The 211,594-nt window shown below is 40.6% G+C and overlaps 1 protein-coding gene and 1 long non-coding RNA gene across 5 annotated transcripts; one reads left to right on the top strand and one right to left on the bottom strand.

Annotated features, from left to right (window-relative positions):
- Window positions 1-10,048: 10,048 nt before the first annotated feature.
- On the bottom strand, window positions 10,049-188,904 carry LOC122409151 (uncharacterized). 4 transcript variants are annotated; one of them, XM_043416487.1, is made up of 14 exons: window positions 188,524-188,904; window positions 186,002-186,478; window positions 149,776-149,871; window positions 122,520-122,571; window positions 98,000-98,186; window positions 63,894-64,032; window positions 60,705-60,769; window positions 57,144-57,395; window positions 54,722-55,042; window positions 50,495-50,786; window positions 50,142-50,287; window positions 18,451-19,365; window positions 18,074-18,319; window positions 10,049-17,895 (listed from the first exon to the last, which is right to left on the bottom strand). In XM_043416487.1, exons 5-14 carry the CDS (start codon window positions 98,094-98,096, stop codon window positions 17,804-17,806), a joined length of 2,565 nt encoding a protein of 854 aa, XP_043272422.1. In that variant the 5' UTR covers window positions 98,097-98,186; window positions 122,520-122,571; window positions 149,776-149,871; window positions 186,002-186,478; window positions 188,524-188,904; the 3' UTR covers window positions 10,049-17,803. The 4 variants fall into 4 exon arrangements, with proteins under 4 accessions (XP_043272422.1, XP_043272439.1, XP_043272415.1 ...); XM_043416504.1 differs by having other exon boundaries at window positions 186,002-186,456; XM_043416480.1 differs by having other exon boundaries at window positions 186,002-186,446.
- LOC122409172 (uncharacterized) lies at window positions 61,586-90,721 on the top strand. Its single transcript, XR_006260624.1, has 3 exons — window positions 61,586-61,672; window positions 85,641-85,693; window positions 90,496-90,721. It is a non-coding gene; the product is annotated as an uncharacterized lncRNA (long non-coding RNA).
- Window positions 188,905-211,594: the final 22,690 nt, after the last annotated feature.

The following is a 211,594-nucleotide window of genomic DNA, read 5'->3' as shown; positions in this document are numbered from 1 at the left end:
TAACGTATATCGGGATACATGCATCGTGAACCCATGACATTTTTTTGATCAAATCAATCGCGTACGAGACGCTCGATAAGGAACTTTGCGTCATTTCTCGTCGTTTCTCTATTATCTCTAAAGCATGACTCGCGATGTCCGATTAGAGGCGAGAATACACGCACATATGTAGATCGACTTCAAAAATATTGACTTTGTCTCGTGAGTGCACGTGATCACGTGCAAGTCGCACTTGTTTTACGTAGAGATCGAGTACATCGTGAAACTCGAAAAGTCGTATCGTTATCGATCGCATTTCGCTGATAAAAAATCGATGCACGATTAATGAATTAGCGATTTATACAAAGGTCGCGTTTGGTTTTTTCTCTGCACGCGCCGTGTACAGGCGAATACAAGTTTTACGATTCTGCTAATCTCGTGCAGACTTTCTCACGGTCGTGAATGCGTCGTTGCTCCGCGCGTTGATCTCAAGGAATGATATTTCGAACAAAAAATATTTCGATTCTTAAAAGTGGGTTAGATCTATGATGAGGTCTCTTGAGAAGAAAATCTTACAATCTACGCTCAAGATACGCAGCCCTAATCCGGTCTAAGCATCGCAAAGTATTGCGAAACGTCTATCTCTTCTGGTTTTATTATCTTCACATGGCCCAGTATTGGAGATTAACTTCACGGGAATTTTTTCGATTGGAGGATGTTACGACGTTGAGTTCAATTTCATCGAAATTTCCACTCAAACGTACATCTTTTTTCTCTCATTCCCTACTCCGAAAAGATTTGAGGTAAATTCTTTTGAAAAAGGAGTCACAATTCTCGATGAATATCGATTTAAAGAGCTTCGCTTCGCTGTCCTATTCTTGAAACTCTTTCGTCAATGTGCGACGAGAATCGTGTAATTATTCATCTCGAGTATCGATTATCATTGAATATTTTTATCACGTTCGATTACAGCAGCTTTCCCTCAATCACCATGACATATATTCGCCATAAACCATTGCTGTTTCTAGTGTTCATTTTTGTCCTCTCTCCTTTTCACGGTTTCTGTATCGTAGAAAGGAGGGGCCCTCCGGATGCCACGATTTTGTCAGTTACACTTTTGACAGTACCTCGCAGTTTAATCTTTCTCAATTACATGAAAATATCGAGAAGAAATTCGCCACGGCTGTTCTGAGAATTCTAAAAGTTTAATTGAAATGCAACATTTGGTTTTAAGCCGATCTCGACCGTTTGAAAAACAGCGGGACAGTATTTCGAGCAAATTTTGTCAGCTTCGAAATACTGATTTCGGGCCGATTTCGGAAGACGCACGAGTAAAATTATTATTCATCGCTCACTTTGTACTACTCGGCTTAAAATTGTCGCATGGGAAAATCGAGAAAAGTTTTTAGTGTCGAGGGAAAGAATCATCGCGATGTGTCAAATTCTTGTAAAAATCGTGACAATGTCTTGCGGAATTTTTCACAAACTTTTCTGTGGCCCGGGTTTTTTGCTTCGCATTTGATCGGGACGAGACTGTCAACGAGCTCATTTGAAAGCCGAATCGTGTCGGAGTTGCCTTTCAATTGGACGTGACTCTACGCGAGCTCCACACAGCATTGTTTATTAAAAAAAATCGGATTTTCGAAGAGTTTGATTGAGAAATATAACTCAATTGAGCAAACTATTTTGCTTGGCTAAACCAGTCTTCATTTCATCCAATTCGTTCACCCTGACATTTCTTATTCGCGCATGTGTACTGCGTGACTTTTAACGAAGGTGAACGTATTGCCTTGAATTTTTCTTGAGAAAAGTCTCGCTCTATTGTACGATAAAGCGAATTTAATGTCTTAGGTTGCTAGTAATAATGCGATGGCCGTTAAGCCGCGGTAAAACTGCCTCAGTTGTTTGTAAAGCAAAATCTGCTAATCCTATTAATCCGAGACTTTTACATTTCACTGAAATTACAACGTAAACGCTTGAATTATGCTTTTTCATTTAGTAATCACGGATTTCGCGGAAAATACTCCGGCGCTATAACTATTTTTCTTCCTCGGGAGAAACTTCAGTTTTCATAAAAGGAAGTTTCATATTTTCATCCGAGAATACTCGGTACATTCAAAGTCGTCGAGAAATCGTATCTGTGTAAATAATATTCTCAAGTAAATTGACACTGCAAAATTTAACTTCCGGATATACTGGGAACCGCTTCTCGAGTTATTTCGTGCAAAAAATCTCTACGAAAATAAAAATTCCGAATGAATTTTTCTCCCCATAAAAAACGATCTCAAATCGATAAAAAACACACAATCTTCTCTTGAAATTTTAATCACTTTCAGCAGAATTTGTTGTGCCTTTCGAACATTACTATAACGAATGTTACGTTTTGTTCGGTCCCTCGTGTATTCCAGTTTTCTACTCTCCACACGGAGTAAAAGAGTATCGCATTACTAACACCGTTTGTATTGAAAGTTGACACCTGAACAGAAAATTCGCTCGAGTGAGTGCAGACTTACATGGAAAAGAGGGTTCAAAGACCTCGAGTGTCTCTCGGTAGTCTACGAATCGAAATGAATTTCCATTCGATAATTCATGCTTTTTATCAGTAAAAAAAAACGTTTTCAATCTCAAAATAGTTCAATTACTTCAACTACTTCTGCTTCCATTCGTTCCCATGTACTTCATATCTATTTTTATTAGTTGTGTAAAGTAATCATTCCACGCTTAGGACAGACGAATTTCCAAGGAAATATAAAACACGCGATAAGAACGTAATTACTTTGTCGTCAGATGGAATACTACTTCTAATACTAAATCACGTGTCAGGTTGGAGCTGTTAAGAAATAGTAAAGATCATTGATCGTGATAGGGATTAGCTTCAATTAATAGGATTGATGTATACGACCTCGGAACACTAAGAATCGAGAACGCCACATTAAGTTGTGATTCGACAACTTTTTACTGTATTCTTTCTTGTTGTCCTCATTTTGAGGAAACTAGAGTGCCACTCGGCGACGTATACGAACGATAAAGTACACGCGCGAATTAAAATATTCGATGATTTTGGAAATAGAAGAAAACGAAACGCGTGCTTTTATTAATTAAATTGTACATACACAAGTCCTCTGTCACTACGCGAACACTTTACCTTGCGAGATTGAATACAGGAAACAATCTTCTGATGAACGAAACAAGCGCCCTGATTTTTATTCGTTTTTTGACGACGTTGATAGAATAGTCGTTGGATTGAGAATTGATTGCCTTCCAGTCTGACCACTGCTCTATTCTTCGATCGATCGTCGAATCTCTTTAATCTTCGCAGCTCGACTATAACTTTTGCTTCGTCCTCGGCGTTATCCTTGTAGTTCTATATCGATTCTCACTTTTGATCTTATTGCTGATTTCAAGGACATTTTTTTCTGTAGTTTGTGCTCTCCCGTGTTGAAACTCGGTTTGAAATGTTGCTCATCATTTCGTTTGGTCTCCTTGGAATCACTCGATATTTTCACAAATTCCCGTTCGTTCGTACGTTTTTATACTCGAAAAAAATAATCGAATGACACTTCAGTCCCCCAAAAGTTGTTGCAGATCTTTTTTCCCCATTTTTATGTCACTTGAGGTTTAAATCGACTAATTCAATCTGTCATTAAATGACGTGGAATATCAATCAAAACCGACTCCTTCGAATAATAATATTTTTGAATATTATTATCCAGAGTGAATTTTTGAAAATTTAACTAGTTTAACAGATCGAGACACACTTATTGTTTCGCGGAGCCGTGTGTCACACGGAAAAGACGTATCGTCAGTGGCTAGCATCGAGCACTTTACCAGTCATATATAAATTTGTTCCGTCGCCGGTTACTTCGACACTCGCGATCGCTCCCTCCCACTCTCTTCTCAACCTGATCTCTCTTTCTTTATGAATTAATAACCGAGACGAGATGGTAGGATAAACTTGCTTCCCCTTCGCGATAAATGCGAAATAGAAAAATTGACCTTCCAAGTATTTGGCGGTCAAGATTCCCAACTGTTTATTTCGATTAACTTTTCAAAATCGACTGAAAAAACGAGTCAATTCGTTTCCTGTTGGCAAAATTTGTTGAAGCGAATCACTGTTCAAGCTTCAAATTTTCAATGCATCATATTTTTGACGAAAATTTCGTGATAAAAATCATTTTCAGAACTTTTTTTTCCGTAACATTAAAACGTGCACGTTTCACGTTTCTTGGGAGGCATGCGCAATTAACAAAATTGTTTTTTCGTTCGATTTCTTATCACGGCGCGTTGGAAAAGTTTTGGCTATTCCATGCATGCTCACCATCTGTACAATCAACGCGAATTTCATCCTCCAAGGACACGAATTATGATTTTTTCTTTTCTTACCGTCGTTTGACAGCGTACACGTTCCGACGAGCGATTCACGACTGTTGTCTTTCACAACGGATGCTCTTGTTTTATCTTACTCACGTTTGCTACGCGCGATAATACTTTGAGTATTTGAACCAATAATAAAGCTGTTCTAGAGTGGAGAATGCATGTTGTGCTGCAATAGCACATCGGGTGGTTATTCATGAATCAGCGAATTTGACGTAATCGTGACACAATATTTTTCTGCTGTTTCATCAATTAGCAACAAATTGGATGCTCATCGTTCGCTACAAATGAAAATAACTCGGCGTTTTGAATCTGCTTTCTGTTTCAACATTTTGCATATTCATTCAAAAAGTCAGACAAATCGGGATCGTTTTATAGCATCGCAACATCAAATTCATAGTTTCGCGTTAATTATCAATTTGAAATAAATTTTAATTAATTCATTTATTTTGTTTGTGGAAATTAATTTTGTTCACAATTCTCCATACATTTTGAGAATTTAATTGCAATATTGCATTATTTTGCAAGAATTCTGTAGCGTGAATCAAATTCTGTTGTTGTTGTTGTTTTTTTTTTTTAATTCGAGTTTCCGTGTATACCGATTCGGCACTTCGATTGTTCTACGAAAATAAACAATTGTTTTTTCAAACGTAAGCAATGTAAAAACGATGCTTCGTAAATTTAAATGGAATGTAATTGAGAACTGACCTCGTGTATTCAGTCAAAATATGCGAGTTTTTCAATCGTGCCTTTCACGAAAAACGGGTCAAGTGAAGAACGAATGCAGCAGCGACGCAGTGTGCCATCGAATTTCTTCTCGTCTCATTGATTTTCCTCATATTTCGTTTATACAGAATAATATTGAGTTTCAACATTTGCTCTTTTATCGAAATTGCAGATACATTTCAAACATATATTTCCGAGTGTATCGTTCGAACGCGATTTTTCGATTAGAAATATAGCTGTGAGAATGAAGAGAAATCGTTTTGTATTAAGTTCATTTGAATGAGCATTAATTTCCCATTATGTGAGGTTGACCACATGCATTGATACTGCAATTATGTTTGGCTCAGTTTCAGCTCTATTCGTTATTCCTTGTTCATGATTGCCGGAGTATTGAACCACAATTGTTATAACACGCAGACTTTTTTGCGCGTTGTTATGTCAGGCTGCTCGTTTCAACGATTTCCAGACGCGATCTGCGCTCCTGATTGAAGTTCTAGTTATTCCTCAATGCCATCGAGTTTTTCCGGATTTTTTTTTTTTTTTTTTTTTTTTTCAAGTACCGTGCATAGTGTAAATGCATGTAACAAGTCATCGTCGTGTAATTTTCAATGACTTTTCTAATCGCAACAAAGTCAGACGACTAGAGAGAATTTTTTTCTATGGAGAAGTATACGAATTGATGTGAGATAAACGGAAAAGAATGTTTGAAGAAAGGATGGAAACGTGACGGAAAATAGCTTGAAGTTTTCTGTCGAGTTCGCTGCGCGCGTCATGAATCGTTTTGTGAATATCGTATCAGAAAGAATGAGCGCGTGAATTCCTCGAGTCTCGTGACAAGATAAACTGCATTGTGCGGCTTATCGAATTCGACGAATCATCGAATATTCTGAATAACCGTTTGTCTATGCCTGCGTGTGTAATCATTTTTTTTCTTCGCTCATACACACTATAGATCGCGAGAAAGCGAAATTGTGATAACCCAGCGAAAACGTGCTTGAATAATTGTTGTAACTTTTCTGTAAAAGTTTATTTGAGCTCTGCAATCAACTAATATAATGTCACGTGAATGAGCAAAATTCGTCAAGATTGAAAACGCGACAAGACGACTTTTGATTGTAGATTTCATTGTCTCTTGCGTGTCTATCGTATCCGATGTTCTTATTGTCAAACATGACAAATTTTTTGATACCTTAATCATGTCCGCCTTATCGCGAGATAAGTCTGCTTCAAGTTTTTGCCTCACTTATCAATGAGACGTCCTCAATAAAAGTCAATGTAGAACGATTTATTTTCGTGAATAGTTAAAACTGGATCGAAACCCTTCGAGTTATTCGTTTTAATTGTGCTCACATCACATCGCACAATTTTATACACACTCCGATCAATTCCATGCGAAAGAATTCTTTTGACCAAAAGTTATTTCGTCATGGAATTCGACGATGTTATTTTATGCCACATTCCACTCGTGCATTTAAAACGTTATGCGCGCGAATGCGAAGCTGTGATTCAATCATTTGTTTAAATACCTTTTGCATTCTCCGGAATATGTAAAATTTTGATGCAATCATTCGTTTTTTTAAATTCTTCAACTTGTTGGAACTTTTTCAAAATAATTTGCAAAAAATTGAGGGGTTCAAGTGTCTCACAACTGGATCCGAATGACTCTGGATCTCCATCGTGAACTCATTGTTTCATAGCTCAATAAGATTAGGCACGTTGACACGGAATTTCCGGATATGGTGAAGTCTCTCCCGATTTCCTCGAACATTCAGTCCATTACTGTCCTCGATATCCACCCTTCATAATTCAAGTATATACCTACTCCGCGTATGAGCAATGACAAGTGTGCATACGAAGACTCGCGTGTCTGTGGGTTGGAAGATACGGCGGTCAACTGTACATGAGAGTTTCGATCGATCTTGTTGTGTGATACTAGATTGTTATACAGCGCACATTTCGTTCGTGTGCCTGTATGCACGAAGGAGCGAAACTGGCGTTGACCAACGGAAATCCGAGGATGCTGCTCAGCGTGTCCTGTAATTACTTTGCGGAAGGTTCCTCCGGACGTGCTATGTTGGACAGTAGCTCTGGCACGCGTATGCAGAATCTAGTAGCATCGATCCAAGAACAAGACTGATGAGAACGGTGCATATCAACTGTATATACTCAAAAATATGCGCACATGGATACAGGTTGTTTCAGGTGGATCGGGATTATTTTTATTCGAGTTATGAAAATGACGCTGAAGTTTGCAACGTTCCAGTCCAACGAAATGATCTAAAAAACTTCGTTATTCTCCAATTTCGTTGTCTCTCTAATCTGCGATTCTTAGTTTTTCACGTGCACGAATTATTCGTGGAATACAAATTGGAGAATTGCAAATATCGTTTCCGTTCACTCCGTTGGACTCCAACGCTGCAAACTTCAGCGTCATCAATAAAAGGCACTTTTCTTCCGTCGGTGACACACAGCAATACGAAGTTTTATCAAGAAACTTTCAACAGTTTTTCAGTAAATGCATTTTTGTTTCTCGATGATTAAGCCTTGATGAACCCTCAGAAAGAATCGACCCTTCGTACACGCAGGAGCTCCTAATTCTGGCCTTCGACACGAAGGGTTGCCCCTATGTACATGCATGGAGATGAGTACAGCGACAATGACATTTGCCAGTCCACTCTCTCTCTCTCTCTCTCCAGGTTGAAGGCGAAGCACATCGAAGCAATCTCGAAATGTTAACGCTCACTCGCAGTATACATCGGATATATCTCTGCCCTGTCCGCTTGCGGTGCATTCTGTATTCCGTAGCTCATGGTGATTTCGCATCGTGGCCATTTCAGGTTAGAACAATGCTCTTGCTCTGCGTACGTGTAACGTTGCGTTACACCCGGAACACTATGAAGTGCTCTGCTCACTCCTCCCCCTTCGCTCTCGCCTTCTCACCGTATTTCTCTTTGGTCTCTCTGTAAGGTCCCGCCTGAGGTCCCGCCCCAGTGCGGTCACAGGGGACCTTGTTCTGGTCAACCGCGACGAGGCATCGACGATTACGACGTCACGTCGTTCTCCATGTACGAAACTAAACAGCGAAATTCCATGTATTGGGATTTACGATCCTATACAGTTTGTACAGAGACACACTATCGGATTTTAATTAAGAAATTCTATTTTGAGGTTTCAAACTCAATTCCCGAAATTGTCGATATTATATTAAAAAATTCTTGACACGTCCTCGACGAACTGCCCGCTAAATCGGGTTTTTTTTGGCAGATTAATCGAGGGTTGATGGATCTTTTCCTGACTCAACGAACTCGATAGCTCGAATGTTCATTATTCAGATTCAGTGCTAATTTCAGAATTGTATTCTTTTCACAATCGATACTTGATCGTATCGGCAGTTCTCACATCTCAATTAACGATATTAACGGTCGATTGCACAACTCTCTAGAGAACGTTGATTTAATTATCGAGTTAATATGTTACTGGAATGCGTCCTCGTAACTTCGAGAACATTGTGGGAATGAAGTCATGTGTGACTTCGAACATTTTTCGGTTTCACACACGCTCGAGAAAATCTCGTTGTGGAGAATTCGACGGCTATCGGGAAAGTGTGAAATAATTGAAGATTAAAAAGAAATTATTCACGGATATATTGAACCACACGTTTGTAATACTCGCGCTTCATTATTTTCTACATAATATGCAAAAAGTCGAAAGAAATTCGGCGTCGTAAGCGTCTAGTAGAATAAACGATGGTCACTACCGTAACAAGGGCCGAGAAATTTTATGATTTATTGATGCGCGTGCTGTTTTGAAACGAATCTTAAGTGACTTTTGAGAATAAAATTTTATTGAAGAAATTGAAAGCGCTCTTGTCCGTCAGCTCCGTTTGTTGAATATCTGACGCGCCGAATTCCTGGTTTTCCCATTCGAAAAACCCCCGCCTCATTAATTTCGGCAATTAGTTTGATTTTTCTTAATACGTTGCTCGATTTATTTATATTGTGATCGATGTACGTTTATAGTCGTGCAACATCGCGTGTAACGATCGTTTCAATGACTCGGCAAATTTCCTCACGTGTTACCAACGGCCGAAGAATTTACATTATAAATAGTTCAATAGATTGATGACTAACCACGACTCTCGTTCGCGAGTGCTCGTGGCAGAATATATGTCTTCGTGTGTATTACGATGAACGATATAAATCAAACCCGGCCGGGCATCCACTTCGTAGTGCGCCTTCTCTCTCTCTCTCTTTCGTTCTCTCCAGTCAGCGAGCAATTCGCGACAAGTTGTGCCAATAAATCGTCGTTCGGCTCGTTGTTGTATTTCCCATACGAGTTTGTTTGCACCGTGACCTCTTTCACTAGACCAAACTCGCGATCGTTGCTCCTGTTACGAATTATTTCCTATTTGATCCACGCAATGTTTCCTATTTGACCGAAATTCAAATCGTCCATGAAACCTCGTTTCACTCTCATCTTCATTCTTCTGAGAATATTTCGGAATACGTAGTACTTTGTTATTCCAGTATTTCATCTTATTCGCAATTCGCAATACCAGGGAGCAATGATTTTTCGCAAAATTTTCTTCAAAGAAGAAAAAAATTAGTTCACTCATGGGAAAGATCTGCAAATGAAGACACGTGAAGCTCCTTCTATTTCAACGAAACTCTAAGACTTTCGAAAATTCTCATCATTTTATTACAAGATTCCTCATTGGTCAGACTGGAGACGATCGGTGTGACGTAAATTTTTCGAAAGTTAAGCGTTGCCTTACTATTTATGATTTCACGGCTTAATGAGAAATTCGATAAAAAATGTTAACTGGAAAATTCACATACCTGAACGAATCCTCTGCGACGTTCTTTTCTTGCGAACAATTCAAATTCTCCGTTATATCTATAAATGATAGAAGGATATATTGATACTGGTATTAAGGAGGTGATTATAAGGTGAAAATAATCGAAAACAATTCAGATTACCGTGAGAGTTTATGTATATATATATATATATATATATATATATATGTAGGTATATATATATATAGTTTGTTACAAGGCACAGGTAGCTTACACACATATATTTTCATTTTTTTCATCAAAATCTTCATCATACGACGAGAGCAATCTCTCGTTCAAGTCTAACGAACTCGTGCTCTTCCTTGCTCTCTCGCTCTCGCTCGCTCATATTCACTCGAATCACGCTCTATTGCTTTAAACCTCATTCATCCGAGAGATTTTACAAGATTTATTTTTCACAATCGATTTTACAAGATTCCTTCTTCTCGACCGATTTTTCCCATACGCCTATATTTCTCTCGATCTCAATATTCTCTTCTTTTCAGCTTTACACTGTCACTCCTAACGAGTACATATTTTTTTACATTCACTTCGTTTAACACAAGCCCTTTACAGCCACTAGTTTTAGTCCTCCTTTAGCTTTATCTCTCGCACTCACTCCTTTTTTACTGTCCTCCTTTTTTGACTCTATCGCCGAAGGAACAACATTTTTTATTCGTCAAACTACGTCTTCCACGTTGTTATACTCCTTTCCGGGAACTTCTTCTGTAAGCTTTGTCGAACCTTCGACTTTTGCCATTATTTTATTCACAAGTATGTGGGTGTGTGTGTGTTTTTTCTCTCTTTTTGACCAAATCATCGAGCAGATAAAATTGAAAGAACAAAAGACTTTTATCCGTGAAATTCTTTCGTAATTTTTGTTCTCAAATCATGAACAATACGCAATTTGTATTCACGCATGTGTATGTCGATCAAATTCCGAACGATAATGGAGAGCATTGATTCGTTTGATAAATATCTTTACAAAGCGGATTGCTTCGACCCAAAGCAATCGAGTATAACGCGATAGGATTTACAATCTGTGCCTGTGACTGTTTGATTAATCAAAATGTTTGAAAAGGTCAAATAATTCGCGGAAAAATGAGTGCACGAGTGGAAAAAGAGGAACCAGATTGAAGGTGCAAGATTTTTTAAAACATTGAAAAATTTTTTTTTCATTGGAATTGAAACGAAATATGAAACTAAAGTTTGGCCTATTTTTTTGGCCCAACGTATACTTTTGAAATGGATATTTAAGGGAAAGCTTTCTATAGCGTCGAATAATTCCCGAAGCCACGACAGTCTATCACCGAGTATATCTACCCTCACTCAGCATATCGATCAATCGAGGGATGTATGCCAAGTCGAAGGTGGAGGTATGAGAGGAAGGGATGGAGAGAAAGGGGATCGTGATGGACACAACGCGTAGGACGTAACCAACTTCGTCAAAGTTTTATGGGCTCGTATCCTCGGGACACTGAATTTCTGCTCGTAAATTCTGCACCCGCATACCCTCCTCCCCCGCCTCTCTCTCTCTCTCTCTCTCTCTCTTTCTCTCTTTGTCTCCCTTTCACTTTTGGAGCCTCGCGGGGTATTGAAATCCCAGAGCGCGCACGTTGCTAACGGGGAAAGGACGCATTTTAAAAACCGTCTCGTTAGGAATATTGTCGCTCGGATATATTCTCTGTTTCTATCCGGCGTGTTCATACTCTCTTTGAATTCCCATGCATATTTCTCGGGTGTAACTATTTTCCAAGTTCGATCGCGTTGCGGGACGAATCAATAAAATTTATTGCCGGAAAACGTAATATAAAAAAGAGCTTCGACGATAAAACTCATATTGTGTGATTTTTTTGATCGAACTCCAGTTTATTTGAATGACAAAGAATCCGCCGGTTTTCGATATCGATCGAGCTGTTAACTCCTATCGAGCTCTCATGATTTTTTCTTCGTTAATACGAAAAAAAGAAGCTCCGAAGATATACATCTCAACCGATCTTTGATCCTTGGCTGTTCGCCCCCTTGCCCATGGGACCGGGATCCTTTCTGCCCCATTACTCGACAATGGCTAACTTTCGGGTGTACACGAGCGACCGCGTAGATACTGTCAAGAGACTCTCCGTGGCGAATAATACATGATGGCATAACGCCGAGGGTTTGTGTCTCTCTCGTCTTCAGTCGCGCACCTCGTTCCTGAGATGGGCAAACATTGCTTCGGGGGGCTTCGCACATTCTTCATACACCATTGGCCCCACGCCACTGTCGGGGCACTTACCAATAATTTATGTATCCCCGCGCGGTGTTACCAGCATACGTTTCTTCAATAAAACAAACGGTATAAGAGAGGCGAAAAAATGGGTATCCACATAAATTTAGGTGGAAGAACATTTTCGAAGCGATCGCGAAAAACACGCATGTCTATTGTGATTAATCGAAGACCGCGGATACTTATTTTTCAGTCGCGACGGAGACGCCGCGTCGCCGGATTATATACGAAAAACTTAAAGACGCGCGTACGTGTGCGAATTTGTGCGCGAGAGAGTGCTAACCCGAAGGAGGGAGGTAAACAGACGGTAATTATTCGAAGATGTGGTGCACGATATATAACGACACGTAATAACCGGTGTTCCTCGAGCGAGAGAGTTAACAAGCATGAATATATACATTATATACATACGCGGGCAGCTGCAATTATCAAAAATTACACGAAATTAGTTTCTCGCAACGAAATCGCTCAGTGGCAATTTCACGTGGCCCGGGCTACACGTTCGTATTTTCCGGAGGACCTTGATAATTCTGTCTCTCCACCAGGCCAGATTCCCTTGCCCGCAGTCGTCCAATTTGCACGAGAAAACGAGGTGAACGAGTTAATGAGCCGAACAAGTTGTTCTCGTTAAATTATTGTTATAATCATCCTTTTTTTTTCTCGTTCATTCGTTTTTCCCCACTCTTCTCTTTCGTTTACCTATAATTATGGTGAAATGGTAAACGTCCACGAAATCCTTTTGGAGTTTGGGTTTGTTGAACTTTGAACAATACGAGGCAGTTTATCTGGACCGAACTGTACGTGTCTCTTTGCGCGTATGTGTTGAATAAGGAGAGAGCGAGAATTATCCCTGTTAATTGGCAAGATTAAACGCATCTCAGGCGATTGCATCAATCTCATTAAGCGGACGTATATTATGTTTGTGCAAACTGGAAGATGTACCGCATCCCCTTTCCCGTTGTCGTATACTCAAACGTTCTCGAAGCACCTGCTAAATGTACGTTTCGCAGCTGATGGAGATAGAGTCGTAACCAAGCGCATTATCAAGCTACACGAGTGTCTGGGAAGACTGAGCACTGTTGAAGGAGCATTCGTCCTTCGCAGGATTATTTTTGTTCTTCAAAGTGTTAAAATATTGACTGAAAGTAAAGTACTATAATTATACGTGAACTGTCGCATTCGCTATTTTCAATATTGCGAAACTTTAACGCACTCGTAACTCTCGTTATTCATTCTCACGTTAGACAAAGCCCTCTCGAAGCATTGTTTGTTGCCGTTTCGTGTCGAAGTTCTGTACAGCTCAACTGCGATCGGAATTCAACTTCAAAATCTTCCACATCGTTATACCCACTGAATCAAGAAAACAACAGATTGTGCACAATACACGATGGAATATACAAACGCAATGAGCGAAGGGAGAAGTGTTTCAAGTGCTGGCCCTTGTATGCAAAATGTAATAGTTGTTGATTGGATTCCAGGTAGATTTCCCACTGTCCTCATCAAAATTCTAGCATCAAAATGTAAATTGGAATGCCCTGATTTAATTTCGCTCGATTCAGGACATCATCCACGAACCAGTTATATTTGCTCGTTTTCATTTTCAAGAACGATTATCCTTGTACCAAACAAATTTTCAGCAATTCTTCTTTTTTCATTCTTTATCAACTCGTCGACGGTGAAATTGCAATCGATTCATTTGTTCGGCGACGCTCTACTGCGCTCTCTCTCTCTCTTCCTTGCTCTTTCTCTGCCTCCCTTTTCCCTCCTCGGTAATGGCCGCAGCTACGGATGCGTTAATAATCTTGAAAAATAATTCTGCTGATTGACACCTCTCCGCGAGATCTCACTCGTTCTATAGATTCATTATATTCGTGATTGCTTTTTTTTTGGTATCCTTTGTTTTCGTTCACTGACATTTTGGCTAACAATGATTGTGATTGATTTACATTTCGTAACGATTTTTGTGCGACTTTGTAGTAAATTTTTTTATGTATTTTTCGTTGCACGTCCGAACGGTTGATTGGTTAACTGATTGCGCAATTGGCTATGATTTTTTTCTTTCTTTCTTACTTTTTTTTTACGGAGTCGTCGTTTAGCCCATGGGGTTTTTTCCTCTCCAATTCTGATTGCTGTCACAGTAAGCTTACTCTATAAAAGCAAAGGTCATCTGTCCATTCACTTTACGGGTCTTCGTTACTTCGTTAACCCTCTTGTTCGCTCTTGCTCGACTCCTTTCATCACTTTTCACATTAATTGTAGCCCTTAATAAGCTTTTAGGTAAGGTAACGTTCTCAATAACCACAACCACTAATAATTGCTACTGCTAAAAATGCTGCTCCCATTGTGTATCCTTCGGAAGAACCGAAGTTTCGTGTTTCATGGTGTTTTCTGTATCGCCCCTATTCTGCTTGAGCTTTGTTAACGGGATTTTTGTGCGGACGTTAATATAATCGAGCGAGAAAGAAAGCTTTTTTGTGTCTCTGTGTGTGTGTGTGTGTGTGTTTTCACTGGATTCAGCATGAGAAACGTATTGCGTTCGTTCATTTAATCATAGCCCACAACATCTCTATCTTTAAAATTTCTTATTACTGCGTACGAGCGATTTATGTGATGTGTGTAAGGTACTCTTCAACAACTCTATAAAACGGTGGTCTCTTATTTCGTTTTCACTACGTTCGATATTGGTGAGACAGTGAATCTAGTTCCGAGAGCGGAACCTACATTTTCAATATTTTCATTAACTTCTTCCTTAATTCGAGATAAAATTATCTTTCGTCATACACACTTCGCCTACATTCTTTACTGAAAAAATGGTAAAATAGCGATTGGCTCTTTATTTTTCTGTTTCTTAATCCTCTTGTGTGTGTGCGCGTGTGTGTTGTGTGAGTGTGTGTGTGTAACTTTCCTGATTATTTCGTCGCATCTAAACATACACGTGCACACTCATTTCTTCATTCATTTACACGCATTCTCTCATTCGGATTTCGGGTTATTTAATTATTACGTTATAAAGATGGTTGTACAATAATACAATATAGACTCTGTATAAGTTACAATAATATCATTATCGTTCCATCTCTCACGTGATTTTCTGGATTTTCATTTTCATTTTTTTTTTTTCGTTTTTTCTCCTTTTCTCTTTATTTCTTGTGTTATAATTAATCTGCAATCACATTCTCTCTCTCCCTCCATTTTTTTTCTCTCTGTCTCTCTCATTATCATATTCCCCTATTTTCTCAATGAATTTCTTAAGATAATTTAATTGATAGTTTAATTAATAATAGAGCATCTCTGGATTAGTTATATTATCTCCTCGTTTTTTATCTTCTGTCTCTTATGATGAGAGAGAAGGAGAGAGAGGGAGAGAAGCGGCTTGCTCACGAAGCCGCAATCTTCGCCCTTCTTTTGCTTTTATTTTATTGCTTATTGATTACAATGTTACCTCGCGTGCAAGGCAATCGACAGTTTAGTGTGGTTTTGCTCTCTCACTCTCACCTCAACTACGAAACCTTTCGTAATTTTTCATTGTAATAATAATAATTCATGGAAATTCCATTATTTTAACCCTAGGGATACAGGTACTTTGTTCGTCCTTCGTATTACGACGGTTAGTGACGAGCAGTGTGCAAAAAATACATGCCCTTGGATTGTTTTGTTTTTTTCTTATTCATTTCGAGGAAGTTGTAGATTTTCAAGTGATTGATTTCGCGTGTACATTTCGTTTCTTGTACAGACAACGTTTTTTTTTCCTATACAGACTCGTGGCGACATCAGTGATTTATACTAAAAGAGAAGGTTGTATGCAAATGAGTACGATCTTGAAAAACAGCTCGTTTGTTAGGTAAATGAGAGGCCCGTTCACGTATCCCCAGGGTTACAAAAACTAGGATCATCTCACTCAATATTTATGTACATTCCATTCGCTCCAAACTGAAAATTGAGAATTTCTTCAAAATTGCGGCGTTCATTCGTTTTGTCAAGTTGAAAAATGATATCCGACCCGAGAGACAATTTATTCCTGTCGATGGCGAGAGAGAAAGAGAGAGAGGGAGTGAGAGGACAAGTGGCAGAGGGGAAGAAGAGAGAGAGAGAGAGAGAAAGAGAAAGAGCGTGGCAAAATGGGAGAAAAAGTAAAGCAATCGATGAAGAAAATGTAAACAAAATGTATGAGGGAAATAAAACGGGAGAACCGGATCTTTGCCCTATTAACTACATCGTTTTATCGTTTCTCGCCCTACTTCAAACTTTTCTCTTTGCGCAACACAATTGATCACAGCTACAGCAATTTACATGAAAAACCCACCTTCGTTACATCTCTCGAGAAACTTTTCATTTCCTTTTTTTCTCTATTCGTCTACCCTCCTCCCCCCTCCCTCTCTCTTCTCCCTCTTCACTGTCCATCTTTCTTCCTATCCCCGCTTCTACTACCTGATTTTCGTAAATTTTCGCTTATTCATTAATTACACGTTATATTGTATTGCGTTGAAATCACCTTTCTTAATAAACTAACGCGCTCGCGTGTGAGTGAGTGTGTTTTTACTTTCCTAAACATTCTCGGTCGCCATATTTTTATCTCGTGGATTTTATCTCGTCGTTTTTGCGTTGTTTCCTGCGCATTATCAACTAATACCTTCTAACTACTTTCTACCTTAAAACATCAACACCCACACGCCGTGGACTCTCCACTTGTTTATAGACTTAATTTTATTTCAATGGCGTTTATTGTTTTGTCTCCTTTTCTCATATATGCGGAAGCTTCGAAGTTTGAGGATGAGCGGAGAGCCCAAAACGGTTATAATCGTCAGGTCTACCGGCTACGCGCGTCCTGATATGGTCTAACCATAGTTTTATTTATGTGTTTTTGTAGATTTATACATTATTTATTAATTCCTTTCTTTCTCTCTCTCTCTCTTTCTCTGTTCCCTTTCGCTTCCTCCCCCTACATTCCTTCATTCTCATATTATTATTATTATTACTATTATTATGTAGCTGTTATTCTATATTTATCAACTTGAGTCTAATATCTACCGGTAAAAAACCTACGGTATTCGAATGGGGCAAAGATTTGACCGTAGCTTCAACGACGTTCTCGACTCGAAATTTCATTTCATTGAATTTCTTTACTCTTCCATTGAGTTTGCGGATTTACAGAGAATAATTATATCTTTTCTTTCCAGCCATATACTGATGTTTGAAAAAAAAAAACAAATTCGAGTCGACAGCCTCTTCAGGAACGGTAAAGTCGAAAAATCTTTTCCAGACGAGCCGGTGGCTATCGGTAAAATCTACGATTCGATCGGTCGACAATGTATGAGCTTTCTTTAAATATATAGTATATTTTTCCACCTCAAGATTCCCGGAGTTCTTGAGCTTTTTTCTATATTACAATTTTCGTTACCTCCATGTCCACGCGAAGGTCTGAACGGACGTGAGGCATCTCGTAAAATCCAACTTCCGCTTGGATTCCTTTTTTCTTCTTGTCGTGTTTCTATTAACTTGCAAAGCCGGCCGATTTTTTCGACGTGCCGTGTGTCGCCTTGCCCTTAACGCTCGCGCATTTTATTCCACGCGTGCATTATTATCCTTTCCTCGTATTGTAACACGCATCGTATCGTGCTTAGAATCACCTGAGCGTTACGAGGCAGAGGAACATTAGCAATGTCACGAGATACGAGGCTCGATGCGGTGTGCTACTGCTGTCCTCCATGCATTGACCTGGAAAATGGGAGAAAAAAAAAAAACACAAAAAAAACCAAATGAAACGTTCGTAAAATCGATGTTTTGAGAAGCGTGCACCTTCTTCTAGGGAACTGGGCTTTTATGGGTTTGAATTAGTCGAAAAATGGACTGTCATTACTCCAAAAAGTACAGAATTGGTGGGTTTCGTTCTTACCGATACTCGTGGCATTGAATGCCAGCATTGGTTGGGGCGGTGGTATTTCTCTCTGGCAAGCAACCGGACTTGCTGTGAGACTGACAACACCACCATTTTCTCGGTACATGAAACACAGTCTTCGACTGTTCCTGTAAGGCTGTGGACGATTATTGTCATTCGACCAACTGGATCTTCGTGCCAGAGGCGTCGCAATAACGAACTGTGTACCTTCCGCATCGAACCATCTTCCGTGACAAGAGTAAGCTAAACGAATGACAAGGTTAAGACGAATTTTAGTTTCGTATTGATCAATAATTCGAGGGATAATGAAATCGCGACTGTACACGGAGTCCCATCGTTGGAAAAAGAACAAATGAAGGAACATTGAATTTTACCAGTTATTGCATCATCGTCGACGCAATCGCTCTGCAATTCCATTCTATCGGCAGTCGAACAACCGACCGTTAATGTCGTTACTTCCGAGTTGCAGCCGCCCTCCTCTTCCTCCCGTTTTTCTCTCTTTTCAACGTATTCATCGCTCTCTCGTGAATCCTCTTGACTCTCAATATCTCGTCTGATTCTCACGAGATCGCGATACGTCAGAAAAGATCCTCCGTGTCCCGTAGGTGTCGATCTTTTTTTAGGTGCTTCCTCGTTTCCGTAATCACCAAAATAATCCGCTTGTGCCAGAAGCATTGGCGAACTTCCATCGCGCTCGATGTCACGTGTCCAAAATTGCCGCATTTGCGTGAAATCGTCCATATCCACTTGGAAGTCTTCCATTTTAGGATTCCTTCGGTGTCTCGTTGATCTTCGAACTCGCCTCTCCTCCTCGCTGCTCGTTGCTTTTTCGAGAATTAAACGATCAACGTCCCGAAGTTTTGTCCGCGATGACGACGATGCCGCGAGACGCTTGTCCCTTACCATCTGTTCTTTTATTATTTTCCCACTGTTCCCAAGGGTACGAAGAATTTCTCCGATATTCGGTGATTCTTCAGATTTTTTAGTCTTGCCATCCTCGTCCCCGTTGTCCTCACGGTTCCGTCCTGATCGATCCGATCTCGTTCTTCTGCCCTGACGCTCGTGCACGAGATACTCGTTGTTCGCCCGTCTCGTTTCCGTCTCGAAGTCCAATTTTCTACCCCGGCGATCCTCCGAGTGTCTGACCTTGTCGCGTTCTCGCCTACGCTGAATTTGGCCCGTCTCCTGAACGTTTCTTCGACTGTCTCGAGTATTGCGCTGATTTCTGTTGAGGTCAGTAACGGTAAACTTTCCCAGGTACGGACACTGACGCGGTTCCGGTGAGCTTGCTGTAACAGACGAAAAAAATAAACGATTTTTCAGATCATACGAGTCATCGATGAAGCGGAAGAGAGAATTGATGTAACCAACTCGATTGAATTGATGCAGGAGCATTTATCGAGTCTTTCTTGGCTCCCCCCTGATACACACGGTCACACGCGGCTGAGGGCTAAAATTATAGTCCGACGAGAAATTTTCCACCCTTCCCAATGAAGCGATTCTCCGTCCTGCGGACGTTAGCTTTTCGCCGGAGAGCAGGCGTGCCAGGAATCGGATGAAGGCCAACAAAGCAAAGTGCATTGTGGTTAGTTGGGCAATAATGGGAGCTCGTTAGATCGAGGATATGAGAGCGGTAACGCAGTGTGAGACCGAAGGGAGAAAAGAGAAAGAAGGGCCTTGGAAGAATGAGCAAAGGAAGAACAAAGTAGACTAGGGAATAAGCCGGAGCACTTTTAAAGAAAGAAACGCGATGGGTCTATGAAGAAAAAGAAGAAGAAGGGAAAGAGAAAAAAAGAAAGTATTTTATAATGAGAGAGTGAAGAGAAAGCGGAAGAAGAGGCAGAGGTGGATCAGCTAGGTCGGAGGACACAATGCGAACTCTAACGAGACAAATCTGACGACGACGCATACCCCTCGGGCCAGCAGCGAGGAGCCGCCGCCGCGCGTGTGTGCACGGATGAGACTGCACTGTTCTCTCATAAAGCAGTTTTCCCACCAACCCTCAAACTTACTTCGAGCTCTATCTTGAGTCTGCTCGAGCCAAGCCACATCTATATAGTCACCAGTTCGGAGTAGTCAGCGACTCGCCCGGATAAGAGAGCCAAAGAGGTGGACAAACCGTTCATGCGTTCACTCTCGACTACTCTCACGAGACCCCGTCAAACTTGGAAGTTGCTGGCGCGAGTTGGTAACCCCTTTCCCGAAAGCCTCTTGGCCGAACGATTTTCCGTCGGGCTATAAGCCCTGCGGTTTTCTTTCGTCCACTCCTCCATCGATCCCTTCTTACCTTCCTTTTTCCTTATTTTTTTCCCCCCTCCCATTTCACTTCGACAAGGGCCACTCTCAGAACATATCGATTACACTCGCTCTCTCACCGCGTCGAGCAAGAAAGAAAATAAAATTCATTATATTTTTATGCTTAATTAGACTTGTATTCGATAGACATCATCTTCATAATGCACTGCTCGACAGACCGTCGCGACCAGCCATTATATGTCTTTCTCACCGGGGACTCCATTTTTTTCCAACTCGTTAGACAATCATCGGAAATCCTCGAGAACTCGGGGAGCATCAAATCGTTAGAATCCGTCGGTGCTAACGTCAATGCGTCTTATAAAGTCGACCGCGATGTCTGACACGAAATCATTTTTTCAGGGATGATGAATCCACGAATACGGATTTTCCTATATTCACTTGTCATTCGTCCAATTTGAAGTTTTATTGCCATACGTGCCACCAAGTATTTAAAAAACATTCTTTCAGAATCATCGCGTCTTAGTCGTGTCCACATACCAGAGAAACAGTTTATCGTGTCCGATCCATGAGTGGAAACGCCTTCGTTCGGGTGTAAGGAGAAAAATTTCAAGTAATGGGAAAGTAAGGGTATGGGGGTAAATCGTCGTGATCGATAATGACGCTGAAGTTTGCAACGTTGGAGTCCAACAAAGTGATCTAAAAAAACCCCCCAATAATTCCAGTAATTCTCTAATTTTGTTCCATAGCGAATTTGCAATTCGTAGTTTTTCAAATTACACCAATGATTTCGTGAAATAAAAAATAGGTGAATTACGAATGTATTTTTCGTTATTTTCGTTGGACTTGAACGTTGCAAACTTCGACGTCATGATCGATTTTCTACCCTCGAGTACGATCAATAGGAAATGAAAATCTTTCGGGTCATGTCACTCTTTTGCATGCTCTGGTCGATAGATGCGCGGGACTGCGACGGTAGGTTGGAACGGAAATGATTTTTGGCGTCCAACTTCGATCCGCGCACCTTTACGGGGCATCTTTTGTCGAGAATTTTGTGTAACGTCATAAGTAGAATAGATTACGTTGTATCTCCCGCAGGAGCTTCTACGAGATGTAACCAAACGCGAGTTAATCGATAACGAAAGCAATTCCGTAGTTCCACACATGTGTTGTGGTTATGCGAAAATAAATTTCGTGGTCGTGAAGCTTAGCGAAATACTTTTGCGAGTCAAACGTTACAATGTTCAAAATTCCGTCGAGCGATGACAAAACGACGATGGTTCACATATCACTCATAAAATTTAGCTTAAGGACGCGATAAAAAATCCTGAGGTTGCGCCCACAGAAGTACAACTTCATTCAACTTCCCCATGGATTTTCCCTTCGGATTTTTGCGTAGTTCGATTCGCGATGTATCAAACGTCTATCTTTCCGACGACTCCGCCGAGAAGGTTCAAGTACCGTTGGCTAGTTATATATTCGACTGGTGTTCCCGATGTGTATAACTGGCATTTATATAGAGCGTCTTTGGGAAGCAGAGTCAGAGGTTCTCTTGCTTTCCCAGCTGTACCTGAAGTCTCTCGGATCATTCAACAGCGTCAGGTGGACCGTGTCAAGTTCAAAGACTATCTGACTCTTTCTCTCTTAAGCTCGACGAAGAGGAGGCCCCACAGTCTCGGGAATTCCGGACGAAATACCTTCTTGGTATGTCCTCTTGGTATTCCCCGTTACCGTGTGCCTTTGGCATTGAAAGCTCTAACCGGAGCCTCCGCGGCTCAAGACTCGCTACCGCTTATTCCCAGATAACTTTGCAATGACCTCGCTCCGACCATGAGGAGCATTGAAAAAGAGTAGCGCGTATATAAATTTATATACTATATATACAAAGATGTACATATTAGTTAGAAAGATAGCAGTCAGCCAGTCAGCAGTCAGTCACCGTGAAAACGAAGAGACTGCCTCAGCTGTCTGCTTTGACGTAGAAACGATTTCTTGCCTTGTGATTCGCAAGGCAATCTCTCGAGAGCGAGACTCACCGGGGTATAAAAAGCATTAGGGGAGCAGAGCAGGTTGAACGTATCATCTGAAAATAAATGCAATCCGTCTGTGCATTTTAGTGTTTTATATGACTGCTCGGCTTTTTATTTTAGCACGTTAGGTACATTCAAGTATTTCTCTGTGTTCGTTCGTACTATTTCTCTAATGGATTCAAGCTGCATTGCGCGGATCAATTTGACACGATGGGGAAACGCGTTATCTCCGTATTGGTGTCCGTTGAAACATATAAAAATAAGCTTTTATAAACAAAATCTGTGCTGTTTGTCAAGTGCAAAGATTATTTTTTGCGCGCTGTTAACGTCGACGATGATGAGACAATTTTTTCGAGTTTAGGTACAGCAGAAGCCTCGTGTCTTTTCATTTCTCCTCTAAATCCTCGGTCATTCGTTCCGGAAAATACATCAAGATCGGAGCTACTAAATGGCTGTGGAACGTGAGCTTCGTATAAACGTATAACTACAGATATAAATAGCCTCGTAGTCAAAGAACGTCGAGGACATCCCTCTGCAGGCTTATTGCTTTCTCCATCGTCCAGGTCTTGTAGAGGCGATGTCTCACCAAGGAGAGAATCATCACTCGTTATCTGGTGGAAGATGCAATGAGTTTAATCATCCGTGATAGGAAGTGAAGCAAAAGAGGATGAGACCGGGCAGCAGAGTTCGGACTTGGCCATGATGGGAGTAGAAAGTATAAAGGGATCAAGGCGTCTCGTTTCCTTCAACATGCACTTCCTTCAGAGGGTATTTCTTCCCAGTCGTTTTACATCCTCTTCCGGGTCCAACCTATAGTAGGAACTCGCTACTGGAAAATAAGACGAAGTGGCACGAGGTCAGGATGCTATTTCCTGCTGCGGTGATGTAGCAAAAACGAAATCTTCGGTTCCTCGTCATTCGCTCGCGGATAAAACAAGAACGAGAATAACGTACATTCGGAAACATTCGCGTGCCTTCGACTGTGTGTTCATGAAAAGAAGGTTTGCATCTACTGCATCAAGTGATAACGAGAAATCAGCGGTCGAGGGTCCGGCTTACACTTCCTGTGACAAAGGAAATATGTTTCATTCAACTTGATGGTTCTTTTTGCAAGAACTATCGACAGTAAATCGATATTAATGCTCATTTTCTCGTAGTTCGGTGCAATATTTTAAGGAAAATCGAAAGGACCCTCCACGACGACATAAATTTCCATTCGTGTTCTCGCAGTGACCAAATTAAAAATTGATGCGACCATCGTGTATGGTGAGATACTTAATTTTTGCAGCTGAACCTTTTACTTGGGGTCGTAAATCTCAGGTGACGGCGATCTTTACTCGTACTACTATCACGACGTAGGTACTCGCAATAGTGTTTTTTTTTTTCATTTTTTAAATAAAGAATCGACAATTTATCAATTAATAAAAGTCTACAGTATTTTATAATCAGACTTGTGCGGAATGAACCTCGATTCAGGACTCTGTTGTCGTGTCGAGGATGTCCTTCTTCTTTGAGATTCAATTTTTAAATGACTCTCTCTTGCCTAGTAAACTGCTTCAGCCGAAGGAAGGAGAATTTTGAAAAGTTTAAACATCTTTTAGTAAAACAATGTAAAGAAAGCATGGTCCTTGAAATGAAGGCCATTTGGTTTTCGTCATCGGAAAGATGACTTTTCGAAGTACGCAGCAAATTCATATTTCTTAAGATTTCGAAGAATACAACACAAAAAAAGAGTTAATTTATGAGCCATGCTTGTGTTTGTCACGCACTGGACAGTCCGCATGATGGCTCTTGAACCCCATTCGTTGCTCACTATCGGAACGAAGATCGATCCTTTAACTCGAGCCTTCAGGGCGCATTCAGGGATAACACTCGAAAACTAATAATTTAAATCTTAGTTTTACGAAAGTCTATTCAGCGTGTGACACGCAACACATCAATCAAGTATCGGGCTGTCGGAAAAGTACGAGAAATATCGTAAATTCATGGCTGCTATGTGTGAAATCTATTTGCGAAAGCATTCTGAAAGTCACGTGAAAAACAACAGTACTGCAAAATTGTTTTATAAGTAAAAATGCTTGGTCGATTGTAAATTGTGATGACCCGTAGAAGTTTCCCTTTCCATAGACTTCGTTTCGAACATACGTTGCATCACTTCGATTCTATCTGGATTGTTATTCTCTCTGAGAAGCAAAAAAGTACGAGGAATTATCTCAAAAAATTACCCACAAAAGGAAGACAGCAATGAGTGAGTCGTATGCAAATGTTTTCTTTTCCACACAGGCACGTGAAAACGAATAGGGTAATTCTCGAGAGGGCTGTCTTTTTGAAGAAGAAAAATTCTTCTCCGGGAGGAACGAAAGGGAGAGAGAGAGAGAGAGAGGAAAATTTCGTTTTTCTTTTTTCGCGTTTGCACACCACGTACGTACAGTTATTCCTCCCGCTTCTCAGTCTCTTTATTTTTTTCTTCAATTTTTTTTTCCCTCCCGCGGTATGTTTTTTACCTCGAGTCTCTCATTTTACCGTGCGTTTTGCTCTCGTTCGTGCGCTAACGTTTTTCCTTCGAAGTAAAAGAAATGGAAATTCAGGATTTTTTATCCGCGTCCGGTTCCCCCTAGCAAAGCGAACAAATTTGCCAAACCCGCGTGAGTGTCGGTTCTAGGTACGTGTGTGTGTGTGTGTGTGTGTGCTCTTTCATTGCCGTACATTGTAGGGAGGCTGGAGACAGTGAATTTTCCATTGCCCCTAGTTGAAATATCCGAGTAATGCGGAAAGTCACGACAGGCATAAAGAGAAAGAGGGAAAGCCAGAGACAGAGAGAGAGAGAGAGAGATGTGTATTTAAAAATTTCCGCCAGCGCGTTAGGCCAGTCGTGAATTTGATTTTGTGGCGGCGTACGCATCCGCGCGTTGAGCATATAGAATCCCCCTTTTCAGCATTACTATATTAAACGTATTCACACATGCAGACAAACCTGTACGTATATTTGGAGACGTATAGAAGCGTGAGCGAGTATGGGAGATCCAAAATTTACGATACGAACGTTAGCCGAGTCGTTGTAGAGGAAAAACGGTAGCGGTGAGGTATAGAATATAGAACATCATATGTACGCACCGAAACGTATGTGGGTATGTATGGAGTATCGTTCATGCGGTCAAAATAATGTATTTTCACCTCCGACTCTACTTCGCACTGGGGGACCGTTTGCGAGCTGCATGGTTTACCCCACCCTGGCTCTCGTCTCTCCCCTTCTCTGTCCTTCTCATTTTTCTCTCTCGTGTGCAGATGATTTCACAGCAATAAAGTGTTATAAAACACTAGCTCGCACTAATAATGTCCTGATATCATTTCGTTTGACACAAATAACGTATGATTGTATCAAATGAAATTCGTCACTTTGATTCGAGTGAAAAAAATACAAAAAATTGTAGCATATGATCATTTTGCATTGGAGAAACTTTCTCGACTGTTGTAGGCTTGGCATAAACAGTTATTATTGGTTGAAAAAGAAGAATTGAGATTTTATTTAAACGTGAGAACAGTGAGTAACGAGCTTGTCAATCCGGGGTCTGCACTGTTTCGTAGAGCTGTGTGTATATGGAAGGACGCGAGGACGCGACAAGAACGCCAGTAGTAACGCTCCATCATAGTCAGACGTGCACTGGCATGTCTGAAGAGATGGAGGTTTTGGCGGTAGTTCTACACTTTTTTTCTGCTCCTTTCATCTCCTATTCATGTCTTTTTATTCCAACTGACGGTTCGTTACCAAGCCTCGTCTGTCTCATTTCCGACTGTTAAAATACGCGAATATTCGTGGATATACAAGACCCACACACACACAGAGCGTATGACTCGTAGGGTCGAGATGGAAAAAAATCGAAGCTCCGCGTTTTATTCTTTCATTTTATTCTCGTTTCTCTTTATTGCATCTCGTCGTCTGCCTTGGGTTTTGTTCGTTTCACAACCATGAAAATAATTTTCCGTTACAACAGAGAGAGAGAGAGAGAGCGGGGGCAGGGACGCGGTGGGATATGCTCGGAGAAAATCGGCGAAAAGAATTCGACGGGGCAGTTTCTTCCGCGCGGAATCCTACCAGGAGTGATTGATTAGCTGTCACGCTTCTTTCCTCTCCCTTCGTTTTCTTTCTTTCTCTCTTACGACCCTCGTCTTTTCTATTTACCCGAGATTGAACTATACGTATATCTATATATGGACACTATTGTACATATGTATAAGGATCCGATGCGCTATGCCATGTTCCGGCTGGCTGCGGGCAATTTTTTTCCTTTTTTTCTATCTGACGTTTCGTTCAGGTCTCGCTCTCTCACTCTCTCGCTTCCCGTCCCTCAGCCAACAACTTTTGGCACACGGACTCGTTACGGCAAGTTTGCCGAGTGGACGAGTCATGCTCCTCAAGCGAAAAAACCCTCGGTCCCAACTACGTGGGTGAGAGCGAGAACGTGAAAGTAGAAATAAAAAAACGCTTCATAAATACAGGAGTAATCCATATGTGCACAAGAATACGAGGTAGACAGGGAATCTGGCATCGTGGTCATTGTAAAAAATACGTCCAAATTGCTCATTTCCGGAATCACCAAGAATCCCGACGTCGTGAATATCCATTATAAATTTTCAGCCTGTGTTTATCGTTGCTTTACATTTATTTCATTTACCAGTGTATAAAAAGCTTCTTGAAATACTACAACGTCACTGTAGCCTAATTTTTTACGTTATACTTAAAGAATTCGGTTGACGAAAAATAATTAATTATTCATTCCTCGGAATTCTACCGGAAATGATCTTACTCGACGGTGTTTTCATCATTCTTTTGTACTGGTATTTAGAGCGCACGTTCACGGAAAAAAGAAGGGAATGAAGCTCATACTCACGATGAATTGCACTAGCAGGGCTCTCGAAGAAAAATAATAATCGCGAACATTCTCGAAAGTAATTAATAATAAATTAGAAATTTTTTAGTGAACGGGTGACATGACTTTACGATAGGAATCAAAGGAGGCAAATGAAACTACATTTGTATTTACATAAACTGAATGAAGCTGGACAGAGTAAAGCCAAATAACTTCTCAAAAAAGTGGAAATTTCTTTCACGTTGGAAAAGTGAAAAATGTGATCATTTGACTGAGCACATGCGTTAAAAAAGTGAAATGTCGTGGAATTTTCATCACGTTCAAGCGTCTTTGAAACAGTTCATCGTTTCTTAGACACTAATGTAAAATATTCTGTTTTGTTTTCCTCTTCTGATTTACGTTTTTTTAAATTGAAAAAAAATTCATAAAGATTTTTAAAATAAGTCAAACTTAATTTATTTGTTCCGAGGTGAATGTGGTTGCCAAGTATATCAATATGTTTTTACGTGGTAAGCGATGGATGTCATATGGAAAAGCGACGCCACACATGTCCCGAAGCTTCGTGCATTCGAGGTGTTTTCGGTGCGAAAGTTAGACGCATGGGATTTCACTGATACGAGTTTCTTTCGAAGGTCAACATAAATCCTATTAAATAACCCATGGGAAAAATCTTTCTTTTCCCTCGTACTTTCCTCTCCCGTACCAACCCTCCTTCCGCTGTTTTCTCTTAGCCGAAGGTTTCGACTTTGTCTTATTTCGTGATGTTTCGTTAGGAACTATTTCGAGACCCCTGATCGCGTACGATTCTTCGCTGTTCGGCTTCACCATTAACCCTCGTACAATCCACTTTTCCTAATGCTAACTCCCACTGATCTCTCGCTTGTCCCCTTCGTATTTCTTTCCTTCTTACATCGCTTGTGATTGAGATGCTTCTTAATGCCTCTGCGAATCACTTTATTGATGCTTGCTTAGTAACTGTGTTTCCCTCGAGTTCCCTACAGTTTGAGGTTTCGACAGGTGAATTGTTTTTACTGAATTTCCTGCGAATCTACGTTTCTTTCTGAGCATCATATTTCGTCGGAACAGGCGGCGGAACCCAAAAAAGTTTATGACGCCGTAGAGTTTGGGGAAAAGTTGTAATCGATTAGTTGAATAGTTGAAAAGTTGAAATCGTTTCATTTATTTTCATAGTGTTTCTTCGAAATACCTCAGCCCTATAAGAGGATGAAACGACTTCAATCAACAGAGCAGTGTTTACTCAAAAATATTTGTGTTTTTCAAAATAATTTCAAAATCCATCATTTGCTTTTGTTGCTCGGGGACAGTTTATACGTACTGGATTGCAGCATTAATTTGAAGAGTAGTTATAAGAATTGTTGTATCCATCATAGTGAAAAGACCAATACCCAAACCGTTTATTCAAAAGACTCCAGAGTTTTTTTCTCTATAAGCATAAAAAAAATGTTTTCTGTCACTTCAAATGTTTGTATCGTAAAGTATGCTCGAGCAACTCTGAAAAAAAATTATATTTATGGTAAAATATCACACGTATTCGGTGTATATTCGTGTATTTATCATAGAATTTACTACGCTGAAACAGTGAAAATTTGTGATTTACAATAAATTTCCACTTATCAGTAAGTGCTAGTCTGACACGATGAATAACACTCGAAAACAAAACGAAATATAGTTCTCACGTGCATCACTTTTTGCTATGTGCATAAAGCTGTTTAAAATTCAAGGGACGAAAGATAGCAAAATTCAAAAAATACTGTTGTTTGTAATCAGTGCCTAAATAGTTTTCAAATTCTTGAAAAATTAGAAATTGATCAAATTTGGTGATAATGTTCTTCAACATCAAGTGCGAAAACACAATTTTTTCAAAATTTTCTTCTGCTTAGTTATCGAGTAATTACGCATTAAAGCAGGTTTCTTATGCCCGGAATGTATACCTATATATATATGTGGAAACGCTATGCTTATACACGTGAACTTTAGTCATCAATTACTCGATAATTGTACAGAAAAAAAATCTTAAAAATATTGCATTGTCAAAAATTTGGCACTAAAGAATATGTTCACCAAATTTTATTAAATTTTGATCATTTTGAAATTTTTTATGTTTTTAGCATGGTTTAGCATGGCAACATTGTAAGCCTGTACCAAATATCCTTAAGATAAACCCACATACAAATATCAAATTCAGTGAATAATGTGCTGAATATTAACTTATCACTTTGCTACATGCCATTTTCGGACATTCTGCCCGGTGGCTGCGTATTTTTGGTCGCGTTGATATCTTCCACTTGCCCCTTTTTTCACTATAGCCGTGTTTTTTGTCTCTCACCGTAAAGAGAATGAGAGAAGGGGGAAAGAGAGTGGACCGAGATGGGGGCGGGGGCGGGGAAAGAAGTCTCCAAGTTTGGATGAACGTGCCTGGTATGACTGAAGTAGATTATCATAACCTCGGAGGCCACAAGGGTCTGTGGTGCGTCTCCGGATTGTGATAAATTGTTCCTCAACTCGGCTGGTGCGATTCCCCCGAGAGCTTTTCATCGCTCATTCTCTTCTACTTCTTCTCTTCCATATTTTTTCCATTTTTTTCCTTTGCCGCTCGATATAAACACGTTAGAACAAATATTTGTTAAAAAGAAGGGTGGCGAGCCGAGGACACTGACGCCTCCTCACGAGGACGCGTTGACTAATGCTCGAAATGGAGCTACGCGTCAATGGATCCTCGATGTGCCGCGGGTAACTTTCGAAGATCGGTATGTACATATCCCCCCCCCCCCCCTCCCCTCCCCTCCCCCTTTCTTCTGTAGTATACCGACCAATGTTCGGATCCATGCTAGTACAGATATAGGACAGCGAGCAAGGGATAGATATAAATGGGGGGGGGGGGGGGGGGGAAGCCGAGTGGAGAAGGTTGCTGCTTGCTGGTGTTTTTTGGAAAGGGTAACTTTGGGATATGTACATTTGCGCATATATATAGATACTTCTAAATACGTAACGGGATATGTTTTTAGCGGAGTTAGTATATTCGCTCGCTTATATAATCAATATACGCGGGCACGAGAGGAAAAGCAGCAGCGAGAGAAAGAGAGAGAGAGAGAGAAAAGGGCGTGAGAGAGTGAGGCTCGGAGGGGTGAAGAGGAGTACTGAGAGTTTTAGTCCATAATAGAGGACGAAGAGAGAGATACAGAGCGACCAAGAAAGAGCGTAATAGGGTAGAGAGAGAGAGAGAGAAGGGACTGGAATTAAGAATGAGAAAACGAGGGCTGTCCTATAGAAGTGAAAGAGAAAATAAGTACAGATCATGAACACATATGCGTAAAGTCTATAGAATTTTAGGAAAAAGTTGAAAAAACGAGAGTCGAGAAAAGAGAAATAAATGTAAAGGCTATCTCTGGTTTTTTTCCCCGAGCCGTCTGCAATTCACGTCAAAGGGCTGTTGCTTGGATGCGCAAAAAAGATAATAAACTATCTCAAGCCTTTTCATCTTCTTTATCTATAGTTTTTCTTTATACTCTTCAGCCATCGTTTCATGTTGGGAAGTAAATGTGCATGTATATAATATGTAGATAAATATGCGATCTCAGTTTCATATGAGAGACTGTTTTATACTTTCGTTTTGAATTTTTCTGTGCGGAACAACCGAGACTGCAAGTTCCTCATCGTGGAATGCTTCATCCCGGACGACGGAAGCTGAGAATTTGCAGTATGACGGCAGCCCAGAAATTCATTCTCCGTAATAACTCCCCTGACTTCAATGAATAAAAAAATGTCTCATTAATATTTCGAACTGAATTATCAGTTCAATCTATTGATCAATAACATCCTCAACTACGGGCACAAAAACATTTGCATTCTCAAACATCGTTAAGCTTAAATCGTTATAATCGATCTTTGTCCCTCTGAGGGGAACCGGGAACCTCATTAAGCCCTAGTTGATGGGCCGATTGGTAGGGCGTCGATAATACAATTTATAAAAATTTCAACTTTCATCAAATCGCTTCAAGTTCGTTCACTTTCCAAACCCGTGCTTAATCACTTGAAGCGAGGCATCTCTACCGACGCCGCTCTCCTTCCCACTGCCAGAAATCCGATTCCCTGAGAAAAGTTTCTCAGCCCGCGTCTTAGCTAAGTCGAGACTTCTCAAGTATTATCTCAAAGAAATTTATACTGCGCACCAGTATTCTGGAAGGATCTGGATGCTTTTCTCTGTCACAAGGCATCGAGAAGAGATTTGCTCTAGAGAAAAAACGGATTTTTTTGCTCGTGCCACTCTCTGCATCGCCTGTTATCTCATTGTGGTTTTCATTTTGTCGTAAAAGCTAATGGTGTTTGTGAAATCATGGAATAAAAGAAAAAAAAAAAAAACAATAACACGAACAAACGTACAAATATGAGATTATCGCGGAGAGCACGTCGCCTAATGAAATGGCGAAACGGTGAATAGAAAATGCTGGGAAATTTGCGTGTGCGTAGAAAGAGCTTGTGTGGCTCTGCAAGCTAGTTCTGTGCATATATATGCGGACGAGGAAACGTGCTACGTATCGTGGTGACTGCGAATTGGCAATTTGCTTGCAAATTTCCCACCTCCGTTCGCCCACAGCAGGTGAGCTACACTCTGTGTGTTCCGCATGTACATGTATACGTCAATGCATATCAGACATGTAAATCTGATAGGAGTATATATGCTGTGGATTCTGTTTTAGAGATGCAACATTCATAGTCTAGATGTTCCAAAGAGATGGAGAGAAGAGTCTCAATGGTGAAAAAAGTGTAATGCTCAAAGTACGATTGTTAATGTAGGAGAAGGCAGACTTTGCCAACATTTTTTCTTCTCTACGTGGCGCTGCTTTAGAGACTTTTCTTCATACAAGCAGGAAAACACAAGCCTCGAGGCATTTTTCTCCGGTGTATCCGGCGGAGCTAACAGACCGGCTCAATTGTTCTTAAGGCGACAGGTGAATTAAAGACATTCAACTCATGGACCTTTCTTATATAATTCGCCCTCAGATATTTACAGCGAAATTGGCGCATTGCGAGCTCCTGCTTTTCCTTTCTCGTTTCCTGGGCAGGCAACTCGCACTATTCGGTTTTCCAACAACTTTTCTATGGATAAAAGCGTTCTTTACATTCCGTTCCTTTTCATTCGTGACATACTTAACGAGCGTCCAACACCCTCCTTTTAGCCTCTTACTCAGAAGTGCCTCATTTATTTTCTCACTGACATTCCATCAGTTACTTTTCTTTTTGTTGGCCCACTCCAATATTGATTATTCGCTGAGAACGCGAAGCTTGATAAAACTCAAAGATTTTTGACGACGTTAATAGAGAGGGGACCTTAATCGAAAACAAGCTCGAAAAAATATGCTATGTGGAAACACTGCTACGATGAAACTTCGTTTTGCTTTTTCGTTGAGCCATTAACTATTTTCAATTGAAAATCGAAGTTTATAGATGGAGCCAATCCCCTCGCTGTATAAAAGTGAATAATTCGTTACGCGATGATAGTGATGATAAATAAATAAAAGTCAATCTTGTACGAATCCAAAACCAACAACAAACGAAAGTTAACTCATGGAGAAATTCACCACAGCTATCCAGTGAATTGGAGTGGTTTTTTTGACTTTTTTCTTTCCTCGCTACTGGAAAATTTTCGATCAAAACGATAAAAAAATCAATACCATTGTGAAGCAACAGTGTTGGGAGTTATCAAAACTACACACGTGTAGATACGAGGGATCGAAGAATTAGCGTTGATCCCGATTTTATTTTGGTTTTTTACTTTTTTGAAATATTTGTTTTTACGTTTAAACGAAACGTGGACGAATGAACTGTCACTTTTTCAACTGAATGACGAAAAAAAGAGCGATAGAAACGAAATGTGGGAGTGTAGGTAAAACGCACGAGGTACGGCTTGTCACGAGAGGTCTATGAATTTCAGTGATTTTTTTCCTCGGCCCCTCAATCAACCGACGGTGCTGTTTCATTCCGATTTCCCAGTATAACATCGAACACGTATACGCACACCTGTGCGTGTACACACATGGATAGTTGTACCCAAAATCGCTCGGCGCAGTTCCATACACATTTGTAACATGGGCGAGGAGGGAGGGACAGGGGGAATCTCGTTGCATACTCGAACGACTTTCCTGCTGAACACATTTTCTCTCCCATGTATAACCTACGAGTGCTATGCAAGTTTCAACGAATATTTACGAATATATCTATACAAAGGTTTTTTCGCAAACGTATACTGCAATTTTTTTTTGCGTGTCCGTCCATTTCCGAATGCTGTATGAAAATAAACTGAAAAAAGAGAGCTCGTCAAACCATAATTGGTTGCTGAATTTATCAACTCATCAGACTAATCCAAATCAAGCTTTTCAGCAGGCATTTAATTACAAATCTTGGAGAATAATCTACAACGAGTCTCTACTCTACACCGTGTGAGAGATTGTTTTCTATGGCTGGAAATATCGCAACTCCAAATCGTAACAAGCTCAGCGGCAAACATCTATCCCGATTGCTTTTTTTGAAATCCCTAGAATACGAAAAGTGGCGCATGTAGATCTTGCGTTATAACGAGCATTCTTCGTACGTTCGCGTCATTTTTTTCTTTAATATCATATCATAAGTTAGCAGCGGAGTCCGTTTGTGATATTAAGAGGATGGATCAGTCGGTATATCGCAACCGTGAGTGCGGAAGAGATAGCTGCAAATTTCGAAATCGAAATTCTTTGACACAGTTTGACCGATTAAAAAAAGGCTCTGTCAGTCAATTTTTGCCATCGTCCTGCGTAGGCTGACAGAGCCTTTTTTTAATCGATCTAACTGTGTCAAAGAATTTCGATTTTGAAAATTCCAAGTGAGGTTACCGACTGATCCATCCTCTTAATATAAATTTTTGTTTTATTTCGCAAAGTCGTATATGTAAACGTTGCTTGATCCGTTTTTAATACAAGTTTGCTGTTAATCTTTTTATTTCATAAAATGGCGCTTAGTTCCTGAATTGTTGCCGTGATGGAAAATATATAAATTTCATTTTTCGTTAATTTTATATTTAATTTTCGTTCAACAGAAGCAAACAGAGGACACATTTACGTTTGCAATAATACACAAAGAATAGTCTCAATTCCAAAGAGTTATTTTCATATAGTACATATCAAGTAAATGTACCTAATTTTTTCGTATTATATGCGTATAATATTTAATATACACAAATGTAGAAAATGATCAGTTTTATTGAACGACTTAAATCCTGTCGACTGCAAATTTACCATAGCAAGGAACAGCTCCGTTTTATTCTTCTTCGTTGTTTGTTCAAACGACAGCTCAATTATACATCGATGTTGACTCTCGAAAATTTCTACAGGGCTCGCGAGAATTTGAATGAGAGGCTTTTATGAGCATTTTTGCCCGACAAGAGAGCTTTTTCTTCTTTGCCTCGCCCGCGCTGTGGACTCTCGTCGGTGTCGAATTCTGTCGAGTCGGCGAACGCCCGGGACCCTCTATCGCGAGGTCGAATATGTACCAGGCTCTTCACTTTCTCTCGTTGCGCACCGGGCGGCCTTCCCTCGTTCTCATTCTAGTTCTCGTTCGTGTCCTCGTTCTCGTCTCATAGTTCCTCGCGCTTTTTCCCTCCCTCCCTCTCTCTCTCTCTCTCTCTCTCTCTCTCTCTCTCTCTCTCCCCAGCTAGTCTCGTGAGAAATGGCTGTACACGGATGAAAGGGTTCGTCGTATTTCGCGGAATGAAAGGGTTGTTGAGACGCGAAAGCCGAAGAGCGGTGGCCCAACGAAGGGTGTAGGAGAAGTGAAAAGGGCAAAGAGAAAAAGAGGAAAAGGTGGCGAGAGAGCTCGATAGAGGGAGGCTTGCAGTGCGAGAGGCGTCATCTGCTGAAGGAACGAGCGAGAAAACGTGCCTCACAGCCTTTGTGTCGTGGGTGTACACGCATATTGACATATAATATATACAGAAATGTATAGACACGCATTCCTATATTCATATAATGAACATGGCGTGTGTGGCTTCATGTATACGAAATATGGTGAGGAGACTTGACGAGTTAGGCGTGAATAAGTGACAAGTTGAGGGATTGCCGCGGCGTCATTGTCTGCAGTCGTCGTCCACTATTAGCGGCCGTGTTTCTCAAAGTCGAGGAACTTTCGTCTTCGCACCAGTGCACCTTCGTTCTGCAGACGATTCAATTCAGTTCCATATTTTCGCCTCAATTCTACCCGCCATCAAGCTATTTTAGTTTTGCTTCTGATACTATTTTACGGACACACGTACGCAGATGTACAGCCGTCATCCCATCAATCGATCGCCGCTCTTGGACAAATTCCCTCTGCGAATTAATCGAACATATTAAGAGAGTGTAAGTCCGCAAATCGAAATCCAAATAGTCGATTCATAGCGCTGACAAGCTCCATTGCGACAGGGGACCAAGTGCGATCACGATGTTATCACTGTATTCTCCATCGAGTACAATTTTTTTCATTGGTTTTATGAAACATCGATTATGGGCTAAAGCGATATGGATCAGTCATATCGATGGAATAAGTGATTGGCAATAATTTTCAGGCTCGCAAGCGGCATAATTACTGCGCACACCGGGGGGATTATGGCTATTATTTTCCCCTCTCGCGATACGGCTGCACACGTGTGTGTTTTAATTATCCCTGATAGATTTTCGTTGCCGAATATAAAGTATTAAGCCATTTATTTTTGCAGTTGATATTATAGGAGAAGTAAAAATATATGTTTGATTATTCGGAGCCGCGGCGGTCCTTTCACTGGGTTTTTGCGGAGTGACTCGATTCGTTGAATAATATACGCATGATATCTGATTATTTTATAATCAGCTCGCAAGCATTAATCCTGAATGAAAAACATCGCAGTACACCAGACGGGGCGTTAGAACAATCGAAAAATGTAGCAGTCCTGAAACTGGAGCAAAGTTGGTTAAAACCGCGAGGTAAATACATATTGATTACGGTAAAATGGTTTTTCCTTCAACACCCGAGCCAACAGAACGGAGCGATAAATAAATAGAGTGACAAAATGGAGGATACTCAGATGCAAGCAAAAGTTCTTACCAGTTGAGCAAACAGCATAATTCACGTACAAGAGATATGAATAAATTTATATTATGAGCCGTGTGGCCACAATATTTGTCAACATTTCAAATTTCTCGGATCCTCGTAATGTATATATCGTGTCGGTGTATTCCCGGGACGGTAGTTTCTAGCTTTTCCACTAGTTTTCCACTGTTGCGTTCTCTTCCTACTGAATATACACGTGTGTGTACATTCGTAATATATAGACAGTGCGGTTGTCGCAGTCGAACGTTGTAGCCGGAGCAGGAAGATATGAGATGTAGGATAGTCCGATGTAGCTGCTCGCAAATTCGATTACCGGGGTCTTGTCGAGGTTCGGCGTAAAAGGGGATGCAAGGGAGTGTGACTCTATCGGGAATATCGCGTTCGAATTCTCGCTCCTCGTTTCATTCCCACATTGCTGACCAGGGTCAGGCTAAAGCAATGACGAATGTCCTCTTCCGAATATCGCTATACACACTCGTTATATATTTTCTCTCGATTAGTGCCTGCTCTCGCTATTTTCACAGCTTCCGTTCATAAATCACCCTTGTGTATGGAGAATTTTTTCATATTTGTTCTCTCGCGTGTGCGGCAAAACGAATGAATTTGATATATCGATTTACGAATTTCAAAGCAATTTCGTTCTGGTATAATTCAGTAATTGAAGTTCCTTTCGATCTTATTATTTATTTCGAAAATATATTTAACGAGTACATTGGCAGCCCTGTCGTTTGCTGGCCCGAGGCTCTCGCCGAGACTATACTTTCTTTGAATAAAACGATTCGCGGTGGTGGGGGGTAAAATTGGCATGTCATTTTCTAGAATTGCCGAGCTCAGGAGATGTTTCGTAAAGCGAAATTATTTATTTCGAAAATATGATTTTATTCGTGTCAGTTATTCCTTCGAGTTTGCTCGTTCAATAGCTCTGGGAAACTCGAATGTAATCTCCGTGATACTGTTGTTACGGAAGACCAATTTTTCCTCAAGTTCATTCCAATTGAATCCACGTTTCCTTGCGCGATTCCCGGGTCTCTGGCTCCCGGAGTCTCACCCTTAATTTGCAGCTGGTATATGAGGAAACCACAAACATCCTTCTCACTCCAGTCGCAAGCCAGCTTCAAGAACGTTTCACGCTTTAATTCACGAGAGCAAGTTATCGTTCTAATCACGAATTGCAATTACACTTAAAAGAAGAGAGTGGGGCATGAAGGATATATAGAGGGAGCTTAAAAACCGGTATGGATTTGGCGAGCGGGAAGCGCACCGAGTCGACCAGTCCTGGGTCGCACTAATTAGAGAGGAATTATGGTCCGCCGGTCATAACTAATTAGCGTTTGTGACTGCAATAGTCGGTGGATTGAGATATATATTATTCAATGACTGATTGGTTAACACTGGAGGTTCATTTCAGCCAAAATCAAATAATTAATTAGCACTATCGAGGGCTTTCGGGGGGCGTATCCTTCGATCGACTAATTTGTTTCCTCCAAAAGTTTCAAAGTGTTCTTCGATTATCTCACTCGCTATAATCGATGCCACGCGAACGAAACCCTTCATTAGCATAGGTACAAAAAAGTTTGCGAGATACCAGATCTGGCTCGTGCTATTGTCACTTCCTCTGGAATTTACCGCAGTGTTTACAAAATTAAAAAAAAAGAGAAAGACACGCCCTTTTGTTTCGCACGCAGTTTCTTCGCTATCTCATTCGTGCTTGTCGAGCCACGTGTAGCTTTTCCTATTTAACTTATTAATAGAATATTATTGTCGTGCATGGTCTCCGCGCACTCGACTTCATACGCAAGAAGCACATGCGAGAGCCAAAAGTCCGATTCCCCTTTTAGTCGCGCCTGCGAGCAAAAGCCTTGTACCTTTTGTTGTATATGCCTTTTGGAGGAGGCAGAAGAAGTTAAGAGAGATGGAGCGAGGGAGAGAGAGAGAGAGAGAGAGATCGCGAGCAAAGTAGTCGCAGAAACGCGTGTTGGAAGGTTTACAGCGTTCGTGTAGAGTTACGAAATGTAATTAGAAAACCAGCCCTTAACTGCCAACAGCCGCGGCTAGAACAATTACGCCGTGTGTAAGGGTGGGTGCTTGAAAATCTTGCCTTACCACATTTTCTCGTTATGTATCTCTTTCTGAAGTGTATACTGTCCGAAAACTTTGCTCAGTGTGCTTCAAATATTTCCATCTTTATCTTTTTTCTGCTTTTATTTTAATAGCGAGCTTGTTTTTTTTTACTGGCGTGATTCTCTATGCAAACAGAACTTAAAATGGTCAGAAAGCTCAAAATTCCGAAATCGTTAGCTAGTACTCGATACACTTCCGAAAATGTGTAATACTGAAATCTTGTTAACCGATTTATTATTGAACCGAAATTAAAAATACGCCCAGCAATGAAAGGATAAAAACGAGAAGACCGACTAGTAAAATGTCGACATGAAAACATAAGACAAAAACAACTATCGACTTCCTAAAGCGTAACCAGAAAGTCGAAAATTTCGAAAAATTGTTTGGCTAGAAAGTTTGGTTCCTGAAAGGCTGAACTTCGTACAGTTAAAAGTTTCGAAAATAAGAAAATCGAATAACCGTTTAGTGGATAAATATTGATGCATTTTATATTCACAAATAAAAGGTCAAGATGATCAGAGCTCGGAAAATACAAAACCTCGATAAATTAAAAGTCCGAAAAGATATTATCTCAAGAGGTTCAAAATTCGGAAAGATTTTTCCCGGGCGATCGAACCTCCAGTGGGGCTGCCATCTAAACGTGTTAGACCTACTTGCTATCTGCGTTACGTGTGAGTTTTCGAAATTTTTAACGTTCTGAACGTTCTTTTTTGGAACCTTCAGAGGTCTGAATGATCAAAAATATAAATTTTCGAGTTCAAAGCTTTTGTGAATCTGACAAATCTTTCATTATAGCTTTAGTATATATGAACTTTTTAATATGTCTTTCTGTAATAAAAATTTCGAACTTTCACGGTATATTGTATATTCGGGATTTTGTAAATCGTATTACTGGTCGTTCGGATAGGGTTTTTATCTTTTTTATACTTTTTCTGAAGATTACCTTGTACGTGAAATCGTATTTGTAACTTCTTTTTATCGTCACTTTTTATTTATATCATTTACAATGAACGAGGTTGGCATTATCTTAACGAGACTTGTGATTTCCGGTTATGAAAATTCGGAGATTTGAGTCGTTCGAGCATTGAATATTCGGAATATCAACCGCGCCCGAAACCGGGGTTTTATACATTGATTAGCAAAGTAATAACAAAAAGATGTTAAAATTTGTCTCACATAATTGCTATTTGTCGCTGTTCTGACTTGCGTTCTTTCGTTTTTTTTTCCACATCGTTCGTACGCGAATGTTGCTTTGCGGCTAGACGAGCCTTATCGGTCAGGAATTCAAATTTACGTTACACGCTTGAGCTGAAGTCCGTTTGCTTTGGTGATCGTTCGAATATTCCCAAGTAAATGCCCACGCGCGAGTGTACCACTAGTTTTCCCTCTCGATATCGTGATAAATGAGTTTTCTACCCCTCGTTCAAGAGTTATATTAGGATCGAAGGGTGCGCCGGAGAAGTCGAAACTTTCGAACCTTTATGAGACAGAAAGAGCGATATAAAGCGAAAGAGAGCAAGAGGTATGGGAGCAGACGAAAAACCCTGGCGATGTGCTTTGCACTCGAGAAAAATATAGCAAATGGAGAACCCTCTGGCTTCAAAATTAAGGGACGCTTTTTAAAGGGTGTGTGAGATGAAGCAAGCTTTTTCGTTATATTTCTATCTCGATTTTGAATTTTTGTTTTTTTTTTTTTAACAAATCTTTGTGAGCATGGTCTAGAAATAAAATTCTATCCAGTTATACTCGCACTTCTCTGCGGCCTTATTCTCATAAGCCACAATCATTAATGTACATACATGAAAAAATATCTGATGTAAAAAGTGATCATAATGAAAACGTTCTGATTGTGTTACATAGACCATGAAACAATAATCCTCGAGTAAAATATTCTTACTCTCCAGTGAGGCAAGAAAATTGGTTTTATTTTTCATCTTTCCTAATTCGAGGTTTCCACAATTCACCGCAGGTTTATATGAGAAAAGGAAATAAGCGAGGAAATTTTTCCATGAGTGGGCGCGATCCAGAGGAATGAAATCGGTCCCCTCTGCGTCGAGGTGAAAGTGATCCTGAGAGAAAATCCATTTGCCGAATCAATTCAATTGACTCATGCACGTAGCAGAGGACGAGGCTAACTCATCGATAGCTTCACAGTAGTCTGACGTTCGAGCAAACTTTGGCGTGATTTTGAATCTAGAACGTCATTTTGACTCCTTTTTTAACTCTCGTCTTTGCCAAGTCTACGAATCTTCAGAAGTTATACGTTCACAAAAATCTACACACCCATAATTTCAGCTCTTTTTTACTCCGTCATCTAGCGCGTCTCCATCACTTTCTTTACACCTACCTGTGTTCTAAGAAAAGAGGCTGTTGAGAAGTCGGGGCTGAGATGAAGGCTAGAGCGAGAGCGAAGCGGAGCGGCGAGGGCATTTTCATTTACGTTTTAACGTTGGCCTCGTTCGTTTCGAATTTCTTACTCTCGGCGACAGGGGGCGAATTTACGAGGCTCGTTATTAAATAACCCTGGTGCTCGAGCCCTCCCTCACTCCCTTATATTCCTTTGCCGCACCCGCACCTCCCCCATCCTGCCTCCTCATTTCTCGACTCTCATTTTTCCTCTCTACTGGATGCTGCACATTTTCCATATATACGTAATAATTCGTCCAAGCGTTTTTCCTCACTTACTCTCCCTACTTTCTTTCTATCTCGTGTTATTTCTTTCTCTTTCTATACACACACACACACACACACACACACACACACACACACACACACACACACACACACACACACACACACACACACACACACACACACACACACACACACACACACGCAAGTAATACGAGAAATGTGTAACTGTACCGCCTCTTATCCGTTCCGTTCCTTTTCGTATTGACGCTAAAACATACTCAACTTTTCAGGTCATGCATACCAGCCGTGTAACTACGAGAGGAGCCTTCCGCTCGTCTTTTCTCTTCTCCCGCTATCTTTACTTGCCTATTTACAAGTAAATATCTCTACACACGCCCAGTTTGTTCTAGAAAACATACACTCTGGCCCCCACCTTACTCTGATGTTGCACGAAAAATAGTGCGAGCATCTAAAACAACCGTGACTCCTCGAGATATTCATTTTTCACATTCACGGTATTTGACACAACTCCAGTAATGCTCCGAGAGACAGAGAGAGAGAGAGAGAGAGAGGGTGAGGTGAGCGCGAATAGGCATAAAGAATATAAAAGCGAAAAATATATGCGGCACATAGTTTTTTCCTCTTTTCACAAACTAACTGAGCATTACGTTATATAACGAAACGTTTATATATGTTACGTCACATGTGGCATGGACGTGAATACTTACTATGTGCACATGGGCTACGTGTACGAAAATCTCAAGTATCTTTTCCCTAATACTTTTCATGCTATGGCATACTTTATGGTGCATGTCACCACCTCACTTCTTTTTCCTCTGTATATGTATGTGGTACTTGAGAATATTGTGTAAGGGCGAAATTATTTGTGGTGAGCCTCGGCGTTATTGAATTTCGATGTTCCGTCGCATAGGGTGACTGCTGATTAATGATACCGAATAGTAGACGTGTACATGGTCGAATACTTGCTGCACTTGTACCCATAACTACAATGATACACGTGAACGTTTGTATTGCATAGTTTAAGTGATCCATATATATGGAGCAAGCTTCATAAGCTATATGCAGAAGTATGATTCTCCAGCTTGTAATACGTAATATTAAAGCTCGCTCACAGACATGTGCGAATGTATAATATATATATAAAAATGCATGGGCATTAACATAGATAAGCCAAGCTATATAGCGAGGACATGCTGGTACGAATTCTCTCTCGCGGACTTGCAGCTTCGTTCCACGTATTATACTCTCCTCGTACATGCGTGTTTCATACAAATTCTACGGTTCACGGATCCCACATTCTATCCAGCGAGCTTTGTACAAGCATAGGAGTACCCGAATGCGCGTAATGTTACACGGAAGAGAGTAGACCGGGAGGTGGGGAAAGACTGCAAGAGAGAGAGAGAGAGAGAGGGCGAGGGAAAGCATGGAATTGGTCAAGGTACAAGCTACATCCACATTTTAGCATGGTTCGACGTCCCCCTTCGAACATATTCGAATATACAATTTTCAACGGCCCATGGATGGAGGGCGAAAATTTGGCGAGGAGTGTGATCAAAAGATAAATTCTGGAGATCTGTAAATTGAATCTGCGAATGAATTTCATGCTCTTTTAACAGTACTTTTCTCATTTTGTTGTGTGAAACCATTGATCGCGAGAACCTTCATGAGCACCTCAGAAAAAAGTGAACCTATTCACGAGGATTTTGAGAAATATTTCGTAAAACTCATGATAATTGGGACGAAATTGAAAATTTACCGGATTTCAGATGATTCGATTGCGCACATCGCGTTTCCCTTTTGTAGAAATTATGCTTAAAAAATGTAACATATTCATCGGTCTTCCGCGTGCGTTTATTTGCACTGTTTAACCAGCTGGGCGTGTATCTACAGAACCAGGAAAAACCATCGTCGCGAGCAGCTTCCTGCGTGAATCACGCTCTCTTTATTCTCCTTCTTTCCATATTTATCTCTAGCTTTTTCATCCCATCCCGATTCTCAACATTGCACGGTTATTTGGTCTCGGTATGGTCTACGCGTTCTTGTCTAGTTTTTTTTTCACCCATTCACCCTTTTTTTCCTCCCTTCGCGCTCTTTTCCTTCGTATGCTTTGCCTCTCTCTTTTTTCCTCTCCCCGTGTCATCTCTAGTTCATCTATTGTATTACCGCTACAATAGAAAGAGTCTGCGCACATCGGCGCAGGCTCCGGCGCCGGTGGCGGCCTCTCCCATTTCTCGTGCTCTACGTACATATTTATCTATATCCAGAATTTTTCCAGTTCCTACTTTATTTTTGCGTATGCTCGTTGTAAAAAAAAAGAAAGAAAAATAATCGTTTTTTTGCCTGTTCTCACGATTTTTCATCTTTTCGTCCTCGCAGTCGCAATAGCGGTCTCTAATACCTTGATGTTTCAAAGATATTTAATCTGTAGAAAAAGTTCTCTTTCCAAGAATGTCCCTTCTGACCTTACGCATATAATTGAGATCCATTCGATCCCTTTTTTCTTCCTATTATTATTTCCTTTTTAGATTTTTGCTCAGGACGCGTTCGAGCGAGAAAAGCGAGAAGAGTTAGCATGTGCCCTTGCCCTGATTCCTCCGTTTGCGCTGCTTCCTTGCCTCTGCTTTTCTCCCATTTCTCTCCCTCTTTGCCCCTACAGCTCCGTTCCCTCTCAGTCTTGGTCTCTTTAACTCTTCAACCCCCGTGGACCGAAACCTGGCGTGACCGTCAGCTTAATTGCTCGGGGATTCGAACTCGTTATTCTGCGTGGCCCCCGGGCAGTCTCTCCCTCTTTCGTGGTCGTGCTACCCAGTAACGTCGCTTCCCCTCGCTCCCTCCCTATCGCTCTTTCTCTCTTTCGAAGTCGCGACTTTTCTCGTAATTCCGACGACGCGAAATCTCTTTCCGTCTGCCTCTGCCACTGTTTCTTTTTCCCTCTCTCTCCTCCTCTTCATCCCTGCCTCCTTCCCGTGCTCCGAATTCACGTCGAAAACTCGCGAGATAGCTTGCAAAAGTACTATGCGAGAGCTACGGGGTGTCGCCCTCGTTAGATACGATTTGCTATGTGCGCTTAGAGACGAGTATAAAGGAAGAATATCGCCTGCTCCCGCGTCTTCCCAACCCCCCTCCGGAAACTGTAATTCGCGATCGTCAACGGAATACGAATGTTTCGATGTGAAGGGGGGCGGTGGACGAAAATCGAGCCGAACGCTCATAAAAGCCCAAAAGACTTTCGCTTCTCTGCTCTGTGCTTTTACCCTTTCTCTATAACTACTTTTCTTTCTCCTCGTTTCTCCATTTATTTTCCCTCTTTCGCTCCTGTCGCATTGTCGCGAGGACAGCCAAAGAAGGAAGCTTTGAATACGAAAAATATACTGCGTATCCAACACGTACGAGGAAGGAAAAAAAATGAAACTCGATTGTCTCGTGGAATGGTTTATGGCCTGTATATTGCAAAAACTAGAGGGTGGGGAAAACACACAATTCTCCCCCCCCCCCTCCTCCCTCGATGGACTTGTTGTAACGTGTGCTTCGTTCATTTTATTTTCGAGAAGTTATTCGTGACCCGATTTTCACGGTTTCACTGTTTCAATTGAAATTACTCTGTTTATTCCCATTCATTCGACTATTTCAAAATAAATGCGAAACTAATATTTCTAGAGTTATGAATAAAAAACGTATTCCTCCAAACAACTCGTATGCATTAACTTTCTCAGTTGGCGCCCGCATTTCTCCTGTTGAAACTTTCCACGTATGTTGAAATTTAGCTTTTGCGAAACAACTTTTTTCAAGGTCTTTAGGGAGACACCGTTTACAAGCCTCGACATATAGAGAATATGGAAATTCTCTAGAATTCAAGCACACGTTGATGAATTTTTTTGAATCGTATCGTCGTCATTGAGACGGAAGACTTCCGGGCGGTGTGCGTTATCATTAAATTATCGTAGCATTCATTTTCCTTGCAAATTTGATAAAAAGAAAATTGGTTCTGTAATTATTTTAAATGATAATAAAACTAAGTTTGAAAATGGCACCACTTCGTTATAATTTCAAATGAGAGTAGCGTGTCTTTTGCGGCTTAAGAAAGTGCACTTCTCCTTATTTCAATTACATTTATCGCTGAGTCGTTTTTTTCAGCTTTCTAAGTCTTACGTTAACGGCTGAGAGGAGCTTGAAAAGCCTGAATATTTTTCTAGTGTAGTTTCTCTATGACAATTTTCATAATCGACTTTATAAAACGTAAGAGAAAACGAGCAAGTTTCTCCAGAGGAGAGATTTCGATCTGGAGAGAGGTTTGCCCGTGGAATAAAAAAAAAAAAGGAGATTGAGACGCGGCGCTCTCGGTGTGAGAAAAATCGAGGTGGTTGAGAAAAAGACTGGGCGTGAAAACTCGCAGAAACTTTTGGCCGGAGACCCCGCAGATCATTGCAAACTACGAGGCGACACACACTCATACATTTCAGCATACATATATCCATGTAGGTAGCCGTTCCTAGATGAAAATATATATTTGGCCTGAGAGTGAACAGAGGACGAGGCGACCACTGGATCAAACCGAATCCAATAACTCCCGGTGGGATTACAACTCGAAGCGGCGGAAAACCGATCGCTTCGATGCGGGTGAAATAGTACTAGAAAAGAAAAGCCTTCGGTTCACCTAGACTTTCAGAAATGCTTTTTATCTGCGATTTATAATATTTTCTCCACTGCGTTACACTGCATAAGCCTCACTTTGAATAACTTCAAGATGTTCATCTGCTAATCGAATCAACAAAAAGATTTCGATTAAAAAATTTGAATACAGTAATGAATAATAAAAAAAATCTCCTGTCAAAATTTCAAGGCCCGAGGATCTCTTACAGGTTTCATTGGTTTTCCCGTCTTTGTATAGGAAAATTTTAGGCATTGACAAACAGCTGTTGCAGAAACTTCCGTAAGTGATAGAAAAATATCTGAAGAATATGTTTACAGCTTCGTAAAATCCGTTCAATACTTAGAAAATTTTCCATTAATGATTTTTTTTCTCGAAAAATATGGTAATTATTGAAAGGTTAACTCATATTGTGTTACTTTCACGATGGCAACGTTGCAACCGCGCGCTTTTTGAAACCGGAGACTACGTTTTAACGTTCTCTGATCCACGCAACTCCATTGGGAACTTCCAATAAAATATGAAGGACGGGTGAGAAAATATTGATGTAATTAAGAAAAACTTGTTCTTTTAAACGTTTCTGCTATGTTTTAATTATGCCAAACGTTTGAACACTGATTATGACGTGAACGCGCGTGAAAAATTCTGTCAATAGCAGCTGTGTAGACAGTATACAGGTTACGAGGTCGCGGCGTTGCCGAACTCACTGGACCGACTACGCTAGTCGCAATAATTTTTCTTTTGACTAACTCGACGGTACCAGATGAACTTCCTTAATGTCCGTTCCTTTCTGTCTTTTGTTTTGTATTGAGAATTGTCTTGATACTCGTTACTCTTTTGTGCAAGCGAACGCACTCCAGATTCGAAGTTTCTTCCGTTCCGTAAATGGGGTTTGTGAGCACAGAAAAAAGTATATTTTTCCAAAGTTCATTTTCTCCGTCTATTACAAAATTCCGTGATTCTACAGATTTTCATTCTGACTCATCTCTAACATAACTCTTTCATTAAATTATCATTCCAAAATTATGTTCCATACGAACACGACACATGAGCAATATTTTTGTTAAAAACTCTAGTCCCCCAGATAGAAATGTCCAAAGATTTAATTTACGAATCCAAACAGCGAATCCAAATAGCGTCCTTTTTGAAAGGATCAAATCAGTGTTACAAAACTAAAGCAAACTGGAAAATTATGAATCGTTAAGTACACATATGTACCAACAGCATTTATACGCAGAGTTTTCCATCATATTCGCAGAGATTTGGTACAACATTTATTTACCTTATCCATATGGGATAGAAATACACTGTTCTATGTAGTAGCTACGTATATACATCACATGCAAGAAAATCAATATACGTATGTATAGGCACTACCGAAAATTATGTATTTAAGCAATAGTGAACAGTACGGATGAAGTATAATTATTTGACGAAGAGGTCGATGATCGCAAACATAGCTCTTGCTCTCTGCGAGTACAAATTCGTGGTCCTTCGAAATCGCCCTCGATCTCTGTACAGTTGGATTCATGTGTACTTTCGACTTCATTCTATGTACTCTAATTGTGTACATATACGCACGCATATATGTATATTGAAATATAATATATATATATATAGGTCGACAAATAAATGCACATGACCGGCCCGTCGAAATCGGGCTCACTCGCGTTTTCCAATCTGACGGTTCTCGTCTCCACATTGTCCATCCACTTTGTCTGGTTGCGCCCTCTGCCTCTGCCTGCAGCTCCCTCGTCGGTTCGCTTTGCCTCTTCGACTCTCGTTGTGTATCCTAACTTTATTTGCTTTCAATCGATGTCACGGTGCTCCGGCAATCCTGGCGAGATTTTAACGTAATTTGTGCATGACCCGTTTTCTCGTCACCATAAATAGGATCCTTTGAATATCGCAATATCGTTGGCTAAGGCTAACTTATAGGTCACGTTGGAAATTTAAATGGCACCGGGTTTTTCGTGGTTTTATGCTACTTCGAAGGTGTTTTATATGGTATCGATGATTTTCGAGATTTCTCGAATTTACGGAATCGTGAATTATTCTGAGCGACCTGCAGGAAGTACGACTTCAGCGCGAAACGAAGTTTTTCAAATGTTACTTCCTTGTATAATCGGATCGACAACTCCCGAGCTTAGCATCCATCGCGCGCGAGCATTGAGACGAAGATAGAATAAAGCGAGGTAAATCCTGTTACCGCGAATTCTCATAAAAATTAATGCTGTTTCGGATCAAGGCCCTTATAGACAGAAAATACGGAGACGAAGAGATGGAGCGAGACGGAAAAAACTCTAATCCGAATTCTGACGTCGATAACTCGACCTCGATTTCGCACAGCTTAGCTCAGCCAACTGTATATAGACTAACGACGAATCGTATGAAAAATGAATCGATTCTAGTCCAGACGGAGGATTACGATAGGATTTTCGGAAAGCCGTTTTCCTCTAGGAAAAACCGGCACGACTTTTAATGCCCTGCTTTTTCCTATTTGCGCTCATGGTGGTTTCGTACGGCGTTCATGCGAAAGTTTCTCGCATGAGCATCTGTTCTCTCAAAAGTTTGAAATTTTTCATCCGGTCTTACGCAATCAAGAATTCACTCCTTAGGTTTATATTCATATTTTTCGTTTTCAAGCAGCGTATTATATGCTTACCCATTAGGCCATTTCGGTTCTCCGAATTTTAATAATTTCTCGCAACTCTATCGCGAAAAGCTTCTAAATCTTTTAGTGGACGAGCCTCTGTCCAACCACATTTTTCACAACTCTATTTTCAACCACTCAGCTGCGTGAAATTTTCTCTCCCAGTGACGTGGCCGAGTAACTGTTATTCTACCAACGCATTCGAATAAATTTATATTTTCAAACCGCAGCTAGAAAAAAATCTTAGTTCAATATTCTACAACTCGAATGTACATTTTTTCCTCACTTCGCAAAACCATTGCTCCTTTTTCAGTAAGAATGTTCTTTCCTTTAACCGATTAAAAAAAAAATGTACAAACAATCTTAGAATATTGTTAAAATCCTGATGATGCTGGCAAAGAAGTAATATTCGCAATGAGGTCGAGCTGCTGGCTCTATAAAGGGGTAATTGTTTCCATAAAATTAGTATAATTGCCTGAGCTTCCCATTCGTTGAACCTATTATAGTGAGGAGAATCGAGAGGAGTGCATAACAAGTAATTTTATTGTATTTAAGTTTGCAAAGCGCTCGGCTTGTTGAGTACATTCCGTGTGCGCTTCGTGAGCATCGAATACAGATATATCCATCGTTATTTCCGCCGAAAGTAGAGGGAAGACATGACAGTGGAGATTGGGACTAGAATAAGGGGTGCAGATGCACTGTGAAGAGAGTCGACGACAGAGATAACGAAAGAGAGTGAGAGAGATCGGGAACACGATCGAGTGCAGGAGGGGTTTGTACGGTGTACAACAGGCCGTCGCGGAGAGGCAATTTCCCAGGTTATTATTCCCTAATTGTACGTACGAGTATAACTCACCCCGGATGCCTGAAACGCGCCCTCTTGCTCCTCCGCCAAAGCTTTCCACGATACATTCGCCATCCTGCTGGCTATTATTCTCGGATAAATTCGTTACATTCATCTCTCTACTTTTCGATTTTTTCTCTCATGGGGTAAAATAAACCGATGCATTGACGAGCTTGATGGAAGGAGGGGGAGATTTTGTGGCAGGGGCATGAAAATATTCGTCTCTAACAATGCTCGGTAACAATTAAGCTTTTCCAGAGGGAGTAAAAACATGTGTGAGAGGAAGAGCAAAGAGATGGAAGACATTCGAGTAGGAAAAAGCAAATAGATCAGGCAAGAATTCTAGAAGATTGCGCTCTGCGTCAGCCGTTCATGATTCACCGAGGCTGAAGCATGCGCCTCGCATATAAGTTCGTGTATAACTTTATTAAAACGATCTATTAAACAAGAGGCCATATACATCATTCTGCACGCTAAATTGGGTAGGTTGGCCGTTGAGCCGATATTTTTAGCGTGTGTGTATATATATTTCGAAAGTACGAAGTTTTGGCCTCTCATCACCGAGAGGAAGAGAGTTTGGGCGAGAAAAAATTCAAGTTACCGGTGCGTTACGATGCCTCAGAAGCTCTCAACTCTATTCGCACTCGGGGGTCATAAAAAAAACATGAATACATAAAATAATTTATTATCGCAACTCGAACGAGAACGAGTTTTGCACGAACTCTGCTCGGAAGAAAAATGAAAACAATAATGATGATGAACGGAGTATGAAATGAAACGAGAGAGAGAGAGAGAGAGAGAGAGAGAGAGAGAGAGAGAAAGAGAGAAGGAAAGAATGTGAATAAATGCATGAAATAGAATGTATAATTTATTACTCACTGACTAAGGTGAGATAAGGAACACTGTGAGACATATAATGTGGCGGGCTGCAAGCTTCTTCCGGTCGAGAAACTGCACTTCCGGTTTGCACCTCTACCACGTGACCATCGCGCCTGTAGAACGCCATGCACATGAAACCGCTCCGGCTATAAAAACAGCAACAAAGAAAAGCTTTAAGAAAAAAATGAGTTTCCTTCGGACAAAGTAAACTTTCGTAATAAGTCGTAATAAAAAACTTGTTACGTCTCAAAATAAAGTCCTTAATTGGGTCTAGGATCGAAAAATCTTAAAAAAATGTAAAATTTAGTTGAAAATCTAGTTGTTTACAAAGAACGAATTAAATTTACTCTTACCATCCGACTGTAAAGTGTGCCACCATCACTGACATTGTTTGTGTCGGATTCGTCTGTTTTATACTGTTGCACAATATTTTAACGTCTTGTTCCTCGTGATCAGAAAAATCCTGAGAATCGAAAGCTCCGCCATCGATCCTCGAACTACTGGCGTTCAATCTCGTAACGTGGAGACTCGCATTTCGTGGATGAAACGTGTAAGATCTCACAAGATCGAGAGTGTGCCAAGTCAAACCGCCACTGGTGTGACCGGTCAACCAACTGGGAAAACGACACTTGCTTGGCGATGACACTGTAACAACAATGGAAGAGCAATCGATATTTGAAAAAAAGAGTTAATATTAGCACAAGAATATTCAAACAAAAGTCATCCCTCATATCGTTTTGTGAATAAGAAAATTGATTCGCTTCAGTATCGATTTGAGGAGTCCGCTCGTGACTCGACTCTTCAACAGTGAAATTTATCCGTCCACGTAACACCTCAGAGGTTCGCGGTAACCGAGTTTTCGTGCTCATTTTAACCAAGTTCTTTATTCAAGAATGAAAAAAAAAAACCATGCAATCACGATTTCCTCGTTTATCATTTCATTGCTTTTTCGTCTTTTAACAAATTTTTTTTCAACATTTATCTCGTCCTTTTTCCTTTCTGTCTCGTCTACTGATGACCCTTGGGCCTCTCATACCTCTCGCTTTTCCAATTCTACGGCGGAGTGAGCAAGAGAAAGAGAAAGTGCGACTTTATCTCGAACGCTCGAAGACGGATTGGAACTTCATAGCAATCTCTTTTGTCTCGCTCTGCGCTATCTCCTCGCGCCTCGGAATCTCGCGCTGAGATAGCTAACTCTTCCACGGAGAATCTCCTCTCGGGTTTCTCCGACGTTTCTTTCATAGGGTGGTGGGACTTCTATAACTCGTACCCGCGGGCGATAAAGTCGCGAGAAGCTTTTCTCGCCCGTACGGGGTGGCCGAGACATCGAGTGACAGTCGATAAAATCTCAACGGTGTTGTTGCTTGCTGCAGTCGTCGAGAGTGAGGATGCCGGATTTCCCCTTCGTCCCACTACGCCTTCTTGTCTTTTTTTCTCTCTTCTCTCGGAATGTGCCAAGGGAGATGTCGCGATCGACTCTGTCTTGTATGTGTATAACGACGAGAAAAATGAGTTTTCTTTGCGCGTCACAGTCGTCGCTTTTTCGTCCTCATCTTCGCTTCTTTCAGATTAATTTCTTCTCTCATTCTCCTTATTTTCAAGTCTCCCAGAATAGAAAACAAAAAAGCTATAGAATCTGTTCCATATCGAAGGTAATATGGAGCAAACGCCCTGCAACCTCGCTCTACGCGATGACTTTGTCCCTTCGGTTTACGAGAAGCGCATAAAAGCATTCTTGCATCGCGTTCTCTTTCTCTTTTTTATTTCTCATCCTCGCGATCACAGAACACTGAAGTCGTTCGTATATACACATACAAGCCATCGTATATATACCGCTCGAATGAAGAATGCGAATAATTCAAGCGCTACAAACCTCTAACCCTTTTTTCGTGAACCAGAATTCGAGATCCGGCGTGCACTATATTGTCGCGTATGTGGGATGGGCGAGCTAGAACGATGCGTTGGGGTAGGATGGCCTGCTGCTGTCTCGAAAAACGTTCCACTCACCCGTTCGTCTGAACCTCACGATTTTATTACTTTTACTCCGAATTATAACGCGTGTACTGAGCGAAAATAGAGAATAATCCTTATAGTGTATCGAATGGAATGAAATATTTGCCGTGACTCGTAAAAATGTTCGGACATCAAACGCGCATTAGTGTAATTGTGAGCTCGTATTCGTGCTATATATTCCCATTCCAAAGGTGAATTTAATCCATTATTCATGCTCCTGAAAATCATTCCTTCAGCAAATAACTGTTTCCAATATTTGCTTTTACTCAAGTTTACTCCGTTTTTTATTTTATTTTTTTTTTCTCCAATGGCTAATGCTTCTCATTTTTAAACTACAGAAACGACATTTTTTCTATTTAGTACGTACTATTTGGTTGACAAATCGTCATACGAATATCGCAAAAGCGCCCATAGATACCTGGATGTTTTCTCCAAGGGATCATCTTACCCCACTATTCCTGACTGTATCATTCGATCGAACACGTATATATAAACACTGGCGCGGGAACACAAATTCCATTGTCGTAAAAATAGTGAAGAGCAGCGTATTTCGTGGCGCGTCGCGCTATATACATACGACACATACGGGGTTTGTGGATGAAAAAGGGATATACGAGGTTCGAAAGCCTGCTAATTCGCACGTTTTAACGCCTTGCGATAAAATCGTCGCTTCTCGGTATGTATGTATATAGGAATAGGTCGCACGGTTGCTGGCCTGCTGGACTGGAAGTTCAATTTTAGTGCCTCCAAGATACCAATTACCGTCAGTACGCGTCAAAGCGAGGACACGAAGACAAAAAATAAAACTCGCGCCCCCGCCAATTTCTCATCCTCATTCTCTATCCGTAGCGACGAGCTTTCCTAGAAACGATAAAAAAGCATTTTCTCGAGCGATAAAAAAGTGTATCGGTTATCATCGTAAGGTTCTATGAACTCGGCAGCATCTCTATTATATCATGCTGCAAAATTATGTTATTTTCGTCCATAGTATTATTATTATTAGCCTTATTATCGCGTTAGAAAAGCTTTTTTATCTAATTGCAAAAGTTTTGAATAGCCACTAGAGTCTTCAAGTCCGAAGTTGAGCGGATTCGAAGGATTTTACAAAATTCTTTACGGCGTTTCTGAAGATGTTGAGGATTCGAGTATTTTTCTCAAGTGGCGTAGCTTTACATTATTTTCGCCCAAGAAATTTATTCTGCACTCAAAATGGAGACACTTAAAATGGCTTTGATAGCGTTGATGAAAAACGATCAGGCGAGAAAAACATCTCAGAATTCATACAGAAAAATATTGAGACAAAAGTTTTGAGAGATTTTATCGAAAACGCCCTAGCACAGCCATAAATGAACTATGAACTGTGAAGCCCGACTCAAAAACGAAAGAAAATTTTCTCAAAAGTACAAAAGAATTAGGCAGGGAGAAGCATTACGAGTCTACTATATGAGGCTAGGCTAATTGAACGAATTATTAAGAGTTAATACGTATCGGGTGGCCACGATTTGGGTCACATTTTCACCGATTCCTTTTCTGTGGAAATATCATCAACAGGCATCGAAGAACATGTGAACAAAGTTTAGAATGTTTGAAGTTCAGAATACAAATTACGTGTATTTCGCTTGACCTCGTTTAATTTTTCTTATTTTTGCATATCATTGACGATAAAAATTTGAAACTCGAACCTCTGGTTTTACTGAAAATTATTTATGTTGATTCGAGGGATAGTTTAAGGTCCTCTGATAACGATAAGCACAGTTCCGGGGGGCCTCTTACGGGGCAAAATTTTGCGTTATTTCATTTACAATTTTGAACTTTTAACACGGTACCCTATGGGAGAACTCACAATAATATTAATTGTGAAAAGAGCTTTGGAAAAGTTTGTATCGTGAAGAAAATTTATCACAGATTCCGTTTCTTTAAAAAAAAAACATAAACTTACCGGGATTTTAAGAAAGAAAACATGAAAAAAACTTTAGTTTTTGACGTGTCAAAAGCGGATGTAGGTCGCATTACGTTAAACTGCTGATAACAGCTGATGGAACTTCGGGGCTAATTCGGGAATCGCGGAAATTTAATCAAATTTACTTTTGAGACTGACTCACGTGCTTTCATTCGTCTAGTAGCTTCGCTTTTTTATAATGAATCGATCATTTCTTTTTCTCGGTGCGATTACACTGATATAAATTTTCTTTCGCGCAATAAAAATATTCCCTAGGTTACGTGTATTTCAAGTGTCAGCGGTACGGGCTCGACCATTAACTAGTCAAGTTGAAGTATAAATTTTATCTTTCATGATATTTTTAAAGCATTTTATTACATTGTTATGATAAAAGTATTCTCAGCGTAAGTGTTTATTAATTTTATTAATAATTTAGACTTAAAATGAATCAACATAAAGTAGTTGCAAACTCGACTGGTCGTAGAACGGCCGAACTACTTTAATGAAATGTGATGACTTTCGTTTAATTTCGCGACTATTTATCGTTTTTATGACTCTGATCGTCCAGCGGAAACAGAGCCGAACGGATTTCACGCTGAACGAAAAAGTCAGTAAAATATGATGATACCTTTGGTCAGCGTCATTGTCCTTGAGCCCTCCATCGCACTGAAAAGACCGTTGCACGTAGCGTCGCCGCTCTGAGCGACTCTGTAAATTTCCGGGGCTCCTTCGGGTATCGGACCGCCGGGGAGTCCAAGATCATGGTCCATCGTTGACATACCAAGAACGGAGGCACGATTTAGTCCAGCACCGACGCTTTGTCCGGCTCTTTCGTAAACGAAACAACGATAGCGATCCTCGTTGCTGGACGAGTGCCCATGATGCAAACGCCCAACGAGGTAACGACTGCTGCCTTCTTTCCACGTCGCCAGGCATTCGAGCTCTTCCACTAAACAAAACCGAATAAAGATTCATGAATTACCAATCAACTTTTCAAAATCTGTAGAGATAAAACATTGTGATGTTTTATTTCCATCAAATATATAGGAATCTTGAGTTGTTCCAAGCTCCTGGAATATTACACACGAAGAGTGAAGGGTTCAGAGTTTCAGAAACAGGGTGAAACGGATGCTATTGTTGCTTCAATGTCGGAAGCGCCCGTTCCGATTGGATGAAGTCATATTCTGAGGCTATTTCGGTTTGAAAATATTGGCATACGTCAATTTATCCATGAAATTTGGAAACCAGGCGTCTTTTGTCTCGCTTTAAATCTTTTAGCTCAGCAATTACGGCGCATTGCGTTCTTTCAGTGTCTGTAATGCTTTCGCTCTATAAAATTGTATGAGAACGAAAGGCGCGGTACGCGAATCGTCTCGGCTACTCGAAGTGAACTCTCGAGGGATCGACGCTATCTTTGCAAAGCACATGAGCAGACATCGCCTTCCCGTACGAATACTCGTATTATAGCTTCAAGTATGTCGTATACATATGCGACTGACGGAGCGTACGTATCCCCTAAATCCGTTAACTCGAAAAATCAACTCGAAGGTCTGTTGAGGTGTAAAGCGAAAGAGCGCTGCTCGCGAAGGCATCATTCTTTTTATTCTTCTCTTATCTAAATCACATCTCGAACGATTTTCATCCGTTTGGGAGAATTCCTTCGCAAACCTGCTCGATAAACTTGGTGGTTAAAAGAGCGAGCTCTTTAATTCAACTTCGCGATGCACTTGGGCCCTGATTGCACACTTTATTGCGGTTCGTTCGACTCTGTATTGGGGAGAGCCAAACTTTCATTGAAGCGTGAGAAAAATTACTTTTGTCAGGGAATTTATTCGACCAGCAATGTTAGTTTCTCGTAATGCATTTTTATGAAAATCTCGACCATGATCGTCTGAATTTATCTGCTTTAAATCGTTTAATGACAATACGAAAGGTGTTGATGTCCTACGAATTAGTTTTTCTTGTATCAAAACTGTTTATCAAGGGATGCGGTGGAGTCCCGGGACGAGTATGCTCTACGCAAATCCGTAATCATCGATGATTCGAGCGGGTTATTTTTGAATTATGCGATTCTCCCTGTTTTGCCTTGTACTGCTCTCACGAGAAAAAAGTCTCGCTTCCTGCTAACGGTATTATCGCGACGTTAAAGCATCGTTCCGACGATCCAACTACATCCCTAGAGCGTGTTGAGCTCGGTAGCTAGACGATGAACTCCCATACAGCAGTGCTGGGCCCTCGTGACTCTCGAGGCGATAGCGTGTTCGCTTTTAGTCTCGCGTTTGTTCCAGCCCCAGCACACAGGACGTCGACTAATATGTCTCCCCGGGGATCGATGCAGATTCGTGCGAGCTTCTGTTTATGACGCGCTTCGCTCCGAAATTAGAGCACAAAAATCGAGGATTCGAGATATAAATAATTAAGCTTTTAAGTACTTTGAGCGTCAATTTATTTAGAAATATTTCATCAAATATTTATTCGAAGACTATGCATTTTTGGAGATATTTCCATGACAAAATTGTCATCTCAAACTCACTATAAATTTCAATTCAAGATGTTTTTTGATTGTTACTGAACCAAAGAAGTAAATAACGAATACGAACGTCAAATAATTATGTAAAGAAAGAACACTTCCTACAATTTGAATCGGCCGCGCTTCTGATAATCCGCGCGCCTTACTCTAGTCACCGATTGAGAAAGAGCGTCGAGGAACAGAAGGATCGAGAAGGATTATAAAGATTTAAAACACCAGTGGTGCGTAAGAAAGATCAATATAGAAATTAAAATAGAGAGACAATAGTAAACTTTGATTGTCATTTTTTTAGTTTACAGGTAAGGTTATATTACTAGTTTCAACAATTGGATGTAAATTAAATGTCAAGTAAGGAATAAAGAAATTTTTATCTTTTCTTTACAGAGAAACCCATTCTTGCCCCTTTTAACAAAAAAAAAGGGGGAATTACCATAATAATTATTTTAAAATGCCGCGAATTAGAGCAATTTATTGCTAAACTTCACTTTTTTAGGCTTTTAGTAAGCTCTGTGAATTTTACCTGCGCTTTCAGAAGCCGGTACGTCCGGGCATGCTTGGTATTTGAAGAGTAGCCTGCTGTCATCCGTGCACGTATCGACATTGCTTTGATGACTGGAGCAGGTGCCTCGCCCGCGGTTATAGGTGAAGGTCATAGGACCCCGAAACGGGCAGGGGACCGCAAGTGCCTCTTCCCGAAACATGGAGTACAATAGAGCATCTCCCGTTATGTAGGAGCATAGCGAAGCTAATGAATTTCTATTGTGGCAGTAGGCTGAAACGGAAAATGTAACAACGTTGTACAAAAAAACGGTTCGATCAAGGCATAAAAAGAAAACCACAGTTTTTGCTTAAAAAAAATGGAGGAGCTTTTTTCCATCGACATGCTATAGAAATGAGAAAGAAAAAAGGAAATTTCTTGCCCAAAATGGAAAAAAAAAATAAATAAAAAAAAAAAACAGATGTGAGTGGAAAGAAAATCGAGATGTAGAGTAACAGCCACGAAGAATAATGGAAAAGATGTGGTAACTATAGTATATTCCTCAAGCTCCGACCCCTCGTTATATCTCGCTCTTTTCTCTTCTACGACGTTTCTTCGTAGTTTCACTTGTAGAGGCGTCGTCGTACAGGGTAGTCCTGTCTGCTTTCTGCTTCGAGCAATATCTCAACGAGCTCGACTTTTCCCGCAAGACCATTCGCGGTCACGCTTCAAAGCAGTTTCGAAGAAAGAGAAAGAACAAAAAGACAGGGAGGGACTGTGCGAGTAAGCGTCGAAGGGAAAGGACGAGAGAGAAACTCGCCATTTTAAAACTATTAAATCTCGCGAAAAAGTGCAATGCCGTGTTTTTGTCGGCGAGGCGTGGAAAAGAGAGGAAGAGAAAAAAGAAAAAGGAGGAAAAAGACCAAATAAGTGATTTGGAATGGCGGGCTACCTCACCCCCCCCCCCCCCCCATCACTCCCTTGCACTTTTCTGCTCTTCCATGGATCATAGAACGGTGCAATTTTCACCACGTGCCCGACGGTGTCACATTTCTAAAGGTATACAAAATGATGAGCCGTATGAGTACACAGCGGGGTAAAGTGCACAAAGTACAATTGAAATATGATTTTTCCCAAAAATCGAGCTTCCGACGAAACTGTATGAAACCAGTATGAGTGGGGAAATGCAAAAGGGGAGTTGAAAATAGTTACGCAACGAAATGTTCGAAATACCAGGAAAGGACGATCAGCAGTGACACTTTTTTTTACTTTTTATTCGCAATCGTGTTATTTAAATCGCCAAAAATTCGAATATTTGATCGAAAAACGTGCAGGCAGTGTTTCCAATGTTGCACGACGAAAGAGATTAAAATACGATTGAAGGAAGGATGGAGAAATAGATGAAAAAAATAATAAGAAACGACAATACTTTGGGTGTGCTGGCTGGCAGGTTTTGATGAAGGACGTGCTAGTAGAGCAGCCAGACTTTGACAAATTGTCGAAAAATGGTAGCTTTCGTGGTTTTTTCCTCTGTCATCTCCGTTGCGTCGTGAAAAGTCTATGAGATGAGGTGAGTAGAGTGGTGTAAAAATAAAGTAAAGCCAGGGCAACCCGCACGTGCGATTACGTAGCGAGAAACGTAACGGCGCTTTCTATAAGCGCCCTTTACTGGTCGCACGAGATCTAGGTAGTCACGAGACTTGCCAATCTCTTTCGTGAGTTCACCTCGTCGCGCTCCACGCGCACATCCCACACACAGCTTTCGTACTTTCTAGTCAGGACGAGGCGAGAGCGTGTGCGGCTCTTAAAAGTGCAACCTATTTTTCAACATGCGATCCATATTTACATTCTCTCCCGCTACTTTCAATGCTCGCAGTACCGGAACGGAGCTTTGTGTCAAGTTTTTTAATCATCCTCTCGATTATGGGACATGAAGTTTTATTTTTTCCTCAAAAACTGTAATATCAGTTGTTATTATAAGACTTGCGATAAAAATAATGACATCACCGAGGAGGGAAATATGAATTTTGTGGAATCATACCAACGCGTCTTACTGCATATCTATGAATTTCAAATTGCAAGACTTTCGAGTGGAGAAAAATATTGGACATGATTTATATTTGTACAATAAGTAAAAAATCATAATCTTCGCACTGAGACACTTTAGCTTTCGGTTCTCATGGTCAGTTGAATCCGACGTGAAATAGCCATGAAATATTGAACGATTCGCTCTTTTCGTAACTCCGAAGTACATAAGAAAATTATCCTTACGACAGCTCGTGTACAATATATTAAACTACGACGAATGGGTGAAAGCTAGTCAACTCGAGCGTAGCTCTTTGGCCGAAAGATGACCTTAATTGTCTTTGGTGCATTGCGTCAGGGATAGTAAATGCCTCGAGTGGAAAGGATCCGAGCTGTTTCACCTCCTCGAGCGGGTTTTCTCCTACCCTCATTTCTGTCTTCGTTTCTTTCTCTCTCCCGCATCACGATCCTCTTTTTTCCACCCTTTTCGGCTACTCTCGACGTCTTCGTGACGTTTTCACTGAAAGGAGAACGTCATTAAGTTCTACTCGAATAATTCTAGACTCGAACCAAGGCCTCGAGTAGCGTAGACCTACGACGATGATATACATCGCTCGTAGCACAAGAAACTTCTCCGGCCCTTTACGTGCCTATATAGTTTTACTTCTACTCCTTTTTTTCTACTTTGAGGCATTCTCGAGCGAAGTTCTGACGGAAGTTCTTCTGTATCAGTCAAGCATTCCCGCTTTATGTACATGAGTGATTCTGACAGACTTACGAGCCAGGGACCTTGGATTCGGAACGATGTCCTTAGAATTCTCATTTGAGGATTTTGTTCAGTTTGCAATACTTTTCAAATGGCAAACAACAGAGATGTTTGTTTTGCACCAATAAGAAGCTCGTTTCCGCCACCACGTCTGCGAGCCAAATCGTACTCGTTTTTAGAGATCCTCATCTCGTGATTCAAAGATTTTTTTCCACGTGACGTTAGCATCGTGTTATACCGCGAAGCTGCGAACTTGCATCGTTTCCATTCGGGGCGAAGGTCAGTTGGGAATGTTGGCGATTCACAAAGGAGGCACGTGAATGCTCCAGTAAAAAATAGAGCCGGTCAAAACCATGCAAACCCTCCTGTCTGAAATGATGTCTCAGGAGCAAAAATAATTGTAGGTAAAAATGTGAAAAAGCAAAATGAAGCTGGATTTGTCAGTTTGCACACAAAACTTGTGAGATGCTTGGCACTTTTGGTTGAGCAGGTTGCTTAATATTATACTTTTGTTTTATGCATGAGAAAAAAATTCAATTATGACAGAGGTGCTGACGAACAGGTTTCAAGGATCCGGGAAAAGTATTAGTAAACGGTACTGCCGAAGCTGACGAGAGAAGCAGTGACGAGATACGGAACAATTGATACGAAGTAACTTTTGTCTACTGTATCTCGCTTGATCAAGAGAGTGGAATTCGATGGAATAGTCAAGTAGAATACCCGACGAACAGACTGTGATGAAAAAAGTAATAATGCTGTAGAAAAGGGACACAAGAAATCTGGACAAACACAATGGAGGATGAAGTACTTACTTTCTTTGTATTGTAGCACGTTCGAATGCTTTTCGTGAATGACGACACAACGGTAGCACGATTTTCTGGAACAAAAAAACAGGAATGTTACGATCTAAGAAACATTAAAGACAAAACATTCATTTACACCCTACGACCAATTTTATTGCTTATGAAACTTAAACCTGATAATTGTTTGATTGATGAATTGTTTGTCTGCTTGCATCCAAGGAAAGTGTTTACCGAGAAAAGAAGGAATGTGTGGAGGGACAGAAAATGGAGGAACTTTTTGTGCCACTTGTGATATTGAAATTTTCTGTACTTTCGAAAACGAAACTTTTCATAGTTTTTGTTTTTAAGTGAACTGAATCCAACGACTTTGAGAAGTGAAGTGACATATTCACGAAGCATTATGCTAATCAGAATTAATTACTCGTCTTGTGAGTACTTCGGTAGGTAGTCGATTTGTTCACGAAGTAACGAAAGTAAATGTGTTGCTAGGTGTTCCTCAGATGATCAGGATTCAGGACATTTGCATTAGCCTGAAAATCATGTGAATACGAATACGAAGTGAGTGTAACGAGGGAAAACAAGATTGTGCCAAGAGCTGTGTGTTCGGAGTAACGATTGCGTTGTGCACGAATCAATTATCCAGATTAAATCTCGTAAACTAGCTAGGGATTTAGCACTAAAATCGTAAAAATAGAAGAACCTTCCTTCGCCTGCAGATTTATTTGGTCACGTATAAAATGTCAGTGAATAAGTCGCAATAAAAATGATGAATTCGATGAAATCTTGTGGAGCTTCAAATTTACTGTGAAAGATTGATTAACATCGTGTAAATGTTTTTTGAAAAATATCAACGCTCAAATATTCATAAAAACCATCTTCTTTGGCCTACAGATTTACATATTCGTGTGGAGGAAAGGAGAGACAACACGATTAAGATGCGAGATGCGAACGTCCAAGCAAAGGATAACGTCGCAAAGGTACGCCATCCGAACAAAATACTTTGGATTCTTTCATAATTTCAGCTCTTCGTTCTTCATCATAATTACAAAGTTATTAGCCCCCCAATCCGAAAAATAATGGCAATAAGTAAAAAGCTGCCGTCTAATGTTTGAAACAACGATGAGTTGCGTAACGAAGCGCGATTGGGGGACAATTTTCACCAATTCATTTGCTCATGAGTACCTTTTTCATGGCTTGCTTACTCGAAATGAGCCTGATGAAATAATCAATCGGCTAACGAGAATTTCTTTAAATAAAAACTTTTGTTGGACCGGGTTCATTGGATTTTCTTTTACTACTTATTCTTTGGATGCCTTCTCTTCAAAACTCTGCGCAGCTTTTCTCAACAGCAGGTTCAATGTTGATCAAGCTTTCACTGCTATTGTTCGCTAGGTCGTTTTTTTTGCTTGTCTCGCCATTTTAACGACGTCAAGGGTAATCCGGCCAATAGTTCATTCACCAAAAGGTGGCAAGAGAGAAAGCTCGAAACAACGGAATCCGTTTTCAGTCCTGAATCACAAAAGCCTCGTGAACCTGGTAAAGTACAGTTGAAAAAGCCAATGTTGGAGGAACCGAGCGTAACGAAAGCCAAACAGTCTCAGGCCGCAAATGAAAAGCTCGGCTTTGTATACGCGTATATATACTGATTTTTATGTACTATGAGCGAGCATTACCAGGCATTTTCACATTATTTCAACGATTTGTCTCGCTTTTCTCCCCTCTGAAACTCCCCCTTCAATTTACCGACGCAGTTCGTATCTAAAAATAAAAACATTCTTCAACTCGGACGCAACGGACTTCGTAATTAAAAATTGATTAACCTCCTTGTTTTACTAATTTACGTGGTGGTGCTGCAACCACTGAAAGACGGGCGGAACGAAACTCGAAAAGCAAAAACCTGTTGCAGGATTTAAAAAGTGGAGAAACAAGCAGAAAGCTAATGGCATTTGTGTAAAACAAAATATTCTCTCTGTTGTGGCTCAACGCTCTTTTTGACTTGAGAGCGAGGAAAAGGTTTTTTCCTGTGTAACATCCGGGCTAATCTCAAACAGATTCGAAAAAAAGGCAAATAAAAATCTGCATTCCACCACCCTCCGGAGCAACGATGAAAAATAACTTTAATGAGATTATTTTTCAACGTGACCCCATTTTGTGAATATTGTCTCAGTATTAAATTCTACTTTGATTGCACATTTGTTGAATTGAAAGAAAATCGATTGAAAGACGAATTTTCACATTCGTATGATATCAAATCTTTTGTTATTCGATTGCATATCCATTCATCTCGCGTGCTTCGAACTCACCTTTAACTTCGCAGGCAGGAATTTTTTCCCTCCGCGCGAAATTTTATTGGTTTTTCTAGCCTACCAGCTCTGTACACTGCGTACCAAACATCGCAACGGAAACAACCCTTAAAATACTGATAAAACAACATTTGTGTAACGCTAGTAAACATATTCGCGGATGAGCACGATAATGTACTTTTATCATAACTAATCGTCTGCGAGTACATTTGTATCCTCGTATTGTATACATCTTTTGTCAGTATTCATCCATGAGTCATTGTAAGGTTTTCGGTCGGCTAACGGATGAGGAAGAATGGTCGAACGGACGAGGCAGCAGGACCCTTCTTTTTTACCATGCCCTCATGCTTCCCATTCGACTTCCTATTTCCTCTTTCTCTCTCTCCCTCCTCCTTCTTCTTCTCCTCTGACTGTATATAGATATACACATTTGAGCTCACTCCACGAGAACACCCTCAGGCTCAAGTCATCCCTCTGCCAGCTTTTGCTTGTTCCGGAATACTGTGCCAGCTCGCTAGTAGTGTGTACCGAGAGTTTTGCTCTCCCAAATTCTCCTTTATTGGTACTCGCTAATAGCGTAGAAAGTGCAGAGCGAAGAGTGTGAGGCGGGCGACTACGCGCTCGTGGAGCGTGTACCCCGATGACATTGTATTCTTCCCCTTTCACTCTCTTCTCTAAATTCTCATCCCCCTGTCAATTCATCACACACTAATTTCTGAGTAATCACATCCTGTCCCAATATTACAGAAGTTCAGACAGACATCAAACATTTCTTGATTGCCGCAGGCGCTCTTAACCTTCATTCTTTAGTGTGTTTTGATGTTTTTTTTTTTTTTTTTATTTTTCAGATTACTTTTATTCTTCATTCGATATTGTTATTTTTTGCTGTACTTACTCGTCGACGAGGAGAAATTTATCTCCCTCGTTGTGCAAGCATCTCCCCTTGCTCGATAATATGTTTCCCGACAAAAGAATCGGCTGGCGAACTCCGCTTTGGAACCAGGTGCCTTCCCAGCGTGTTGGAAACGCGCATTCTGTAACAAAAAATCATCCACAGACGGGACTTGATCGAATGTTTTACCGAACGATGGTTTTTGGCTTACACGACAGATATTCAGACTTTTTTTACACGTGAAACTTTCTCGTCAGAACGTACAAGCTTAATTACTCTTACAACGAACATATTTTTTATAGCAGTTCACTGGAAAAACCCTATATAAATCGGACGTGATGAATTGATAGTCAAGTTTCCATAACAAAATGGAACTATATCGCGTTCATCATCATTGATTGCGTTTGAAAATCGGAGGGATTGAGATACGAGAATTGTTGTTTAAGGGACAGGGCGTTAAGGCCTCAGCAGCGGCATCGGCAGCAGCAGCAACATGACGTAGTAATTTAGGGCGTGCGAGGCGGGCCACAATACTCGTCAGACGAAGGGTGACAAGGGACGACGGCGAAATGATGAGTTTCTGCACCTCGATCGGGTACAGTATGAGTTCGCGAATTGGGGACGAGTTGACGAGTCGTCGAGACTCTCGAGAGAGGGTGACGTTCGGAGAGCAAGTTATCGTTGTCGTCGTCTCCGTGCGGGGATACAAAAGCTTACGTAGAGATAAGAGCGAGCGGGAGGGAGCGAATTGAGAGGGAGAGAGATGAGAATCCGTTGGATTATTTCCGAAGGCGATTCGCCTCTCTCTGTATGGGGGAGTTGACTTCAAGTTATATCAGTTTGCCTAAATTATGTCTTCCACTACCCTACATCTCGGTGCACATAGGTGGTAAATAGTTCCGATAATAAATGAAATTCCAACGATATTGGTCGAGAGAACCGTTTACGTCAGGATAAATTGTAGAATTAAAATGTTTCTCAAGCATTTTTTACATTTTGTAAGGGAGCTTTGAAGCGTTCAGGAAAGTTCACGCGAATTTAATGGAAATCTGATGGAAAATTCCAATTTTAAGAGTTGAAATTTCGAAATATGCTAGAAATATAGACCGTGCATCTATTCCCGGAATTATTATAGGATCTACCGTCTAGTTGTCGGGAAAACAATTAACGGAAATCACATTTTTCGAAGGCTCTTATGGCAGGCACACTTTCTGTGCGACGATTTGGGTTTCATGAAATAGGATCCTCCCAACTTTAAAGAGCCGAAAAGGAGAATAAGAAAATATGCTTTTTCGATATCAATGATGTCTTAAGATAGCCTTGTGACCGGGAATGGAAAAAGAAAAACAATTATTTGAGGCCAACGAGTAATAACGACACAAACGGTGGAAGGTTTGACAACACCATGAGCCAGCTGGTTTAAAATACGGATGTGCATACGCATATAAACAGAAAATGACTATCGTCACATTTTGCTTGACGATTTTATTACGAAAGTATTCAAACCGCTATCCATTATATTAAGAATTTATTAACCTCAACAAAAAGTTACACATAATTTCAATAATTGCGAAAATAAATTTTAGTCGTTTCTTTCATCATGAAAATAGCAAAAAGTTTAGTTGCTTTTTTGAATCACAAGTAACGCATGATATTCCTTGAATTCAGTATCAAATCATAGAGAAAATAGCAGAAGATCGAAACGAAAGCGAGTCTAATAATTACTTTCAATCGTATCTCTTCTCTGGAGTCAAGCTCTATATCGACAGAATAACTTTTTATTCGTTATATTCTAATTGAAACGGAGACTTTCCTACTAAATAATGCCGAATAAAATCGAGATTTTGTGTATCTCTTTGACAGGTTCTCTCATGAACTCCTTTCCCTCGCTTTACCTTTTTTCTCACTTCGAATATACATTTCTTCTTGTCCATTGCTCTCCCGTTATTTGGTCTCTTTTTACCTTTTTTTTTTGTCCGGTAGCCGCACGCGCTTTATTTATATTCGCCGAATCCATAAATCGCTGTATAGCCCTGCTGATACCCATGAGAGTGTAGTTGTATCGAATAGAAGCAGTTCTCTCGCTTTGCCCAGGGAGCATTGCGATGTTTGCAAATTCTCATACGGCTATAAAAACGTGTTTGAGACGAGGGTGTGTCTGGCATGAGAGAGTGAGAGTGAGCAGAGACGGTATAAAGATTAAAAGCAACTCTTCGAACAGCGTGGGAGCTTGCGATTGGGAGTTCGAAAGAAAGAGAAAGCCACAAAGAGAGAGGAGAGAGAGAGAGAGAGAGAGAGAGAGAGAGAGAGAGAGAGAGAGAGAGAGAGAGAGAGAGAGAGAGAGAAAGTGAGGCGGCGAAATCTCTGGCGCAACAATCGCACCCTCGCTTTGGAAAAGGCAAAGTTCCCTCCGCCTCATACCGTGCAGCGTCCCAACGAACGGTTTAAAAAGTATAAATCAAGCAAGCCGCAAGAGGCGCAAACGCCCTCTCGTATTCCACCGAGGCAGATAAGAATTTTTCGCGGGAGTCCAAGCTAACGGGCATATCGGGGATCCATATTTATTTATTCATTTCCATGCGCCAGCTCTCGCCCGTTTTTCTCCGTTTTTCTCTTCGCTGCTATAAATTCACTCGAGAGATTCGAATGTACACCGGGAAAACCGCACATCCATTTTGTTCGGAAGAAAAAGATGCGAAGAGCAAGCAGCGGGGGGAGGAAGAAGCAAAAAAGTCACGAAAAAGATCTATACTTATGTACAAGTATTGTTGAGAGCATCGAGAAAGCATAATAAAATAAGTGAAAAAAAAAGATATCAAAAAAATTAAATGAACCGTGGAGTTTATGAAAAAAAGGCTCAAAAGAGGCCTTGATCGGAGGAGCTTAACGGGCTTCTGGAGTCTTTGAAGAGTCCTAGTGGTCGACAAGACTCGCCGAGCTTTTATCCAGGAAATTCTCACGCCCTCTCCCTCGCTCCCTTTATCTCTCATTCCATTCCTTTCTCCTTTTCTCGCTTTGAATCTTTTTCTTTTTCTCATTTATACACTTTCTAGTCGTTTCTAGCCCTCAACCCCTCTTTTCTTTAGCTTCACTCGTACGATCGCTGTGAAGCCCTCAGGAGTTATTGCAACTTCAGCAACGTCAACGAAGTCGCGACGTCGAGTAATCGTTAGTTCCCGACTCGATATTATAGTACAAATATTGACTCCCGAACGAGAAGATGAGCTTTGCGAGTATAGCTTAGGAGTTTTGCCTCTGTGGGTTTTACCTTTCGTCGTTTGGCAGATTATCGCCTTCTCTTTCTATTTCTCATTATCTCTCTTCCTCGCCCTCTCCTTCTCGCTCTCTCTCTCTCTCTCTCTCTCTCTTCTCGTTCCGCGTTTTCTGCCTCCGCAGAGACGCCCTGTGCCTACAAAAGCACCCAAAAGTTGTCCGAGCGAAAGTGGCGCTCGTTAAGGGTTCGAGCGACCCCTTCGGAGCTCGCCGAGGGGCGGTGGCTCGTAAAACCGCACGTACAGAAAGTGGTATACATACGTTTTGTGGTGAAATGTTCAGCACTCATCGCACTCGTGCCAAATCCAAGGGATAATCACTGGAGCTCGATATATACCCACACGGTCACTAATATTATATATACTATGAAAAAAAAACGATGGAAAACAGTTTCAAGTAGCAAATTCAGCGACGACTTATCACGGGGTCGAACAACCCTCTGAAGTTACATTTCCTGCTGAAGCATCCTGGCACTTCAGCTATATACAAACATAACCTCTGAATTTAATAGCTATAACTAGTCCAATTATTATTGGAATCATTGTGATTTTTATTTTAATATTATTATTATTATACGAAGTAGTTTGTTAATCCTTAAATAATTATGTTTACAGGGTGCCTCCAGTACAAAATGATGACTTTCGTCATCCATTCTATGCGACTATGTCATATTTGTTTCAACTAAAGACGTAATTTATTGTTCTTGTTTTCTGAATTTAATGCTTTTCGAGGGCACGTTATGAGTTGTAGCGTTATGTCTATCGCATTTTCCATGTTCCCGGAGCCACGTGCGAGAGTGAGTGTCTCGAGTGTGCCTGCACATGTATACATACATCTGATTCGAGCCGCATTACTTGCGTTCTTTCCAGACTCTTTCTTCGGTCTCGTCTAGCATGTACAATTTACTTTTCTACTGATGTTTGTACACACATATCTAATTTTCATGCTGTTATATGTAATTTTTCAGTCATTCGCAGGCTCTTCAACCTCCTCAGAGTAATATGCCATGGAGTTGGTTCACTCTGGTAAGAGCGGTAAATTCGCGTAACACACTCGTTTTGCACGACGTGCGAGAACTCCAACTCTTAGGCATTCTTCTCTATACAGCAACGGGTGCAATTAGGGGCTCATTACTTTCGTAGAGTCTCTCCTTTTCTCTCTTTGTCTCTCTTTCTTTCGCTTGGTTCTCTCTTTCCTGGTAACGACCCTCGCGAGAACGAGAACGTAATTCACTCTCGAACTATTTCGCTATGTTTATATGCCGCAAACTATTTCTCAATGGTAGATGGCATTTAATTTACATCTTCGCCTCTCATTCCAAAGCGTTCTCCTACCACCATCCTATTCTCACTCCTTTTATAATCTCGTGAGAGACCGAACCCACTTGGCCAACGTGTATATGGTACAGTTCGTCGTGGATTAACTATTTCTCGATTAACAACGCACTGTTTGCTCGCTCCTTCTTTATCTCTCTTTCTTTTTCAGCATGCTTTTTACCCTCGCAGACTAATTTCCATTCCATACTTGCCTCCTGAGAATGAATATTGGGTTTTTACCTTCAACTTTACAAATTCTCCAAGGTTTTTCCACTTCTATGTATTATCGTTGCGAAACATTTGAAACATTATATCTGATATGTAAAAATGTTGTTTTCACTTTCCTAGAAATTTCTTGGTCTTCCTACCGTTAATTTTCATTTTTTTTTCATGGTTTCTCCAAGTTGCCAAAATCAACTTTTCCAATAATCTTAACTCATCCATTTGATAATTCCTAAATCCATCCGAAAAATTGTTAAGTATGCACAAGGTAAGAATAAATGGTGAATACTTCGCAGTTGTATCTTTAATTGGTTCGTGAAAAAAGAAAAATCAGCCAAAAAAGAGCCTTCACAGAAGATGATGACTTGAAACGACAAGCAACCTGGTACACTTGGACATGGTTATTGTTCTTGTGGAAGTACTTTGAATGAGTGGACTTTGTACGATGTATATTTGATGTACAGACATCAATCCCAGTTTCTCGCTGTATTAAAAAATATTCAAAATCTGGCCTCATCATCTCACTTTGAAAAATATTAAATTATTCATTATTTATAGTTTTTACAAAACTGAGGCGATTGTTCTAATTTCGATACTAAATTATCGAGACTCGCAGTTTCTTCCACCCACGATTGGTTTAAGCTCGTAATAAAAACATCTAAACGAAATTGAATGAGGCCGTATACGATGTGTTTCTAATGGGTGAGAATTTGAGTAAACGTTCCGGGTGCGAGCAACGACGAGAAGCTTTGTTCACGCCTGATTGAGTAGCCATTCAACACCCAATATATAAAACAAAGGAGAGAGAAAGAGGCATTACTTTTCGTAGTATTTCGAGTATTTTATGGAATCGCGAAAGGTTTGGCTCGTTTTCTAACGAAGCGAGTGTTGCAAGCGCTCGTAATTCACCCTACAAATGGCGAATTGCTTTACGTAGAGGTCAATAGAAAGAGAAAGATGGAAGTGATACTGAGCACAAATAGCGTGCTAGGCGGTGAAGTCGTTTGTATAGATATACTTTGTAATCACACACATAAGAAAGTTTCGTTTCTATCTGAGTACCTACGGACTGGCCAACATCCCCGAAATGTAATTCTCTATAGCGTTTCTCGAGCGTGTCACGTGACGTCGAATATTCTTGATTAAAACGACACGCGATGTCGCCCTAACGATTTTACTCCCCTCTCTTCATTCGTATCTTTTTTTTTCAACATTTCCCAACTCTTTTCAGCCCACTGTTTTTCATATCTCGCTCCGCGGTATAAAATCTCATCTTCCATTGATTTTTGCTACTCTAATTATCCTAATGGGACCGCGAACCTTCGCCGCAATGACTGCTGGAAAATACATAGCAGTTCCCATCGAAACACCTTTCCGCAAAACGTAATTTTGAATCGATGTTCCATCATCAATTGCGGCAATGGTTACCGCAGAAATGCTTGCACGATGGTTCAATCGCGGAATGATTGGAAAATATATTATGTAAACGTGGCCACAATATCAATTGTGCTGAATAAATTCAATTAACCTAGATACACATATGCATGCATGACAAGTTTAATTATAGCTATTTAATTATAGCTTCTAGAGAATGGTGAATCCTGTGGAATCGTGATATTTCATCGTTCACAGCTACGAGATTGGATGCCAGTTTCGTTACAATGCTCTTCCTCTGTACAGCGTTACATCCTATAACTCTGTGATCACGTTTGTAAACGGAAATTAGTTGATAAACGTTACAGCTCGTAGGCGTGGTGCTGCTTCCCTGTTTTCTCTCTACTTCTGCATTCCGCATAAACTATTCTTTTACGACTCACGAATTTTATGTGTACCATTATTGTATAATGTCGTTCCAAACGTTCGCTTGGCAGGGATTTCGCTAATGCATAATCAAAATTACTCTCCGAAATCGTGGGAAATACCTCAAAGAATCGTTGTCCTAAATCAGTATTGAAAAAAACTCGAATAAATTAACTTTCGCAAGAGAGAACATTTTAATCGATCATTCATACAAAAACGAAAAATAAATGTCATCAGAATCACGCTAGAAAAACATTCGAGTTTTTTTTATTTCTTTCTTTCGCTCTTCTAATTTAAGTCGCTCGAATTTAAGGGTGTTTCGTACGGGATCGTACCGTTACAAATAAAGAAGATGAATCACGTGGCGAACAAGATAAAATAACGATCGAGCAACACCAAGTTTTTAATTATAACGGTTGATTTACTTTTCTGTCAGTAGGGTGAAATATTTGCCGCATGAAGGGAGCCTTTATTGTGTTCATTCTGTAAGATAATATGGAGAGATACGGGAGCTTCATGAAGAAGAGATAAAGAATGCAAATACATTCGCGAAAGTGAAATGGGAAGTGAGCTGAGGTAGTGCCGAAACAGAGAACGGGGAAGAATGTTGCACCAAAATAGTCGACACTTTGACAGAGCTCGAGAATATCACCAGAGAGTGAGACAGTCTCAGCAACAGCGGGAGCGATTTTCTCCGCTCTTTCGCCGCTGACAGCTGTCAGCCGTCGAAATCCAGAAAATTTCCCGGTGCCGCAGCATCGAGAGGAGGAGGAGGAGGAGGAGGGAGATGTGGCGATGTCTGAGATCTGAAGCTGATATTGCTGTGCTGGCGCAATAGGCTTTATACGTTGCGATCTCCGTCTTGCTCACTCTCTTTTCCTATTTCCTCCGCACTACGAGACGCTTGGGATTTTGGACTCTAAGATTTTCTTTTTCTATCTATCCATCCTCCACGTCGATCTCGGAATCGCAATTCTCTTATGTGTCTCACCCACAGGAGTATTTTGCACCATCATATCCGCGTTCGTGACTTGTTTTTCGTGGCTAAAACGGATTTTGAAGAACTTGAATATCGCAGATCGAGGCGTACTGAACGGTACTAATTTCAAGAATTTTCTTCACAGTTTTCTATTAAGCGCTCATAATATCGGCAGCGGAAGTTTCGAGCGATGCAATCGCTCCCAACTATTTTTCATTGAGGAAAACTTGAATGAAAAAAGTATGATGTGGGCGCGTTTGAACATGGCCAAAGGACTTCCGGACTGTTGCTCCGGTCACGTTCTCTGTGGCTGGAATTCGAGGTAGTAAATTCGTTGACGAAAACTAATCCACACCCGCTTCTACTTCGTATATATATACGATATACATACGTATATTTGGTCACGTGTGATGAAAAGTCCTGCGAGAAAATAACAGAAGAGCGGTGAGGAGGACGAGCGAGAGATGTTTCGGGGTGAGATTGCTCGCGCACTGACCGGAAACAAAAATTACCGGTGTTCGAAAGCACTGGAGCGCTCGTGGTAAACGGTAAATTCAATGGGAAGTTGTTCTGTTCGCTCGCCGGGTGCAATCGTACAGACGGACATAGGACGGATTCTGCCAGTTAAGTTACACCGCAGATTCACCTCGTGTTCTCACTGAGTAAAACGGGAACGTGGAAAAAAGATTGAGAGAAAAAATGGAGACAGAGGAAATACTAAAAGCGCGGATAACCGTCAGACAATTTTAATTTTTCTCCACAGTCTCTGCAGCTCCCATCAGAATAGTTGAAACGGATCAGCGCTCTTGATCCGTGTCAGGGGTCAATGTAGAGCTTGAACTACTGCGACCATGTCCAATTTTAACAGTCGCAAAATTACGTGCACGGCCTCCCGCACCGCCGAGGTCACTGACTTTCCTTTCAATTTGCTTCGCAATTTGAACTTTCCATTCAAAACTCGCAGAAATACTTTTTGAATTATTTCAGATTTCTGGATGTTACTAATGCCATTAAATCCACCGATGGAAAGCGGGTTAACGCGATTTTATTGGTTTTCAACGAAACGGAAATGAAATTTTTTTCTCTCAGCTCAAAATTACGAAGAAGAAGCGACTTCAAAATTTTACTGTTATAATATATGATGATGAAGATTTCTAAATGCGACATTAGATGAGTTTTAATAGAGACGGAAATCGTCAACCGTGTCATTCTATATTCGAATCTCGGTATCACAATTTCTAAGCTGAAGACGAAAGCCGCACTGCTTCGTCGTAAAACGATATTTCATATCGAATTTTATGGTTCCATAGACTGTGCCTCCGAACTTGGCGATTTTTTCATCCTCGTTTCCTTCTCTGTATTGAGTGTGCGGTTAGGAGAAAATAATTCATGTCGGAAGCTACATCCGCGTATTCGCGTCGTTCTCGATAATTCATCTATTACAATATTCATGAATTCGTAATGCAGGGCGCTTGTTTCGTAAGAAATATATATAGATACGTGTTCCTCTCGTACTTAAGAGGATTTCAAGGGAGAAAAATGATACTCGGGCCGTAGCGCGTGGTGAGAAAAAGGGATTCGAAAAGCTCCCAGCTGCTTCCGTTCTCTATGTACCGGAGGCCGAAATTGGTCCGTTCATTCCCCGATGACGAGGTCACGGATTGAAATGGCGCGTAAACCGGCCACTGCCCCCGAGGGAAAAATATCTGCAGCCCCTTTTACCCCACACTTCTTCAGGCTTGTTCCACGTTTTCTCTCGCGTATTGAACGATATATACGTCACGTTGGATTCGCTCTCCGATTCCGCCCTCGACGTATATTTTCTCTTGCACTGTTTATCACGCCGACTCTTTCTTTCTTCCTTCTCCCCTTTTTCCGCGAAGCCCTCCAGTGCGTATTTCTTCCCTCTAAATTTATCGTTCCTTTTGCTCACAAGCCCGTATTGCTAATGCGAAAAAAACGCAGAAACATAGAAAGCTATGATATGAGGAATGAGCTGCGGTGTCCTGTAAGTGAATTATTTCAACGAGAACGCGAAAAATTTAAGCGATTTATAACTCGCGGATACTTCATTTATCCACTTTTCTCTTCACGAACCAACGAAAATTTCTATATAAACGATTTCACTGAATGAATTCAACTCTACCGATTCCCCAACTCGCTCTTCCAATTCTCTTTTTGAGTCTCGCAAATATCATTTATACTATCATGCACTTGCAGTAATTACTCATGATTTTTTCCCTCCCGCTTTAAGCAAAAAAAAATATATGCGCGTCCGACGACTATTATTACGGTTACGCGCATTTAAAACCTCCGAAAAATTTTCTAAAAACTATGTTCTCGTTCAGGTGGATCCTACGGATATATACAACGTTTCTCTTTGCCCAAACTTTTCGGGTTACTCCTTAAGCTCCCCCTTCGCCGTTGGTTCACTGAGGTAATGTGGCTCTATGCCACATTGTTGTTACTATATATTATATGCATGTACATTACGGCTCAGTATTCCGTATATAGCATCGTTCGTTTTCTTCGTGACTCGAAGAATACGGTCTAGAAGTAAATAACTCGAAAGGGCGCTCGCGCGCGCCACTTCCACGCCGACTGCGAAGTGACTTATGAAAAAGTTTTGCAACCCCTCCCCTCGTACGTCAGTCTCCTTGTCCTCCTACTTTTGTGTATCCGCACTTTATTTCTCCACCCTTTTCGACGTCCCCTGCCCCCCCTGCCCCCTCCCCACGGCTCCACTATATTCTTATACCTTTCTCGCCTTCTCGTTTGTCACATTGCCACTTATTACTCTCGTTTTTTTCCCCACCCTTAGTTTTCTCTCTTTTCTCATTCTCTCAACCACTTTCTTTGCCCCATTCCCTCACATTCGTGTCTGATGGAGTCCTTCAAACAACTTTTCCAACTGAGTTGTATAAATTGCGTGTGGCAACAGTCCTCACGCGTTCCTTCATCTTTTTTCTTGCCTTTATATATACGTTTTTTTTCTCCTCGTTTTTTCCTCGCTATCTTTTACACTCGTTTATTTGTTGCTACTAGGTACAAGGCCGCAAGAGCTACAAAGATTTTCAACTCTGATGTTCGAGCTTTGCCATCCTAAAACACCATGAAAGAGTTTTTTTTTTTTTTTTCTTTGTTTTTGTGAATCACTCATCTCTGAAATATGAATAACTCATAAATCTTTTGTCTGAGGGAACAGGATTGCACGTAAAATTCAAGATATATGACGTGCTAGAAATATTCCTGCAGCAATGGCATTACGTGTAATAAAAAAATTTGTAAGATCCTTTTTACCAGAAGGCCTGAAAATGCTACGGGTAGAATCCATTTTTTCTTCAAGATCTTTTGTGGAAAAAATTCATATAACGAAATCAGGAGAGTGGAAATATTTAAGTGATACGATAAATGTCCCTTCTACTTTCAATAATCGAAAGATGCGGTACGAGAAGGCTCAAAATGTTTGAAACTTATTGGGGATCCAACGACTACATTTCCGAAGGCGTATCAATTTCCTTCCCTCTCAACGAAAACAGACTTGTTTTCGTAACTACGCTTTCCCACTTGCTTCATCGCGGGTAAATAAAATATCCCGAGGCCCGCGCTCTTTCTCACCCTTGTGCTTCTTCTTCTTCGTCTCCGACGTTTTATTTTTATTTTATTTTTTTATTTTCTTTTTTTTTCATATTTTTACGTAAAACCTTTGAAATATTCGACTCGCTGACGCATCTAATACTGTATTCATGGAATAACGGCACTTCCAAGAATTGTGAATAAATAAATAAATAAATAAGGGTAGGCGGCTGGAGTGTGAGATAGAAAAAAGTGAGATGTTGAGAAGACGCAGAACGTACGCTTTCGTAAAAACAGAATCGGGCGACTGTCCCGATTTGCGGTGCTCGTCGCACTTTACTCTGTTTGCTCTTATTTCCCTCCGTGTATATATACATTCTCTCTTTTTTTACCCAGGGTAGAAGTTGACAACTTCGAGAGCTCTTTCAATTTATCTCATCCGTTTGGGCATCTTTCCTACCCCTTCGTCTCTGCTCCCACGAAGAGAAACGTCGCAGCTTATGCGACGCTTCTGCTCAGCTTTATTTTCGCTCTTTTTTTTTCTATATATTTGTTTTTGTGAGCTGCTATTCCATGCGTTTCTTCTTATGCGCTTTGGTCGTGCGTTGGACACCTTTCTCCGAATCCGTTTTTCCGTTGTAGCACGAAATTTATTACGACTTTGTCATAACCATGGAGGAAAGCGCCTCTAAAAACGAAAATCCTGACCTTCAACTTCATGAAAATTTATGCAGCACTTTCAATGTTTGTTCCTCTATTTTTTTTTCATTTTTCTTTTGCCCACTGCATTTCATCGTAGCGGCAGGAAAGAGTGGGGTAATCCCGGACGCGGGTTAAATACGGACACCTCAATATCTTTATATTCCGAAACCCTCACTTTCACACACTTAAGCTCACGCGGTAGCCCTATCGATGTTTAGTGTACTCACATTGTTCCAGGTGTGAAGTGATTTATTTTCTTTGAGGTAAAACCGATCATAAAATTTCGTAAATTTTGATCTAATTTTTGTCTATAAATTAAATTGATAAAACTACGGGATAAACGGTTTCAATGTTATTAAAAAAATTAATTTAATATCCTTATTCCGTATAAGAATCATTAACGCAGTTCCAAACTTGGGTTTACCCCATTGTTTTTTAATTATTAATTAATTTATGAACTAAAATATTAATGAACGATGTGAAAACAAAAAAGTTGTTTTTGTTTCGAAAAATATGAATATTCATCATCCGAAGACTGGATAATGTGAATCAAGTGTGAAATGTGGGGCTCACAAAGTTGCACAAGCGAAAGTACGAGTCGAAAATATGTTTGCGATACGTGCAGCAATTTTTAATGCAATCTAGATTCAGCCGAAGAGCCGTCCGGAATTAGCCCGGAGGCTCGGGGTAAATCCAAGTTTAACGGATTACAAAATAATAATTTAACGGATTGCTGCGCATTTAACGGAGTGTTGTTTTTTGCTAAATATCTAGCAATTTTTTCATCCATTTGTTAAAATTTACTTTGGAAATCGTAAACGAGATATCAATTAGTAAAACAGATAGAAAATTTATTTTCTAATTTCATCATGTGGCTGGTTATTAACCAATTTTCCTTGCCCGTATCAGCTACCAGTCGCTGTGACAATCAGTATTTTCATCCTTACGCGAACGATGTTGGGCGGGGTATTTCATTTATTTCCATGCTCGTGCCTGTATATATTGCGGCATGATCTTTGCTCGACCTTTTTTGCCATTGACTTTCTTCCGGCAATCTCCTCAAGAATAATCAGTTTCAATGCTCAGTGTTTTCATACCGAGTTTGAGTTCCACTTCTGCGGAGAGTTTTTATCCACTGTGCAGTTATATATATATGAAAAGGAAGAGAGCATCGTTTTTCATGAGTACGGTGGTAAAGAACTAGCCGAGAGAATTTCGCATGCGATCATTCTTTCTTCACCCTTATATGCTTCAATATTTCTTCTCTTTTCTTCTCCCCGTTAACCTGTTCTTCATATCTTCTTGGAATCCCGGTCGCCCGAGGCCATCCGTGCGGAATCCCGTGGCTTGCGCGCCGTGAGCTTTTCTTCTGTCCTCTCCGGTTATTGTGCTTCGCCGTTTTTGTCTTTCCCTTTACTCTCACACTTCTCTCGCTCCTCCATCTTGAGACGCAGCGACGCTTTCATTTTTTTCTTATTCTTCCGTTTTCAGCTTCCTTCTTTTTTGTTTCCTCTTCTACATCCCTTAATTTCTTCGGCATTCTACTTTTTTCAGGTAGCTCGTATATTCCGGTAATTAGGCGCGTTTCAATTATAGCTGCAACGCCGATGCCATCTTCCCTCTTACTGAGATCACTACGGTGACACACCCTTATCGCCCTGCGACTGGTGTTGCTCGAATACTCGGGTCAGTCACTCGGGCTCACGCCCGTATTCTGGTAATGAGGTACTCTCAAGAAGGTGCCAGGCTTTGATTAATTAAGTTCCTACGACGTTTCCATTGCTCTACTTGTCTCTCTGTGCATCTCAAACCCATGTTCCGCATTCGTCATGTATTTTACTCTCTTGCTTTAGAGCCTCGCTCTCTTTCTCTCGTCTTCCATATCTCACTCAAGTGCGTGCTCAATCCTCTTGTTCCCAGCACTCACATTTACAAATTATCTTGAATTTCTTATGTCACCCTGGAGAAAACGGAAGTATGTACGGAGGAAAATTACAATGACGAAATTGTGACCAGTTTCTACGACGTTACTTTTGTGTCAAGTTTCACCTGGCAATATACTGATCTTTTCTAACGTTCGCAGAGTTCAATATCGTCAAATGAACGCGCGATCCAATACATTATCGTTATGCAATAAATGATTTATTCTTACCGCCATACACTTGAGCCATTCGAAGCTTCCTCGCTCTTTGTATCTTTGTTGCTGTATCAACGAGATCGCTCGAGATAATTCATAATTATTTACGTAAACGTATGTTATACACGGACGCGTCTCTGTTTCTTTTTACGAGTTTCAACTTTTGCAATCTTCAACAAAGCCGAGTATTGATCACGAAGCTTACTACTTTCAGTGAAGTAAAAATAAGCAGCTATAAGTAGTCGCGTGTGCATAAAAAATTCTGACATTTGCAGTGACAGGGCTCACTGGCAGAATAACTTGGCAATTTGGTTTCTATATATATCGATACGAATTACATGCGGTTGTATAGATGCATTTGAAACTTTAACCAACCCGATTATAACTGAGGATTCTTGCGGGCAAGTTTTGAGTTGAGTTCTAGCTGAGCCAACCGACGTTTGCTATCGTCAGGTGACTGAGTTTTCTTCGTTCGTTTTTTATTCTTATCCTATTCTACAAAGCCTCTAGTTTTTCCAACGATCCGCCTCGCTCGCTTCTCGAATCTCAAAAGTTTCGTTTCTGACTTCCCACGAGGCGCTTCCGCAGATTTTGCAGCACACACACGCACAGACAGTTGGAGCTTTGCTGAGGCAAGCTAAACTCTGAACGAACATTACCGGTGTACAAGAATGTGACAGATCCTTATGGCGAAGCTGAAGGGACTACGACGATCTTCGCTATATCGAGCGTGGTAGACCGTAAGTATAAGAGCTTTAACCCGTGGACGTGATTTCGATCGTTGGAAAAGAAGCAGATAAGGGACAAACGTAACTGAAAATGAAAATACAAAAAACAATGGAAAGAACAAATTGAACGAGCTTGCGGAAGAAATAAGACAAGGATTTTTAAGGCGCGTGTGGATTCGCGTAGAGCTTTTTGTTTTGCGTGTAAGTGGTGGGATGGCTGGAAAGGAAAACGTAGAAGAGGTTCACAGAAGGAAACGAACGACTGCTCGAAATAGAAAATGCCGTGTCGACAATACGTGGAAGAGTGCCACAGGGATGCTTCCTTCGAGAGAGAGAAGGATGCCACGAGAGTAAACGAAATCCTCGATTCCTCCGTGAGTAGAAAAAAGCAAAGAAAATGAACGTAAAAAAGAAGAAAGTGCTAGGAAAGGAAGGCAGTCGTCGATTGCTTATACGCGAGTGCTACAGGGTGGGGCATAGGACAGAGGAAAATATAAGACAGTCAGAGAGACCATGAGGTTTCCCAATCGATATCGCCTATCGGCAGTTTTCAATCAGAGGAAACGCGGTCGACAATGGCTGGCTTCCACCAACATTCCACTGAGAGAAATGAGACATTGGTGGTGGTGCACAGAGAATTCAAGACTAGATGCGATCTGGGAGCGGACGCTTTGAATCATTTTGACCAACTTTATAAAGGCTCCGACGAGCAAAAAGAATTGCGAATGGAAAACCGATCAAGAAAAGACTCGTGCAACGACAAAAAGTCCTTTTTTTCTTTGTACATCTGTAGAAAATAATTTCTCCATTGTACAAATAATCACAAGGTAGTAAGTCACGAAATTATTGTGTAGTCTCGTGTGTTTTTCTATGAGGCGAGATGACCTTTTCTCATCATCACACCGCTCAGAGTGACGGATCGTTGTTAATGTGTGGAGCTTTATTCTCAAACCTGAACAACTTTATAAACTGTTGTTCAGGAAAAATACATCATTGTATATGCGTCAACTTTTTTCGTAAGCGGATTCAAGATTGTATATAGGCCAACGCCTTGTGGTCAATTACGATGGTGCATCGTTCTTTTCCATAGAGCGGTTGGTATAAACGCATTTCACAGGTGTACGTTCGTGTTCCAATTTAGTACTGAAACTCTTAGTAATTTCATAAAACTCGCATCGTTTAATATTTCAAACGATAACGGGGCTAGATTATCTTCATAGTACGAAAAGCTGAAGAGTTTTCGCCTGTGCATGAGCGCGCTCAACGAAGTTTAGCACATCCCGACCAGACCACTACAGTCTTGATGCGAACGTTCGTCACTCTCGTTATGGTGTTGTAATACAAAACAGCGAGACTTGGAGAGTGGCTCGTGTGAAAACTATTCCCTGGTCTCTGCCATGCCTCGCTGTTGGGCCATTCCTCTGTGCCAGCAAATGTTCAAATAATGAATCGCGTGATAGTCGGAACATGCATTTGATGGCGAGGGCTTTGAAAAATATGGAAAATTTTGCTCACGGCAATTGTGATTGAATCAAAAAGTTCCAGTTTCTGTTTGAAGCCCGAAGATTGATCAGGGTTTGTTACCAGAACTTCGATGGTAGTGTGAACACTCTTATTTTCTAGCGTTTTCGTAGGAAGAGACGAACTAACAATTTGGAACGTTGACCAGCGTAAAAAGTTGATACCTCGTCGAGGCTAAGCAGAGGAAAAGCTTAGTTATAAATCTGATTTCGATCCTATATAAAATGCGAGGGAGCACACGATGTATCTGGAGACGCGGCAGCGTCTTGACGCCGAGTATTGAAAAGAAGAAGGCACAGCGAGTGGGCCCCGTTTATCTTTACTTCAGATTGGTCGATTTCCCCTTACTCGTGAAGTTGAAGGGGCCGCCATTTGTTGGGAGTTTATCGAATTAAAAAAATGACGATTACATTTGATAACGTGATTTATGCGCTTTCTATGATGAATACAAACTTACTCAATGGTCGCTTACGACAACAGACGAAGAGACGAAATAGGAATTGAAGGGAAAAGAAAAACAGAAAAAAATGAGAAAACAGGAACAAACGTTTTAACGTCTGTTTACAGTTTTTTTTAGTTTTTCGGTTACCTTGATTTTTGTCCTATCGCCGTTTCCATCAGGGTGTTTAGCACGTTTTCTCTAAACGTTCACTCTTTTGCTTTTTTCTGAATACTTGCATTCGTTGAGAGAAGACAATTCTTCATTTCCTGTTTCGCCGGTTCAATCAGCGTGGAGATGCAACATTTTAATATTTCTTTACGTCATCCTATCAACATATTATTCCTAGTTTTGTATCCTGGCAATTGAGAATTGGAGAATTAAACAGCGAGCCCTTTGGCGGGATCAGTGTTTTCTAGATTTGACATTTCCCCCCTTCTCGTCACTTTACTCGCGTCTCGTTTCACTTATCACGATCTCTCTCGGGAATCTCAAATGGATCGTGGTTACGTTCTTTCCCGTCTTCCCAACCCTCCATCCGATGATACCTTTTCGACTTGCCAAGGGATTCAAATCGGCAATAGAAAAGATGCATCAGGCCCGCCTGGGAAGAGAAATCGGCGAAAAATAGAAAGAAAAGAGATCGGAGGGTTCGGACGGTTATTCCCGGAGGACCGCAGTTTCCAAAATCCCCACGAGCAGTGACAACCCTCTGGTCTCACGCAGTGACAGTTTTCTTCTTTTGTAGTAATATATGGAAGTATATACCAGAAACGTGAACTACACGAAAGCTTCACCAGCAACCACGAGGTCACTTCAATCACAATCAGCCATACATCAGTTTATAAACCTGACTAGACGCTCCCGTTCATTTCGACTAAAAGTCCCGTGGGAAGGGGTTGTTTCTGTACACACTCCTGGCCAATATTCCGCTCGATTCGGTTAGCCCTTTTGTTGGACAGTTTTCTCTTCTTTTCCTCTCCATTACTATCATTCATGGTATTTACTAAGTGATGGATCGTTTTCACCAGCAACCTTTTCGTTCATTCGGTCTCTGATAATATCTCGCGTTTACGCAATGGACCGAGAACTCTTTTGCGCAAATTCAAGTCCGTTATCGATACAGTTTCGCATTGAATTAGGAGAAAAAACATAACCATAATTAATACAAACCTCTAGTTATCGTTGAAAGCTTATTTCTCTGTTTCACATCCGATCAAGTCGATCGATTTCTTCATATTTTTCGAGAGTGCGTAGTCGCATCGGGGAGGCAAAAAAAAGTACGCGCGAATGCGTGACCAGGCAGGCCTGGACGGGCCCGCGCATCAATCGCTAGGCAGGAGGCACTTTTTCTGACTTTCCAATAACCCCAACCAGGTGCAATTCGGTAAAAATGTTGCCGAACTCTCGACCGGATATTTGACGGTTCTCCTCGTCCTTCGTAAGTCCGACGCAGCAGTGAATATGAAGAAAGAATAATTGCAAGCAACATTCGAAGGGATAATGAAAACAGGAACAGCGAAGTAAGGAGAAAAGTGAAGTAGAGATAATAGAAACGGCACGTAAAAACTGGAAATGGATAATAAAAATTGAACTGAAATGAAAAAAAAAAAATAAGAAAAATAACGTTTCCATCTGACATTTTTATACAAAACTCTTTCTAAAAGCGATGCGTTGGAGTAAGTGCAGAAATGTGAGAAAGCCTGTTGAAGTGGAAGCGATCATACGAAACAACGTAATTGGTTTCGGCGGCTCAAGTTTGTGAGTGAGACATAAATGCCGAGTAATGTTAAGGCACAAATGGCCGGGTAGTTTAGATGAAAAGGAGCTCGTCAGTTTTAACACACACATATATGTGTACAGGTCGGGTAAAATCCTATGGATACAATATAATATGCATGTGCATACTGTACATATATGTACACACATTTATTGCGCGAAAGAAGCTTCGTCCACAGCAGGAAGGTCTCGTTGTAATGTCGCGAGTGAAATGAGACCCTACTTCGCTCCTGTCTCTTCATTCCCCTGTTTCTGCTCATCTCACCATCCGCTTAACCAAGAAACTCCGTGTGACCGTTAACGTTATCAGGTCGTGGGTGAACCACTATGTGGCTATCACAGAGGCGGAGAGGGAAAGAGTGAGAGCAGAGAGAGAGAGAGAGAGAGAGGGGGGGGGGGGGCAGGTTAGGGAAAGAGCGACAGCCGGGGCAGACCATCACATACCTAGTCGTTTTAACCCAAGTCAAATTTCATTAACGCTCGTAGCAACCGATATTCCTGCGGTGTTACGCGCTTGTATATGTACACGCTGTGTTTCACTTTCGTGTACATACATGAAACTTGGAACGTGGATGGATATATAAATGGAAACCTCCAGTGTTTTCGATAATATTGAGACTCGTTTCGAAACACGTACGTACGACGTTCACTGCACGAAACAACATCCCGAGAGGTTGCTGGAAAGCTGCAACAAATTCCTCTGTGTCATCGGTATCCAGCTTCGTCAGATTCAAGCGGAATGTAATCAATTATGTGGGATTTCGCGAAAATTTAAAGCCACTACTATAGACAGTTACGAATACGGATAATTTCATTTTATCTATAATATTAACGGAAGCGGACACGGGCGAACGGAAGCAATTTCGACATCTAATTTATCCTTATCGTGCGTACTTATCGATAGAATCTAATTAATGTGATTTGAAGTATATCCCTGCTAGCGTTGAAACAAAACTATACACCTTCGCCTTGTCGTAGTATGCGTTATTCTGGTGTCTCATTGTTAAATTATTTTGCATCTCGATTGTTATTTCCTTCGAGATTTTAAGTATATAGTTTAATTTATTAAGGGGGGTCCTGCTTTAGAAAATCAAAAAATCGATTGTTTTCGGGAATGTTTTTAGGATAGACGGAAATAACTCACCGCATGGCGAACTTTTCGATATTGTTTCGAGGATATTTCAATAGTACAAAAATATTTTTTGATGTAAGGAATACTAATTTATACATGATGGCTTATGCGCCAAGTCTAATTGTCGAAGTTTCTCAGCTACGTACACAATATTGTACGCAGCTGAGATCGTAATTATTGTCTGCAACAAAAATTCCAATTTTTTTTTCCATATTCATATATTTTCCTTCCATACGAACCTATAAAAACTCGAAAAAATTGCGAAATTCTATGTTTACAGCACGTTGAAGTGACATTCTTCTTTTTTAGAAGCGTTTTTTTTCCAACTCACTAAAAATATATAATTTTGCAATTTTCTTGGGTTTTTATAGGTTCATATGGAAGAAAAATATATGAAAATGGAAAAAAAACATTTGGAATTTCTGTTGCAGACAATAATAACGATCTCCACATTGTACGCAGCTGAGAAACTTTGACAATCAGACTTTGCGCATGAACCATGTACAAATTAGTATTCCTCACACAAAAAAGATGTTTTTGTCCCTTCAAAATATCCTTGAAACTATACCGAAAAGTTCGCTACGGTGAGTTATTTCCGTCTATCGAAAAACCTTCCCGAAAACAATCGATTTTTTGGCTTTCTAAAGCAGGACCCCGCCCCTTAAACCCTTCATTCATTAGCGACTTTCGGATAAAAATGTTCATGCAATTCACCCGCTCTGGGTTCAGTTTAGGTTCCAGGTTGAGTCGTATACTGTAAATTGAGAACCTCGATAGATCATTTGTAAAGTATCTTACGATAGTCAAGCATATCTAATCTTCTCCCGAATGCTATAATTAATTAATTATTGAAGAAACAAATTTTGAAAATTTTCGAAAACAATTGGAAACGCTATCGCTCCGGTAAAGAGTCTCTGGCAGCAACTCGTCACATATATAAATGTACTTGTCTCAGAGTCGCTGCCGCGACTCTAGATAGCCAATGCAAACAGTTGTAACTAATTCAGGCGTAGCTTGTAGGAGGAGTAATACTCTTCCGAATGTACAATGTACTCTATTGCGGCATGGTTTCTCGTATACCTGTCGCACGCAGGCTTTTAAGTAACGGATGGACTTTGCGGGTACTTCGCACGTTCTTTCTCTTCTCTTCGTTTTCTCCTGTTTCTTTCTTCTCTCTCTTTCTCGCTCGCCCTCTTTGCATGAGCTTACATACATGTATATCGCGCGTTACAAGCTTGCGTGATCTCTAGCCGTTTACTAAACCGCGTGTGAGTATATATACATGTATGTAGTTCCGTTGAGAGAACAGAAGCCGAACAAACCTGATCGCGTTACTTTCTAGTAGCTTCGGTAGTCGATCCTCACAGTGGTTAACAGCATCGTACCTTCAGTGGCCCGTCGCATTAATACTCTAACACTTTCCTGAAATTAGCGTCAGATCCTCCAAGTTTTCTTACCCTCTCACATGAATCCCTTTCGCGCGCCACTCACAAATCCGTTTTTTTTTTTCAAAATCGTCGTTCTAACGTGCAAAGGATCCGCGATGATGAAGCTCGTCTAATTTTTTCCATCGCTATCGCTTCCATCTTCCATTCCTCAGCTCTTGTAAGTTAATACTTTTATGTTCAACCGAGTGAATTTACGGGGAGCACAAAAACGGGAAGATCTTCGTGACGTCATGACATTTCGGCCGCATGTTTCTCGCTCTGCGGTTCGATTCATTCGGGCTGGTGAGAGATCCATGATACGAAGTGATTCGCCTTCAATCTGTACATTCGGCCCGTCAATGTTGAGCTCCACTATATGGCGTCGAACCCCATTGATTTCTCGCTGTGCGAAAGCTACACTGGAATAACGGATATCCTACGATGGACGAGGGAATCATGATTTCAGGAATGAAGCGCATGGCGCCTACTGAGACACCCCGAAATTGTGTACTGGGCGCACGTGACTCGCATATAATTTATATACGGATGGTGTCTTATATATAATGTGCGCTCGTATTTATTTGTTTTCTGGACAAAGCATCGCCATCGGAGTGAGCTTTCCTATCCGTTGGCACACACGTACTCTCCAATCATTTACCAATTTCTTTCGTGGTGACATTCCATTTTTATAAATTCATCAAATCTCATTCATTTTGCAGGTTTTCTGTTGGACCGGTGGGCGTGAGTGGAGAGCAACGCAGGAAGAGCAGTGGTAAGCGTTAATTATATTTTGGTAACGAGCTGTATTCAAGGTCGAGATGCGACAAAAAGCGATGAAGTGGGGACAAGGATTGAAACTAGTAATTAAGGGTGGAGAACCATCCCTGCGTACGGATCACATTTCGCATAGGGACGCGCGAGAACACTTTTAGGCGTAAACCCAAATAATGGTAGTGATATAGTCGAAGCGTGTCAAATTCTTAAGTGGTGGATCGATGAATATATGTCCAGTGGAAAATCGTGCTCTGGCAAGGAAATGGAAGAGTGAGTCGGAGAGCAAATTTCCAACGAACACTTTCAAACATTTTTCCAGACCTTTGAAATACCCGTAAAAGTATCATCGTGCAATTATTTAAAAACAGATTATCGAGCATCCCGAATCGCTGGAAGTTTACGCAATTTCGGCAAAATTTTAGGACCCTTGAGAGTGAAAAGTTGAACAGGACTCGTCGAGAGAAGTTCTAAGGATCATTCCTTCACGAATATTCATGGATCGAAGGTGGCCTCTATGGAATGAAATGCTTGGTTCGTGTGTATATAAAATTCAGTTGAATGTATATGAGAGGGTGCACAATATACAACCGGTAGCGTATATAAATATTTAATGCACATAAATCGGTCTGAGTGCAGTTAAATTACACTATATTATGTATAATCTTATTAAACGTATATATCTATACAAGGGAGTGTGTAAAGAGGGTAATTATGAGTCGTATTTCTTTTTCAACCAGTTCTATCGTTCCTGCCACTGTACATTGTGACTGCGCTAAAGCTCTGCTCTCTTTCCCCCCGTGATTCGCGGAAGACTTTAAGAGACAGACGTCGAATCGTTAACGAAGTTTACAGTGTATATCTAAGAAGGCTTTTAGAGCCGTTAAAGAAGTTTTGAGACCCTCCACAATTCTTTGGAATTCCCATTGGATTGCTCTTTTTAATATATGCACATCCTACGTTTATATATCTGTGTAGCATTTTCGGTCGTCGTTTCCTTCTCTCGTACAAGTTAATGCTCTTTGACGCAATATTGTTGACAGTTTCCTTAAATAAAATAATCAATAACTCGATACTAGTCGACGAAGAGGTGAAATTGTAGAAAACAAAAGCATTTTTTTCGATCGAGAAGAAAAAAGGGTCTACGCACTTCTGGCTCGGATCTTGTTTTCTTGCTCGAAATTAGTGGCACATCGATATTTCTAAATATAAAGTTGAGGGGATTTTACAAACGGTAATCCGGTAGACGATATCGTCATAGCGTGATCAGTTAACCGTTGGAAGCAGGGTGTCTAGTAAAAAGGAGTGAGAGAAGTAACGAGCGACCGGGACGGGGGATTACAAACTGAGAACGGAAGTAGGATAGAGAGAGAGAGGAAAAACTCGTACAGAATGAAAGCGGCGGAAGACGTGAGATAAAAAAGAAAATGGTTGGAAAAATAAAGGATGAAGGAAAGAATAAGAAAGAGGAGAGCGAGCGTCACGGCAGGAACATAATAAATTTTACGAAAAGAGATGCGAAGGGCGGAATACAGTCGGAATGCGTAAATCATAGAACGATAATGCCGGATGTCAACCCGCGGCACGTTTACGACCGTGTACTTAAATACGCGCGTATCACCGCTCTAACCCCTCTGCTGCGCCAACGCTAAGTCTCGTTCGTTGTTCACTGTCCATTGCGTGGGTGGGCACACGTGCGCAGTGAAGATTGACGTATCAAACGCACCAGCCTCATAACACCCTCTTGACGCGCACACGTACACTCAGACGTTGCTTTATATTTCGTTTTTTCCGTCTCGATAGTGGGAGAGAGACAGAAGGCTTGGCGCTTCAAGAGCAGGCATCCAACTTTTACGTCGCTATTTCGGCGTCTTCTAATTCGTCGTACAGTTTACTCCTCTCTCTTTTGTTCATGGTGATTTTAGTGTAGAAACGTATCACAGAGATTTATATTTTTTACGAGCGTTATGTATACCACTTGCTCAATGTGTGTGCTATTTTTATCAATGCCAGCTAAAAAAGACATGAAAGCTCGTTGACGTAAAACGTTGATTGAGATTTCACAATACCTTTTGGAGCTCCCACGAAGATCACAATCAATTCATATTTCAATGGTTATAAAATACGCTATTCACGTAGGTAAAGTATATATAACGATAAAGATTCTTATCGGAGACTCATTTTGTATTTCTTACATTAATGTTATTCAACGCTTCGTTTTATATGCTAGTTCATTGCCCTGTGACACGTGCATCTGATTACTCCAACGTCGCTTGAGCACACGTCCGCCCTTTTTTTACCACGTATGCGCATTTCAAATGCTTCGAGTTCACAGCTCATTATGAGCTAAGAAATTCCCGAGTGGAAGCGCTTGTGCTGGTTCAACCCTCTTAATTCCCTATGCCAAGAAACCAGTAACATATGGTCTATTAGGCCTAATAATAGCCCAATGTGCACGCTGCGGGCAGAGACCACACAGCAATATATCGTTCGGAATCCACCTTTTCTTCTCGCTTGTTTTGTCTCTTTCTCTCTCTTCTCTCTCTCTCTCTCTCTCTGCGTACAAGTTCGCGCATTCCGTTCTACGGGTACGACAGTACGACTACGAATTTACAAACAAGCGAGGCTAAATTCTTACGAGGGAAAACCCGGACGGTGGCACTAATAAGCGCGCAGTGGCCAGCACGTAGAAGATTTGTAACGGCGCCAGGCTTCTTTTTCGCCTTTCTCAGAGACAGATAGGGAAAAATATGCTTCGCGTGAATAAAGTGAATTTTGCGACTGTTAACTTACTGCGAGGCAAAATGCCGTCGAAAAGGTAAGAGACAGTTCACGAAAAGTTAGAAAGACAAAAAATGAAAGAAATACGAGAAGTGCGCTTGTCACTGTGACACGAGCTTTGTAAAACCCGCGACAGGTTTACGTAGCCAGAACGAGGAGCGAACCCCTCGTGCGTTTCTCCGCAACACATACACACGCACATTGATGCGTAAAGCATCGTTGCGCTTCTACTAGTTGTTCATTATATTGTGTCACGCACCCGGCTCTCCAAAAGTATCCTCATCTCTGATATATTCACTAGCGAATGAGTCTGTCGTTCCTGGATCCCACCCGGTATAGCACAGAGCTAATTAAATCTCCGAGGATCTCTCCGGCTCTCACGTGCGCTTTCTTCTTCCATATTCTCTCTCGCTCACTCAATTGCTATCTCCACATGTGTGGAAGCTAATTCACGGAGGGGAGGCGCGTGCAACTGATTAATCGCGACCAAGGGCATTGGGTATAACTCGTGGCTGATAAGCACAAACATATATTTAAATCATTCCAATCGTCAACACTGAAATTCTTATAGTTGAACTACCATCGATGCTTTTTGCTAATTTTTTACAATGCAAATCTATCCGCATTATCAAAATTATGTGCTTGATAATGTCGCTTATAGTTATGGCCATGCACATTGGATTAGTCTCAGTTCTTCGGAGCTGTAATACTCAAGGCCTTATATACACTTCCAGCGGGCGAAAAAACGTGATTTTCTTGATTTTTTTTTTTCGACAAGGGAATAAATGTTTATTGAAAAACTGTGAACGACATTCATTAGTATATATGTTCATAGATTTGTACCATTTTTTTCATCAAATAATTTCTCAAAATGGCGGAACTCTAGCTGTATTCCAGTAGCATTTTTTTTGAGCATCAGTTGCGGTGGACGTGATAACTAAAAAACTATTAATCGCCGATCCATACGAAATTTATATCACGTATTTATTATAATAATAGCTTGGGCCTGGACGAAGGATTTGTAAAAATTTTGATTCAAAAAACAATGGCGACAGTCTTAACAAAAAATTCATTTTTTGCCGTGCTAATTCTCGGTTTTTTGTTACTATTTTTTTTTCCAACAAAATACGAAATCCTTCGTCCAGGCTCTAGCTATTATTTTAATAAATAAGTGGTATAAATTTGGTATGGATCGGATTAATAGTTTTATAGTAATCGTGTCCACCGCAAAGGTATTTTTCAAAAAAGACGATTCTGAGATAATTGCGTTTAAAGATTCAAGTATTAGACGACCACGCGCACTGGGTGGTTGGTTGAAATACCCATAGCTGCGAATCTAATGCTCCGATCTTTATGAAATTTGGTCTTCAGACATTGCACTTGAAGAATATTTAATAAAAAAATTTTCAATTTTTCCGCCCATCATATAGGGCCTTAACACAAGACCTTAAACTTCCAGCTCATCAGAAATTCAAACCTTTCGATTAAGATGATGGCACAAGAAATCGTTCGAAAATGGAAAGAATATTTCGTCCCGCGTGTACCGTCCGAGGAGGAAATTCGCCGTCTTTGAGTGAATCTGCTCTGCTTTGATGATTATTTGACTTATTGTCAGCACATAGACGTCAGATTTATAGATATGATAAAAGATTCTGGAGACGATGAAAATGTCTCTTTTCCTCAAAATACGTTCAGTTATATTTATCTGTGTTTGTACATACGTTTTTTTTTTTTATATGGAATCGTTATTAAGTTGAGAAAACATCAAGTGAGTTTTGGTATCAACACAGTACCCAACTTTTTCCTCTAAATAGATAACGCCCTCTGTATGCGAGTGTTTCGTGAACTTGCATAATGAGAGAGATCTCTTTTCAGATGTTACTTCTACTTATGATCCTTCATTCCACTTGGTTGATTTCCACCTTTCGAAGCACAATATGCCATTATATATTTATACAGAAAATGTAGGATCCGACACTCTGCGGAGTGCAGTACTTCACATCGACTTGTTATATGTTCCAGATCTCAAGACTTCGCTCTATATGTACTTGGAAAATGAACGCACCGAAAGCTCCGACTGGCTGTGGTTCAAGGGGTACGAAAGATAGATGAGATGAATGTCGTACGTTGAATGTAGTTATAAAAATAGTAAATCTACGACACTTGTTACTTGCAGTGATTCAAACTGCACTTGTACGCTGAATTCCATTAATGCCTGGACCTGTCAATTGTTACCGACCGTTCAAGTTGCACATATGACAGGTCCAGGCATTAATGGAACTCAGCGTACGTGTCACTGTCATATTCTGGAGCAATAAATTAAAAACCGAAAAAAATAACTGAACGATAGAAATAATTAAATGATACATTTTTTTGGGTCAGATACGTAGTTAGGTTTTCATTCAGATTGAATAATTTTGAAAAGTGTAACGTATACCAGCTATTTGAGTATGAGCCATCTTATCGAGGGATGATTATTAATTTTTCATGTTGATCGTGAACAGTCGACAAAGTTAGTTTGAAAATATATATTTTAAAAAACCCACATTTAAGTGCGTTATCGAGTGCTTTTGAAGCTCATACTCATGCATGTATGAGGATATTACAGTTTGAAGAAATCGTGAAACGGAATTTTTGATTTTGCTGCGAAGCACGTTTCTCATCATCGCGTCAAATAAGCAGTGCTCAAGAAGAAGAAAAATTTCTTTCGCGCTTTACGGAAACGACGTCTTTTGAATTCATAAAAAATTACTATCAAGTTACTAAGTTTGGTGTCTCTCACTTCTGTGCACGCCTCCTCGTCCCTCTCTCTCCCTCATTTCCTATCGTTAAAGTATATCCTGACTCTTGTGTAAAACACCCAAGTCATATTTTTATTTATGACTCTCCATAGGCGAGGGTGAGAAAGGGGAAATATAGTCAGCAGACTGTGCAGGTTCTGCAAGTGCAGCCGACAAGGTGTGCCCACTTTTTCTCTTTCTCTTATTTTCTCCCCGAGATTGTCGAGGACCTGCCAGCCAAAGTAGAGTTGAGTTTAACATCACTAAAGGGGGCTGCTGTTGGTTTCGCTTCTTGCACCAGACCCTTGGCCCATCGGGCGCGCCACGTACCACAGCATCGTGTGCAAGTGGAAGTTGCGGTTTTCCCAAGAATTTATTTCTCAGCTTTGCCACGTTCTCGTTCATTAATAAACATCGTGTGGCTGCTGCAGCTAGAGGAAAAGAGGTACGCGACGATACGAAGAGCGAGAAGGAGAAAGAGCTCGCTACGGAGAGTGCTTTATATTGGCGTAGTGAATATGTTTGTCTGGGATTATAATATTTCTGTCTCTTTCGTGTGCTGCTCACTCTCTTCTGTATACATACAAATACATTTTCACGAAATGGGTTATTGCGTGTGCCTTTTTTCAGTCGAAACATCGCGTCTCGAGTCTCTCGACGCATCCGACTTGATGCCATTAATCGCTGTGGGTAATGACTCGGTATTCAAATGAAAAGAATAAAAAAACAAAAATTGTTCAAAATCTCATTTGAACACTAAAAAGCTTGGGTGCTTAATAACTCGCTACAAAATTCGGTATCGGCTATAGTAAATGATACTGCAATCTGTGACGCTATACAAACGTAAGTGTCTGCACTTCCCTATACATTTACTGCATATACTGATAAATAACCGCTGGCGAACCGTCAAACCACAACAGCTGACTTGCCTTAAAACCACTAACGAGACTTTTACGATTACGTGCGTAAGGAAGTCATTAGCAAAAGCACAACTCACAATGGTGTACACTTGGCTTTAATGGGCAACGCACTCTTCGTGATGCATATTTCTGTGTACGTGAGAGAGTCTCACGAGCCACCTGAACTCACAGGCACACGTTTGTACATCCTGGTTTTTTTTTTTTAACCACTCATGAAAATTAGTTCGTAGATTTGTTTTCATTATATATTCCATTAGGGATGAAAGTGAGTATTGGAAAAATAGCATGAGTTTTTGTGTGAATACTCATACACGGTGCATGTGTTTACTGAAAAATGTTCACTTCGTCAATTTTCTATTTTGCCACAGAACTATTCTCCGCCCCTTATCTCTCTCTCTCTCCTTACCCTTGCATATAGTTTGAAAATATGATACGGGTACTACGGCGATGCAAACAAAAACGTTAGTTTTATTTTCCATTGAGTTTTACAGCTCTTAGTACTTGTCGAAGTACTCTTTTAAAATTTGTGATTCAAAAAAAAAGTCGAATAAATTCCGCGGAGAAGTAAAAATTTCAGTCTCGTGATCGTTAACCAAAACCGATAAAAAACATTGAAGTCATTTAAGCGCCCTTTTAATACTTTTATTGGAGCTTAAATTTCGGGAAAGTTACTTCATTCACGAGTACTAACAAATCGAAAAAAATGTCGATTTTATTTGCACCACCCTAATGCATACAGACACAGGCTCATGAAGTTTGCGATTATGGCACTGTTGTATGGATACTTTCTAAACAGCGATTTTCACAAAGTTATATATATATATCTATATTTATAAATGTACACTGTGTTGATGTATAGAAAAAACACAGTGAAGGCTCTTTCAAGTGAAGTGCGTAAAAGAGAAAACTTGATGGGCGGAAAAAAATGTGCAGCGATGAAAAACGAATCCTGTGGTCACTCCAATTTGTTACGAAAATCGGGAAAATTGTTAGCACGAAAAAATTGAAAGCGGCCTCTCAGATTTACCTCTGTAGATCGTTTTTTTTAGCTTTTTGTCTTCGTTCTCTCTGTTTTGATGCGTACACTTTGGATGTGATGGGTATCGATACAAACACACTATAACGGTCATATTCCTGATAGTGTGACGTGATGAAATAGACGGATATTGAAACTGGTGCACGAGCGAAAAACCTCTTGGCACAAACCTCGAGGGTATAACTGCGGAGCAGATAAAAAAATCTGTAGTTTTGGTAAAATAGAGAATGAAAATTTCAACGAAGTAGCCAGACTGTTATGTATTCTCAACGTGGCAATTCTTCTTCCCTGGTCTTAAAATAGCATCACACTTCCATCCTCTGAAAAATTGTGCTTCCTCTCTCCGGCAAAATCTAATTCGGCTTGACGGCAATATGGTGGATCGAACAGTTCTCTTTTTGAATGTTTTTCATCATTCAATATTGAAAAAAAGAAAAATAGTTGAACTCACTATATTTTCGAACAACTCGATGGAAATTGTTCGATGAATGAAATTTTTCCTCAATGTATAAATGGGGGTTTTGACGGTGGAATTCAACAATCTAAATGTGTTCGTTTTTCGTGTTTTCTTCCATTTTTCTTTCCGATATGAAAAGTAAAAGTAAACAACGTTCATAGCAGACCACATTAGAAAAGCTCGCTTATGCTTTTTACTTTTACCACAATTTTTCCGTGGTTTTTCATTTGCTTACTGCTCACTAACCTGTCATGAATGTTTATTAAAAATAGTAAAGAAATCACGACCGGTCACGCAGTGTTGACAATGTTTTACTATATTCATAGTCGCGAGACTTTAGTTGCCTTCCAATAGGCAATTGCTGCTATCAAATAATAACGTAGCTTTTTTGTATAGTACACACAAAAACGAATGACAGAAAACCCTAAAATCTTATCCCCACAACTCTTTCATCATTGTTATGGAAATGCGAAGTTGAGCTATTTTCATGTATCAAACAAAAAAAAGCAAAAACACTCGTTATCCCAGGTTTTACGGAGTTCACGTTTCACTTGAACAGTGTTGCATTTTTAATTTTCCTGATTATCAGTTTTTTGGGTTGTCGTGGATACGCTTCTGTTTTGTTCAAGATATTTTCGTCGTATTATTGAAATATATTTAACTGCTGTCATTCGAATTCGTAGCTTGTCTCAGGTCGGGGTTTTCTTGGCTCAGTGTCTTGCAAACATTACAAAAGATCACGCGATACTTCTTCGAGTTGAAGAAGACTCGATTATGCAGGACAAATTAAGGTAGGAAGGGTGCTTGCTGCACCCTTCCGTGCTCAATAAAATTGTCACTCTCTGTCACTGTGCAGGAATTTTCAATTTCTGGTAAATATAACATCCGTCAAGTAAGCTGGGCTTTTATCCACTCGAGCAAGTCTTAATATAGCAAAGACAATTATCGTCTTGCGTTTATTCGAAGAGTTTCACTAGTTAAAATAGTTCCTCAGCTGCTTCATGTTAAGCCAAAGGTACGAAAGCATTACACATGATACTGAAAGCCGAAAAAAAACCCGAATGCTCTTCGGTGTTAGCAAAGTATCAAGAGTTTGAATAGAAAGGTTTTAGAGGATAGTAGAATATTTATGCGCAAATCAACCTTCACCACAACCAAAACATGCCACGAGGCCCTCGCTCATTTTGCTCTCGGAAAGGGAGTAAGGCTGAAGCAAACGAAGAAGGAGAATATAGTCGTATTACTCTCGGGTAGGTTTCGCCTGTTGCGACAGCGTCTGTAGAGGAAAACCATGTAACGTCGGAGGTGGTGTGAGCTCCCACGCTCAAACGTAACTTTTACGATGCACTTAGCCGGCCAAACTGAAACGTTGAATAAGACCTGGCCATTCGTAGTAGGGAATTATTCTCATTGGTGAATAAAGACGTGTACGATGAAGAACAAGACGAAAAAGACATAAGCGGAAAAGGAAGTGTAGTCGAAGTAGTAAACGGATAATTCAGCTATTAAAAACAAGAATTAACTTTTTAAAGATTTCAAAAATTTTCAGTCATCACATTTTGTTACATTGAGTTCAAATTTGGAGGATCGTCTCTTTCCATAACCGATTTTCTGACGAAAAATTGGCAGCCAAACAACTGCTCTAAACCCACAGGCTTCGGTTGACGATATAATGAATCCAGTTCATGGTTTTTCTTCGGTTTTTCTCACGAAATACGAAATAGAAAATTATGATGAGTCGCATGAATAAAAAATGAATTAATCAAATACCGCTTAAATGGAACTCAAAAGGGCCGGTAAAAACTCGTATTTTGCGACACCCTTATTACTCCTCACATTGGCTGTTTCTATCTTTAGGCTATTCCTACGTGGACCTTCAGCCTCTCCTCTCTCTCTTTCTCCTTTTCTTCTTTCCTTTCCTTCTGCTTCTGCCTACCTAATCACCTGGGGACCTAATGCGATTTCAGCTAATAAAGCGAAATTACCCGTATCAATGGTACTAGCGCGATAGTGGAAGAGGGTAGTACCGTAAGTGAGATTGGGTTTCAATATCAAAGAAGCTTCACCGCAGCAGCACTCGGTAATTTGAATTGCTCACAGTTACCTCTTCACTCTTTACTGCGCCAGGACCTGCAGAAATCACGACAAACGCTAACACCATTATTATGTACTCATTTCGTTTCAATCCAAAGATCATTCAAATTTTGAGTATACCTTTGAAAGCAGTACGAGTGCAAACTCTTCAGTGGAAGAATATCAATGTTTGCTTGACCATTTTTTAAAATCAAACTGCAAACCAATATTTTCAAAAATTTCAACCGACATTCCACTTGTAAACAAGATTTTCCGAATCCGCCTGTTCGCTAGGCCTTGTTAATAAAGTCTTTAATATTTCTCAGGTTTCTTAATCATGTTCGTACCATTTTGCATGAAATTACAACCCCTAAAAAAGAACAAGCCACGATAAATCTTTCGTCTTCTTCTATGATCGCGAACTCGGATACAGAGCCTCCATCAGTATAATCGTCGCGTGCTAAAATTTTCAATTAAGTATAGAGACGACAGAAAAAGTGGAACATCGCTCCGGATTATCGTCACGAAAGACGTTTTTCAAGCTGTTACGTCTCGTATCGTGTTCTCTTATTAAAATGAGTATTATTATTTTTTTCGTGCTACATATTACTGAATGATACGTTACGTATTTTTTTCATCGGACACTTCAACACAAACTTCCAGTTGAGACGATTTGTAACGAACAAATGACTCAGCATATTAAATTTTTCTTGCGAATCTTCCACTTCAACTTCTTTCAATTCGATATCATTATCCCGTCTTTGCGTCTTCCGCAAAGTTTACTAAGACCATTAACAAATAAGATGGAAAGAAATGGCAAAGAAGCACGAAGTTGACCCTGAGATCGATTGACAACTTGAAGTCACGAATTCTAGGAATGTAAATGCTATTGAATACGTCGGCTCAAAAGAAAGGAAAAAACAATGAGATGAGAGATGAAACAAATATGTGAAACGAGACGAAAATATAGTCCGGCATCCGTAATGCGCTAAATATGTGAAATCATCACAAACATTAGTGCTCAACATTGTTTGTATTTACGTTTATACTGATCTGGAACAATCAGCCTTTTCTATCAGTCTTGAAATGGGGTGTCCAGGGCTCCAACGATTGAGTATCTGTGCGATGAGCTGTGTCGGAATCCAAGTACAGCTGAGATATAATCTAAAAGGTATTGCAGCATTTTAGTTAATCCTAAAAAAGTATCGTATCATGTCAGAAGAAATAGGGTGAACCTCAACTAAGTACGGGTGCCGATATTTCCTCGTCGACAGGGATAAGTGAAGAGTACAAGTGTCAGGAGCGCAGGTATCACGAAAGGCACTTGGGGCGAGGACTACCTACAATAAAGAGCAACGAGACTCTCAAAGCTTGGGTAGGATAACTAGGACGGCGTGTTTATACGTTGTAAATTTGCCGTTCGAGATTAGAGCCCCTGCGGCGTCATTGGGTACATTGGCATTCGCGTAGCTTTTCTACTAGGCGTCACACACGTTTATGGCAGAGGGACGTAATGCGAACTGGAAGGGGAAACGCAAACACGTTCGCTCTTTTCTCCTCTTTGACCTTTTTCGATACGTGCCTTATGTAAATAATATACGGTGGTTCGAGAGCGTGCGACAATGATCCTTCCTGAGGGTCACCCTGTGCCTGTGGTTCTACTGTTTTAGGCTCGAAATGACCCAACTCTCGGTCGATCACATCAGCCCTCGATGTTCTTGCTGTTGCGAGCTTTATGAACGCTTGTGCAGGTATCACGCAACACCATCATTAAAATTCGATCAGATAATCTTATTTGCTCCGCAATTAGAGTTCCAGTTCTTCTTAACGCTACTACTATATTGGTATAGACTTTATTCCTAGTACAGACTGCCTATGAAGGGCAGAGTGGCTGAACGCTCTTCCGCGGTTTCCAGTCACGCATAACTTTTGGGCCAATTACTATTCTAAACCTGCTGGGCGCCCTTGTGGAAGGAGGCAGGTTTGTGAGACTCACAAAACGCCTTGACACGTTACGCGAGATCTTTCAAAATAGTAGACTGCGAAACTCTAACGACTCTTGTCATCAACCTTTGACTTTTTCGTTTGCTACTACGTTGACTCGTTTTTTTTTTTTGAAACCTCCATTCACGGGATCTGATGAACTGGTAGATGGGAAGCCGAGATACCATTTTTTCGGTCCATTCTGTATTTTTCGTAAAGACTAGTCAAAAAACAGTTCGCAGTTATACCAGCTACACGCATATAAGTAGATTATTACCTGTTTGCCGCGAGCCAAAAGTTTCACTGCAACTAGTCGCTACGATGAGTAGCAGTACGAACGGGTTCAATAGAATTCTTCTCGTAGACCGAGGCATATTTCCAACAAAATCAGCACCGGTTTGTGTCGCGCCTGCGCGACTCTTTTCGTCTTCCTTAGCCAACTCCTCTCATCGCTGACAGTTTTCCTGCAACAATGAAAATAACAGTTTTAGAGAAAAATAAATACTAGCCGAGGTGGAGGATTCATTTATTTATGCTTGCGGCAGGATTCACATGAAATGAGGGTTTAATGGGAATAGGAATTCGTAACGAATAAACAGTGTGTTGAAGAAGACCCAAACGTTATATAAACATGTATGACTGTGCACACAAATGAGTAATTTTTTATTAACGATACATTAATCCAACACTTTCTGTGTTTATTTTGAAACACTCTCCTTTCCTACGGCACTGCACTTTTATGCAATATATAATACGGTTTTTATTGACGGCGTAGCTCACTTATTTGTATCGTTTGAATGTGACTACGTTAGGACGATGCCGTTGCTTTTGATACGCCACTCGCTCGTTCCGCGGTAGACAGTAAGGGGGTGACAGCGAAGTCCCAACGGGTGAATGAGAGCCAGCAGTAGCCCGGTCCATGCTATAGTGTGGGTAACCCTCGGGCCACGGCCGCGTTGGGTTCCCATTATGCTAAACCGCAAATGGAGTCCTGCGATCGAGTATCTGGTCTCTCTTGCTCGTTGCCGGAGGTGCACAATGGCGATATGGGGGCGATTTGCCTCTCTCTCTCTCTCTCTCTCTCTCTCTGTTCCTCACGGGATCTCTCTTCCAAGGTGTAACGTTACCCAGAAATTAAATTCGTTCGTTCTGGCGCTGGAGCTCTTCAGCCAACGCCACACCGACGTCACTATGCTGTTACTGCTACACCGCCATCACCAACCCCCTGACGTGGTGTGCGCCTGACGTTGCACAAATGAGTTCGCTGCGGCGTATCGCCGGAGCTCCGAGAGACTGAAATGAACGAGGGTCTCTCTACGCTCACACTCCACTCGTTCCGCGTTGTTCACTCCGGTTTCTTCGAAATCTTATGGTAAATTTTGGTCACACTACGTTCTTCGGTCTTTTAAGAGGATCATATGAAAATTCTGATGCTTCTTAGTTACGTAGATCATCCACGGTGCGGAATGAATTATCGGATATCGTAGCGGAATTTTAAGTTCTAGGTCAATAACTGACAAACTTTATTCGCTGAGGCCTACGTATCAAGTATTGATGCAAAAGGTGAAATTCTCGAGGTGAATTCTCCGATAGGCTTGAGTCATTCAAAGATTTATGATAAAAGCAATGGCCGAATGTGTTTATAACGTCGAAGTATTGGTTGATTTATGAAAATGGAGCGCCTTGGGTGGTCTCTCCTGATCCTTAGCCAAGCTGCAATTTCACATGGAAATCCAATCGGATTCGTTCAGCAACGATAACGAGTGGTGCAGTTGTACGAGCTCCCGCAGCGCACGAGCTAACGCTCCCGCGTTGAAGATTCTCCCTCTCGTTACACGATCATGTATTCGACACATCCATTCTTTCTCAGTGTGTACGAGTATGTCTATTGTAGTGTGTGTATGCAGCAACGATTATTGCTGGGTCAAACGGATGAGGAAACGTATGCAACGTTGAACACGAAGGTCTGATAGGATGTGGAGGTATCATATTTCAAGCTCTAAATATCAACTCTTGATTGGTGAAGTAGGCAAAAAAACACCCGGAGAGACTCAACTTCAAAATGATTTATTGTTCGGTAATCAGTTTGCAAAAAAAAACTCACGGCAATTTCTACATCTCCAGAAAATAAAAATAAAAGTCGTTGGATTACGATCAAGTTGAGCAGTCAGAGAACCCAATTCCTTCGAACTCGTGCACGATTTATCGACATTAAACTTGTATTGTACAAATCGCGTTTTTTGGTTAAGCAAAATATTGACAAATTCGATGGTACGATTTCGATTTTGATCTCAGTTCACTTTGGCGAACAATGCAAGATTTCGGTGGTTCAGTTGTGAAATTCTGCTCCAACAGTGAAACGAGTGACAGTGAAATTGTAGTGGGACATTTCAAACGTTGAGCCAGAATACGGGTGCATTTGAACTTTCATGGGTTGTCGACAGACACAAGAACCACTCTGTGCTCCTCCATACGATCTAACCTCTTCCAACAGTTTGAATGGTTTCTTGGAGCAACATGACGGCAGCGCTAAAGCAGTGAATAACTTTCAAAGCAATATAAGTGTTGCAATAGAAGTTGCAACAGAATTGTAAAAAAAAAGTTTAATCTCATTTTGAACTTTGGCACAGAACATGTGCAAAATTTTTATCGAACTACAACGAAGTCAAAGTGATCGAAAGATCTTTTGTTTTTTTTAATAAATTTAAATCCTTTACATTTGTTAAGCTGCGAGCTTAAAACCTCTAACTTTAGTTTCAGTATTTTGTTAAGACTTTAATTAAGCCTTTTTGGTTACAACTTATATTGAAGTTACCAACAATCCCGTCGTACATTCCAGGATACAATTATAATGTAAAACAGTTCCAACCTTCAGCCATTTCATTTTTTTTTGCAAAAAACAATCATTTCTTTCGTGCTACAATATTTATTAACGATTTCTTCAAGGCATATTTTTTCTTCCTTTGTTTCCTCGTCATGACAAAGACTTAAAGTCAACAGTAGTTTTTTCAACAGGGTAGATGGAAAACGACGCTACTTGATAACTGGCTTAACAGAGAATACAATACCCTTGAACCTTGAATCTTGCCACAGCTTTTGGTATGCAATTTTGTCAAGGCAGGTATAGTAAAGATATCAGCTTGTGCTGTGGCAAAGCCAATTACCACGTAAGAAATGGTAACTGTGCTTCACGACCAGTTAACAACGGTGTCGGGAATTGCATTTTACTGACGTATTCTTCGTGGGAGACAATGACCACCAGTTATAGTACCTCATACCAGTTACAATACTCAATGTTGTGATTAGTTTCCTGCAAACTATGGGGACTGTAGCAAAAGCATGGAAAACGAGTTTTTTGAGCTGCTCTGTTCAATGATGCCTTGATTTTTTTTTCTATAATTTTGCGTGCGAATGTACTAAATATACGATTTTTACCAAGTTTCTCATTTGATTCATCTTCCAAAGTCTGAAATTTGCGAAGATAGAGAAACCTCTGAAAAATGCTAAAAGTGGTGATACAGTTTTCATAACTGGTTATTGAAAGTATCCTAAAAGGGTCGCCCTCTGGTCATCGACAAGTTAAATAACGCCTTCGCTAGGTATATTTCGTGGAGATATGGTAAAGGAAAATATTGCCTAGAGCACTAATGAAGAAGTTTTTCTTTGCGATAGATAGCATACGTGATGCCAAACCATAACGAATTCTTAGCGATAATTTACTCACACGGAAGACCAAACAACTTCAAAGTGATACAAGGTTAACTCTACCAAAGGGCCAATTCGAAGCATCTCCTACACGTCTTGTGAAGCTTCTGCTTCCACAGCTTTTGAGAAACTGCTTCGACAGTGTGAAGCATCAGCAGCAGCAGCAGCAGCAGTAGTAGTGTTAGTAGTAGTAGAAGGTTGCTGCAGCCAGCCAATTAAACCCAGGAAACACTAACTCGATATTAAGCAAGAAGTTATATCAGTCCTGTACTATGCTTCCTCACTCTGCCCATCTTTTTCCAGTCTGTTCTTCACTTGCACTAGTAATAATACTGTACCGGTTGGTCTCCATGGAAAGAGCTTATCTTTCATATCTTAGACGACAAATGAAGTCTTGAATAGGTTAACTTTATTCCAAGATTAAAACAGAAACCCTGGACCTGATTTATCTGCTTTTATAGCAACCCCTCACAGAGAAAGGTAAATACCCTCGGTTAGCTCCAAGTACTCGTATCATGTATTGCGGCGTTATGGAACTTGCTTAGGTATTTAATCTACTGACACATGTACATGATTATATAGTCGGTATATTGGGAAATAATAGTGAAAAAGTATAAATTTGAACGAATCATCCTTGCACTTGTACTTTAATATGTAATACTTATTGACATGTTTTTATATTTCATTGTCACAAATAAATTTATTTCATATCTTTTCTATTTTATACATAACGCAGCAGGTCAAAAAGAGAAGAAATATACCGCGTATCAGATGTGGATTATTGAAGGAATCTGCGAAAAGATATTGCTTTCCTCTTTCACCCCTTGAATGCCTAGGATGTATCGTTCTATTTTTATTCAAATCAATACTGCTATCGACCATATATTCATGAAGTTTGCTTATTTACTTTGGCGGTTATCGTTGCTACTTCATTCTACTCGGTAGACAGTTGAGTGGAAATTTTATTGAGAACATCTTGTAATGTATGAATTTCTATGCTATTTCGAAATGGCTGTTGAACTTCCTGGTCGATACTAACAAAATTTTTAATTACTTTGATGCGCTTGCGTGTCTGAGTATTTTTGTCTTTGCATCAACTAGAAATTTCAATTAATTAGTAACGCTAGTCGAAAATCAATTTGACCTCAAGTACGCTTCTTTCCGTTGAATGCACCTCGAAAAATCATTACCTGAAATACGAGGAAGAAAAACTCATTAGGCTTCCACAAGAAAAATCGTACTTGAGATTTATCTCATTAATTTATCCGTGTCACCCTTCAAACTCTTTGGTTGATTTGTAAAAACAAGCCAGCAGTAATGAATCTCTCGTATCCAGCACACAGTTATACTAATGACTTTGACCCATACTATATTCAGCACTAAGTTAGACTTCCAGCTCAGCTATATAATAGTAATGTTTGGAGATCCAATCTCCCTGGCTCACGGCACGCTAAGTCATCTCGCAGCAAGACGACGTTGGTGTAACTGTCACCCGGATGCTCTGGTCTTTGCTGTCCCCTCCTGTTCGTTCTACTCATCTTGCCTAGTCATGGTAGCCATTGCCTCTCCCGCGGGTGTTCCAAGAGTGAACGGGTGACACCAGGGTCGGACGGACAGCGGACTGACGGCCGGCCAGATGGATGGATGGTTAGTGGGTCGAGCTTTATCGGAATACCGGGACCTGCTCGCACTCACGAATCCTTATCGTATGCTCGCGTAGGGGTGAACCTAATCTCAGAGGATCCTGCTAGGCGTTCGAGGCCGAGTGCTCCGCATCGTTATCTCCCCCGAGTCGGTGGACAAGCACACCGGTGGAGCACCCGGCACCACCAACCTCTATCCATCTCTCTCTCCCTCTTCCATTGTCTTTCTGTGTGCGAGCTAAATAAAACCAAGAATAGTTGCTACTGGCTACGGTGATGCTTTATTTCGGCAATGGCTACGATCAGCACTGCCAACAAATGCTACCGCTACTATTATCAACGACAAGGGATGGGCCAAAAATAAGAAAGCTTTGTACACCAGTTGGGTCGAGAACTTGACTCACTGTTACGGTTACTAGTGCAGCTCCTCAATAAATCCTTGCTGTGCTATCCGTACCCTACATGCATCAAGACCAGAGTCTGTTTCTCTGTTCTTTAGATACGTCTACCTTGGTCTCATTGCTTTTTCTCTCGTAAGTCTACGCTGTTACTGCCACTGGTGTTCACTGGGCTCTGGTACTCACTGGGAATTTCCACTATTTTGTAAGCTACTTTTGTCGACATAGAATGCATGCAGTACTAATGTTTGGATGTCCTTACATGTCATCATGCGGAATGTTTTCATATGCACTTACACATAACGCTGCTACCTTTCCTGTTTCTCACACTACTTTGTTTATGCGAACTAGCATAGTGTAGTGTTGCACTGCGTTACATACTTATCGGTGTCAAAGAGCTAACTAACTTCGTCTACAGGCCCTGTTATCTGCGTAAGATTCTAGCGACTACTTCTTTCTGCGTTCCCATATGACATTCTGACCCTGGTCCCCATGGTATTACTTTCATTGTATCCTCAATTCAGTTCTTATAATCGTCCACCTCCCCTTTCGTAATATTCTTCTTCTTCTGCTCCTACCACTGGCTTACCTATGTATTCCGATCGTTCTTGTGGCACTTCTCTTTGCCACCACTATCCCGTGACTCTAGTCACGGGAACAACGACACTAGCTGAATTCCACTGCTTCAATGTACCTCCAAGCTATATTTTGCAGGCTTTTTTCATCACACTGTACGAAAGCAAAGCCAGCTAGAATAAGATCAATGAATCCAGTAGCAAGAGGAAACTTCTGGCTACTGTTCTAGTTCATCTATTTGAAATTCGTTTATTTCGAGCTGAAGAGAAATGTAACAAATTGAAATGTAGTTATTAATAAATAAATTTACTGGGGAGAAACCTGTCATTAGTTTGATAATTCACTAGCCGCCAAGATCTTCCGAAAATCGCCAATGAACTTACTAACGAGAGGGTCTCGCGGTAGCTAATAGACCATGCACATTTTCCGAACGCAATCAAAGCTTTTGTTGACGGTCTACGTGTACTATTTCTGCTACTACGTGGATATTTCTTAAATCCAGAAGCCAGTATTTTCGCCATAAAAGATCAGTCAGTCTAGAGCGAGGCCTCGGTAATTTGAAAATCAGGGGACGAAGACCTTAATCCCCTGATAGTTTAAATGGCTGAAAGTATTTTGAATGAATGGAGAAAATGATGCTTTCGAAATCATGAGTCAGCTATGCGATCGACGTCTGTACTAGCAATTATGCATAATTCGATAATACAAGATACAGTTACAGTGACAGGTTATGAGAGGTCTGCGGTGGTAATTACCCACTGAGCTAGTGAGTAGAGTATTTGTGGTAATGACGCAAGCCGCGACGCTGGCGTATGATTTGGCCTAGTCTTCCTGGATTAAGCAATAGTAGATCCGTGAATACCCGACTAATGATGAGGGATTCAAACTTACGAATTTTGACTTTTTCATTTTTTTTTTAACGTCAATCTTTTGAGGGCGTTTCTTCGATCAATTAAAATTTCGACAATATTAAGATGAAACACTGAAATTGAAGAATTCCTCAAAAGTAGCAACAATTTTTCTTACTATCATGCTAACAAGCGTTCATTATGGCCCAATCAACGTGGTATGGTTTGACAGTGACAGATATTTCCGTTAGAGCGTTCCTTTCGTCACAGTTTACGTAAAAAAAAAAAAAAAATCATCAATTTTCAATCACGCTATACAGTGTTCGAACGAAAAATCAATTGAATGGAAAATTCATTAAGCGAATAATTCATTAGATGTAAAATTCGTTAGAAAAAATATTTCAAATGGATTATTCAAAATAATCCATTTGAACAAAATAAGGAACTTTCGTCAAGAGTGATGAAGATTTAAATTCGATTGTCCAGGGGGTGAAACGAACCATTCGAAATTCAAAGCAGAATTTTTTTCAAAAATATGTTCATCAAAATGAGACCCATTGCAAGATTATGGCTACACCTGGCTTCTTTCACTCAAATTAACATAAGACGATATCGTTTAAAGGACGTATTTTGTATTAGTCTCATTTATTTGAATTATATCGCGTTAGCGGGGAGCCGAAATTTAGCGACATGGATAATACTTATAGCTCCGCTATTCCTACTCCAAAAGAATGTAACGAAGGTCACGAAAAGTCGTCCGATTAACGAGATGCTCTCTCTGATGCGAACCGCTGAATAAAGTACACCTCAAAATGTACGCGCGAGATTTGATAATAATTTCCAATCAGGAAAATGTTAACTCTTGATTTACTAGAATTTGAAAAACTGATTTCCACTTTATCTCACCCGACACAACGATTCAACGATGATTTCGCTTCGATATTCTAAACCAATGGCATTCGGCATGAAGTGTCCAACAAGAGATGTCAGTCGAGTTTACTAAATCCAATGGACATGCGGTCGCTTCGAATTGATGCAGTTTGTTTGGTTCTCTACAATGGAACAGGATTATCAGTCAACGATGACGCATTGCTTCTCTAGACACGGTCTACCGTAAAATTGCTCAAAGCGGATTTTCGCTGGAGGTGTTCCAACTTTTCTGCTGCTCGATGGATTCCCTGGCAGAAAGAGGAATTTTTTAACTGAATCATCCCGCGATGCACAAAGTGGAACCATCACATATTTCATAAGCGCATTTCGAGATGATAATCACATAAGCATCAGGTGGACCGTGGATAGGAATTATGTCAAGTGTAATTTCAAATAGCTATTCCCACTAACGTTTCCAGTTTTTGAACGCGGTATTCCTTGGATCTAAAATTCTATAAAATTTACTTGGCCCACTAACTTCAACAGGACGAAGTTCAAACTTTATTCTCCTCCATTGTTGGATTCCATTTTATTATTTTTGTAAGAAGGAGTCACTCCTCTGAGATTTACTCCACGATTTCCTGATACTTCATGTCTCGCCATATTTTAGTAAATTTGCATCATGCATGGATGCGTGTTTCCATGATTTTTTTATCATCTGACATAATGAAAAGCCCATCGATTTTTCCCATTGACAGAATCTATCGTTTGTGTTATTAAAATTTATCGAATGAATTTCCCTCGTGATTGAGGTTTAATAAAAAATAAAAAATTATCTTTTCGTACTAGTTTCGTTTGGAAAACGAAGTCCGTTCTGAAACTGACCGATCTACCGGAGTGATGGATCCGCTGTAACTATTTGTTGAATGTCAAGTGCCAGCTTCCAATAAAGGCAGATGGCCGAAGGATGAAAAAAGGAGAATGGGACAGTATAGATTATGCGAAATTCGTGGTAGTTGAGTTTCGGCTGTTCCGGCGAGATCCATGAGATTCGACTAAGAGAACATTTTGCTCTTTCGGACAAAGAGCGGTAAATTTACGGGTGGAGGGTGAGGCCTTAGCAGGTACGTGATGAAGGGAGCATCTCGTGAAGAAAATGCGGCGTGAAGTTGGCTGCGAAGTCGTCGAAACTCGCGTTAGTCGAGGAACGTAAACCAGTCTGACTTATAGGGTGCAGAGAATGAGTAAGAGGAGCAGAGAGAAGTGTGAGCAGTGAGCCCCCTGTCGTCTATTCATCCAGCATCCTTTATTCTCCTTACTCGTACTACTGCTCTTCCTCTAACTTTTCATGTCTTCCAGGCTTCTCTATCGTAACGCTGGTCGTTTTCTGTGTTCCAACGAGTTTTCTGGCTCCTTCCTGAACGAGTACTCTTATGTTAGCAGCTTCTCCTTGACTCTGGGAAAAATCGAATGTTGGAAGCGACAGTTGGTCGTGGCCATACGCATTCATGGATTCAAAATTAGTTACAAAGTGAAGAAGCAGTAGATTGTAAGTTGACGACAAGAAGGCTATGGGAATATTGCTAGGCCCACCGTCTCAGTCCTCTATGCTTACATACTTTCATCTTGCGATTCCTTTGTCAACCAGGTTTCGCCGAAATCCCTCATGATGGTTAAAGTGAATTGGTGAATTTTTCTTCCTTCTACAATTCATTGGATTCAACTTTGCAACACTTTGATGCCTTTCATCCGTTGCTTCAAATTCCTTGAGTGATCGGTAATGATGACGTCAACGCTCGCTATACTGATAAAAAAAAAAAAACAATTACTTCAAGTGCATCGATGGTTTATGCACTTCGGATGAATTCAAATCGATAGCGGATTCGATTAAATTTTTTAGCATCGAGACTGATCTAGCAACAGACTTTTAGTCAGTTGAAAAACAAATGAAAAAATATATATTTCCTCTCAGGATTGTCTATGCTTCTGCTTTTTTTTTTATTCTTTCTCGAAGTCCCTCTATCGAGTGAGAGGAAATCGGGCGAACAGCCAGGTACAATTAGGTCCAAACCCCTGGGTACCATCTCTCTTATTCTCCCGGTGGCGCATTCGTCGTTCGCTTGGCCGTCTGCTATCTGTCTTGTGAAGTTGGTCCCCTTTCGCCATCCTTTTCCTCGCGCCACTTTTGCTCATCTTCTTCCTCCAGAAAAATAGAGAAAGACAGTACTACAAAGTCCTCCCCACAGATTGGACACTTTTTTCTCTAAAAAACGAAAGAATAAAATAAAATAACACGAACGTGCACTCAGTCGCTTAGGCGATTTATCCCCGGGGTATGCCGAACCACTAGCGCTGCCGTTGGTGCTAGTACGCTGTCGACTATCACAACTCTTACTCCCGGTGCCGACTAGCATCAGCATCAACCTTTACAACACGACGAATGAATCAATTCCTGCCTTCAAGTTCTCAGAAGTATTTTTTAGGGAAGCTCTCGATAAGCATTTATTAAGGTTTTGGAAATGGTCTCAGCGAGACTTTACAATGGACTGCAAGTTCTACAAACGTACATCAGTGGGACTTTTACCAGTTTTTTTTTTAAGGAAGCTTTATTTTCGCTCTACTGATAAGCTAAACTTTCCTAACGCTTTGGATAATTAGTATTGTTATCACCCTGAAACTTTTCGTAGTTGCGTTCCAAACGAATTTGTATTCATGATCACCTGCTCGGAGTAATTCCATTCCTATCACAGCCTCATAATCATTCGCATTCGCAATATTCTCGAAAATGTCAGCCATCACAGCCGATTATCACTCTCTATCAATTAACTCCTGAGCATTGTCATTAATGAGCATAAATAAAAATTTGATCTAGTTTGGAAAGTGTATATTTGTATCATTCCATTGTTACATAAATTTAAATGTTCATACAATTGAGTGCATTCAATCAGCTCTCGTTAACGTTTTGTCCGAACTAGTATTAGCTCCTCCAATGTGAAAAAACGTCTGTAAAGTCTTGAGGGCAAAGATATACATATCTTCTTGACAATTATGAAAGCAATCGTATCCACTGCTATGCTCGTACGATCGTTAAGTTTTTCGGCTGAGGCAAAGGTCAGCACAGCCAACCGTGCATGAGAATGTACACAGTTGAAAGAGTTTTTGTGCTCTGGAGGGTTGTTAGATAGACTAGACGACCCGGATTGCTCGAATCATCTGTTTCTGTCTCTATTTAGCTCCAAACCATTCGGCATAGCGGGAGGTTTTGATTCGTCTAACAAGGGATAACATCGTTAGTAACGGCTAGTCTCTGGTTCTCTACTTTGGCTGGTACTACCTGTACTCAGGTTGTGTGTTTTACAAGTTAGAAATTAGGTTGATTAGAAGCGTGTGCGAGTGAACGAACGGTGAACAGAGGAAGAGAAAGAGGGGAGGTGCAAAAGCTCGGTGCTGCTCTTCTAACGGAAGTCGGTAGCACGTGGATTAAAACAGAGCTTCATATCCTAGTTTCTTCGACGACTATCGGGAAAGTGTGACGAGCTGTATTGAGGGTGGACCGGATAGAAATATTTCGACAAAGAAATCCTTTGGGTCTTTGTATCACTGGCTTCTGATGATTTCTTGTTACTCTGACAACGAGGAAACGTATAGCACGATACGGAATTAATCGACTATAACAAGCGAGGAAAGGCGAACCCACGGTTTGATCATTTTATTTAAATTTGTAATAAATTTGCAGATTGCAAAATAATTTTATTGGAAAATCGATCACGTACATGAAATAAATGTGACAGAGGGCTAGAAATAAAGAGACTGCACACTTCTGCCATATCCATAAAAAATTACGAGCATATCTTACTCGGTTATACTGTTAAAAGGATACAACGCCCAAGGCTCGCCTGTACCCACGGAACACAAGAGAGTTTGAGATTCTCGAGAGAGTTCGGATTCAATGACGTGCTGAACCATTCGCTGCCATAATCATCGTTTACCCTACTCTCCTATACTTCTCTTCCTTTTCTACTCAAACTCATTCTCTAGTGCTCTTCGGTCGCGCGATCACAACCCTTTTTCTTTTTCTCATTCACTTTCCATCTCTTGTGAATCCACCACTTTCGTTCTCCGTTTGCGCACCCTTCCGTTTCAACAAGATTCGTTGATTATTGATTTATCGATGCTTCTCGACTTAAGAAACACAGAATCGCGGTAATCCACGTACTTGTATTCAATCGTCAAATTTTTTATGAGGATTCCCGAAGAGTTATGAGACTAATACTTCGTTTGAAAAATACTACTAAAATGTACACTGAAAAAAGTTATTAAATCGACGAATTTTTGCATTGGAGGGTGGTGTCAATGTAATCGCGTCGATGTTATGAACCATTAAATGAACTGTAATCTGTTCAATGGAGTCGTGAAAGTCCCTATTCATGCATGTGGAAATGAAGAGAGGTTATGGCTTTGTTAATTCACTTGAAGAAAAACTGATCCATTTTACCGATTTATACTGCATTTTGCAGTTGATTTGTTTACAGATCTGTACGAGATATTGACATCTTCCATGAGGCTCATAATCATCTACATGAGAACAAAGGATCTGTAAAATCGACGATTTCAAGTATACTGGCTCCAAGACAAATATTTCTCTCCTCCTCCCTCTCATTCTCTCTGCCCTCTTCCGTTCCTCTTTTCCTCCCAGTTGATCTCCACTATTTCGACCTTTCACGCTGCCTCATCACCCCCCAAGCGTCCCGTTAGTTTTCGGGATTAATTATCCCGGAAACAAGGACTCCAGCCCGACATTCTGTGGTTAGATCCAAGTCACGGACATTTTAGTGCGAGCTTTCGCAAATCCATACGTATACACGGGCACATACACTTTCGCATCCCTCGCTGCTCCTATTATCGTTTGCCGAGACTCTCGACGTGCTTCCCGGTGCGATGGCAGAGAAAGCAAGCGAGAAAGAGGCACGAGGTGGTTTCCATTCTCGTGGCTCGACCTCTACAAGTTCTAGAGCTCTACAATTGTCTGCATTTCAGACGTGCAGAGGGCGAAAACGAAAAACGCGATTCGGAAGAGATCGATGGCTGAATGAACAAGCCATGACACTGTATGTGCTGCATGAGGCCGCGGTGTTTGCAATGTCCAGCGTCCATGTATCAAAAACCTGAGTCGCTTACGGAAACATCCCATTCCGCAATTTTCATATCTCCCATTGCCTTTCCAGCCGGACCAGCCTTCATTCCTCTAGCTTTCACCCCTTTTCTTGGCTTCCCAACCGCTTAATTGAGCAGTTGAAACCGAGCGAGCTAATTGGGAGACTGAGAAGCTCGAATTGAGATGCGTTCTTATACTGTCAGGCAAAAACCGTAGTATAGTACGGAAAACAGCACAAAGCCTCTCTGCACCAACGTAGTAGCCTCAAGATGGTCCAATTAAATAAAAGATGAAACGACTGATTCTAATGAAAAAAGTAAATTTTTTTACAATATTCCGATAGAAAATTAATTTTCATTCGTTCTGAATATGGTCTTACATAATAATTTAAATTCGCCGCCGCAATAATTCCTTATCATCATCGAATCACATCGCCTTCGCGTTTATGTGATTCGATTGTCTCGTCGCGCTACGAAGAGCTCTACGATTTCATAGCGAATGGATTGAATGTTGAGTAGAAAGCCAATGCACTAAAAATAAGAAAAAATTTCTCATCTTTTGGGTTAATCGTCCGTAGTCGTAATTTTTTATTCAAAGTTCCCGGGTAGCGTTTAGCGCCTCGTATGAGGTCGTTATCGACAGTGCTACCGGGGCGCCATGCACACCGAGCATATACCACATCCGACAAAAATATATGTGTGTGCTAGGTACTAATACATTGTTGCTTCGGTGCAGAGTACATGCAAACGTTCCTACACGTGCATGCGCACGAACCAATTGCGAAAACGAAGAGTCGCATATTTTGACGGGTAATTCGTTCGCTATCCATGCGCATGTACTCGTGTAACTACCATCGAGCGGATATCCTCTGTACGCTCCTGAATACGAGACTATTGTACTGGAAAAGCGTGGCGAATGATCGGAGACAAAGCGGTGCTGTATGCGGAAATGAAAATACCAGTTTTGGTAATACTAGTATAGATATACTGCATGTCTATGTGCTTATGGATAAACGGCGTATACATGAATGTGAGTGGCCTAAGCAAAACTCCCAGGATATGAAATTCAGCAGCTGAACCATTGACTATCACCGAATCACCATCAACACGCCATACCTTCTACCATTTCAATACCCTTTTAACCCCCATAGCGGGCAAGTAGATTATATTTTCTTAATGCATACACCATCCTGGTATCGTTATACACGGAAAAAGCGAGGCCGAAAATTCTAGAGGAAAGTACTAGGAATATAGTGTCTCGGGGACAGTATATACGTACTGGATTGCAGCATTTATTTGAAGAGCGGTTTTAACCCTACACCTCATGTGTCTTTTTTCATACCCTCAACCTCATGACCGGGGTTTGAACGCACCCCATTCTTTTTCTGCTTATAAATCCGGTCCTACGATGCTAAACTGACTTTATCCTACACCATTTTCTTCGTTTTTTTATAACGAAAAGAATGATTTACGATAAAACTAATTTCAATTGAATTTATATATTAAAAAATCCGTCGATAATCAGTCGATAATGTCGCTTGTTAGGACGGGAGCGTAGTTTGAAGTTCGCGTGGGGTGTGCTCACACCCCAGTCATGCGTTCTAGGGTTAAGAATTGTTCTATCCACCATAGTAAAAAGACCAATACCCAAACCTTTTATTCAAAAGACTCCAGAGTCTTTTTCTCTATAAGTATAAAAAAAATGTTTTCTGTCACTTCAAATGTTTGTGTTGTAAAGTATGCTCGAGCAACCCTGAAAAAAAAAAACTAGATGTATGATAAAATGTCACACGTATTCGGTGTATATTCGTGTATTTGTCATAAAATTAACTATACTGACAGTCAAAATTTGTGATTTACAATAAATTTCCACAAACGAAATATAGTTCCCACATGCATCACTTTTTGCTATCCACATAAAGCTGTTTAGAATTCAAGTGAGGAAAAATAGCAAAATTCAAAAAACACTATGCTGTTTGTAATCGGTGTGTGAATATTTTAAAAATTTTCGAAAAATAATATATTCCTCACTATACAAAATGAATCCGTTTACTCCTTGTATTCTTGCGACACAACTGCCCCGAATGTGGATCGAGAGATTTTGAGGATTATTTTGTTTTGGAATATTTTTTTTTCTACAAACAGTGTTGATTATTATAATATTTTTATAAACGAATCTAAGTTAGTATCCATGTTCCATTTTCACTAGGAGCTTGAAACAGTGTTTTGAATCGCAGCAGGTTCGGTAATACAGTAACTGGATATGGTTGCATCATCTTCGAAGGTGTAAATGCTAAAATGAAGAAGGGGGAGAAAAAGATACCAAAAAGACGCGGGCTGGATGAAAAAGTTAAACGAACTATAGCTCTGCTGGATCAACGTTTCGCCAGGAAAGTATTAATTGAATATCGACTAACACTTCAACTGCTCCACTTTGATGCTCGATTCGACCTACCACTTTGACTCCTTCCTTTCTCTTTTTCCTATTACACACGGCCTTCCGTTTGCTTTTATGGTTACGGTTTCTACGTCGTCAACTCGTTTTCCTTCAACTTCTTTTTTTTCCCCCGAGCCTTCGGTTGTAGCAGTTAATGACTTTTTACGGCCTTTCAGTTGCTTGTTTTCCTGCCTTCTCATTCCATTCTATAAATAATTTTCCGATAAAGCTCGCACCAGTTAACTCATCACTGGCGCGCCGCATACTTGTTACACCACTTTATTTGCACGGTCATCTATCATTGGGTCCGCTTTATTTTCAATTTTCTGCATTGAACATACCCATTGTTATCTAAAACTACGAGCCTGTTAAGCGCTATCTGTACCACCCGTCTTCAACTACTTCAGCACTCATAACGGACCAATTAATATTTCAATTGGAAGTTTCTCGTATGCTTCAACGAAAGGGAGGAAAAGCTTTCTGACTCTCGAAAATCGTGCTCTGGAACTCAGTGCTTCCGTAGAACGCCACAGAACTTTGGGAATAGTATGAGCAAAAATATATACGTTGTAGGGGGGGTCCATGATAAACCTCGTAAGTATGGGAGTTCTCAAGACAGAATTGAAAGTTTTCCTTGCATCGTCGGTTGAAAATGGAAGAGTGCAATAAGATAAGATATAAGAGAAGTGATGAAGATATAATAGTGGTAAAACATATTTCGAAACAATTATTAGGTCAAATTGGACAGCAGGTTCAGAACGACATCGCAGGTACTCGCACTTCACATCGAGTACTCAACATCTCAGCTCAAAATTCTTCCCAATTTCGATGTAACAGTTATCAGTATCCCTTCGTTTCACTCCCTGCAGCTTACAAGGGACTTGTTTTCGAATCCGCCTCTTGAGTAGAATACTTTACCAAGAGTCGAATGCAAGCCTTGTCTCAACAGTCGAGACTGGGCTATGTGCACACGAGAGTACACACTTGTTCTGTCGTTACAAGCTCATAACATGAAGTGTAGCGTGTTGCATACTCGTATAGAAATCATGATGCAGAAATGGATGTTTGGAAAAGGCGACCGTTGATGCGGGAACACACGGACTAGCGTTGCCATTGGCTTACGGCGGTACCTGAACGGTTTGGTATCCGTTGTACCTGTCGGAGTTCATAGTACGGGCCAGTAGTTTATTACTTTTTTACTTGTACATACATGCAATAGACCTCTGACCAACTGGCTGTTTCTAGTAACACGCCATACGTCGCTCAATAATATCTCGTGCGTTAAATACTTTGGTGCACCTATAATCGTAATCACGCCGTCTTATGACGGTAAATTCTTCTCTGAGTCCACTTTGCAAGTCCTTTATATCTGTATGCGTATTCGATCATCATTTAAAATATTTGATTTCGAATGAATAGCAATTGCTGTTTGTAGGCAAGCAACAAAGTTTCTTGATGGCTTCAAAAATGATTGTAAATACTGTAATATCGCAAATTGTACATTCGGCATACGATTAATCATCGGATATTCAGTTGTTGCTCATTTTTGTCTGTGGCTTCTAAACTCAAGCCTTATCGCCGAGCATCGACAGGCCAGCGAAGTTAAAAAGCTGAATGAAGCACTGCGCAAAGTAATCCGGAGCGGGACGTGAAAAAAAGACGGACAGATGTAGAAGCCGGATAAGAAAGCATATCCGATAAATGGCGCCGGGAGATCCATTGCAGTTTCTGGCTTAAAGACACTGAAGTTCTCGAACCCAGAACGGAGAGCAGAGCAACGTGATAAATAATCGCGATAAATCAATTCAGTTTTTCCGCTCTCGGCGAAAAGCAAGAAGCTAAGAGCAGCACCCGTTTCTTGATCTTGCACGACGGTCCACGCTATACGGAGCTCTAGATAACCCCCAAGTTATGTTCTATACATGTATACGTATGTATTTTAGCATTTATCCTGTAGATATATAGGATAGGCGAGAGTCTCGTATTCAGCTGCGAGAGACATACCATCTTTCCTTTGCTCTCCGATCGTCTTGAACCCTCGGGGCGTAGCTGTAGGTGTATACCGACAGTCTGGGTAAGCCGAGAACGGCACCAGCAGCTAGCAGTTAGAAACTAGTAACGGGAGCACACGGTACGTATACCCCTGGTGAGCGGAGAAACGCTAGTCAGATGTGGCTACCCGATTAAGACGTCGATAAATAATATTAATTGCTGGCATGACCCTTTCCACGAAAGCCGTGCACCGCATACCGCCGCCGCCATTCCCCCCCTATTGCTCAACAGCCTGAGCGCCACTCGGTTTCTCCCTCCCTCAACTTTCACTCGAATACACAGCCGTACATACATATACATTTGCACTTATAGCATCGTTCACCTCATCCCTTGGAGCTGCTACGGTGGAGAGTGTGCCCACTCACTAACCAACCTCTTGAGGCTCGCACACGTATAGCAGCGCAGCCATCTCGCCAGCAGCACCACCAGCAGCAGCAGCAGCAGCAGCAGCACCCTATCCACAAGTATTGCGTTTAATCAATACTGTGCCGTAATCGGCCAACGTGGAGTGTGATGGTGCGAGGAAACGTATACAGAGAGTACCGGTGGAAGCGGTGCACTGAAGGAACGATGAAGAAGAGAAGTGGTGAGGGAAAGGAAGAACAAGAGGCTCTAAGCTGGTGGGGTCTTGTAAATATTACGTAAGCTGGTGAGCTGCTGTTGAGGAGACACGGCCGGGCAAAGACGTTGCCGGTATGATTTTAATTAATAATCTTCCAGCTTGAGTGTGTGTACTGCCTTGAAAGGGACACGAAGGCAGGCCTCGGCGATGGAGTATGTAGACAACGACAAGAACGTACGGGTGAAAGAGAGCCCGAATTAATATGTATATGCACTCACGTCGGTACTTTTACTCGAGTAACCAAAAGATTTCGATCTCCAGTGTGGAACTTTCAGGTTATATGAAGGTGGCTTGCTTCGCCGTCCTTAGAGAAAGGGGCGTGCTGAATTCTATCGTCGGACAACCGAGAAATACGTATATAGGACCATCGTGATCGTTGTTCTGATAATACAGTTACACACTGGTATTTCCATATTAATCAAGCAGCGTAAGTAGAATGGTGCACAGTGGTTGGCATTTAATTAACGAACGATCAGCAATAGCCTGAGTGGCCTTGGTACTATATGTTTATGCTGAATATCTAATTCAATGCTATTCACTGCATACAGACCTTGAATGGCAACGCTGCCCCTATTTATAGAGATTGTTAAGGCTTAGTCTAGAAATATCACGCTTTCCTTCATAGAAATGGCATTATTCGATCAATGTGTTTTCAGGAACGAAGGAATTTTTGTTCCCGACTGATTATCGCCGAGACGCGCCACAGAAATATCTGAAAGGAATGGCGTCAGGAGACACGAGAGTCAACAATTGCTTACTAGTTCATAATAAGTTTTAGGTGTAATCCATTCCTTGCCATTGCCATCGGAGTTCTCATAAACTCTATTGGCGATCGCTCCAGGATATTCGATGCCAAGACGTCGCTCATATAACGAAAGTACCTTCATATCCCTTAGACTTTTTGTTCTAATACAATGAATATAGACGACGATTGTGTGAGGGTGCGAAAAGCGTCGTCGGCGGGAAATGCAAACGTTTGCTCAACCAGCGGCAAACGTGCTCATCGGAAAGAAAGTGGAAGGACGCCAAGAGTAAGAGCTCGTTATGCCTTGTGTGGGGTGAAACGCGAACGGGATGAAGAAAGAAAAAGAGGTGAAAGTTGAGAGGCGAAAAGGTCGACAGAGCAGAAGAGAAAGAGCAAGGAACGTGATAGTATCTCGCCGTCTATGCTCGAGGGATCAAACGCAAAGCTATTTCAGTCACGAGTGCGTCTGTACATGGGAATTCGGTATGTTTTTGCACGATTAACACCCGTAACTGTCAGGTTATAAGACATTATTATTCTGCACAGATTTTTTGAAGACTGAACAAGGCTACGTGCGGATAAGGAATTTCGTTATCGGTTCTCAGTAAGTGTAGAAAAGCTGGAACACGCAGTTTCATCGAAGCTTCAGAACAGTTAATATTTATTTTTATAGCAGTAATTAACCAAAACAGTTCAATCGCCAGGACTCGTCGATCGAGTAAATGTGATTTTCATTATGGGAAATGTCGTATTCTCTTCTTGCTTCAGTGCATCATCCTGTCATAACATCAACTTTGTCTCAACGTAAAAATTCCTGTTTACATCATTCATATTCTTGACTTTGAGAATTTGGCAGCTATACGAAAAAAAAAAAAATAATGCTAAACTTTTTCTTGAGATTCTTTTCTTCCTCGTACATGATGTCCAGTCGCTTCGATGTTGCTTGAGATTCTTAAATTTATTATTGAGCTATTTCATTCCTTCCGATATTAACTCATCCATTTTACGAAAGAGCGAAAGTGTGTATATCTCGTTCACTAAGATATATCAAATAATAATACTCGGTGAGTACAATGCCGAAGCTGGGTGCAACGAGAATCCATGATTGTGTTTCGGAATATAAAAAAGCCGAGGGAGAATGGTCCGTTCGTCTCTGAGTCGGAGTCGAGGATAGACTCGGCGCCTTAAGTTTCTCAGCGTTTTCCCTCAGCTTTCTGTCTGCTCCGTTTTTTCTTCTGCCTTTATTTTTCTTCCTGATTCTTATATCGAGCGAATTCGAATTACGTGCTGGGGAGTTAGTTCTCCTGTTCGCTTTTTTGCGTTACCTTCTACAGAGGTCAGAAAGGCACAAAAAGGAACAAAGGTGTTGAAAAAGAGGAATGGATGAGAGAGGTATACGCATGCCGGGAATAAGAGAAACGAGTGAGAAGGATAAAAATAAGAGATTGCCGAAATGGCTGCAGCGAAACCTTTGCTGCATAAAGGCTGGAGGTGGGACTGGAATACGAAGAAGAATGAACTTCACTTATCTACTTGTTATATACCTACATTGATTAATACATAATATACCGTGTATGTATGAGCACAGCAGTTATATAATCTATACATATGTATACATAGCTTCACACATTGAGCTTGAACATGATACTGTAGAAATAGAGGTCCTACGCGTTGCTCACGATATATCACGAGTAGATTTCGAGTTGGTAGTTGAGGTGAGACTGTATCCCGATAGAGGAGAAAGAAGGCTTCCAGCTGCTTGACGTCCAAAGGACGTGAAAAATGGCTGCAAAAAGAATTTTGTCTCACCCCGTGTTAATGCGTTGTAGCCTTCGGAGTTCTACTGCGATTGCGTGGTTATGGTACGTGTAGCATCTAAGAACACCAGAGACTTGTGTGCGGACACAAACTTTAGGTGCGGGTGCCTTTCCACACGTGTCTGCAACTCTTTTCGGCCGTGTATGCAAGAGTAAATTTGTAGTGGTTGGTTTTTTACGTTCCGATAGTACTTCTTAATAGCGCACTCCAGCAACTGCGATTGAAAGTTTTTTCTCCGCATTTGGCTGGAGAAGAATTTGACCTACTTAACTTCTCAACGATATCGATAGAGCATTTACACAGGAAGTTGCAGTGAGAAATTTCGCTACCCTGTAACAAATGGCTAGGTGGCATGATCTCGTGGGGGAGAATACCCCCGCAATGATTAGACAGGATCACCTTTGACCGCGCTAGTACATAGTGGTGTAACGGGATTCTACTTAGTTCTATCGGGATTTGTAGTCTAACGCACCCCGTTACTCTATTGCGCGGTGGTTTGCTAATGGTACCGGGCCAACCGTCTCGTATTTCATGGTCTCGAATAAATCGGGGAGGTATTAATTACACTTTCTGGCCCGAAACCGAAGTCATATATCACCAAAGCCATGCCAAACGCGACTAGATTTGCTGTCTGAGATAGCACTCAAACGTGGTTCACAGGATACCTCGCAAGACCTCGAATTCTTTTGGAACAGTTTATGCGAGCCTCGGCGATGCTGCTGATCCGTTTATTTGTATCGATCTTACATTTCTTCTCCCTTCACGCCTTCTAAATTACCTCTAATCTACTATTCCTCATCGTATCTTTTTACCCGATCTCTGCCAGCCTCGCTTCGCAGCTTTTATCGAGCAATCGAGCGTTACAGTAATACTGACTGAACTCGTAGCAAGCTCCTCGATTCATGCGAGTGATACGGAAATGCGTTGAAGAGTCGTTGCCAGTATTGGCATTTGTCAAAGGGCTCAGGATGATCGTTCGAGTTATTCGGATCATCAAATTTCTCAGTTTTGTTGGTATGCACCATACACCAGTTGTTATAAGCCAGGGATCTAGGCCCTCGATCTTCTCTATAACCAATTCTCTTGATCGAAATGTACGAAAAGAGATTATCATTCATGATCCTGAGTACCAATCACCCCTGCCTTTAGCTGCACAATCCTTGCTCATTCGATTTTGCATTAATCATTTAGGTAATGCAGAGCGCATCTTCCTCGGACCAGAAGAAACCACCTTGCCTCCTGGTGTTTTTGTATTCAGATGTGGAATTGCATTTCAATTTGACGAAGTGAATTGTATTCGGATGAAATGGGAAAAAATATGAAATTCAGATTTAATGACCCAAGGCACAGGTGTTACGTGATGAGGCAAGGGCTGTTGGAGGGTGGATTCTAGTTACGTTTACCCCGCGGTAGGAGTGTAACCGTGACGCGTAACACCATCATCATCATATTTTGCGACAGACATGCGGAGCCATTAAGTGCTGGTATCTCTGTACCGCTCTGCGATGATGTTGCGCGGGCATAGAGTATGACGGTTTTGCCGGACGATCGATTTCGGAGGACATGAATAAATCATGTCATCACCGTCAACCCTCCATCAGTAGCGGGCGGCGCAAACGGACTTTGCCCGGGAATCACTCCGTCTCGGCAAACGAATCGATGAAACATTCATGCCTTCGCGTATCCACACCATGCACATTAACTCCGCTTTGGCTTCCTTTCTCTGTTTTCAACACTGAAACGCATCAGCGATATATGTCATCAAATGTTAAATCACATCTGCATGGGAGAGAAATGGACGAAGAGAGTGAACGAATGCGCATGGAGATCTACCACGTCGCTTGTAACTTTTGTGTAGCCTGAGCCATGTGGAAATCATCTTTTTCATGTTGATGTAACTCAGGTATTCAGTTCAAGTGTCGGCAATGAAACGCTGCATTCCATGAATAAGTGATGATTCGCACCAATTAGAGCAGAGGTTGTTGTCATTATTGCTGATCTCTTTTAATAGCATCGTCTAATTTCCAAATGAACAGATTTTCGAAACTCTAACCAACATTTTTCTCTTGTACTCAGTATCAATGTTTAACAATACGGAAAATCCTTGTTATAGAAAATTTTTTATTACATTTTTCGAAAATAGATGCAAGTATATTGATGTGAATCGTGAATTAACCGTGGGTATGATTTTTCAGCACAAAAAACTCGTTTTTTTCGAATCCTTTTTTGTTTTTTCTATGGTTTCCCCCCGAAAGTATTGCATCGATCCTCGCGGAGATTAATTGTTGAAACTAGAATGATTTTTAAACTTTTATGGAAAGTGACTCATGCAAAATCTATCCGAACATCAATTTATGATTGCTTATCATAACAACTTTGAGTCTGAAATTCCCATTAAAAGTGTGGAAATATTCAGCAGTTGCATTCTTAAAAACATTTATTATACTTTGTATAGATCTTTGATTGTCAATATGAACCCATCAAGTATCTTGTTCAAGTATCCAACGTTCCAAGACTCTAGGAAGTGTGATAATGCATACGTTTCTTGACTCAATTTCCTCGTCGAACGGTCGACGGTAATACACCATTATCATAAATCATTATTATGATACTCGTCGCGTTTCCCGCTAGGATAATGACCGTCCCTCTCAAACGGATGCACATTCAGCTAATTAAAAAAAAATTGAAATAAAATATACGCGCATCTTCGTGTGCAATATCCTTCATTCATAGAGCTACGAGAATTATGGAACGGCGATAGCTAGGCTTGTTTTATCATTTCCCTGTAAAGCGACTTGACTGAAAAGGATGACACTGAGACATAAAAGGGTGAAGCGACTCATCGGGACGAAAGGAGGGTTAAACACACGGGGGTAGAACGTACATGGAATAGCACTTATGCCCGGAGAATGCTCGAGACCCACTGCTGGCAGTTTCTCTCTCAGCGTTAGTGATTCTTGCGAAGTTCAACCCTCGCCCGACATCCCCGTTGCTGAAGTCTGGCTCGCAGTCAGTCTCGCGGTAATTCCGCTTTTCCGACAGCCCTCCCATTGTATAGCCAAAATCGCTACCACTTTCCATTTTACGACGATTTTTATGCAGCTCATAATACTCGCTCACTTTCACCTTGGATAACGATCTTATTGTCGTTTGCAATTTAAAAATGAAGTTCAAACGGATAAAAATAAATAGATGAGCAATCTGAAATATGTTTTTCAATGGAAATGAGTTTTTGTATAAATTTTCACAATTCTTGAGGATTCAATGCACAAAACGGAGTAAGGAAACATCGGAAGTAATGTCAACGTTTATAAACAGTCTTCGCAAGACTCGGTGTCGAAGTTTCCGGAAGGTCTCGATAGCATTTTCTCCAATACTTTTTCAATTAGTAAAAATAAAATCTTTCTCGCGATCCTAGAGGAAATTCGCCCGGAGACTCTCTCACAGACTGTCTTTATATCCTGTGTGCGCTGAATTAAAAAAGCATATTTAATGTTTCTAAATGCAATAGCCTCCTTGAATTATTTTCATTTGGAAATGTCATTTACGAAACGAGATTGTATATTTTATGAGCAGAGCTATCAAACTTGACGTGCTACTCGAATAAATTCCCACCAATGTATCCACACGGTCGGTCAAAGGCGTATGTACAGCGCAAATACCATCTGAATGAAATTGTTAATCTAATTATCTAGAAAATTCATATGCGCCTGCAGAATAAATCCAAAGACTATTGATTGTTTCGGAATTCATTGAAATAACTTTATCTCCATAAATCCATGAAGCGAAATAAAAATATTTTGTCTTTGGAGGATTAATTCTCTAATAAAATGTCTAGTTTAATCAAAACTCAGGTTATGATTTTTGAAGGGAAAATTGAGGGGGGGGAAAAATGTCTTGAAACTATGATAAATATTTAGAATACTCACGTATTGTTAGTTGAAAATATTTCCAGCTTCGAGGGCCAATGTGCGAAAATGTCTGCAACAGATAAAAAAAAATAGATTTAACACGACATATTATTTTCGTCTGGCTACGAAGGTAAGAAAAGAGAAAGAAACGGCTTTTTCCGCATGAAAAACACTGAAATTCCCTTTAAAAAAAGCCAAAGTAGCATACATGCCAAAACGCTATTTGATTCCCTGACTGTACAGAAGATACACGTCTGGATGCTGAGAGAAGAAAAGAAGAGTCAAGAGAAGATTCTCTGGCGAGAGAATAACAGACACGTTATGTGTTAAGGCGCGAAGGAGAGAAGGCTGAAGGAGGAGGAGGACAGCGAGAGTTGAAGAACCGGAGGTAATACGTAGGAATGGGAATAAGGGAGTATGCGTATAGGGATATTGGAAGCGAGGGGGATTGCCAGGGACGATGCTCAGGGCAGATAGAAGATAGGATCGTGGAAGCGGATATATAGGTAGATGGAGGGGATTCGCGCCCGAGAAAGAGGATGCGATATGTTCTCGTGGAATCGGTGTGAGAAATACGAGTGGTAAGGGATGTCGAGGAAGAGACTGGTTGGCTGGCTGGCTGGCTGGCTCTGGGAACCTAGCTTTGCCTTGGTATTCTATAGCGAAGGTTGTACAGTCGCGTAGAGTACATCGTCTTCGATGGTGGTAGTGATTCTGTACAGAGGGTTGCAGAGACTCACGGGAAGAGCCGCTACACTACCGCTTTCCTTTTCGTTCCTCTGTTCCACTAGATTTTCCTTTCACTCTCTCTCTCTCTTTCTCTCTTCCTCTCGGTCTCTCACACACCCTCACTACTTTCTTTGTTTCTCTAGATCTGCAACCCCCAGGTCGGCAAGGCATTGAAATTGCAAATGCGCATTATGGATATTTCCCTATAGAGGGGTTGAATCTATATGTATAACTGTGTGTACAACCGCGATGCACGATCGCACGTACAGCACCTACGTTCAGGAGGATGAAGAGTTGAACCGGGGGGGAATCGCGGAGGGGGTGGTTTGAAAGAAAGCGCACGCGTGAATCTCGAGAAACTTTGTGCACAGTGTAGAGACATTGGTTTACGTACTTATCCGATCGGCAATGTCTATGGGATGTTCCGAGCTAAGATTTAATGACCAGATTTAATTCATTTCTTGGTAGTTGGTACCAAATTATTTTCATTATACTTTTTTCCTCAATGTTTTTTTTAAGCGGCTTAAGATTCAAGATTTTTTGCCATTCAATTAAAAGTATTTAATGCAAAAGAAAATAAGCCACGTCTAGTCTCGAGGATTACGCTCTTTTCTCTCTTCTCCCTTTAACTCTGTTTCGTCCAGCAACGTGTCGACCACACCACCGAGATAGAATCGAGAGCCCGTGAATGAGAAACGTGAAAAGTACGGAGACGAAGGTGAATACAGGCCCCGCTAAGGGAATATAGAAAGGATGGTGGTAGATAAGTGAATCTGCAGCACACACGTTGGGTAGAGCTCAAATCGCTCCGGGCTATCTTTTCTCGTTTTCTTGTTCTCCCATTTTTTTCCTCGTAGCAATGTTCCAAGTTTTTTTCCTGATTTTTCTTACTTTTCCCTAGACATCCTTTCGTCCTTTACAAAATATCCTACTATGGTTTCCTATTTTGAAAATTCTCCATATTTAATGATCTAACGTTATATATAATGAGCCGTCATACCTGCTAGGGTCTGTTATATCTCATTGAACATGATTCATGTCACAAGAATCAAGACTCGATCACGTGTACAAATAAAAAATTAGTTTTCCCGTGATCGGGGTATAAAATATTAATAAATTTTAACTTTTGCACTCGAAGAATGTCAAAAACATGTTTGGAAAGTTGAGCAAACATGGACGCACATATAATTGATTATTGCGATTCACACACTCAATTCACATGAGGCATGGAATCGTATCTGCTTGTGCAAGTTGATTTGATGACTAGAGAATGTTTCTACAAGAATCGTTCCAGTCTCAGCCAAAATCTTTCCAACACTCATCCACTGCCTCGAAATTTATTATGTTACTTTTGTGCTTCCCAGTGCTGAGATGGCTTTAAATTTTTCACAATTGTGACATAACTTTTTAAAAATGACTTTTAAAGATTTTTTATTCTTATCATTTCATAGCGGACATTTCTATTTCATGAAATATTTAAAACTGAATTTTGGGAATAATTTATTCATTCTTTTCAATAGCAATATTGAGAGGGCGTTGTTTCTAAAAATCAAATGACCCGAAAATTGGAAAGGCGATACTGTCGCCACTGTTACCGATCCCCGAAGCCACAGGCTTCTATTTGCAATAAACCGTTAGTTAACCTGTGTGACCTCCGTCGTTTTTCCACATCCGATTTTGACCAAACTCGTTTGACGTATGAGACTAACCTGTAGATGCATATAGCAAAGCACAATACAGTGACATTTCCGTCGAGAGCGAGTGGTTCACTGGATATTTATTTATTTTGCAAACAACGAGAGAGCACGCTGCGCTCGACCGCGACGGAGCGTGAAAGTGCGGTCAGTCTATATTTTATGTTTCGATGCCCTAGCTCCTATCTCCACATAGTCCTCCCTCTCATCCCTCTCTTTCGCCATTCTTGGCACTCGCTTTCGCAAGTGATCAAAATTTTTGAAATACTCATATTAGTTATACATACAAATATCAATTCTGCATAATCGTTGAATAACTGAAAGATAAACCATGTTGCAATTGATTTTCGGTCCAATCAAGTCGTGCAAAAATTAACGAGTCACTTCATGATTTTTATGTAATAAAAATAATATTTTTCCCCAAATCTGCAACTCTTTCGAATTCCACGAGTCTATTTCGACTGTCAAGCATAAAACAGTCGAAACACATTTGATCGAAATCATTATGCGAACTCAGTAAAGCTTTGTAAAAAATTGTCAAGACATTACGTGTGCAGGGTTTTATTACCACCATTTCCAGATAGTCGTTAATAACCGGTCTTGTGGATTGAGCAAACTAGACTCGAATATTTCACACGAAATTTCTTCTTTCAGTTATAGCTCTTCATTCGATTATCTCTCGCATCGTGACCACAACTATAGCCCTTACTGTTTTCATCGCCTCTTTCCAGTTTAGTCTGTGCTTGTAGAAGCTTCGAGCCGTGCAGCCGGAAAATTGAAAAACGATGGACGCACACGGTTCGATGTGGATGAGGGTAGATGCTCGACGATTCTGCGCGTTGTGCCCATACCACTGTACGGTTTACTGCTCATACGTAATTATCGAACATTTCGTCCTCTTTTATCCTCTTTATAAGCCCTGTTTTTTCTTCTCTTACTCTCGAACCGTTTTTCTTCATTTTTCTTTTTTTCACTCTCGTGCTACCTTTGTTACTTTCAATTTTCTTATTTACGTACCTTTACGTACTGTCCAATTATTTCCATCTCTCGAGTTTCCTCGTGCTTTCAATATGCAAAGAACAAAATATTTTTAACTGAGACACAAATTGTTTGGAAACGGGAGAACCAGTTCAATTAAAGAATTGGAACAAACGTTTCGCTGGCTGCGCTCTTAATACACAAGTAGGCTGTCAAACTCAGACGTTTATGAGCTCGGTGGAGAGACGGTTTTTACTATTTTTTGTCATTTCAACTCCAACTAAGGAGAATGGAACGCATCCACGAGGGGTTTTTTTTTTTTTTTTTTTTTTTTTCGAAAAAAAGTAATAAGATACGTCTGGCTGGATGGGGATGCTGAATGAGGAAATGGCAAACCACCGATGAGCAGTTTGTGCAAAGCTCGAAGCATAATTAACCGTGTAACAACCCACGATATATTCTCGTGGCCGTATAATTCTCACAACCAGTGTACTCCGGTTGAGCCATTAACATTATACGCCGAGCCGAAGAGAAACACGGGAGTGAACGAGGATGGGTGTGGTTTAGAGCGAAAGGGGTCTCTCATCCAGCAATTAAGCAAACTCGAGTCGATCCGGAAGCCATTTTTTCTTTCCACATACTTTTCTTATTCCCCGCGCGTGCACTCTCGAATCTTTCATGTACAATCCTTTCGTGGAAAGTGGAAACAGTGCGATCGAAGACTTTGAAAAAATCTTCGGATTAAAGAAATTTAGAAGAAGACAAATGCACAGGGAAGCTCCAATTTTCGGTTGTTTGCAAGCTTTGTAAACAATTTCGTACCTTCATTCTTTCCATTTGCTATGCTCCAATCTTTATTGCGGGCAGCGTTGTTCTACTACGTTTCAATTATTTCCACAATGATTCATTCGTTTTCCATTCTTTCGAAATTTCAAAATTTCCAAGACAAAAAGGCTTAATTATATAAACAACGAATTTCAAATGAACCTAACAACGAATAAATAAATGAGACCTAACGCGTATTCGCGTCACATCGAATACAAAGCGCCGATCCACATTTAAAAATAGCAATTAGTTCGTAAAAATTGAGGAGAGAAGCGAGCGTGAGAAATTGAATAAATGATGACGGTTCATTTGATTTCATCGAGTTATCAAATAGCATAATCAATTTAGCAAAGAACTTTATCAAAAGGGATTCTTCATATATCGTTTTGTTATTCCATTTTGGTAAGCACATATTATCGCTAGTAAGCTTTCATCTGCACCACTTGCATAAATAAGGCACACGATTATGTATGCGTCGTGTAAAACGACATTGAATTACAAATTAAGCATTGGTCTGGACTAAAATGCCACTCGTTGAGAACGATCGTGGTTAATTAATGAGGGTGTCGTGTGCGTGATTAAAGGGAGATATCGGGCTTTTGCGCCTGCTCTCGTTCTTCCTTTCCTCTTTAGTGTCTCCTCGAAATTGTTCTCTTGCCAACTGCTAGCATCCATCCCTGCTCTCGTTTTTTATCTTTTTTTCTTTAAATCCGCTCAAATTAAATGCTAATCCTCTTTTTTCACTTTGCCCTGTAATAATAAGGCACGTGAAGCGTTACGTATTTATAATTTGGAAACGAATAGTAGGAAGCTGGACGTGGAATTTAGCAACGAAAGAGATTAAATGCGAGAGGGAAAAGAGACGGAGAGAAAGATGCGCGAGTTCGTAACAGAGGTGAACGCTTTCCGGACACGAAAATTTCGGGTCGGCTCGTTAATTTCTGTAATTCCACGTCGATGCTATCGCACGCCATGTGGCTATCTCTCTCGATCCTTTTGGCTCACTCTCAATTATTTACGTTCCAATGGTCCTGCGAGCACGAGTGCGCCTGTTAACCTCCCTCGGAGCTCCCCCCTCGTATCCGCACCGCGCCACTGCTATAAATATATGAAAAAAGCTCGCGATTGCATTCCTGGCATTTAAAATTGAATCGAATACCGAGTTAAGAGTGGCTCGATGCGCTCTCGCGAACTTGTGTTTTCGCATTTTTACGTGATTTTTATACGTTTGAAATGTGCAGCGCGTATGTACCGTACGTGATGAAAAGTATTTAGGACAAAATCGAGGGTGTTCGATGTATCGACCAGTGAGACAGAGCAAGCAGGAAATGTGATTGGGCTGAGTGGAGGTGGGAACGAGAAAAACGCAGTAAACCGTCCGCATGCATGATTTTCACATTTGACACGAACGAATACAGCGAAGCTATGCGTTTAAATTTGATAATGAGAGAAAATCGGAGGCAGCTTCGAATCGCGTATTCGTAAATGCGAATATTTTCCAAAGAAAAATTATGAATTAACTTAATTTTGAGTATTTTAACGCGAAGCCTGAACCTCTTAATCTTTTACATTTGACTGTCTTCGTCGTTCCTCGATCCGACTTTCTCGATCCCTCCATTATCTTCATTCGCCGTGGGTTTTCTCTGCATTGCGCATAGAGCGGATCAGCCGGAGTGGAGATAGAAAGTAGGAAAAGCGAGAAAAAAGTCGAAAGCAGCTCCTGCCGGTATACGCATCTGTACAAAATTGAATCACAGCTTAAGCCATCGCGGACTAGCCGCGTTGTAGTAATCGCGTTAATTGATAACCGGGAGCTGCTGGCTTGGCACTTGCACTGCGCTACTCATTCCCCGCGCCGCGTATACAAACTGTCCAGCGAGTGTAGTCACACTATCTTTCTCCCTTTCTCCCCCATTATTCCTCGAGCATTTTGGCCAGTATGAGCGCACGGAAAATCAGTGCGCGGGAGAAAGGACTGCAGGAGAGAGCGAGCGGTGCGCCTCTACGTGTGTGCCAAGAGACCAGAGCACCAAGCTAATTGGCTGATCGCGTTGTAATTTAAATCTCGGTACGAATATGCCATCCGTCCCTTCTGCTCTCTGCCCTTCTTCACCTCATCCATGCATCGGTGTGTGCAATCATCTCGCTTTCTCGCTTTACTTCCCTTTCTCTATCGCAATTGCGAAGTCGCGAATTAACGCGAATTACGTCCGATAAACTAATTAGCGGATGAGCTCGATCTAGCGCTGGGCGCCGAGCTCGAACGCTCGAATCGCATTTCTGTATATTCTCTGCTCTATATACATCATGCTTATTTATATATGTATATACACATCGAGCATCGTTCCCTCGCGGAAAGCGCTCTTTCCTCGCTTGTGACCTCTCTGATGCCCGATTTATTCCACCGACGTAGCGTGAAAGCCGTGTCCACCAAATATATTTGTATATGTGTAAATTTTCCTAGAAACGATCGATTGCGCGCGCGACGCCATCGAATCTTCTGCAGAGCAACATTTTTGTGTCTTAGAACCTTTTATTTTCCTTTTTTTCATATTTTTTCCTCTCATTATTCTTATAAAACTTTACGGCCGTAGATTCATATTTCTGTCATTACGGGAAGATGATGCGCATACACACATTTGTATATGAACTCACGGAATCACATTTTCATTTTATAGATAACATTTCAATGGAAATATTTCAATATCATTACATATCGATACGAAATACACGCTGGATCATTCAAGCTTTTTTTTAAACATGAGAACGAAAATATTTACTCGTGCAATCGAAAAATCCTTCATTATATTTTTCTTTTTAATAAAGTTTGAAGAAATTGGAAGTCGAGTTCTATCTCAAAATTTCAACATACATAATTTGACCAAAATATCGCTCTGCGACTCGATTTTCCCTCTCCAAGTTCTCGCGCGAGGAGGTAGATCGTTGAATTTATTTAGTAGTGAACGATCGAACGAATAGGTCCGATGGAACGAACAGGACTTGAAAGCGACTATTCGAAAGGTAAATAAAAAGATAAGTTTCATTCCTTATGTTGTGAATAATATCAATAAATAAATCAATGAATAAATTTTGTTCGGTCTTAAAATTTATATCGTCATTTTTCCAAACACAAAATAGAATTGTTATCAATTTTTGTGCAATTTTATCTATAAATAATTTTTGGTTGTCTATTCCTCAACTCCTTCGATAAAGACCTTTTTCTATCGGACCGATTTTTCCTACAAAATAAGCTTTTTTTATCGCTCTTTCTGCGAAGACTTCAATTTTGGGAGCGCCAACATGGAGCTCGTAAACTTTTAACGTCAAATCTTCTGTGGTTTGGGATGGTGCGCAAACGTTGAACTGTCTACGGTAATGAAAGCACGCACAAATTTGCGGTTTCTCCGCACACTGTGAATTTTTTCTCCAGTTTTTCTTGAGCCGTAACATGTTCGAGGTGATTATACATTTATTCAAACCTACTCGAGGGTGAAACCGTGTAAATGGCGTAGGGATATTCGTTGTTGAAATGTGATGTCGGAGAATGAAGGATCAAATGAGAATCCCAGGAGCATTGATACGCAGAAAATTTGAACACATTGTTCTTATTAGCCGCGAGCTCGCAATTAGCCATCAAATTTGCTGATATTGAACTTTGTTGGGAAGGGATTTCTCTCGAATTCGTGTAGTCAGCAGGACAAGAATTGTAGGCTTAATTAGAGTGAAAAGGATTATTCGAGAACGAACTCTCATGGAATCGTTTGCCATTTAAACGAGGCAGGCTCGTGAGCGCTCTGCAACACATCGCGCATGACAACATATTACCAAATGTAACTATATATCAATGAGGATCGCTCGTTCCACCCTCTTTTTCTTGCACCAATATTTGTTTAATTCGCTCTCCTCACTCTCCCCTCCGACTCCGGGAGTCCAACTCTCGAGATTCACCGCTAACGAGGTAGAACAACCCCTCGAAAGTTCGATATGAAAGGAGGAAATGAAAGAGGAAAAGAGAAAGGTTTATATACTCGAATTTCAACGTAGGCAGAAGCACTACAACAGAGAAAACATATCATATGTACCAATTATCGAGATTTTTCCTGCGTTATTTTCCAATTTAATTATTACATTTTCATGTTTACCATATTTTGTACATACGTGTAGATTAACGTGTATGTGAGTATCCAGTGGCGATCGGTCTATCAGCGAGGTGTAATTTTCAATCGAGCTGTTTTAATATGCACGGCTTGCTTATTTAGTATTCCTGATTATTAACCGTTGAGCCAATTAATCCCTTATTATGGGAATTATGAGTTGGATATTTTTTCCCTTCTTCTCTTTGCGTCGATAAATCAAATTTCATCACTATAAACTGAATCATTGATCCGCGCCGTATGTATACAAGCGACCGTTTGTATTCAAAATTCAAATTCTCAGGATTTAGGAAAATTTCAATTCTACTCACGTATGTACAGCGTACCTTAACGCGGTATTTACTTTTTTAATTAACTTGATACTTTTTTCAATTTTTATCTCAACATATATTGTACCGGCAGAAATTTTTCAAAAATTATCATTTTTCGACAATGTAGTCAAGACAAAATATAAAACGCAAGATTGCAATTGAACTCAACATGGAATTGGTGTCCCCAAGCGTGAAAGTGTGAAATTTGCTTGATTTTTGAGAAAGAGTTAAGTAAATGAAAAAAAAAAGAAGTAGAAAAATTGTTCAAAAGTTTCAGTCGGATAAATTCGTTGTGCGATAAATATTTGATTTGAGATTATTATTTTTTATTTTTCATCGATCTATTTGGCGTAAAATTTCCTGTATATATTTTTGCATACGCATGAAGATCGGATGAAATATCTGGCGACTATCTCGGGATGTTCTGACTGATCGTTCGGTTAATCCGTTGCTGTGCTGTCGCAGGGTTAGTGTTCCAATATCAAGAGAGGTAGAGAGAGAGGACGGGAGAGTGAGTGAACGATAGTGACATGGTGCGTGTGGTCACGCCGTTTGGGACACGAATCTGAGGCCACACACTAGAGGGCGCTGCACGACTGATTGGAATGACAGGCCGAAATGGCAACGGTTTCCGTCCACGCGGCATTCTCTCATTCTCAACGTAGTCTGTATTGATAAGATAGCCATATATCGATGATTTAAAGTCCTAAGGGCTTATCGAGTGGATGAAACGCATCCAGTTAAGCTCCTCCTGACTCAAAATCATATACACGCGTCCACATGCACTGCGCTATTGAAACTCTCTTAGTGCTTCTCGCTATAACGCTGGGAGTTGAGATTGAATATCATCGATATGCAGGTAGGTGGAAGGGAATACTGTAGGGCAACACAATGAACGATTCGTCCACCCGCCGCGTCTACGAAACAATCGATAATGTATTAACTTCATCGTCGGAGTCGCGTCTCTCGATGGAAAGATAAAGCGAGAGTCAGGGAGCAACGAATATATACATGCATCTATACGAACCATGGCTAATCGTGGATATTGGACGCAGAGAAAAAGAGAGGAAGCCAATTGACTGAATCGCATACTTATTTAATGCAAGTCTAACTATAGAATTTTACCTAGCTATGTGTCATCTCATTTTTAAATCCTCTCCACTTGCCTAAAGATTCTCTGTGAATTATGGGATCTCCACCGTACTGACATCCATTATTTATACTTCTATGAAATCTTGCCACCTTGATTGAAAAGAAAGAAAAGCTTGATCATATTCGGGTTCATAAGCGAGCAGCATAGCTCGTTCTGGTTTTGTTTTCAGTATTTGCCATCTCTTTTAATTTTCTTAATAAATGTGATATTAAAATTAACACCATTTCTGGTGTCATGTCAACTAATGTAACTGAATTGTGTATCAATAGTAAATGTAAAAAATATTTATTTCTAAGAAATTTGAAAAAACATCGTTTTTTTTAAACATAAATTCGGCTCCCACAATAATTTATCATATTTTAGTATTTTCATTGATTCTCAGCTTCAATTACCTGAACACTATTTTCGATAGCAACAATGAAAATCTACAAGACCGTAATACTGATTACAGAGAATAAACCTGCAGGAAAACCACTGCAGGGAAGAACATAATAATTTTAGGATGAATTAAAATACCGGTTAATTGATCTCACGGGGCTACAATGACGTGCGGGGGTACAACTTTTTGTTTCACTAGAATTTATTCATTGAAACGAACAGAATTTTTTCCAACGTTGCTCCAACTCTCGCATACTTTCGAGAACTTTAATCGAAAAGTGCTATTCGGAATAGTACGCTAATTATTCAAAGTTGTAATCGCATAATCCTTTGTATATAGTGAACACTGATACTTATTTATGATTACTTGTATAATTCACTGTCACTAAGAAATGTAATTGATGGAAAGACATTTCTGGAGAACAGTGATCAAGGTAATTGTGCAGTATCGAGTCTTCGCTAGTCCATGAAAACTTCATGAGAACGAAGGAGTACGTTTTCGTATTTTCAGAACTCTTCGAGCTTTACAGGCGACGGTTTAGTTTGCTAAGAATGAAGAATACCGATAAACTCTACCCATTATCAAGGGCTGAGAAATGGAAGAAGCAGAAAGCCGGATAGTTCAGCTAAGGATTGTTATTTAACAGTCTTGCGACATAATTCCGAGATTGTTAATGTATAAAAACATTCTAAATAAAGTAAATATGGTGACAGACAAATACTTGTTTCTCGGATAGAATGCAGTCAACGCGATAGACACACGGTATTCACTAGAACCAATTCTAGTCTACATTAAGCATATGCAGCTTGTACCACCCCTGTATCTGAGAAGCCTTTTCGACGATTCGCGCGACTACTAGTGTTTCCTGTCTCATTTTTTCCCTCGCTGCTACGGTCCACCGGCTTCGAAAGCCAATGTACAGTTTCTGTTTTCGCTAACTACGACAGTCTACGATTTACTAACAAATAAGCACTTTCACTTTCACATAAGAATAATAGAACACAAAATTTGTCGAATTCGTTAAACTTATTAATCGTTTGAAAGCTGTTAGCTAGATTTGTGACAGCGTAAAATTTAAATGACTTTCAAAAAATCTATAAACGATGATGGTATCGATAGAAAATAAAACCCCAATGATTTTTCACAAAATAAAATCAATTTAAAGAAATGAAAACTCACGCGGTGCTTGCAAATTGACTGAAATTTTGTCAATTAAAAATAACACGACAAGAATAGTATTCCCTAAATCCCTCAGAGCTTGATTTTCAGTTATTGGTGTACTTTGAAAACCCAGCCAGCATCCACAGAGGTTGAATACCTTTTTCGAATGCTTACGTGTATTTAAAACCCTTCTAAACCAACCACTTCTACAAAATTCCAAACCGAAGAACCGTCTTGTAAATTTGAATAACAAACTAAAGAGTTTTAAGGGACAAGTGCGTTATGATGCAAGTGAGCTTCCAAGTTCACAGCATTTTGCCCCACCGTCGTACTGCCTTCGCAAATTCGTCCAACTCTTCTCCCAGCAATTTGGGTAGCACGATAATTAACGTGAATTCGGCACAGATGAAATCGGCTTGAAATGGAAGAAGTAGCAACAGAACGCAAAGCAATTTAATATAGCTGCACTAGAATAGTTTGCATTAGAGTACAAAGTAGGAATTGTGTGTGATGTGGTGCAGTGGTAATCGACACACCAATGCCTCCGTCCATCCATACACAGTTCCGTCCGTCTGTTTCAACTACTGACCAGTCCTCTACTATATACACCATTTATTCGCTCTCTCGCTCGTGAGACATCTAACCAACTGAGTCCATCACTAGCTCCAACTCCCTTACCGGATGCGATATAGGGCAAGAGCGACAGAGTCCAAGGTACAGAGGTTGCAGACCTGATAGGTAATCTATTAGCTAGCTATTCTGCTAGTTAGGAGGAACCTGCCTATATATCTATATAATATATGTGTGCGTACATGTATGTAAGTATATAAGGTACAATAAACACACCGCAGTCGTATAGCCGACAGCTTCCCTGTTGGATACTATATAAATACACAGCTAAACGATACTATCTATCTCATAGTATAGAGAATAGATACTAACAGAGATAGTATTATGGTAGCAGTTTAAACCGCTGATTCACTCCGACATGCCAACAATTTCAAACGCGCCTCAGAAGCTTGCAAAATCGAAAGCATCAACGAGAGAGCAAGAGGGATTGCAAGAGTGAAAGAGATTTGGGTGGAGGAACAAACCCCAGGGAACGTTGCCAGGGAGTTTTGACATTGTAGGGTAATAATCGTTTCATACCCGGAAAGACATTGCATCGTTTGTAATAAGAACGGTAGACTGTTTATGAAGGAAATTGAAACGGGTATATTCAAGGCTGGTTAGGGGATTCTGAAAAATGGAGATATCACAGAAATTTGAAGGGTGAACAATTTTTTTTCAAAATATATTGTTTACTTATATTAAATTTGTATTATAGGCTGAGGTCGTTGCATTGTAGTTGAGACGTATGAAGAGTTGAAATCTTTAGAATGCTGTTGACAAGCTTTTCATTCTTTCTCATTGTAATGCGTTTTAATGTTTCACACACAAAGGGGCAGCGGCGCTTGTTGTGGAAACCACATTAATCGGTTTGATCTGACATTCACGTGCGTTCGAATAACGAGATCGGCTGACAGGAGGTGCGATTTTGATGATGTTCCGGGAAATAACGAAGAAACGGACAGGCATTAGAAGAGAAGCAGGTTTGATGAGAATATTTGGGAATGATATGAAAATGAGAGAGATATAACGAGTGTATCGAATTTTCAACCGGTGAGTCGCATCAATTTAACGTGCGGTTGCGTGGATCCCGCATTCTCTATTATGTGCCAAACACGTGGAAAGAGTTTCGTTGCTCGTGCTAAACGAACGATACCGTAGGTGATATATCCACCATTGTTGGCAAATGGATCGAAACGCGAGAGGTTTTAATGCGGCTCCTTGCCGTTAAATCATATTTATAGCCACATAAATTTATATAAAAAATTATACTGTACTGGTGGCATCTGCTACCGTCCCGATATAGCAGAATTTTTCATTAAATTTTCTTTTCATCTGGACATACAGAACCGAATGGCTTACGAGTTATATAATTCCTCTCATTTATGTGGCATCAAAAGAAATTTGGTAATAAAAAAAATTTCCAGATCTGCATTCATTTCCGATAACCCGATGAGGGTGCTGGTTTTCATCAATTGCAATCAATAGATTCGATGCATTTATGAGGAAATAAAGATTTCACTATAATCGAGCACTATTTGTCCGACGCGAATCTCTCATCTTTTATTTAGACACGAAAAGTTTATTGTTTTATTTATTTTTCACCTGTTTGCCAATTTCAGCGCGCTGTTGTGCTTCCGGCCGGCAGAGCCAAGCCACTTTTCTATTTACATACTTTTTCTTTTGCTTATCTCGTGCTTTTATTCGTTTAATTTTCCACAAGTGAGATAAACGAGGCGGGACGTTTCGTCGTCATGGACATGCCAGTTCGCAGCGCAACGCGCGGGTCGCATGTTTCTTCCGTGGCCACTATGCAAACGTATGCGGATGCAACGGGTGCTGGATGCACCCTGCAACGACACTGCCACTGTAACGGGAGAATGAGAGCTTCTCCCTTTCCCCGAGCGGCGCGATCTTCTCTGAACAGCGACACACAGAACTGTACGGAATTGCACGGCCCTTTTCTCCTCTCTAGAGCTGCGCTCGTCCGCCAGAGCACGTCTGTCATATGCAATATAATGCAAGATAACACCAGTGGGTTTACAGAAGCACGTTTCTACTGCGTTTCTGCATCACATGGATATGCGAGCACACACGTGTCTCTTTCTTTACGGTTGTACCTCGGTTTGTTCGTTCGTTGCTACTAACACGTTCAGAAACCCCGCGCGTGTGTATATGCGAACCAACCCATTTCGTACTCGTTCTCGTTGGCCACAGATGCACATGTGAAGGGGGAAGAAAGCACGAATGCATCAGTCGCTTGGGTTAACGCTATCGTTCCCACTTCCCATTCCTGCGCCCTCATTCATCATGAAAATAATCCAAGAACGCCTATGCCACGTGTGCAAATTACATGGGCTTACACATCTATCCTGGCTAAAATTGATTTATTACAGAAATTCAAATTGAAACTCTCTTTTCATTCCCCATTCAACTGTCACTGTACCCGAAACTATCACTTCCGATGATTTAATACGATGGGTCTTTGAGAAATTATTTCTACGAGGAAATTACGTTGCCTGACGCAACATAACCGGACGTGATAAAAGGAATATTTGAAAAACGATGGGTTCAAAGTATTCCATCGTTTCACTCAATGTGCTTGCTCTGGAAGTAGTTCACTGCACTCAGCACACACCTTTTTCTTCCATCAAAAGTGTCCATGCACCACTAAATTCAACGTCAAAATAAAATCCATTGAAAAATCGTGGTCCTATGGGCCCCTGAATTTTTTTCCTCTCTACAGTAAAATTCGGTGAATGTCGAATGAAACAATGCACATTTTTGATAATCACGAATATTATGCACTGTATGGTAAATGGTAGAGATACAAGGCCCCGTTGATTGATTGATGTGCTTATTTTCAGGTACCTCATGGCATTTACCGCCATCTACGCAACGATACAAAGTACTAATTTATACCTTACCATTCGATTGCGATTTTAATGACAGACGAAGAAAGAGGAAGGAAGAATTGGAGAATTGACACAAAAAGAAAGAGGAGCACGTGTACCCGTGGCTTTTCGACTCTCGAGTGTCGTTGCTCGCGCGCCCCGGGGATAGGCGGAGTCGAGTGCGAAAACTAGAGTGTGCATGTGTGTGTGTGTGTGTGTGTGTGTGTAGCAAGCTTTAATCCAGTCCCCATGAGCCATAGCCTCCATCCACTCGCTCACGCTCGGGGCTACAAATCTGTGGCCGAAGCTTTTTCCCTGGGTACACAGTGACCTGTTCGTCGTCATATAAAGAAACACACACACACACACACACACACACACACACACACACACACACATTTGTATGGCGGCACACGCATGCAATGCATGCATCTGTGTGCACGTATATTTATAGTTACAGTGTCGCCATGCTCTGTCCACTGGGTGGTTGTTTTAGCTATAGAATCACGTTCCCAAAAACCACCAAAACCAGAATAGAGAGCCAGATCCGCAGGCGGCAGCAGTAGCGCAGAGATTCTCGTTTGCATACGCGTGACTGCCCCCCTTCGCCCTCCCCCCCCGCCCCCTCCTTCCCGCACTCGTTCTCTTTTCAAGCTTTATCCACTATCTTTTTCATCCGCTTCTTTCACGTCGGTTTTCTCTGCTCCACTTATTGTGGCAAGGCTGGACAATCTGCTCTCTTTTGCCTACCGGAAAAACAAGGCCCCCGCCGTCGAGTTCACCGAACACACCTCAAGCTTTGCGGCTAATGGGAGAGGGAGGAGGTGCGAACGGAAATACCTACAGTGGAAGTGTCAACGTGTGTGAATGTGCATAAATATGCGCACCCACATAAATATATCTCCGGGAGTGATGGTAGTCCCGAAATGAAACAGACGAGTTTTACCCCTCAGTGAACTGACCTCAACTGTGTACGACCTTTTCACACATTCGCTCCACTAACAGTGTCGTCAAAAGTACCGCAATCTCGCATACGATACCGTTCAAATAATTAACGAGATTACTAGTCAGCAGTGAAGAACCGAAACTCTATACGCATATCGAACAAAATAATTATCCTTCAAACTACTATTTTGTGTATTCAAGCTTTTGTAGTTACTGGAAATACTGGTAAAAAGTAGCTTGTAGAATTAACAAAGTCACACTCGAGAGCGTGACGATGACTGTTTGCTCACTGCAATTATCCACAGAATATGAAAATGTACATTCTTAGGTTATGAGAGTGTAATTAAGAAAGCCAGTCGTTAAGTTTAATAGGAATTCTGAAAAGTCGCTCGACGAAAATAATTTTGTCGCAACGTTGTTTCTGAGTTATGGACTTTTGCTTCTTCTCTAGTAGTCGTAGCAGTAGGTCATGACTCGGGAAGCAAAATATTTTCGACTTTTGTGTGTTTGTAATATCCGTGAGCCTCCCATAATTTCGTTGAATTGGTCTGCAGCCAATGTACAATTTCCCTGAGGCGTCGTCGAATGCCTGTTTCGCTTTCGGGTTCACCTCTGTTATAACTGCACTCGTGTTTGAGCTCCGACAAAGTGAGCAGAAAAACGCCCCCGCTGAAGTTAAATGTTGGGAAACATCCCGAAGGATCAAAGATCTGTAGCGAAAGACACTTTTTCTCATTTAGATCATTTCGTCAACGCCATTTCAACGAGTCTCTGTTAACCTCATAACCTTTAAATGGAAAAAAATTCTCCCTTCGTGACTTTAACCGGAAACTAAATTCGAAAAAATATCCGTCAATTTTCATTCGATCGCGACTGCGGTTTTTGTAATCTTTTATAGTCTTTTTAACCTCAAAACTGTCAAAACCAATAATTAGTGAGGCCTGAAAAGCATTTTTTAAAGCTGTAAACGCGTCAGCTCTACATGTAGGACTGACTACATACTTTAGGGATTCGTTTGGCGTTTAGGTTTTCGAAGTTGACCCGGACTGAACATCTCCGTGCCCTTTTGTATTATTATTTTTCAATCTCGCTCCCACAGAGTGTCTCCTTGGTGACCATGCATATCCACGACGTAGATAATATGTATACACGGTTTTCATTGTTCCTGGCGGAAGCACACTCGCTCTCTGATTCGCTCGGTAGCTTGACTTGGATAAGGGTTACACAGCGCACTCTTGTGCCAGCATAGCTTCCTTTCTGCAGTAGATATAAGCTCGCTCCGGCGCGGGTTGACTTTAAGCTCAGGTTGGGTACACACCGAGTCTCTCTCTCTCTCTCTCTCTCTCTGCCTTTCTAATGCACATTGTGTATGACGAAATGCACCCACGTGCAAACACATACACACAGCAACGTAAACATGCAATGGAAGAAAGCGAGGAAGACGATCGCGAGTAGCAAGTAACGCGCTTTCGCCATGCCGTTGCCTAATCGCACGTAGGGACAATAGACGCGCCGTGTCATCAGTACTCGACTATTGCGAAAGTAATTGCTCTGGCTGGAGCGGAGACTCGCCTCCTTCTCCTCCTCGAGGATGATGAGTACGGACGATAGCGAACACATTTGCACCCTGTTCGCAGAAATGCATGTATACATACAACTCCATGGGTGAAAGTGTATTCACGCGGGTATATATTTTCGCATGGTTTGTGCGGTACCCTCTTTCCATAGTGCTCTGTAGAAGCATGTTGCCTACGAGTATACCGAGCGTGAATGAGAAACGAAAGAAAGGAGCTTCGCTAAAGAAGAGCGAGGGTCTGTTCTCTTTTCTCTTTCATACCACGACTTTCCTCCGCTGCTGATTGTAAGCATTCCTGACTTTTGCCACAGTCATCATGTGTATATTCGTATGCACATTTACATGTACGCAGACCTCTTCCCTTCGGACCCTCCGTTAATTAGGTAGGTGGTGAAAAACCGTTGAGCTTAGGGGAGACAGGGCCTTGACGTGTATGTGTGCGCGAAAGAATCTTGTGTAGGTATATGCCAAGGGTGGGCTCTCAGCTACGGTGGAGAATGAGGCCGAAGAGCCATCCCGAGTGTCACGGTATATTCTCCCGGTCGTGTTCATCGCGATGGTGGTCCCACCCTTTAACTCTTATCTCTCGTGCTGTATGTTTTCCTACTAAACCCACTACCAATGTGAATATATACATCAGAGAATGTATGACGCAATCTTAAAGTTCCATCAAATGCCTCAAAAGACCATTATTATTATAAGCTAATATCTCTTGCTCTCTCTCTCTCTCTCTCTCTCTCTCTCTCTCTCTCTCTCTCTCTCTCTCTCTCTCTCTCTCTTATGTTGACTTTGCATGAAAACCGGAGATTATGTGTTCGATAGAGAATGAAGTATTATGAGATCTAGCCTAATTGATTAAAAGCATTATGCGCAACTTGCTTAGGGAAATGAAGAAATTGCTGTTGAATACTTGCAAATATTTTTAACATGCTTATGAAAACTCTGAGAATTACCTTATTGTACAGAGGCAGACCCAGGGTTGTGTTATAAATGACTCAAAGTGAATGTTTCGATGTAATTTGTCGTCGAAAAATCGAATTGAATTAGTTACAATAGAATATTTGGTGAATTTAACAGTTTAATCTAAGACAGCGAATCTTGCACGGTCGTTACTCTCTTTTCAGTAGGATTTTGCCTCTGAGATTGATGTATACCGAAATATTTTTAGTTTCAATTGTTCGTGTCTGATTCAGTAGGATTTAGTTTCAAATTCGAGTTTGAACTTGAGCTCACATCGTTAACTCGGAAAGACGTAGAGATTGATTCGATAAATGGTAACTTGAATAGAATTTTGGCTGTTCACAGTTCTTGATCATTCACCAAGAACTGTTGAACACCACGGATAAAATATTTACTCTACGAAATAATGAATAAATTTTCAAAATTCATAAATGATAATTTTTTATAAATATTTCAACTGTTCAATTATACAAAAGATTGGGTTTGATGAGTATAATGGAAAATCGATTGCGTATGTCAGTTTGTTTCTCAAGATATCATTGTTTTGACAGCAGCGTGAGAAAAAATCTTATGGTGTGAACGCTGACGGATCAACATCTCATCTTGTGACACCCTGTATATTCACTCAAATATATCATCCATATATACATAAATAATACAAATATGTATCAAGAGACTCGACTATACGAACTGAGAAGAAATGATTCTGTATAGGGCACTCAGCGTAACGAGATAAAATTCGTGAAACGAAGGATAAATGGTGAAACGATGAGGGAGAAAGTGCTCAAGGTTTCCAGAACTCTCTTCTTGGCTGACTCTGATTCTCGCTGATATAGATGTTGATTCTTCGATGATAAGTGCCGAATGTACAAGAGCATTGGGGTGTTGAGAGAAACCCTATCTGATTCATGCTGCATATTATACATGTCTATATGGAATATGTAGTGAATTACCTGACGCACTAGAGTCTCAAGTGCTTGCAGGTCTTTGAAGTCTTTGACGTGTATGCAACGAAAAATAAGGTGAAGTAGAAAGATACATGGAGTGACGAGTTTTAGAATCTCGAGACTGTGGAACATTAAAGAAATGGAAGAGTACGTTCCACTGTGAAGAGGGGAACAGGCATGCTGGGAGAAGAAAATGTGGAACTTTACGAACGTCTGAAAGAATCTTCTGCTCCTTGTAGCCTAAAAACTCCAATGTGACAATGACAATAATTCTCAAGATGATGACGCTGCAGTTCGCAGGAGTCCAACAAAATGAACGAAGAAAGCAATTTCCAATTCTCCAATTTTGTTCCCTCGCTCCCTTATTTAAAATGACTCGCGAAATAAAAAATTGGAGAACTTGAAATGTTTCTTTGTTGTTCATTCCGTTCGATTCCAACGTTCCAAGCCTCAGTTCCAAACCGAAACTCCCCTGAGAGAAACTTGTTTTGAAAACTGAGATTCTGATACTTTCGCTTCGTCAGTCTCTCAAACTTGATTTTATGATAATTATTCTATCATTGCGAAACGCAGGAGGAAACCTTAACGGAGCCCATTCAGGTACTAAAAGGGTTGCCTAGCCAGCACTGTGTTCAAAATAATTAAGGCTGCAATATTTGGCTTCACCAGGACCAGATTTGGTTCAACTGCAATTACTGCAACATTGTTCTGATACCTTCAACCGACTCGGTCCCGGCTGGGTTGCCATATCATTACGAAAGAGTCTTGCCCTTTTCGATCGAAGCCCTATTAGGCTCTCAACGGGTTGTAATAGGCCAGTCATGTGTTCATATTTGAAATAAACAGCATGACTTTGGCTACGTTCGATCGGATCCAAACTGAACGATGCTATAGTGATGCATTTTAGGGCGCCCATGTCTAGGCCCCAAAAATCCGTCCTCACCCTCCCATGCATTCGTTATCTCGCATCTGGCGTTACCAAACGAATTTCCGCAATTGATTCATACCCTCAAGGCCTAGAGGGAAGAAAAATAAGCATGTTTGATACTGTTCGTAGGGTGATAATCAAGGGATGCAAAATCCATGGAGCTTTCATTTCATGTATAATATATGTATGTATTTAATTGTTAAACACAGTCTATGGGAGTACACTATACGAAGATACATATAATGTTCTGTACTCTTTCACCATCGCCCCGCGCTTTATTAACGCGGCTCGAGAGGACGAAACAATTTCGCAAGAGGGCGAGCACACGATCCGGCTTAGTATAATCTTTGGCTATATATCATACAAGAGGGTATAATATACGGTTGTTTACCATGTCCCGTGTGTTACGTTATAACGTGTGGCGGTGTGTACGTACGCCTAGATCGCCGCGTGCATTACATTTAATACTACTTCGTCCTGTCACGATGGTTTCCCATATTTTTTACAAGAACCCCTTGCCCCTTGTCTTCTACGACGTGGAGAATTTTTTTTATTCTTCCGGAAACGCACCGTAAAGAACAGTAATAAAATTGTTTTCAGATTTTTTCTATGAAAACACAATGATAGTGGGGAAGACCGAGGCATAATAAATATTTTATTTTCACCGCTTCTCAACTGTGTCGTTAAATTCTTTTCTCGATTTTGTACCCTTTTTTTGGCCCCTCATTCATGATACTTTGCGTTACGACGCGAAATAATCATAATAACAACCATTTTTTATTGGCAGGGGGCAATGCCCCGACCCTCTTTGAGGTCCACAACTAGGGACCCCCGTGAGCTGGATTACTCCTCCGAATCTACCGGCTCCACCCCCTTCCAACCTCCTACAGCAGTCATCAGAGAACTGCTTGACCTTTATTTCGGGGTGGTGACATTTTTCCTTCAGAGCATCCATCCTCAAAAACTGCAACTTGCGAGGGAAGGCGAATTCGACCAAAATATCGACCTCCGCTCAGGCTTCCAAGTCCAGCATGACTTTATTGACTTTGGTTACGCTCTTCGCATTCGGGAAAGGTGTGGAACAGGGTGGTTAAATACAATCGAAAAAATATCGATTTGATGATGATGGCTATTAACATAATTCTGGAATATCATTCGCAACCGCGTATGACGCTCTAGAATGTTTTGATTATATAATTATATGTTGAGTGGCAACTTGACTCTCCAAATTGTTTTACAAACTCGTACCTTCATACTCATAATCGGGCATGTTACAACGGTAGTAGCGACGCCACATATATTTTATTCATCGTGAGTGATGTTTCGTTCCTTATACTGTAATTTCTAAGAAAAAAAAACCCACTTGGTTCTTCAGTGTTACTTTGTGTTCTATACATATCCATCGATTCAATATCATTAATATTCGATGGACTCAAACTTGAATACAGTAACAAATTCGTGAAATATTTCAATGCAGTAACAAGAGTTACGGTTCGGAGTAGTGCTCGACCCTAGAGAGGCTTTCGTATATATTTAGAGATCGAACGTGCGGTTCGAGTCGAATTTTAGATTTGGAGGCGTAAATACGAGGTTTGCGAAGATTTGGAAATGAATATAGAAGAGCTACGCTCTCGTGGTTAACGCCGCAGAATCAGAAATTGGGAACGAAATGTTTGAAACAAGGTGAGACTGATAGGAAATAGAGGTGTGTACACACCTCTAGTCCCCTTAACATATGCTCTAACGCGAGAGCTCCAATTCACGTGACGATTTCTAAAATACAGACGCAAATTGCTCGGAGCTGCCTCTCATCGCGTAGCAAACTCAGCGGAATCAGCCACCCGACCGATAAATTATTCGAGCTTGAATGCTTCGTGAAACCTTTACAATGTACCAAGAGACTCGACTCGGAGAAACAAGATGGAGAAGGGAGAAAAACGTAAGAGGGTGGAGGAGAGAATGAGATAGACAGAAGCAAATAACAGACGAGCGAATCGGTATATGCCAGGTTCCGTAACGGTCGTCAAACTGTCAAGAGTGACTCGACGCTAAAGAATCGTAAAATCTTCAGTTATTCTTCGATTTCTCGATATTTGCTTCTTTTTTTTATATCTACGTGACACTTTTACTTCATCCAATAAAAGCATGCAGTTGGTACAGCTAGGATTTAGTTGAATCGAATAAATACTGTTCGTTGCTCCAGTGCCTTATGAAGCTTGTTTGAATTTAAAATAAGTTTTTTTTTTCAATCCAAAATTTGTGATTACGATTCTCAATTGAAGAAGTTTTTACTTTTACAGAACGCAGAAATATACAGGAAAAGAGAAGGAATATGAAAGGAGCTGATTGCAATAAAATTTGAAGATTTTTGAGGCTGTCTCAGTCATTGTTACAGAATTTTTTTTCTGATAGCTCAAATAATCAATCGAAAACTCCGATAAAATGTTGCAGTAATTGTGAACGATGATAATGCGCATGCAAGGACCATTCGAGACGAAGAGGCGCCGGTATGGGGTTCCGAGGCCTAACGATGCAAAAGCAACATTTGTGAAACTGGCAAAATGCTTAAGCTTCACATGGCATCCTTTCGGAAATGTCAAACTTTGTCAGAATGCTCAAACGATAAAGGTAAGTTGCCTGAATTGGCCCACATTTCATTCACTCTCCTTTTTTCGATTTTTTGTTTTGAGTCGATTGAACAGTTTCTCGAAATCTTCTGCAAGTCGATACATTTAGAGTCAAGTCCCAAATGTCTTCACACGTTATTTGATAAAAAAAGCTGATTTAAAAATTTTCCACGTGCTAAAATATCTTCTTCACTTGCAAACTAGTTCCTTCTTTCACCAAGCACTTCCACTATTCTATTATCAATGTTTTGCAACTTGATGTTTGAACGCCTGATCAATTCTTTTCAATACGAAAACCTTTTGTGTTGGTAAAAATTAAGACGAATAATTACCAACGAAAAGACGTTTACATCGAAAGTGAGAAATTGCTGGTGGTAAAATATTGCAAAATTTTATTTCAAGAATCCATATTCAGAGTGACTACTTTTCGTATTAAATCTTAGAAGCTCTGTCGTCCAATTGAACAAACATGAATTTATAAGTATTAGTAGAAGCTTCGTTCGAAAGTATTTTGTATTTAGAAGTATTAAATTTTAAAAATCAGCAAGGCGATCGGGTAAGAGATCTCGGAAAGCAGAACAGCAGTATTTTTTCCAAAGATGTATGTGTTCACATTTGTATATGGTCTTATTTACATGTGTAAATATTACATGTCATATGTATATGTGGCATAAGTGTCGGTCGGTCGGGTCGAACCACACCATTCCGGCTATGGGAACTCTCAGGGTGTTTCTAGCGAGGTGGAGGAGTCTCGAGGTCGGCTTAAGGGTGTTTTACTCTCCCAGTAGGTTCAGAGTCCCATCCCACAGAGTTAAGCGCAAGAGCCAAAGTACGTTGGTGCGGTGGCTCGGCAAATACTTATTTTCTCTATATGTGTGAGAAAGTCTCGTGAACTATCTGCTTTGCTCCAAGCTAGCCAAAACTCTGTATATTCCTTTGAGGTTCTATGCATACATACAACTTGGAAGCAAGGTGCAAGCACGGAATTCTACGTGCGCGGCGATGGTTTGTATCATAAATAAGCACATACAGTATTTTTAGAATTTTTATAAATCTCCGAAAACGAATATTTTTTGTTTTACGGGATTACGTATTCAGGTACTGATACTATTAACGGTGCTCGTCTTTTCTGCTTGATCATAGAGCTTCATGATCAAATTTGAAACGTTGGAGTCCAACGAAATGATCTAAAAAACTCCCCAACAATTCCAGTAATTCTCCAATTTCGTTCCCTGCCGAATTTGCAATTCGTAATTTTTCATACTTTGCGAAATAAAAAATTGGTCAATTCCAAATATTTTTTTCCTTCATTTCGTTGAACTCTAACATGGCAAACTTCAGCTTCGTAGAATTTCACGAGACGAATTGGTATTGTAAGTACGTACGTATAAATAAGAACGATGAAATTGGGCAACGTTTAATTTTCCATTTCTTTGGAAAATCAACTCCGTTTGATATCCATCGACGGTATTTCTTGATAAATAATTCATTATCATTGAACTAAAAGAATTAAGAACGAATAGATTTTCATTTCAAAATTCTTTCCATCCCCAAGCTCTTTCCAGTCTCAATTATTAACGTATCGTAAACAAAAAAAGGGTTGCAAACCTTCTCTTTGATTCTGAAAATACAAGTATAATCCACTTTTCTTTGAAAGCTTCGTTCAAGCTCTTAAGAGAATACTCTGCATCTTTATCTCTCGTCCATAGCTGGTCTGTCAGATTTTATCTTTCTCTCCCGATCTCCCGTCAACACTGTAACGATCGTCCGCCGAGAATACTCGAGTGTCCAGTCTCTCCACATGGTTTCTCGTCTCTCGCACTGAATCGCGCACTCATCGTTTCTCCCGCTTCTCCATTATGCATACGCGTCTCGCCTGCGGTGCGTACGTGCGTAATCCGGGGATGAGCCTCTGCTGTTGCTAATGCTGTTCAGCGAACGATCAGAGGGTTGAAACGCTCGCGTTTCGAAATCCGCGTCGCTCAACTAACCCCCTTCCATCGCCCGCTTGGATGGCACCAACAACCCCGCCCGCCGCCGCCTACCCACCCGCAGTTGGATTTGTCGGGCGAATTAATTGCGCGAAGGACCCGAGGCGACACTGAGGATAAGATAGATATATACGTGTATAAAGTCTGAAGGGATGAGAAAGGAACAACTCTGTACCTACAGTGTTCGGTCTCCGAAAGCCTCGAGGGCGAATCGTGATCGGATTGGAGCTGTGAATTCAGAGTATACGGTACATGCGAGGCTGAGAGGCTTGAAGGAGTACATTCGTTGGCACTTTAAGGAGTGACCAACCGCCGATGCTCTTGAGGCTGTACATTTTTGAGCACTTCACAACTTCTCTTTCCAGTTCAAGATGATTTTAAATAAAAACTGGTTCGTAGTATGTCTTCAGTCATCGTGTGCTTTCGTTAGATCGTAAAGTATTCAGTAGAATGAGAAACACACACGATACGAAGGAATCCCCCATTGAGCGATGTTCACCAACCAATTATTGGTCTCCATGTTTAGATAAAAATTTAAAAGATAAATATCAGGCAGCAAGTGTATGCTTGCATTTAGACAGATAAAGCGGCCAATGGCTGATTCGAGGATGAACACACCCTAATGAACAAAAGGGTAAACATTCTGTTACCCTCGAGGCGTTTCGTCTCTCCGGACCAACTGCGACACCAGAATTGTCTCCCAGGACAAAGTTTCCCCGAGACTATGTAGACGCAGTCAACATCAGTTTTTGCTTCTCTTTGGCACTTTTCTTGCGTCGAAAAATTCTAGTGCTCATTGGTACAGAAGAATAAAGTGTTGGCGACCCAGCCAGCAATACGTGTACATATGTCGTCGTCTATTATACGGATGTATTCCGTTGCAGCGAAATTCGTCATCGCTAAATGGCTCTTCCTACCGATCACACAGTCGAACGAACGCCACATGTTATCGTGACTATTAACACAGCCATCTGCATGAATTGCGAAGCCAATTTGATGCAGTTGATCCAAAGACCGAGAAAAATAGAGTTGGCGAGATACGAGGAAAAAAAAGAAAATTTTTAAGCGCGAGATTGAAAATAACAGAAAAAATCAAGGGACCTTGGCGTTTAAAATTTCTGCCATGGGAAAAAAGCTTTCAGCGACCGCGTGGGCTATGACGCTCGATAATTGATCGGGGAGCGTAACGAAAATATTTTCCAAACTTTGCGTGACTGCCACAGCTGCATTCTCAGCCCTGTCTCTAGTTCCAACTGTAAATGTATATACATACATATCTATATGACCAATCGTGTCTATATATGTCGTCGATGGTGGCATAAATTTGACGCGGGCGTTACGAAAAAAATGGTACGATAGGAGTAAAATCGAGGAGTTGGAAGGGTTGCTTCGTGCGGTTTGGAAAAATAGTTAAACTAATCGCCTTATCTCGTGGGAGCAAAGCGCGTGTCTTTTCTTTTTCACTCGCTTTATCTCTTTTTTCCTGTCACTTCATATCCTTCTTTATCGTCAAAGAGATTTTTCTCGCCCAAAGGCGGGAAAAGGGTTTAATGGAAAGAGTGTGCGACGACGAGGGATTGGAACATTCGTGCTGCCGAGCGGTAAACAGATCGTGGACCTGCCTGATATATTACGACCTTTCGTTTTTATTTCCTCTCGTCCATCGCTGTGCTTTCTCTTACCTTCTTTTTCCTCCGTTGATATTATCGTGCAAGTATAATTGAAATTATGAAACCAAATAGAAGAAATCATCATAAAAAGCGGTGAACAACATTGCCTACGCTTTTTTAAGCCAGTAAAACAATGATGCAGCAGACTGTTTTTCTTATACGAAAAACGGAACTAAAATGGCAACTCCGTCAATGAAATAAAATCGTGGCTGCTCTGGCAAGCTTTATATGGACCTCAAAATCCACCACCCAACGACTGTTGGATCTAGCAAAATTTTATATGCAGTCCACGCCATTTTGCTCAGCCGTGACCCCAATTTCTAATTTGCCCAAAAATTTTTTTCATAAAATAGTACCCTGTGGAAGAAACATCGAGACCAATTTTACCGCCTGCATATCTCGAAATAATCAACGTATAAAAAAATAATCCTACATCAAATTTTTTCATTCTCTTGCATATAAAAAAAAAAAAAAAAAATAAGAAACACGAGAAATCAGCGTTATCAGAGGGGTTTTTTGTATTTGAGTTAAAACTATGCAACAAACTCAAATCCTGAGTATTTAGTTCAACGAATTCACGCATCTAGCAGGTTGCGAAATCCGTATCGTTACGATTTATATTCATATCTAGAGACTCGTCGCGCAGCTTCTTGATGACAAGTATTGCAATAAGCAGAGGAAGTTATTGAGGAATTCTTCATTGTCTTGTCCAGTTTATAATAACACAAAGCAATTCAGCTTACCCAATGTATGACTCGAAGCGTAGAAATTCGAAGCAGAAACAGTTGTACGATGCTTTAAGGATTTGTCGTATCCGCAACGATATCACGGGGTTGCATCTGAAAAAAAAAAATATGATGAAGAATATTAGATCGTTAGATTGACACTGAAGAAGAAAAAAATATGATTATGTGAGAGTCGAATAAATCCTACATTCAAAGGTTAACGACACTGAAAAATAGCCGCTTCTAATGCAGCTTCACAGTCGTATAAAAATTGATAAGAGATTCCGTCGCCATATTTTACATATTGGTCGTTTTCGCGTCACACTCTTACCTAGACAAACCGACAGGAGTGCACATGCATGGTGGGTCACGAGCTATTTTTGAGTAATGAATAATGGACATCGAGTTGTCTCCGTTTGGGAGCGAGCGGAAGGGTAAACTGAACGAGATGGCGAAAGAACCAAATTCTTGGCGATGGAGGAAACGACGAGAAATGTGATGTCCTCATACGGTCGACGAGGTAGTTGTCGTCGTCGCCTTCATCGGTGAAGGGAGGAATTGGGACCGGAAGTAGCTCGCTTTCGGAGATCGAAGCTCTCTTGAGTTCGCGCCGAGCAGCGGAAGAGCACCAGCGAATATGTATGCATAGGTCGACGAGGATGGAAATAGGGCTGTAAAGACGGGATGGGGTCAAGAGGCGATATGAGCGGAATGCTTTACGACCCCATTTTTCAGAAGATCAACATGCATTTTTCCATATCTTGGACCGAGACTCGCGGAGTCACCCTTCATCTTTGCATTTTCCTCAAACTAAAACCGTTTCTATATTCCATCTACAACTCTCTTTTATCCTCCATCTTTACCTCAGCCTAGTTTCGTTTGCTTCTACTTTTGTTTCTTCCATCATCCATTCTCGATCCTCGTCCTTTGCTTTTTCCAACGTACATGCAATATTATTTTCTTCACCTTTTTAACGTTATCTCTCTTAGTCCTTTGATCTTCATCTTATATTTTTCACACTTTATCTCAGACTCGTAACGCTTTTTAAGTTCTTGAGACATCCACGGATGAGGTGAAATTTATATTGTGCTTTTTGCCAGCTTTTCTTTCACCTTAAAAACCCTTGCGGAACCCACATCATTATCGAAATCCTGATTGAGCTCCTTTTGCTTTCGAATTCCATTCGCGATTCCTCCACTTGAGTGGATTATATATTCGCAGACTGAAGATTCATCTGCAAGGCTATGTAATTTCCTGTGCTTTCGTACAGTAAGGCAAAAGCGCCCATCAGTCTTAAGGGGTCTATCCTAATTAGTATTTTCAAAAAATCGATTGTTTTTTCAATTACATTTTTCGAAAGTATACATATTTAAAAGTATCATACTAATCAAATTTATTTGTCAATTTATTGATCAAATCTCTGAAACTATTCAACCGTTCCTTACCAAAATTTTATCACATGCTCTTTGTGACTATAACTGTAGCGCATATCATACGAATTTTTAAATTTTGAACGAAACTATTGTTTTTTGCAAAAAACGATGCAAAAAAATGTGCTCTTTCGTAGTTTTTGGAAAAATGGCTGTCATTTTGTTATTTTTGAAAAAATCAAATGTCGTATGATATGCGCTACAGCCATTTACTTATTGAATCTAAAACTAATTTTTTTTCTCCGATCATCAATTCCAGAGATTTTATCAACAGCGCACACCCATTTTTTTGACCTATCTTCTCCATTTTTCTGTACAAAAACTGAGTAAAATAAATATCAAAAAGAAAAAATGTGTATTTTAAGAGTGTATTTTTTAGGCCCAACACTTTTTATATCCATATTTATAATTTATACCGGTCAAAAAAAAATCGTAAAAATTGTCTTTTTTTTGCCCGATTAGGGCTCCTTAAGTAAATGGTTGACGTAGGCCACCATCAATCATCACAAACATGAAAAGATCTTCAAACATAAAGTCTTCCAGCTGCAAAGTATATTAAAAAAATCTTTCAATTATAACTTAATACACTTGCACTACAATACAATTGTTTTGCACAACAAAAATAAAAATTTGAAAAAAAAAATCACTACAAAGATAAAATGTCACAGAAAAGATGATCATTACTATCAGAATAATGCGAGCAATAATTGTCATGTGCAAACACTGCGTCGAAAGTCCCCTTCACATTCAGTAGACCGAGTAATTGTTGCAAGGTTTTTTTATAACCTATCCGAAGATAAAGTTAAATATTGTTCGTATATAGAGGTTACAAAGATGTTATATTGAGAATTAAATCCTGTTTATAAAGATATATGTTGTCACAGCCGAAGCCATGTAAAGTCTACGGTCATATGGTCAACCGTCCTCCTCTACAATAATTTATTATTCCAGCCGATTATTTATCATTATAAAGCCGAGTCTATGCAGATGGTTGGTAGGCGTAGAGAACGATATTCGTCAGTTCTATTACCCACGCGTTTCATTGTAACCAATCATTATCGCCTGCGGACTCTTTCCATTCCGGTTCCATGATGGTGCAACCAATCTCATGAAGTGTGAAACGGAGAGAAAAGGCGCTGGGTGTTATATCGATCCCGACTCTCACTGTAGAGAACGAGCGAAGGCAGCAAGTGCACTCCGCGAGCGCCGAATGTAGGGTAAGGGCATACAGGGCGAAACAAAATAAGAAAAGTTTACGATGCTGAAACCACTCACGTAATTTACAGCAGTTTCCAAACTGATTTCGTTTCAACCCTCGTGTATTAAGACAGTAATATTTTATCGATTATGAAATGCTAATATTTCAAGGTGGCAAAAGACGATTGAAAAAGAAAAAATGGTAAAGTACGATCTTGGTAAATAGAAAACACAGCTTTTACCGGTATTAATGTCGCTTCAGATGTGTTTATAGGGGTTGTAAAAAACCACTTCAAAACGGTCATTTCAAAAATATCTGCCCAACGCAACTGACGCAAGAAAGAAAAAATTGTCGGGTTTACCACTGCGATACATGACCCTATGATTACGTGGCACGAGAGTAATAAAACTCACGTCACTTGGCCGTCAATCGAAAGCAAAAGCTCCGTAGAATATCTCGCCGTTTCTTCATACACAGTCAACCCATACTTACATAGAACATTTTCCGACCTATAAATGTGTACGCTTCGCGCTATAGCACTGAGAAGAGTATTGGCCATTGAGGGGCAAAAGCTACCACTGGCTAGTGAAGGCCGTGTATACGCGTCGAGGTTGAGAAGCATCGAAGCGAAAATTCAGGAAATATGGATTTGCTTTTGCCAGATTTCCAGATCGCGTGTTAACTTTTGGGCGAGTATTTTTCTAAAAGAACACGATGGCGAGAGGCTGCGCAACAAGATTAAAAAAATTCAGGCAGAACCAACAAAACATACGTGAGAATCGTCTCGACGATCGATTTTTTAATGTCAAGGATAAACGCTCATAACTGTTAAAGCCCTTTAAAATTGAATCATTGCATATTTAGACAATCACTTAAACTCGATTAAAGCTTGGCGCGGTATTGTATCGTGACCCAAGGCTTCGTAAAATATAATTCAAAAAACAAAGGATTCGTTCTGATGAGAACGTCAGCTCATTCTACGAGGACAAGAGGAATTCCCTCTGACTGTTGAGGTACTCTATCATGCTCGAATGAGTAGCAAAGAAACAATAGTCCTGAAAAAAGGACAAAACCGTCGAACAAAAATGAAAGACAAAAATGAAAGAATTTCATACGAAACTAAGAATCAAGAATTTTCATGTTGAAAATTGACGAAATTTTTGTTAACTCGCTGCGTACCACTTACAAACCGTCGTAGGATTTTTTCTAATCCAATTATTCGAAAAACTATTTCGTATTTATTTCGCAAAGAGCTTCTCACCGTTTCGTTTGACAAAGTTCATTGCCAATTTTCCACTGTTCACGAATTCTTTGAGAAAATATAATAAATGTCCATGATTATTTGTATTTTTACAAATAAAAAAGAAAAAATCTGCAAACCTGCATGAGTTGAATAGAGAATGCAGATACGAGATCTGTAACTCAGAAATGTATTGAAAATTCATGTGTCCTCGGTTGCACATTTCTCTTGTCATGTTGTACACATCGAGCTAATATCAGTCGACATTGTCTTCGAATAAGAAGGTATTTCTTGGGCCACGTGTGCGTATCCCCAAAGATTATCATGGTGACCCCAGAAAGGGCGAGGGTAAGCGGCGTGTATGGGCGCGTGTGTTTGTGCGTGCGTATACGGTTGTACGATAAAACCGGAGAAATGGACAGTCTGTACTGTCAAGCTAGGAACATGAAGCTGAATAGAACGGGATGTTGCTGGAGGAGAAGGTGAAGGACTGCGCGAGGCTTCACCCTCGAGGGTGCCTTTTCCTGTACACACTCCGGTGGCTCCACTATTGAATGCGCATTGACGTCGTTTCTTTCCCGTACTTCTCCTATTGACTCTCGGCGATCTGTCGGATTTACGTTGACTGGACGATTAAATAAGGGTACCGAATTCGGGGTAATGATCAACCCCCATGTCAGTACGTTCCTACCAATTGAGGAAATATATCAAGAAAATCAAATATCAATTCTTCATTATCGAACGATTATATGGAACGTGTCTAATGCGTGAGTGTTCGTCGTGTAATATTGTTGATAAAGGAATTAACATTTCTGAATTGACCAAGAGTCGTGGGGGTGGAAGAGATGATGCCGAAATATGCAGCGTTGGGGTCCAATGAAATGATATTAAGAAAACCCTCAAATAATTCCAGTAATTCTCCAATTTCGTTCCCTGTCGAATTTTCAATTCGCAGCTTTTTAACCTGCAACGATACTTTGTGAAGTAAAAATTGTTCAATTACAAATGTTTTTTTCGTTCATATCGTTGGACTTCAACGTTGCAAACTTCAGCGTCGTGTGGAAGAGTCTGGGAAAATGGGATCCATTGTCGCTGTCGCATTTGGAAACAAAACAGAATGGCTACTCCCGTCACGATGTTGTTGCATATTAATGGTTTTGCGAACAAGCAAGGCAATATCTAAAACCTTTAGACGGGATTTGACGACCTAATATTTGACGCTGAAACTAAAATCATCTTCGAGAAGGTTGCACACACATCCACGCCCGAAGTTAGCTCCGGCTCTCGCCTCTCGCTTTGCAGCTCTTTATTTTACGCCCGCTTAGTTTGTCACACTCTGATATTTTGGTTGTATAAACATAATATGGGAATATTCACACAACATTTTGTGCACACGTATATATATCCGCGAGCTACGAAACTTTGAGTAAACATGTATAAGTTTCATGCCGTTTTCGCTTTCTCGCATAAAGGAGGGACGGCCGCGAGCACGACAGAATTTTGTATATAATAATATTAATATACGCTAGCGCATCACGACTTGCGCGCAACAGCCCCTTCCTTTTTTCTTCGCTGGTTACACCAGCGAAGTTCCGCATAACAGAAGGGAGAGTGGACTATCCATCATATCCGTCAGCTTGCAAAATACAAAGTACCCAGGAGACGTTGCAAAATGAATGTATAAGCAAAGAGAAATTATATGGATGAAGTAACAATGAGAGTTTCCAAAAATATACTTTTCAACTTGATGAGTTCGCCATTTTTTCATGATTTTTATTTTATCGTGGGAAAATACTGTTCCATTGTCGACAAGCAATTGGTTTATAATTTTTCATAATCGCATCCGTAACACGAACAATTCGAGGGGATCCAGAAATAAAAAGAAGCGTAATTTTCATGATCAGAAACGTAATTAAAAAAAAAAAAACATTAACTTTCCAGCATTATGCTTCAATTTACAGTTACATTTTCATGAAAATAAATTGAAGAATTCATGCCATTATTTTACCATTCTCGTATGGTAGATTCTTACTTAATGAGTTGCTTTCGATTCACCTCAAATCCGACACGTCGCGTGATTCTACGTAAAAAAAAAAACTCTGTGCGTGGAAATCTGTACAATCTTGCAATGAAAGCAGTTGGACACCGTTTCCATCGCATCGCTCTTTCCCCAACTCTCTCTCTCTCTCTCTCTTTCCTTCCCCTCTTTTCTCCCGCTCCCTCAGTATTCTCTTTATAGTTATATACTCATTGAGTTTAACCCTTATGATCGTGTGCTTTTGCAACGCGAATTTGCAAGCGTCAGAGCCTGTTGAAACTACACCTCGGGCCAAACTTCTCGTATTCGTCGGTGTCCGATTACCAGAGGGCACGCTTTCGAGATTAACGAAAGGTGATATATGACCGCGTTTCATATACATGGGATCTTCTATATCAAATTCTACAACCTCGAGGCTGGTCACTTATCATTTTGCTTATTGTATGATTAGTATATGTTTTTTTATCTGAACCATTGTTCCTTCTTCATTCGTCGGTTACTTCAATTTTGTACCTTCGTAATCATCGGATCGAGCAACTGATATACATTGAGCAATAATTATATTCCTAGCTCCAAAATCATACTCCGTGCTTCAATAAAACCGAAAACATTACGGATTTTAGGTGCATGAGAACGAGCGTTTTGAAAAATGTAATCAGCCAATTTTCTCCTGGAGGAACTGCACTAGAGACTAATTGAAAGTTTTTCCCTTAAAGGGATGGATCAGTCGGTATATCGCAACCGTGAGTGCGAGAAAGATAGCTGCAAATTTCGAAATCGAAATTCTTTGTTACAGTTTGACCGATTAAAAAAAGGATCTGCCAGCCCATTTTTGCCATCGCCCTGCGTAGGCTGACAGAGCCTTTTTGTAATCGGCCAAATTGTGTCAAATAATTTCGATTTCGAAAATTCCAAGTGAGGTTTGTCGACTGATCCATACTCTTAATGAGTGACAGCTACTGATAAAGTTGAACAAATTTTGAGGGGCCAGTAGACGATGTAAGTTTCAAGTCGGAATGTCCAATGTGTTGAGTTGGTTACATACAACAGAAAATCCAAATATGGTTAGAAGCAGATTCAAATATGGCAGGCGAGAGCACGGAATGTTATATGTGGCAGTTAGTCAGCTATATATTCTCTGCTTTACACCGGATTATCAATGAGTCATTGCCTCGTGGGCTTGGAATCGTTTCTTGGCCAGAGGGATGGAGTCTGTTAATACCTCGGGATATATAACTTCTTCGCCCTCTCGACGCGTCTTCGTCGCGCGTTCTCATCTGTTCCCACTCGATGTCACGAAGTATCTTAGGCTCGTTTGCTCTCACTGCGACATTTTGGCTGAACGATTACTGGATAATGACTTAGAGGAATTAACACAAGCGAATAACGATACGACGAAGCAAAACGTAACGTTGAACCGGTAAATTTTCATCAAGGGGGTCTATTTCTTGTGATGTGCGGTGTTTCATTAACGACTATAATCCTACACGAGTGTGAGCAGTTTTGAAGGTGATATATGAAGGGCACTTCAACCATGGAAAATTTTCTTACAATTTTGTTTCGAATCTTTAAATATTTGAAATTTGAAGATAAAAAGAGAAGAAAAAAAAAACAAAAAAAATTGTACTTTTGTCTTGCGCAGTGACCGTGATTGCTTCAGATCCTGTTGGCTCTAATTATTAAATCGAATCCTTGGCATTCATTACATTTTCCGAATACGTAAATTCAAACTTCGATATATCATTGTGTGACATTGTTCGACAACTTTTTTAGTGGATAATCTCAGACGATAAGTTTGTTCCCCTCCTTTGTTTTGATTCTTCGGACGTCTCGTCGAGTCCGATGTTCATCCGATGAGATCGGTGCAAAAGCTCTTTGGTCTTTGTCGCAAAATTTCTGTCTGGTTGTGGCGCTGTTAAAAGCAAACCGAGGCCAGACTACTTGCTTTCTCGTAGGATGTTGTAATACAAAAAAGTAGCTGCAACCGCTCTCATCCTCTTTATTTGTCTTCCTCCCTTTTCATGTATGGCTTTCCGTCGAACATCTTCCTTATTTCTAGTTTTCTCTTTAAAAACTGGACAAAGGGTCTCGCGATGTAAAATAAAAAGAAAATGAAAAACGAATAAGCCGAGAGAAAAAGGGGCAGAAAAGGTAAAAAAAGAGCATCGGCCGGTGATCCGAAGCGAACAAGTCCTAAAGCAATGTCCGCCCTCGCTTTCGCCAGTTCGTCGATCTTCAAGACAAATATTATTCCGAAAAATTGGATTACCCTTATCGGGTCTCGGCACACTTGCCACTCTGGTACCGAGCATATAGCACCTCTGGCATCAGGTGCACACACAGACATGCACGCGCATACAGGGGTCGCGCGCGTGCGCATAGGAACACATAGAAACCCACGAATACAGATATATAAATTTGAGAGGGTTCAACTTGAGGATTGCCAGGGTTCAGTAAGTCTTAGCAAGACGCGGACCGACGTTTTGTGGAGCGAGAATTCAGACTCTCTCAATCCTTCTTCTTTCTCCATCTTTTTCTCTACCTCCGTTTCGCCCCGGTACGAGGGAGGTTGCCGCGCGACCCATGTCGGAACGTTGCGACGCCATTCTCGCGAAAGCACAAAGTTCAATGCTTTTTCTCCTCTCCTCTTTTCAGCATTCTCCTTCTTTCTCGCCCCACAAGTCGCTAGATTGTCGATTCAACCCCCTCACCAATAGACCGCAACTCAACTTCGGTTCTCTTATCGAGGACAAATATTTGCTGAAAGACCGTAAAACGAATAATGGCAGCGGTTTTACCAGAGGTTGAAAAATTACGTTGACTTTTCTGTCACACAGAGCAAGAAAGCTTCCGCTTAATTAGCGCAAAATTCAGCTCCCTATTCTCTTATTTCCTTATTCTCTACACGCTTTTTATCATTTTCTTGCTCGCTATTATTCAATAATACGTTATTGATTTTTATTGAAACAATAATGGTGAAAAGTCTCGTCGATTTGAAATAAAGAGCAAGCCAAAGGGCGGTAGAGGTTGGTTCACGTTTTCGACATTATTTTTCTCTCAAGGGTTTATAGAGGTCCAGAATACGACAAATGGAGCTCTTCGGTTGCTCCTAAAACTCCGCTGTCGGAATCGTTGAGCGATTCTAATTGAATTCGGTTCGAAAGTGGCTATCGATTTTTTGACGAAAGTGGACCGTTAGAGGCGAACGAGGGTGATTCAGGGAGTCTCGATACTCTGAAATATAGACTACCTAATATAATTCCACAGGGTAATCCAAGACCCCAAAACTGTACGTAGACAATAACGAGATAAAATGGCCGCTGGATTTCGCCTTGTCCAAAGTTAAATACATATTCCTTTCATCTTTTATTTATCAAAATCCATTAAAACTTTACTCAACTGAATGATTTTCATTTGAATCGTGCTTCGATTATATAAAAGGATAAAAGGAAAGAGGAATAAGTTGGCCGATCACGTCAGTAAATTATTGGATTCTGGATCGTCCTGTACGGGATAGACACAGTTGGAGGAAATCCTGAGCCTGTCAACGTCGCGTACGTGAATTCCGGATTGATTCAGTACGCTCATCGGGTGGATTGAAACGCGAACGTACGTAACGCCCACGTTCGGAGCCAACTGTACTGCCCTAAAATCGGCACCAATATTCGTTCATTTATGTATGGCTGTGTATACATGCATTCGCATTCCACACACATAAGCGTACACCATCGTTCTCTCGAGTTTGGACATAACAGTTGTCGAAGTTTATGCCTGGCTAACTGGAGCTTAAACCAGTCGGAGGGTCGAAAGAGACAGAGACGATGAAATAATTTGTATATCTGTATATTCTATATAAGAGCAGCGGTTAGGTAGGATGAACAAGATAGTGAACATTCGCAATCTCAACTGAAAGGTCGAAGATATACTGTGAGAAGCAGAGTATTGAGAGAGAAAGAGCGAGAGAGAGAGAGAGAGAGAGAGAGAGAGAGAGAGAGAGAGAGAGAGAGAGAGAGAGAGGTGGAAAGGGTCACTCACAGACGCGAGAGCGAAGCATTCAGCCAACGGGCAAAGGCAGTTGCGCCATGAATGTGTTTATGTGTGTGTACGTGTATATCTATGCGCGCATGCCTTTGTATAAAAGCGACAGAAACTGGCGAGAGGATGAAGGGTGATTTCTCTCGTAATATCCACTGGTTGTGCGCGAAGTATATCGATACGCGCCATATAATGCCGGCATTAATACACCCTTGGCAAAGTAATAGTGGAGCGGGACAGCGAGGATCTCCACCCCTTTCCCCCTTTTTCGCCCTTTACCCTTATTTATCGAAAGCATTACGAAACGCAGACTTTTAGTCATTCGCATAAAGCAATGTCAGCCAACTCGACGCAGATTAAACGAATTTCAGTCCCAAGCGGGATCTTCAATTTGGAATCTCATTTTATGATGCTTAAGCCTCCGGCTCAAATACTTTTACTGAAAACGTGTCGCGCGCACAGGCGACGAAAACATGCCGCAATTCATCGTTAACGATTTATAGAATCGTGGCAAGGTATTGTTCAGCTTTTCTTTCCTATTTCTGACTCGGAAGATGTTTGGCGAGGGCAAAAAAGTAAATAAAGAGTGAGACTTGAAAAAGAAGAATAAAAGGTGGATCTGAGTGAAATCAAATCGCCCCATCGAATAAACGCATCCAATGCCACATACCATTCTTCCATGATAAATTCAGAATCCAGTAAAGGCATGTGAAAAGGAAGTATTTATTTTTTAAAATTCATTCGATGCGTCAACGCGTTAACGTAATTGCATGCGTTGATGAAATTCAATATTGAGAATAACTTCACTCATTGTTACTGTCGAACAAAATGATGCCCTCCACACGTTCTTCGAATGCGAGGAATGGAGAGTGTGGAGGGCCCCACTGGAGGAAAGGTACGGGAGCATAACTCCGGATAATATTGTCCGGGTTATGCTCCTGGGCGAAGAGCCTTGGGCGGAGGTCGACCTCTTTGTTGAGGTCGTCCTCCGCCGCAAGCGGGCCTTCGTGGAGGATGGGACGCCCTGAGGGGCGTCCAGGGAGATAGAGCGCCACCCCGAAGTAATGCGAAAGCGGTTCCGGGGTGGTTGCTAGGAGACCGGGGATGGGGTTTTTAGCCGGTAGTTCCGCTAATGGAGAGTCCGGCACACAGGGGGCCTTTCAGGCCCCCCCAGTGCGTAAATGCATTTTCCCCAGCCCCGGTATATAAATTAAAAAAAAAAAAAAAAAAAAAAAAACTGTCGAACAAAATAAACTATTTCGCGCAGTCGTGATCCAAAACAACTACATCTTCTCATCTACAGGCTTCTGCTGTACTCGTCACAGAGTACGGTCGATGATAATATAACGATACTCCAATGGCAAATCCGAAACCCCTTGGAGTAAACTCAGTCGAAGAGTCTCGGATTTCCAGCATTGTATAAATAACTATTCATGCAATATCCTGTCATCAATTTCAAAGATGTTTCACACTGTGCTCGAATTCAATGGGTGCGGAATAACCGGAAGTGGGAAGCAACTTATTTGTATAGGGATAACCGGATATATATATTTATTTTGAAGTGCAGCGTCTTGAAGGCTTTTGTGCAAATCAACGCGAGATAAAACTCTTGCGTATTATTTCCATGAAAATAAAATAGGTCAATGGTAGCACAATTACCAAATGTATTCACGTGGACAATGAAAAATCACTGTTGCGCCAAGTGATAATCCATCGAGATTTCTATTATAAACATAAATTATTCCGATTGTTGCAATCGCTGCGTCGCGAGTATCCCGGAAATGAAGTGCCACGAATGGTAGAAGCGGCCAAACCCAGCGGCACCTTCGCTCGGCGCCAACAATTTCAATCTTGCATCCCCCAAAGGGGTTATGCCGCCGTTCGGCGGCGAGATGCGATGCATGCATATATAATCTCCAAGAATGCCCTAGACTTGGAGCCTATGGGAGACAGAGTGGAGAGTGGAAGCAGAGCGAACGAGACAGGAACAGCTAGACGCTCGTTCCTCAGCGTGCAGGATCGTTGACGGTAATACTCGATTTTCGGCATGACTACGTCACGATTATGTGTCCCGCACACGAATGTCGTCTCGTTATGCGATCTCAGGATGCGTGCGTGCGTGATTGTTGTTTAGCAAGGAGGGCTTGCTGTAAGGTCGAATTTCCTTGCGTGAGAAGAGGAAGATGCAGAGCGAGGGAGCGAGTCAGAGAGAACGAGAGGGGGCGGGGAGCTGAGGCTCAAAAACGATGAAACGAGGTGAAGGGATGGCCTGAGGTACTCCGAGGTGAGTCTTGGGTAAGGTTGGGTATGACTAGGACGAACATTACATCGTCGACGCCAGGCGTCGGCAACCTTCGTGTCGTAGTATTGCTCGAGAGAGCAAGATGAAGGGAAAGAAAGAGAGAGAGAGAGAGAGAGCGAAGGGGGGATGTTTCACGCTCGAACGCCACGGAGATAGACGCCGGGTATACCGGTTTCGGCTGAGGGAAGATATATAGGCCCTGGCTCTACCCTGCTCCTGACAGGTATACGTGAGTACAAGGGGAATCTGTACCATTTACCGTACTATGTATACATGGACCCATATGGGCATATATATGTGTATACGTAAATACAGGACATTCCACGCTAAATCGATAAGTTACTGATCCTCGTTTCTTGGACTTGATCCACTATTTTTCACGCTTCCCCTTCTAGTCCCAACGCGATTCCTCTGTCCATGTTTCTTGGAGTTTCGTAATGAATTGTGTGACAAAAAATTCTTCAAACTTTTTGAAAATATTTACAATAGCTGAGCACACTTGGAAGATTTTACTCCAAAAGGAGACACATTCTTAAGAACCGTAACAAAATATTAACACGTACGTATATTTGAAACGTTTTTCGAATGATTTCGTTCTAATTTTTAAAATACAAAGTCCTCAATATCCTGTTTTTGATATCTCACAAGAAAAAAATATAATCGTATGGTATCTCACGTATAAAGAAATTTTAATCTCCACTTCGCACTGAGAACCTGAACGTGAATATAAAGCAATCGACAGAGAAATCTTTGGAGCATTCAAAATAGCGATTCAGTCTTGAAGCTCTTGTATATAAGAAAATATATACGCGAATAAATACATATGGAGGGAGAGAGAGGGGAAAGCAAAGGTGTACGTATATATAGCGTTTCACAGATAGGATTCATGATACGCAAGTATTTGTATACGAATATATATTTGTATACGTGTACGTGTTGGGGTGTTTTGAGTATATATGTACGGTCGAGGCAGCAGGAGGCTGGTAAACGATCTGCTTGAGAGAGTACACGTCGAAACCATAATCTTGCTGGGAGCATCGACGAGGATCTCGCATCGGCGATCCTAATCGTTCGTGCATACTTTGGCGGACGTAAAACGAAGCGATCGACGGTGGCGGCATTGAGGTACTAGGTACAGGGATGGAAAGTTAGAAACAGAAGGATAGAGAGAAGGAAAAAGAGAGGGATACAGAGATGCGGCAACGGTCGAATCTAGCCAGGCGAGACTAATTCGTGAAACGAGTCTATGAGAGACCTGCCATGGTGCTGCGTTGTTGTTCCTGCCACTAGAGCTACGCTTCTACTATTTCGCTTTCATTGTGGCTCTCATACGTCTGGCACATCAGGCCATGACACCGCCAGAGCAAAACACACCACTTGGACAGAGAGAAAATTCTCTGGATACCTCGTGTGACGATTCGTGCAGCTGTGCTAGAAACGCCATCGTGTAACGAGATTTTCACTATTTCAATGATACAAATAAGATACTCAGTCGACGACTCTTTTTGTTCTTGTTCATACCCCTCAATCGATCAAAGTTTAAATAGAAAGTGACTATAGAATTGGATGAAAAAGTGCCAACGCATTTGAAAAATCATTGAATAAAATAAATAACGTTTTCTCTTAAGCTGAACAATTTTATGTGGAAATGGACCACGAGGATGAAAGATTTGTTTTATCCACGTGGCCAACCATAATAATAGTTATCATATATAATATATAATAATAATAGTCTTTTTAACGAAAAAAAAAATAGTTCTTGCAAGTTAAATAGCGAAAGACTCTCGTCGAGTGAATAAATACAACAAGCATGATCACGCTCGCTGCTCGCTGAAGAATCATGGAGCTGACGGAGCATTGAAACGCAACGGGACAGTCTTTTCTGTTTCAAGTTTAAAGTGGGTAAAACTGAAAAAGTACACTGGTAACAGTTATAACTGGAGTCCCTCCATTCTATTTTACAGTTTGCACGTGGAAAGGTCGCCCGTTTGGACAAACTCTTTTATCTGGCGGGGCTGGTGGGTAAATTTTCCCAGGGTTCCATTTTCTTACGAGCATGTATATACGAAGAGTCATAACGATAGCCTTGAAAGAGTCTATACAGAGTCTGCAACATCGGAGCAAGTACACTCAGGGAGAAGAGAGAAGAGCAAGATGCACCGTAGTTGCAAAAGCTTCTCCGTTACCGCAGCAAGTCTTCCAAGGATTCCGGGGAAACTGGTAGCTTGCTCGAACGAACAAGCATCCAAGTAAAGCACCGAGAGGAAGAGGCGAGAGATCTCTAGGAATAGTAGTTTCGAAATAGGACTCTCCTTCCTTCCTATCCTTGTGCTTCTTTTTTTTCTGCTGTGCGATCTTCCAGCGATCTTAGTTGACTCGGTTCAGACTTGGAACCGTTTCCCTCAGCGACAAAGATGACAACGAAATGTTCCACCAAGATAGACTTTTCCACGGTACGTGTAACAACCAGTATGATTCCCTTGACACACGAGGAGCTTCTATGAAATAGGAAAAATTTAGACCGTTGAGGCCCCTAGTATAAATGAGTTTCTCCGTGAAAGGTTGAAAAAAGTGTCTCCACGGTGATATGTGATAATGTCCAAAAGGTGACGAACCCGGTAGACCCGAGAGTCATTTCGCTACATCACAGTTTCACGAAACGTTCTAGCTTGCAGCTATCGAAGAGAGTCCAATCGAAACTCGCACAATTTATAGAAAATTCGAGTCCCGCAATCGGCATGGGAAATATCTGCTGTTTACATATTGAGAATACGAGACTCTGAGAATTCCTGAAAATCGTTATAGAGAAGTGCTCTGAACTGTACCAACAACGAACGTTAATACGGTCGAACATGTAAGTACTGACGCTGGGGTTGGAGTAGACTACAAACAGAGAGGTTAATAGGAGTGAGATTAGCTCTTGGGTTGCGTACAATACTGCAAGTATATCGGCTGCGCATTGCATGTAAGGCGCAGTATACATAGGGAGAGAGGATTGTTAGAGCTGAAAACTTAAGGCTCTGGAAAGGTGCTTCAGAGTTAAAGCCACGGAGGTGTAACCGGACTCGAGTGAACGTGGAAGCGAGCGGCAATAGAGTGTGCGCGCACACTCCAATTTTTCTTGGTAACATTTGCCCACACAGACGAAGATATATGCACGTATAGGGATTTACTGAACGTGTAGATATGCGAAGAGATTGCAAAAATGTTGAGTCGAGGTATAGGAAGTTCAGTATTGGCGACGTGTACATCATTAACGGTGTTCTTACCTGCTGCTTTGCAGTTTATAAGATTTTTTTTTGTCAAGGTGTAAGCAAACGATCGACAGAAAGAGAGTATAACGAACGAGAAGGCTGCGAGACGAAGGGTTGCTCGCAGCAATATACGACGCGCGGGCTTTCTGATCTAGAAGCAGGTTGCATGCACACCAAGATTGCATAATGACATAATATTCATGGCAAGGGTGCGGCGACGAGGTGGTTTCACATCTGCACACCGATAGCACCAGGCATCACCTTCAACCGTCTCGTTGAGGGTGGCACTGTTCTGCGTGCTTACGCTCGCGGCTCCACGACGGGTAATAAGGGTGTCGAGACCTTATATACACCATCAGCTACCGTTGCCAATTCTCTCTCTTTCCCCGTCCTTCTCTCCTCTCTCTCTCTCTCTCTCGCTCGGTTCCTCTCCCACCCCCTTAACCGTCTACCTTCCTTCTTGCCTGTACATTTACCATAACTAAGCATGGTGGCCCGGTAAGATGTATAGCTAGGGAAGCTGCTGCCGCTCCGTCGCCATTGGGAAACTAGCTGCAGAAGGTAATCACCGTGAACATGTATATGCGGATAGCGTATCGGTAGTGGCGTCGACGGCGTTACTCAAACCCGACAAGAGACTCTCCCACCTTGAGCTTCGCAAACGCGAATGGATGGGAAGGCAAAAGAGCCGAAAGTTAGGGCTGACGGGTGGTGGACACATTTTTAATTAAGACAGTTTCGAGGCGTAATTAATTTTATGACGGCCCAGACTAACGACCATCCGTGCGCACCCAACTTTCAACGCGGAAGTACACATAAACATGCAAAGACACGGTACACGCAAATATCGCGAGTTTACTGCTTGATTTTCCTCTATCTTCTTCTTATGGGCATATTCAACAAGCCCGAATGGAATAGACATTGATTGTCAAAAGTCTTGCACGTTACTTCCGATGCACGCGAGATGTACTTTTAATCATTCGTTTTGTAACTGCCGACGAAGTATACCAAGGATTAACGTCGTTGTTGATACTGACGAATATGTACATAAAAAATTCTATAAAACTACGTGTATAGTAACACGAGCAGCTGGATGCAGAAAGCTTTCATTAAGCCGCACCGAAGTTCGAGCTGTTAATATATCATCGTCGGGGAGGCACCTTGGGCTTCTCTCCAAACTTAATATTCTTCAAACTTCTCCTGTAATAACGCTCTCAATTATTATTTTAATTTTTCATTTATTTATTTTTTTTTTTATTTTTTCACTTTCCGAAGATTTTCTCTCAAGTCTATTTCGCGGTAGTTTTTCTCTTAATCGAAGTATATGGAAGCGATGCACGAGCAACGGGCGTTGAGTGTATTAACGTCTCTCTCTCTCTCATACCTTTTCGATGTGGTGACGTTTACCGCGCGTAAGAAGAGAAAACGAGGGTGTTTCTCACACCCTCTGTTGCGAAGCCTGCGAGAGGAAATGCGTTCGTTATACACCGCGAGGGGAAAGAAAACGCAGCAGTAACTGAAGTTTATCTGTCGTTAAATAAAACGGGCTGTTAAACGACAGGCGTTACTGGTACACCACCACCAGCTCTCTCACTTCCGCGCACATGTTCAGGTTATCCAATAAACGATACTAAACGTTGCGTTGCATAACCTGTATGTGTGTGGGTGCTTGTGTACAAAATAAAGAGTACACGTGAGTATAAATACCGTTAGTTATTCATCATTTTGAGTAAATGGTTGTCGTACATATTTTTCTCTGGTTTGCGAATAAGCTTTGACGATAAGTACAAGTATTTACGCGTATGTCGGTTGTTGAGTAAATAAAATGGGAATAGTCGCAAAGGTGCTTGTGCTATCCCATTTCACAGTGAATATAAACGGGTAAACAAAAATTTTATTAATCAACTTTCAATTCATTCTTTATTGCATAATATTAATTTCTTTTCCTTCCAAAAATGAACTTTTTTTCAATAGATCTACAAATGCCAGTACACCAAATAACTTCGTACAGAATCGAATGAATTTAAATAGTACTTTTCAACACTTGGTCGTCACGATGCTTATTACACCCAACGCCTCCAGCTCACCCGTTTATTCGTCGGTTCACAATCTATTCAAGTTTTTTCCATTCTTCTCTCAAACCCCCCGGTCTCAAGTTGCTTCGTCTCGATAACCCGTATATGTTTACGCGTCAAAAAGGTTATCAATATAACGGAGAAATACTCCCTCCAAACGAAAGGAGCGAGCGTCACGAACTTTTGCTCTTCTATCGCTCCAGAACACACAAATATGCATTGGCGTACACAGCACTCGCGAAAGATATAGAATACGTAGATGGCGATGCTGCGCGAGACCTGAGTTCTCCTTCGATATAGCAATGCATTCTCCGGTACCACCAATCCAACGTATATATACATATGTATTTGTTACGTTGGAATACATCAGTACGCAGCGAAAGATAAAACAAGACAAGGAGTGAATAGAAGTATAGTTGGAGCACAAGGACGAGCGTTTATAGCTATCCGTAACACTATAGCCACTTCGCTATATCATACTGTATGCACCCGTGCTTTATATATGTATCTATGTATTCAAAATTAATATATATATATATAAATATGTGATAGAGTATGTAGTACACTATAGAAGCTCGCAGGTCCTGCAGGATAATATTTAGTATTCCCGTGGCGGTCGCTGTCGCGGCTTATAATATTTCGCGTCATATTAATATTCCATAGGGATATTCGGGAACAGGAATAGGAACGGGGAAAACGCGCTCCGCTGAGAGAACTGCTCCACCATCTCCATGTTCTCCTATTTTCTCATGCGCTTCTCGGGCTGAGCTGAATTTTATATATATATACAGCGATTTAGGTGGATACTGCCGCATCTCTTTCCTGCTTTCTGGTTCTCTTGATATATCCCAGGTACACACGACTAGCTAAGTATTTAGTAGCCCTATTTATGCATGTCAAAACTTTCTTTTATTGCCCACAAGCCTGATTCCGTTGGCTACGAATTCAGCAACGTACAGGGGCGAAGTTATTCTTGATATATCCTATTCGTTGCGCACGCTACCATCTTTTTGGACTACTCACCCTCAGATTCAGCTACGCTCTAGTCTTGCGAATGAACTTTGAAATTTCTGCTCTCTCTCTCTCTCTCTCTCTCTCTCTCTCTCTCTCTCTCTCTCTCTCTCTCTCTCTCTCTTTCTCTCTGCCTTGTACGTTAGTTTATTGTCTTTTTCTATAATGCTTCAATTATTATATTTCGTATGTTTTTACAATAAATAATGTATCGCAACATTTTTTCGTAGTTTAACACCTCAACAAAGTCGTTAGAGGGATAAACCTGCGAAAAACGGCACCATTGGCCCAAGCTCGGTGCAGTACAGCGCCAACTATACATGATGGTTGGACGACCGTTGGCGATACAACTTGGCCAACCGTAAAACCATGGTTGGAGTGATAGCTACGGTCCTACGGTAGGCTAGAGCTCGGGACCAGTATCGGCTCAGCGTCAGTCTTGACAACGGCCCAACGCTGGGCCGGTGTTTGCCCAATGCTAGCCCCACATTCACCCAGCGAATGCCTGTTATCGATTATTTAATTAAATAATATTTATATTCAATCATGCTTATTTTATCACTCTATACAATTATCCGTCATTGTGAAAATTTTGATTAGTTGAAAAAAAACAGTTCCGTATATTTTCTTTAGAGTTGAAATTCTTCAGAGGGGATTCGAACTGCCTACTTACAACTTTCCTACTTAATGCCTGCCTAGTTTGGCCAAGACGCTAATAACCACTACACTATCGACTACTTTCTATTTTTGTATCAACATTCTCCAAATAAAATATCGGGCCTATTCTGGTATTGTATCATATATGTGTATATTGAAATAACGTTTTTAATTCTCAACCAATTTAGACCAAATTTAATACACAACAGTAAAATCTCCGGAAACAAAATTTCATGTAATTCGATAACTTATTAGCTCGTACGAATTTTGGTAAGAAAACTGAAAAAAGTTTAACCCTCAGCCGATTAACTAATAAAGTCGAAAAAATTAAATGACTAATCTGTATATTATTAAAAGATACACGGCCCGTCTTGACTCATTTTGCCAACACTTTACTTTAATAATCGTGATTGCAGTTTCGTTGAAACGTAAGACTTTTCCTTCCAGAAAGGTACGTTAACTTCAACGTTCTGCATCTTTACCGACTAATCGTTGGGTTATATCGTGTTAGATCTCTGCAAGATAGATAGTTGGAAATGCAGCAGTACTCGATGGAGTATTTTCTCTCGTGTGAGGTCTTAGTTGACAGGGACAGCTTAAGCAACGTTGCCCCAGCCCTTGCATCAAACGGATAACAAGATGTCTTGAATGTAGGGTCAGATAGTGTGACATGTATTATATACAGCCCCACAAATCCTCTGGATACAATACGAAATGTCCACAGACAAGAGAGACAATCTTACGAATATTCAGAGAGATAGGACCGAACGGCTATGTACAGCCTCACAATCCTCACAATTCAGGTTGCCAGAGGATCCTCGTGGGTTCATACAAGAAGTCGAAAATCCCAAGGGAGCCGGGTTAAAACATCAGAAAACACCTCCGGGGAAGTGTGGAAACGTTGAAATCTTCGCTTTTCTCGAATTCGAGTTATAGCGCTCCTGTTGTTTCGAGTTCGAAGCGAACGATATAGTGTTCGAAGCGAACCAGCTCTTACGGGGGCACATTGAAGAATACAAGCTGAGTGTCTATGGTCCGGGTTTAAGTCGGTAGAATACCGCATTGTGTGGGTTATGGATGCGAGTAGATTGCGTAAAACATTCACCTACCAACGGGCTACCATTCGGCGAGTTCTACTGGTTCCCACTATGGATAGACAGAGAAGGAACTTGTGTGGAGTCTCTTGAGCCCTGAGGAGCAGTAAAACGTCAGAGCGAATCGAGTTCCGCCAGTACTGGATTCCGAAAGAGTCTTAGCAACGTGCTATTTCTTACCTTCTCGACCTACTTCTTTCGCTCTTTGTTCCTATGTTTAATAGAGTTACTCCTGATACATATGCGCGTGTGTGCAAGTGTGAATGTTCCTGGCTTACCGATGACACAGACAGGAAATGGTGCTTGATTCAAAATAGAACGAACGAAAATCTTGGTATTTTCGAAAATACTCCAATTTTTAGCAGAAAAATATATATAAAATAATTCTTCTAAAAAAATATCAGCTTGATAAACGATGCGATGTTTCACTTCTGGCTACTGAACCCCAGGCACGGTGAAAAGAATTCATTCGCCTCTTGTCAAAAATAGAAACGCTTTCAGGGAATCTCGTGAATGTTATATTTTTAAAAATCCAGCTCTTTACGCGCATTGTCTCGAATACTGCAGACCCAAATTTCGTCAACCGACGAGTTTTTTAAAAAAACTTATGACTGGAATTGCCTCTTTAACAGTGAGTTTCAAAAAATCCCAATGAATCATTTGACAATCATGTCGGTTGTTTTTTCAATTTTCTCTTTGTATCGGTACCTGTAAGATTAAAACCAACCGTAAGCACCACATTACGTATTACCAACAAACTGTATTATTTGGAGGATAATTGAGATGAAAAACCTTCGAAAAATCTGTTTGATTTGATTACCTTTAGTATTCCAGACAAAATTTAAGCACCCTCAATTCGTGTGAACGTGAGAACTTTCCTAATAGCACGAGCACGATCGATGCGTGCCTCTAATCGGAGAAAGGAACACCAATCTCGGCAATGCCGATAAAAGAAATTCTCTACGAATTTGTAGAGGGTGTGCAGCGAACAAGGGTAATATAAAGGGGTTAGCTGGCATGAATATAATTATTCCATGTCGTCGGTCAGGCTAATCAAGCAGAATATGATAATTAATCTATCGGTTAGCTAGTGCGAGGGTGCTAAAAGATAGAGGGAATAGGAGAAAGAGCAAGGAGAAAGAGAGGGAGAGGGAGAGGCAGAGGACGAGGGTAGAAATCCACGTCATGGGACAAAGTGGTCCAGTCTTGATGGGGTTGAGCGGAATGGGGATCGGATATTGTGACAGCGTATGGAGAACAGATGCGCATATTAGCACACTGTATTACTCATACATTATGCGATACATAAAGAAGTGTAAGAACGCCACGAATCGAGAACTTTGCATCAAGAAGTTACGAAGGAGAGTAATCGTTCAGGGAAAAAGTAAAAAAGAGTTTGAGAATATTCGGTTCAAATATTTGGGGATGAAAGTGAGCGAGAAAGAGAAAGACAGAGAGAGAGCTAGAGAGAGAATGAGAAAGGGTAGTAGTATGGATAGGGTGGTGGAGGGTAGTAGTAGACGCGGCCATTTACTGGCACATATAAGCGGTTTCCATTGTCTAACGGGTATAATAGGGTAATCTCGCGGCCAATGCGTTGACGCCAGAGTGGAAGAGAGACTCGCACTCTCACAGGCGCGAAAGACCCCCCAGAAGGGCCACTATACAGCCCACAAGAGAACTAACACATACGCGGAAGCGGAATACGAATGATGTGTATAAACGTACATGAATAAGTGTAAGGGAGGGATGAGAAAGCTTTGCTAATATGGTACTTACTATCAGCATGTACATCTAATTTGCAATGACGAAATTTTCGGACCAAACAATATCAGACGATGCTGAAGTCTGCAACGTTGGAGTCCAACGAAATGAACGAAAAAAAACATTTGTAATTTACCAATTATTTTTTACTTCACGAAGCATCGGTGCAGCTTGAAAAACTGCGAATTGCAAATTCGGCAGGTAACAAAATTGCAGAGAATTACTGGAATTGTTGGGGGTTTCTTTACATCATTTCGCTGGACTCCAACGTTGCAAACTTCAGCGTCATCAATATCAGCCGAAGAACACATACGATTGGAAATTAGAAATTTCAACTTGAAATTATTATCCAACCTAAATGCCGCTACAAAATAAATGAGTGAAGAAACAAATGGTCACGATCTATTGAAACATCGTTTATGTATTTATTATGACATGATAATGATCATTAACAAGACTCTCCAACATTCATTATCGTTATTGCAGTACTTAATCACTATTAGAATATTAATCACAGTGCTCATTTGGAAACGTGTTAGAATATTCCGCTATAATAATTATGGTAGTTAGCAAAGTGTTTGACGATTTGTGAAAACTACTTCATTCGCTGACGTAGCCACGTTCAGCTGTGTTGTCCCCACTAAATTGTCCGTTACAACGTATTCATTATTTGGCTATTATATTTAACCATAGGATAGTTTGTCCCCAATTATATGTGAATATTTCAGAGAAAGAGTACATTTTATTTATGAAACTGCAAATCGGTGGTTATATAAAAAAACATTAAAATAAATCATCATGCGGTTTATCATAACTAGCGCAGTCAATCTTTGAGCATGTCGCGAGGTCTGCTGTTGAAGGAGGCAGAAAAAAGAGTAATGAGAGAGCCATTCAACTGTGCTGCTATCACCAAGTTATTCAGCCGTTTAGCGATGTTTGCCAGAGAGCAGACTCCAGACTGCATTATTATATGTATTCATATTGAAGAATCTCTATATAAAGAGAGTGTGTAAACGAGCGAGAAAAATTCGACAATGCAAGCATGCATGGCAGCGAAACAGCAAAAGCGCTCAACACTAAATATATATACGTACGTATACATCGATTGTATGGAACGATACATCAACTGAAACGTCCAAGAGTTATGAAGCAAATGGTATAATAGCACGAGCACAAGGCACATCAGTCATTTAGCCACAAATAGAATCAGTTTCCTTCCTCCCATCGCTGCATGCTCTTTTTCACCCTCTTATTCTCCCATGAATCCTACTAAATTTCTTCACCTCTACCCCAGCACAGAGTTCAGAGGGAAATTCGCCCTATCTTTTGCATCGCTTTCAAACTTGTCGTTTCTTCGCTCCACTGACGCCATCATGGATTCTACTGAAAGGATATAGCGAAGCGGATGAGAAAAGTTAGTAAAATCACAGTTCTCGAAATTTATATCATGCAAAATTCTTCGTTCCTCTCAATCAATAGAGTTTTCTTCTATATGGACTCCATGGATTAAGGCGGATAAAACAACGTTTCGATTTAATGAAATTCAAATTTTCACAAAATCTACAGGAACTACTGATGGACATGAAATGTAAATGTGTCTACACGAAAACTTATAAAGAACAGTGCTTTATTGATTCAAAGTTAGCTTAGCAAAAATATGACGCTGAAGTTTGCAACGTTGGAGTCCAACGAAATGATATAAAAAAAACTCTCCAATAATTTCAGTAATTCTCCAATTCTGTTCTCTCTCGAATTTGCAATTCCTAGTTTTTCAGTCTGCACCAATACTTCGTGAAATAAAAAATTGGTGAATGGTAAATGTTTTTTTTTGTTCATTTCGTTGGACTCCAACGTTGCAAACTTCAGGGTCGTGCAAAAATTAACATTGGCTTAGTGTTGTTTCATAAAGGATCCTTAAAGCTTTACGAATTTTTTCAATCTCATCCAATCTTCGTTTCCTTTGCCTCACTTTAATGAAAACCTTTGTAACATTGTAACGAGTGGCCGCAGCTTCTGTATCGAACTCCGAAGTTGTGCGTTGTAGATGAGAAAACTCGTATCTTTTGCTCGCTTCTACCACCACCGAAACTTCATTTCTGGCGCGTGTACTTTCTTCGTTTCTTTATACATCTCTTTTTCCACAGAGAGAATATTTAAATAAACTATGCGGCTCGAGTTCACCACGAGCGAGTGAGTATCTCACCGCTTTTTATTACACCTTATCCCATTTATTCAACCGCTATTCACCGTATTCCGTCAGGGTTTGAAGATAAAAAATTGATGATGTTTCATAATCAATATACGTAATGTTTTTTCCACACGATTTTTTTCCCCCAGCTGTTCTCGTTCCCACAGCGAACTCAAGACCCCCCCCCCCCCCTACCCAAGACAACGATACAACGATCGTTCAGTTGATGTGTGAAATTAACGAAATTACCATTGCTCATGGACGCTTTTCATAGGCTTTCATCAAAGAGTGTGTGCGAATACGAAGCGTTGGAAAAACAGAAGGCGATAGACAGAGACGAGTCATCCCTCAATTCTCTACGTTTCTATTTCAAGATCGTCGCTCTAGTATATTTATAAATATATCTTCGTCGCATGGCGAACAAAAGAAGAAACTTTCATACACGCACACACGAACATACATTCGTCTCAATTCGTCGTTCAAGCTCATCTGCGAGACGGCAGTGGCATGGCGTATTAAAGCGCAGCGCGCTACTTTATGTGCTTTACTGAATATGTGATCGTTAGGAATGGGCTATATACGATAAATGTACATAGGTATATACGTATTTACGTGATGAAACGGCACGCTAATGGTATAACGGATGTCACGCGTCAAATTGCCGGCTACATTATATACAGATATATTTATGTGTGTGCAGCGCGTACATGTGTGTGTGTGTGTGTGTGTAGAATATTATGGAGTGAATTCGTTAACGTGCTTCAGTCTAAACCAATCACTCTGACATACGTTAACTCACGCGTTCTCTCTGTATATGTGTGGAGCGGATGGAACCGTAACAACCTCGTATCAAATGATCTCTATATATTTCCTCCTTTCTTAAACATTTGAACGCCCGTACGTACAGTTGTAATAACAAATTCTGTTCGTGTCATAAAAATCGGAATTTCATGCAGATTTTCAGTCATAATTTTATCTCTGAATGTTTGATCCGGACAGATAATTTAATGTATTTGAATTCGCGGTAGCGATGAAAGATTAACGGTCACAAGTCATTGTGTTTGATTTAAAAATGTGGGATTTTTCGAGTAGTTCCCACGCATTCAACAAAAGATGATATTTTATGATTTGAGGATGAACAATCACGGTAACTGGACAAAGCATTCAATGTTTTTGCGATGCATGTCCACTTTAACTGTCACGGAATAACTACGATAGATTCCAGAAAAATAGCCGCAAGGAAAGAGTGCGAAAACTGAGAAAAAAAAGAGCAGAGCGTTATTGCATGAAACTCAAACACACCGCGAACAGCATGTACATTTATATGAAACACTGTGATTAGGAAAGATAAAAAGAACGAAAAAAAGGTGACACAAAGGAACGAATGCATGTTGGTTCACGAATAATAACGGGCATAGCCGTAGAAAAGCGTTATACTCCTTTTGTTCATCGACTTTATTGTTCCATTCGAATTCAAATATTATCGAGAATACGAATGGATGGCACGGACGAGAGAGCAACTGAAGCCTTCCCAAGTATCACAAATCCGGAGTTTACACATATATTTATTCATCTATCACACACCCATAGATATACATGTATCTGTGACTATGTAACGTGCACATATTAAAATGTTCTATGTCATCGTGTACTATGTTCAGAAACGTAGCAGAGATTTTCTGGTCAGTACGAGAAACGAGTGGACTGAAATGTCGAACATTGCGCCCTGAGCAAAACAGAATTGACGTGTGAGAGAGGTTCAATACGAAAGGAAACCTGAACTCAACCGTGAGAACTCGAGCTGTAAATCGGTGCATTGAAAAAATCAGCTCTCCTGTTTTAGAATGGAAAATCGTTACCTCGCTAGTCAGAAAAATGTATCGACTGAAACATTTATAATGAAGAATATCATCTCAATAAGAAACTTTAAGTGAAATTTGCAAGATCATGAAACTCAACATTGAATTTTTCGTTGATTTCGATTACCAGAATGCATCGTCGTATCGAATTCTGACGATAAATCTTTGGACCTGCTCATTCTCGATGAACAGTTGTTGTTGTTGTTTTTTTTTTTTTTTTTTTTTTACATGACTGGACAGAGCTTATTTTTAGAATTCTCATAATATAAGATAAATAAAATCGGATGGAACACTAGGATAAATGGGACAAACGTTCGTTCCCTTTAGTAAGCATATATAGGAGTGAAAAGCAAGGGACACAAGGGTGTTGACAGCAGATACGTTGATGCGAAGTGAATGGAGAGTCGACCACCGAGAAGCGACACGTCCCACTTTTGAATAAATGGAAAGAAAGAGAGAAATAGGCACACAGAGTGAGAGGGTCAGTGGGGGAAAAAAAAGAAAGAGATGACCGAGGGATGAAGAGAAACGAGGGTTGGATAAAAAAAGTAGAGATATTTGGGATCGTTTGGTTGAGGCTGCTGCTGCTGCTGCTGCTGCTGGGCGAAGGACTAGAGTATCGATACACCTAACTGGGTCGCTGGTTCCACAAAACATTATTTTCAACCGTTCGATGAGCGTCGGAGCTCGCGTTCGTACATTCGAATTTTCGATGGATATTTTGTACCTTTGAAACACATATGGGTCACTTTATGTCAACTCGCATCATGGCTTAACGTATGCTCATTTTTTTTTTAGACTGAAACCAAATATAACCACATTTCTTTCACTGGGTGAATGATCTACTATTCGGAAAGTTTTTTATGTACGCTGAAATTCTCTCATGTTCTTTCAACTTTCATGACACTGTCTTTGTACTGCACGGCTGTGTATACATTTCAAGTATGTCCTTCTGTCACGAATAAGTAACATCGACCTACTCGTTGTCGAAGTGGACTTCAGCATGCAACGTATTGACACATCTGGGCTTCAAGGAAACAAATACCTTCTGAAAAAATCCAATTAATAGGGAAAAAATCTACTCCTATAACTGCTCACTTGCTACTGCATGATGGGACCTTCAAGTTCCGAAAAAATCGAATAAAAAAAACGTTACACTCCTGTGTGTATATAAAAGAGAGAAAGAGAGAGAGATTCGATTTGTTTCATTAGTTATGCTCGAGTAAAACTAAAGAAAGAGAGGCAGCACTTGACAAGGAGGATTGACAGGATTCATTTAGAATGTCTTCATGCCCATATGCGTACTGGAAAGAGAATACGATTGTAGCATTTCCGCATTTATTTATTCGAGAACGTATTTAAATAAATCAATATCGACTGAATAATGAATATTGAAGATATATAGTACATTACGCCACTAGGGAGGGAAAGTAGACTATTTTAAACCGCAGGCAAAATTGTCGCCCTCACCTTCGGCTCGGATAAGATGGTAAAGCATGCGGTTTGAAATAGTCTATTTCCACTCTTGTAGCGCATACTTTTTACTGCATAACCGCGAAAAATGTTGACTTCCGTAAAACGGAAATCGGACTTCCCGCAGAGAAGTGGTGTAAAATACTTTATTTAATTTTTCATATATTACCGGTAACGCCAATTCCATAAATGAATATGAAGTAAATGAGATTCAATTCGGAAAGCAACCATTTATTTATTTCTCGTTGGAAACCAGTTTCAAATTCGCAATTATTTTGTTTCCTCTTTGGATCCATGAAAGTGGACAAATTGATGCTCATTATAAATTGTAAAAAGAGAGTAAACGAGTGCGTGAGTACAATGAGACAGATGACAACAAATTTTTGCTTGAATGTAGAGAATTAACAAATACATGAAAATACACAATGTTCCCGAACATAATTGCTACCTGCCATTTACAGTTGCTGCTTCCTTTTGTTCAATCTCTATTATATCGACGAGGTACAAATTTCGGACAACAAATTTCAATTCTCATCATTTGTGGCTTTGTCATTAAACTCATATCGCTGAGTTTTCGAAATTTGATACAGCGTACGAAGTTTTTGTTTCATTTTTTCGATTATAATAATAAACTCGAAAGTTGTGAGTTTAGAGAGGTTTCAGACTTGTCTAATTCTTTTTATTACAGGATTTAATGGACTCGTAAGGATGATAACTCTTCTTGCCAATATAATGAAATTGTTGCCTGGCCTTACACGTTTCAGTTCACAGCCTTTTTAAATATTTCATTTTCACTCTATGCTACATGCATGGCAAATTTAATTAGAACAATTATGTTTATTTCCTTTATATTATTCATTTGGGCGTATATGAATTTGTAACGCTGGTATTTCAATATCATGAAGTTTTTAATATTGACATTTTGTTTGGTAAAACGCACTCCTTCGGGATACTCAAACATTCTAAAATATTCTCTATTTCATAGAACGTGAATTGTTATGATTGTTAGCAGTTCACACTATGATTGGGGTTGAAAAAATTAAAAGAAGTTTTAAAAACTGGAATATTAGAGAAATATGGGAAAATTTGAATAATTACTTCAAATAATTTCAGAACAATTTACCACTGAAACGAAGAGATAGATATGAGATGGAATGAGAGTTCAATTTTCCAGGCATCACATAAATTATCCAGCTAGGATATGTGGCGAGTTCATCAAAAGCTACTTGCACATTCACAAAGTAGAAAATCATATTGAGCGTTGAATATTGAATTGAAAATAATTGTAATTTTCTCCATCCTCTACAATTTGTTCTTCTTTACTTTACGAATTCTAAATACTTTATCATCATTTGAAAGCTGAGCTATAAGAGAAAAAAAACATATCTCTGTGAACTCCGAATATCACTGAGCAAATAGTCAACGCAACCGCTCCGCGTTGCGAAACATTAATGCGACCTTCCAATTTATGGCAAATGCAGTGCAACTCAAAAAAATCCTCAGATCTGTATAGCAGAGGTATCTAAAGTTGAAACTAAAGTTAATAAAAAGAAAATCGAATAGAGGCCAAAGGAAAGCAAACGAGTCAATATTAAAGAGCAATGAGTGATTCACACAAACGCTGAGTACGATTCACAGTGGAATAAAGAGTTACGAAGTGACGTAAAAGACCAATTGGAAATGACAATTTTTTTTTTTCATTTCCGATCGAATGTAATCAACAGCACAAATTATTAACCAACAATTGAGTTATTTACGCACCTATCAATCATTTTTGTTATGAAACTCAAACTGAAAGGAATGATACTTTTTCAGTTTGACATAAAATGATAACGACTCACGAGAAGAAACATTTTTACCGAAGTGTTTTAGACACTTCCAGTTTTTTCCCTCGCACCATCAGCAGTTCCATTAAGCTAATAAAATTTCGGATACAGGTACAAGTCCGAACATCCAAAAATGTTGATCGGCGGATATTGGATATCGAGCTTCGATGACTGTTTTATACAAAATTTCATTCGATACTGAAAACATCAGCGGCATATCGAAGAGATCTTTATTCAGGGGACGGAAGCGTCACTTATTCAGAGCGGTTTATTTTTCTGGGTTAATATTGAAGAGGAATGTCAGATGTCAGATGGTGTGGCATGGGTTTTGCAATTTAATTTTGAGCTTCGAAGTGGCTTATCCTTTTGACATGATACTTTTTTTGCAGCTTGATATCTCTTCCACATGCAAAAACTTGTGAATATTTTTATTCGTATACATTAGCGAAACGTCTTATCACTCGCTGGAGACTCGTTGCGACATATCAGTTTTTTGGCATGGATAAAAAATTGTTAAGAAATGTTTGAAGATGAGTGCAGCACAGGCAAAAGACATCAGCATTTGGCGACTGCGTAGCGCTCCCGTTGCGCTGCTGCCCGGATAAGAAAGTTTTCCTCTTGTTCTCCATTTAGCTCGCTCTATACTTGTACACTTCCCTTGCCGGACTACCAGTCTGCCACTTGGGCATTGTATGAAAGATGCAGGGCTCCTCCCGACCGCGAGTTATCGCGAATATAAATTTTTACTGGACTTCCACCAGGCTCTGTTACACTTGAGTTTGCTTCTTTTTTCATATAGTTTTTATTCTCCAACTGGCATTATACCTTAAGAACCGTTTTTTCACCTATGCGTAATCGGTGTGCGACCCAAAATTTCAATAAGTTCAAAAAATATTTTTTTTTCCCATAGAATTTCGTTAATTTAGAAGTTGTTGCTTGTTTTTTCTTCCAAAGTAATTACGATCCTTTGCTCGCCATCAATAAACGTAACCAACATCAAGTTATTCATTGATGAAATCCGTTCACGGTTAAAAAAACCATTTGAATTCGTCCGAGCTCATTATTCATGATGCATGAATATAAATAATTCATCAATTTGACTCTACAAAAATGGACAGAAAAATAGTGAACAAAAGGCAAGGAAAAGCACTAAAGAAATTCTTGTTTTCAAGGCATCTGTCACAAGGAGGCATGCTGGACAGATCGAAGCCGGAAGTAAGACCACTGGGCTCGCGAGACGACGCTGGAGTCTCGAGATATCGTTATCCTGCTGGATCATATTTCGTCTGGCGTCGGATACCGGAAAGCTGGTACGTAGACAGAAGAAGGACGGGCTATGTATTACATGCCCGGAGTTAATAAATATACACATACATGTGTGTAAAGGGTAGCGAAGAAGATATCTATGTTTGCGATTCAATGTCGTCGTCATTGAATTTGCACCAAGCAGCCATCGAAGTCTTTTTGGTCCATCTTTGTTCCGGTCACTTTTCTCCTGCAGCGAAAGGGATCGGGTCTAGTTGGCTGTCGGGGTGAATAAACATGATAGCATCCAAACGACAGAATGTAAAAGTACACGAGTTTGTTATTATTTTCATGAGTGAGTCAACTTACCTCGACAGCTGGTTGTGACGAAGATAGACTTTTGAAAAACCAATGAAATAACGCACTTTGTATTTCATAAGAAGTTGCCACTAAGTCATCAATCATTTTTCTATTATAATCGCCAACTGTCCAATTGTGCGCATGAACAAGGGTCTGTTCAGGTGACCACCCAACCAAGTATTGTTCTCACTGGAAGCTGCTTGATTTCAGAAATCAGCGAAGTAATGTACAAACTGACCAAGCACCCAGCGCTGCCGGTCCTCCAGCTTTACTGTCAAGGCACATTTGAGTCAATAATAAGTGTTGAGCACGTACGAAATTTTATTTTATTTTATAATAACGGTAGCGCAATGGTAAATACAGAAATAAACAGAGTTCTGAAAAAGTTTGCACTCATGTAATACTTCGTGCATTACGTACTTCCGATGCGGAATGGCTTCATGCATTTCGATACCTGTATATGTGAATAAAACTATTTTTCTAGTAGTATATAACGAAAATCGAAAAAGAAAGAGAAACGGAACGCCGAGAAGGTAGTGAGTGAGGAGAGGCGTGGACAGGATAACTTATCCCTAGTGTCTCTGAAGCCTGGAGACGTTGCACCGTCAAGGAAAGAAGAAATATCGAGAAAATGGGTGGTGTTGGTGGTAGTACGAGAACAAGAGAAAGAGTAAAGCTTTCTACTCGTTGCGAGGACGAGAGACACACGGGACGTCGGCGTTACTTCGTTTCTCCGTGGAAGACACTTTGGGCAATGAGGACGTCCTGCCTGGCGCACGCTCGGAATTCTTAACGACAACGAATCCGTCCTTGTCCTTGGCAGAACACACCAAATCCACACTGTTATCTACACGTATGTACACACGAATCTAAACATATACGTACGATTCCAAATATGTGGCTGTGGCTATAAATGGGCTTGGGAATAGTAGCGGGAAAAGGATGTAAATGTCATTGCTTCACGTTTGTTCTCAGGAGGATTACGCCTTTTTGCATGCCACTATTTCAAATACAACGCCAAATATACGAGCCGCATATATTTCTGCGTATTAGGCTTCTCGCAGGGATAAAAATTCTCCCTGTCAGAAGCTTAAGGCATGGAACCACGAAACTCTTAGCCCGATTACCGCCTCAGATAAGTTTGTATGGACACACCAACGCCAAACGAATACTTTTTCACTAAAGTCTCTTTCTTCCAGCGACAATTTACTTATCGATCTTCTCTTAAGATAAGCCAAATATTATAATGAAGAATTCGGCAGTGCATAGCCGAAGTTGATAATAATCCATAATTACGACTTTTGTTTCGATTGTATTTTCGTTACGTGATTGGTCAACCCTCAAGTTGAAGAAACTTGGCGAATCTGTCGAGGTTAAGGAAATCCGACGAAAAATTCTCTTTCGTTTGGGAGTCATTTTATTCCACTGCTTTTAAAGTGCACGGAGAGAACGAGGCTGAAAATTCTAGAGGAAAGTATTAGGAATATAGTATCTCGGGATGACGCTGAAGTTTGCAACGTTGGAGTCCAACGAAATGGTCTAAAAAAAACTCTCCAATAATTTCAGTAATTATCCAATTCTGTTCTCTCTCGAATTTGCAATTCCTAGTTTTTCAGTCTGCACCAATACTTCGTGAAATAAAAAATTGGTGAATGGTAAATGTTTTTTTTTGTTCATTTCGTTGGACTCCAACGTTGCAATCTTCAGGGTCGTATCTCGGGAACAGTATGTACTTACTGGATTGCAGCATTAATTCGAAGAGCAGTATAATAACAATTGTTCTATCCACTATAGTGGAAAGACCAAACTCATACCTCTTATTCAAAAGACTCAAGAATGTTTTTCTCTATAAGCATAGTAAAAATTGATTCAGTCACTTCAAATGTTTATATTGTAAAGCATGCTTGAGCAACCCTGAAAAAAAACTATTTGTATGGTAAAATGTCACACGTATTCGGTGTACATTCCTGTATTTATCATAGAATTAACTATGCTGACAGTAAAAATTTGTGATTTACAATAAATTTCCACTTATCAGTAAGTGCTAGTCTGACACGATGAATAACCCTCGATAACAAAACGAAATATAGTTCTCACGTGCATCACTTTTAGCTATCCACATAAAGTTGTTTAGAATTGAAGGGCCGAAAAATTGGAAAATGAAAAAAATACTATGCCGTTTGTAATCGGGGCGTGAATAGTTTGAAAATTCTTGAAAAATAATATATTCCTCACTATCCAAAACGAATCCGTTTCCTCCGTTACAAATCTCATCAATTTCCGTACGAATTTATTTTGAGTCCACAGTATTTTGATTTTGATATCAGCAATTATGTTTAGGGTTAAAAGCCGAATAAAATCGTAATGAAAATAATATGAAAGAGAAAGAGAGAGAAGGAGGAAGAAAGAGAAAGGGTGAGAAACCAAAGAGGAAGGCCAAAGTATTCTGAGCGACCCACAGGGATTACGATTCGAAACGGTTATTAATTCGTTCTGCGTTATTAAATATATATATACACACACACACCTCTAAAAAGGGGTTTTGTGTGCGCGGTGTGTGCTGGTCCTGCGGTGTTTCGGCGTTTCTCGGTACGAAAAAGAGAGGAATATGAGATGAGAGAGAAAAAGGGGCCAAAAAGGAGCGCATGAGAAGCGATGGGGTGGAGCTCGGATCGTAAAAACAAGCCTATTGTTAAAACGTTGAGAGGCAGACAGGGCCAAAGGGAGAGTACAAGGCTGAAGTATCATTTTATGTGTGTATAAGTACATACATAGTACGCACATATGGATATAATTCTTTCACAGTGTACATCAAAAGTGGAAAGTGCGCAGCTTGTTTCGCAATGGCCATTCGGTTTATCGTGCAGTTCTTTTTACTGTGAATAATATTTCACTTTTCTCTTCTTCCGTTTGTCTTTTATTTTCCATTGCTGATTATTTTGCATCACCCGACTAAACACGTCAATACTTTGATGCGTTGAGTCAACGGAAGTTAAAAATGTCATACGAAAACTCAACAAATCTCTCCAAAGGCATAAGAGCTACAAGCAATCGAGACAAGTACTACAACGCCCACTCCAAAATATTAATTCCAGATGATCGAAAATCAATTCTAGACGTTACAAAAAGTTACTGGAAAAACAAACTTCAAAAGTATCAATATCCTCCCACGAACGAAGTCGTCCCACATCGAAACCCACGAACAAAAAATCCTTCAATATATTTGAAGTACAACGGTCCTTCACAATACGGACCAGAGCAGAAAATGAAAATTCCCAATGAAGAAAAAAAAATCAAAATGAAAGAAATTCGGTCGAAAAAAAAGTTTTTGATAAAGTGCTTGACGAGCTCGTAACCAGAGGTGATGGATCAAACGAGAGATTTTTTTCAATACATTTAATTCCATTTGACTATTCACGCTTTTAAAATTTTTTCCCTATTTGATCTCTCTAATTGCTGTTCGTGGGTCAAGTACCCGAAACGACTCATTAACTTTCAGCAAAATAAACATTTTCGTAAATTTCGAATTGAGTTGTCGATCATGTTTAAAAAATCCTCCAAACGTCACCTCGATTTTGCCTCTTTTTTTTTTTATTCCTACACCAATATAGTGTTTTGAGTAAATTCGAAAAACCTACAAAACTTTTCAAGTTTTGCGATCAGATCGAAAACAAAGAACCACCAAAATAATGAGCTCAAGACGGTACAGTCCAATGTTTAATTGAGCTCTAATACAGTCGCCTGCCTTTCTCTTCGTCTGTCGACGTTAACCATTTATTAGAATACCAAAGTAAATGATTAATGAATTCTTTGATCTATTCTGACACGGGTAGATTATTCACAGGTAAGTAAACAAAAGAGTATCAAGCAGTTTAGCAAGTGTATATATATATATAAGGAGAATCGATACTCACGGAAAGTGGTTAACAAGTAATTTAGAATCTGTTTTTGAAGCTTTTGTTGCCTCCCGAGTGAGTTTATATATTTATGTGGGAAGCGAGGGAAGTTGACGCGGTCATCTCGTATGCAGACCACACCAAGGGGAAAGAGGATATATAAATATATAGACAGTTTGAGCATACAGTACACTTATATACAGCTGGGTTTGTTACTACTAAAACAGTATCTATATACGGTTTTTGTGTATAAATATATACATATAGTAGGTTCATGAGAACGGATATACGTATAGGATACGATGCTGCACCTGCGGTATATCGATACAAACTTCTCTCTTGTTAGGAATGAATATTCGATCCTCGTCGGTTTAGTGCTTACGCCTCCCATCCTCTTGTGCTTTCTCAATGTAACCTTTCCGGTAAATAAGACTCCGATTGGTCCGTTAAGCGGCTATAAAGTGGCTTGGAATCCTCGTAAATGAAGCAACACCATCACCGCAACATCCTATACTTACCCATCGCTAATGCCATCGCTAACAACGACAAGATATTCTCGCTCACACGTATAGAGATATATAAATACGTCGTGTTGTACGGCCGGACAGAAACAAGAAGCTCGTTGTAAAGACCTGCGATAATACCTCATTAAGCTTCCTCAAGATTCGCCGATTACTCGCCCTTCCCATTTCCTCGTTTTCTTACAGATTAAGCGACAAAAATCGCATTGTTGTACTAAGATTTGATTGTCTGATAGTTTTTCTGAAAGCGAGAATTTTCTCGCCTCCGTCGTGACAGTTATTGCTCCGGAAAAACATTTTTTCACCATTTCCAATTTCAAGATTATGCGATGTGTGGCTACCTGGGAATTCTTGATCAGAGGTACATTGTCAAAGTTCGTGAAAACCACCACGCGCAACTGCAAATGTTTTGATCGAATCGAGCAGCGTATTGAAAGCCACACAGCATAGTTCAGTTTTCAAGGGATTTTCATCGTCTTTCGAAGCGTGTAGCAGCCCTGCTCACTCGAAATGCGTAATGTTCGCTCGTTCAATCGGTTACTGCACATTGGCCACGGTTTCATGTTGATTAAAACATTTTACAATGATCAAAGCGACAGCAATATATTTTACGAGATGAACTTCGTAAAAGCATGATTCCTGTCATTCTTGACACACCTCCTTTCGATAAAGGTCAAATTTTATTTTAAGCTTCAGATAATAGACTCAAAAAATAAAAAATCTTTGTTCATACGCGGCTGAAATAATTGTAAGCATAAAAAATGAAAAACAGACTCACGTTGTAGTTGCCGCGTGACCGGTTATCGTTGAGTCACAAACCTGAACAGTCCTCTGATGCCTCAAATGAAATTTGTATTTTAAGTACAAACGCGCATTAAATTTTCACTCTTGGGAACTTGTCTCACTGAAAGCACTCGCGATATCCATCCGATAACCCCTGTCATTCTCTTCACTTGGGAAAATTTTCACCGAGATATCGTACGGGTAAAAATATTACTGCGGGAGCAACAAATTTCCCACTGTGGAAGTTCGCTCCGAGGAAGCACACTTCGTAGAATAAATAGTACCCCCTTCGTGCGTAAACGTTTCGCTGAATTACTGTTATTTCATTTATGTTCAAACACTTTGTAATTCGTCTCGCGAACGAAACGCAATTTATGCCCGGAAATGTTTCTCCTGAGGAGAGGAACGTCGTTTTTCTTGCGCGTAGCTCGAAGAACTATCTGGATAACACTCGAATCCGGGTCAGTAAACGCTGCATCTTTCAAATTTCGACGTGATTTTCACAAGCACACACGCACACATCACCCACACAGACACACATGATGCACATGCAGATACGAGCAAACAAACGAGAATTCTCGGGAGCAACGACAGAGATCGTAGTAAAACCCTCCTCTCGGATCCACCCACTTCACCCCCCTCGGTATTCCGATCCTCGATTTTTCGTGATTCGTACGTGCAAGCACACAATGTACTCTAACGTAGTGTGTGCATTACTCAATTTCGGAAAAGTCGAGTAACGTCAAAAATGCGGCTCCCGGTATCAGGAACAAAATAGCAAAAAATATATGACAGCATATGCTCTATAAAACAATCACGTTTGATATTTCGAGTTGAAAACCATCGCGTTTTAAAAATAATAATTCATCAATTCTATTCGAATCACGAAGAACTGCAATAAATGGCGAAATTGAAGGGGGGCGATTGGAAAACTGAAGCTTTTATCAGCCACAAAAATCTTGTCACGGTATTTTACGAGATTGAAAAATCACTGATTATGGAGTATGAATTAAGGTTGATATGCTGAACGATCACAGTAATCTTTAGACTTGACCAATGAACTATGTCGAATTCGTTATTATTTCACGAGCAGTGTAAAGATTTTAATCAATTTTGTTTCTTCAACTTATTATTGGCCACAAAGATATGAAATCTGAACATCAAGAAATGGAAGAATGAGACGATGTTTCCGAAAAAAGTTAAAAAAGAGTTTCCACGATCAATTGAAAGTCTAACAACGAATTGTTCAATGAATTGGTTAAAATAGAATGTGAGATCGTTTATCAGGTAATTAACTTGGAATCTTTATTGCGTGGGTTTAAGACAAGCACTCATTCGAAGCGGAGTACAAGACGATTCAGATACAGGCAAAACATCCTTAATTATATTTGAACAGAGCTACGAATCAATTCTTCGGAACTGTCATTCGAAAAGATTACTTAGATAATTAAAAAGTGGAGTATTGAAAAGTTCTTATGTCAAATGAAAATTGAGCAAATTTAATTTTGGAAATAACGCACGCTGCCCCGTCGTTTTGAGCAAATAACCACTCGGTGAGTGAAATCTGAAGACGAGAACATCCCAAAGTACTGAATTCAGGTCCCGAGACAAGTTTGGCTTAGTACATCGACGTAGGAAACTTGTTCATTGGACAATTGGGTAAGGGTAGTACGCTCAAATTTCACACTGACAAGAGCTCGTATATTTTGCTCTTATCTGTATCTCTTTCACTTCACTATCTGCTCTCGGTCTCGAAATTCCGGCAAACGTTTAAGCCACAGTCGCGAATATATAGAGGGGCGGGAGGGGGTGGGCCCTCGAGTGACGAGGTAGGAAGAGAAAACCTTACGACAAAGAGGTCAGTGGAGAGAGTAGGAAAATGGAAATCCTTCGAACACGATAATCCGACTGAGCCAATCCACCAAATGGAATACGGACCTCGAGAAAACAGGAGTTTCTCTCTGCTCCAAGAGGGTGAAGGGAATAAGAGAAACGGCGAAATGGAGATGTATGTAATAGCTGTGTGTGTATATGTGTGACTCTATGTACATATATAGACATTGCAAAAAGAGAAGGCAAAAGTGAGCGAGAGAGAGAGAGAGAGAGAGAGAGAGAGAGAGGGAAAAGGATAGTACGGAGTACGGTAGTACATAAGTGAGGAACCGAGGTGAGTGAGTAAGCGGGACGGAGAGAGTCGAGAGTCGCGTGCTATCGATTCCCCGCGAGCAACGGCGGCGGTAGCAAGCACAGGGTTGCTGGAAAGCCGGCTAGCTAGCTTTTTCTCCGCCGCGCACTCACCGCTGCTACTCTCTCTCCCTCTATCTCCCTCTCTCCTCTTTTTCTCTTTCGTTAAATTTTTTGCCTCTCTCGCTCCGCAGCTTCACGGATATAATTCTTCTCCTAGGCCTTGCTATTTCGTCGACGTTACATGTGCTATTGCATTATTTAATAACGTCACGACTGATGTAACGATAACAATGAAAACAGCATGGATCGTGTGTCAATTGAAATCATTACGTGTCAGTCCTCGTACGATGAACGTCGGAGTCAGTAACACTGATGTTTATGTGACTTTGAGTCTTTTATTTATTGATGTTTCAAAAATCTCGCTGTCACCGAATATTTAACACGCATGTCATGTCGTTTAGTTTATATCCGAAATGAAACTGGATCGACGTGCATTAACTTTTTTTTTCATTCCGTCGATCGCGGCGCCGTTTCGTGTTTACGGATTGATCGCGATTTTTTTTTTTTTTTTTTTTTGTTCGTTTTAGATTTTCGTACGATTTATTGCCGGGTTCAGGAGGATAAAAGTACGCGTTTACCGTGCACGGAGCTAAAACGAGGAAGAGACACGCGTCTCGCTCGGATGTCCGGGCCGGACTGAGGCGCTCGGGTATTTCGACGCCTCGACTCTCCTCGTTTGTAGCCCACGCTCCGCTCTCAAGCACATTTGCCGAGGTACCGGCACCCCCCACTCGGCGGAGCCACACGCTTCGGCTTTTCTATCCCCCGCCGCTATCTACCCCTCACGCTCCTTTCGTCTTCCCGGCATTACCCCACCATGCTCCACCAGTCACCTTGCTGATATCCTGCTTCCATTCCTCCTCACATTTTGTGGTTTCTCTCTTTTTATCTTTCTTTTTTCCTGTATAGTTCTACATCGCCGAGAAAGATAAACGCTTCGGCGATTAGCGATCTAAGCACATGATAAAAAAAAGTTATCGACCCCTACAAAGGAGTATCGTTAACAGCATCGCGGTAAAATGGAACCACCAACGTATTTGGCGAACACTCAATACCCACTCCTAACACATAAGATCACAAATTACTCTGCACTTTATCCGACGTTCTCACTCGCTTGTACTTTTACAATGATGGATTTTAAGCCTAATATGATTATGGGTGAATCCTCATTTCCGGGTTGTAAAAATTCAGTATTCATGGGGCATGTCACACTAAATGAGCCGCCACTACTCGAACTGTGCAGTCTCATTTCCCGTTTTTTGTTTACACTTCAAGCCCTTGTTGAACTCGAGTGATTTTTTCGAAATTTTTATCCAACCAATTGGCAGTGCTAAAATTTTTGGAAAAAAATCACGAATTAATAAACAAAATCGAAAAATTAAACTTCTCATCCATTCGGTTAGCTCGATTCTTCAAAAAGTGGTGAGAGCATGAAATAAAAATTGATCGATTCTCGAAGAGTTTTGTCCGATTAGTTTCTTGAAATAAAGAATTCCAAAACATCAGATGACTTCTTCTATGTGTAGCAAATGAAAAAAATATTTCCTCCCATTGAGTCCAGAGCTGGATGAAACATTATGAATCAGGAAATTTCTACTGCTATGACAAACACAAATTTATCTATTTTGAGTAATAATTGCGTATCTCGTGACTCTAAGTGAGGCGACAAACGTATTACGTCCTCCTTATCTTTATTATTATTGTTATAAATACAAGACACTTCAATGGACGTAAAGGGAACAGAATAGTTAATCCTTAGACGCTAGTCCTTCGACGAGAAATGATGCATGTTTCTCGACACTGTACACGAATCCTTGCTCCTTACACGTGACAGTTGAGATGTGCTTTTAGAGATATTCTCGGGGATTGCGGAAGGCGAAATGACCTGGAGGGTCTTTCCGGATCATTCGCCAAGATTGAAAACACGAAATTACTTTCTTGATGGCTGGAAACGAAAAAGGTTTTGTTTTTCGATGTGTACGAGGTCGAAGAATGTATCAACTGCCAGCAGACGAAGGACTGCCCCTCTCCCCATTTCTCTTTTTGCTTTAGTATTTGTTGGTATAAACGAACAGATGAATTAGGACTGGCTTCATTTTGAGTTTGAATCAATTCAACATTATATTATTGTATCGGTCAAACCAAATTGATTAGAATTGGGAAATAGAGAAAGATTGAGCTTCGTAACGAAAGTGGGTGGTTCTCGTGTCGAGGCACATAAGAAAAGAGCTGCTGAATTTTGGAGAGTTTCGCGCACCCTCAATTTTTCTCCATGAATTACACGTGCGAGGGATGAGAATAAAATGGTTTTTTCGGTGTATATCCATACTGGTAAGAGAATTAGACAAAGAATTGGAGGATGAGAAAGAAAGCGAGAAACAAGGGAACGCACGAAGTGCTTTTTTCCTCCAGATTTTTTTCCCAATCGTCCTCCTCTCACTGTGGGAAACAGTCGTCTCCTCAAGTTTCTTTACCGTGAATTCTGCGAAAGTAAAGAACGAGCATTGCTCGTTTCTCTCGTTGTCTTTGCATAGCTAGCGCACGCACGAATCTTTCACCCGTTCGAAAATTCCTGAGTCATTGGCAACTTGGCAGAAGAATTCCGAGGAAGCATTCGACACGAGCTGCTTGAGAGGGAAGAAAAAAGAAAAATGTGCACAAATATCCAGCAGGTATAAGTGCAAGAGGAAACGGTTAATGTGAAATATTTTGTCAGTATATACAATTTAATTACCTGAGCTACGAAATTGCTTTGACTACATGCATAATTAGCTCGTCGAATTCTTGCGAGGAAAAATGTCGAAAATGCTTCGTACACGGGGCACGAAAAGTACGCGATCGCATCCAATTTTGGAGTTGACTCACCGAAACTCGGTGCTTTGATCTCTCAATGGATAAAGAGAAGGAAAACTTTGATAAAGTAAAATTTACTGCAAAACAATCTAAAACTGCCAATCGCTGTACTTTTCAATACTTTACGCTTCCGTGGCTCCGGATTTTTCCTTTTTCTTCTTTTCTTTTCTCCTTCTCCCCACCCCCTCATGCCCCTTTGCCGCTGCTACTTTTGTTCCATTTGCGTCACGCGCCAAGATTTCAATACAGACTTACGGCACGCATACGTATAGCTCATAGTTTGCTCCTCCGGGCCGTTCCTGGGAGCTATGGAAGTTGCTGTACCCGCGGGCACGCGAGATGGTTACGGCGGCTGGTGTAAAAGAGAGAACCAGAAGTGAGAAGAAAACGTAGGTACTGGCGAATGAGAAAAAGAGAAGGAGAGAGAGAGAGAGAGAGAGAGAGAGAGAGAGAGACCGAGAGAAGAAGAGATCTGGAGGGCTCCCCGGGAAACTTGGCGAAGCGCGGGCGCACGAGAGCGGAGCGTGTCGCGTATGGAATGCGAAATTTTGGGGTAGAAGTCGTCGAGGTGGAGAACTTGAGCCGTAGTAGAAGAAAAGAGACGGGGTAAGAGGAAGAGGTGGAGGGCACATGTACATGTATAGATAAGAAGTACATACACGTAAGCCAATAGGGAACAACGATGTAAATATGTATATACACATAGATAGCCATGTACGTCTATATACGCCGATATGTATGTGTAGTTTTGTATAAGGAAAGGGGAAAAAAGTCTCGATAGAGTCTGGAGAAGAGCACATCGGTGAAGGAGAGAGAAAAAGAGAGCGAGACGAAATCCGCTGGGACGGTTTTCCCTCTCTCAAACTCGCTTTCGCGACCCTCTATGAGCGACGTTGCGGTAGTCCGTTACTTGTCTCCCGACGGATTTTTCCCGTGGCCTCGACACACGCACACTGTAAGTGCGCGATAAACGTGAAGCAGAAGAATGAAGAGTGTGCATGCCACGAACCAGGGAGAAAGGAAACAAGAGAGACAGACTAAGAAAATAGCTTACCGGAAATCGTGCAATTTTTATTCCTCCGATAAATACGTTACATTTTATCGTAACGCATGAAACTCGTTCTATATTACGTTTTTTTTATGTATATATGACAGAAGCTGCCTGTCTGTACCAAACGAGGATAAAAGAAATGTGTTTCGTTCGCTGTAACACTGCTCGCGAGTGCGCTTTAAAAAATGCCTCTCACTATCGCTGCAAACCATTGCGGACATTTACAAATGAAACAAGTTTTCTCTATCCGAATATCTTTTACTAAACAAAAAAATTTACCTCTATGTCGCACTTTTTTTTGTTCACGAAAATGTACGCTTTGAGAATTTCTGCTTATCACTGAAATTGTGTTTATGTGCATAAGCACAGCATCGATAATGCACTTTCAGAACTAAACTGTCGCGAAACGTCACGGGAACTCGGTAAAATGTCGCGTGCACGCTAGCGTGCTTCGCTATGTCGAAGACTCCGTATACGTGTCGCACGAGATTTAATATGGCTCAGTTTCTCCGGTTACAACCCATTATAACTTTTTTTGTGGGAGAAAAAACGGGAGAGGGATTGAAGAAATGAGCAAATAAGGGAGAATGTAATATCGTTATTTTTAATTATGATGGACATTTGTCGTAGTAAAATGCTGATGATTCCCGCCTTCTGATAATTTAATCGATATCACGAATCTTCGGTTCGTCTTCACTAACATTTCAAACGTGCACAAATGTATATTTAATTATTCGAAGGAGGATACAACTTTAGTCTAGATTTCTTCACAACGCCGCAATTACGCTGACTCAATGTTTCGAACTACCACATTACACTGAAAGAAATGAAAAGTAGAAATTCTAAAATAAATTTATTTAAACATATTTTTGCTTTCTTGATTCATTTTTCCGCGAATTAGTTACGGGGAACGGGTCTAAAAACATTCTGGAAATCATCGTCTCATAGAAGAAATAGCTTTTAACATTACGGAAAAAGTATCTTCATTACTCATTACTCATTGTTCATTAGTTATAACTTTTTCCAGCCGAAAATGCTTGTTCGCTATCATCTATCGGAGTATCAATTATTTCTCGCATAAGAAAACCGAAACGAATAGTTGACAGCTTGATTTTCGGTGCATTTTTGTTTCAGTGGATTCGTAATATCGTAAAAATATTGGATTTTCAATATACGAATTATTCAAGGGTTTTTATGGTGGCAGAAATCTACACGGAGAAAACGAGGCCGAAAATTCTACAGGAAAGTACTAGGAATATAGTACCTCGGGGACAGTATATACATACTGGATTGCAGCATTAATTCGAAGAGCAGTAAAATAAGAACTGTTCTATCCACATCCACCATGGTAAAAAGACCAATACCCATACCTCTTATTCAAAAGACTCGAGAGTCTTTTTCTCTATAAGCACAGTAAACGATGTTTTCAGTCACTTCAAATGTTTATATCGTAAAGTATGCTCGGGCAAGCCTGAAAAAAACTATATGTATGATTAAATGTCACACGTATTCGGTGTATATCCGTGTATATTTATCATGGAATTAACTTTGCTGACAGTAAAAATTTGTGATTTACATTAAATTTTCACTTATCTGTAAATGCTAGTCTGACATGATGAATAACACTCGAAAACAAAACGAAATATAGTTCTCATGTGCATCACTTTTGGCTATCCACATAAAGTTGTTTAAAATTGAAGGGCCGAAAAATTGGAAAATGAAAAAAATACTATGCCGTTTGTAATCGGTGCGTGAATAGTTTGAAAATTCTTGAAAAATAATGTATTCCTCACTATACAAAACGAATTCATTTTCTCTGCGTATTCATTATTTTCAGGATAGTGTTTCGGCGTGCTGTGTGCTGTGCCTCGCTTTACCCACTGTTTTCCCATGTATATGTGGAAGTGTTTCGTGTATGTATGGACTGTACGTACGCGTGGTCATTCTCCGGTGCACAATTTCCTGGAGCATGAGCACCCCCCAAACCCTGCCGCAAGTCGTTGGATTCGAGAGTGCGCAAAATGTGTATAGCATCGCGTGGTCAAAATCACCAAACACTGACCGAGGCTACGCGCAGGGCGCAGTTCTCCTTTCGACCTTTCGCGCACTCATCCCCTGAGGTTTCAACCGCCAAACGTGAAGTTTTAGCGCGTTTGTTTCACTCGCCGCAACACGCGGTGCAGGCGTAATAATGGGCGGAAGGGATGAGAAGCAAAAGAGAGGGAAAATGGAACAAAGAGATGCGCGCGGAGAGGGCTCACAAAGTGACCGATGTCCAAAGCACCGCACGAGTCCCGAATCTCTGACTCCACAATGCCTGTGCGAATCCGCGCGTCTCTTTCACTATTCCGCTTATGTATACAAAATAAGTCAATAGAGCCAAGAGTCAGGACAGTTTTATAGTGCCATCCAAATGTGTGTAGACGATTGAAATTGCACGCAAACGTTTAACCATTTTTTCTTTCATTTTCCGCAGTCTTTTCTCTCTTTCTCTTATTCTCTCCATGGTCTTACGCTCACTCTCGATGGTAGTTCGATCAACTTTTTCAAAATTTATCACTGTTGTGAATGCGTTAAATTTTTGCTGAATCAGATCCACGAACATGAAAAACACAAAATAAAAGACCAGATTATCGAAAAATCGTAGCGATTACGCGATTGAAGCCTTAAAAGAAAGAATGAAACGATTATTGCGACATGATGACGACGTTGAACCCAAACTGTGTAAGCGTGAATGGATTTGAGGATGCGAATATATCCGCAGTGGCATTTAATATAAAAATTGTTCGTCCATCGTTTCGTTAGTCCAATATCATTTCTTTATGCACGTTTATGAGCAGTTCGTCGAGTTGAAATTAATAAGAGAATAATAAAAAGGAATGGGTTAATACAAGCACGAATTGGGATGACAAAAAAACGTAATCAGATTTTCGCCGTGACGATAAAAGCGATTAATATCACGGAAGTAACGGTTTTACTTGAGCTTTCATACAGCGTTTGTTGTATATTTTCGGAGCTTCGAAGAATCAAACGAGGATAATAAAAATACCAACAATACACGTATAGGAAGCAAGGTGAAATCCGATCTTGAAAATGCATTCGTTATTCGTCGTTCGTTCATCCGTCCCATCTCGCGCATATCGCATTCAGAGTTTTTCCTTCTTCACTATCTCCCGTGCGATCCTATGTGCTGGGCTTTCCATTCGCTTTTTCTCCGGATCCTAGCTCTCGCGCTCCTCGCTTGCCTCGCCATTTCTCTCAACGTTTACTCCGAGCAATAGAACGCGAGATGCCATCTCTTCGCGAACTTCGGTCTAGCTCCCGCCCGTTCTCACTATCCATACCACACCGACTACCTTCCCCACTCTTCTTTTGCTCCGGTTTCCGGTGATACATTACTTTCGTACGCTTGTGAGTTACGTCTCGCACGTGGACACGATATTTCGTATTTATAGGCCAAATAAATTTACCCCACGTTCTCGTTTGCTCTCCCACGTCTTTTTCTTGGACTATCACCCTTCGTGAAATCGAGGAAGGCCCGGAAAAGAAACCCTTATGCATCTATCCGAGGGTGCTCTTCGATAAATCGGCCAATCAGCTTTATTCCCTTCCTTTTTTTCACAAGTTTTCTACTTCGCAGTAAGTGTTACATCGTCAGGAAGAAATCGTTGGTTTATCTTGTCTACGAATTAACAATTACTCGAAAATCCTATTCGGTATTCATTCGATATATGAGATAGACTTTGCGGCGCTTCAAAAATGAGAATATTGCTCTCTCGGAGCGTCACTTTCGTCTCTCTTCGTCCTGAGTAACTAACGCCAGAAATAATATGAATTTATATTTGTATTGAGAAATAGAGAATAAGAAGTTCCGGCTTGATATCAAGTTTCGTTCCAGTTAACTTGGTGCGTGAGCCAACAAGCCAGCAATTGGAAATTAGTCTCTCGTTAACGAACTTCACCGACGCGGGCTTTTGCACAGGTGCAAGAAGTTAGGTGGTGAATTCTCTCGAATCAAGGATTCATCGTATACGTATATTGCTTGGGCCATTGTTGCGGTCAGCCGAACCAATTCGCGTCCAAACTTTGTGTAGCCAAAGAGAAAACTAAGACGCGCTTTGTACCAATGCGGTGAAAATTCCCAAATTGGATAACGGGCTTCGGCATCGAAAATACGTTAAATCCGAAAAGCTGCTACGGTTAAAACTAATTTATGGAAATATTCCAAGTACCAACGATATCAAAATTTCAGCTGGAGATTCCCCGCGTATTTTCATTAAATTTTTTTTCACCTTCAGAAGTAACAAAAGCAGAAATAAGTTTCAATAATTACTTCCTCTCTGCGACAGGCCGAGTACAAATTATCAGATAAAAACTATCAGCAACAACAACAACAACAACAACAACATATTTTGAAAGAAAAAAGCAGAGCAAACAACAACCGAGAACCAGAAAGGGACGCATGACCCCGTTAAAAGATCTGTCTCGGGAATAATAGCCAGGCAGCGAGATAGGAAAACAGAAAGATACGAAATAAAAAGAGAGAAGAAAAAAAAAGAAAATTGCATAAGAAAGGGTTGGAGAAAAATGTGGGGTGAGAGAAAAATGTACAAAGAGAGCGATGCTCTCAAAATTCTACCCGCACCTGATCAATCTATTACGAGAATACTGGTAACATCAATGTGGTTCTCGCTGCTATTGCCGTAAGCTTCTCGAGCTCTCGATAAAATATTAGCGTCGAAAATCAATACAGAATCGTCGGTGTTACCGTTGTTGGTTCTGCTACTACTTGACGTTATCTGCGCGCCCATTCTATATAGTTATACGTGTATGAAATGTAAGAAAACCCATCAGTTCTAAAAGCAATTCGTATATTCAGATAAAGACAGAGGGAGAAAGAGAGAGAGAGGAGCACTATCGAGAAGTGGAGAGTTAAGTATACATGCAGAGCTAGTCAGCCACGAAGACACAAGACACGACTACGGCATTAGAGTGTGAGAAGAGCCTCGTGGATCGTATACACACAGAATCAAGGATAGTTAACAGTTGGACCAAGGCTATACGTATATTATTGTATACAAAACTGAAGCATTGTAAGCTAGGGACAGACCGGCCAAATCTCTATGGTTAACTCACTTTACAAGCTGCTCCAATGAGCGATTCGATTCGATATGCTGTACTACTTTATTTGATTTTTTTCAATTGACTATGGAGTAATGGGCACTTTGGAAAAATTCCAATTTATTATTCCACCGTTTCTGTTATTGCATGTGCTGTGATGCGTTGAATGCAATATAGTGAGCCAGCACAGATCAATTCATTCTTGATAAAAACTAGTTTCCTTGCACGTTGGAAAATTGATGAAAAATTTTGAACTCGAGACCCATTCAAGTAGGAATTTTACTCCACGAACGTCCTCTTTTTTTCTTCATAGTTATCTTGTTCGTAACAGAAAAAACTATACGTAAAGTTTTCTGTACATGTTGAATGGGAGCGGAATGTTTCGAGTACTCTCAAGTCGAAATGAAAAACTTATTGGACATCCAGCTTCGTGTGCAATCATGGCTATCTAACATCAGTGACCTCCGAAACACGGAGTCGAGTTTCCCGAGAAAAGCAGACGGAATCCAAAGAGACAAGAGGTTATGTCAGAACTTCTCTTGTATGCATTTCCTCGTCCGTGCAATCGTTAGCCCACTATCGATAATTCGATTTTGCTCTCACTGCTGAGGCAGCTGCGAGTCATGCCCCCGAGGAAACATCGTCACAATTCTCTCTTGTTCACAGCTTTTGGTTACTCAAGACAATCTGCCCAACAACTGATATGCATACGGTCTTGGTGAAGGACCAGTGGAGAATAGCAAATAACCTTCTACACATTGAAGATGCATACAGAGTGTAAATCTGCATATATCGATCGGCAGAGAAAGGGCAGAACGCATAGAAAATTTTACTTGCTCATGTCGAGTCATTCGTTAATAATCGTCGTAATCTTCGAAATGACAGGATTTCATCGTGTTCATTTATGAGATCATAGACAGAAAAAATAGAGATCTACCAAGATCGATGGAGGAAAGCAAGTCGAGTCGGAAAGTTGTTCTTCATAATTTTATCTCAAAATACTTTCTAGTTTACGAATCCATTGTAACATTTTAGTTTTTTTGTTGGAAAATACGAATTTTTGAATTTTCGGTGCGCGCAGCATCAGATACTTAGGAGGTAAAATCAGAAAAATTTACGAATGAATCTAGCACCTAACACTTTAAATACATCATATTAGCTTCCCTTGGAAAGAATACGACGTTTGGAGTATGAAAACCAAATGTGTACTCACTTTTCTTTCACGATAACAAAAGTACGTTTTCACACAGCGCCAACTCAACACGAAACGCCGGCTTTACATCGATATTTCGATGGGTTGAAGCAGTGTATCTATGGTGCAATCTAACCTTGCTTAATGGAACTAGGCAGACAGAACCCCGACCTTACTGACCGATGCAGTTTTATGGGGTCTGGAAGCGCGTGTTGCGTAGAAGCAACGTGCGATCCGAGACGGTTAATTCACCATATCATCAAATATTCGATCTTTCTCTTCCTGCCAAACTCTCTCTCTCTCTCTCTCTCTCTCTTCTTCTCTCCTGCTCATGGAACTAGTCTTATGTCTCCGATGCTATATTTAACAATTTGAAATATTCCTTTACTCCTTATTTTTTCTCATTTAACAAGTTAGTTCAATTCTCAGATTGAGAAATCGAAGTTTCGTAAAGAAAAAACAATTATACACCTGCATCATTCCACGGTCGTTTTTAATGGGACATAAATAATGACATTTTTTTGCTATTGATAATCCTAATTGTGTACAGGTCGGTCGTGTTTCACGCTGGCACAAGGGTATTGGTTACCGAGGTAGTGCAACAGTCCCAACGGCAAGGCGGCTGCATGCTGTGCATAAGACGCGACACCGGTGCTCCTGTGGATGGATTCGAGCGGTCGATTGGCTCGATGGTGCGAAGTCTCTTCGGAGCGCGTCAGACAAGGGTGAGAAGATCGAAAAAGGGACTGGGAGAGAGTAAAGGGACAGAGAATCAACTTGACGGAAAGGAGCAGGTGTTAACGACCCCCGGAGAGAAACCAAGTTTAGTCGGAGCTTTCGGGGTACTCTAAACGTAACAGTACCCACTAATATACCATGAGCGCGTATATATGTTTATATACACCAGGTTATTATCATGGGGTAAGAAAATATCAAAAAACGTATTCCCTGCGGAGACCCTCCGGCAATTCTCGTTGCCGAAATCTCTCCCTTTTCTCATCCCAGTATGCTCCGTCGGTTTTCACCCACATTTACCGCACTTATAATAAGAAAGTGGATCCATGGAAATTTACGGAGAGAGGAAAGATGTAATGGGAAAGGGAGGAGGGTTAAACGCCAAAATTTATTATCTTCGCCCTGCGTATGAACGAAAATAGCTCTCATCTATCGATTCGTCTCGCGACGTATCGACAATTTCTTCGTTACACACTGCCTCCGATGATTTATCATTTTGTACGTCATCAAAGAATTTCCCATGAATGGAAACTCGACAACGAGAAACCACTTTAAACCTAAGTACTCCATTGTCTCTTGCTCTGATTTTGTTTGATTTTTTTTCGACGCTATTTATAAACGAAAACCACGAAGGCTCAATGTTATCGAGAAGTTTACTCGTCCGCTAGCGGAAGACGAGCGCAGGTCGCGAAAATGTTACGAAGGAGATTGAGGAGGGGAAAAAATGGGAAATTTGTCGACGTCGAATGATAAAAGAGGAGAACGAGTGTTACGATTATTCAATGTCGTTTTCCAACTTACGATCTATACATATACATGAATACATACCGACAATCTAAAAGACACGTACGGATTCCTAAAACTCACATAGTCCTCGCCATAGTGTATAGCACGTATCGTAGATTTATATATGTATGTATGGTGATCTATATACACATGTATACATATATTTATGTAGCATAGCTGAATAGTCCGTTGGGAAGCGAACGAATGGTAAAAAGTTTTTCTCCCCTATCCGATAGAAAAAAAGGTAACAAGCGAGTGTGAGCGTGTGACAGAAAGAGAAACGTCGAGGATAAAGAGAATAAAACGGGAATGAAGAGAGATAACGTGTACATGTATATTTGTGGTTTTGTTGCGGCGAATCGGCGAAAATTGGGCGAGATGGAAATTTTGAGAAAATAAAATAAGAATGTGGAGGAAAAACGAAGGATTTGGAATGAGATTTCAATCGGATCTTTCCAGTTGGGAATGGCGAAAGAGGCACGAAGAAAAAAGGTCCTGGGGCTACGAAAGTACGTTTTCGTGCTTCTTCAGAGATTTTCTGAAGCCTCACCTCGTCCCGTCCTTCTCACCCTCCTGACGTCGCCGTGTCACAGGGAAAATATCTTTGCGATCGTCTGAGCATCTTTTTTCTCTATGAAAAAGCTGCCTATACACTTGTATATATTACACATACAGCAAAGAAAGTTCCGAGACGAGTCGACTATATAAACGATAGCTGCGTAAAGGACAATCCGATTTATCGAAATACCAGAGTCAGCGAGATTCTTTGTTTCTCTCTTTCTCTCTCGCTCTTCATCTCTATAACTCTAAAAAAAGTGCTGAGTTAGTGGGGCCACGAAAAGCAAAGCTAGAACATTTTCTACTCTTCTAAAATCGCGAAAAAACGTTAGAACAATGAATTTAATAAAATGGGAGAAAAAAAATGATAATCCTATGGTAATTTCATCAACCCTTAGCACTCGCAACTCGGAGATGCTACGTATCTGGAGACACACATTTACAGATCTTGGCTTCGGCAATGTTGGAATATCGTACGGATACGTACACACACGCATATACATTTACGTCGTTGCGCCCTCCGCCCGTCTCCACTCGTAATACACTGTGTATCTCTGCGCGAACAGAGTGTGAACTGTGAACAGATTTTACTCTCTTTTACATTATAATCCTCTTAGCGAAAGCGTATATGACTGGGGTGGGCTTGTATGACGACAAAAAAGGGCGACTGGAGGGTTACCGGCGGAGGAAAATGTCGGTAGAGTGCAAGGGGGCATAGAACACTCTCTCGAGCAATTAAATAGCGCCAGAACACACGTTGTCAGCATTCAATAGAGATGGCCGAATTTCTACACCTACGTATATATTTCCTTGGTAAATAAAAGTCTGCGTGTGTACATCGATTCGAAAGGGCATTGCGAGACCCGTTACAACCATTAATTCCCCGCTCTTTTATCACTATCTTATGGGATAGGCATTGAGGGCAGCGCACAAACGCCGCACTCCGCGTGATCATAAAAACCCTTGAGCCCCTTCTCTCGTTTTGAATTTTCAACAGAAACGAGGAACGGTCCACCCACTTTTCGAAACTTCAGAGTCGAAAAACCGGATATAAAAGGGACTTGTGATGTGATCCGATAGACGCTCTCGCCTGCCCCCTTCCTCGCTCCCTCCGCACCCGCTGGTCCACCCTTCTTCCTTTCTACGGCACCCCGAAAAAACTCATCGAGTCGCTGTTACCGTCATTGTTGTCAGCAGGCAGAGCTCACGCTACGGTGCAGAAGCAAAAGTGCTTCTCGAGTGCACGAGGCGCGCAAGCATTGAGAAAGAGAAATGATGAAAGAGGAAAAGAGAGTGAGAGTGAAGACGAGAAACCCTGAGCGGTGTGCGAAGGATGGCCGTCTCTCCCCGAGTTCATTAGTAAAACTCGAGTGCCTCAGAACGCGTCGAGCACGTTCTCTTTTCCTCCACGTGCGTTCAAATATTCTGTGAATATATATATACATGGTTAAGGTATTATTCTTCTCGACTCGATGCTGACTGAGCCTCGTGCCAGTTGATAATCCAACGTCGTCAGAGAATCCTTCAATTTGCTCTTCATTATATTGGTAGCCAGAAAAAAAAAAACATATTTTGTCAACGACTCTGGTGTTGTTTTTGGATGTTAAAAAATTCTCAAGCATTTTAAAGTCAGTTTTCCATTGCATATTAGGCAATCACGCGTGGGTTCGGTGCATTGGTAATTCTGTGGAAAATAATCGATCGCGATTTATAAATTTTTTCACACTTTTCAGTTTATTGAGCATGATTTTTGAAAGTTTTTTACGGCATCGCTCGTTTGATTCTCCAGATATCATGCCTCCACAAAGAACCATCAGGTTTTGAAAAATCATGAAATTTTCCAACACGTAAATTTGAAAGTTGAGAACCACGCAATGGAGACTAATGGAACTTTGACTCGGACGCTTCTTCACGAAGTAGTTCTAGAAAATAGTAAAACCGATTAAATAAATCTGATAAAATTGCATTGGACGTTCATAAAAAAAGTGTTTTAATTGTCGGAAAACAAATAACACTCCAAACAGATCAAAATCCATTTCAATTGAATAAATCTCGTTTCATTTACGGCCATCCACATAAATGTATTTATGAATAAATCGTATATTTATATATATTTAGAGAAAGCCTTATCACGGATGCTATTCAACGACTGTTTTCTGTATTTTTTCATGTAGCTGTACGGATATAAAGGTAAAATACACGCACGGAAACATGCAATGTGCAGTATAGTGTGCATGGAAAATGGATAGGCTGGGATGAGGGTGGGATCGAGGGGTGAAAAAAAAGAAAGAGGAAGGAGAGGAAAAAGGACACGAGAAATCCAGGAGCAGAGAGACACCCGGGGGTAAAAAGGTATCACGAGTTGGCACTCTGCCCATTGTCGGCAATGGACGATGGGAGAAATAACGAGCTCGGCCGTGAACGTATACCGACGGCTCGGTGGAACGTTCACTTCCGGTTGCGTGTACAGTCCCCCGCGCTGCTCTTCCACCTCTCGTCCTATCCGCGTGGCTTCATACTCGTTTCTGTGTGAACGCTTGACGGCCAAGGGGGGCGCGAGGGGGGAGAGAATAGGCGGTGCGAATTGCAATATTTCTACTGCGAACTGACTCTATACGGGAAAACAACCCTCCAAACTCTCTCCCTTCACCTCTTTTCGATATGCACTATGTATGTACGGATAGTGAGGAAAGGAGCAGCGGTGAAATTTATCCACAAAATCTCTCGCTCCCTGTTGCTTTCTCCCTCGTCGTCGATTCGTTGATTTCGTAACGGCAGCTTCGAGCCTGACTATTCCCGAGCTCACGATATTTATTTGGCCAGGCAAGACATACCAGTTGAAAAATAATAACTGGGAACAAAAAAGCGAGAGAGGAACAGAAACACAAAGAAAAATGAACGAGAAGATGAAATTAAAAGCGGAAAAAAATATTGGCAATATTTGATTGAGAGCAAATCTGACGATTTCCGTTACAAAAATCTATTGTTTTTTCCCTCCATATTTGTGTGTGTCTGTGATCCTAGTAGAAAAAACTATCAGTCCGTGAATCATACTCTCGTACTACCCTCCTTTCTCCATTCAACTTTTTTTCTCTTACAATTAGTCGCGCTCCGTACCGTACATATTTTTCAACGATCCAGTCGGGCATGTGCAATGTATCGAATTGAGAATTACACGTATATGCACGAGCCCCGAGCAGATCGTAATTTCGATGAAACTGGAGAGCGTCTCTTTTCGGGGCAGGGGATAGATGGCACAGAGAGAGCCAAGCCTCCAGCACTCCAGCATGTGTGTACCGTAACGATTATTAATTGAAAGTGCCGGAAAGAATTTTCCGTCCGACTGGGCCGCATCTACATACACACGATCTCGCGTTTTGATACACCGTATCAGTTTGATCTGTTTATTCGCACTCATCTCGACCCCCTCCCACCCCCCATTTTGCGTTCTATCTCACTTTAATTTGTTACCAGTATAATCGATGTTACGTGCATCACACCGTGAATCTTCTGCATTATATATATTACCTACTGAAACGAGATTGCGGTTAAAACTAATGCTCGAGTCACGAAATAGATTCACGCGTTTGCTGGCTATCGTGAGTACGAAAACACACTACGTATGCATAAAGTAATAGAAGCTTCGCCTAGTATATGTAACGCATATTAAGTGCCTACGTACAAAGGTTGTAGGCATGGCATAGGTGAGATTACACAGCTGATAGACGCGGTCATGCAGCAGCACCAAAGTCAGATCAGTCGTCTATAGATATACAATTATAGAGTACAAAAATTGCTGCATCAGTCTACAACGTGTGTATAACGATTCATTGACTCACATTTTCAACTCAGTGAAATACCCCATTGAATAAAAGTTGCAGGCATAACGAGAGCTCCATACGTTCTTATTTTTATGGTTTTGTTGTACAATCAGTATTGGCTTTTCAGAATTTGAGAAAAACTAACTACATAAGGGATGGAAATAAATGTGTGAAAGACAACACAGGAGAGGTCTTGAGAAATTTTATTGATTGACTTCGACTAGCTTTTTTTACTCGAAGTTTTAGTAGTAAACCTTGGAATGATAAAAAAAACGTTCGTTTTATTTGTCTAAGTGACGACTCGGCCGATAGTTTACGAATGAGAAAATATTTTATATGTTCTAGTACTTTTAGGGCGTCGCACGTTCAGGGCTATTATTAATCTATAATAATCTTATTTGTTTTCACATATTTTCGTTATTTTACGAAGATTTTCTTCCACGTAAGCCACAAAATAAAAATAGTTTGCGGGGGAAACATTTCCTTCTGAGGGACCTTAAATCACCAGAAATCCGGAACGTGTCGAAGAGGCCCTATTTTCGAGCAGCTGCTCACTTTCGCCCAATATAGACCGGCCTTCAATGTCGAATTGATATTTTCTATTTATAACTCTCGTCTATGCTTCGTCAAAATCACCTGAAAGTACGATGCACTCGTCGTTCACCCTACAATTATTTCCTTTCATCTTTTTTCTGTTGGGGACGAAATTTCTATTCACTTCTGTGCCCTCATTCTTCTTAAATGAATTTTAATTTCACGTTTCACTGATCTGCCACTCACTCGCTTCGTCGAATCAGAATGAATGTCACACCGTGGAGCAAATCACCGAGCGATGTGTATACCTGATTGGCCGCGTGAGTGAAGTCGATCAATGCAAATCAATGCACAATCAATGCAAAGATAGAATATTCGAGTCAGCTTAATGTTACCCTCAAATAGAATTGTCAAAAGAAATCTTCGACACAAAGAATTTTCGTTAATTGTCTTTTACTAATCTATGTCAAGAATCCGGTCCAAGTATGCAGCTATGCTTCGAGATTTTGACGTCGATGAAATCAATTTATTTCACGTAAAGCTTCAACCACGCCAAGAAATGATTTAAGGAGGGTCCTGCTTTAAAAAGTGAAAAAATCGATTGTTTTTGGATAGACGGAAATAACTCACCATAGCAAACTTTTCGGTATAGTTTCAAGGATATTTCAAGAGTATAAAAATATTTTTTTAATGGGAAAATTATTAATTTGTACATGATTTATGTGCAAAGTCTGATTGTCGAAGTTTCTCAGCCGCGTACAATGTAGAGATCGTAATTGTTGTCGTGCAACAAAAGTTCCAATTTTTTTTTCATATTCATGTAGTTTCTTTCCATATAAACCTATCTTGATAAAAACCCGAAAAAATTGCGAAATTCTATATTTTTGGAGAGTTTGAAAAAAAACGCTTCTATAAAGAAGAAGAATATCACTTCAACGTACTGTAAATATAGAATTTCGCAATCTTTTTAGGTTTTTATAGGTTCATATGGAAGGAAAATATATAAAAAGGGACAAAAATGAAGAATTTTCGTTGCAGACAATAATTACGATCTCTAAAATGTACACAGGTGAGAAACTTCGACAATAAAGCTTGGCTCTTAATCCATGTACAAATTAGGATTTCTCACTTTAACAAATGTTTTTGTACTTTTTAAATATCCTTGAAACTATACCGGAAAGTTCACTATCGTGAGTTGTTACCGTCTATTCTAAAAAAATTCCCCAAAACAATCGATTTATTGATTTTCCAAGGCAGGAACCCCCCTTAAAAAACGAAAGTTATATGAAAAATATGGAATAAGATTGGGAAAAAGACTTTTTTATCTTCCATAGTCTTCTACACGAAGGAACTCACTGATAACAGTACAAATATGGGTCTAATGCACCAACAAATGAGATATAATAAATTTCAATTGACATTGTAGTGCTGTGACGTTATTTTCTTTCAACACGCAACTGGTATTCAACTTTTTGAATGGCTGCGTATCGTCTAACCAGTATACAACATAACATGACACAAAGCACGTTCGTATTATGAGAGTTCCTCTTGGGTACGTCTCATAACACGAGACATTCATGCGGGACCAGTGTGCTTTGATGGCTCATTTTGTCTCTATTACGAACCTATGGAGGAGCAAAGTGCGAACATTTTTCCATTACATACGCAATCAAATTCCTGAATTTTCATTCTATTCAAGACCGAATGATCCTATCAAATTTTTCCATTATTTGTTCACACCAAAACGCACGTAATAAAGTTACGAATCGCACCAGAATCGACAAAATCTTCAAAATGACTTTTTACATAAGATGTAAAAATCCATCCTCGGAATCCCCCTAAAATTATGAAAAACCTGATAAATCTAGCAACCCAATAGATACCAACGTGTCGAACCCATACATTCGTAATCAAACTTAGTCACACAAAAAATTAATGTTCTATCGGTGAATCATCCACAGGGATACGCTGGGATATCCATAGAAATATTCCATCATTTTCTACACGTTGGCTATAATGGCACCTCAGGGTGTCATTAGAACAAGAGCCACCACCCGGGGCCGCGGTTACCCGTCGTAGCTCAACGCAAACGCATACATCTATGTACGACACTGTTCTCTGAACGCCAGAAATCTTGGGATATCGTCGACAAACAGACTGAAGCGTGTTCCTCATCCTGAAAATTCGAGCGTATGCTATGCTTGTATATATACGACGATCGGACTCTCGGTCTAGCGTTGTAGATCCTGCCAAATGACCAACATTTATTTTCGAGACACGAGTGCACACAGCAACGAACGAAGCTGGGGCTGCGAGCCGAAGGTCCATCCCATCTGATTTTTTTTCATTTGGATCCAACTCAAAGGATAATCGAGTCCGCGCTTCAGAATTATACGTATGTTGCGCTTGGGTTCACACGCGTTGGTACCCTGCTGGGAATTCAGCTCCAACAGTCCCTTGATGTTTGTACCCACCCATCTACACATATTAGATTCGTAAAAGAGTACGCGTGAGACGTTTTGGTTCGTGAACCCAAATCCATTGTGTTCGGACATGTAGCTTTTCGTTTTTTCATTTTAAAAACTAATTTCTATTTATGAAATGTGTAGCTCAGATATGCCAACACCTGTTAGAGTTGAAAAGAAAAACACTTGAATCAAGAACAATGCAGAAATTTGCGTAACTATACGCCGTTCAGATTTCAGAACGATATTTCACAACAGATTTTTCAGTATCATGTGCCACTGGAAAAAACATTTCAATCGATTAATCTCTGACTCATCGAGAGACAGGGTTATTCGATTTTTTTATATTCACTTGGTTATTTATAGCTCATTCTGTACCGATGGGTACTGGATTCTTTATTCAAACTTGGTTCGTATTCCATTCGTGAATATTTGTTGTACAATTCCCATGTTCAAGAAAGAGTTCATATTTTTTCATGAAAAATTGCTTTTTTTTTACTCATTTGCTGTAAAAATCTTTATGAAAAGTCGATTCGAAATTTCAATACCACTCGAAAAGCAAAGTATTGCTGAAAAATTGTTCATGGTCTCCCGATTCATGGATTTTTCTAGAAAAAAAAATTTTATTTGAAACAATTAATTTTATTTTCCTCTCAATTTATTATTTTCTTCGTATTATCGCAGTATATGCACACCTAGCATCGAGGAAGCCTTTGCTTCATAATCTTCATGGCTGACACGAGAGACCTCCCGTACACAGGAGTGCCCTTCAAAAAAGAGCTCATTTTTCGGGAACCTATGAATATACGCTCGTGAATAAAAATACAATGGACGTATATACCTATCCCTGGATCGTTTCGTTCTCCTTTTCTTCCCATTCTCCATTCTCGCACGTCGGGAACATTCAAGAAGCTCCTCCTTTGAAAAATTTAAGATGGCAATGGGTCTGCTCACCCAAATTTCACGCCCCAAAGCGAGCATGCTCCTACAAATGTATGTAAAAAAATATGATCAAACTAAGTAAAAATCTATAATTTGATGCTCGTGGGCCGAGCGGCGTGTGCATAAGTCTAAATTTCATATGGACTTTGTACTTTCTCTATTTTTCGTGTCCTCTTCAATATCTGGAGTATATGAAAGCTCCTTCATGCGTAGCTCACGTGTATTGTACACCCATACGCACACCCTGCACACCAAGCAGAAAGTAAAAGCACGAGGTCTGACGAGAGTGCAAAGTGAAAGATCTTTTGAAATGATGCCGCGAGCATTGTGGTGCTCCACGATTCAACGCTCCTGTAAAAGAGAGTGAAAAAGAGAGAGAGAGGTGGAGCGAAATAAAGAAAGCAGAGAGACAGAAAGAGTCTGAAGCTTTCCCATTATTACAAAAATTTCTTTTGGTACAACAATCTTAAATCGTACTATATATTTGTATACATATAAGTATGTGAGAACAGTAGCATAAATATCATTATTGTTTCTACGAAAAAAAAAATTTCATACGTCAATGTCTGTTGGGTCTCGAATAAATTTATTTTCAATATCTATATGTCCGTGTATATGTATATAGATATAGCATGGAAGAATATAATATAAAATGGTTTTTCTCTGAGAATATACTTGAGAAGAACTGAAGTAATAATAACGGTGATTGAGTTTCGTCGAGGAGTTACGACGAGATGAGAAAGACATCAGTGTAAAAGATGATGATAGTATAAATATATACATATAGATATACAGATGTATAGTATATTACAGGCGAAGCGTTGCAAAATTTGTGAATTAACGCCCTACGGTAGGAAACCTCTTCCATCTCATTTTCCATCTCCTTCAACACATTTTTTTTTTCTTACCAAACGCTCCCGCTCGAGAGTCTCAGCGACAGAAATTTTTCGCTCGGTTTACCAACCAAATTCTCTTCAGCAATCTTCCACTCTCTTCGTACCCTACATTCCTCTTTTTCTCGATCTCGGAGATCGAGCAGGATGCAAGAGGATAGAGAATGGAAAAGTGTGAGGGAGAAAAAAAACTTGAGAACGTCGCTGCAGAGGGACACGCGGATCGATAATTCGTCAGTGAATGTTTTCTCTCTCATTGACTCTTGCCAAGAGTCTAAGAACTGCTCTCGATAAATTCGTCAACAACTCTTGAATGAAATCAACATTTCCCATTTCTTAGGTGGAAATACAGACAAAGTCTGTCGAAGCCGGAAAATCTATATCACGTAGATAAATAAAGAAAGGAATCGTGGAAACGTGACTTTTCCTTCGAGGGAGTAAAAATTCATTGAACGAATGCGGGTTGAAGCTCCGAATGAGAGGAAATTCTCGTAATACACACATGGAGTCAAACTCAACGACTAAAATTCGATTTTATAGCAATAAGTACTGGTGAGATGAGGAAGAAAAAAAATTCAAGCCAAGAATTCGGTACTATCGTGTGCGACAAGCTGCAAAAGTTTATTGCGCTCCATTTTTGTCAGTACTCGCGTCTTGGATCGAGAATCCCCAAATTTGCCCATCAACCGTCATCCATTTTGGGGTAGATCCTTCTGTACGCTCAAGCAAAAAAAAATACAACGTCCATTTCGTTTGTCTGTCATAAATGTAAAGGTGAAGCTGACGTATATTATGTATGTAAAGTGGCTTGGTGAGGCAGGGAGAAGGAAGAGCTAAGCGAGGCGGCGACGCGTCTGCATATTCGTTCGCGTTGCAGCAAGGTGGCCTCGAGAGAAGAGGCCGACAGAGCCAAGAGGGAGCTCGATTTTATATTTTTGAGAGAGGACTTTTATTCTTCATATTTTCATCTTTTCTATTTCTAACCTCGGTCACCTTCGTAACGTTCCGTAATATTTTTCCCCCTTCCTCTTTCTTCATTTGTACTGCGTATGATGAATGATGAACAGGAAGAAAAAACATTGCCATTGAGCTGCAGATTTTTCCAAGAAGTCCGTGTTTCCTTGTTCCCTATTATTTTTCATCGTTCAATTCCTTTTCTCGTACAGGTGCACGAACTGATAAACAGGCATTCATATTTCATCGAAAGTTAGCCAGAAAATGGAGGGAACTAAAAGAATCCGAAAATTAGCCCTGGAAGATTGTTGGAAAAAAATGAAAAAGTCTTCATGGAGAGCAGAGATGGAGTCCGCACGCTCCCAGTCTATCGTACCTCATCTGGCAATCGTCTTTTGACCTCTCGTCTAGATCCAGCCCCCTTCACCCTCCCTCCTCACCGCCCTTCCTTCTCTGTTACCACGCTGAAGTGTAATTTATAATCCTTGAGTAGGTATTACAGAAGAGAGATCGTCTTGATATCTAATCCATATCTGCAGGTGCCCTCTGTCAGAGGGATGATACCATAGCCGGCCTCTTCTCCTATATTCCTCACTGGCTGCTGGGGCCTTCTATATAAACGAGAGAATGGCATCTTGCAGGTGTCGTAGAGACAGCTGTGCCCTGTGCGCCGAGTGTTTGTAATTAATCTGTCGCCTCTGTGTACTGGACGAGTGTGAGAGAACGACAGCTCGCTGAGATATAGTGATAGGAGGCCTGATTGTTCGATCTTATGTTAGAAACAAAGAGAGCTAGATAAGGAAGGGAAGAGCATAAATAAAGGAGGCACCTGCTGCTTTTCCGCAGAGAACGATGACGGCTTTTCGAATCAGTACCATCCGTCACAGAGTTACAGATTGGAGATGTGTGTATATAACCGTTGATGATGGACAAACATTACGATATCGTCCGAGATATCGTCAGCTGTCGGATTTCGCGTTATCGGACTAGGATAGGCTGCGGATGTCGATGGTTATATTTCAGTAAAAGTATCATGAATTAATCAGCGAAAACTTCAAATTATTAAGCTGTAATGGGAATAAAAATATACAAATTCTTGTTATTTTCACAATTAATTTGATTTTTTCAAATTGTTCCATCAATGGATGAAACGATGGTCAGGATCAACGAGAACATTTCGCAATGCCAGATATTTAACGCTTTATAAATGATGATGGAATAAAAATCGAAGAAGTAAAAAAAAAGGAAATGAAACTTTGATATTCATATAAAAATAATTTGTGGAAATATTTTCAAGATTCCTTCGCGTCCATCTTGACATCGCCTCCAAAAATCTTACAGAGAAACTTCTGATCGTTGAAGGGAATCACGAGTCTGTGAACATTCGGGACGGATAAAGCCCTCACAACCTCCGTAAAGCGATGAAAAAGAGGAGC

The sequence above is a fragment of the Venturia canescens genome, chromosome 1, assembly GCF_019457755.1.
Source record: "Venturia canescens isolate UGA chromosome 1, ASM1945775v1, whole genome shotgun sequence".
Lineage (NCBI taxonomy): Eukaryota > Metazoa > Arthropoda > Insecta > Hymenoptera > Ichneumonidae > Venturia > Venturia canescens.
The sequence above is the reverse complement of the archived record's forward strand: the minus strand, read 5'-3'. Positions and strand labels throughout refer to the sequence as shown.

What these genes read in the sequence shown, in the direction of transcription:
- LOC122409151 (XM_043416487.1), bottom strand. Translation starts at nt 98,096, where the DNA reads ATGCCTCGGTCTACGAGAAGAATTCTATTGAACCCGTTCGTACTGCTA. An exon ending in AAATTTCTCCTCGTCGACGA is followed by an intron (nt 60,770 to 63,893) that starts GTAAGTACAGCA and finishes TTTTTGTTCCAG; the next exon opens with AAAATCGTGCTACCGTTGTG. An exon ending in ATTCAATGCCACGAGTATCG is followed by an intron (nt 17,896 to 18,073) that starts GTAAGAACGAAA and finishes CCCATTTTCCAG; the next exon opens with GTCAATGCATGGAGGACAGC.